The 233842-nt window shown below is 40.6% G+C and overlaps 3 protein-coding genes across 4 annotated transcripts; 2 read left to right on the forward strand and 1 right to left on the reverse strand.

Moving 5' to 3' along the window:
• Window positions 1-3842: 3842 nt before the first annotated feature.
• zfpm1 (zinc finger protein, FOG family member 1) lies at window positions 3843-133610 on the reverse strand. Its single transcript, XM_049574039.1, has 9 exons — window positions 133036-133610; window positions 67442-67588; window positions 58525-58662; window positions 32033-32166; window positions 12507-12609; window positions 11231-11482; window positions 10073-10306; window positions 9666-9908; window positions 3843-9536 (listed from the first exon to the last, which is right to left on the reverse strand). The coding sequence occupies exons 1-9, from the start codon at window positions 133073-133075 to the stop codon at window positions 6898-6900; spliced, it is 3930 nt and encodes a 1309-aa protein (XP_049429996.1). The 5' UTR covers window positions 133076-133610; the 3' UTR covers window positions 3843-6897.
• Window positions 133611-152800: 19190 nt separating this feature from the next.
• On the forward strand, window positions 152801-179199 carry ces3 (carboxylesterase 3). The gene is made up of 13 exons (XM_049575231.1): window positions 152801-152897; window positions 155930-156131; window positions 156247-156385; window positions 158430-158563; window positions 158699-158852; window positions 159029-159133; window positions 174476-174577; window positions 175070-175210; window positions 175348-175428; window positions 176339-176480; window positions 176776-176925; window positions 177138-177210; window positions 178789-179199. Exons 1-13 carry the CDS (start codon window positions 152831-152833, stop codon window positions 178970-178972), a joined length of 1674 nt encoding a protein of 557 aa, XP_049431188.1. The 5' UTR covers window positions 152801-152830; the 3' UTR covers window positions 178973-179199.
• Window positions 179200-180378: 1179 nt separating this feature from the next.
• On the forward strand, window positions 180379-215683 carry kiaa0513 (KIAA0513 ortholog). Of its 2 annotated transcripts, XM_049574184.1 has the most exons (13): window positions 180379-180472; window positions 192590-193187; window positions 197779-197878; window positions 198183-198256; window positions 198864-198934; window positions 199831-200038; window positions 200138-200178; window positions 200328-200400; window positions 202287-202364; window positions 202798-202827; window positions 207740-207820; window positions 208364-208458; window positions 212278-215683. In XM_049574184.1, exons 2-13 carry the CDS (start codon window positions 192787-192789, stop codon window positions 212325-212327), a joined length of 1302 nt encoding a protein of 433 aa, XP_049430141.1. In that variant the 5' UTR covers window positions 180379-180472; window positions 192590-192786; the 3' UTR covers window positions 212328-215683. The 2 variants fall into 2 exon arrangements, with proteins under 2 accessions (XP_049430141.1, XP_049430142.1); XM_049574185.1 differs by lacking the exon at window positions 202798-202827.
• Window positions 215684-233842: the final 18159 nt, after the last annotated feature.

Here is a 233842-nt window from a genome sequence, read left to right on the forward strand (position 1 = left end):
CATGCATGTTTAGCTGCCACGTATATTTTGCGGTCGTTTGGCGCGTAGACCGCTCACTTTGCTGTGAGGTAGCGTGACGCATACGCAAGATGCAATATTGACATGAACACTAGCACGCACGCACACACACACACACACACACACACGGTTAATGTTAGCCTACTGTAGCGTAGCCTCTGAAACATTAACGTTATCTTCCTTGTGCGTTTCCCCTTACTAGTAACGTTAACACTACTATCTAACGTTAGCACTGTAACCTTATTCTAAAACTCATCAGTCATCACTGACTCCGGTTGAGTTTTAAAACTCTGGGGTTGCGTTTGACTGTCATGGTTGTAACGTTACACTCGCTCTCCTCTTCCGTTTATCTAACATTACCTTGCCAATGCCTACGTCTGTCATAGATGTAATGAGGGGGGAGTAGACCTTTGGAGGGAGGGAGAGTTGCAGGAGGAGGGGGATGGGACTTTGGAGGGAGGCGGGAGTTGTGGATGTTCAAATTTTTTCTAAGTGCTGTGTGAAATGCAAGAAAGGTAAGAGTAGCTTAAATAAGACAGTTTCATCCTTGTTTCTCTAGATACAAACAGTGGTAGTCTTGGATTTCATAACTTGGCTCCACAGATATCATTACCCTAAGATAATTGATGCTGCTACATTTACTGTCATATATGCCTCTTTATTGGATTCATTTAAATGTCCTAAATGATACATTTTTTTCATAATCATCACTGGGCCACCACCAGCAGGCTGGCGCTTAGGGGCGATTGTGACAAAAGTAGATGCCATGAAATGTGCAGAACACATTCATGAAGCCTAGGCAGCCCTTTGAACAAATTACACTTTTCTGTGTGACAAAACAATCTCAAAGGTAAACTGTGCAAGAATTTTCAGTTACTGTTTGTGAACAGGATTGTCAGTGAAATTAAAAATCAAGGTGAAAGCCGAACCCCAGATTCACTGTTCGCTACACTGACGTTTTTTTCTGTGCTGTGTCCGCGATTTTTATAGCTTCCTCTTGGAAGCATGCTGCTTGTGATGTGGCACCTGGTCGCTATCTTTTTATACAGTCCCGATCGCACCTGCATGCTGTGCCCAGGAACGCCCCAAACACAGCAAAATAAGAGGAAAACCAGAATGAATGCCTTGCGGTTGTATGCCTCCACACACCAGTGAAGTTGTCATCCATGTCTTTAAAAACATGGATGCCTCACACACATCTTCCCCCCAGCAGCACAGAAGATCTATGCAATCAGCACAGACTGAAGGCGGACACCCAATATTAGTGTAACCAATTCAGTATCTGACCAAATGTCTTCCCTTCTGTTCCTAAAATTTGATTTTGAATAATGGCCAGAAAAGTGTTTCTGTAGAACAATACAATGTCACAGTGAAGTTGACCTTTGACCTTCTGGATATATAATGTCATCATTTCATCATTTTATCTAATTAGTCATTTGTGTGAAATTTTGTCATAACTAGTGCAAAAACATGTTTTGTGAGATCACAGTGACCTTGACCTTTGACCACCAAATTCTTATCAGTTCGTCAATTCCAAGTGGACGATGGTGCCAAATTTGAGGAATATCCCTCAAGGCTTTCCTGAGATATCGCATTCACGAGAGTGAGATGGACAAGGTTACAGTGACCTTTGACGTATGACCACCAAATTATAAGCAGTTCATCCCTGAGTCCAAGTGAACTTTTGTGCCAAATGTAAGGAAATTTCCTTAAGCTATTTTTAAGGGGACTTTCAGACCTAGGGTTTGCTTGCTTTGGTCAAAATGAGGGACTAATGGAGTTGGTTCATGTTCTTATGGCAGCATCTACAAGCAGACAAGATCTTGATTGTTGAGTTTCCATGCGAGAAAAATCCAGAAAGTAAACAAAACACTGAAGAAGAGTACACTTGCCGCACACGTATAAATAATCCATGCAACACTTTCTAATGTCACAATGGAGGGACATATACACGGGTTGACTTTCGCGCTGGTGATCATGTACTATATTGCTTGCATTGTTCAATTTGGCAAACTATATAGAGGTGTGGCTCCAACTCAAAAACAATGTTGCAGAACTTTGGATGCACCGAATGCGCATATTAAGGCAGAACAGGAGGAGGTGCACATCAATAATCCTCTGTGACTGTAACATGCTCATGCTTGTTTAACCCAAACAATGCCTAATGCGACTGCGGTTGGTTCAGATCGAGGACAGAACACACAACACACCACAAGCAAACTGCGCCAGAGTTCATTGGAAACTGGACTGAGACCACCTCTTCAAGAAGGTCTCGGTCTGGTTGTTTTGGTGTGCGCCCGAGTGTGATTGCTGTGTTTACACCTGCCCAAACAAATTGCACTTAGGGGGCAAACAAACTTGGGTTCGATTGAACCGAACCAAACAGGGTATGTCTGAAAGCACCCTAAGATATAGTGTTCACGAGAATGAGGGGGACAGGTTCACAGAGACATTTCACCACCAAATTCTAACCAGGTTCATTATTAATTCCAAGTGGACATTTGTGCCAAATTTTAAAATATTCCCATAGGGCGTTCTTGAGATGTCATGTTCGTGAAAATGGGACAGACGGAAAACCGAAATAAAATGCCTTTGGCCACAGCTATTGCTGGTGTGCAGGCATAATAAGAAAAAAAGGCAGAGGGTTGGAGCATCTGCAGATAAATCCACCACACACTGTCCTACAGGGAGATGTAAAATTAACATTCCATAATTGAAGGATAAACACAGGGTGAGAAAGTCACTTGGAAATATGCATCTATTCATTTTTTCTGTGCAGGCTTAAGGTAGCAGAGTTTTTATGGGTGCACTTTGCCATTGATTGAAGCAGCCTTGGGGCTCTGATTGGGCACTCTTTTCTTCTACCATTACTCATGCACATTATTTTGAAAGGAAAGCTGATGATTCACTCAGCCTTTATTCACGAGCAAACATTAAACAGAAAGAGCGCACTGGGAGCTTTCTTATGGAAGGAAGTGATTTTTGAGTGAGTACTCATAAGTGACGGTGAATGGAGCACCTACAAAAGTCAAGGACTCCCACTCAGTGACGAGAGTTGCGCGTAGGCGTTCACATGAAACAGACTGAAGCCACTAGAAAGAAGAACATTCTCTATCAGTGTCTCTCAGAACTTTTTTTATTTCCCATGCATAGTTTGGACAAGAGTGTAATGGAACTGAAATGAAAATATGGAAATAAAAGTTTTGACATTCATTGTGATTTTCTCCATTATGGACATCAGAGGAATCATTAGCAAAACATGTTTAAAACTAAGTTTAAAAAAAAAAAAAGGGTTTTATGGGAGGGTTTAAATCTTTCAGGAAGTCCTTCAAGGTTTGGACGGGGAAAAGTTCTGTATAACATAAATACATTACAAAAAAGTCCCTAAAACTAAAACATTCAGCACATTTTTATACAACACAGTGCAATTAAAAGGGGTAAGTTCCAAGAATGATTTTCCAGCACTCAGTTACTCAAACTGTGATGAGTTGACATGACTGACTTTCCTCTGCTTTTTTTTTCTCTCTCCTTTTGAACTGAGAGATATAGACCAGCACAATTGTAAACACTTAGCAGTAAGATGTGCCTGGTACAGTGCTGCTCCAAACCACAACAGAGCATTAAAAAATCTAACAAATTTGAATTATGGTACAAAAAAAAAAAAACAAAAAACTTTTACATTTGGTTTCCAGTTTAGGGAACGAACAGATGGGGTGAACATTAATTGAGGAGCTCATGTTGTCAAATTTGCTATAACAACTTCAAATGGTTATGAAAAGATGTCAATGTTGTGTTTACAGCTTATTCTATTGTCCCTTAACAACAACAACAAAAAAAAAAAAACCTTTACCAGGCATGACAATATTTCTCCCAAGAAATGATTAGGCCTATGTGTGGCTGTTTTGATGCTTCTACTGAATAAACAGATCAGTAGTAGTCGATGAAGGTCCAGATCTGTCCTGTGTCTGTAGGTTTACAGTTTGACTGATATCTGCATTTTAGAAAAAAGGTCTAATAGTTGGTTAATGTGCTCCCCTGCTGACCAGAAAAATCCCTTCAGTAGTGAGGGCTGGTCTCAGAACTTGCTATCACCTAATACTGTGTCACAACTCTGTAGGTTTGGTGTATCATTAAGGTCCAAATACTGTTTCAAAGGCTCTTGTACATTGACAAGAGTATGTATGTGTGTTGTTTTTTTAGAATCCGGGGGAGAGAAAACCTGTTACAAATTTGTATGCATTATAGGCAGTTTCCATTAAAAAAATAATGTAAAAATCTTCAAGGTCCAGTGTTTAAGATTTAGGGAAATGTAGTGGCATCTAGAGGAGAGGACTGCTAACTGCAACCAGCTGAAACGTCTCCTCCTAGAATTCCTTAAGTGTTCACTGTTTAGGAGGTTTTTAATGAGAGTCAAATTACTTGCAGAGGTCTCCTCCTCACCAAAACTAATGGACCAGGTGATTTAAATTGTTAAAAATACTGAATACAAGGTTATACAGGTTACAAATCAGTGTTTTTTTCAGTGCTGTTTGTCAAGTTGCAGATGGGCGGCTAGCCTAGTATCTGCTAATCTGTGCCCACCTTTTCCTCTGATAACTTAAGACCTAGATCTAATCAGTGTTTCTCCAACGCCGTTTGGCATATTGGAGATGCGCAATAAGCGTAGCACCTGCTAGCGTGTGCTCACCTTCCTCTCTGAAAGCTTAAGATCCACACATTTAGGTGATGTGTATCATGAGCTGAATTATTTGCAGAGGTCTCTTTCTCTCCAAAACAAACAGACCCAGTGATTTAAACGGGTAAAAACACAAAAATAATCTGTGTTTTCCAACATCGCCAGTCATGCAGGGGGTTTCTAAAAACGGTGGCCGATGCAAAAACACAAATGACCATATCTAGAGCCAGTGTTGGGTTTGTCCATTCTGGGCTACGTAGGTGAAGACCTGCTCCCTGTGTAGATATAAACAGCTCATTCCAAGGAAACCAAAAAAACAACAATTCTTACTTTAGGTGATTATACACTATCGAAAACATATTTATAATATTATACTCCATTTCTGCCTAATTCCTACACACTGGACCTTTTAAAATGACCCTTACATTGTAAAGTTTGTATCAATATTGAAAAGAAAAAGCATTTCACAGTTCTAACTAACACTGTATTGCATCTGCAACAGCAGCATGGGAACATGGCGTAAACTGTGTGAGTATGTAAGCATGAGTAAGAGAGCATTAAAGAGAAAAGAGTAAAAGCACTCACTCACACCACAGGCCACAATAAGTGATTAGTACATATGTGCTTACTCTGCTGTGTGAGACGTTGTACTAAGTCGTGACTGCTCCCTGCTATGCCTTCATTGCCGGACAGAAACACAATAATTTAAAATAAAAATAAAAATAATGCGCATTAGACACAAAACATTTTACTTTGTGTATCTCTTAGTATGAAATGGGAATGTGCAACAAATAATGTAAAGCTGTGAGTCTGTAATGGCCCTACCTCGCATGGTATGGAGGCTAGTAACTAAAGATAAAGATAGACTTTTGATTGAAAATTTGGATTTTTTGTAACCTCTGGCAGGCCACAATATTCTCACCAAAGTACAAGCACAACGGCCAGAAGCGCTCCCTTCAACTTTCTCATGTGAAAAGCTGTAAGTGAGGAAGCTGCTCTGATCTAATCGTGTTGCTCATCAGCGAGGTACAAGAGGGGATAAAAATAAACAGCGCTGGTTTTCAGACTTCACCATCAATTAAAGACGACATGAACAGAAACACCAAATGCTAACGTGATAACAAAGTTCAGTGTGATCCCAGTGATTACTGTGAGAAAAATATTACATATCTACACTTAGAAAATACACTTCAACACACCCAGATCCAAACAGTTCCTTCCAACAGTATGAAAAATATACAAATAAAAAATACAAGTACTCTCAGACACCAGGTAGGTAGTTTTCTGTTGACATGAAATCAGTGAGGACTAAAAGATAAATAGTTCACATTTTTTCTCCCTTGCATTTGAAAGAGAAAATAAAAATTTGTGTGTATGAAAGAAAAGAAAAAACTGTCCATTTGAAATATTATCCTTCAGCAATTAGTAACATTGTGATACCACATATTTGTTTTTCAGCTAAAAACGCTTTAGCTTCTCTAGTAAGCAAAAAAGAGCCAGTGTTGAAACCAAAAGCATTATATAATTCTTTTTTTTTTTCAGACATCATACACTATGCACAGAGAATAAAAACATTAACAATAATCAAGTCTTTTCCACACAAGAGAAATGATTCCTCTGGTTAGGTCGGGGACATTAAGAGCTCAGGAAAAGACTGGAGATTCATCATAATCAGCATCATCATTACTGGATCATTATCAGTCAGAAATGCCTCTAACAGCCAGAATCTAATTACTGACGGTTCAACAGAGAGACAGAAAAGAGGCTGTTGACATAAATGTTTTTAACGTCCCGCAATTCAACATACTGTGAGGCCTGGGAGTGGTAGATGTTGAACTGGTGACTGGGGTACAAAGACAGAGAGTGATCTAGGGGACAAGGGCACACCAGTGTGTGCAGGTAGCATCTGTCTCAACTCTTAGTGTACTACAAACTTTGACCCATCGGAGGAGGAATATCAGTTAATGTATGTTAGTAACACCACCTGCAAGTTCTGTTCTGGAGCAGTTGGGCATCAGGCCCTGCCAGGTGAGTAACAGTCATTCATTGTGATTCATGGTCATGCCAGCTGAGTGCCATTTTGGCACCCATGTGGGAGGACTGGCAGAGGAGAGGGGACATCTGAGCTTCTTGGAACCTAGTGAAGGAAAGCCTCCACTCAGAAAGTTAAAGGAAGGGGGAAAGGAAGGAGTGAAATACTCAGCTCACTTGACATGTTCGGCACTGTGGGAAGAGCAGTAGTATTTCTTATGAGCTATGAATGTGGAGAGGCTGCTGAACTTGATGTTGCAGAGCCGACAGAAGCGGGAGTTACCGTTCAGGACAGGGGAGATCACTGTATTTTTGGGGCCGACGGTGGCAGCGGGCTGGGGCGTGGAGACAGGATGGGAGGCCGCGGTTGGGACAGCTGTGTCTGGAAGGTGGGATGACCCCACTGTCTCCCTCAGGACCTCAGGCACAGGTGACAAAGTCAGAGAGGGAGCCCTAGGGGGAGACATGGGCAGGGGTGAGCCGGCTGATGGTGATCCGCCCCCAGCTGAAGGGCTGCCGTTTACCAGTGGGGAGACGGGAGAAGTTGTACCGCTCCTGGCCTGCCCGTTGACACTGTCTCTGTGAACTCGTGTGACCAGTCGAGGCTGGCTGGTCGGGGTGGTGGAGGTTGTTGCAGCAGCTCCATCCCTGGGACTGAGGCTGGGGCTGTGGCTGACTGCACTGCCTGACTGTGGTGGCTGAATGGTTACAACCAGGCCATGGGTAGTCTTGAAGTGCTCCATCAGGTCACAGGTGATGAGCCTGTTAGGGCAGTATGGGCAGACCACCTGAGAGGAACCGACGTTTACACCTTTGGCTCCAGCTCCTGGGGTGGCTGCTAGTGTGGTGGTTGTATGGGGAGGAGATGTGGCATCGGAGGCCGGTAAGGCAGAGGGGTGAGGACTGGACGATGTGCCTTGAACCTGGGCCACCCACTCAGCGGGCAGAGCTTTAGCCTCCATAGGGTGCAGGAGATCCGGGCGCTCCTGCTGAGGCCTGCTTTTGGGAGAGGTAGAGGCTGATCTCTTGAGCCTGTGGAGCTGCTCCAAGGTATGGGGCTGGAGGGTGGTGGCAGGGCAATAGTAGGTTTTATGAGCCAGGTAGTTCTCAATGCTGTTGAAGCTGATACTGCAGGCGGTGCACTTGTGGTAGTCAGTAAGAGGCAGGGCAGGGAGAATACTGCTACTGCTGTGCCGTGGAACATCACTCAGACGGGGCCTCTTGCTCAGGTCAATCGGGCCATCTCCTTCAGGGCTGGAGCTTCCTGCCCCACTGGGAGAAACTTCTTGCTTCACTGCCAAGCCCAGAACAGATGGAGACGGTGCAGAGGCAGCAGCAGTGGCAGCAGCAGCAGCAGCGGCGGCAGCAGCATTGGCTAAGGCTTCAGTTCTGGCCATGTGAATCTCGTACATCTTCTTCCTCTTGCGTTTGCGGATAGGTTGGGGAAGGAAGGCTGCTGCGGTGGTTGCCTTGGCCATGTGTATGGCTCGCTGATTGGATGGGTCATGGCGTGACGCACAGTAGAAGCGTTTGTGAACAGTGTAGTTTTCATGACGACTGAAGCGGATGTTGCAGGCCTCGCAGAAGGTCCTATTGGGATCATCTTCTTGGTCCTCTGCAGAACCACTAGCAGGACTCTGGCTGCCTTCGCTTGCTCTTCCACCTCCACCTCCTCCTCCCAAGCTTCCACCTCCGCCTTCCCCTTCAGAGGAGGATGATATTCCCTCTCTCCCCACAATGGTTTCTGTCTTCACTTCCACAACCCTCCTGGATTCTGTTGCTCCACTCCCTGCAGGAGGATCAGAGTTAGTAGGAGATGCAGAGGCTGCTCTACTTGCTGCTCCACCCTGAGGAGATGCAGACGAGCCATGTGCCCCACTGGAGGGCATCGTGGCTGGAGCTGCATCCCTTGTTGATCCAGGGCCTGAAGCTGAGGTTGCACCTTCTCCGTGGTGCCTGCTGGAGCAGTACAGCCTCTTATGTGCATAGAAGTTGTTGATGTTGTTGAAGGTGATATCACACTCAAAGCAGGTGGCTCCTTTGTGAGGTGGAGTGGCTGTGGCTGTAGGTGCAGTCGGTCCAGAGGGGAAAAAGGCCGCTGGGTTGCTCTGAGGAACTGTCTGGCCCTGTTTCAGACGACTGTGAACCATCTCTGACATTTTAGCCAGTATCTCTGAGGCCTGAGGCAAAATGGCTGCCTCAGGATTAAACATGTACTGAGGCAAGAACATCGCTCCTCCAGGAAGGACTGACCCTGCACCTCCCACATGTGCAGGGCTAGAACCAGGGGTGGGACTAGTTGGTTCTGCCTTCACAGTTGCTGTGGCTGGACTCTTCGGAGAGGTTGATGTCTGGCATGAGACTGTGACAATTTGACCCTCCTTTGTCTCCCTTCCTGCTTCTTGATCTCCCTCCCCTCCACCAATCTCTTCTTCCTCTCTGTCCTCCTTTATCTCCATTTGCTGCTCTTCTGTCTCTGAGTCGGAATGAGGCTCCTCTTTGATCTTTAGGTCAGTGGTAGGGGCATTGGGAGGACTGTAGTCTCGAGGCGTGGCTGAGCTGCCGTTTGCACCAGGGCTGGATGAGTCTGGTGTTGGGACACAGGCTAGGGGCTCCCTCTCCTGGGGAGATGGCTGTAGCTGGGGGTGGTCAATTGATGACGGGGTACTTTGGCGAGGGGTGGGGCTCCTTTCGGCTGGGACCCTGACCTCTAGATGGGTTCGTACATGCTGCTGAAGCTGGGCAGGGGAGTCAGAGTTGTGGCCACACACTTGACACTTCAGCACCACACCAGAGTCCCCTGGACTGAGACCTGAAGAAGAGAGTCGAGATTAATGAACTGCAACAGTATGTTATATCTGAATGGATTTAGAACAATGTGTCTGGTCCAAATTGATCTGCAGTCTTGACAATCAGTTTATACAACGATGGTATGACCTACCAGTGGACAGGGGTAGCTTGGGAAGTCCTGGCCCCGGGGAGTAGACCTCACTGCGAGATCCAGGCTGGCAAACCATGTGGCTGGTGACCAGATGGCTGTAGAGGATGTCCCTTGTGGTGGAGACAAAGCCACAGCCATGACACACCCCGTTGAGTGTGTCTGTGTGTACCTTAAGGTGGCGCTCGCAGTTTGCTTTGGTGGTGAAGGCTGACAGACAGATGAGGCAGACAAAAGGACGCTCACCTATTGAAGGACAAAGAGGGACAATAGCTTAGATGGACAAACAATCATCTCCCAGACAATGTAATAAACTGATTGATGAAGGCACACTAGTCAAATATCTACAAAGTAGGTCTAAACGTTCTGACCCTTTGTGTGTTTGACATATATATAAATCTTGCTCTCACCACTGTGTGTACGCATGTGGATCTCCAGGGAGCTGGCACTAGGGCAGCTCTTGTTGCACTGTGGAAAGGGACAGATGCGTTCATTTGGGTAGGACTCCTTGGGTTTGTCTTGTGGTGGGGATGAAGCTGCGGCCGGCTGCTTCTGACGGCTGGCACAGTAGTACATAAGGTGCGCCTGCAGGTTCCTCTCACTGCGGTACCAGATTCCACAGTCCTTGCATGGGAAAATGTCCTCTGATAGACAGCAGAACATATGTTTAGGATTAACTGCCTGAACAGAGACACAAATCTGTGGTTTGAGCAACATCATGAAAAGCAAGCAAGTGCTGAATTTGGGTTTCATTTTTATCTACCTGTCTTTACATCTACCCTTATTAAATATACCTAAAGTATGTGCATATTTGACTGAAAACATTTTTCAGAAGTCAATCTACAGCTTCAATAGATTGAGCAAGCACTCACGTTTGCCACACACGCACATTTCATTGCTATGAGTATCCAAGGCGACAAGAAACTAAGGTCATGAGAACAATAATTATCATACGTCTTAACTTCTAGGTTATTTTTAACAACGTCAACATCATTTGCTGCAGTGTTACCAGATGAACGTGTTATCATCTAGGATGATTATCAATGGTCACAGCAAATGTGTGTGTGTTTGGGCATCAGCTACACACATCAGCACAGCAGAAGGCCAATAAGAAACTTTGTTGTGCAGCACTGTGAGGACACTGAAAGAGCTGCAGTGTCATCTTGTGGCCAAAGAGATCATTGCGGCTTTCAGACATATGGTAAATTACAGTAGCTCATAATGGCCTGCAGGCACCAGCTTGTGTCGCAGTGATCAGAATAAAAATCACTGGATGAAATATGTAAAGGCTGCCAACACAAAAATATAAAGCATAATAAATTAGAAGGGGGTCCTGTACTGGATGTTATATTCTTTAGGCCACATATCTCATATTTCTAATACCAATAACGTTGTACCAATAACGGTTAAAATTCCAGTCTATCTGATTCTAATCAATGACTTGGACAAACTAGAACCCACTTCCATGTTTATACTATTTATAATATATACTCTGTTGCCTAAAAAAAGCAGCTATACTACCAACAAGTAAGACAGATATATTTTCATGCCTTAAATATGACACTCACTATTGACAACGGCAGTAGCCAAGATTGCAGCCATGCCAGCTTGCTGTGGAAGGAGCTGGATGTCTGACCGCAGAGCTGCCGGATACAGTGACTCCTCCTTTACCACAGGTTGTTTTTGGGTGACGAGGCTGAGCGGAGGAGAGAGCTGGACCAGCGGGGAGGAGGAAGATGAGGCTCCAGGAGGCGACAGGAAAGCCAGGAGCTTTTCACCAGCTGCAACTTCTCTGGTCACCTTACAGAACAATTCCTCACCTGGAAACACACAAACTTAGGTCACAAATTGAGACTAGCAGGGTCAATCCCTCGTTTTGTATGGCATGGTAACAATTAGTTTTTTGTTTTCATACCAGTTGAATTTATTCTATTTAGGGGCTAGTTTTTTTAAAGGAATACTTCAACCCCAAATGACCATTTGTACATCAGTTACTCACTCTGAGTTACATTGAATTCTTGAAGAAAACTTGGTTTGTCTTGCATATCTTTACAGTGAACAGAGAATCCAACAAAGGCAGACCTTCATGAATGAAGTCATTGGAGTCCATGTTTTTAATATACTTAAATACTTTATTAATCCCAAGGGAGGAAATTCAGTGTTTTCACTCCGTTGTCATACACGTAAACACACAGGCCCGAAATACACACGCATGCACGAACAGGACCTATACATGCATTAAATGGAGAGGTGTCAACTTTAACAACAGCAAAATGATATCAAAACATCCGTTAGTAGTAATGTTTCAGTTAAAATGCATGTGTTTAAGAAGTAATGAGCATACAACTAGATAAATGGGGCTTGGATTAAGCTGTGCGAGTTGTGTGAGAGTTTGTCAAGGAATGTTTTGGTATAGTTCTGCTGCTGCTAAACGAGGTCCTGTTTACTTCAATTCATGAAGAATGTTTGCCTTTTTGAATTCTATGTTCACTGTGGAGGCAAAGTTTTTTTCATGAACTGAAGTTAACCCGCGGTGAGTAACTGATATACAAAGGGTCATTTTGATCAGATGTTAATAGAAAACAGAAAAAGGAACACTTTCCCAAAACCACACAATGACTTTGAGCAAGGCATTAACTCCTGAGATAGTGAATTGAAGTCGCTTAGAGGCTTCCAGTGACAGACTGGGTTTAGACTGGGCAATAGGAATGCTGATTCAGACGTTCAAGGCAGTCAGCACACATTATGAGTGGATCACAAGGATAGACTATGCATCACAAACAGCTGTATTCAGGTGGACACAATGCTTGAAGTGTTCTCCTTTGTCACATAAAAAAAACTCACCTTGGCTGTAGATGGTACAGTTGGCAGCGGAGACGACAGGGGTCAGAGGGAGCAGACTAATCCAACAGTCTGGATCTTCACATACAAGAGTCAGCCTGGAGCTCTGCACACAACACACACAGAAAGGCGATGAGAACTGAACAGAACCTTTTCACTGATCAGACTCATCACAGTCACTGCTGAATTACACAGTACTCTATATATTAAAGTATAATGTGTATACTCATACAAATGTGTGTAATACACTGCACAGTGATATTAAAGTGTACTGCTCAATTTGAAAATCATTTCTTAATTGTATTATTGTTTGTTTGTTTTTTGTTTTGGTTTTTTTTTTTTTTTTTTTTTACATGATTTTACATTATAATGTCACATATGCAGACTGTACTCAAGGTCTTGTTATGGGACTATTAGTGCTTAAACAAATAGTTGATTTATTGATCAGTCAAAAAAAAAAAGAAAATCAACAATAACTAAGAGTTGAGTAAAAAATGTAAAAATGTGTTGGTTCATGCTTCTCTTATATATCATTGTAAATTGTAATATATCTTTGGACTGTTGGTCAGACATAAACAATTCCAAGTTGCTGTCTTGAGCTCCAGGACACTGTGATGATATTTAATAAATCAACCCTTTAAAATCCACCCATGCCTTAATTTAGACAGTTGAGATATTAAAGGGTAACTTTGGTATTTTTCAACTTGGTCCTATCTTACCCATTTTTTTGGGGGTTTATGTGACTAATCAGCACAGCCATTTTTGAACCTGCTCCAGTACTGAGAGACACAGCTGCAAAACAAGCTGCAATGTAACCATTCAGAGCATTTTTGCACCGTCATTGTAGATCCACTGAAAATGCTTGTTTCTGCCACTTATCAAAGGCTCAGATTTTTATTGTAAGTGTCTGACAACATTATGGAAGGACCCTGCAGAGATAGACCTTTTAGTTCAAGAGTAAGATCCTTTTAGTTTAACCAGAAACAGCCCCAAAATCACTACTGGCAAACCCACCAGACTCCATTTAAGTAAACTGTAACTTTGTTATCCTAAAACACACTTCATTTAAGTTGACAGAAACAAAATAAAACTCACAAAAACCACGTTGGTTCATCTTTCCATTGTTGCAACAATCACTAACTCTGGTTTGAAAGAAATGTTTAATTCACCCAGTTAGATGTGAAAATATGCTTCCTCTATACATGCTTAAATGACTGTTTATTCAAATGGAGTCTGGTGTTTTAGTGATGGCCATTTTGGGTCTGTTTCTGGTTAAACAAAAAGAATCATACTCTTTAAAAAGGGTCTATCTCTGTAGGGATCCTTTCCATAATGCTGTCAGACACTTAAAAAAACAATCTGAGTCAAAAAATTTTAAGTGGATGTACAATGACGGTGCTCAAATGCCTGCATAGATTACATGTACATTGCAGCCTGTTTTGCTGCTGCTGGCTGTAGCTATCTCACTCAGTACAGACCATATTCAGAAACTGTCGATCCCTTTAGTGTCTTAGACACACAAACATAAGAAAATAGCATACAGATTGAAAAAGTTACCCTCTAACAAATTACATTATTCCTTCCATTGTGGATTCCATTTCCTGCCACAACGACAAGGGTCTTACCTGATGATAGATACTTTACATGTTCATATGTATGGAACATTTGCATACTGTACTGGCAATAAAGTACATACAGTGTAGTGCTAGTGTCCCACAGCTGGAACATTATAAAGTCTCAATTCTTTCATGTGTTTCTCTCGTGCCTCCCTTTAACAATGTTTCAAAAGGAAACAAATCAAATGAAATAAGAGAGATACTCTTAAAATACATGCCATTGTCACTTTCAAGTGTCCATTCTTCTTTAACTGTGCTGCTGTGTAGTACGTGGAGCATGAGATAATCACAAAAATCCAAGCATTAATTGCTGTCAATTGGGAATACACAGTCACGCGGTACTGTCCAGTGCGTGGCCAGTGGTAAACACCCGCCAGCGAGCAGGGAATGATTACAACCCAAGAAGGAAATGAGGAAATGAGGGGAGTACGGGCTGAACAAAGCCGTATAGAAAATCAAGGAGAAGAGAGAAGAAAAGAGGAGAAAAAGAATAAAAGAGGAAGAGAGACCCCGGGAGAGAGGGAGAGAAGAAAGGGAAGAGAAAGAAGATCTGATGAGGTCGACAGGCTGCTATTCAGACGGCTGCCATAATTAGATCCACAGTGAATACACTGGACAAAGAGTGGAGAGTCAACATCCAGTGTCTGTATGTGTGGAGGTATGAGAGAGTGAGACAGGGAGGGTAGGAGAGAGAGAGAACACGTAAAACACACAAAAATACACACACACCTGTGTCCTCAGTACAATCTTGTCTTTGTTCGTATGAGGCACCAGGAGCATTCCCTCTGACAATCACTCCCAGGACACAGGCTTATCCCATGTCTCCATGAAACACACACAGACACACTTTTTTTCCCTCAGCTCCACACTCTTCCACCGTCATGCCGTAGCAAATGATTTTACTGCAAAACTGCATTAACTTCAATGTCTTGTCATACTCAACAAACACCATTAGACATCGGCTTGTCTTATAATCTCTTCATTAGCACAGTTTCACAGTGATCTGATGTGATGTTTACAGGTGAACAAACTGCTGTAAATAATTTCGTGTAGTGTTGTCATGATATTGGAATTTCTTACTTTGATACAGTACCTTGAAAAACATTGATATTTGACGCCATTTTTGATGACGGCGACTTTTCTTTTCTTGGATAGTAGTATCAATAAATGGATATTTTGACAACACTAAGTGCATGGTTAATCCACATTTTGAAAGTATACAACAAATTTATCATTTTTTTTTAATGACACGGCTGGGTAAAGGTTTCATCTACTGTAACTGCCCTGCAGATAAAAACTAGTGACAAAAGGCAATTTTACCAGCTTTTAACTGAAATAGCTATCAGCATGGTACATGCACAGGTGCTGTACTGTTTGTTTGTGCTATTGTTGTTGCTAAGATAAAAGGGAAGAGTTTGCTTTTTCACATGTGATATGACTCAGCTATTCCGTTGTTTCCCCCCTAACTTAAATAAAGTACAAGTAGTTCAACATTTCACAAGGGAATGTAGACTTAAAAAGTATGATCTCCATGTAATGGACATTCTTATCAAACCCACAGCGTCAGGGCAGCACAGTACTGTTGTCAGTTGGTGATGCAGTACTGTTCCCTCTCCACCAGGAGGCAGCATTCCCTCAGCACTGGACATGAGAGCCCTCACAGCAGACTGACTGAGCAGTTAGGTCAAAGTTGACATAATGGTGTTTCCTGCTTGTTAAGAGTTTCTACCGTGGCACTGAAAATTTTGCTTTAATACCAAGGCTCCCACTGCGTTATATTACATGACTTTTTCATGTATTACAATTCAAAATCACAGCTTTTTCTTGTCCAAAAGTGTTATATATTCCAAATTTTGTAATATTATGCATTTTTTTTTTTAAATACTGACTTCCAAACCTCATCTATGCTGATTCCTAAAACAATGCATATTCCCTGTCTGGAAACAAAAATCTCAGAAATAAATATTCTAGAAATGGCCTGAGCACTCAACACTTTTTAAATATATTTAAAAGCTTACCAGCACTTTGTCAGCGCATCTTAGTTCTGCTGTTATTGCTTTGTATAATAGCAATTTATGTGATTATTTCTCCATTTTGTTGTCAATACTACTGCTTTTAAAGACAGGCTGAACCTCCTAGTGAGTGACAAAGGGATCTATCACTGGCTTTCTCAGAGCAGCGGACAATGTGATGTAGTGGACAGCCAGTGAGAGCCCAGAACAGGAGGTGTGGTTCATACAAACTGGCACATTTCATGCATTTGGCCAAAAAACGAATTGCCTGAACTGATGAGAATTCTCATTGCACATGTATCGGTCCTCTATTCTTTCCATCTGTAATAAACTGCCAAAAACCTGGTTCCTTCCTTCATTAGAGAACTACAATGCACTCAGAGACGACACACAATCCAAAATATATTCATTGTATTAATAGAAAATGGTTTGAAAATTTGAATCTGTATCTGCATTAGACACAAGTGCAGTAGTATAAGTATGACATTTCTTGGCTTATAATCCAGAGAGGTGAGAAAAAATGGGCTAAAACATACAAAAAACATTGTTCCTCATATGGTCAAACCTCCCACCAACATTCATTACAGTAAGTTAATGGTCTTTGAGAAATTCTGCTAAATAACAAATAGAAAACACACAAATGGGGTCAAAACACAATATGGTGTAGATAAATGGAAAAAAAAAAGGATTGCATTGATCCATGTGTCATATTCACGATCTGTACCATGCCACTCCCTAAACTGCATTAATGTACAGTACAATCAGACAGATCACACTGTACGGCCTGAGTTAAATCTTGAAATACCTGCAGAGGAAGTTGTCAGTGGGACAGCTTGGGAACACAGTGAGAAGTGAAGGGAAGGACAGAATGAAGGAAGCCTCTCAGTCTGTTGTACGTTGAAGATTGAGGCAGAGCGTATTGGATTTCATGGGGAACTAGCGCTGATGTGGAGATACTGCTTCTTTTGTTTTAATTTGTAACCCAATGCTGGAGCCGTCTGAGCTGTAAGTACTGCTAATTTGTTTCAGACTAATTCATCACGGCCACGGCTTTGGAATTCGCCATGATAGGGCAATGGGGAGAGCTCAGTAGCGCACAAGTGGAAAACACACACACATATACAAAGCGGGGGAAAATGAGAAACACACACACACATACACACACAGGCTTGTTCTTCAAGAAATATTTGGTGATTACTCACTGAGAGCATGATACCCTCCCATATTTTCTTATTTGAGAATTAATAACACCTTTATTAAAAGTCAATGTTGTCCACTCCCCGATGGAATTTCCTCTCTGACCACAGCTATCAACATGTTTTTATTCATGGTAACGTCAGACTTCTACTGTCCTCTACAACAAACGAAACATAATGCACAGTATCTTGGGAAAGTTACTGATCAAGTTACGTAACATCATCAGTTTTTTTTTCGTATCTGATGTTTGACGAGAGAAAACATTTCAGTGAGATGTGGCAGCTAGATCTTCTATAGAGGTACTTCTATCCTGAAATAAGCCACGTCTGGAGGAAATGCTCAAAACTGTGACATTAGAACCTATTTCAAGATCTAATTTCCCTCCAGAAACCTCTCTAATCCAATGTTGGCCTTCACATAAACAAGCAGTGTCAAGTAGAATGAGACACTCCAGCCAAATATAGCTCAGGATCTGTTGAGAAGACAGGAAGCCTGAAGACAAATATTTTTATTTAGGCGGCCTGTCTGTGGACTCATTGGGATTCAGGAAACACTGCAGGAGCTACAGGAGAATGCAAATCTATGCACTTACATATACGTGCTGAGGAAAATCACTTGAAAATCTATTGGGCATTCAAACAACATGTCCTTACTATGACTGCAGCTGGATTTAAAGGAGATACAATGGATTGTTCCCATGCAGATGCTGCTGGTTTTACTTTGAGAAAGCAAAAGTCAAGTGTTTAAAGGGACAGTTCACCCCAAAATCAAAGCAACATATTTTGCCTCCAAGTGCTATTTATCAAATTTAAATTGGATTAGAATGACTTGCCAAGTGTTGGAGAGTTCCAGTATAATGGAACTAGATGGCACTCGGCTTGTGGTGCTCAAAGCAGAATTTATTTATTTATTCATTTTTTTAACTCAACAGCAATGTCCCTTTCCAGAGATCAAGATCTGGTTACTCTGGTTACACAGACTTTGTTGTGAGCAGTTTAATGTAGGAACTATTTTCTTTCTACAAAACCACACCTGCCAACAGTATCACTGCGCAGAAGTAAGTGTTGCAACTACTCAAAGACAAGAAGCTCATGCTCATGACAGCATGAGATGTAACATTTAACAGGGTCTTCCTTGGTTGTGCTGTAACATTAGCTAGCTCAGTTGTGCAGGGGTGCTAGCACTAAATGCACCCATCATTCTGCGTGCTGATATGGTTGACAGGTGTAATTAGGTTGAAAGTAAATATCTCCTAGGTCTGTGGATTATCTTGAGTAACCAGATTGTGATTTTTGTAAAGAGACATTGCCATTACAAATGTATTGTTTTGAGCACCACAAACTGAGTGCCATCTAGTTTTATTATATTAGAGAGAAGGCAGACATCTCCATAGCTAATATCTCAAACACGCTGCTACTCACACCAAAAAATCTAGACTGATAAACAACGTTACAGGTAAAAGCAAAAATATGCAGTTTTGATTTTGGGGTCTCTTTTACTTAGGAAACTAAAATGCAACATCACCACTGATTAAAATAATAGATTATCTACAATGTCAAACTGCAACAAGGAAAAACTACTACTTTACACACTTTACAGCCACGAGTACACACACAACACAGCTTCACGTGAGATAATGAGAATCAGAGAGGCACAGGGCCAGATCACACTTTGAGTGTGTTGGTGTGTGTGTGTGTAATTAACCAGGCCAGTAGAGAGAGCAGATGCCAAAGATGTGGGGATGAGTTAAGGAGAACGGAGAGGCCACCGGATGGTATCAAAACCCTTTTCACTTCTCTTGGTCTGAAGCCGATCTCATTGACTCAAATAGCCAACAGCTGAGGAACGTGTCTGGACCCACAAAGAGTCAACTGAGGCTGCGCCCAAAAGTTTCGGAAGCAGCCAAACAGTGTATTTTATCAAAGGTGAAAAAAATACAACAAATGAGAGAATGAACTCAACAAACTCAAGCACATTTCTTCATGCATGAGTTGTGTTCACTGCTGGAGCTGGCCACACCCCCATCAATAATGATAAAAACAGATCAGCAACATCTGCTGCGGCCTCATTGACTGAGCTGTGACCACAAAGATGCATCCCACAGAGAGCTGTGCAGCACAAATGCAGCCTCTATCTAACGGTAAAGCTATTGAATTTAGATATATGTTTGGTACGAAACAAACAAAAAGTGTCCATAGCACAGAGTATCAAATGCACCTTAAACGCCAGTCTCTACCTGCCATTACTTAGAAGAAGGGGCAGCAACAGCAGCAGAAGAAGGACAAGAGGAGACTCGCCACTATTGTGTACAGTAACGTTGTAATGTTTTAACATTCAACACATTCATACAGTTATTATCAGTATGACTGGTTTCGACCAGGGATAACAGCGCAGCACTACTCCATGATTGAATTCACTACATAACATTAGCTACATTAGCACTGTATCATTCACTTATCTAATGCTTATAGTAAGTTAGCAAATTAACCTGACTGACTAACTGGCTATTTCATTAGAATGATATGACATAGCATGACTAAACTATCTCAGTCATGTCAGATTTTCAGCTACAATGAATGATTCAGCGCTACTTCACAACATCATTAAAATCAGATTTTTGTAATCATTTTGATTGAGAAACAGCAGAAATTACATATGGTGGGTGTAAAACTTGTATAGTAAGTACTGACCACAGTTGAGATTTTTGTTTTGTTTATTAAATCTGTTTCCATAGTCAGCTAAAACACAAACAAAATGTTTTAAAATGTTGGCACAAAGAGTTTGACAGGGTCCTGACCAGAATTAAGATTTCTTTGTCTATCTATTGTTTAATTTATTGAAGGCATTTTAATTGTAATTACTTTGAATCTACTTCAGATTTGTGAAATGTTCTGCTGTTTAGCAAGTGTTTGTCATTTTCTGGCAATTAATAATAGTTTAATCCACAATTAACTGTCTAGTGTCTTCAGCTTTCCTTCAGGAGCAAAATCAGCCTAAAATTTGAAAGAAATGATGATTTTGACTTTTTTTAGGATAATTATCAATATCGACTGATATGAATTTTTTTTTTATCCTGATAACATGTTTAGCCATATCAACCAGTCTGTATTGCTCCAGTATTGATTATGTTTTCACTCTTCCCCAGCGTGGAAATGTACTCATGTAGTGTGTGTTTCCTGCTTACAAAGAGTCTGAGGAGAAGATGAGCGCTACAAGTGTGAGGACTGTTTGAAGTGAGCAGTGACAGTTTGGAGAAGATCAAAGGAGGAAAATAGAAAAGACAGAGGGAGGACTGAAAGAGAAAAGAAACAGGATGATACATTTTTGACATCAAGACTGACAGGTTCCCAGCATGTCACAAAGACAACATGATCACATAGATGCAACACCTTGCTGTACCTCGTTACCCTCTCTTCCTCTCGTCTAACCCTAACTATCCGCCCAGCCCTCATCTATCAGTGGGATGTCAGGCCTCCCCGGCAGAGCTCCATCTTGGTTGAGAGCGCTGCCTTAAGCCCCATCAGCCGGAGGAGAGTCTTTGAGCTGCAGTCTAAGCCCCTCGCCCGGACCCCGGTCCCCTCATGAATATTAACCAGCCCCGAGCCCGGCTTTAATCTGCCTGATCCCCGCACTGCTGCCGCCGAGACGATAGCGAATCTAATTATTTGGTCTGATATTAACCCCCCCGCTCCCACACCCCCACCACACATACACCATTCCCACCCCCAATGCCCTGTCCTCACTATAGCTGCTGTAACATTCACATATGAGTGTGTTAGCGCAAACAGACACCAACTGAACTCTGGAGCCACCTTCTTTTGCCAAAGTCAGTTCACATAAAACATTCATACACACACACACAGATACACACACACACTCACACACACCTCTCTCTCTCCTATCCACCAACCCCCCTCCACCTCCAGCACAGCCTGCGACGCCCTCTTCTTATCAGGCCCAAAAACGCCCTCCTCAACACCGATAAAACTTGAATGCAAATGATGCCAGGCTGATTTCATTTCTTCATTTTCTTCCTCCATTCCCTCGTTCAGTATCAGAATGGCTCCTCGCTCACCCTCTCTCTCTCTCTTTCTCTCTCTCTCTCTCTCTGGGGAGCCTAACGTGGTGAGTATGATGATGATGATGATGATGATGATGATGAAGATGATGATGGGGACAGGAAGCGCAGAACTTTCCCTGAACTAACCCCAATGTCTAACCCCATCTTGCATCGCCTGGTGCTATATATGCACTTCAATTAAAGGGGAGAAAATAGAGAAAAAAATATACTGAGCCCCCCCTCTCGCCGCCGCCACCACCACCACCACCACCACCACCACCACCCTACCCTGCAGATGAGCAGATTAAGATTTCTCTGTACAGCTGTCAACGGCCAGTTTTACTGCTACCACTGGGGAATAAGTATGTTTGTATATGCAAATCATTACTGGTAGATCTAGCACATGTACTGTATGTCTCAATAGTGTATACTGTTTCACATTGTCTAATATGGTTTACACTGCTGTGTAACAGTCTGAACAGGAGAGTCTCATTATCATTAAATGTAAAACATACAAGTCAGGAGGAGGGGGACGGATAGGACTGCAGGAGGACAGTCGGACAGATACAACAGTTTGGCTTTTGATCGGAATCCAGGACTTGTTTGTAAAACTTAACAGCACTATACTATGGGAAACTTTTAAAATGAAAGGGTATGAATTTCCCCCCAAAAATTGGTTATATGCTTTAACAGCACTCCTGTCGGGTCAATGATAGCAGTGATATTAAAACATTCAGTGCCTTAGGCTGTAAAATAATTTTAATGGACTTTTTTATGTTCTGACAACAGTTTATTTTTCCTTTGGATCAGGTATTGGCTGAATACGATCAATCCATATTAAATACAGTTTGTCTGTCAATATCATTATAATATGAAGTGTTCGATTCTATTCACTCCAGCAGACATGCTAACCCGTTTTCATTCCCCGATAGTGAATACTGACGTTTTGTTACATTTGTGGAACCCTATCTCCCTCTAAAAAATGCACTACAATGTAGTATTATTATGTAGTGACTACATAATAATTGTACAGCTAGTGAAAGACATAAGCCTGGAGATTTTACAGTTCATGACACATTTTAAAAAAGGCTCCAAAAAATCCTCTCCTGTATTAAGTGTTTCAAACGTTTCGTTCTCCTCTAGCTGGGAATTTAATAAGCCACCCTGCTCCTCTCATGACCTTTTCAACCATCGTTCATTCAGTCACTCCTCTCACAAAATCATTCATTCAATCATCCAATTCACCCTCTTCCTCCCTTCTCCTCTTTCACTGTCTCTCCTGCACTGCCTCCTTCCTTTTATACACCACTTTCTTTCTTTCTTAATCTCCGATTCTCTTCCTCTCCACAACTCTCATTCCTACCCTTCTGTCTGCCTGCCCCTCCTTCTCCATCCTATCTCTCCCTCTTTTCTCTCTCTGTCTCTTGTTCTATCTCTCGGCTACAGGAAATGGTTTCTTTCCCGATCCAGGGGGTTGGAGGGGTGTACTCACTGTCCCAAACAAAGAGGTCACTGTGTGAATCCTCCAAAAATACAAAGAAGAAAAGGAAGGCAGATAAAAATCAGAAACCTACTCTCATCCGCCTCTCTCATACAAACACACACACATACACACACTTTACCTCTGTTGCACTCATGCAAAGCATTTCTCTAACATTCAACAGAGACACAAGATACTTTTTTTCTCCACTGTATATTCTTCTCACGAGGTACAAATATCGTCAATACAGTACATTGCTACGGCTCAGCAGCGGAGTAAAAGCTTATTCCCTTGTGCTCATATCAACGCTCACCTCCGAGAAGCAGAAAAAGAGAGAAAAAAATAGAGGGAGCCAGGTTTGATGAGCTGCATGCAAATGACATGTAAAAATATAAAACTGCGATACTTAAAACGGGGGCCGAGATAAGAGATTTGAAAATGAGGCACTCTTGGAAAGCAGGCTCCTGAACTGCTGGAGATGAGGCTCAGAGATAGAGAGGATAGAGGTTTTCCCTCTCCTCTTCTCCTCTCTTACACCTCCTCCTCCTCCTCCTCCTCTTTCCTTCTTCCTCCACCCTGCAGAAGCCAGTGCAGATGACAGGGAGATGCAGATACCAGCCAGTCATTGCCACTGAGTGATGAACACCTCCTCCCTCCGTCTCGTTTAACCCTCCTCTTTCACGTGCGCCTCACCTTTCTTCCAGTTCTCCTTTTCTCTCATATTTCCTTTTGTCTCTAGTGTTTTGTTTTAGTTGATGGACCTTTCCCTCCTTCCTCTTTGGGTCTCTTTTGTTCCTCTTCCTCTCTGGCCTGGCTGGCTTCATTTCTGTCTATCAGTATTTTATCTTATTTGGCGGTTTTCTCTCCTCTCTCTCCAATCATCCCTCTCCTTCTCCCTTTCTCAGGGTGATAGGCTCTTCCGTCAGGGCCAAGTTGACAGACTGAGAGACAGACAGCTACTGTCATGATGTGGGCAAGTCATACGACAGGTAGCCCATGTGGAGCACAATCACAACAGATAAAAGGCAGCTCAGGCCAACTAGCATAGGACCATGATGCACAGGGTCAACAATTTGAGGAAATATGTCCATCACTCAAGGGATGATGGGTCTGACTTACTCCATGTTTATCGTCCTACTGAGATGGCAGCTACGGTCTTTAAAGTGTCTTTTGTAATAACGTATTTTCAACCAACACAGAGTATGGGAGAGGGATCATTTCAGGACAGATTGAATATGATAAATAATTTTATTATTCATACTTGTGCTTTTACTAATGTGACAAGTCAAAACCTATTCCTTATTCCTTTTATTAAAAAAAACAACCCCAAAAGCTAAAACAATCTTGAATACTGCTATGACATTAAAAGTGACAGTGGTAAGACTAAGTGCATATCCAACGTATCCTCATACTACTGTTTGCATGATATCCTACGAAAATGCAATCACAGCAGTTCTTATGATATTCTATGAATGAGCACACCACTAATGACATTATGTACTTGATGTAAAGTTACAGAGGTGAGCTTAAGGCAAGTAAAGTTACTGTGGTTAGGTTTAGGAAAAGAAACATGGAATGACTTTAAGTTCACTCAAAGTTCATATGCTTAAAAACAACGGTCTCCTAGGTAAAGTCCCAGAGAAAAGTTCTGTGTTGTTAATCAATCAATCAATTTTATTTATAAAGCCCAACATCACAAATCAAAAACTCCCCCAAAAAAAACCTTTAATGAGGGAAAAAATGTTGTGTGGTTACTCTTGTCAGTGCATTAGTTACGTAATCGCAACCTTACCCAATTAGTAGGTTATAAACAAATTACTGGCTTATGATTATGTGAGATATGTACAAATTTTGGTCCATCATTTTTTGTCTTCCAGCTCGCCGCCAGATCAGCAACTTCCTGTTGCTGCTTTCTCCAGAACCGCTGTCCCTCCAGCTAACAGTTTAAAGTCTGCCTACTTAGTACATGCTAACACAGCAGCAGCATCTAACATCTAACACAGAGGCATTAAATTGTCCACAAACTCAAGTTACAAGTTTTCAAGGTTCTCTTTCAAGCTCTCTTTTTCAGTCTTCTCACTTCTGTCTAGATAGTCCAAAAAGTGTGCACTGTTATCCCCATATCTGAGCAATTTTCCAGTCTTGCCAGTCTGTATGAAGGCCAGCTTTTCACCGTGCCTTCAGATGTGGTTCAGATGACTAAGATTATATTGGGATGGTGTTATGCACATGCAAAAACCTCAGTTTAACATGTCTCTATTCAAACATGTCAAGACTGCAAGAAAAAAGTTTCCTAAATCTACCTCCTGCTATCCACTTGGCTTTGACATTGTCGCCTCCACCCACCTATCTTTCACCTGCGTTATCAAAAAAGAGAGTTGAGGACAAGGAAGAAATGAATTATATTGCAAATATGCACTTTTAGCAATGGAATCATTTTGCCAAACATTATTCAAACACACATCGCCGATCCACAGTATTGCTGTGCTAGCAACTGCAACCCACGAGCCAATAAAGAGTGTGGTTTGATATGATGAAACAGGTTAGGTTGCTCCAAATCACCTATGACTTTATTCATTTAAAAAACATTCTACAGAAAGACTGAAGAGGGACTTTGATATTTAAATACTCAAAAAAAACAAGTACAGTGTATAAGGACCAACAGATGTTCTTTTTATTTTACATTACTCTGTCTTTAAAGATGGAAACTCTTGTTCGTCCTCTCTAGTTCCTTTTTAAGAATGTTCCTTATGTGTTGAGTTCTTCTGGGGGGCATCGCAGAAGGTGTCTCAACACTTGCCGTAATCATCGATTTGTCATCTTCTGAAGGAGCACCATTTTAATTAACATTCTAATTTGATGGGCGGAGGAGAGAGAGAAACAGAGAGGCAGAGAAACACTGTTGATGAGTCCAGATAAAAAAAGATCAGAATCAGGATGTAAACAAACCAGCTCAGAGTCAACGCAAAAAAAAAAGAAAAAAAAAAGAAGAGAGAAAACAGCTCCAGAGAGAATAAGGAGGAGACTGTGATCACCTTCACTCGTCCTTCCAGGGGAGCGAGGGAAGGAGGAAGTGGAGAGGAGAGAAGAGGAGGTAGAGGGGAGGAGAGATAGAGAGTGAGAAGAGACTACCCAAAAAGTGTTTGAAAAGCCGTGGGTGGCGCGCCTTATCGCCCCAGTTCTCCTGGAGAGATTATTGGGGGATTAGTGCGAACGCTTGTTTCTAAAACATGATGAAAAGACGTTCGGCGCGTGATAACGCTTTGAACTCCCCTACTCTGCTCCTTCTAGGATCGTGCCTTCAGGCTGCCTTTCCACGAAAGACAGGATTGGGGTGGGGTGAGCTGCTGGGTGCTGCTAAAAGAGGAAGAACAATAGGGACAGTGTTGTAAGTGGAGTTTCTCCTGTGGTACACTGTGGAGGCTTCACTTCGGACATCTGTCCTATGGGAAGATGCGACAGATGCAACAAACTCTAGGTTTGCCTACACTTTGCCATCACTCTTTCACTTCATCTGAGTGGAAATTTCACAACAATCCTGCAACTTCGGTCCAATCACACACACTTGCACTATCAGTTAATTAAAGCAGGATCCAATCAGAAGGAGAGGAGATATAATATCAGATTTGTTATGTGCGATCCAATCAGAATAGCAGAAGTAGCATGCTCGCTCCTGGGTTGCCATGGGAGGCTCGCCGAGGAGGACCTGGTTGTTCACTCAACCAAAAACAGTGAGGAATCAGCAGCCAGCTGATCTGTTGATCAGTAAACATTATTATACCCTGTTCTAAAGTCCAACAGCCATATCAGCCAGAATATATTTAAATAGATAAATGGTTTTACGCCTCTTTCTCAAGAGATGCAAATGGCAGGATTTCCATATGACACAGGCCAGTTAACACGCCACTAATCTAATGAAGGAGATCTGTTGGAGGGAGAGCAAGGACTGGATCTCATTTTTCTCTCTCTCTTTCTCTCTCTCTCTCTTTCTCTCTCTCTCTCCTTCTCTGTCTTTTTCTCTCTCTCTTTCTCTCTCTCTCTCTGCTCCACCCTGATTTCTCAGAACTAACAAACTCACCCCCCACCCATACAATAACACACACACAAGCCAAGACAACATCAAAGACATTTAATTTTATATTGTTTCAGATAAAATAAAAGAGTCATTGCTCTTATTACATGTCTTTGTGTACATGTGTATGTGTTGCTTGAGTGCGCACACACACACACACAGCCAAAATGCTTCCTGATGTAGTTGTGTTGCTGGGTAGGCCTCGTATTAAACTGATAGCTTATCTGTCCCGGCCAAATAAGAAGCAAATTTGTTGAGAGAGAAGTTGAGAGAGAGAGGGCGATGCTGGAAGGGGCAGGACTGCAGAGTGGGCCATGCCAATCTCACCCAGAGATGGAGGGCAAAGCCTGGGGGCTTCACAGAGCCCAGCGAGGTTGAGGACTGAGGAAGACAGGTGGCATAAGGAAGATAGAAGTGAGGAAGGATAGACAACTGGGAAAAATTTGTTTGGGGGGGCACATATATAGAGGTGAGCAGATGGTGAAAGCATGTCTAAAGCGAGGAGATGAACGATTTCAAATTCAACAAAAAAATCTTTCTACTTAGATAAGGTATAAATGAACATGACAAACTGTTACCCCTACATGCATTGCATACTGTCGTCTGGAAATGAAAATACACTGTCCGCACCACCACGAGTTTAAACTTTATTAAGCTAAACACCTGATGAGAAATACAGAAGGAATGAGAATTGCCCCTTCAAGCATTTCTAACCAGCTCTGTCAGATGAGTGTGTGCAGACATACAGCCCTATTTAAACATCTGTAGCGCATGGTCTAAAGTCCGAGGTGCAAGTGCATTGAAGGTGTGTCCAGTTCCACTTTTGCTAGTTATACGCTGCATAATCTGGGCAAAAAGTGAGGTGCAGGGGGGAAAGGAGTCGTGTTAAGTCCTTTAATTAATCATAGGTGTGTTTTGGGCATAACATGAATTCAACCAATCGGAAAGTCATCTCCTGTTTTCTTTAAAAGCCAGTGGGCAGTTTACAGGTGTGAAACTGTGCAACTATATGTATGTTTTGCTAAAGTACTTCTTTTTGGATGTATCTTCTTTGTCTTTTACCACAGGACAGTGATTTTTGACACTGAATATTATTTTGTATTCATATAAAAAGGTATGTAAAGTGAGTTTATGCTTTACATCCATTGTTTTTGGAATAAAACCCTTCAAATAACCAATGCAGTGTGATGGCTCAGGCTTCAGCGGCGCAGCAGGAGATAAACAGATTTCTCCTCTCAACACACTGAGGAGGATAGCCCTGACCCCTGCTGACCCATGAGGGAGGGAGTCAGGGAGGGATGGAGGGATGGATGGTGGAGGGGGAGGATGTGGAGTGACAGGGGGAGAAACACAGGAGGAATGTGAGATTACGGCCACTATCTACAGCAGATACTGAAGGTCCGTCTCCTCACTTCTTCAGCCCACAGATGGGGGGGGGGCACAAAATGAGGAAGAAGAGAGAAAATGGGTATTAAGAATCAGAATGAGATGCTTTCCATATGAATGCAAAGCCCTCAAAAGAACAGAATCTGACTTTACAGTTTAGAGGAGGAATAGGACGGTATGGGCAGCGGAAGGGAGGGGAAGAACAAAAGGTGATGGGTGAGTGAGTGTGTGTGTGAGTGAGTGCTCATGCACACACACACACACACACACACACACACACACACACACACACAGACATCTATCTGTACACTCAGAACCTCACTGATAATAAACGAAATCTTAGAAATGAGAGCCTATCAAGCAGGAATCAATCACTGGGGTTTGTTGTCCAGGAGGATGGCGCCATGTGGAGATAAAAGACAGGCGGACGTCTGGGGAGGGCTGGGAGGAGAGGACAGAAGGGGAGAGGAGGGGAGCAGAGGGGAGAGAGGAGGAGAGGAGGAGAAGAGAGGAGAGGAGAGGAGAGGAGAGGAAGTACTGAAGAGAAAAGGCTTCAGTGTGTAGTATAAACCCCACTGGATTTATATGAACTGGGTGGACATTTTTGTCAAATGTGTACTGGTTTGAACCTAGATACGGACTGGTCAAACTGGGTTGAGTTGGAGTAAATATTACTGAGCTACATTTGACACCTGCAGCCAAGACACCTTAATATAGCTTGAGATAAGACAAGGAAACTAGGTATAGTGAGGTAGGTCAACTGCAAAAATTAGGTAAGGAATAATGGTAGCCCTTCGTGTGTGTGTGTGTGTGTGTGTGTGTGTGTGTTTGTGCTCCATGCCAGGAAGCCTCTCCCAGCATCAGTATCATATGATTAGATGGACTTGCACATGATGCACAAACCCAGCCTCTGATAGGGCTCCATCCGGTCCCACACACTGTTCCCAATGAGCACACACACGAAGATACTAACAACTGTTTTCATTTCCAACTACTGTCACACACATACGTGATAAGGTGTTTATTCTTTGTCTCTTTTTGTTAGTTGATCACCTGACCTCTGACCTTTGACCTTTCCAATTGAAATCTCTCTAGTTAGGTGGAGGTCTCTCTTCAGCCTGCTGCAGGTTGGGCACAATGTCACAGAATGAGCTGTGCTGCTAGCTAGTTGGTGCACAATGCAGTAAACTGAGGAGTAACAAAATTAACCTATAGACTGACGTGCCTAACCAGTCAAAAATGATCTCTGCAGTTAACAGATTAACCGTTAACTATTCACATCCCACATCAAAAAATGTACCAAAGTGTTTATTTTTTCTTATTGGCTAATTAACTCTTTATACAAATTTCTGTCTTATTAATTGCCCGAAAAGCAAGTGTTCATTTTATAACAAGACAGAGTCATAAATAGGCCCACAGCGCACAGCAATTTTCTTTATTAATTATTCTGACAACTATGTTTTGATCAATCAAATTTAGTTTGGTCTAAAAAATGTAAGATAAGTTTTAAAATAGCAGTGAATTCCCCAAAGTCAAAGATGACATCCTCAGTTTGCTAGTTTTGTCAACCAAGAGTCCAAATCCCAAAGATAATCAATTTACAATGATATGAAACAGTAAAAGCAGTAAATCTTAAGAAAAGAAGTAAGTCATTACAGTACATTCGAGAAACTGGAACCAGAAAATGTTTCATTTTTGCTTCATGAGAAACAAAATTGTTGTTGATTATTTTCTGCGAATCAACTAATACACTAGTAGTCTAGAGCAAGCTAAACTTTCATGGAATTTAGTGCAATTGTGGGGATGCACCAAATATTCGGTAACCGAATATATTCGGCCGAATATTGCAAAAAAAACACACATTCGGTATTCGGTGGAATAAGTTAAAAGCAAGGCTGAATAATAGCAGCGTGTTTAACGCAATCAAACAGCGTGCTGTGACGGGTGGAGTAAAATGTCGGCAGTGTGACGATCTGTCCGTCACAGCACTGGCATTTGCGACTAAAATAGTTTAGAGCGAGCAAAATAGGCTTAAATCATTCAGCACACTGTGCGAGCAGCCTACAGATTTCAACTAGCAGCAGAAACGAAAGGCGAATCCCACCGGTTGTGGGTTGAACGGGGGTCACAGACACAGACAGTAATGTATTCCTGTCAAATAAACCGGCCATCGGCTTACCGCGACAGAGAATTCAGCTCCAATAATATCCTCTTCTTGGCATCATGACTGCCCAAAAGTACCTTTACAGCTGAGCCAGCCGAACACAGGTATGTGACGTGTCAGAGGAGAAACGAGCCGTTCACGGCCCACAAACCTCACCGCACTTTAGGGACTGTTCTTTACTTCTCAGGGGAGGAGGGTGGCTGGTTGATTTTTATTTTATTTATTTATATTTTTAAAATGAGGCTCAAGACTCACCTTTTTAATTTAGCTTTTAACTGATTTCTTTTACTCTTTTAATTCTTCTATTATATGTTCTTTTTACTTTCTAATGTTTTTAAATTATTTATTTTTAAATCTTTATGCATTTTAGTCTCTAATTCTTAATTTATTTATTTATTTATTATTACTATTAATATTATTTCAATCTTTAACTCTTTAATTCTTCCTAATCTCCACACCATGTGTGGAGTCCACCCCGGTCTGTCTGGTCGGGGTGGACTCTGTGGCGGCGCTTCCTGTGGCTGTGGGCTGTAGCGCCTCTCAGTGTGGATGGCTCCCCGTAGGTGGTTCTTTCCTCACCTGGTTCCTCAGAGCCCAGCCATGTTATTGACTATATTGACTGTGTGTGTGTGTGTGTGTGTGTGTGTGTGTGTGTGTGTGTGTGTGTGTTTATATATGGGGGTGGGAGGGGCGGGTTTTCAATATGTATGTATTATTTTTGTTTGTTTTTATTCTGTGAAGCACTTTGTGCTGCATTTTTAATGTATGAAAAGTGCTATACAAATAAAGTTTGATTGATTGATTGATTGATATTTTATTTCAATCCCCCTATGTTAATCACTTATTGATGCTGTTTTTGAAGTATGAATAAGTCAATAAGTAATTTATTCCATTGAAATATCATTGATGTATTATAGAAAAGTGATTTATCTTTTTATAAATGACAAAAGGCACATCTGCCTCATTTTTGCTGTGGTATCATGATACTACTCAGAACCATGATATTTTCATTGGTATTGTACAGTGGGTCCCAATATTGGTACTGTGACAGCTACAAATTTTCATTTCGGTGCATCCCTATGCAATTGTGAGGTTGTCATTGTTTTTTTAAATGAATGTTTTGTATTAATGACAACTCAAAACACACTGGATTCATAACAGAAAAAAAATGTAAATTACTGTTTTAAAATTTGTAGTGATTTACATGTAATACTTGACATGAATTGTGATGAAAGAAAAGGCAACCAAAAGCAAAGACAAACATCTCAAAATCAGAAATTCAACAACTACTTGGAATTTAATTACTGTAAATTAATAATTTGACAAACATAAAAAGATACTTCAAATTGAATCAGAATTCAACCCTTTTTTATAATTGTTATTTTATCATGCTCACAACACACTGATGTCACGCACAATGATGTGTGTCATTTCTACTTAAGAGCTCCTCTATAAGATTTAATAAGTTTGAGTATCTCAGTCCCAGCAACCACAACAGAGTCAAGTTGTTACTAGACTAGCTGATCGCATCTAAACTCTTACCTCTGTCTCCTGATCATCTGTGCTACCCTCTGATTGGAGGATTCCTGGGTAGGGTCCCCACGTTGTGTCTGGTTGGAGGTCCCTGCCTGCCACCACTCTGCTGTCACTGCCCTCTTCACTTAACTCCAAGTCATCTAGAGGAAGGAGAGATGAGAGGAGCAGTTAACATCAGGGGAGCTGATATAAGCCAACTGTAGGTTGGACAAATATACAGACATGTTAATTTGACAAAGTGCTATAAACCTTATCATTAAACAACTGGGATCAACCAGGCAGTGCCATCAATGAAAAATACAATAAAGAAACTAGGCATGGTACAACACACTGGAATCACTACATTTTGTTGAGAAACAAATATGTTTATTTTATCACAGAGAGGAAATGCTTGTAATGAACATCCTTTTAGTGAACAATAGTCAAACTATGGTACCTAATCAATATATCAGTTTCAGCCTTAAATAAACCTAACTGGTTCAAACATCACCCATGACAGGATTTAGAATTTTTTTTTTAAAAAAACTGTCACAAAAGCAGCACTTGGCTTGAACTTGACCTGAACCCTTGCAGGAGTTCAGATCATACAACAAGAACTGTCAACAGCTCAACAGCAGGGGGAGTTTAAAACAAGCTGAGCACTTTCTGTCCTGGCCGATTCAAACAGAGGAAACTTCTTGTGTACTTCCTCAAATTGATAACTGTAGAAGGATGGCAGTGACGGCTGTGGTCTGAGCCTGCTGCAGCCCAGATAGAGCCAGTTAGCCGGGAGGCACAGAGGACTGATCCATCTATTTAAAAACTTAAGACAGCTCAGAGTGCAGGAGGAGCAGCAGGCTGTAGTTTAGAGAGGCCTCTGCACATCTGAGGATAAATGAACAAGTTTGAGCAACAGCAGTGATTGTTGCAGTGGGGAGCTTTTTCGTTATGATCGTCCACCTCTCTCTCTGATCAAAACGCAAACGAAAAATCTGCCTCCTCTCCTCCCGACCCACCCCTCCCACCCCCCCATCTCGTCCATGGTTCAGGCGACTGTTTCGGGGGGTCGGTCTAAAGTGGCGGGCCTGATAAGAGTGTTTGTCTAACACTCTCCATGTCAAAACACTCATCTATCTTCTCTGTATCTATCCCCACCAGAGAACAACGGACAGACGCTGATAAAATGGCTTTCCCACAGCCGGTGGGGGTGGGTGGTGAGGGGGTGGGGGTGGTGTTGGGGAGGGGTGGGGTTATGGTGGGGAGGAGGGAACAGGAAGGAGTGTGGTTTGAGGGAAGAAAGTACCTTAGAGGGGATATGAGGCAGTGAGAAGTAGACGTTAATTCAATAAAATGAGTCCTTACAGCCAAATAGCTGCAAAAAATATTGTTTCACTGTTGGAAAGACTGTTGTGGCAAAGTCACACAGGAAGTGGTATGTTTTTCTTAATTCACAGTGTGACATAACAATGACCCTCTGCACACTCTAATGAATAACACACGTGTCACACAATGATCAAATTTTGCAGAACTAGTTGATCTGATAGTATCTGTTTTATTAGGATCCACCCTAATTGTGCTCTCAGAAAAAATAAGACTTTCTGTGCTTTGTCAAGTGCTTCCACTTGTTTTGCTTTTTCAAACAGGTGTCAGCCCACTTTGTTTACCAGTCATGGTATATGTCACACTGTAACCAGCCCTACTTTTTCATTCTCTTGCCCTGGTGCACATGAGAGCATGACACTGATGCCAGACGCAACAAGAGCTGACCTGACCTGTTGTGCTTGGGTCAGGTTGGGCTGAATTTTTTATTGAATGACTCAGGTTTTGGGTGGAGCTCGATTTCACAAATATTTTTGATGACCACCTCACTTCTTTGATTAGAATACACCACATTTAAGAGGAAATATCTGGTTTGTTGGGGTGTGGCCCCCTGATACATGATAGTTGTCGAATTCTGTTGGAGTTTGGACACAAATGTTGCAGGTTCAAGTCGGGTCAGTGTCAGATTTCAGTCCCAGGTCAAGCGCCAACCCAAACATGACTCCTCAGACAGTCTAACCTGCTGGCTACAGAGTCTGAAGTCCAGCGTCTGTCCAGCCAGTATCCTATCTCCTGTCTCATGGGGCCTCAGTTTGGCCACTCTGACCCTCCTTATCTCAGCACTCCATCAATGACCAGTCTGCCTCTGTGCCATTGGCCAATCTTCACCACATGGGACTCTTATCAGCCTGACCAGCTCAATTGACCCTCATTGTGAAACGGTGTGAGGATTTGACCCCAGTGAGCCAACACAGATATTAACTTATAAACAAGCCCAACACAAGCATTAGTTTGTCAAAAAAAGGGCTGAACATGTGTTGTCCTTCCTTTCATGACCTGTTGCTTAATATCCATTCATGCAGGCATGACTTAGGGTCAACCAAACAGGCCACTAGTTGTTGTGGCAGGGTTGAGGTCAACCTAAATATCCAAACGTGTCCTCTGAGCTGCACTAGGTGTACATAAACTGGACTAACACTAAAATCAATTGCTGTAGGAGACACTGAACAATTCTCACCATCACCAGCGTGACAAAGCGTCATGCTAGTGCAAAAATCTAAGATCCTATCAGGTCTAATGCACGATCCTTTCACAATGACCAACCAGCACTGGCATGGGCAGGTTTATTTCCCATAGGGATTTTAGCTTAATGCATCTTTGCCTGATAACAGTGCACCACTTGCCATCTGTTGTAAATTTCATTCATTTCATCAAATTTCATTGTACATAAAGCCTAAATATAACATTCCTGAACATAAAATCAGTGTTAATGTTAGCGTTTTCAGTGGGCTAACATGACACTGATGATAGTATACATTTTGTAACTGCCCAAAAAGCATACTTTTTTTTTTTTTTTTTAACATAATCTTTCAAAATTATTACATCATCAATTTTGGGGGAGAAAAAAAAAAATGACCCACCTAAAAGGTGTGTCTGTATCTGTAAAATGTTACTACAAAATCGGACATTTTATTACATTAATGGTCAAAGACACTTAATTTCCAAAGAAATCTTTGTTTTTCTCACATGCCTCCACTGTGAATGGAGAATCCAAAAACGGAGGACATTTTTGATGAGTTGATGGTAATAAGGGCCATGTTTAACAACAGCAAGACTACATCAAAATGTTCCTGTACAACTCTTACACAACTCGTGCAGTATAACCCAAGCACCATTAATCCAGATGTATGCTCAGTTTTCCCCCAAACAGGCAGCCCTTTCCAACTGGGAATTGAAAGTGAAACCTATATGCTCTCTTCAAAGCCAGACTCCATTGACAAAATGAGTAATTTTACTTGATACAGGAACTGCTGGTATACCACTGCCTCGGTCAGTAGTTTGTTTGTGCTATTGTGTGACTTTGTTGTTTTAAAGTTGGTTTGCATTCACCAAAGTCACAAGTTAACGCAAACAAACTACTGATTGAGGCAGTGGTAAATTAGCAGCTCCCATGTTCAATGAGCCAAAGTAACTATTTTTTTCCCATGGAATCTAGCTTTGTAGAGAGCACTTTCTGTTCCTTTTCAGAAAGAGCTGTCTGTTTGGGAAGTACTGAGCACACAGCTGGAAAGTTGTATGACAGTTTGTAAACAAATGTTTTGATATAGTTTTGCTGTTGTAACACGTGATTGTCTATGACTTCAGCTCGTCAAACACTTTGTTTTCTCTGATCGAGAATTTTCTTTGTTTTTGGATTCTTTGTTTAAAGGAGGAATGTGAGAAAAAGCTTCCCTCTAAAATTCAACATAACATGGGGTGAGTAACTGATATGGTCACTTAAAGGGTGAAGTATTCCTTTAAGAGAAAATTGTATTACATTTTCCAGATTATTTTTTAATATTGGGTGATACACGTACTGTAGATTGAGTAGTTGTCAGGTAGTCTGTTCAATATGTCTCTGCCTTTTCAAATTGGTAAAAAGAAAGTGCTATCTGTGCACCTCCACTAATGAGTGCTGCTTGCTAATCCCAGCAGGTTAGCTGTGTTCACTGCAGTAACATGAGGCCTCCAACAATCCTAATCCCTGTTAATTACCCCTCCTGCCCACCACAGACCTGCATAATAACCCAGCGTTCCTTATCAATATGGCTGCACTGGTTGCTACTACCCTCACTGCTCTGTATGATACTACCCTCATCACTGTTATACACACACACATACACACACATCATTCTGTCTGGCTTGCTGTCAATATCAACCAGCTTCACAGTATCCAAACTGCCTCACACATTTAGCTCTGATACACAACTATTTTACAATTATTCTCTCCGTCTCACACACACACAAACACTCGTGAACACACAATATCCACAGGTCCGCAAGATGACACATTGACACTCAGCAGCCAACACACATGCCGTGCCCACACACAACTAGCCTGTTCACACCATCACACCAATACACACACACACACACACACACACACACACACACACACACACACAAAGGCTTATCAATACGGACGCTTCAGCAGCCACTGGGGCGTCCAGGCCTCTTTGACGAGCCAACACAATAAAACAATCAGTTCGCCATTAATGAAATGACTAACGCAATTAACCGATGAGCAGGGAGGGGGGAGTACAAAGCTGAAGGTGGCAGACAGCCGTTAGAAGAGACCAGAGTCGAGTTGATGGTTTTTGTTTTTTTTTCTGGGATTTTTGGATCGATTTTTATTATTTTTATTTATTTAATAAAGTATTGGAGACCGTCTTTGTTACTGAGTGTGATGCTTATATACATAATAATGAAACAACTGTAATGTTTATGGATGCCTTGATGAAATTATTGGTCAGACATGTTCAAGTCTGCAAAGGTCACTGAGTTTAACACTGCATCATGGCTAAACGATTAGTTTATCTTCTTTTTTCAAAGACATACAGCTTAAAACACATAAAGCACACACATCATGAAGACTTCCAGAAAGATACTATCAATTTCAACTTAAAAATAAAATGGGGTTACAAAGTTAATTTACATTAAAAACCAACAAACTGAAAATGTCAGACATATTAAGTGATAATATAATGAAGCCATCACCAAGCCTCATGACACTGCTCCTGATTTATTTTCACCAACAAAAAGAATGATTTAAGATGTCTACTTAACATGTAGCCCTACTGGAAATAATATGAGGGACAAAAGTGCTATTTCTATACCTAATCAGGCAGATTAATTATTGCGTTCTCAGATGATACATCTCCAGGTGTAGTCACTTGGAAGCAAAATTAATTAAACCTGCAGGTGAGCTGTTATCTTAACTGATATGTCATATTATTAATAAATGCTTACTTTGTGAAAACTGTCCACAACTTTGGGAAGAGTCCAAAACCATTACACTTAACCAAAGATAGAAAAGTAGATTTCTCTGGCTCTAGCTGTGGGCTTGTTATGGAACTGGAAGTGCTTATCAAGACACTTCAGAAGTTTGTTTCCATCCATTTCTTTATTATTTTAAAAACAGTTGTTTGTCAACATTCGCTATTGATTGTATAAAAGGTAATCTTTCTAGAAGGAGCCAATAATTATTTGTCAAAAATAATAAAATCAAAAATATGTTACAGTATTCGGAGTCCCACATGGAGGCAGCTTGGGTCCACTTTCATTTTCTGTTTTTAAAATGATTTACAATGTCTTTCATGTTGTTATACTTACTGTATGTATGTATTGTTTTTTCATAGTAAGAATGATCTCATAAAAGTATAGCACCATTGGAACATGTTTCAAACAGTATAAATGATCGGGCGTCAAAGTAGATAATGATTTTGTCTTAGTCAAAACTGCATGATAAGAACAGACAATGGTCTGTAAAATGTAAGGCAAGGCAAGGCAAGCTCGACAGCAAGGAAATTCAATGTGCTTGGTTTGTGGGATTTAGTGGCATCTAGTGGAGAGGTTGCAGAATGTAACCAACTGAAACCTCTTTGTGTATCGAGCGTGTAGAAGAATTACGGTGGCTGACGCAAAAATGCAAAAAGCCCTATCTTAAGCCAGTGCTTGGTTTGTCTGTTCTGGGCTCCATTAGAAACAACTGTGGAAAACAGGCCCCCAGGAAGTGCACCGGGCTTTGAAGCCAATTTTTGTAGTGGCAAAGTAGTGGTTCTGTAATTTTAAGGGTCCATTAAATGATGCCATTGGGCCCAAAAATACTTTTTCCCATACACTTACATTGGGAAAGAGACAATCAATCAGCGGATTAATATTTTTGAGTATCACAACCCCTGAAATGACTCATTCTATGGTCAAGATTTTAGCCATTCAGTCCGATAACATTTTGAGAAGTTTAAAAATGCCGCAAGTTTGAATTATTTTGTCCCCATTCAAGTTAGCAAAGTGGTAAACCGGAAGTCAGCCACTTGGCAGGCAGAAGTAGGCCATTTGGCCATGCTCAGCAGCTTTAAGTCTCTAGTGCGCTTGCTCTACGGGCCCAATGATCAGAGGCAGCACCAATTATCTGGGTAATTTCATACCAAAGAAAAAGAGGTTTTTTTGGCGTCATGTACCACTGAGCAACTTTCATGGGAATAAACAGGGCCCCGCCGCTAATGCTGTATCTAGGTCTCTTAATACATCCACGATGGAAGAGGATCCACTCCCTATATAGACATAAATGTCTCATTTCAAGGTAATAAAAACACAACAATTCTCAGTTTCCAGTGATTATAAACTAATGAAAAAGAAGTTATGAATATTAATTCCATTTCTGCCACTATATATTCACCTCAATCCTAAACACTGGACCTGGACCTTTGATGTAACATGAAAGCATTTAGAAAAGAAACAATGGCAATAAAAAAAGACAATATAAAGGGACAATAAGGATTTCAAAGAAAAAAAAAAGAAGATAGAAAAAAGCTTTGACAGGACAAACTAGATAAAGCAGGACAATAAATACTACAGTGCAGTTACATTACAGTGCAAATTTAATTTAAAAAAAAGGCAACATTATTCTTAAGCCCTGATTTTTTTAAAAAAAGAGTTGGAGCAGACAGTTTTCCGGGAGCTTGCTCCAGATACAGTATGTGGTGCATTAAAACTGAATGCTGGCTCTCCCTGTTTAGCTTTGACTCTGGGAAAACAGGTCTGTTCCAGACCAGCTGAGAGGTTCAAATGTCACATAGCGTAGCAGCAGATCAGAAATGCATTTTGGCTCTATACCATGCTTTATAAACTATCTATCTATCTTAAATTCTATCTATCTTAAATTCAATTATATAAAAGTAAATATCCAGTCTCCATCATCTGTTATACACATAATGTTGTTTAAGAATAGGCCGCCATGTCTCACTAGGCCCATTTTTGAGGTATATTCTTATCTTTTCATTTTTGGAGTTAAGTCTGTAAACGTTCTGTGTGTCATTATTAGAAATGAAGTCTAATATTGTGTAGACCAACTGTGCCTGGTGTGCAAGGAGTCACATATGTAAAAACTATGGATAAAGACATGGTACCTGGTCATCCAATAGGAACAAGCACCCTCAACAAAGCGCCTGCCTGATTGGATATCAATGAAGAATAAAGGGAAAAAAAGAAAGGTGTAACCCAACACTGATGTTCTCCTCTATCCGGCCTAATTGATTTTTAAAAAGACTATTGTTGATATCAAATGAGCACATCGCGGCGGAGCTATTGATTTTTTGACACCACAGAACAGGAAATCTTTATCTGCGTGCTACTCCGACCCCACACTAATAGGTGGGGTTTAACCTCTGCTGAATGACAAATCCCAACGCCTCCAGTTGCAATCCTCTCACTAGTCCTCTTGGGAGACACAGCACAAATACTGTAGTTCTTTTAATGTCAGCCTCTATGTTCTATATCTACACATAATGTCAATTCCTATTATATCTACCAAATATTTAAAGGCTTTCTTCTTATATGTGCATAAAACTACTAACAGTCCTGCTTATAGTCTCAATTGTCTGTATTGGATGAATTACTTTATAGGCTAATACTGCGGTATATATAAACATATATCATAGTATTATTACAGAGACAGGTAGGTATCTGCCGGTTAATATTTTTGTGCACAACTGTGTACACTGCTTTCTTAGACTGATCTGAAATTAATAATTTACAACCATAAAAGTCATGAAACCTATTTTATCAGCTTCTGGCTTTGGGTGATGTGATCCTTCATAACCACACTACCTTCTACCAAGGTTAAAGCAGTGTGGTTGTTTTAAATGAGAGATTTCTATACTTTCTTCTCCTGTTTGCTCTTCTAACAGGTTTGAAGTGGGTGTGGCTAAATTGGAATAAGGTGATGTCATTTGGTCGAAGGGTTGGTTTGTCACTATGAGCATTTCACGCATAGTAATTGATTTAATGTCAATATTAAACGGATAGTTCAGATTTTTTGAAGTGGGGCTGTATGAGGTTATCTACAGTAAGATGGCGGTCAGCACCCTCCTAGTTTGGAAAAGCACACAGGAGTAGCACCACGGAAGCCGAGCAATGCATTACTGTGAACAGGGGTTAGCAGCAGAACATATTTTAGCTACTTAATAAAGGTCTACCTGGAGAAATCAGTCTAAATAGACACTGTATTGAGGATAATTTCACCGCCTCACCTTGCAGTCAGGCAGCCAGTTCCTTTAACACTACATTTTTTCAACCATTGAACTTCTGTATTCCAACTGTGCTGTGGACTACACTGCAGGTCAGCTGTTCGGATCATACCTTATAGCAGAAAGTGGAAGAGACAACAAATACCAGAAAATAAAAGAATGAGTGATTATGACAGCAATGACGAAATGCTGTTCACTGTAAAGACAAAAGGATAACTATTTAAACCAGACTATACTGAAGAAGAACTTTTGTGGAGAGAGCATGCTTATTTGGCGGTGGTTTTACATTATCCTCTTGAGCAAAATATTCACTGCAAACATTAAGTTGTCTCAGTCTTGGCATTGGGAGAGTTATTGTCTATATTCAATGTAACTAGCCACAGCTGTTTTCATGTCTTTGTTCTAACAGTTTAAAAAATACAAGCACACAGCATCTTAAAAATCTTTAGAAAAGTGAATTTTCGTTTCAGGTAGATAATGCAACAGCACTTTCTGACCCAAACAGCTGACCTGTGGCATAATACAGCAAGTGGCGCACTTATGCGTGGGAATACAAAAGGTCTACAGTTGAGAAAATGTAGTGCCAAAGGAAAAGGCTTTCTGATGGCAAGGTAAAGCGGTGAAAATATTGATATTGATATTTTACTGCTAACCACTGTCCACAGGAGTGCATTGCTGAGCTTCCATGGTGGTACACCTGCCTGCTTCTCCAAATGGGAGTGCGCAGACTGCCATCTACTTTAGATAATACACTGACAATGGTGAAATCCCTCATAGAGCTCCACTTCAAAAAATCCAAACTATGCCTTTAAAAATATTGATTAATGCAGCTTTAAGTGGAATCTTTGTGAATTTTAAGTGATTATCTTTGCTGTTCAGATACACATATTCTCAGCCATACACCATATTTTGTATATCAAGCATCCGCAAATCTTTGAAACGTCTGGCACATTTCAGCATTCATACAAATTATGCATCCTTCTGCCTTTTCTCATAACACTAAAATACTTTGGTGAATCAATTTATCACCAATGTCTCGTTATTTTGGTAAAGCTCTTGAAGTCTTACATTTACAAATCCTACCCAGCTTTTCACATTAATGACAAGTCGCATCATTTATAAGGCTCACTGATAAAAGGCCTCAATCTAAAAACAACCAAGACCTGATTGCGCCTCCTTTTCTCTTTCTCGTCTCTCTCTCTCCATGATCTTCCATGCAGCACCCCTGGGTCCCCGGAGTCCGGCAGGCTCGGCTCAGCGGCAGATAGACATTTCTGGGATAGGCATCTACTGCTCAGGACCACGCAATCATTTCCATTTTACCCTCTGTTGCACAGGCAAGATAAGACACCTGCGTAGCCCTGCTAATCAGATGAGCTTCAACAGAACTTTATCATTGACATTTACCACTGTTTACCCAACTAATTTCTCTTAACTGCACTGCTGAACTTTTATCTACAAAATACATACACCACCAGAAAAGAGCAAGAAGCAAACATGCAAATTCACAAATATGCGAAGAAAGATAAAATGAGGGGGAGAAAACTAAAAGCATTTTTTTTCTGTTCAGAGGACGAAGGGGGTGAAAACAGAACAAGTGACAGGGCTACTGTTGATGAGATGAGCCCCCCTCCTTTTCCCACTCCTTCTCCTCCTCCTCCTCCTCCTCCACATTGAAGACAAACAAATGCAAAGAATACTGACATTCACATGCAAAACTTCATTTTGCAGTTCAATCACCTGACCGATGGTGGGGAGTTATATTTATTGCTGATAAAAAGTGCGCTTCTGTATGCATGTGTGTGAGAAAGAGAGTCCAGCATTATCCAACCAGTCACAAGACAGATGGAGGGGAAATGTGTGCATGCTGTTTTAAACTGATGTAAAGTAGTTGCATCGGTCAGTGTTGGAGCCGGTGAGAGGTTCTACTGTATGTGTGCCACCCCCAGGTCAAAATATCAACTTAATAGACATGATATGTCATGGTCTCATACAATATATACAGTGTCATGAAATGTGTCAAGGGGATAAACCTATTTCATGTCCATGTTTATTTGGTGCACATGTGTCTATAAACCCTAAAATAATTAAAGTCTTGAAACCAGATTTTGACACACAAACCATCTTAACAAAAACTTTCAATTTTAGGTATTGACGGAGAACCCACTTTAAGGCCCTTATCATGTTAGTTGATATTGTGCTTACACAGTTTTGATGTAGACTAATCGGATCAATCAGTACATATATGATGTATCTCTTAGACGCTGGCAACACTCAGCAGACAGCCTTTTGTTCAAAGGGCCACATCCTTAACTATGCATAACTTTAAGCCTTAATAAAACGTAAACAGGTGAGTTACATATCAGATATGGGTGGTGATTGTGAGGTCTTAGACCTGGCTTGTTATTGGTCTCTAGAGCAGTAGCACACTGTGATCTTACCTCAAACTTCCTTTTTTAGGGCTAACGTCAGGACAAATTTCACATTTTCTGGGTATTAGTACTCAATATCTTTAAAGTATTGATAGAAACAACCAGGTACCAAGTCGTATCAAAATATCTCCTGTCAAACAATACCTGCATTTGATCTTTTTGTACCATGGGTCTGATCCCAGACATTCCCAACTCTGTCGCTCAAATAAGTGCTATGAATTCCACAAATTTCAAACTACAGTATAGAAATATAAGTCTGTATTCTCTGTCTTTGTATTTTGAAGAAAACAGTCCAATACCTCAACAATTCCAACATTTAGCTTCAAAGCAAAATATAGCTGACTGGAGAGTCATGACTCGAGGAGAAAGAGGGAATACTTGGGAGTAATTCTAATGTGAAATTACATGTCTGAGAGAAAAAGAAAATCCAAGTAGATGAGTGTGCGCACCTCAGTGAGTGTATATGTGTGTGAGAGGGCACGTACTTCACGAGCACAGCTGCTCCCTTTACTCACACTCCCACCTCCATCTCTCCCAGCCTTCCCTCTCTCCTCTGCTGTAGCCTGTCACAAATTGAAAGTGGAGACCTTCCAGAAACTATCCCTGATAATCACACATAAATTAATTAGAAAATGTTTCTTGACATTCTCTACGCACAGACTGGGAGAGGAAAAAAGACTGAGGCAAAGCCACAAAATTAATTGTACGGTATGTGACTCCGATAATTAATTCAATCATTAATTCATGTCTGCTTTAACAACTCCTTCTGGCTCCCGCGAAAAAGGACATTTCAATCAGGCCGGTATCGGCAGCGCGGGCCGGGAAAGGAGACATGGAAAAGTTAAAGAGTGATAGGCTTGCTCGACACACTCAGGGTCATTTAGAGGTTCATCAATTAAACAGACAAGAGCAAGAAGAGAGCAGTGAGTGAAGCGAACAAACAGAAAGAACATGAGAAGAGCTGTAAAACACAAAGATTATTTTTTTCCAACTCTGTAGTCAGTGTCCATATCTAGAAAGAGTACACAAAAACTATTCACTAAAGCATCTCCCTGCAATACATCTGTTTAATGCTAACAGCTGAAGGGAAAAAGAAGAAAGCTTTGACGAGAAAGCTGATTTTATGATTCAGCTTCTTTCATTTCTATTTCATCCAACGACACATATCTGGGATTATTTTCCCTGCTGCTGAATTCTATAAAGTACACCAAAGGATGCCATGCTGTTCTCAATAATTTTCAAAACACTACATCTATTAGCATGTCTAAAACATTACAACTGATCGATATACTATACACCTGCTGTAACACAAGAATTTATTTTCTCTGTTGACTTACAGTCCATTTAACCCTGCAGTAGGCAGAAATCTGGAAAAACAAAAAAAACGGCACAAGTTGAAAATACACCCTCCTCCCACAGGCATTGGCAAATACTTCATACAGTAACCCAGTGTTTCCCATACATTGATTTATTTAAGCGCTTTGACGTAAGTGATGCATGTTTTGTTTTATTTATTGTCACACTCGCTTTTAGACTCTCTTTTGGATATGTGCATCCTCCATTTTTGGGTTGCTTTGCAATGGAGGCAGTTGTTGCTAATGCTGGAATAGCCACTTTGGTGGCAGGGTTCTCTGTCGTTGAGTCAGGCTTTCACAAAAGGGATGTGCACACACATCTGAATTTGTAGAACAGCCAGTAGAAATGCCCTTTCTCTGAAATGACCTGCTATTGGCAAAGTCCACTTTCATGGGTTAGATTTTCTAAAGCCTGAAAACAGAGCTTAACAAAAACATGCTTAACAGTTCACTTTATAGCCAAAATGACATTGGCACATTTGGCAAAATACTAGTGCTGTTGTAGACACATTCACCCCCTATGAGTTGGGAAAACAAGAGATTGTTGTCAAATAAAGGAAGGAAACTGGTGAGTGTGAGATACTGTAGAGGACACAGTCAGAAAGAGACAGAACATGATAAGAAAGAGATATGACAATGTTAAAAATGAGCAGAAAGCAGGACGCAAGTGTGTTTATTATGTCTTGCTGATGTTCTGTCCTCATTAATGACAGGACATTTAGAAAAGCCTCCTCCCTGCTACAGTGGATACATTTTGGGGTCAGGTCTTGAATTTATCACCAGGCTTAGGCACAAAATCCACTTGGTTATGGTAATGAAAAGATCACATTTTGGCGCAAAATGCCTTTACCGTCCCTAAAAAGTTGCAGTAAACACAGCAATGACTCGCTAAGTCACAATCAGTTTCATTGTTTGTTGGTCTCAAACAGTGGTCTACAGCTTGGCAAACATCTCGCCTAGGTGATATGCCATCCACCATCCCCTCCACCAAAGTAAGCTCATATCTAAACTGTCACTTTAGATATATGCATTAAACATACAAATGTAACATATTCTTGGTTTGCAGAAAAGTATAATGCCAACATTTTTCTTCTGGCAACTGGGCTGAATGCTGCTCATTGCAGTTTAGAATTTTACTCCAAGTTTCAACTGCATCAAGACCCAACACCAGAAGTTGCACTTTTACACAATTTTTTTTGCAGCAGTACATTTCATTATAACAGTAAAGGGTTGGGGAGTGGATGTACGTAATGGAGAACCCTGAGAAGTTAAATACGGACATGCTTGAGTGTATCTTTGTGTGAAAGGAAGGTATGCAGGGTGTGGTGTGGTGGCTGCAGGAGAAGCCAGGAATCTGATAGGCTGGTAATCAGCGTGCCAATGTCCAGTCCCGCCACCAGCACCTGGCCTGCCACGGGCTCACATGCTGGGAGCTGCTGGGCTGATAGGAGCCGGACAGCACGGAGAAATGTTCCTTTAGATTAGGGCCTCGTGCCTATCAATCATCAGGGATGGAGGAGGGGAGTGACACATCACAGACAGGCTGGAGACAGGAGATGGTAGAGGAGGGGAGAGTGTGTGTGACAGAGTGTTTGTGTCAGTCAGAATGGGGTGTTGATCAAGAGTGGGTGATGGAGGCAGAGGGCGATGCTAGTTTCTAGTGCTCCTCATGAGCTTCAACTTCCAAGTATTTAAGTAACAACTTTTCGCTGCACACATGTTTTAAGGTAGCTCTTATTCTCATCCCAACATAAATGACTCCTGTGCCAAAAGTTGCTCTTATGGTATGAATGGGCTATAAAATATAACCAGATTTCTACAGTATTATTAAGTACTCCTAATAACTAATAGATGAATTTACATGCTCTAATATTCCACTTCTTCTGTGAGGAGTTTGCATGTTCTACCCATGTCAGTGTGGGTTTTCTACAGGTTTGTTTGATTCCTCCCACAGTCTACAGACATTCAGGTTAGGCTAACTGGTGACTCTAAAATGGCTGTAGGTGTGAATGTGAGCGAGAATGGTTGTCTGTCTCTATGTGTCAGCCCTGTGATTGTCTGGCAACCTGTCCAGAGTGTACCCGCCTCTTGGCCATTGTCAGCTGGGAGAGGCTCCAGCCCCCCTCGCAACCCTGCACCAGGGTAAGTGGTTACAAATCATGAATGAGTAAATGAATGAATAATATTCCACTCCTTCAAGATATACTATGCCAAAATTGTTGACTTTGGTTTGTGAACAGTATTGCCAGGGAAAGTGAAAGTGAAACCCAGCAACTCCCAGATTCACTCTTTTTTTTAGAACAAGCTTTATCTGCTCTGCATTTGCCTTGCTATATTTACATGCTTTGGGCGCTGTGTATGGGATTTTCTGCTTCCTCTTGGATGCTTGCTGCTAACGGTCGGGCACCTGATCACTACCTTGGAAATTCATCCCAAATACAGCAAAATAATTATTATTATTCTTAAGTAATGTATTTCAATCCGTAACATTTTGTTATAACCTACAGTTGAATTAGTCATTCTAATATAATTACTTTTTTTTCTCAGTAACTGTTAACAGATTATAATTGCATTAACTTTGAGATTTAATAATGTAACACCATTATGTGTAACTAGTTACTCCTACACTTAACAACATTTATTCAACTTTCCAGGTGTAAACTAGACTAAAAATAGCTGGAGTGACCTTCATCCACACACAGTTTTCTTTTGGGCTTCTCTTTTCATTGTGAGTATCAACTCTACTTTAGACCTATCTGACGGCAAGTGTAATATACTGGGGGAATTGTGATCGCTGTAATCACATGTTAATAAAGGTAGTCATTCTTTGTCTTGGATAGGTACAGATCCACAACATGACTTCCCACATACAAAAGTTTTCTTCTGTGTCCATGGGACAAAAACAAGCTTCCACTGAGTTCATTTCATACTGCAGACTGCACTTTGAGGTATCTCAGCCTCACTGACAAGACAAGCCCTCTGGACACATGACAACCAATCATCATCCCAAAGCAGTTTGATTGACAGGTGGAATTGACAGGGTGCTTGCAGGGACACCCTCCTCCTGAAAGACATGGCAGTCTGCTGGCTGGAGATATGGAGGAAGGTTACAGAGAAGAGTGTGAGAGTACAGCAGGTCTAAGTGTGTGAGGGGTGGGTGGATGTGGGTCAGCCGTGCTCTAAAAGAGCTCACAGGTGATGTGTAACAATATATTACAATTGTATAGCTCAAAATGAGGGATTGGATATGGCCAATATTAAGCAGTCGTAATTAGCTACTGTATAATAAGTGTCACCCGATTTAATTTCAAAACACAATTCTCATGTTGTTAACCTTACCCTCCCACAACACATATCTGACCCTTTCCACTTACCTTCAAACTCATCCTCCTCCAGTGTCAAAGCCTATTTACACCTGTATCACTTATTCTTTTTCAAGCACACTACCAGTTTAAAGATACAGCAGCATTTATGGGAACACCCACAAAATGTCACATCTGTTTAAACCAAGGTGGAAAACAAAACATTTGCTGCCATGCTGAGGAGTTGCTGTGTGGCTTTCTGCAAGTCCAACAAAACTCAAAAATCCTGAGTTAAAGGGTACTTTTCAACTTTGACGTTAGGCCAGACTGCAATGTAAACATTCAGATAAAGTTCAAACCATTGATGTACATCCACTAGAAGTGCTTGTTTTTGTCACTGATAGGCTCAGATTGTTATCATGAGTATCAGAAAAGATTTTTGAAACAATCCCTACAGAGACAGACCTTTATTAAAAAGTAAGATCCTTTTCTTTCAACCGGAAATAGCCCCGCAACTGCTGCCTTCAAACCTACCAGATTCCATTTAAAAAAACAGTAATTTTATCATCGTGAAACACACTTCAACCAAAGTCGACAGAAACAAACAAAAAAAAAACCCTCACAGAAACTATCTTGGTTTGTCTTCAACAATCAGCCACTCTGGCCTAAATTCACCCAGTTAGATGTGAAAATATGGAGCTTTATACACACTTAAATTACTGTTTATTTATATTTAGACTGGTGGGTTTGGCGATGGCAATTTATAGGCCTTTTTCTGGTTAAACAAAAAGGATCTACTGCTTTGTCCAAACATTGTTAGTTTGCTTATCTACTGGTTAAAAAGAACCCTGAGAATGCCAATCCCTGCATGATAATGGTACAGCACATCATCAAAACATAGGCTGATAGCATTGAGTAACGTAAGTGTTGCTATGCTGTCTCAAATCATGCATGGAATTCACTAAAACATCTAGTCCAATACATCATAGCATTAATGTCTGTATGGTCCTGATATTATAAGTGCCTTGCCTTTAAGGCAGCATCAGAGGTAGCAAAAGCACCAAAAGGACTTCTATGTAAAAAGGCAGCCGGCAAGATGTGATTGTGGGTGGCACAGGTAGCTATGACATTTTGAGGACAGTTAGCAGCTATCTCACAAAATAGCAGGAATAGAGGAAAAATAGCAACCAAAAATGTCCCTCATTGGGAAAACAATGAGGTTCATGAACTCCTTAACCACTGAGCAGAGGACGAGATCAGCTGCCATATAACAGGAACCGTAAATAATTGTTGTTGCCATATTATTGCCATTGTTATTGTTTAGTAAACCGTGCCGACACATCTGCTACATGTCACACTAGATACTGACGCTGACGTGTTATATGTCATGCCAGTCATGCCTCTTTGCTTCTATGATGCCAGCATGCTGTCTTAAATCACACACTGGAGTGACATGATGCCATCGTTTCATAAAACAGCAAAGGCATGCAGCGGCTGTGGGTTCGATTCCAGCCTGCGGCCCTTTGCTGCTTGTCATCTCCTCTCTCTCCCCCTTTCACGCTGAAGTCTGTCCTATCTAATAAAGGCAAAAGCCACAAAAAAAAAAAAAAATTATAAAAATGCAGAGGCAGCATACAGAACGGACTCCCTATGGCCTTATAGCATGATCTCTGTGTAAAAGGGGCTTGTAATAGTGACCACTTTTATAGGCTGGGGGAAAGGAATGTTCTCCCCCATGCCAACTGCGCTCTCACATGCCCCCTAACTATGACTAAAAACTGGCTATATTTAACGTAATTTGGCACTTTAATTCCATTGTTTTAGCCATCATTCTCAAACTGTCAGAAATGTATAGGTTGCTGCCAATTACGGTATGTAAGCCCAAGAAACCCAACTTTTTATACAATGAAATGACCGTTTAAGGGAAGCATAAAGAAAATGTTTTTCACCAAACTCTAACCTGTCGTGCTCTGAGTCCTTCAGCCCACACGGGATGGCCCGACAGTCATTTCTTTATATTTTATCTCCCTCGTCCTCATCATCTCTTAACCTCACCCACTTCCCATTCCCTCACCTCTAATTTCACTATCTGAACTGCACCTCTTAAAATCTCTCACCCCTCATCTCTCTCTTTCTCATTGATCCTTAAACCTTCACCCCTCTTTTACCCTTCATTAGTTATCTCGCACTCTAAACTCAATATTGTACTTCTTTATTCCAAACCACTTCTCTTAGGCTTCCTCCCTCTGCCACCTTCTTCACACCCATCCCTTTATTCTCTCTCCACCTGCATAATACTATTCTCTTTCTCTCCTCCTTAAGGCCTTTCAACTCTTTATTCCTCTATCCCAAGTTCAGTCCGTTTAATCTTGACCAGATGACATTTCATCTAAACGCTTCATTTAACCGTCTCTTCTCCTGGTTTACCAGAGAAATGCAACAAACAGATTTTTATGCTTTAACACTGCATATGAGTGAAGAAAAATCCACCTTAAATATTGATTAAAACCTTTAAAACTTTCTGGATAAACTGGTCGCCAAGCAGTAATTAAAAGAAAAAGTCTGTAGTGCTGTATTCCTGGGATGGTAACATTTTACAGATACTGAAGGTCCTGGATTTGTATGAATAGCTCCACAAGGAGATGAGCAAACAGTACAGAAAAACTGGAAGCTTTTACACAAACATCTTATCCTTCAGTTGCTACATTCAGCCATCCATGACTAGATGGATCAAAGTGAGAAACAAAGGTCTCATCACATGTGGACAAAGTGATGAGGGTGCACCTTGTGCCGCTCGCGATGATTTCAATGGGGGAAAGTTGCCGTGCACAGTATGCTAATGTGACACCGCCAACATCTCTCATTCCTCAACCCAAATAAATTAGACTCTCAGCGGTGATAGTGTGTGCACATAGTGTGCCTTCATGCTCCATTATAATTAACTACTGTATGATAACCCGACACCCACCCACCCACCCACTACACACACACACACACACACACACAGTGCCTAGTAAATAATAATAACCATTATTACGCCTGCCATTACGATGCTTTATTTGAGCTAATTTAAATAACTCTGTTTGGGAGGATAAGGAGCGAGGAGTGCTGGGCAAGCAGGAAAACACTTGCCTCGCTCGGCTGGCTTCCCAGGATCCTGCAGTAGACAAGGTGTCACATGTTGTGATTGGACAGCCCAAAGAGGACCTTCTTTGCCATCCATGTCACACACTAGAAGCATGGAAAGAAGAAGGACCTGGAAAATTCTTTGAAGGGGTGGAATTCACCAGGGTGCTCCACTGCTACCAGAGTGTTATTACTGCTGCTGGTATGCATGGATACTCTGAAAATTTAAGAGGCTAAAGAAATAATGGTGGAAGATTATAAAATATCCAACACATGAATATGCTTTTCAGTTATAAAATCAAAACTTATTGCAACAAAATTTAATGAAAAAAATCCCTTGTTCCAGGTTCTAAACTGAAGGGATTTGCTGCTTTTCTTGTCTGTGTGACAAAAAAACGGGAATTTGAAGATGCCAGCTGGGGCTTTAGGAAACCAAGATGGTTATTTTCACTATTTTCTGACATTTCATAGACCAAATAATTCATCAAGAAAATAATCAGAAGATTAATTGATAACAGAAGTAATTATTGGCTTGAAAAATCTTAAGGCAAAAGATTACAGATAACAAGACCACAGGGATACGACACTTAAGAGAAATGAAAAGCTTAAGTTTAAGAAAATATTTTTTAGTATTTAAAGGAAAGTGCACAGATTCATAAGATTCATAACCTGTTGTTAAGAGTAGGGCTGCCAGTAAATTTCAGCTGTCTTTTAATCTGCCACTTGTTTTCTTGATAAACTGACAACTTGTCTTGTCGATATAATATCATAAAAAATTGAAAGTCTCTGTTATGATTTCCTAAGGATCATGTTTACCAAGTCCAGCTCTTCAAATAGCTTTTTTATCCACCTGAAATCTAAAAATTAAACATTTGCTATCACATATGACACAGATAAAGCAGCAAATTCTCACTCAAGGAATTTTTTTCTTTAAAAAAAAAAATGAATATGGTTACACTAACTAAGATATCACCATGAGACTTCCTCAGTTGATTATTTACAGTAAGACTATTATTTTTTGTATACTTTTTTTTTTTTGGAATTGTGTGTTTAAATATGTAAAAGGTGCACTGTCTCACAGTGAACTGCACAGTGAATAAAGCCAAGTTTGAATTATTTTTTCATTTTGTTGTCATATCAGGGTCAAAAGTTTTTACAGAGGGAGTTTTTTGATATCTCTTATTATCACTTTATAAATCAGAAAATACTGTCAACAGCCACAAAAGAATAATTTTTTGCCACGTTTTGAGGAATAAAATGTGATATAAATCAGGCTATGAATGATACATAAACAGATTCCTCTGTAAAAGCCTTCAGAATATAGACAGGAAGACAACTGAAAAGTCTGGTGTATTTTACTGTTATTGAAGTGAAGATTTTAAGAAAAAACTAATTTTGAGAGACAGACTTTAAACATGTTTTGTGTATATATCATGAAATTCTATACATTTTTAGAGCAAAAATAAGACACTAAAGGTGGATAGTAAAAATTTTAAACTAATAGATTTCACCAAATTGTCAATTGCTGATATGATTGTTTATATATCCAAATATGTGCTTTTTGCATAAATTTCCAGAACAGAAATCTGAACTACAAAAAATGTTGTGCATAATGTGTATTTTTCTTTTCACTGGTCTGAAAGAAGACCTACAGAAGCTGTCGTTGCAGATTCATTGTCTGTCCAGTGACTAATTAATCAGTTCATTAACTATTTGTGAGCACAAGACTGTCAAATCGCGTTCACTTTTATACTGAGTGTATAACTGTCATAAATCCACTACAGTGATCTATGACAGTTTGTGTAACACGGGGGAGGAAACCAGTCAATGAATATGTTTTTTTTTTACAGGAACATGAGCACCCTTGGGCACATGTACTGTCCTGTCCTGATGTTTCCTACATGATAATGCCATCACACACTCTCCTCTATGATTACAGTCAGCAGATCTGAACACCACCAAATCTTTCTTGTAGATTTGAAGGTTTTCCTCCATAAAGAAAGCTCTTGTACGTATATTAGCTGATTCATATTCATATATTGGCGGATGGAACACTTTGGCTGTATACTGATGGCCAGTGACAATGGATTTCTACACAGTACTGGAAGGAGAGAATGTGTGGGGACTGCCAGCCAGCCAGCGAATGACAAGGGATTACTGTGACATCCATTTGCATATCAAGAATTTTAAGCAGTGAGGGGGAAAATATCGAACCCTCCAGCCTGCAAGGTCATTCAAAAGATAGTTTTTTTTTCTTCTCTTCATAATTTATTTTGCATATCATGCAGTATGGACACACTGTAGATTAAAATGGTGGCTTTAGCATATCATGCCATCCCTGATAGGGACCAGCTCCTACCTAGACTTCTCACACCGTGCCAGCACCACACCCTCGTCAAACTGACTGAGGACACACACACACACACACACACACACACACACCCCAACGTCATCTTGATTGTTTTAAGACGAACTACACATTGGAGAAAAGAAAGTGAAAATTGCTGAAGCCTCTAATCCATTCCAAGTTTATCATCTCTTTAATTTTAATATTTTTTTCCCCATATCAATGGAAGCCACAAAGCCAATGTTTTGATAGCCGCTGTCGGCAGAAAACGGTCGAAAAAAACAGAAAAACACAAAAAGAAATGCCTCGACTATCATCTATGACTAAGGAATTTATTGAGATTGACATATAAACAACTCATTAAACACTGAGCAGGCACTGCTAAACACGTCGATTGAAAAATGTTGTGTCCAGTAATGAATTGTATTATCTTTAAGCAGGAAGGGAGAGGATGAATTAAAATGTTCTGTTGTTGTTTTTCTCTGTTTTATGTTAATATCAGTCCGTCTGAACAATAATGACTGTCACAAAGAATTATTTGAATAAATTATTTGAATAAATTAAGAGATTATTATCATAAGGTTAGAACACAAACTGTGCACGGAGAGGGAAATTAAAATTTTCATATCTAGGAATTATTGTATTTCAGTGTAAAATCACATTTCTTTACTTTTGAAATATAATTAGCAGATTATTATTCAATTAATTTACACTTTCTATATACTGCATAGAATTTACAGATAAAAGATTTGCGCATATATAAAATAAAACATTTCTCTACTAAGATACAGAACAGCTAGAAACATATGTATACAGAGAGTAGTACAAGAGGCATCATGACTTGCTACAGGTGAAGAGACAGGAAGGAGAAACAGATGTAGAAGAGATGTAGAAGTACGCTGAGAAAGATGAGTAAAAGAGAATACATTGCAAGTGAAAAAGAGGGTCACAAGCGAAATTGAAATGTGAAAATGAATGCACTGTATGACTGAAACACAAGCTTGAGAGTGTCTTCTTTAAATGAGTGAGTTTAGAGAGGCTTGGTGGCATATACAGTCAGTGTCAGAGCGACACTCAGTCACTTCTGTTACAACAAGAGGAAAGGAAGGGACACACTGTGACCATTTGCTGACCGCTGCATTGTACAGCTTGTGGTAACAGGAAAGAAAAACAACATGTTCTTCATCATTTCATGAATACAATAATATATAATAATATACAAATACTGATTTTTTTCCTTGAGTTGCCTAAGAACTGTTTCATATTGCATTCTCAAATGTGAGGAATGGATTTGATGTTTTTTCAATGTCACACATGAAAGTAAATTAAATATGTTTGAGCTTTGGACTACTGGTCAGATAAAATAAGTATTTGAATAATCACATTGAGCTCTCAGAATTTGTAATCAGCATTTTGCCACATTTATATTCATTTTTTTAAAGACATTTTTCTCTATCTTAAGGCAAGTTTGATCTGTAAGATCTTCCTCTTCCTTGCACTTGAAAATTGCTTTAAAAAAGAGAAAAATACAACATTTTTATTTGGAACCTGACAGTGTCCATGTCTCCTTTGTGCCATATAGTGACATATTTATATGTCTTGCAGTATTTCTGCCTGAATGTGCGCCCACTTGTGTGCCTCTTCATTCTGCAATATTTTCCAATTTGTTAGACTAAACAATTAATCAGTTAATGAAAAAACGGTCTGTAGGTGATGAAAATATTACTTGCTTCCTAATTTCTCCAATTATCACACACCAAAAATCATTCCTTTTTCTTATTCTATTAGCGATGACACTCGTGATTTTTCTACTTTAGAAAATTGTGAAAAATTTCCAGTGAAAATTCATACAGGATGGAGTGACTTGAAATTGCCCACTTTGTCCAAGTGACAGTTCTCACTTCAGAGATTTTCAGTGCCGTCAAACATGAAGCAAATCCTCACATTAGTACTAGGAAATTGATTATCAAATTTGCTGCTGATCAATACTTTTATTCGTTTCAATAATTGGTTGTTTCAACGCTGCTGTTACGCACTGCATGTGAATGTTAAAAGCCAGTGATAGATATCAGTGTAAGAGTGAAGTAAAAGTAAAAGTTTTTCTCTTTGCTGTAACAGACACACAAAACAACGTTTCAGTGAGGTAAGCATGTAGATTTGATTCTGTCATAAGGCTGCTCGATTATGGCAAATACAAATATCACGATTATTTTGGTGAGTATTTAGATCATGATTATTTACAACAATTACACACTGATAAAAGGCCTCTTTCCATCATCTTGTCCCCGAGATGAACTTAACATGCCACAGCCTGGCTGCGAGTGAGTATAAGGGAGGGGCGAAAGCTCACTGCTGTGAAGGAAAGGGGTGTGCTTGATATATATCACAAGACAAAACCAGAGCATCATTGTAAACTGAGTGCAGCACAATAATCATTTTTATCTCAATAGTTTTGTTTTCATAATTGTTGGAAGCCAAAAATGTAATTGAAAATAAAATTTGATTAATCGCCCAGCCCTTTTTTGTTATTAAAAAAACTTTCAAATGTTCACGAAACAAACAACGCTAGACAAAAAGAAAAAGAAGAGACCAAAAACAAATCCAACATTGCTATGCAAAGACAAAAATATGAAACAAACTATAGCACGTAACACAAGCAAGGTGTTGTGCATCATGTTTGTAGTGACATGACTGGACCAGTGGCAACCAAACCCAAACCCCATAAGATTAAAAGCTCGAAACTTGTGGTCCCAGGAGCAGGAGTGTCTAAAAGGCAACAACAGAGAGAAACGAGTGGAATGCCAACACTCCCAGAGGAGATAAAACCCTGTTTATTTCCATACCGGCTAATACACACCACTCCTCCCATCTGTTTATGGGAAATGTCTGATACATGGTGAACATTTTGTATGAACAAGAGCACATTAGCCAGTGACTCTGGTCCCACTGTGACACGCAGGACGAAGAAGAAGAAGAAAGAAGAAACAATAAAAAGAGAGAAAAAGAGGAAGAGATGTATATGCTGTTAGGGGGGATGGAGAGTGGAGAGGAGGGAGGGCTGTTAGTGGGGTTGTTAGTGGTGATGGAGAGACCAGAGGAGGAGAAGGTGGATGGATGGAGGGAGGGGGAGGGAGGAAGGGGAGGTGGAGGAGGGGGGGCTTGACGATAAGAGAAAAATTCAGACCGGTCAAAGTTTCCTTTTTGCCAATCGTGCTCCTGATAAAGACAGCGCCTGCTCCGGAGCTGATAGAGGGGCTATCTCTCTCCCTTACTCTCTCTCCCCCCCCTCCTCCCTCCCTCCCTTCCCCTCCATCCCTCTGCCTCGCTCACCCAGCAGTTAGTTTGTGAGGAGGAGAGGAAGGAGAAAAAAAACAAAAAACGAAGGGCCCTATCAGTGCAGCATCATGGTGCTACCATCAACCAGCCACTGCGCAGCAATTAATATCGCTCCAATTACTGTTAAAGGGACAAGGCTGGGACAGGACGATAATGAACACATCCTCTCTTCCCCACCATAGGAATTAAAATACACGTGCACACACACACATAAACATCCACACACTCAACGCTACGTACACACACATGCACAGACGTACATAAAACGTGCGCAGCTTGAAAAGGAAATAATGCGAGATAGTGCGGTAATCTTCTTGCATTGTTTAACTCATTGAAGACAACAGACAGAGAGAAATAAATAACCAAACAAACCTCGATAAGAGAGGAAATAAATAATAAAATTATGGCGATTTACTTGTTATCTCCTCTTAGCCGTGTGTGTGTGTGTGTGTTTTTTGTTACGACTTGAATAAATTTTCCCCTGGCCTGTCACATTCACATCTCCTACGGGGGGACAGTAGGACAACAAGACGGACCCTGAAAGACACTCGGAAGAGGCGACACAGAGGAGCATCTCCAAGACACACACATGGACACACAGACATACATGTAGGGGTGGTTAGATCCACTTAAGAGCATATTAAGAGTTGAAATGATAATCTGTTGGCTGGAGTATCCCAGTTAATACAGTCATTTTTTACTATTCTGCAGTAGACCATTTACATCTAATGGTAACACTTGGTGCTCTTTACTGAGTTATGTTGAAAGTTAGGCTGTGGAAATGGGGCTGGTGGAAAGTCCAACTTTCATGACAGAGACTCGAGTTTGTGACTGTCAAGTTTTAACAATGAATGTTTTTTTGTTTCTATTAACCTCAACAATGTTCTGTCAAGTGTTGTGTTTCTTATAGGGTAATTTGGTTCTTTTCAAACTGGATCCTTTTTCAGAGACAGACCCTTTGTTAAAGAGTAAGATCCTTTTTGTTAACCAGAAACAGCTCAGAAATTGCGATTGTCAAACAAACCAGACTTCATTTAAATAAACAGCAACTTTATCAGAATAAAACACACACTTCATTCAAAGGCGACAAAAATAAAATAAAACTCATGAAAGCTGTCTTCGTTCATCTTTCACCTGTTTTAACAATCACCAATTCTGGTTTGCTTGAAATATACCCCTAATTCACCCAGTTAAATGTGAAAATATGCTGGCTCTATACAAGCTTAAATTACAGTTTATTTACATGGAGTCTGGTTTGTTTGAATACGACACATTTTGGGCTGTTTCTGGTTAAACAATAACAATCTTACTCTGTGACAGAATGGTTGACCTCTCTAGGGATCCCTCCTGTACTGTTGTCAGACACTTTAAATAACAATCTGAGCCTGTCAGTGGCAAAAACAAGCACTTCTGGTGGACGTAAATTGACAATGCTCAATTGCCCCACAGGGATTACATTACAGCCTGTTTCACCACTGCAGTCTCACTCAATTCTGGACCAGTTTCTTAGAATATCGTTTATCTTATTGGTCATTTCACACAAATATGGAGAAATAGGGTACAGGTTGGAAAATATTTAACTTATCCTTTAACCATGACCATATCTTAATAAGGCCATGCTGTGTGCAGATATTTTAAAAATACATAGCTTTAAAATGCTGCTTTTAATGTCACAACACTGACTGATGGCAGTCTAGTGGCTTTGACAAGAGCATAGTCGAGAACTGAAGCTGTTGACAGCTTCCCTGTCAGAAAGGGCTGCCTAATGGCAAGGTGAAGTGGTGAAAAAACTTCAAAAGATCCGAACTATCCCTTTAACACAGAATGAGAACACCACCTGATCAGTGCTTCCTGTACAGATACAAAGACCTAAACTTTTCCACAACCTTCGAGTAAATGCTTATATTAGAATAAATTCAGTTCTCTTGTTTCGCATCAGTACAATTGTTTTGGTTGGTTCCAAATACCGAATAACATATTTACTTGCTGTAAGGAGCCCCTGTGAGTGCACTGACCTGGACCCCTCCAGTGTAACGCCTCCTCCTCTTCCTCCCCTTCTTTTTCCTCCTCCCCACCGCTGTGTGCCGGACCTTGCTCCTCCCCATCTTCATCTTCATCATCAGGGCCTCCTCGAGAGTCCTGCGTCCTGGGCTCTGGATGCACAACACAAACAGACACATTTAAATACATTCAAACATACTACTAACTCCTGGCAGCTTCTATCCCAAACTTTAATATCAGCCTCCAAAAACTCTCTGAAACCTGTGTGTACATCAAAACGTGTGTGTATATGCGTCTGTGTATGTGTGTGCGTCTGGGCAGTGGCTGTTCCTGTCTGTTGATCAAAGGTGGCGGTGGAATGACTCCCTGAGCTGTGTAACACAACACCTCACCACGCAGAGATGGACCCTTTGATTCTCATTGCAACTCTGGAGAATCAAAGACTCATCAAAACCAACATCTTCACTCCCTACCTTTAGTTTTGTCTCTTGTTTGTCTCCTTCTATCTGTCTTCCACCAGTTTATCACTCTCTCTTCATCACTGCCCAACATCCTTCTCTCTCTTTGCTGTAGGTAGGTCTCGTCTTCTCAGTCTTTCTGTTCTGCTCTATCTTTCCATCTCCTCCCCCTTCCTCCCCTCGGCCTGTCACCTTCAGCGGAGACTGAGGCTGCCTGTGTTCCTCTAATCAGCATTGATATCCCTGCCATTGATCAAGCTGATTACAGAGCCTCCTGCTCGCTGATCAAAGAGATCTGTGTGTGCTTCTGCACGTGGCTGGACCTGTGTGTGTGTGTCACTGTGTGTGAATCTGAATGTCTGGATGTGTTTATCCTGCATGCACATCTGAGAACCCTGAACTTTGCCTGTGCAGCTGGTATCAGCCGGTTCATCACGCTGCTGGTTCCCTCCCTATTAGCGGGACTCATGATTAGTTAGATTAGATTAATAGTTACATCACTGCACCTCATGCAATCTGAGCTGAAGATCTGTCTCTTCTTGTTCTCTGGTCTTGCATCATCATCAGGCCAAAGGTTAGGGTGAGTCAAAAACAGAATGCATTTCACTACTGCATGTCACTAATAATTTTCACTGTAGTTACGGCAAAATAAAGTGACCCAGATCTTAAGGGTTGACATATCAGTTGATACACGAGGGAACTATTTTTAAAAATTGGAAAGTGTTTGAAACTTTCACACATTTAATTCTATAACAGGTTGCAATTAGGCCATGCAGAGAGTGTTGTGTAATGAATTTCATGATTAAAAGTAACCTTCCCAAACATAGGCTGCCCCCTAAAAGTCAAAGATTCAACTCATCAGTTGGAGACCCATCAGTCAACTGAGATGCTTCAAGTCCAGCAGCCGTTTTATTTGTTGTCAGTCAGTAGCCCCTTTTACATTGCCATTCCACAGCCACTCAGGGCGGGTATGTCACACTGTTATCCCATCTGGCCATTCCTCATAAAAGGTATAATCGAAGAATGGGGGGACAGAGTTGTCTCACCTTTTAGCTTGCAGTGGAGGTAGTAACAGCGCTGAATCAACTTTTTTGTAAAAGGGACAGTCAGCAGGATGGGACCATAGACAGCATGGGTGTGACCATTTGACAACATGTCATGTGTGCAACAAACAACAAACTGCATGGAGATTTAAAAAGCAGCTAGCAGCAGTTAGCAGCAAACTCAAAAGGAAGAACAGTGGCCGAAAATGTCTGCAAATAGAGAAAACAATGAGGTCCGAGAGCTCCTTTCCCTCCAAGCAGAAGATGAGGTCAACTGCCATATAACAGGGATGGTAAATGATTATTATTGCCATCGTTATTCTTTACAAGCGCTGCCGACTTGTATGTTATATGTCACACCTCAGGCCAACGCTGTTGTGTTACATGTCATGCCCTTCACCTCTTTTGATTCTGCTATGCCAGCACGCTGCCTAAAATCACACATTGGGGCAGCATGATGCCACCTTTGTTTGGTTCTGTGTAAAAATGCAAAGGTGGCGTTGAGAAGGGACTTTGTCATGGCCCTATAGCGCAAGCTCTGCGTAAAAACAGAGTCAAATGCAAGTCAACCCGGCTGCTCAGTAACCATGTCTGCAAACAGTACAGGCAGCTGCGGACACAGACCCTGGGTGAGTCCAGTGAGACAGAGGCAACTGCCCAGAGGAAGAGAGGCCTTTGCCCAGTCATTTTGAAAGATAACATCATCTTCTGCTTCCGTATAGCAAGTGGTAAATTTACAGTTCACAGCAACTCAGTACAATACAGTCTCTGGGTTTTGTCTGATATGTAGCGCCGGAAATTTTTTTTTTTGCAAATTTCTGATCTGTTGATAGTCTAGTTAGCACGCTATAACTTGGGGGGTTAACTTGACTCATTTACTATATTATATGAATGCTGCAGCAACCCTGCACGTCCCACTGAACCCACCTATTACACCTACTGGCAGTGATGCTAATAACACCACTCACCAAATGGCATGTATATTTACGTTACCATTCTTGTTTTACATAAGTTAGATTTTGGTAAAATTCTGCAGTATAATGATGTTATATTTCACATTAAGTTGGTAAAAGTACATAAAGGCAACCTTAACCCACTTGTGGGTGGTCCACCTGATCAAAAACCATGGATTGGATAGTATTGGTGTATATGCTGACTCACAAGCACAGAAACTCAGAAGATATCTTTGAGGAAGAAAGAATTGTCTCCTTTACAGCGCTAGCTGTTTTTCTACTGTAAAATGTCCAGCTAGGTACTTATCTTTGTCAGAATTCTCTGACAAATTTTTTTTAAGGGATCCTTTTCAAAAATGTTTGCGTTTATGTAAAAAATTAATATCAACCAACATGAGTACCCATGGCTGCAGAAAATTTCTGGTTTGGGTAACATTTCTTCTGTGCTTTGTCCAAAAGGTCCCTCCCCTCCTCCTCTTCCTAACTTTTGCCCTTCTCTTCACTTCCTCCTTCCCAGCTCTGTCCTCTCTCGTCCTGTTTCATGCTCTCTCTCCCCTTCCCCAAATCCCACCCCGTCTTCAGCTTCCACCCCGATAACACCTCAGCTGTCTGCACAAAGGCCGTGTTTACCCTTGCATTCCCGCTCCGATAAACAGCGATAGCGCCCAATCGATACCAGCCATAAACGCCCCACGACCACGTGATGCCCTCACACTCCGCCGTTATTAATGTAACAGTTAAGAGATTGCATCTGCATCGTCAAATAAATCAACAAACACACACACACACACACACACACATACACACACACACACAAAGAGTAGCAGATGTATACACACACACACACACACACACACCATCCATCTTCACGTCACGTCCACCTTTCAACCTCATCTTCATGCAAACACTCATACACAGCGACATACTGTATACACACTAAAGCAAGCAGACCTACACACACACACACATGCGCACACACACACACACACACACACACACACACACACACACACACACACACACCACATACACCTCCCCCCCTGCCTAAACAGTGCCATTATTTTCAGCTATAAATCACATTGAATGGCACATTGATTTTATCCTGCAGGGGCTGAAGCGAGGGAGGGGAGCTGGAGACACAGTTATTGCGTTTAATATTATCAATATTATCTCCCATATCATCTCAGACATGGAGGCAGGTATCAGGAGGAGTCGACAGACACTTTTCTGCCAAACCCCCCTCCTCCCTCTCCCTCTGTCTCCCACCTTCCCTCCCCCCCTATAGCGAGACAGTCTCCATCAATCTGATAAGCTGAACTTCCCCTGTCACACCTGCAGGGCAAAGTCACCCAACAATCTTGCCTTCTTCTACAACTTCTACAACCCTCTATACGTTTCTGTCTTTCTTCTTTGTGATTTTAACGCTGCGTCTTGTCTTCTGCATTTTTTCATTTCGTCTGTTCCCTGACATTTCAGGTTCAGCATACTGTATGCCTGTGTTGGTCAGTTTGGTGGCACAGATTAAGCTAAAAAGGAAATGGACAAAACTAAGGTATGGAGCATTCCACTTTGTACACACTGGTTGGAGCAAGCAGCATGTGGGTAGCAGCTGCAGTCGTATGTCAGTATCTACACTGCGTCCATACAGCCAAAGTACTGCTGCACACTGACAAGCAATTTGGCAAACCTTACCATCCAACACAAAATTAATGTAGTCATGTACGTACAGTTAGTCAGAAGAGATTTAAGCAGAAGCATAAAATACACGTAGGGTCATACAAAAAGCAGGCGTAAAGAACAAGGTTTTTACACATATTGATTTATAAAAAAAAAAAAAAGCGTCTGTTCTGTGAGATGCCCATGTGACGGCTGACTGAAAAACATGACTGACACAGATGTAGACAGGTAGTTCACATAACAACCTATTACACCTACAAGTAGTGTTGGCAATGATACTGCGATGGTTGGACCTTATCACAATATCCAAGAGAATATTTTTTCCATTACTGTGGGATATTATGATCAGGGGTGGAGCCAGACATTGGAAAAATTTGCGCTCAGCCCAAACCTTGGGGGCTTTCCCATTTATGGCATTATTTTTCTATCTATTGGAGATAATATATTGCCTAAAATTCTGTCTACTTTTAAGTTACATAACATAGGCAGGGTAGGAATTTGGCTTATTTACTGTATTACCTGAACATCACTGTCTCCTGCTGAGAAAAGGAATGAATAGTCGAACATCCATATTTTTAAATTATATAACACAGGTGGGTTAGGATTGAGGCATAAACAGCATTACTAATCTTGAAACCTACTTTTGTTATACTGTGCTGGAGTTCACAGAATGAATGTTGAGCAGACAAATCTGCAACATTTAAATCTATGCAATAATAATTAGGGCTGCTCTCAGTAATTGCAAAAAACGGATGTTTTGATATAGTTGTACCACACTCACTTCTCCGTTTCTGGGGTCTTTGTTGACCGTGAAGGTATACAAGAAAAACAGTTTTCTCACGATTTCAGCATAACATGAGGTGAGTCATTGGTATACAAATGATCATTTTGGGGGTGAAGCATTGCTTTAACAAATAGAGTTATGGATAGTTATGAATTCTTTGTCTGAGGAGGGCTTTGGATTCTTTTCAGGGAGAAAAAGTATCATATGTCCGTAAGCTACTGATACAAATATAATTTTGGCTAATTCTGGCATATATATACTGCATCCTTTAACAATTCACACTGTCCCCGTTAAATAACAATAAAATAAATACTTGAATTATTACAAACATGTTAGCCCCTGCCCCAAACCTGTTGGACGGGGGGCACCAGAATTTCTAGCCTCACCCCTGCACTCTAGTACCCTGGAAATCCAGAGTTCTCACGAGAGCACAGTTTGAATTTGCTCAGCGAGTCACTCTGGCAATCAGTAATGATGCTCATTACCCATGCCGTTGGAGCCAAGGTGCACCAATCACATCGGTGTATCTGATATAGGCGGGCCAGAGGTGAGCTAAACAGATGACGACAGCGTTGTGACGACGAAGTCTGGAATCAGTCAGTAAACACTGCAAGATGGCTACGGATGAACACCAGTTGTTAGACTTGGCTTTTTCTCTAAAAGAGGAACAGAAGATGGCGCTCGAATCTTTCCTTAACAAGAAGGACGTTTTTGCTGTTTTGCCGACGGGATATGGCTAGAGTCTAATCTACCAGTTAGCTCCACTGGTAGCGCTCTGGATACGTCAGGATAGTGTTATCCAATTGCGTGCAGTGACATTTACAAATGGATGCTTGGTGCCGCCCCTCGAGTTGGGCCATTTGCATTACTCATAGCCAGACCCTAAATCTTTCTAGATGTGGGTCTGGATTTCCAGGCTAGCACTCTAGAGCGGAAACTATTACATCAGTTGATTGCTTTTGTGCTGATGGTTTTCTCAGTACAAAGTCAGAAAAAATGAAAAACACCAAGAGCCCAGGGTGAACCACATTAATTTTCAAGTCTGAAAAAAAATGGTTACCACTGGGGTGCCTATGTGGCTAAGCTCTTAAAGCACCGACCATGAAGCACAACATCCCTGGTCTGAATCCGTCCACGGACCTTTGTTGCAACTCTCCCTCTCACTATCACCCCCATTGCATGTCTCAACTGTGTGTAACAAAAGAATGAATACACCCCCAAAAGGAAAATCACAATATCCCAGAGCCAAAAGTCACATTCTCGAATTGTTCATTTTGTCCAACAAACAGTTAAAACACACACCTGTTAAATTTTCAATGACATGAAACAGAAAAAGCAGCAAATTTTTTACACTGGAGAAACTAAAATGAACAACTGTTTTTTTTTTTACCCTTATCATTTATGTAAACATTTGCTCAGGTATTAGAATTTTTTTCATGAAATGTTCACCAATCATTTCAGCACTGCTGCATGCATACAGTCAGTAACTGTCCATCATAACGATACCAGAAGAGATTACCTCCTCTGCCATTTGTCTCTCAATGCATCACACAAACTTCCTCTATGATCAGATTCTCATGAAAAAAACAAAACTGTCAGTTCACAAAAAGCATTCTGATTGGTCCAAATGAGGGCAGGACAATTAGAGGTCAAAAGGAGGTAACATACTGACTAATCAGGCCAGAAGTGGATTTTATCAGGTTTCCTGTGATGTATAAGTGCGATTGCCTTGTTATGAAAAAAGGACTTTTGCTTGTTTCGGCTGGTTGCTGCAACTGTAGAGCAATTCTGAGAAGAGAGGAGAGAGAAAAAAAAACACCACAACAGAGAGAGAGACCTACTGAACAGATGCTCAAGTCTTCTTCAGGAAAGTTGTGTGCATGGGCATGTGTGTGTGTCGATTCATTGTATCAGCAGTAATATACTGGCTTTCTCTGGGTGTGATGGAGAGAACAGAGTGCTTGGTCCTGTTACTGGTAGAATGCGTTTTTTCCCTAAAGTTATCAAGGGTGGTTATCGCCTGTGTGTGTGTGTGTGTGTGTGTGTGTGTGTATATGCGTGTGTGTGTGTGTGTCTTTCTCTCTCTCTCTTCCAGATGGTGGATAAGAGGCCTTGCCTTTATTAGCCAGCTCTGGCCAGATAAAGACCTGGTATTGATCCCAGGTTGAAAGAGCAGGTTCGTCAAACATGGCTGATTTACAGAGAACTGATAATGGCAGCGCTGGGCAACCGAGGAACCCCAGAGAAGAGAGAGAGAGGAGTAAATCAACAGTGTGATGGGGAGGGTGGTGTGTATGTGTGTTGGGAGGAGGGGGGGCTAAAGGCTAACACACACATGCACACAAATAAAGAAACAAAGACGCCAAGTCAGTTTGCTATCGACAGATAAACTTGCTCACATGTGCAGTCTACCTGAGTTCTCTCATCTTCCTCTATCTAATACACACATAGCCCACTCCTCACCTCAAACACACACAGTCTCTCTCTCTCTTACACACACACACACACACACACACACACACACACACACACACACACAGCTAATCTCTAATCTTGTCTCGATTAGCACCTGACAGAATTTCCATGGGTTTATCAAACCAAGCCAACCAACAGACGCTTATCACTTCCAGCCCCAAAATTTCACAAGAGCAAGAATTTTTGAGATTAAAAAACACAGCTAGTGAAATCTTGAATAAGTCAAAAGAATATGACTGAAAACTCTGCTATCACACGGTACAAGGGGGAGGCTCGGGATAAGAGGTGCATGAAGGGGAGGGGGGGCAGATTCGCTGAAGCCAAGATTGAACCTAGAGAATATTTTTTATTATTAGTTTAGGCACAATAGAGTTAAAAGAGTGATACGTGTGGAAAGCTGCAACCTCAAAATGGTTCTGCAGTGTTTTTTTTGATTGTCAGTGGGTGACGTTAACGGCCTCCTGACAGAAAACAGGTTCATGTCTGTTGATGAAAGAAAAGACTTTGAGTCTTGATGAGGAGATAAATCTGCTAATAACCACTAATAACTGCCAGTAAACTAGATATCTGGATTATCATTCATGAAGAGGTACATGCTGTCAGTGCATTTCTACCAGTTTAGTGAGTGTGGTAGTCTAATAATGAAAACACAAAAAAACAAGGGTGGTGTGATTGTGAGCACACAGCAGATGTGTTAACCACACACTGTCAAAAGTACGGGACTATTTCCTTGACAGTGAAAACTTCTCCCATTTAAAGGAGCAATAAGTGAAATTCATCATTTCTAGATTGAAGGAATTAAAAAATTGCTATGTGAAGAACTAGAGATGTAATTTCATCTGGAGTATAGCATGACCTCACACACCCTCTCTCTGTGTTGATCTCCAGCCCATTGTTTACAAGCCAGTCCGGCTGCGCGTTCATGTGAATCCCCCCCCCCCCCCCCTCCTCCTCCTCTTGGAGTCCTTGGCCCTCCCTCCCTATAAAAGGCTACAGCCAGTGAGCAATGGCAGCGCATATTTTCGAAATGAAATGGCAGAGAGCGGAACGTCCACCTGAAGACGACCAGGATCTAACATTACCTCTAAAGAAACAACGGTTGTTGGCGAAGAAGTTGTCGGATAAAGAAAGGGACAGAACTCGGATTAACATTGGCCTTGCATTTCCAAGGTGGAGAGCACTGCAAGAGCTAAAGGGGCTACGGTCTGACTCGGAGCTAGCTCTTCTTCTCCTGGACAGGTACAACATAAATGTTACAGTAACGCTAGGGACATGTCCCTATGTCGATTCAATTAAATTTAATGTTACAATGTGTTGGAGAGCAGAGGTAGAGGGAGGAGTGGCTCATGACACACTTTGTTTTGCTCTACAGGCAGTGCACAACAACGAACCTAGCGGTGAAACGATTTCGCTTATTGCCTCTTTAAGGTCTGTGGAATATGTAGTAGACGTACAGCTTTTTTTAAAAATTGACCCCTGTGCTAATATGCTCTGTTGTAGATTTTTTTCACTTCTACATCAGGCTTTATCTGTCTTCTCACCTTCATTGTACAGCGATGTGTATGGCGGGGGGCTGGAGCTGTCCCCCTCTGCTGAATCATCTGGGTCCGAGGCTCCTCCCTCCTCTCCTGATAGGCTAAGGTTGTCCGGTGTGTTTTCCTCGTCGCCGTCGACATCCCCGAGGGAACCTGCAAGAGGAAGAGGAGGGAAAATTACCAACTGAATCTAGTCAAGTCCAATGTGTTTGTTCCCTGTTGGGTCTTTTGAGATACCTTTCATATTTGAAGAACTAGACCTGATTCTTACGGAATTTCAGAAAAAGAAGACAAAAAGCCATCCGGATGGATGAAGACACTTCAAGCATTAAACATATTTATTATTAATTATTTAAATGACAGCAGCAGAAAATTACAAATGTAAAAAATAACAAGAGATGGAGCAATGTCATCATTGCAGTCAGAGGTCTTTAGTGGGAGCCCAAATATCCACAGACTACTCCATTAGCCTCCAAAACAAACGGTCCTGTTGATGTGAACAAGTAAAAACAATGAATAAAGCAGTTATACATTACAATGAGTGTTTCTCCTACAACACTGCTTGGCTCGTTGCAGTAGGGCCGCTAGCCCAGAACCTGCTAATGTGAGCTCACAATTATTTCTTTGAAAACTGACGTTCAGGAGGCTTTTACCAGTAGCTTAATTATCCACAGAGGTCTCTTCCTCTCTAAAACAAATGGGCCTGGTAATTAAAGCCTAAATAAACACTGAATAAAGCAATTTCATTTTAAAAATGAGTGTTTCTGCAACACCATTCCACATGGCGGGGGCTTCAGCAGGGTTACTGCTAATGTTTGTACACCATATTTCTCTGATAACTTCCAGACGTCCATGAAGTGTTTACCAGGAGCTGAAATATTCACAGAGGTCTCTTCCTCTCAAAAACAAATGCACCCAGTGATTTAAACCGGTAAAAGCACTGTATGCTCAGCTTGTTTCTCGGATAACTTAAGATCCAGACGTCTAATGACTAAAGTCTCTCATCCGGTTAAAACATATAGTTAAAAACAACCAAGAAATTTGGCTTAAAACTGGATAAAAAGTCAGTTTATGGGGATATAATGCCACTGACAGGTGAAGGCAACCACATGTCCTGGAGCATGTCCTTAATCAATTTACAGATTTCTCTGGGTTGTTGCAATGTTTGGGATAATACATGAACACAACTCAATAAAATATATAACACTGTGGTGTGGTCATGTTCAGACATTTGAATGTGGGAAGTTACTTATTATATCTTTAGTTAAAAAGAGAATAGCAGATCAGAACAAAATTGCACTTTTTTGTTTAAAACACCAATTACATCAGGTGGGCTTAACACAAAATGTACCTGAATAAAAAGAACAAAGTGCAGGGCGATATGGAGAAAATCAAATATTGCGATATTATAACCAAATATCTTGACATCGATATCGATATCACGATGATATAAAATATTTACATAGTGAGATTTTTGATAAATAATCATCAGTAGTGTGGATACAATGACTCAGTAAGGCAGAAAAGTACATCACTTGACTGTAATACAGCCTTGAAAACCAGGAGAAGACAACACTTATGATATTGTGATATCCAAAATCTAAGAAAATATCTTGTCTCATATCATGATGTTAATATATTGCCTAACTCTATAAGAATATCTCCAGAATGGAGCTCCATAAAGAACTAAATTATAGAGGTCTGCCTGTGGACAAGAACACAGAATAATATCACACCGTATTTCTGCAGAAGGAAAAGGATTTGAATTTAATTGTCTTCCCGTGGGCCTTGAGTCTAAACAGACCGGTGCAGGAGAGGTGAAATATAAAACAAAGTGATATTGTTAAACAAGCTATTTATGATCATACGTACTGTTGCAGAGGGGAAAAATACCCAAAATACACTGATCCTTTTTTTTTTTTTTTTTGGACTGGACTCATTCAAAAAACGGTTTCAAGAATTGGACACATTGAACGGTCTAATCCAGAAGATTAATAGCAAGAAGCCAAGGGGGACCTTAAAGCCAAATTACAGTATACCTAAAATTGTAGCTAAAAGAGTGATTAGTGCAGGGCTGATCTGTATCAATTACAGTTTCATAATCCCTGCTGACCATAGTAATTATACAGTACTTTTGATCTATTTTAGCCTGTTTGAAGATTACATCCAAAAAAAAAAAAAAAAAAAAAGGAGTCAGTTAATATGGATTTAATGTGACTTTTTTAAATTGCTTCATTAATAATGCTCCTTCTATAGGATGAATATAGCAGGGTGCTTTAACGGTACATTAAGAGCTATAAACCTTGAAATATACTGTCATATTTATTGAATGTTTCTCTGGATCTAAAGACTGAGTTCTAGTTATTAGCGATTCAAGTCTAGCTGATTATAAAGGCAGTGTCTATTATGTTCATCTGCATCGGATGACATGCTTCATTGTCAGTTCCCGAGAGGATACCATGATAGAATTATTAATTCAGGGTAACCATTTCTTTTAAGAGGATTAGGAAGTGCTAGAGTGATGCAGAAATGGTTAATCGCTTGCGGAGGGAGAAAACAACTCACATACATGTAGATGTATTGGAAAGTCAAGGCAGGTGGGCACATTCTGAATGACTAAATCAGAGTGAAATTAATACAGAGAGAAAACCAGGATTGTTTTTTTTTTTTCATTTCCCGCCTTTCTCCCCCAATCCAGACAGGTTGTAAATTAATTTTCATTAGGTTGTGTCGAACGAACAGAGGGATTGTTTCGGAGCTAAAGCCGTGACTGGGGGCGTATATATTTACAATACTGGAACAAAAGGAGTCTATAATCTATACAAAGCACACAACAATACCCATGAATAAAGAAGCTTGTAGAAAAAGGGAGAGGCAATTTTTCTAATTCTGTTAATTTCACTTCCAAAGCAATTAAAAGCAGGCAGAGATAATGCTGGGAAACAATCGCCGGCTGACAAAGTGTTTCTGTCTTTGTAAATGAAACATCTTTAGGCTAATTTCAACTTCCACGCCTGCATGGTTCACTCTAATTTCAGATAAAATTAACACAGCTAGATTTGGACCTTCATAAAAAAAAGTAGAGGAGAAAGAAAAAAAAAAAAGATCGATCCTGTACACAATATTTTTAGAATTAGGTCTATGTCGCCCGAGCTTTGCTAGATCTAATTTTCAGTATCTATAAGGACATTTTCATACAATTAATTTTCCTTTAATCATAATTGTACAAAGGGACTTCTCTGTATAAAATTCCAATTATATTTCCTGTTTAAAATGTAAGTTTGAATTATGATTTCTTTCCTCATTACGGCTCTGGTTTAATGAATCAATCGCTGCATCACTGCTTTCAGACATCAAATGGCGCGGAAAAGTTTCAGCTCCACTTTCTCCCCTCTTTTATCCAAGGAGAAATATTCTCCCTTTCCCCTTCTCTTCCTGTCTCGGATAGTTGGCAGAAAGGATAGCGGGGCCTGTGTGATAAGTGTGGCACATTCTACTTCATTTGCCAGTTTAAAAGTTAAAGCCTTATTAATTGTTACAGCGTGATATCCACAGGAAAATTGGACTGAACTCATTCAAGAGATGGAGAAATAATAAAAAAGACATAGCCCACATGTGTATCTCTGTAGGAGGGACATCAATTAAGTTGAGACTTATCCAACAGCACCACTGAGCTTTCTAGGTTGTGAACTAAAGACAGAGGAAAAAGCCTAAAGCTTACATTTATTCATGTTTCCAAACTTATGGTTCTCAAGGGGATAAAACTTGTGAAATGTGCGAGATGAAATTCAGGAAATACTTAACATCAGTTCCTGGACGGAGAAGACCTCGCGTTTTTGATGAAACTTTTACAGAGACATTTATAGACCGAGAACATGCAGACACAGTGAACCATCAAATTCAGATTTTGTTTTGTTTGGACTGCTTCAGATTTATCAAAGAGGTTTCTAGAACAAATTGCCTTTGCAAGTAACTGAAGCACACTCAGAGCTTTGACATCTGCCTCAGTGTGGACAAAATTTACCTAGAAGGAAATAAAGACGCTGCGGTGGAGTGAAGAGCAGAGCAGCACTCATCATCTACTGGACTAAAACAGATTTAAAATCAGCTCATCAAGCCCAAAGAGCTTCATTCAAGACAATAATGTATATTAAGACTGAAGATGCAACAAATAGCTATTTCCATCATTAAATAATAATCAGTTACTTTTTCAACTGATCCTGTAGTGTATAAAATTAAAGGGAATTAATGGCAAATGCATATATTAAGTTTCTATATCTTCTTTTCTTTGATTATTTTGTCTGAACAACAGTTAACAATCCCAAATCCCAAAAAGATAACATTTCAATGAAACTATGGGCTGCATGTCATCTGAAATGTTGCTGTATTAATGCCAGTATGAAACCTGGTTTTTCGAGGACTATAAACTTTTCTTTTATTTTGTAAAATAGGACAAACCTCTTACTACCTCAGTTTTTTCAAAAAGGGCCCCAATAAGATAAAATACATTTGAAAATAAAAAAGCAAATTCTTGGTTTAGAGTTGGGATTATCCGATAAAGTAAAAGGTAGGGCTGCAACTATTGATTATTCTCTGTCAAGTAATCTGCCGATTACTTTCTCGATTAATCGATCAACTGTCTGGTCTATAAAATGCCAGAAAACAGTAAAAAAAAATTGGGTCTACAGCCCAAGATGGAGAAAAGAAGAGCATGAAAAAATAGAATATTCACATTTAAGACGATGAAATCAGAGAACTGCCTTTTTTTCTTACAAAATAATTTAAACAAATAAATCCATTATCAACTTTGTTTGGTGATTATTTTAATAGTTGGCAACTAATGGATTAATCAACTAGGTGTTTGGTCTATTAAATATCAAAAAACAGTAAAAAATGTCGATTTGTGTCTCCCAAAGCCCCAGGTGGAGCAAAGAGGAGGGAAGAAACCAGAAAATATTCACATTTAAGAAAATGAGATCAGACAAATGATTTCTTTTTCTTAAAAAAGTACTTGAACCTACTGATAATAAATTGAAAAAAATAAACAAAAAAAAGAAATTAGTTGGCAATTATTTGAAAGTTGACAACTAATCAATTTATCATTATCATAACTCTGATGACACCAATTTTAGGAACCTGGTGGTCTTTGACACTAAATGCTACAGACACAAATCATTTGGTACTTATAAAGTATTAACTAGCTAACGTTTATTATATTCACTCAATGCATGTCTTGAAACGATTAACTGATAACAGACTGACTGACAGATTTTTTTGTCAGTGAGCTAGAGCAGAAACATAATTGTATTCATTAGCCAATCCACAGAAAAATAATCCATACCTATTTGAATAATCAATCCGTTCTGTAAGTGTAAATATCATTAGTCTTGAAATGTTAATCGGACAAAACAAACAACAAAAAGCACTGATAATTTTGGGCATTAGCATATAGTGATGGACATTTTTCACTATTTTCTTACATATAATGGACAACACATTGATCAGTTGTTCCAAACATGAAAGTGATTGTTATTTGCAGCCCTAGTGGACACATTGCACCTGGTATTCAAACAGTATTCAAGACCATGACCTGAATGTGAGGTGTTCAATAAAAGGACATGACTGTGTGCACAAGTTCACTTCCTTCGCTAACATTCTAAAAGGAGCTAAAGTCATTCTCAAAGTGTTTCAGGAAAACAATTTTGAAATTGGGATAAAGTGATAAAGGATTGGTCGTAAAATAAAATTACGAGTCTGTCTTAACTAAGGGAAAATCCAGTCCACCATCAAGATGAGACCAGGACAGATGTGGTAGTACAGGAGTACTTGAGCTCCAGCGCAGAGACTGCAGCTGTCTGTCTTGGAGGCGCGAGGAGAGGCAGAACAAAGTGCTGCGGCTGATGAAGGCGCCAAAGATACTGCTTTATTAACTCTCCGTCCACATCAAACCTGCAGCAAGCAGCTCGCTGATTAAACACAGAGACAACACACATCAAACCTGCATGCTCAACAAGCCTGATTAAACAGACGCAAGCCTCGGCGCTCTCACGCTAATAACCCGCCACACAAAAAATACATTAGACCTGAAAGCAAGAGAAGGAGAGGGAGAGAGAGGAGGGAGAGGCATACTTGTATAAGAAAATCACAGACTTGTGAAGAGAAACATTAAAGGAGGATATTTAGAGAAAGAAAGGGGGAAGAAGAGGAGGATGTGTGAGCTCTCTCTCGAGGGAAACTAAGGTACCTGACACAGAGTCACGCACTGGAGAGGAGCCACTTATTGATCAGAGTGAAGAGAATTACCCACCACGGAGGAAATACTTTTAATCAACTTTGCACTTTAAACATTTTTCCTCAACGCTGCATGGGCTCTTATCACAGCTCCATGGCCACCGTTCCCTACCATCAACCCACACACAAGAGGAACCATCCACACAGTCCGTGATATTGATCTGTTATATTCAGCTTCAATAATAATCAGCTTTTTCTCCTCAGCCTTTAGGATTTGAGCAGCTAACGACTGCCCATTGATTACTCTGGGGATGACAAACTCAAGCAAAGCAAATTCGACGGATCTGAAATCCCCTGGACTTATTGACCGTCCCTCACATCTTCACATCTAATGTGATGATGATGATAAAGTTCCCAAAGTGCACTGGGGGCGTGCAATAGGTAATGGTAAGACCTAACTATTAAGGCCTGCAGGCTGATCATCCTCTATCAATCCTCTGCAACATCTCTTAGATGTTCTGAAACTGATGTGTCATATCCTTCTCAGTGAAACCTGAGATAGACATGACAGGATACAAATGTTTTCACCTATGCAAGTAACAAGTGAACATACAGTATGCTTGCATTCAACTCCAGAAGCGAAAAACCTCCAATTTAACTACACTACAGAGCAATTGTTAGAATTCCTACAGTTACTTAATATTACTTTTTCTTAATATCACAGAGCTGCAAAATACCCTTCAGCTCCCGGAGCCAAAGGTGACGTCCTCAATCAACTTGCTTTTCTGACCAACAGTTGACCAACAGAAATAGGGACCAACCAATTACCAGCCATGATATTCCACATTTTTATGATAATTGTTATTATTTATGTCTGATAGCTGCTAATAATATTACAATATCTTTGACCTATCAATATTGATATCAACATCGAGATACACTTCACTTTGCAGACTTCATAAAAATAATCATCAGAAACGTTACTCAGTGGGTAACTACAAATAATAGAACAGCTACAACTGTCTGTTAAGTTCAGAAAATGACAACACCTCATTGTAATGCAGCCTTTAATACCAGGAAATAACAACACTAGTGATGCTACGATATCCAAATTCTTGCACAATATCTAGTCTCATATCCCGATATCGATATAATAGATATATTGCCCAGACCTGGCCGATAAAATAGAAATTATTGAAAAAACGTGCTAGTTGGATGCAGCCACCTCTCTGTCCTAGAGAGGACGTGACAATTAGTTTGCTTTCATTACTGCTGCAACCTTGAAATACTATTTTAAAACTGAGCACCACCATGCATCATATGTGGAAACTTAAAACAGAAAAGTATATGAAACTGACTTGGTTGGAAAAAGAGTAAGAGGTTATTCAACTTTTTTTCACTTTGCACTGTGTTGTATTTCACACAAGCAAGAAACAGGACATTATTATGACGACCACTCCTAATAGTCACAGCTAAACTAATATCACTATCACTAATACTGCTGCTGTCATCATGATACTGGTGATGATGGTTATAGTGATGAAGATGTACTGCAGGGATCTTAAGGCATCATAAAAATTCTGGCTTTGATGGTGCTACTGTTATTCTGTACTGTATTCTGGAAACTCTACAAAACAGTTGCATGACAAAAAGCAAAAGATGGCGGAAAGTGAAAAGATGGTGCTGAAGTAGCATATTATGGTGCAGCACTATTTTTCTTAAAGGAAAGACCTGCATCACAGCTGCTACTGAAGAGGCTGCTAAGCAATTTGAAATAGGAACAAGACTCTGCCAATAATAAGAAAGGAAAGCAACCACATATTTAAGAATAATGAACAACGGACCACAGCGAGCTGCTTTTGCAGAACAAGACTGCATCAGTATAATGTCTAAATATAAAATCTTTTGGAACTGCATACACCGATTTTGAAGGTTGGGCTTCATATTAAAGCTGAAACAATTAGTGAATAAATTAATTGGTTGACCGACAGAAAAGCAACCAACTTGATGACTAATTAACAATTTAAGTTTTTTTTTTTTTTTTAATGGCAAGCATTACTTTGCTCCAGTCTCTCAAGTGTGAGGATTTTCTTCTTCTCTTTGTCACTGTGGGCAATGAAAATTGTGATGAGTCTTAGAAATGTCAGATAACGGTGGAAACTGTGATGAATTGGAGAAATACTAAACAGACCAATGGAAACTACAAAACAATGAAATGGTAATTAATTGCAGCCCTGTTACATGTAATAACGTCATCCCAAGCTTTTTAGAAGTTTTGGCTCTCAGTCTAATTGAAGCTTTCCACACCAAGAACTACGTAATCCTAAACCTGCAGTTATATAAGAACTGTGACAGGCAGCTTGGGTTAAATACATTCTGCTGTTCATACATTATCCAGGCAGTGTGGTCCACCTCCATCAGGAGAGATGACGTAGGTTGTCATTTATGTATGTATTGTTGAAGCGATCAACTGATCAATTCTAAACTGTCAGTAGGAAGCACTTAACTCGTATCGATTCTAACAAGACAGTGTGATCACGTTACAGCTAGTTGATGGAGAATAAAAGTAGACCAATGTCTGAGAAAGAATCCTCTGCCATACTCCTACACGTCTCATATCAACACCACTCTGCACTGCAGGTGTGTCAGGCAAGCGAACACTGTACTCAAGTAAAGAATATATCAGAAACAGTGTTCCTAAAAAGTTTGGCGGCTCTGACAGCAGCAGTTCAAATCAGACACTTGCTTTCACACATCTCCTGAACCATAAGACTTACACATTTTGAATGAAAACAGACCAAACCCTTCTGCTGGGTTTTTCCAAATAATAATATATATGAAAATAAATTATCCTGTAGTGTCATGTTAAAACAGTACTATTTGAAAAAATTAGACACATAAACAGTCGGAAGAAGTTCTGTACAAACCAAATTTGAGAACGTATGGTCTAATCAGGTGTATACCATTCAGAGCACTATGTCACCCTTAACCTGACCAGAGCATTGAGGTCTGTCCTCGCCAAGCTGACATGTGGAATCTTGCCTCTGGAGGTGGAAACTATCTGATCTGGGAGAGGTCGTAAATGAAATGCAGTTTTTATTGTATTGTCCTATGTATCACAATCTTAGATATAGGCTTTACCTTAAAATGTTCGCAGAATATCCTCATTTGTTTTTTATGTCTGATGAAGGTAGACATCAGCACCTGTTTATAGACAGTGTTTCACTGAGCTCAGTTTGTGTTAAAAATCAATTAACAGCTTCGGAGGCTGCTTTATACCTGACGCGTTAAAGGCGCAGTCTGTGCCTCAGATCAAATGCCTAAGTTATGTTGTATAGCAGAAATGTCTGAGGAGCAGGATTGTGCTCACATGTGCTTTGACGGCGCAGCTGTGGCTCAGGAGGTAAAGTGGGCTGTCCATTTGTGAGGAGGTTGGCAGTTAAATCCCCCGTTCCTCCTCCTCTGCATGGCAAAGTATCCTTGGACAAGATACTGATCCCCAAACTGACTGACTAGATAAAGCCTGGGTCTTTAACAGGGGGTCTGCGATGACTAGGGGGTCCTCAGAGTAACTGCAGGGCGACAAGTCTTAATTTAGTTTTTGTTTCATTTTGTTTTGAAAAATTAGAACATGTATGAAAATACACATTGTCATGAATCCAACATGTTATTAGCAAAGATAACGAGGCCTATTCATGTAAAAGAAAACATTTAATTTACAGTACACAACATTAATGATATACTAACTGTTACTCGTGAATCCTTGTGCAATCATGTGAGCTAGCTAACGCTAAATCACTCTGTGGCACTTATCCATAATAACAGTAACATACTATTGAAACATATTAGCTGATTAGCTGTGTTATTTTTCCAAGTGTAGGGACATTCTTGTGTTGTTGGAACTTTTCAAGCAAAACACTGACACACTGTCCACCTCAGAAACCACTGACACAAGTGCAGAGTGTGAGGCTAAAGCACCTAGCCAGGTTACAGCTGCTGTTGACAGCAGCTACAGGAAAGCACAAAAAAGAGAAGATCACAAAATAAGAGTTATCTCAAGTGCAACTCACTTTTATTCAATGTAGTAGGGGGTCCCTACTCTGTCTGTCTTTAAGCTAAGGGGTCCTTAGCCTAAAAGACACCCATGAGAGTTTCCAGTCTTTTCATCTCACTGCAGTCACTTTTATTGTGGCAAAATGTATCTAGTGGACTGAAAAAGCAATTAATTTTATTGTTCTAGTATGCTACTTAAAGTTTAATTGTATTTGCAATATTAATAATTTAAATAATTAAAAAATATATATATACTTGCCCTCCGTGTATCAATACAATATTGCGACGAAAATATCGCGTTACAGTGTTGGATTTTTTCCCCTCACCCCTAGTGAATGGATTAGTGTGGCATGTGGTGTTAAAGCACTTTGACTGGTTGGAAGATTAGAAAGGCGCTACACAAGTGCAGGTCCATTCATTTATCATTTGATTTTGTTTGACAATATTTGTTCCTTCCCTCTCATTATGATATTGCTCTTGTTTTTGATATGTTCGTAGTGTCTTTGGGGCTGGGCATCTTTTGGTTCATGACACTTTGAAAAATAAACCACCTTAAAGTGTTTTTATGTGACAATAGCAACAACTGCCTAAAAAAGCGCCCAGACAATTTTTTGATTACTTTTTTGACATTATATTCCAACACCACTGCAGGTTTGCTGCCATAAGAAACACAAAGCGCCCACCCACAGCATGAGGGACAGACTGAAGAGAGAAATAAATACGCAGAAATGTCGATCACAGCAATCAGCGAAATACATACTGTAAGTCTAATGATAACAACTGATTACGCTGTGGTGATAAAGGGGTGAGTTGCTGCACTTAAACGCAGCATGACAGCAAATAATCATAAGCCTGAAAATGCATGAACACATTTTAAACATATCGTACATTTTACAGGATTGATCAAGCTGAACATTTTTGGAAATTACATAACAAGCTACAACTGGCCCTACAAGTCATTTCCTACATGAGCTTGTTAAATTGATTGTTTTGAAGACCTTTAAAGGCCTCAAGTTGAGAAGAATTCAAGGCATGTTTAGACTATTAGGACCCTGTTTTCTTAGCTATGAACGCCTCTCAGTGAAAAAGAAAATTCTCTCAGTCTCCATCTCTTCTCTCGTCCCTCATCTCTCTCCAACCTGCAGTCTCTCCTTTATATTCTCGCTTCCTCCTCTCTTTCTGTCATTATCTCTCCGTTCCTCATCCCCTTATCCCCCCTCCCCACAACCGCCACCACCAACACCGCCACCACCACCTCTCTTTCTTCCTCTCCGTCCCCTTTCAATATCACTCACACTCTCTCTCTCTCCCTTATACTCCATCACCTTCCGTCCCTCTCTCTTTCTCTCCCTCCCCTCCATCCCTTTTTCTTTCTTTTTTTTCAGTGAAAAAGCGTAGTGACTGGGAGCGTCACTCTGTGCGGATAGCTGGGAGCCGTTGGCGGTTATCGGCTCCTGCAGACTCTCTCTGCCGGTCTGATCTGTCTCCTCTTCATTAAGCAAATACGCCGACGTGGAAATGAAAACATAATAGCTATTTGATTTCCAGCGAGATATTTTGCATATTGGTTCGGAGCTGATAGCGGAATTTCATCAAGTCGTTTTTTTTCTCTCCTTCTCTCTCTTCCCTCCCTCTCCCGCCACCACCACCGCCGCCACCCCCCACCCCTCCTCCACCATCTCCTTCTTTCCCTCCATCCTCATGCTTTAAAAACTGAATTACTGAGCTGGGCCGTCTTTCAGAGAGATTTCTTTACATTGCTGGGAAGAGAAAAAAAAGAGAGGGAGAGAAAAATCTAGTTCCCCAGGAAGACTACTTAACCGATTAAATATCCCCCCTATTCCCATCTTTTTTCTCCCTTTCCCTTTTTGATAACAAGGAAGAAAATTTGAAGAATTCACAGTGCTTTAGGTTGACTATACTAATCAGAGATAGGAGTGAGAAAATTAACTCCTTAATGAGCAGAGCCGTCTCCCTGATAAAGGTCCTGGGGAGATGGCGGGGTGGGACACTGGCTGAACCTTGGGAGAGAGACATAGAGACAGAGAAGAAGAGATAGACCACGACAAAGCCGACCAGCGGATGGAGGGATGGGGTGTAATGGAAACAGAACGAGAGAGACTTGACACCATGCAGAGGTAACAATTAGTTTCCCTCCTCTGAGGAGGAGATATTTGCTTCTTAGGCATGAGGGGGGCAGGTAGAGAGATAGCAGCAATACCGCCCCTATAGCTCCACAGATACCCACAGTGCCTTGCATCAGTGCTGGCCGTGATGGATGGTCCATTGGCGGGGGTATCCTTCATGCCCCCCGGAGAGAAAAACTAGCCCTGGAGGAGAGGATCAGCAGCCTCTTCACAGCGGGCCTATCTGATAGTCCGGCGCCTCTCAGGAGGACTATTCACCGGCCCCGAGTCCACTGAAATAAATCTCCCTGCTGCTGCTTTCCATGTTGGAACACCGTGTTGCTTCAGACCTGATAGCAGTCCTGCCGTGTTATAGCTGCAGTCCGTCGAGTACTGTACACACTCACACATACAGTGGACTGGACACACACACTTTTGTCAAAAGGTTCGGGGGTTAGGAAAGTGGTTAAGAATTACTGCTGAAAGGTTAACATCATCAATCAGCACATCAGGGTAATGCTGTTCTATTCTTATTGCTGTCAACAACAGGTAAACAACAGCGCGTTGACCATCCCTCTATTCCTTCTAAATTCTCTTCCCATCTATGACTCTCAGCCAAACCCTAATTCTTTAAAGCTGAATTTTCTAAAAGGCTACGCAATTTCCTACAACAGCTGGGCCTGCAATTTTTGGCAAATGTTACTTAAACAGGAGCAAAGAGTGGATTTTTCAGGGACTATTTTCAGTGGTGGATCAATACACATATTTTCATACATGCACACAAACACTCACAATGCTCACACCAGCAAAAAATAAAAAATAAAAACCTGTACCATACTCAAATCACATCTGTCCAATCTTTGTCTAATTTGTCACTTGTCTGTACTGTCACACTGACAAAATAAAGAGAACAAAAAAAGACGTGCTGCCGTTCTGGTGTGTTTCATTTGTCAATTGTATATTTGTTTTTTGTTCATTTTTATTCTTGGAGAAAAGGTGAGCAACTGGAAGACATCACCTTGAACTGTGTTAAACTATGATGGCCAAAATATGGTGTGTTATTCTAAAATTAATCAAATAATCAGATACATTTAGTAGATTATTATCTGAAAATCTAAACAACAACTTGTACAAAATTGTTCTTCTTTTTTTATTTTATTGTTAGAAAACAGACGTGTCAGTGCTTTCTGCTGGACAGCCAATGAAATGCATACACTGTTTCTATATAACCTTTAACATATCTTTGCCATTTCTGTACTGATGTTTCTTACTGAGTGTACCGATCTGATTTATCAGTTTAGCTCTACAGTATTTTTATAGATTTAAAGGGTAGATGAACTTTAGAGAGATGATCAGTGAGCCAGAAGGAGTCAGTAGTGTACAAGAACAAATCTTAGAGTGTACTGTGTGTACACCTGTGTACTGAAATTCCAAAGATAGGATTGCTGTAGGGAGAGGGTTGTCATTAAATGGTTTGTTCACCAGACATCACAGACAAACACTTTAAAATGCCCCACTATGTAGATATAAGATAGCATTCTTTTATAATTAAAGGCGCTGAATGTAAGAATGTGGCCAAAACGGTTACTGCACTCAAATTCAAAATACTGCCGCGAGTCGTGTCCGCCCCCCCTCCCCTACAGATTCGAGGTTGCTGGACAGCGGCACGCTGGAGACTGATGTGTTTGCCCACGGGCGGCTGCCGTGGCAGGGCCGCGTCACTGCATCCTTGATCTTCAGTTTTCCAGCGGACCGTTCGAGCAAGTCTGGCTTCTCTGCTGCTAATGCTGCTGCCAGGATACAGCTGAGGAGGAGCCGGCTGCTAATGCTATGTAACGGGACACTGCTAACGCTGCTGCCGGGATACAGCTGAGGAGACTGCTAATGCCATGTACCGGGACTCTGCTAATGCTGCTTGTGGTGCTGCTGTAGCTCAGTCGTAACTGTAACTGATGTTGAGGCTCTACTGACTGCGTGACTGGTAGACAGTGGTGGGTGGCGCAACAGGCCAAAACACAAATTCAAAACATAAACATGACTTGCAGACCGTAAATTTTTTTTTTAAAATGCGAATATTCTGGCTGTACTATTGTTGTCAGTGAGATCAGTATGCTATATGAACATTATTCCTTAGTCTCTGTGACATATTAGGAGGATTTTACGACTATTTGCTTAGATTTCTTACATATAGCTCCCTTAAATTTCAGGTGTCCATTTCAAAAAATGTTTATGCTGCTTTCAGTCATATAATATCAGATAATATGCCCTAATCAGATTTTTTAAACTTTCAAATACCGGTATCAGATGAAATCCTGTGTCATTGTAAAAGCTATTTCAGAGGGTGAGAAAGAAGCTTGGGGGGAGAATCCAAAGGAAAATAGTTAAGTGCTCCTTGAAACTGCTCAGTTTAGCTCTATAAAAGATTTAAAATCTTTCTAGGGTTTCTTCATGGAACTGTGTGGGCACAAAAAAACAGCATCAATTAATAGAAATTGATCACGGTGTCAGAGAAGAACGGAACAACACACAATGTTTCAACAACAGTGTGTTAAAACGGAACCGCATGACTCACACAGTGTGATAACATTTTGGAGATGCTGCATTTCAGCAGATTTCATCACCTTTGACAGAGAGATCCTATCAGGCTCGTCTGACAAAAACAAAGTCACCTCTCTCCATCTCTGAACACCACATCTGTTCTGCCTCTCATCTTTGTTTTTATACAGCTCGCTGCGATTTTGGCTGCACTTTGTATACACTTCCCATGTACTGGAGGAATGTCCTCCGAGCACTCTTGAGTCAAGTACGAAGGCACATGACAAATACTGTTCCTCAAACAATGGATGCGCATGACTGAGTAAGATATATTTAGTGTTAACTGTGTAAAGTCTGAATGATAAGTTAATACTGATGAGGTTTTATCAAGTTTCAAATAAAGTATCCACATTTTTATTTACCACTATATCACTGAGGCGTCTCATACATTTCCTGCATGATGTGTGGTGTGGAGACACCTCGTGATGTGTTGGATCAAGCCTTTCCTCTGGTATTCTGTTTCACAACCGTTTCTTCTCTGGCAGCACTTCAGACGCACTCACCCTGACAGACTGTTTCATGTTCCTCAAGGACGCCTCACTCCCACATACATCACAGAGGAGCAGCAGTCTGCAGTTTGAATATGACGAAAAATGAGCGGTGTGTTTCTCTGAAAATCTAATGAAAATGTGTGCATTATGATAAGCATGTAAGGGAATGACAGTGTGTGTATGTTCCAGACTCATATTTCTCCAAAGAAGAACTACCAGCTTTCATGTCGCAAATGTAAATTCAATCCGATCAAACTCTTCATTTTTTTCTGTTATTGCCACCAAGGCATAAATCTGCATGTTCAGTGAGCTCGTCAGACTCAGTTGGGTAGCATCATACTGACAGGCTCCATGTCTACAATCCCCTCAAAGCTGGGCAGTTAACGACTTCAAATTCAGTACGCACCTTTTTTGGTTCAGTATGTCCTGTGAATCAAATACATAAAGTAACACAAACTCAGTTGGTGACTGTTGGCTACATCAAGCTGATCATGTTAGTAAACAGGGATGAGACACTTTTAGATCAATCGGTCAATGAGCATCATGGTTTTACAGTAAGCTACGACAACTCTTTAAAAGGGGCAGTGGCTCAGATTCATCTCTAGTTAGATAATGTTATGTTTGTAGAACTGACTATCTGAGACAAGCCAATTAAAGGGCAGCTAGAACAGTCTGACAAGTTTGGAAAATTACATCACTTTACTGCAATGCCTCCTTTAAAACCAGGACAAGACAACCTCATATTACCATACCCAAAACACAAGACAATAATACTCTCATATCACGATGTCCATTTAATGATAATATAAGCCCAGCCCTAGGTGTCTCCTTTATTTATTTATTTATTTATTTAGGTTATCATATTATTCTGTAGCTTCCCAGTGGTGGTCCTTATGTGTTTCAATCAAAAAAATAAATAAAATTGGGTCCATGTATGTATGCTTTAGCACCAAAATGCTATTCCCCAAGCCTTTATAAAAATGTTTGTCCCACATGACCTGATTTTAGTTTCTGCATGACAATGTTGCTTCATATAAATCAACGTACTGCTGTGGACACCATGTTAGTTCTGTTCCAAAAGTCACACACAAACAATCGAGGTGACGATAGACCAGCAACACTCACATGCTGTGAGGTAAAATCGCTGTTTCTGTTAATGGAGTCTGGTGGCTTTGAGGAGAGAGTGTAAATATGGAACATTGCTGTAAAATAATCTCAGAATATGTAAAAAGGGTAAAATATATTTTGCTGCTGCTTCTGTTCATATCCATCAGACTCCATTAACAGAAACAGTAATTTTACCTCTCTGAACACTGGAGTTGGTCTCCCACTGCCTCTGATCAGTTATTTAGTTTGTGCTATTGTGTGACTTTTGGACTAACTAATATGGGGTCCACAGCAGTCCATTGCTGCGTCTCCAAATTAGGAGCATGGAAATGTTTTTATACGATACACATTTAATATCATGTCATACTGATTCTCGAGTGGGCATTTCCAATTGAAAAACACACAAAAGAATGCAGATGGACCCACCTCTTAACAATTTAGTATATGATAGATTACTATTGATACCTTTCAAAAAATATGTGAAAAAATCATTCATTTTGAGCAATGACCCCAAAACCATTCCCTCTGTGTACCATTACATCACTGTTATGCATGTAGTCTACCCTAATACAGTGAACTCTTTTTAAAGGCTGTTGTTTTGTTTGTGAACACAACCCAGACAACCCCACAAAACAAAATAATGAATTCAACTTTTAATACATGATAAGATATTTAGCATGACTAATTAAATTTGTCACCGGAAAAGCTCTAAACCAAGAAAACCACAACACTTCTGAACACTTTGAAATGAACTTAAAGACAAAGCTGATGCTTTTTCACAATTGATATTTCAAGTTCATTCTCCTTCAACAGGGAAATGCTATAATTAACTGAATAGAGGAAGGCAGAATTCTGCAACATTCTCACAACCGTTTAGGTCCCAAAACTCTCATGACCCTCAGCATTTAGAGAGTCAGTTGGTTTCTAAAACTGACTGAGGTTTATTTTTGTCTTTTTTTTATCTGGGGAATGAACAGAGCTCAAAATTACTCACATAAAACTTATGCTTAAGCAAAGTCACTTCTTTTAAATACATGAAATGCATCATCTGCATATCATGTGACCCTCCACAATGGCTCACAACCCAGAGTATGAGAAACTCTGACGGTTAGCAATAAAAATAGATGAAAAAATTTCAAATGACCAAACGGCAACCTTTGTGGCTGAAAAATGAAGCTAACACGGAAATGCCAAAAACTGTGGTTCCTCTCACGGCCACTTGAGGCTTGCTCCAAGACTGAGTCCGTGCCCATAGACCCCCATGTTAAAATGTGCTACTTTACAGCAGCAAAAGACATGCTAACAGCCTGGTACAAAAAAACGGTTTGGGCTTCTAAAGCTAATTGCCCCAGTTTGCCCCTCAGTTTGTTTTCAGCTCATAAAAGTTAACTGTAACGTTTTGGTCACCTAAAAAGTCTTGTTCAGAGTTTGGTTGTACTTCAAGACTCTCTAAGCAGTCAGATAATCTGTTTTTCTACATTTTATTTAATGTTTTTTAAGCCTGTTTTTCACCAGCAAAAAACAGCATTCCCATTAGCATTATCACAGTTAACCATAGCCGTCTATGCACCATGCTAACAAAGCTGGCAGTTTGCAGGGTTATCTCCACTGATTATCAAAATAAGGTCACTTCTGATTTCAAAAGTTCAAGATGGCGACGGCCAAAACATGAAACTCAAGGCTCAAAATGGGAGTCGACAAACCAGTGGGTGATGCTACCGTGGCAACATCCATTATCTTATTCAGTCTATGTGTTTGACTCTTCCAGGACTTGCAGCCACCCCGTCTCTCAGGCCTGATCTGCTTCTCTTAACAGCTTATATGTCCAACAATCTCTAAAGAATGAATGGCTGATAGCAAAATTCTCTGTGTCTTTTTAATGGACTGGTAATGATAAAATATAGAGGAGAAAAAGGAGTAAGAACAGGTGGTGTTTCCAAAAAAAAAAAAAATTAAAAAAAAAAAAAAAGAGGGGAGGAGTTGGGAGGGAGGGAGATAGAGAGCAGTTACCATGCAGCCCGAGCTGAGACCCTGGACTATTGAAGCCAGGCATGCAGACGAGAAAGCCAGCCGATAAGCCCGGCTGATAAAAGATAGAAAATAGCAGCAGATTTGAACTTTCCCACCGTCCTAAGATCCACAGGGGGAGGAGGGGTTGATTCAACTACTTATTGAATCCCTTCCTATCTCAAACCATCCTCCACCACCCCCTCCCAAAACCCAACAGCCAGGCAAGGCCACGACTGGAGCGCGGATACAAGGTTGATACATACAAATACACTCTCACTCACACACAGCAGGGTTCCCACTGCACGATTCTTCTAGACATTGTGGTGAACTCTGGTGATACTCTAAAAGTGTCGTGACCAGTGGGAGCACACACACACACAGAACAATGATGCATACACAGAATTATCAGCATAATGTTATCACATCTTGACGAATTTAAGAGTTAAAATAACCAAAAAGTTTCATGGAGAGGTCAAAGAAAGGTCAAGAACTGGTTTCTGCACGCACGCACGCACGCACGCACGCACACACACACACACACACACACAAGGTCACACAGTATGTGAAGTCTAACCATCTTCGCTCCATCCTCAAATCATATCAGAGACAGTGTTTCTTTCCATATCGCTGCTCTTCTCCGTTGACATGGAGACTTGGCCTTGACTAAAATGGTGAGAATTTTCACACACTTCTATGTGCAGACAAACACACACATGCGCGCGCATGCGCGCGCGCACACACACACACACACGCTCACAGACATGCACGCGTGCGCACACACACACACACACACACACACGTGTGCGCGCACACACACTCACACACTCACTCACACACACTCTGGTGAAATAAGGTCATTCCCATATCCGACATGGTTTTGGCTGTGAAATTTATTGATGGGATTCATTCACAAGGTCTATACTGCAGTCGCTCTTTGGCACTGCTCTGATTCTTACACAACAGTACAGGTGTGACCTGCCCATATCCTGTATGGGAAAATACACCAGTGATGACAGAAAAAATATACATACAGCAACTCTCATTTCACTCTAATTTTGCATAGGATAATTTTCAAGGGTTTCATGCTTCCCGATGGGTTAAAAAAAAAACACCTCAGGGTTTATGGAATATTTTTATGCCCAGACAAATAAAGTCACATTATAAACAAGGCAGCTTGTATTAGTGCCACAAATGTTGTAAACAACAGCTCTTTTTAACAGTATGTTTAAGAGCAGTGAGCAAATTAAAGCACTAATGCCATAAGCACTTCTGAGTAAGCATGATTGCTATTAGCTTGATTACCACTGAGGTCAGAAGCCCCTCTTACACTGCCGTTCAAGGCTAATACTCTGCTTCACCATTTCGAATAAAAAGGTACAATCACGGAATAAGGGGACAGAGTTGTCTTGCCCCTTAGCTGGTAGCAGGGAGGATTTCTGTGTGAAAAGGGCTAAAGTCAAAATTGCTGACTGTTCTTTTGTAACCAAAAAATAAAAAATAAAAAATACTGCAGCTTGCTCCAGCTTTAAAAAATGGCTGCTGTTCCAAGTTGAGTAAACTCTCAGACTCACACAAAGTCAATAACTTTTATGTTGGTGGTGAATTATATGGACTGTTCCATTATAGAAAAATCTAATATTTGCTTTTTGAGCTTACACATTTATTATGTTTCTGAAATATACTGTATATACAGTACAGGCCAAAAGTTTGGACACACCTTCTCATTCAATGCGTTTTCTTTATTTTCATGACTATTTACATCGTAGATTCTCACTGAAGGCATCAAACCTATGAATGAACACATGTGGAGTTATGTACTTAACAAAAAAAGGTGAAATAACTGAAAACATGTTTTATATTCTAGTTTCTTCAAAATAGCCACCCTTTGCTCTGATTACTGCTTTGCACACTCTTGGCATTCTCTCCATGAACTTCAAGAGGTAGTCACCTGAAATGGTTTCCACTTCACAGGTGTGCCTTATCAGGGTTAATTAGTGGAATTTCTTGCTTTATCAATGGGGTTGGGACCATCAGTTGTGTTGTGCAGAAGTCAGGTTAATACACAGCCGACAGCCCTATTGGACAACTGTTAAAATTCATATTATGGCAAGAACCAATCAGCTGACTAAAGAAAAACGAGTGGCCATCATTACTTTAAGAAATGAAGGTCAGTCAGTCCGGAAAATTGCAAAAACTTTAAATGTGTCCCCAAGTGGAGTCGCAAAAACCATCAAGCGCTACAACGAAACTGGCACACATGAGGACCGCCCAAGTAAAGGAAGACCAGAGTCACCTCTGCTTCTGAGGATAAGTTCATCCGAGTCACCAGCCTCAGAAATCGCAAGTTAACAGCAGCTCAGATCAGAGACCAGATGAATGCCACACAGAGTTCTAGCAGCAGACCCATCTCTAGAACAACTGTTAAGAGGAGACTGCGCGAATCAGGCCTTCATGGTCAAACAGCTGCTAGGAAACCACTGCTAAGGAGAGGCAACAAGCAGAAGAGATTTGTTTGGGCCAAGAAACACAAGGAATGGACATTAGACCAGTGGAAATCTGTGCTTTGGTCTGATGAGTCCAAATTTGAGATCTTTGGTTCCAACACGTGTCTTTGTGAGACGCAGAAAAGGTGAACGGATGGATTCCACATGCCTGGTTCCCACTGTGAAGCATGGAGGAGGAGGTGTGATGGTGTGGGGGTGTTTGCTGGGTGACACTGTTGGGGATTTATTCAAAATTGAAGGCACACTGAACCAGCATGGCTACCACAGCATCCTGCAGCGACATGCCATCCCATCCGCTGCGTTTAGTTGGGCGATCATTTATTTTTCAACAGGACAATGACCCCAAACATACCTCCAGGCTGTGTAAGGGCTATTTGACCAAGAAGGAGAGTGATGGAGTGCTGCGGCAGATGACCTGGCCTCCACAGTCATCGGACCTGAACCCAATCGAGATGGTTTGGGGTGAGCTGGACCGCAGAGTGAAGGCAAAGGGGCCAACAAGTGCTAAACACCTCTGGGAACTCCTTCAAGACTGTTGGAAAACCATTTCAGGTGACTACCTCTTGAAGCTCATGGAGAGAATGCCAAGAGTGTGTAAAGCAGTAATCAGAGCAAAGGGTGGCTATTTTGAAGAAACTAGAATATAAAACATGTTTTCAGTTATTTCACCTTTTTTTGTTAAGTACATAACTCCACATGTGTTCATTCATAGTTTTGATGCCTTCAGTGAGAATCTACAATGTAAATAGTCATGAAAATAAAGAAAACGCATTGAATGAGAAGGTGTGTCCAAACTTTTGGCCTGTACTGTACAAGTTGCTCAAAGTGCAGCCTGCGATCCAAAAACAGCTCTTACAAAGATTTTGTGCAGCCTCCACAAAATCTATATCGTCTTTTGCAACCATTTCAATACTTTCACTTTCAGTTGCTTACATTTAATACTGTACACTACTTGGCTACTGCATCCCACCTAACAAGCATCTGTCAGGTTAGAAATGACAACTAGTGCAACATCCTATGTGTCGCAGTAATTATATTCTGTCATCAATACTAGTGCTGTCAGCTAACGTTAGCAATGTCAATAGACAACTCTGCAGTTTAATATGGAAGTGAGATGGTAATATTTCCTGTGCGGCCCTAAATCATATCCCTGAATTGGTGGTCAGTCATCAAAACTTTGAGAACTCCAGACTGAGGGAATTCTATCAACAACATAAAGGCCTGGTAACACTAGAAAGTGTCACAGCAATCTTTTTTCTCTTTCCTAATGCATTACTCAATCTACTTACTTACTTACTTGAGCCAATCCACAAATCACAGTGATTCTATTAATTAATTTAATTTGCCACAAATTGTGGCCATTTTAAAAGCTGGTGTGACCAAGCCTTTAACTTTGTCAGCAGTGCAGATTATAAAAAAGTAGAAATACTATTTCTGGGGATTAAACTCAGAGAGACGCCCTCCCCTGGTTCCTGGTTTAAATAATACAACTATCGCAAAGCTGATGCTTTTGATTTGATGTTCATTTGAGACTTTCAGGGTAGTCTGACCTAAATTGACAAAAAATACTTGTGCTCCCAACTGGCGGAGGGTTGTTTTGGCTCTCGATGTCACTCTCTGTAATGTCAGCAGTTACACACAATTAAATACAAGGTGCCCCATGGCTAGCAGAGTCACACCACCTGACATCCTGTAACCCGCAGGTTGACTTTCAAATATGTGTCAGATGCAGGACGGGCTAAAGGGCAGTGTTTTATTACTGCTCTTTGAGAAGATTTGATTAAAGCTTAAGAGGAGAGAGCTTATATGCTTTATTTTAGGAGTCTAAGCCTATACACTCAGTTATGTTATGTGGAACCTGCTCTTCCCCAAGTCTACCCAGGCTACACCCTTCTGCTAAAAGTTGGGCTTTGCATTCAAGATGAAGGGGAGTAGTACACTGATTCAGAACCAAAATAAAAATTTGAAATGTCAGATGGTTATAACAGAGATATTTTTGTACCTACATAAGATACTGGGTACGGAAACCAGCTGGCCAAACCAACAAATGGTAGGAGGCATGGTAGTTGAAGGTCATGTAACTGACAAATAAAAAAAATTGGTCAATTTCACTGTAAATATGTCACATAAAATTGCATCCTATTTTCTTATAATACAGATGGATGATAGTGAGTGAAGCAGATGCCATTAACCCTCGTCCAGTTCCCTCTGTGCATACCACACTCACACACAAACTGTCCCCCAGGGCAGTTCTTGTTGCATTCTCAGGCATGTTTTTGTCTCTGTTTGCCGGAGCTGTTTTCCCTCCATCCCTCCCTCGCTGTGTTTAGTCTCTGGGACCAGTAGAAACATCTGTGTGTGTGTGTGTGTGTGTGTGTGTGTGTGTTGATTCCTCCTCTGTGGATGCACAGTTGACAAGAGGTTTCAGGGTTGACACTCGGATAAAAAAGAGAAAGCGAAGGCCACAGTATTTGAGAGGATGAATTAGATAAACAAGGAAAGAGAAAGATGAGAAGTTGAAACTAGGCAGAGAAGGAAGAGAGGAAGAAAGTTGTGGAAGTGAGGAGGAAGAGAGAAGCCAGGAAAGAAATGTGACAAAGATGAAAAGTGTAAACATCACCATTTTCTAAAAAAAAAAAAAAAACAAACAAACAAATAATTTCAGGTATCTTCATAGATAATAAGCAGATCGGAAATTCAGACCTCATCAGCTGAAGATCTTTGTGTTCTCAATGTTAACAACATTTGTTCTCTTCTACGTCCGCAACATCCTTGTGACGTGAACACAGAGCTGCTTCATGTCAAAGATGTGGTGCTGGGGGGTGCTCAGACAGGGAGGGTGAGCGAGGGAGGACCACGGTAAAGGGAGTCTCTCTCTCTCTCTCTCTCTCTCTCTCTCTCTCTCTCTCTCTCCCTCTCTCTCTCTCTCTGCCTTTCGTCTTTTTTTTCAGGGTTGAGATCAAGGAGAAGGGATTGCAATCAGGCTTATTATATCATGCACACACACACAGCACAGGCACAACACTAGTCACACAAAAAGTCAGACGCACACTCTCCCACATACTGTACACACTTTGAGAAATGTCTCTCATGTTAATCGGGCCATACATGAAAGTCTGATCCACCTGGATCTGATGTCTGCAGTTTCTAGCTCTGCCAGGTCTCTGATCATTTGATGCAGCATATCAGCAGATGACACACAACCTTCATATTAACCAACTATAAATGCAGGTGAATAATTTATAATAATTATAATCATAGTGTGTGTAGTCACATGTATCCAGGATTTACTGTGACAGAGTTGAAGTGATGTGAAAGCAGGTCATATTTGTAATCATGGAAACTTGAGCAACAACATTAATGGGAAACATTGCTATTTGTGTAAGGGGCTATCAGTTGAAGTGTCCTGTTAGGCCCTGAATGATGTATCAGAGAAATTTAAGGGGCATGAAATGGACAAATTCATATGCATAAAACAAAATATCACCTACAGGTGACTTTGACCCAAAGCTGTTCCTGCTTTCAAAGAACTAATAACTCTGTATAGAGATAGAGACGGCACACGATACGGCACAATTACAAGATCCTTTCAACTACTGGCTGAGATGCTGTTTGGTTGACTGTGCAAATGGCTCTGTACAGCGTCTTGCTGGATGACATCACATTGTGTTGCATAACGCTATTGTGGATAGGGATGTCAAGTGAACCGACACTTATGTACCACGTCAATGCCGAACTTAAGAAAACGTGACAGTACTTTTTTTTTCTCCAGAACCGTAGGAGGATGCAGTTCTTCCAGACCTGACAAGGCAGCATATAGTATGCCTATTAGTGTTTTAGTCTGCTGTTAAATGCTAAAGGAAGAAGAAAAATGCCTAACAGCACAAAAGACACACAGCAACACATGGAAGACAGCGACATGCGGAGCTGCAGCAACAGCTCCGCCCTGACTCGTCTAAAAGAAAAGCTTTTTTTCAAGAGGCCAGCATTGTTTTTTTGTTTGTTTTTGTTTTTTTAATATTGTTATTATTCTTTGCAATGGGGAGGCTGCGTATTTACACTATGCTACAAATGCTAGCAGTGTGACAAGGTGCTGAGGGTCCATTCCGTGCTGAGCACTGCATGTTGTGTGTTTTTTTTGTTTGTTTTTTTTTCTGGTTGCCAAGAGCTTAAAAATTTACAACCTTGGGTGAAATGCTTCATTCATCACTGGCACTTTGTGCCCAATCATAGTGGAGGAGGGGCAGATCAAATAGCGTACCACAAACGACCAATTTCCACCAAGCAGTCCAATACCGTTCAGTTCAGTTCGGTACACATTTTAGATGTGTTAGATGGAACAGTGAGTGACAACAACCCCGCTCACATTTAAGAGTACTGTTTGTGGTGGAAACGCTAAACAAACCTAGGGTCTAGGTACCATGTCGAAGGGTTACGTTTGGCTCTGAAACAGGGCTAAAGACCAATCTTCACACCTTAGATGTCCAAGTACTGAACAACAACAATGGTAGACATATGTAAATATAGTGAAGGCTACTATATCAAAATCATGAACCCACACAGACCAGTACTTTGCATTTGAGATGGATAATCAGGCATTGACAATAAAATTTAAATAACATTTATTTTAAAAAATTTTCAATAAAGGAATGTGTGTTTAGGTATATACACTTTAGCAACACTACACAACACTTTAGCTATGCTCTAGCTATATACTGGAGTCCGATAATGATATTTGACAGAGACATCCGTCAGTAGCATTTTCTCTCTGCATTTTTTTGACGAGACATAATCTTGAAACAGATCGCTTAGATTTGTCTTTAAAATGAATTATGACATATGGGGCGATATTTTACAGTGTAAAAATCAGCTGCTAATAATACTAGATTTATATTCATAACTTGTCTGCACTTGCACAAACTATGTAATGGTGACTGTGGTTCTAATTTACCTGAAAATGAATTATTTATTGATACATCAATACTGATATATCAAGCAAGAAGCTGATATTCATGGTGTCAGGCCAATTTATTGGCCTAGCTCTAGTTAGCAACATTGGTTTTTTTTTCTGACTGGCATATTGGCAGGACAATCTGTCAACATTTTAATGTGTTTACGAGTATTTTAAATGCACACATTCTACTTGAAGTCAAGTGTCATATGAGCTGGATACATAAATAAGCAACGATCAAGCCACAAAGAATTTAATATGCCGTCATTCCACACGACAGAATCCCAGTGTTGTACATCTGTGTGATCTCCGGCTGCCTACTGTACATCTGCCTCTCCCACTGCCAAGAAGAGGAAGCTTTTACCAGGAAACCCTCTCTGAGAAGCAAAGAGAAATACCACGAGAGAGAGAGAGCGGAGGGGTGGAGGGAGATAAAAGGGCAGAGAAGTGATAAAGATAAAGAGACAGACAAGCAGAGCAAAAGAAAAAACAAGGGGAAAGAGAGATGGAAAGATGGGGGGGCAGTCTTTTTGTTGGAGAGAGAGCAGAAATAGAGAAGGAGGGGGGGGTACGCCACTCACAACTTGGCTTTGCATCTCTTATCTCCGCCTCCTGTCATAAGGCTTAAAATAAAAATAAAAATAAAGTGAGATGGTGGCAGCAGTGTTGGTGCGATAGCCCTGTGGAGCATGGAGAGGGGATGTAAAGGAGATAGCTGGTTAAATATAACCCGCTGCATGGTTGGCAGCAGCAAAGAAAGGGGGTATTTTCAAGAGGCAGGGCATCACTGGAGCCCTCACTGCCCTGATAACATCCATGTTAAGTGTGTGTGTGTGGGTGTGTGTGTGTGTGTGCGCCCAAAAGACATATCCATACACTCTACTGATCGAACACACACACACACACACACACACACACACACACACACACACACACGCACACGCACACACACACACGCACACACACACACACACAAGTATGCAAGCTCAGACATACACAATTACTTTTACACACTGATGGAGGACAAAAAAACACACACGCACACACACACACAGAAGGGGCACAGCCAAGAAAAGACGCGCTCGCTCACATCTATGTATCTCTCTGCCTCGCCAAAGGAAGTATCAGCGCTCCCCCTCCAACGCAAAAAGTCACAACGGGATTTCTGATGGGAAAAATGTGCTTTCCTCAGATGATGGTCAGATAGAGGGGGAGTACAGCCAAATGTCAAAGATGATAAATGGAAGGGTGCAGAGACAAGATCACACACACATACACACACAAACAAACACAACACAGGCAGGCAGACACACAGAGAGAAATACTCTTCCTCACTTGTACTCATAAAAGCACACATGCTAATGCAAATACACCAGGGCACACCAGGGCTGCAAGTGTCACTCATGTTTAACGCATCTATTAAAGCTGACATACAGTCTTTAAACATACACACATAATGTGTATTGTTTTACTTTCAAGAATGTACTCTTCTCCCCAAACTGAAATTTCTTTTTAGCCAATCCATAACAGTTCTATTGAGCTTGATGTCTGCGTAAATATGGCAGTACGTTTTTAAAGTTTTTCAAACTTCCTGTGTATGTAGTGCACTGTGGGCCGCAACCATGGGTGTGCTGCACTGGAGGGATGCTCAGCAGCTTTTTAGAGGAGACAGAATAATTGCAGTTCCCATAATCTGGTTAAAATATATTTTTAAAGTCATTAAAGATCCAGTCATCAGTTAAGCGTATATCATCCAAGAGAGACAATAAAAACAAATAGAATGGTCAAAGTTGTGATATTAACATTTAAGGTGTCTGATTGGTTCTGGGCATCAATTCATTCATCACTCATCAATTGAGTGACATGTAAGATAACATTTCACCCTAAAAGTCGCCAGTAGCTGCCTGTCGTAGCCTTTAAGTGGCACATTGAATCAATTACTTTTTCACAGTCTATAGCTAGCTAACTAATAAAGATGAAAAGGCAACAAAACATCCTTTCATTTAATAGATACTTGGCTAGTGTGCGTAAACTTGCCATCATAGGAACAGTGGTTACATAACCTTCAAAACAAGCCACAACTTAGCTGTGCAAGTGCACGCATTCGCACGTGTCATAGGTGGACTCCGGTACTTAAAACAAATCGCACTACATCCCTGGCCACAACTAATAATTATTCTTAGTATCAGTTAATCTGCCGGTCTATTTTTCATCAACATACTCATTACTTAACATGACAAAGTCAATTTTTTTCTTGTCCCTTTACAAATTGTTTTATTTATTAGTGCTTATCAAATAGCAACAATACAATAATGTAGCCACTTATCCTGGTTCAAGGTCGCAGGGGGCTGGAGCCTATCCCTGCTGACACTGGGCAAGAGGCAGGGTACACTCTGAGGAGGTTGGCAGGCTATCACAGGACAGACTATCATTTACAGCTAAAGTCAATTTAGAGTCACCAGTTAACCTGCATGTCTCTGGACTGTGGGACGAAGCCAGAGGTCCTGGAAACAACCCACACTGACACAGAGAGAACATGCAAACTTCACACAGAATCATCCCTGACCGCTGGATTCAAACCAAGAACACTCTTGCTGTGAGGCAACAGTGCTAACCACTGCACCACTCTGTCACCCTAATAATTCACTTGATGTGCATAAACTCTGACACCACCTAACCAAACTCCTGTTTCCAGGAGAATTAAAATGCTTGCTTGCACTTCAGCTCATGAACTTTGTCTTTGCCCACCGCCATTTTGTTCCGGAAAAAAAACCAATGTGTTTAATTCTTTTATTACACTTGCCTTATCGGACAAGTAAGCAGAGACAAGCCCAACGTGGCATTTTACTTGCACCAGGCAATGGGGAAAACCTAAATGTTGGGCCCTGTAAACGTATGCATGTTTTTAAAATTTAAAAAAAAAAAAAAAATCACCACTTCATTTCTCAATTGTCTTTTTTTTTTTTTTTTTTGCTTTAGAGGTTCGACTGGATTCACAAATGTTCTTAAACAGTCCAACATATACATAAAAATATAACTAATTCTTGTAAGTCATAATATAAAATACCGGCCTGAATTCAGCGGTTCCTGCTTCAAAATATTAGTGCTGAAAAATCCGTTCAGTATGTTGATGGAGAGAAAATCAAATACATTTTGATTCTCAATTTAAGTTAATATGACTGTAAAATTTACATCTCTGTTTTAGACTATTAGTCGGACACAGCTGTTTGAAAACATCAGCCTGGGTGTTAGAAACACACATTTGATAGACTTAACTTAATGAAATAATGAAAAAAAGTATCCAAAGATTAACTGATCATGAAAATAACTGTAAGTTGCAGCCCTACAAGTGTATAAGGAAATAATAAATAATCACTCAGGCATCACATATTTTCAGCATCTTTGTGCTATGATCATTAATTACCAAATTCAACAACATCCACAGACCAATACATAAGTGGCAGTGGTGAAGTAGAGCTCTCCAGTTTATTACAGTAATGAAATTACTGTTTATTGTTGACATATTCCCTCCAGCAAGTTAGACTTCTAACAGCAGTTACTAGGAATTAAAGAGGCCAGCACGTGAGCTCAGAATGTGTTTTGCTTTAATATGTTACATAAACGTGTGAGCTGTCCCAGGTACCAACATATAATCCTTCACCAATCCCAACTGTCAGCAGGTGACAGAGGTGATTTTATAAATAACCGCTGCATGCTTCACCACATGTGTGATTACAGTAACTTTAACAACTGCCACATAAACAATCTTTAGGCCAGAGAAATTATTAATGGGAGATGTAGGCCTGTCATGGTAACTACTTTTGCTTGACAATATATTGTCCCTGGAATATTTGCAATAAACAATATTACCGTCACTTAGAGACCATTTTATGCCACTGATACCATGGTAATATATGATAACAACAATGCAAGTACACCCTTTTACAGAGCAATGAACTTTTAATTCTTAAGAATATTTAGAAATTGGAATATAAAAAATAGCTCATATTGGGGGTGGGCGATAGGGACCTAAAATAATTTCATGCTATTTCATGTATTTTTGCTATAACAATATTCTATTCTTGACAATATGACAAATTAGTGAAAATAATATTTAATAATTAATTCAAGAACATAGAATTAGAACAAAATAAGTGATATAGTTTTACGTGTCAACCTAACAGCTTGCCTTCATATATTTAGTAAAAACTTAATAAAAATGATCTCTCATTTTCTTTAGTTTGTTAACAACTACAGTAACTCAGAGTGAGATTCAGATTCTGTATACAAAATGAATAGTTCATCACAAATTACACATTTAGAATGAACATTTGGAAAGAAAAAAAAGGAAGAATCTCTGTGTCCAAGTCTTACAATGGTCAAGAAAGCCCTGTTGTTTTGTCATCATGCTGGCTAAAATGTTTGTGACATTCATACAGTGGTGGAAAAAAGTTTTCGGACACCCCATGCATTTGTGAAATATTGCATTAAGAATCACTCTTAGGTCTTCAAGTGCAATTTCTTTTAGTACAGTCACAGCCAAAATACTAAATAAATCCTAAAAAAGCCATTAAAAACTTAAAATTGATTGGTTCCATAAAAATACATAAGAAATTTTGAGTATTGGGTCATTTTGGTACCAGTGATGAAGGTCGTTCTTTTTATTAAAAGACACAATTTTTGTTGCCAAGCTTCGTGTCTACATAAAGCCAGCACATTTGAAAGTTCTTCAGACACAAAAATGGCTAAAACAAGGAACCTAACGCAGGAAACACGCCTGAAGATAAAGATTCTCAGCCAGGAAGGGTACAGCTGCCGCCAGATAGCCAGGAAGTGCAGATGCAGTCCTTCAGCAGTTGGATACGCTCTGCAGAAATACAGACGAACCAACAGCTTGGAAGACAAACCAAGATCTGGGCGTCCAAGGGTTTCTTCAGCAAGAAATGACAGCATCCTGATCCGCATGTGCAGGCAAAACCGCCGAATGACATCACAGGAGCTTCAGCAGCAGTGGTCAAACCAAACTGGTGTCCAGTGTTCCACCGCACTGTCGTGGCCGACTTTTAGATCATGGCTTAAGGTCCTACAAGGCTATCAAGAAGCCCCTGATCAATGAGTGACAGTGGTTTGCGCTGCGTCGTTGGGGCCAGGCACACAAGAACTGGACAGCCAGGTAGTGGAAGTTGATTTTGTGGTCAGATGAGTCGAGTTTCCAGCTTTATCTTCCTCCTACTAATGTGAGGGTACGCAGAAGGCCAGGCGGCATTATCTCCAGCATGTACAGTACCTACTGTCAAGCATGGTGGAGGCAGTATCATGGTTTGGGGATGCATGAGTGCTGCTGGTGTTGGTCATCTCACTGTCTGTGATGGCACATTGAACTCTACCAAGTATTGTACCATTCTCCAAACCCACATGCTCCCTTCTGCGTGCACTGTTCCGTCGAGGTAAAAACTGGATGTTTCAACAAGATAATGCCCCTTGCCACACATCCAAGGCCAGTAGAACTTGGCTGCAGGAGCACAGTATCCAGGTCTTAGAGTGGCCAGCTCAATCCCCGGACATGAGCCCCATTGAAAATCTGTGGTGAATTATCAAAATGTCTGTTTCAAAGCATAAACCAAAGAATTTAGAAGAATTAAAAGCAGTAATTCAAGAAGAATGGGACAAGATTACCCCTCAACAGTGTGAAAGGCTCGTGGGGAACATGCCAGCCAGGATTAGAGCTCTACTACGTGCCAATGGCAGGACTACTAAATATTAATTTGATGATGTGATGGTTTATTTATTTTTTGTTCAGTTTTGAACACATTCTCTGTTATTTGTTGACTTTGATACCGACAATGTTGAGAACTGACATATTGAAACTGTCAAGAATTTAGTTTTGTTAGTTTTTCTTGTAAGTAATAAACAAAAAAATATAATTTGTATTTGTTTGTATCTGTCTAATGCAGCCACACCTTTTGAAATACAAAAAAGATTTTTCCACAAATATTTCATAATAATATTTGAGATTGTGTAAAATTTTAAGGGTGTCCGAAAACTTTTTTCCACCACTGTATATATAAACACAACACGCAATATCCATGTAAGCAAAATAATTGAAGTCATGTCCACATATTGTATGATTAAGTGTATGATGTAATTATCACGGCAGGCCTACGGAGAGTTATATTTGATAAAATTATATGGACAGGTTGTTTAAAAAAAATGAAAAGAGAGGCTGTTACACGTTAGTAATTTGAGAGGTTGGGAACAAAGAATTTTTTTTGAAAAAAAAAAAAAATTACAAAATTGTCAAAATTATTATAACTTTCTGTTGACTGACGTATTAATCAATGTACAAATTGTTTCAGCTCAAGCCCGTCCCAGAGGACATTTTAGACACTTGGTACTAACATAGATACAAACAGTTATTAACCCTTTGAAAAATCTCAAGCAGGCAATAACAGCAACCTTATTATTGCACATTATTAGCCTCAGAAGTTGTTTCCATTTGTTTGAGGTTACCTTTTTGACTACACAGCTGTTAAATGTGAGCTTCTCAGCAACTGACTTTGAAACTGTAGTGCAGGGTTGTTTTCCTTCACACTTTCTTCTGTCTTGGCCTGGCCAACAGGGGTCGGAGGTCACAATCAGCTACTCTGAAACTGGCTCGGGTCCAGTGTCTTGCTCAAAGGCGCTTCTGCTGGTTAACAACTTTGAGACTGCATCATCCAGTAGAGGGATGACTGTGTACTGGATTAGCTCATGGTGGACTCAGTATCTGGTCCAGAGGTGACACCCATGATAGCATCATGTCCTGTCTTTCTTAACCTGGCCTGGCCTTACCCTGTCTGGTCTGGTGTCTTCTGAGGCTTTAGAGTCGTACAGCTTAGCTTAACTGAGGGGTGTGTATGTGTGTGCATGTTTGTGTGTGTGTGTGTGTGTGTGTGTGTGTGGATGACTTAAGAGATAATTTTAATATCAGGCCGGTGTGGATTGCTGATAGTGTTTTAAGGCAGGGCCCGGTGGACCGAGCGCTGGTAGTACCTATCTGTAATTAGTAACCATTCCCTATCACTGATAAGATAAACTACGCCTGACCTTTTCCATTTGGTCACCATGGCAACCCAACACCCCCACCCCGGCACCACCACCCTCCCCTTCGTATTATTTTAGTGATTAAACAGCAAATAGCGCCGAAGATGTGAGGAGCTGATAGGGGCATGATTAATAATAGTCCTCCACATGGTCCTCTGAGGTGTGTGTGTGTGTGTGTGTGTGCGTGTGTGCGTGTGTGTGTGTGTGCCTGTGTGCGTGCACTGAGGAGGAGGGGCCCGTCAGTGTCAAACAGTCATTGTGAAAAGGCTTGGCTTGGCTTTTTGTGGTGAATAATGGAAATTTAAGATGAGCTGAAAGTGAAATAAAAGCAGCGGGATGAGAGCGATAGATGTCTCCCTTTTCCGAGAGCTGCTCTCTAAGGATAGGTAATATTAACATTACCCTCTCCCACACCCACTCAGCTTCTGCCCACTGTGGCCCTCACATTCTGAGGGGCCATGCTGGGGAAGTGCTATCTGTCGATGAATAATGAATGCTGGATTCCAGAGTTACCTCCTCCTCGCTTTAAAACGCCACACTGTGGTTTTAGAGTGGCGGGCAGGAGGACGAACCTCTCGATCAGAGAAACTTGAAATAAGAAACTGAGTGTAGTTCTAGATTGATGTCCGTGACAAACTTCCCCTTACTGAAAAGGCCGTCATTGTGGAGATAGTGTAAGATACATTGAGGTGTGAATATGATGAAACACCTTCTTAAAAAAAAAAAAAAAAAAAAAAAAAAAAAACCCAACAGTATCGAAACTAACACAAGGTAGGACATCAAAAAACTTATTTTGAAAACAGCCTTTAGTAACATTAAGTATGACATGCAGTTAAGTTGCTTCAAGACTGTTATTACATTATGTTATAAATGACTTAAATGTTGCTCTTCAGCAGTTTACGTCTACCCTAGCTGCTTTACTGATTTGTCGGGGAGAGCTAAACCAGAAAGTGTTAGTTTGGTGAAATTTACACAACATTATAATCCTATTAAAAACTGTACAACTTGGCATTAACCAACCAGTGTCACCCACCAGTTCAGCATCAAACAGACTAACAGGTTAGCAACAAGATAGTGAAGAAAATGAAGCATTTACTAGCTAAAGAGCCAAATAGGAGCTGGTGGAGACCAAACCTGTGTTAAAAGCCAATTGAAAAGTGGACTTGAATTGATCCAGTGGCCCAAAACAAAAATGACTCCCAGTGAACGATTATGTCGCTCCATGTTGTCTTCTTTTTGTATAAATTGGTATCAATTATTCAAGGCGATTTATATAAGCTATTATTCAGCCCCTCCAGGATGTTGCGATGATAGTAATACTTAAAACTAATTTGTCCAATCACCACAACTTTACCGCCAATTTGACCAATCATAACAGTACCCTGCCCAGTGTCACCAAACTCACTCCCTAGTTTCTGGTTGTGAAGATGCAGACATGTGCAATACAAATGTGTCACATTTACCAACAAAAAATTACTACTAAAGACCATGAAAGGCAATTCCCTAAAGTTCTGCATAGTGGGGGTAAACAGTTTTGCACGACCTGTTACGTTGTGGTGGAACACGAATGAAACACTTTTCTACCACAAAACACACTCAGAGAATTAATGAAACGCATGGACAACAGACAAGACAAATCACCATGACAGAGGTTGTTGCATCCATATCCATTGCACATGCTGACAGGATCAAGGTGAGTTAGATTAAATATGCAGGTTAGTGATAATGTTGGTGTAGTTTGAATCACAAAATCCAAATAATGCAGTTTTATTCTCACTGGAACAAGTTGCGATTTCTGTTTTGTTTTTTTTTGTTTTTTTTTTAAGGGTTTTTTTTTTGGGGCATTTTGCCTTTAATGGACAGGACAGGTAAGCGTGAAAGGGGGAGAGAGAGAAGGGGGGATGACATGCAGCAAAGGGCCACAGGCTGGATCCGAACCCGGGCCACTGTGGCAACAGCCTTGTACATGGGGTGCCTCCTCTACCACTAAGCCACTGACACCCCACAAGTTGCAATTTTTAAAGAATTGTAGAAAACAAACTATTTTTGCAATATTCACCTGCTCCCACAATTTCATTACCACAGTGCACCTAAATCATAACAACATGCATCACAGATTCTTAGAGAAGCTGCCATGAAATCAGGTATTTTGCAACAACTGGACTTCTACATAAAAGGTGATGAATGTTCCCTTTAATGTTAAGTTCCACATCCCAGTTAATTATCACCTCTTCCAACAGCGCTCTCCCCTTGAGCCCTCAGAGTCTTCCTCTTCTGTGCAGTCAGAGTCCACTGAGCTCAAAGCGAGGCCTTCCCCACTCCTCGGAAGCCTGCTCTGTATCTCCCTCCATTTGCATGCCAGGGAAATGGTGATATGCATGCAAAGTGGCACCAGTTGACTGAAAGGTCAGTGTGAGTTTACTGAGGCCAGGCAGCCAAAAAAGCTAAGCGCAACTCTGCCGACTGTTATCAGTCAGATCCCTCAACTGATTGGGGATGGGGGCGGGGGGGATCTCCCTTTTACCTTTACTGGTGGATTACAACACTACAGGATGTCCTTATGTAGGTTTGAACCTAACTAATTACACACACCACTATAGACATAAGGAAAATGTGTGCATACTACAACAAAACCTGCCAACAATATGGTTTATTAACTTCACGTTTTAATGGTTTCAAACTGTAACCCATGTCTAACTCCTATATGAACTGACAACAATTTAAAAATGTGATGGCAATAGTAAGGCCATCAAAGCACGGACATGGCTAAAATTATCTAAAATTGTTTTTTATAGTTCTATTGATGGCTGTCTTACAAAAACAAACCAAAAATTGTCCCTTAAAGGGGCACTATACTAATGTTATTCACAATTGTCAAGTAACTCATTGTGGTTTATGCAGTGTTTATGGAGCCTGCCTCATACTAGTAATGCCAAAAACAGCAACTTGCCACAATAATTACATTTTTCTGCAGCTGGGAGGCTTGTTCATGTGTTTCAGGTGAAAAGAAATTCTTCATGACATAGGTCAACATGTCAATGATGTGACACGACTGTTTACTAACTAATTCGTTATGGGTTTCTCTGGCTACAATTCGCAGCTAAAAGTTTGGCCGCACTCCGTTGCAGTTGGAGAAGCCGCTGCATCTGTCCATGGTCATAGTATTGCAGAACGCTGCAGGCTGCACTTCACCATTGCTTGGTGTGTTTTCTGCATTAAAAATATGACAGTTGCTTGGAGCTACAATCAAAAAAAAAAAACCTTCCCATATTAACCATTTACAACCTGCTTTATAAATATACTAGATAAATAGCTAGGACACTGCAAACAGAGTTGTTGCTGTTTAAATGTACAAAAAGTCACTCCATTTAATTTGATTCACCGCCATTGTTATCCAGATATGTAAAATCTTAGATGAGTAAGTAAAACCAAATCTGCATGGGTAGATACCTCTCGCGTTTTGGGTTTTTTGGGGGTTTTTTTGTTTGTTTGTCTGGGTAAACTGACCTTTTTTGTGTACTGTATAAATATCTTTTCAAAATTTTGTTACTGGACTCACACTGTTTCTATTCTGACATTGTTTCTTGAATGGGCCTGAGCTCCAAAATAAGGATGGGTCTCCCAACATTGCAGTCACTGAGATTGGGGGGGGGGTCAGAAGAATGTGCCTGGGAAGGCAAATTTACCGAATCAGATGAGTGTCAGCCATCCAGAGATATTTTAAAGATAATAAGCATTCTGGGATATCTCTGGAAAATTCCTGCCCCTTACGGTGGAGCAGATAATGGATGCCATACACTGCTGAGTGATGTGAATGGAGGCAGGATCAGATTCACACAAGCAACATAAACCACACACACACACACACACACACACACACACACACACACACACACACAGTTTGTTCATACTGCTGCTGCTATAAGCACTTCCCAGCAGAACTTTGAAGGCAAAGAGGCTGTGGTGCACACACACACACACACGCACACACGCACACACACACACACACACACACACACACACACACACACGTGCACACACACAGAGGGACACGGTATGTCCGCATGATTGCTTGAGTAAGCGAATTAGCCTCAGCGATGGCTGAGGAGGCAATAAGTTGGCAGAAAAGAGGGATAATCTTTTATCTTTCACCCTCCCAAATGATTTCTTAAAGTCTGTATCACTTCCCTGACAGTTGATGTTCCACTTTTTCCTCTTTCATTATTTATTTATCTATTTTTGCTTTGTGTGAATTCAGCTAAAATACTTCTAAAGCGCTTAATGGCCCTATCGCTGCCTCAGATCTGCTGCCACATGCTGCCTTTTCCCCGCTTCCCCCATTTTTTGAGATATTCTCCGGCCCGGCCCCCGAAGAGCCGGCGCTTTATCAAACCGTCTTGACGAGAATGACACGGCCAATTATTGACAAATTATTCCTTCATAGAATGACAGTAAGACAAGGAGAAGAGTGAGAGAGAGGGGGGGAAAGAGACTATTGGCTTGATGAGTAGAACCCACCCCAACGCCCCCCTAACAGGCCTGAGGAGACAGGCGTCTATCTATCAGATTCTATTAAGAGCTCGGCACTTTGGCGAACAAAGCTGCCCGCGCCCCGCCACGCATTAACTGCTATTATACGCTCATGAACTTTGTCACAATCACAATGGTTCCCCCCATTCTCCCTTTTGCACATTTTTAGTCTTCTTTTGTGCGTTTCAGAACTGAGAACCACATCGCCCTCCCTTTGTGTGTCTGTGTGTGTGTGTGTGTGTGTGTGTGTGTGTGTGTGTGTGTGTCTGTGTGTGTGTCTGTGTGTGTGTGTGAAATTTAAAGACTGGATATAGGAGATGATGATGCATAAACAAAGAAGACATCAGTCAGAAAAACACTTTTTTCTTTTTGCTTCACATTCATTCCAACTGGCAGCTGTCCAGTGCAAAACATATTCATACACTGCATCAAAAGTATCAGGTGTTGCATCACTACATCACGCAATAAATCAATCATGTTTAAATCTTTTCTTATTGTCAACAAATCTAGTTAAAAAGCACAATATTGCATGTAATGTACCAGCAAGCATTGTGTGTGAATCAAAAGCTTCTAGATTGTGTTCCTTTGAGCCATAGAGCTCTGAAAACAATTAAAACACACCAGTGAGCCACACTGGGTTACATGTACCTGTATGAACACACACACTGTAGTTTATTTTCACTCAATCACACACACACTTTCTTGCCAGAAACACAATTGTAACCAGCTACTGTCCCCAACAAATGGACTATTTCTTCCTGTTTGAGTAATGTTCGCTAAAAAGTATCAAACTGATTTAGGAAGGATTAAACCCCTTTTTCCACTGCATACAAAAAACACTCACACCCACACTAACATCTGGCTTATTATAACAGAAAAGGTTGTGATCTGCATTCACTCCCGTGACAAATGATTCTGCAGTCGACACAAGTATTTATCTGCTAAATCAACAGTGGTGGAAACATGACAGCTAGGTGCATGCGCTAATTAGATACAATGACACGTCACCACAAATTCCGTCCATCTCTGTCCAAGCAGGGCTTGAGCATCCTTCAAAATTAGTCAGCAATGATTTTGAGAAAAGGGACTGAATAAGTAAACGATATAAAAAAAAGAAGCAACCACTGTTACAATTTCACTGGCCTCCATGCTGCTTTCTACGGTTTACTCACCTGTTTTACAGTGCGACCATGATGTCAAACGTGACACACCAGGAAAAAAAAGAAAAAATAAACAGAAAGGCATACTCATCTACTGCAGTGTACATGGCTCTGGTCTACTTGCAATAGCAAAGGATTCTATCAGCTGCTTTAAACTGTTTTTCTGCGTGTTTAAAAAAAACTGTATACACATGCTTTTGGTGGATAAAGGGTATAAGGAGCCTGTTTTTTCCCCCCAAAAAATCTACATTTGCCTTTGTTGTTTTCTAAGACTCATGTCCTAAGTAGGAAAAAAATGGGCTTGGGGCTGAGAACCACAGACTGCAGGGAAATCAGAATTTATTACACTACGTCTGTAAGCGTCATGCCCATGGCATGCTTGACACAGTTACTTGCTTTGAGCACGTTGTGTCAAACATGGCAGATCAAGTTTTTTGACATGATGCCCCACAAATTTTCCTGGTTTACCTCAAAGGCTGAGCTCAGGAGCTGAAGACAAGAATGAAGAGTCTTTCAAAGGTAGAGAGAGGTGTGACCTGTACAACTATTCTTTGTGTCCTTTAAAAAACATTTAAATGAGGAGAAAGTTTGGAGGAAAACATCTGAATCTTAGCACAAGTTCTCTGACAAGTGTGTGAGTATTTCTCTCTCACAGACTGCTCTTGGTTTTCAGGTGCAACCTTGCCGATGGATCAACGTGAGCCGTTCCACATTCAAGATACAGTATGACATGGTTAGACACCACAATCGCCAGAAAAAAAAAAGCTGGCATGTGGTATGTTAGATTTGTATGTTATGTAGTGGAGACATTAAAACTTCAACACTTAACACTTCAACGATGTTGTGGTAAAATCCAGTTTTGGTGGCACAGTTCAGGCAGGAAATGCAGTGATGCCTTGTTTAAAAAAAAAATAAAAACAAAAATGTTTTTTGGCATTATACGCAGTGATAAAACAGCCATGGGTGACTAAAAAAACCCACATTTTGGGGCTGGACAGATACAGGAAAAACAGTGATGACTGGCTAAAAAACAATCAGTTTTGTCTGTCCCTAAAACTGGTCTGCAGCTTTGCGGACATCTACATTTCTAAATTGACAGGCTCATACACTATGTCACTTTAGAAATGTTGATATGATGCTTATGAAACGTAAAAAAATATAATATTTTCCTTGTTTGCAGATAAACACAATGCTGACATTTTCTCTTGATGACTGGGCTGGGTTATTAACGTTGGTTATTGAGCAGCTCACCTGCAGAGACCGTTTTGTTTCCAACAGTTTTTAGCTCAAAGGCTTCTCAAAAGTTCCCCTTTTGCACACACATGATCTGACCTGCTCAGAGGACTCAAATTGGCAACTATTCACATTGAGTTCCACAAGCCAACAGTTTTCTTCAAATGTACACCACTGTCAAATGAACACATCCCATGCATTTACAAATAGCATAATTGTAAAGATACGACCCATTTTAACTGGCCCACTAATCATCAGTCGACTATACCTAATGCTTTATCAGGCATTTGTACCATTGCTTTTGTGAACCGCCTCTCTTATCAGTTGCATCATAATCGGGGGGACTTTGAGGCCTGACAGTGATGGCTGTGAGATAGAAGCTGTCGATGTGTTCACAGGGACGGATGGACCGTAGAGTTGGCGGCCGATGAGAACTTTGATACCGACGCGACACAGTTAGGCCAGCAGGTGGGTAACCTTAAGCATGAGAAAGGAGGGCAGGTAGCTAAATTTTCATTCATGGGTCAGGAGGTTCAATGAAAAATCCTGAATGATGGGAAAAACAACCCATCTGTTAAGATTAGTAAATAAAGGGTGCATGCTAAACACAGCCATGAAAATGTGGGTATTTGAAGCATATTGTAGGTGTTGGGCAACTTAGCTGATGTTGTCAATGTTGAAAGTTTTCCACAGATATGGACTAAGACATGCACTTGTTCCTTGTTCCTGAAACACGTAAGGTAAGCTTATGTTTTTCTTTACTCTAAAGGGTTTTTTGCTTTTTTGCTGAGGGTAAAACATCATAATTGACACAGAAACCCAACTATTAAAGGTGGGAAACGAAAGAAAGAAAGCTCTGTTCAGGGAGCAGAGAAACCCAAGAAAAGAATAGACTTGGTGTGTGTTTGAAAAAGAAAAGAAACACCCATCGGGGCCTGACCCCTCAACCCACAACTGATGCCAAGAGGACCTCTTTTTACTCCCTCATTCCCCTCCCCATCACCGCCGCCACCCTCCTCTTCTTCCCTTTTTCTCCATTTTCCACCTCCACGCACCCCTCCCTATCGCTCTGCTTTGCCAAGTCCACATCGTCGGTAACGAGGGTGTAGTTTCTTAACATTCATCATCGCTGAACTCTGAAACTTTATCAGCTCCGGAGAGCGGCGCCACAGCCCCGGCCCTGGCTTTCTCAGCTCTCAGATAGGGCCGATAACACGCTGATAGATTACAGCAGATTGTTTTACTTCAGGGGACACTACTGCTGCTGCTAATACTAATACACAGACAAGAAGACTCGCTGGTGATAGAAGGGGGAGGTGGAGGGAAGGGGGCAAAGAGGCACAAAGAGGTAAGGGCAAGGAAACCACGATGAGCTGGAGGAAATTACAGACGATGTCCGATTTGTCCTCATCCCGCCTCCACAACCATTAGTGGAAATACGGGCTCACAAATTTAGAAACTTCTTGTTTCTATGTGAGTGTTTTGTGAGCTCACGCCAATAAATCACACGGACCATAGACCGAATAATTAACCATTCTGATATAGATTTAAATTAAGAAAATGTTGTTTTAGAAGAAAAAAAGAAGCAAAATTGTGTGCAGATGATGTGATGTATGTACACACACACACACATTCACACACACTTACAGGGGTAACCTGAGCTACCGGGGTTGGGGGGGGGGGGGGGGGGGGCACCAGAGGGGTAGCGCGCCAGGTGACCTACGGTTAAAACAGGGTCAAGTGTGAAACACAAGGATCTCTCTCTCTCTCTCTCTCTCTCTCTCTCTCTCTCTCTCTCTCTCTCTCTCTCTCTCTCTCTCTCTCTCTCTCTCTCTCTCTCTCTCTCTCTCTCTCTCTCAGCTTTATTCCAACCGTCTCAGTCTCCGTCCCAGATAGACAGTTTACTGCTTAATAAAATCCCTCTTTCTATAAGAGATCCTAATCTCCGGTAGAATAACCTAATAAAATCTAACCTTAGAAAATAAGAAATATAACCTAATAAAATATCTCTCCAAAGACATTAAATTAATGGTTTATCTTTCTTAACTTCATTTCATTAATCTTCCTACACTATTCTCTCATTTCAGTTATGGATTTTTCCAGCCTTTTTCTACAGGTGTAAAAAAAAAAAGGGGGCGGCACTATTGTATGAAATTACTATAAAATATCGGTTCATGCAAATGAGCAGTGACTTCTGTAGTTAAAGCCCATATGAAAGCAGTAGGCTACTATCTAAACTGTTAAAAGTCCAGCATTTGGGAAAATACACAATAGCCATTTTATCCCGATTGAGATGAAAAGATAAATAACAGAATCATCACTGTACAGTCAACACAGATACAAGTCTTGGAAACGTTTAGCCTAGCTTAGCACAAACACTAGAAACTGAGGGAAACTGTTAATCTGGCTGTATTAAAGTGAATGACCCCAAAGCTGTCTCCACACATGTAGATTGAGAAATGTAAGGCCCTGTAGTCTTGGAATCTGTTTTGTAATGAAGTTGTGAAAAACAATAACAGGGAATCTATGACATATCTAGGGATGCACTGATTTATTGACAAATCGGCAGATATTCGCTTAGTTGACTGCCGTTGTTCTACTGCCAAATAAGATGACATTCATCAATGGCAGTGGCCTATGTTTTTCTGTTGCGTCACATCAGTTTTGCACGGGTTAAAACACAGAGTCTGAGACTAACAGCGTCCCCCTGTCCCAGGGACAATAGACAACATGTCTGAAACAAAAATGAGATCATTCCCAGTACACCTTTTGGGATGAAAGGACGCAATAAATACACTATCAACGCATCAGGGGACATACCCTGACAATGCTACATCGTAAACAACAAATCTGTGTTGGAATCTCTCCTCAAAGAGGAGAGCTAGTTAATGTTAGCTGTAAGCAGCCAGTGGCCACAACTAGCAGCAGGTGAAGGTTGCATTGAGTTACATTATGATGTCTTCAAGCTCTATTCAGTAAAAACGAGTATTGGTATAGGTAAATTAGAACAATCTCATGATGTGTTCAAATGTACTTTTGTAAAATGTAGTCGCATATAATAAAACAACACAGTTCCCTTCACAATGAAGACACACATTTATGTCCCTTTAAAGACATAAATGTGTGTCTTGCGGCTGTCAAAGCTCCATCGGCCTCCCTGTCTTTCCAACAGAGAAACGGACACCAAAAGCAACTGCTTGTAGCTGGTTACTGTAGCTACTTTAAAAAGACTCTAAAGGTGAAATGCTAACACTTCCTGCTTGATGTGGTGTATTTCCTGTTGAAATGGATCCCAGGGCTTGATCCAATAGCAATAAGCTATTAGTTATAGAGAGAAAGGCAGTTGGATTTGGTAGAACAGGAAGAGAGGAAGGACTGATGAAACATTTTTGAGGACTTAATTGGTTGTATTTCAATTTCAAATAGCATGATTTTTAAACTTAAAAAGATTTTTGAATATATATTTCATGAGTCTTGTATTTTTATTTTTTTTATCTTAAACAATTGCCCTCCTTTTTCCATTTTTAACCACTATAGTACTGTTATTAGTGTCAGAAATTACCTTTTTAGACAGGGTTACTGGTAGGCTACATGAAAAAAATCCACCAGCCAAACATATTTCTTCCCGCCAAAATAATAAATTGCCTTTTTTCCACGTATACATTCATATCAGAACACTTGATTGAAATTACAAGGTGGAGCAGACTTTGAATCGAAATTATTATTTAACAACTCATCACTCAGCCTCAGCATGAGAATAAGTTCCATCTGGTAAGCAGTGATGCAGTGTTTTTTTTCCAGGGCTTTTATTGTGAAAGGTTAGAACAGAGGGAGTGAAGCTGTAAAGCACTGACGTTAACAATGTGGGAGCCAAAAAGAGTTTGCTGTCTTGGTTTAGACTACAGAGCCTCCAAGTTATACGTTCATAAGTATGGGCACGACTCATAACCCTCTGCTACAGTAAGTAGCTTAACAGTAACCAGCAGTAGACCATCAGCAAGCAATGGTTTAGCAAATCAGCTGATTTCCTGTACGGCAGACTGTCATGTCGTGGCATCTGTAGTGTGCTTTTGGTGCCTGTGAATGACACCAAAACTTATTAGAGAATAAGTATGTTACATGACTATTTGGGTGCAAACATTTAGCTGCCATTGTGGCAAATAGCCTTCCATGATTTCAACCAGAAAACGATCCACATTTGGCTTAGCGGGTGTTTATTTCGGACCCTGACTGGGTTGCTTTAAGGTAACATAGCCACAAGTGTGCCCCCAATATTTCCTAAGAATAAGAATAAGTCAGGTGGCTTTCCAACATTAAAATTTCCTCTAGGGCAGCTTTGAATTAATCAAAGCAATTTTGGAAGCAATGGCGATGACTGTGCTAAATTATACTAAACACTGTACCCATGAGAGGCTGAGCAGTGGAAGAGTACTCGCACACACACATACACACACAGAGTCAGACAGTCAGCTGGGAATTCAGAGCTATTGTATTAAGCACAGGAGCAATTAGGGATTCAGATGTAAAGTGGGGTCAAGCTGCTGACCCGCCTGTCTTCATGTCTTCTGTTGGGACGGCATCAAACGGCTCCGTGCCACAAAGCAGCCAATCACGGAGCCCCTTCCCTGCCGCCGTTGTCGACGGCGACGTTACGGCCTGTCATTGTGGAAACTCAAACCTGTCCGCTGCCGGTTTGTGCCTCTCTATTAGCGACAGATTGAGGACTGAGCTTATCTAGGCCCACCAGAGTGTGTGTCTGCATGTGTGTGTGTTTGTGGAGACAGAGGGTGTGCGTGTAATGAATTGGTGTCAGGGAGGGCATAAAGAGTTAAATGAGGTCTAATCTGCTAATAGCAAGCAACGGCAAGAAATTATCAACGCACAGCTTGCACACTATGCAGAAACCTTTACACACACACACACATTTAAAAAAAACACAAATATCATTATGAAAAACACTTGCTGGGCAAAAAAAGAAATGCATTGTGTATTGGTCTTAATTTTGGCATCAACATTTTATCAGCCAACCCCCATGAATAATCTGCACGGTAATTTCTTTCTTTCTCCCCTTTCTGTTCCTGGCATTTTGGTGCAGCAAGATAAGGGCTAAAAAACAACAGAAGGGCTCGCAGAGTGAAAAAAAGACAGATAGATAACATTGATATCAACTCCTACACAACACAGTCATTCTCTTATCTGGGCTTTTTATCACAGTTTCGTTTTTTTCTTCTATTTTCTTTCTTTCCTTCTTTCTTTCTTCCTAACTAAGCCTTCCACTCCCCGTTCTTTGTGGACTCACAGCATGAAAACAGAGCACTGCCCTTAAAAAGTCAAGTTTTGGTGTCAAATGAACCATAATTTTGATTTTCTGCATCTTCATTCTGGTTAATATGTGAAATGCAGCAGCAGGAACCTGCCACTGTTTAAGAGATAGAACGTGCCACATACAACAAGCAGGCTGTGGGCTAGAAAAGAAAATATATTTAGATATAGAGATACATGATCTAGTGAGGTGGAAGGGGAGTTGCTTATTAGACATAGATAGAAAGATTGGTTGGCAGAAGCAGACTAACACACACACACAAACACAATCTTGTCCCAGCCCACACTGCAGCCATATTTCTGAGAAGAGAAAAAACTATTTCACACACAGACTTATCATTGCTCTGTGTCAGACAGAAAAGCCTCTCTGGGTCTAATCTATCAAGGTCAGCAAGTGTGGCCCGGACAAACAGCATGTTGTTCCGTCCCGCTGCTCCCTGCTGGAGAACACAACATCTGACTGACTCTCTGGAGGGATGACTGGCTGACCCACATGCTGGATGACTATATGACAAGCTGGCCAGACTTCTAATGTAGTAAATGATAAATGGACAAACACACCGCTGTACTGTGATGGATCGATCTGAGGTTGAAAAACCTTGTGATAGTGTCTTTTAATTGAAGTATCAGTGCAGTGCTCATTGAAAGCTTTCTGTCTGTCCATCCTTCATGCACCAACACCACATATTAAGCTGTTGTTGTAAAAATTAATTACAACTACATTGGATTATGAGCAGAATATGAGATTTTATGATTCATTAAATTTTTTGCTCAAATCAAAAAAATTACTTACTGATATGCTGATAGTTTTACAGTTCGCTCAAACCAAATGCCACTGAATGAGTTAGTTTTGACTTAAACTCAGGGGCAATATCAAACAATCCAAACTATATTACAGGGGGTGCAATACATTCAGCTGGCAGCTTAAAGAAAAAGTTTGAAATTCTGTGAAATATTCTTATTTCCTGCCAAAAGTTCAGTGAAAAGATCCATAGCACTGCATAGCACATGGATGTATGAGGAGACCTGGATGCAGCATTGGAGGCAGAGTCTCGTTCATTCAAGGTTGTTCAGTGGCACATGATGGCAAAAAAGTTCAACTGCTGCATTTAAATTACCCGGATGATCAGCACTGCTTCCACATCCTGATCCAACAGAGCAGGCACACTAGAGAGTTTCACAGGCTGAGCAGACTACTTCTGGTTAAGCACTCCGCTAACTTGAATGGGGATAAAATGATGTAATCATGTGGCTCTTTTACACTTTCCAAATGCCATCAGACCAAATGGATCAAATTCAGCTGGTAAAACGAGTCAATTTGTGGGGTTTATGATGCTCAAAAAATGTATCCACTGATTTACAGACGTGGTTTTCACAAAGTCCACGGGAAAAAGTCTTTTGGTCACCATGGCATCACATAACGTACTCATAATTCCTCTATTTAGCCTATACAAAAACGGGCTTTAAAGTCTGGTGCACTTCCTGGAAGCCTGCTCTAATGTCTGTATAGTAGGAAGAAAGCACCCAGCAGCTGATTAGCTTAGCATAAAGACTGACAACAGTGGGAAACCACGATTAGCTTATTAGAGAGCTTCAGAGGTGGTGGAAGGCAGATATTGTTACCTTTGGACAGAGCCACGCTTACTGTTTCCAGTCTTTATGCTAAGCTAGGCTAACTTGTTCCTGGCTGTAGTTTTATATAAGACAGACCTGCTCGAGAATACGACCACATACGTACTTTTTAAAAGCACCGATGATGAGAGCAAAGGAGGAAGCCAGTTGACATAGTATAAATGGCAACAAAGTCTGCTTAGGGTGGAACAGAACGGAGGGGTGGTGGATGTGTCAAACAAACACACTGCCATCCAGGAGAGCGCTGTTCATGTAAAACAAAAACTCAATGTTATTTTAACAACGTAACGTAGTATATGTCACGAATGTTTGGTATGCCATGTGAGATACGTCACATTACATCAGTAAAAAAAGGATGTCCTCAGGTTACTGCTTAGGGCATGCACCATTAAACTGCACCATCCCCAGTGTTATACCACCTGGGGACCTTCATTACAGGTCCTACCCTTCTCATTCTCTTTCCATATTTCCTGCCTTTACCTCTCTACTGAATATCTAATGAAGGGAAAAAAGCCAAAAACATAATGTTTAAAACATAGCTTTTTTTGTGTGAGAGATCCTGCCCTCCACAGAGAGATCAGAGGTTACATACAGCTATAAGGCTGCAGCAGGAGTCACCAGCTATCCCCTGCTACTGAGAAACATTAGAAAGCAGAAGTCACTGTACCAGCAATGACTGCCAGCTGGATGGACTTTAACCCTGCATTATAATATCACATTTGTGTATCACATTTTACGCTAGTTTTATTGAACCCTTAGGTTACCAGATGTGTAACCTGTGTGTTCATTTTCAGGATTTCATACTGGAAGCACCCCAAAGGCAGAGTTTACTGCCGCAGGGTTTATTAAGCCGAGCTTAAAACTCATTGTGGACTGTTGTGTTGCCTTAGGTTTAAAAAATAATGTGAGGGGGGTTAGGGTGGAGTTAAGTCATGGCCATGAGGAGCACCCAAGTCCCAAAAGACCAGTAAAGCAGATGGGAAACACTGGCTATATTTACATGCATAAAATATTCCAGTTTAGCCCTTATTTTACTAAGCTTTTTATATGCCTAATACAAATAAATATTTCACTTATATTCCCATTTGCATGCAGCCGTGCATACTGTGATTAACATGCCCTAATATGTCGTTTATCACATCAAAATATGGAAAAGCGGACAGCTGGAGTCGCTTGTGCCATTTCACTTCTTAGTCCCAATGTAGAATTTTTCCACCAGTGATGAACACAGCCACCTTCTTTCAATCCTTTCACACCTTCTTGAAAAGGTCAGCATTGTAATATTGCACAGATCCAAAAACCTGTTGATATCCAATCTTTTATAGTCTTGTAAGTGTGTTTCTCCATGCAACCAGATGTGGGCTTTTCTTTACAGCATGAATCTCTACCCGAGCCTTGCAAACAGTTGGCTAGTTGACTTGTGTACAATGCACAGGCACAGCTGTGAACAGGCAAGAGGCCGTGTGTCGCAAACTGTTGTAAAAACACCAGTTAAGAGACATATTCTGAATGTGCTGTATACATGCCCAGAGAAGGCTCTTAAACTCAAACAATACCAACATATCCCGCATATCTTAATTGTAAAATGCTACGTTCGGAAAAAGGCCTGATTTGGAATATCTAAACTGTTTACATGACCCGCATTAAAATTCAGAATACTGTCATATTTGGAATAATAGTGGAACAGTATTGTGCGTGTAAATGTAGTTGCTACATTCTACATACTGGTGCAATAGGCCAGTGAGCAGGAGGTGACTAAGGTTTGATTGTTGAGTAAAATGTAGAACTGGACAGAACAGACAAAATAATAACTCAACTACTGTTATTACTGTCTGAGGTATTACTTATGTGAAGTATTTATCTTAAAATTCTGCAGCAGAGTTGCTGCAGTGATTACAGTTGATTTGATTCTGCAATTAATAAGCAGGGTTTTTTTATTTATGTGGAAACCTAACCTGCCATTTACTTTAATCTCTTTCAATGCAATATGTCAAAACTCACATCCAACAACTTGAATGAAAACCCAGCTACTGACAGACAGCAGCCACCGTCACCATCACCATCCTGATCGAGGTTGAGATGGTGAATTTCTCCTCATGGAGAGGAGAGAGGAAGAGGTGAGAGGAGGAGGAGGACAGAAGTTCAGTTGGACAGACAGAGAGCTGGAGAGCTAAAGATAAGAGAGGGGAGGGATAGAGGTTGCTGGTGGTGTGTGTGTGTGTGTGTGTGTGTGTGTGTGTGTGTGCGTGCGTGCGTGGGGGGGTAAAAAGCAAATGGGTTAGAGGATTTGGATGCAGGGAGCATATCCATCAGGGATCTTTCCTGGTATCAAACTGGAGCGATCAGTGATAAAAAGTCAACCTGGAAACGGCTGTAGCTGCAGTGGGAGTTCACTGGGCTGCAAATAGGCCTGTCTGCCCCTACTCTCTCTCTATCTCTCCATCTCTGTGCCCCCTCCTCCTCCAGCCACTCTTGTTGCCTTTATAATGACTCGAAAAGCCAGTAATACAAGTTTTCTTTATACTCAGGCTGGTACTGATGGCCGTTCTGCAATGATCTTTGTGCTCGTTCTGTTTTAACACATCTATACTGCCTGCAGGATCTGCAAATATAATACACTTCCACATCTCGATACTCTTCTTCCAATCGTATGACCACTACAGAATCTCTCAATCCCCCCTCCCTTTCTCTCTGCACTTCATCTCCCTCCTCCGAAAAAAACCTCCACAAAAGAAAAGAGAAATGAAAAGAGGAGAGGGTTTTTCTTCTTTCTGCTGCGCCCCACCCTTTTCTAGATAGAGAGAGAGGGAGAGAAGAAGAAGAAGAGGAAGAAAAAAAACATAATTTATCTGTGTATTATCAAGAAAGGCAGACACTTTAATCAGTCAGCTATGAAGTCAGTATTTCCATTCTTATCTGTCGCAGGAGTGGAAATGGAGAGGAGATAGCGTTCTGGGAGCCCATCGGTGGGCAGGAATGATAATGGGGGGGTGGGGGGGTTGAGGGGGTGAAGGAAGGAGGGAGGGGGGGCAGGGCTAGGCTATTGGACCGCTGTGTCAGCGCTATCTGCACCCATTATCAACAGCCTTATCGGCCCTACCATCAGCCTCGCTGTAATGGGGCCAGTTCAACTTTCCACATTATCATACCGCCAAGACCTGGTTCGCCAAGGCTAGGGGTCTGGCTGGAGACAGAGGGAGAGAGAGGAGGCGGGGGGAGGAGGGGGCAGATAGATAGAATGAAAGAAGGGGTGATAGAGAAGTGGAGGTGGAAGGGTAGAGATAGAGGGAGTAGAATTTAAAAAAAAAAGCAGTGGATGGTGAAGAGGAAAGAGAGAAAAGATTATTTAAAAAGCAGAAAAAGGATGAATTGATGGAACAGCTGAAGGTGGAGTTGAGGGGAGGAGGGTGGCAGAGTGATGGTAAGGCCCAAAAATCCTAATAAAGTTTCAAAAAACATTACAGCTAAGTTATCACTGATATCACAGTGACATTGTTTGCACTCTGCTGTTGCGTCTACACACTGGAGGAGTGTTTATGGTCTGACTTCCTGTCTCTCCAGGCTGTTAAGTTATATTAGATCCACACGCCCATAATAAATGATGTTACAACAGGGCTTCATTAATCAGAGAGATTACATAAAGTTAGTTATTTGGATCACTCAAGCTTTATCTGTGTCGCTATCGAGAGAAAAGATGAAACAGTGTGTCAAGATATTACACAAATGTGTTTTTCCCAACAGTCTTAACCAAAACATAGAAAGATTGGATGAAAATTAAGCGGTGTCTTGATTTATTTTGAGTTAGAAGAATCTGATATGGACTTTTCTTTGCTGATACCAATTGTGTTGTTCTAGCAACTGTAATAATTTGACCATATCATGCCACAACATTTAAGCCTTCAAACTAATCTGTTTCCAGCATGATTCTATTCTTGTAAAGCTGGACAAGCCTCTGAAATAAATATGTTATATGTTAATACAAGTATATGAAATCTATCTGAAATGCAGCATGCATGTCTACCATACACAACCATAATAATAACACCACATTCATTTCCACACGACTGAAGTGGCAACATCAGTGGTTCCTGACCAGTTCCGCTTGTGACTGTGCCTTTCATAATCGATGAACGCTGCTTTTCTCTGTCTTACCTCATTGTATACTGAGTATTGGGTTTTGGACAGTTAGTCGAACAAAACAAGATATTCAGTTATGGGCAGATGTAAGGATGGGTGACATAGCTTTAAAATAATTTCACTATACATTAAGCTATATCCTGATACGTGGTATCTCAATATTTTGAAATCTCTTAGCTACTGTTGACTACTAAAATACAAAATTAGTTACAGTTAATTAAAATAGCTACTGCCGTAATTAAGTTAAATAAAAACTATTATAATAAAGTTGAACAAAAGTTCTGTTATTGTGAAGTTAAATAAAGTATTGTTATAATTTAGTAAATCAAAGCAGAACCACTGATGCTTTTATTTTAAGGCACCCGGCTCATCTTGGGCCAGACGTGTTGACATTTTTGCTGTGAACTTGAAGTTTCCTGTCAGCAGTTGTTGTTAGTAGATAGCACAAAGTTAATCTGTTACCGCTGCACTTTTTAACATGAGAATTTATTCATTGTGAGCTGGGATCAAACTAACAGCTCTACAGTTTGCGTATAGTATTTGCAAGTCACACTGGTGCTCCATAGACACAAAATGTAACCAAATAGTCACTGTCTGGAGCCCTGCAGGTAGAAAACACTCTATCTATTCGCACTATCGTGAAACTCACTGAATATAACTGTTACTGCAGCGCTGTTAATTGTAATGATTTATTAACTCTAAGCTGGAACCAAACTAACAGCTCTCAGTTCATATTTCAGTAAAAAGGGCAAGTCGCAGTGGTGCTCCATGGTTGCAAAATATGACTAAATAGTGGTGTCCCGGAGCTCTGCAGTTACAAAGACACATGTTTCGCCTGCTCACACACTATTGCTCATGAGAAAGTGGTCTGGATGAGCACTGAAATGCTGAAGTGAGTCTCATGGTGGCTTAGTAAAACTACATGACCATTTATACTTGATGTTTGCGATATAGTCATTTAATATTTCCCACGCAAAACAAGCCACAATACATCAAGTAAAGTCAACATATGGCCCACCCCTTGGCAGATGCTATTAGCACCCAGGTGTCCATAGCTTACAGTGCTATTTACACCCAGATATATTTTCCTGGATGTCCTGGCCTTGTCGAAAAGTGACTTTAGCATGTACTAGTGCTGAAATAGAGGTACATATACCCCATATACCTGCATTTACATTCTACTACACCAGTGACATAAGTGGGTCTATTCAGCTAATAAGCAAAAGTTTATGTACACAGTGTGCACATAGCAGCTTTATACATCCAAAAAAATAAATAAAAAAATAATGAGCTAACACTGACTAAGACTGGACTTAAAACTCAGTGTCCTGTGTGAAGTCATTGCTTACAGCCTTATGAAATACTCTTTGAAGCAGTGGTTTCCAACTGGTCCTGCCATGGGGTCCAGATTTCTCTTAAGTCAAATGGAAATTCACTGTGCTTGCAGTGTGTTTTTTTTTATAAATTTGACACATTCATGAGTCACTTGTGATATATTCAAAATGGACCTGCAACACACTTCAGGGACTGCGACCCACTGGTTGGGAACCACTGCTTTAGAGTAAAGGTGTAAACTTTTGACCTCGCACTCAGGGTTGAAGACCTAATCAGTTCAAACCAAGAGGGACGTTCTCAGATTCTTAGATTGTTTTATGTGAACAGGTTTTAAAGGCCTGGATATGGAAAAGTACGCATTATCTTAAAATACAAAATCTGGGGAAAAAAAAATGGCAGAAATGGGTTTGTTTTTTCCCTCTCCTGTTAATGCAACCCTTGGGGTGGGGAAACAGTGGGTTACATGTTGTCAGATGCTGCATGGTGTATGACAGACACAAGCCTTCACTCTCTCCAATGGCCAAGCCCTCAAAGCTAAGGAACTAGTGAATGTCACATCCAAAATAAAGACAATATAGTCCACACTAGCCCAATGCTGAACACTATGAGGTATAATTAAGATAGCAATGATAATCTTCAGCCCTAAAACCTTTCCTATAATCACTCCAATAAAAACATGTATGTGTATTTATAGTGAATTCTAGCAAAGAGTGAAGTCTCTATCAAAATCTATTTTTTGCAGAAACTGATTTATTAAACACCCCAAATATGATGTATTTTCACCTGTGGCACATACCACACAGTCTATGAGCATACTGTAAGGCCAGACACACACACCTCCCACCCCACTACACACACACACACACACACACACACACACACACACACACACACACACACACACACACACACACACACACACACACACAGCCAGTTGATTGGCAGCTCACTTATCAGTCGGGGAGCCAGAGCACCATGGTTTACACAAGCACAAAGCAATCCAAAGGCCCGGATCACTGCAACACTACTGGCTCACATGACTCATAATGTACACACTGAGACGTGAGAGGGAGAGATACTGAGAGACAGGGAGAGAGACAGAGAGGCAGACAGAGAGAGAGGTATGTTACTCATCGCTCACAAACATGGCCCTGATCGGCCTTATATTCCTAAATGTGATCAAGTACATAAACACTACATTTCAAAGGAAAACAAGTAATTTATGACTTTGATCATCCTCTGTTGGCAGTCAGAGGTAACTGCAACAACAACTGGCTCCGTTAACTGATAAAAAAAAAAGTTGCATTTTCAAAACACAGAGGAGTAAACAGGCTGATTAGGAGACAAGAAAGTGAGTTTTAAAAGCTTGAAATTTCGCCTCTGCGCAGGTCATCACTGGTGTCAACAATCTGAAGATAAATGATGTGTTTTGCTCTGCCACAAAAAGGCTCCAGACATCCCTGACAGTGTTGATCTGAGGGAACTGTGCTGTTTTTATGGAAGATGATTGTTTGTGTGAGCATGTGTGTGTGAGTATGAGTGTGCATGTGTGTCAAGAGACAGCGAGAGGAGCCGCTGGTCTAGACCTCCTCTGTTAAGGTGGCTCCCAGGAGGCTCCTCCAGCATCTCCTCTTTCTACTTGCATTGTCTCGGACAGAGTCGCCTTATCGCCTCCTATCCTTCCCATTTCCTCCTTCTGACCCTCCTCTGCTTCCTCATTCCCTCACTGTCCCCTTCTCTTCTTCCTCTTCTCTTGTACATTACTGTACATACGGTGGCTTTCTTTCCTCTTCTACCACTCTGTTCCTCTCTGCTTTCCTTTCTCGTGTTCATTTTTATAACCAGCCTGGTAGCTTAATCATCAGAAGTATTCGCTATGCAAGCAACAACACAGCTCCCAAAATTTCTGTCCTTGATATAACAGAACAAAACACAATTTCAGTTAACATCAGCTGTCAAGAAATACCATCTGCCTGTTGCTCTGTGTATCACGTGCTATTATGTGCTTTGTAGGGATTGCCAGTTGCACTTCACCCATACCTCAAGAGTATGAATGCAAAATAATTTTCTGTAAACATAACTGGCTAAACATCCATCCAGATATTTTCACAGCAGCTATTTTGTCCAAGTAGGAAAAGCACGTGTTCTATCCTGTCAGGTGTCCCAGTATGCCATGACAGTGCAACAATGAGCCAGCAAGAACAATTAGGACCCCGTCTACATTGTTTCCAGCCTTTCCTTGTCATGTAGGACAAACAACACTCTTGTTAAAGGGGAACTACACCCATTTTCAAAATTCATACATGTTATTCCTGTGGTCTAAGACTTGCCAAACATATTGCAAACATGAACATTCGATTGATTGTTTAATTAGTTTTGTGATTAAGTTAATGGTTAACGACTTGTTGATTAATCAATTTATCATTGCAGCTCTACACACCTCCCAGCAACACCTAAGTGTTCACATGAAATTCAGATTGAAGCAAGTACTACAGTTAAAGCTGTAAATGAATGTAAAATGCAAATACATCTAATATAAATGACTCTGTTTTTAATCTACACTTTCTCAACACAAAAATGAAGCTTCTCATCCTTTTCTTCAAAATAAGAGTTGCCCATATGGGGAACTTTTTAATTTTTATCCAAACATTATCATGAGTGGGCGGCACAGTGGTGTGGTGGTTAGCACTGTTGCCTCACAGAGACACACAGAGGGTTGCCGGTTCGATCCCGGGTGTGGGAGCCCTTCTGTGCGGAGTTTGCATGTTCTCCCGTGTCAGCGTGGGTTCTCTCCGGGCTGGACTAGGTTAATTGGTGACTCTAAATTGTCCGTAGGTGTGAATGTGAGCGTGAATGGTTGTCTGTCTCTATGTGTCAGCCCTGAGATAGTCTGGCGACCTGTCCAGGGTGTGCCCTGCCTCTCGCCCGATGTCAGCTGGGAAAGGCTCCAGCCCCCCCGCGACCCTCAAGAGGATGAAGCAGTTAGAAGATGAATGAATGAATTATCATGAGTATTTCACTGATAAATATAAAAAAGGATGAGAGGATAAGTCTAACCGTGTGTTTTGCATGTTTACTTATTGAATATTTAATCTACTACATTTACGCAGGTGTTTACGCATGTCTACAAAGCAGATTATATCACATTCCTGCGTTCATGATGCCACGAAATCAACTCTTGTTTTAATACCTGTATTTCTGATGAAGGTTTTATGCAAATCTGTGAGTTAATACTTCTCTTGTTGCCCATTAAACCCAAATCAATAAACTACAATGAATAAATGAATACACTCTAAAAAGAGAACTACACAAAATATCCTTAAACTCAACACATACAAGATTTTCACCCAGTAGTGACAATATGACATGATGACTTGAACGCTCAGCACAGGGAGCAGGTGCACACAGGGTCAAAGGTCACAGGGAAAGAATGTGTGTGAATTACGCACTTTATGATCTGTCTGGAGTTGGTGGGATATTTTTCCATCTTGTAATGCTACTGTGACCTTTGACCTCCTATCTGTTTGAGTTCACATTGGTGATCTGAGAATTCATGCTTGGGCAGCTTTCAAGCTACAGTTGCATTTATTGTGTGTCGGGTGGGCAGGCAGGCACACATATGTGTGTTTGTGTGTGTGAGTGTGTGTGCGGCTGTAAAAGCAGGTCAGGCAGTGTTGTTTGCCCAGGTTGCTTTAACACCCTGGAACAGAGCGCTCAGCACAGTAGGAGCAAATGGTCTGTCTTATCACTGCCTCTGGGGGGGCCTTGTCATAACACTGGCTGTCTCTCTCTCTCTCTCTAATACACACACACAGACATATCCACACAAACACACTGTCCTTTGAGTGTCCAGAGTCATTCTGACCAGAGATCAGAGCCACGTGGCCCACAGCTATCCCACACACAAAAACAACTCCTACAGCCAGCAACTACACACAGAGCTGCTTCAACCTAAACACCTTCATTTGGTCTGCTTTGATAAAGTGTCTGCTAACCTTCCCTGCATACTTGGTGTTTTATATGTCTGTTTGAACATGTTCATAAAAACCTTGAATGATGTGTCCCCAAACCTGTGTTTTCATGCATCAATCAGATAGCAGCTCAAGGAAAAGAAGGCTCGGATTCTTTGGTTACTGTAGTTAAACATCACCGCCTCTAATAGGGAGCACGTCAGCCGTGAGTTAAGCCCTCACAAAGCTCCCTAGGAAGAGCTGGCGGAGTGGTAATTACTGCTAGAGCAAACAGTTTGGACGTAGATTACGCTACTGTTGGCCAGAGTAATGTTTTCTCTCCTCCCTCAGCTGCAGAGTCGTCAGTGCCGAGGTCAAGGGTGACACCGTTTACAACGGCACCGAGTTGGGGAACTATAATTCACCACATGGCCGTCTCGTGGGTAAATAGCAGAAAAGGGTAATAACTCATCCACACACCAAACACAAACGGTGTTTCCTCTATAACCCTGCCAACTTCCCCCTTTGGTGTATCTGACCATGCACACACACACTCTCTCCGTCAACACCGTTCAGATAGTTACAATGCAGACACACTTCAATGCAAGGAAGATAAAGACAGGCAAATCTGCAAGGTATAAAAACCCTAAAAATTGTGCCTTTCATGAGATTATTTTGAAAGAATTCCAAATAGTTAAAAATAAGAGAATAAGTTCAAGTTTGATAATGTTTAGGTCACATGAAAAACACATTACTGAAGCATTTGGGAAAGTAGATTTTCAGCTTCTTCCACCATCAAAGAGCTGACAGCATTCTTACAGAGATCCAATCAGGACTGCTCTGACTACACTGTGATAACTTGATCATTTCTATGTTTTTGAAGTGCTCACTTTGCCTTGTTCACCCCCTGTGCAGATCCTATATGTGCATGCATATGTGGGTGTGACCGATGTGCAGTCATGTGCAACTTTAACACCAAGCTATCTCAACATGAGCATGAGAATCGTCCGATCAGTCACCATCTAGTCAGTCTAATATCTGTCAGTAGAATCAACCAGTGCGAGTCATCCTGCTGATGCTGTTACTTTCCTCTTTTTCTTCCCCCTCCCGCGCACTGTACGCTCTTCAAGTTTTACGCCTTTAACAGAAAAGAATATTTAAAAAGAAAAAAAAAAATCACCCTGGAGATTATCATCAACGAACACCAAAATTTCCCAACATGTCTGCGCTATCTTACACAGAATCTGGAATGAGTAATACGTGGTATTAATTTTAATTAAATTAATCAATGACAATGCTTGTTAGGGTGGAGAGAGAGAGGAGAGACAAGGGGGGAGGAAAGCAGGAGGAAGAGGAGGGGAGGGAGTTTGAATGAGTGAGAAAAGATTGAGGGAGAAAAGAAATGCATTCACACCTATCATCTAATTATACAACAACATTAATCCCATTAGGGCTGGAACTGATTGCTAGGGTCCAGACCCCGGCTGCTCCTGCCTGGGCCTGTTGTTATTGCGGTGGAGCCTCAGCTCCTGCCTGCTGCAGCCTGATAACAACTCTAATCGCACTTGGCGATCTCTATCTGCACCGGAGATCAGGCCCCGCGGCTTATCAAAAGTTCACATCAAGCTAAAAGCAGAACAAAGAAGGAGAGAAAAAACACACAAGGGAAAGCCACCAAGGCGCTGCATGAGTCTTCTGGGTGTGTGTTTGTGTGTGTGTGTGTGTGTGTGTGCTTGGAATTTAGACATGCTTGTGTGTTTTATTTCACTTTGGCACACAAAGAATGAATTAATCTCTCAATTGTGCATCCATATAACAATCACGTGACCTGGGCCTTTTAGACTGCTGATAAAAAAACAACACTAACACATTCCTTTCAGCTGCAGCACTCAACTCGAACCTATCTGAAGTCATTTTAGAAATCTAAAAACACCTCTTGTATGAGCTATAGGGAAGTTTCACCGTTTAATGAAAGGGGGGAAAAAAGGAAAGAATAGAAGAAAAGGAGGAGGAGGAGGAGGTCAGTGTGGTGATTTCCTTGTCTGGCCTCTGCAGGCGTCCCGGTTTGCTTTAAGTCATGGGAGGCAGCGTATTATTCATGCTGACCTCTGAGCTCTAGCACTGATGTCATAGGAACCAAGCTTTCTCTCTCTCACACACACACACACACACACACACACACACACACACACACACACACACACAATCAGTAGTGTGAATCTGCAGGGTGTTATCTATTTACCATCAGCAGGCTTCCTTATCAGCTGCAAACATCTTTCACCGAGGGGTGGGGGAGCTGCAGAGCTGGCTGGGCTGCCATTAAAAACACACCACAACACATTCATCTACCAGCTATGTATTCCACACACTTTTTCACTCTTTCTTCCCACTATCTACCTCCACTCCTCCTCTTCTCCTCCCTCTTATCACCGCACTTTTTTTTTCCACCCGCTCTCCCTCTGCTTTTCTTTTCTTTTAATTATCTAGAGATCCACCCCCAGCCAATCACAAACAAAACCACTGACAACAACGCAACAACGCTGGGAAAATGGCATGGAACAGCCAGATGTAATTACAATGTGCCCTCCATCCTCCATCTCTCCTTCCATCTGCCCAACCTCCAATCTCTCTCTCTCTTTTGCTTTCTGCGATATCAGCAGCAGCGATCGCCGCCAAGTTTTATCGCGTCTCCCATCTCAACCGCCAAAATACAAGCCCAGGGATCCAGCCTCAGTGGGCTGCCTGCCTGCCTGCCTCCTATCTCCCCATCAAGGAGAGAAGCCTTATCAGGCTGAAAGATCACCAACCGTTGGGGAGGATGACGCACAAAGAGACACAGACAAATATCTATCTGCTACACAAACACCCGCTTCTCCTCTTCAACTGAGGGCCTCCAGAAAGCCCTGGACTTAATCCATTGTTGCTGGGGGGGGGAAATTGAAAAAGATATCCATGCTATGTTGTCTTAATGTCTTCGTTGTTGGGGAGCTGCTGTTGTTGTTGTCAATTGTTGCTTTTATGGTGGTTTATAATAAAGTTATTTCAGGTGAGCACACTACCAAACTAAGTCACCTGTAGGTCTGGCCATAATGTATACATTTTTGATAACAGTGGCATCTGATAGGACTGACATCAAAGCAATACTTGCTACTGTACAAGAACTGTGCCTGTATGAAATAGTCTAAAATTGGCCAAATTGTCATTAAAATCTGGGAATTTCTGACAAAAGCAAACGTCAACAACATTGCAATTTTGATGGATATTCAATGCCAACCTTCAGTACCTGACAGTTCTTGATACTCAGTGGTACAGACACATTTTGCTTAATAACCAGCCCTTATCACTTGTTTACCCTGCTGATCTACTGGTGGTTATAGGCTCGCCAAGATTGCAGGAAGCACCTGTAGCCTTCACTTTATCGTTTCCAAAACATCAAGTGTAGTCAATTGAGAACTTACATGTAACAGGTTCAAATTAATTCAAACCCAATTCATATAACCTGATCTTAAAATACACTGTAAAGCTATCAGTGCTCTTTTCATTCACAGTGCCTCCACTGCCTTACTTAGTGACATCAACAGTTGACTTCAGATTGATGCCAATGATTAATTCAGCCTGGTGGCCAGAAGAAAATGTTGGCATTGCAGGCTTGTGCAAACCATGAATATGTTACATCTGTATGTTTCATACGTATCATATCAACGGTTCTCGAGAGACATAATACATGAGCCGACTTCATCATCGAGAAGTGAAGGGGGTGTATGGGGTGACACTTCGGCGAGATGTCTGCCAAGCTGCAGTACACTGAAGACCTCTGTTAAAGACCGACAAACAGCAAAACCAGGTATTTTTTAGCAAGTCATCTTTGCATTTTCAGCAGCTTTTTAGCCACCAAATGTGGCTGCTGTGCGCTGTGTTTCCTGCCAGGATAGTGTCACAAAAAGCAGATGTGTTTTACATAATACTGCCTGATATTGCCACCAAAACCATATTTTTTAAGCACTAACATGGTCTTTCTTCTAACCATAACCAAGTGCTTTTTTGTGGTTTTACACCTAATCACACATTAACCACAGCGTTGTTGAAACATAAAGAAACATTAAGTTTCAGTGCATCTAGTACATAATATCAGACATATGTAACATATCTGTTAAGGGTTTTTTTGGGAGGTTTTCCTTATCTGCTGTGAGGGCCCAAAGGACAGAGGGATGTCATATGCTGTAAAGCCCTCTGAGGCAAATTGTGATTTGTGATATTGGGCTTTATAAATAAAAATTGAACTGAACTGAATTTGTAGAAATGCACAGCCCCAACAGTTCTCCTGGTGACTGGGTTTATTGATTAATTAATTAAATAATTAACTGAAACATGCTTTTTTTTGGGCTATGCCTCATGGCAGTTTCTTATAGTCTCATACATGAGTTTAATATTTGCTTTTTTTGTTCTTCAATCGATAACCACGCTTGATACACAGGTTCACCCAACGCATTACTGAAATTTCAGTGACGTGCACATCAGCTCCTCTGCAATCGGTTGCCTGTCACGCCCTTCTCTATGTAGGTTTGCACGGACATGTATGTGTGTGTCTGCAAAAAGTTTAATAGCAGATTTTCTCACAACACTTATCTTACCTTTCTCTGTGATTTTTCTGTGTATGGTGTCAAATCAAAAATACTTCAGCACAGCTCAATAGCTTCCTCCATTTTGAGTTAATAAAGAGAACAACATTTACATATTTTACTGATGGGTCAACAGGGCTTCAACAGATCAGACGACCCACTGCAAGACAAGGCAGTTTGGTCTGTTTGCAATTACGCACTCTGAATACTGGATTTGGTCTGATCATCTGATAAATTAAAATCAAAAATTTATTCTTTTTTTTTTTGACAGCCCTACCTGTTCATTTAACTAGCTCACTTGTGTACTTCTTTTCTTCAATGCCTTTTTTGGAGTATTAAAAACTGACAAAAAAGTGGGTCCAATCGTCATTAAATAAGGAGATACCAGTCAGTTTCTAACTTTATGGGCTCAACCCGCATTTTCAAGTAGATGTGGATATGCCAGGTATGTAAATAAAAATGGATAAATAAATAATAATAAAGGTGTTTTAGGTGACACATATTCAAATGCAACAATGTGTCAAATTAACATTGCTCAAAGCACCCACTTTCTCAACTTTCAGACATCATTCAAAACTCCTTGCACCTGCTTCTCCTGTTAATACCTTCCAGAGGTTTTTAAAGCGGAAGACTACAACAGCTAAACAGCCATTACTTGGCTTTAGCTTCATCGTGTAATTGTACACATCAAACTACATCAATGTGTTGCATCATGAATAGTTTTTAGAGAGAATGTTAGAGGTATATTACTGACAACTCAACCCAACAACGCTGTGACCTGACTGGAATTTGTCATATCAGTGACAGCAAGCGGCATGCTCAAAACAACATGGTGGACACACTGCATTAGAAGTAATAGTAGTAGTGGTAGTGGTAGCACCAGCAGCCCCCTCCTCTGCTGAACCCCCACACACACACCCCAGCCGAACAAAGTCCTTATCACTCCTCACTCTTTCCTATCAAAATGTCTGCCAAATCACAAGAGAGTCACGGGGCTGAGAGCCTGGCTGGCCTCAACCGCAGCCGGGGCCTGGTGCACAGGGAAGCATAGTGGACCAGAAGCACTGATAAAGACGGCCATAACACCCCTGAGACGCACACATGTACACACACACTCTCTCTCTCATGCACGCCAAGTCTAGCCTGGGTTTATCTGCCTCAGGGTCTGGGATACATCTCCAGGCCTCGCTGCTGGCTTTACTGTAGGTGCCTGCTGGGAGTTCACAGCTGATAGGCCTCTCTATGGAAACACATGAAAAAACAGGAAGTAACGGACTATATAGACTACGTGCAGCGGCACACCGGAGAACCTCATCAAGAGAAATCCTAAATGGCAACCCAACACAACGGATATGCTTGATCACAACAGACCTCATCAATGAGTTCAGTGAGGTAACTTTTGGAAGAAATTAAGCACTTAACAATAACTTAACTACATCTAGTTAAGAATAAACACTTCACTATCATCTGCAACAAGCAACCCCATGCATTACATTTCTTGGTCCAGGTTAGCTAGCTAATGCTACTGATTACACCAGCCCAGTCCCCAGAAGAAAATCTTGGCATTTCATGTTCCTGCAAACCACAAATACATCACATTTGCACATTTCATATGCATCATATCAAGGCTTTTAAAGTTACGTAGTATATGACCTGACAATATCATCAGGAGGAGGGGATGGTAGATGGCGTGACACCTAGGTGAGACGCCTGCCTAACAATGATGTTAGCTTCACAAGCTGACAAGACAACCTGCCTCTCAGTACTCAACCCCGGGGGTGCCAATTCAGAGCTTTTAGGATGATGAGCTCAAGCAACAATATAATGTGTGTGAAAGCGGCCTGTCATTTACACTCAACAACTACAAAGCTACCTGCTAGCTGCCTATTGGAGTAAGGCAATCACCTTGATCATTTATGTAGAGCAAGACCAGAAGGAAACCGCCAACTCTCCATTTTGTCACAAAGAGTGTGTTCTTCAATAAAACCATCTTTAGCTGAGCAATATAAATACACAAACCGGCTGATAGAGAGCATCTTAAACAGAGCTTTAATTAGCTGATTAGCTGGCAAAATCTAAAACCTTCCATCTCCTATAGCGTATTGAGACACTGTTAATTATCTAAGTAATGGTTAAAATCAAATTTTCAAATTGTGATTTTGATATAAAAGTTATTAAAAGCACTAACAATGGTTAGCCTTAGAGTGCAGGTTTCACGGTAACTTGTGGGAAACTTACACCCCCTTTCCACCAAATTACCTGTGGTTCTTGAACCGGTTCCGTTCAAGATTAGAGGAACCTTGGTATTATCTAGCAAACCAGACCATGTTTGCACCAGTTCTGCAGGAAACCCTTGTAATCCACAATGTGTCATCAGCAGAAGGCATTACAAAATGCACAACTGAAGTAACAGTAGCAAAATCACATTGCTACTGATTACATTGATTACCTGTCAACTTTTGTTCTCTTATTAAAGATACTTGTTTTTACCCCCAAAACAAGCATGGACCAACTATTAATGTAACCACTGCATGTTCTTTTTTTTTGATGACTTCTCACTCAACATCTTCGTTGTCGTCTTCTCCATCATCTCTTTCCAACCTATGGTATATGACACGCCTACTGAGGTTGTCACAGCTCGCACTTTAGGTTAAGGAAAACCTGTTGTTTTTTATTTTTTGCTCTAGCTGAGAACCAACTTTATGGGTTCTGAACCTATTTAATTTTGGTCGAAATGCTCTGATTGGTTCGAAATTTGGTGCAGGAACTGGAACAGAACCAGTTCTGTGTTGGTAGAACGGAGTGTGATTAACATGATGTAATGATCATTGCTTCTTTTGACGTCTTGCACTCAAAAATGCCCACAAGGGTGGACTGCATTAGACTAATAATAAAAAATGTTGATCATCATTGGATTTTTCTAAAATCAGAAATCTCTATTTTAAAAAAAATCAACTCATTAATATCATAATTGTGTTTAGTGAGTGACGGTAGCTCAGTCCGTTGGACTTAACTTGGTAACCGGAGGGTCACTGGTTCAAGTCCCCGCACGAACCAAGATGGAGTGTGGCCTGGTAACTGGAGAAGTGCCAGTTCACCTCCTATGCACTTGCTGAGGTGCCCTTGAGCAACCCCAACTGCTCAGAGCACATCCCGAAGGCAGCTCTCTAACTGACATCTCTCCATACATCGCCAAATGAATGCATATAAGTCCTGTTTGAGCATGTGTGAATTCGGGCCTGAGTGTGCATATAAGGAAACAATGAATTTCCTCTTGTGGGACTAATAAAGTATACATCATTATTGTTATTTATGTAATGTGATACCATGCAGCCTCTAAATGTTGCTTTTAAACACTAGGTTTCTGGGAACACAGTGACACAATCACTGATGACAAGATAGTATTATTTGTTCAATGTGATAACTTACCAAACAAACTGTTCTGCTGATGTCATGTTTCCATTCCAGCTGTACCCTCCAAAAAAAGATACACACTTTTCCCTTCATCTTAATCCACGTATAATGACATTAAATTTAGACTGAGCCTCTCCATCAGCTCAGAGTGCAACATGCCTAGCAGGGGTTAATCAACAACATCATTAATATGCTTTTAATATCAACTTTGAACATCAGTCACCAGCGATAAACATTCACGCGTCTCATGAACAGGAAGAACTCGTCAAGCACGGAGACCAGCCAAGCGCCAGACCAAGAGAAGGCCTTTCAAGCGGCCCTAAGATGCATTATTGAGTTAAAAGGATAGATGAAAAAAAAGATCCAATTGTAAGCAGCTATCAGCAGGAGAGATCAGCCAGGCGGCCTATCTGACGCCCCATCTCTGGGAAAGAGAAGTGAAAAGCCAGGGGGAAAATGCAACGGCGGCCTCGGCGCTGCCTCAGACAGAAAACAAATAAAAAAGATCCAATTTTAATCTTTATCTGGCCTCACATCGGATCGCTGCTTTATCTCTGTTCACATCGGCTTTTTCAGAGAACACTGACGTTTCCACAACAGAATTAAACAGGAAGCCACAGCTACAGTTTTAGCTGCCAATGGACAAAGCATTCTTTACAGGGTAATAAAATGAAAACTTTTTCATATTCTTGCACAGTCAAGATAACGAGGCTTCTAAAGTGGCGCTTAAATATTTTGGGCTTTAAAAGGGTGTAGGCTACGTCACTCGGCTATTCTGAGAAAATACTCTATCCTATCTGAACTCAACTGAACTTGTACTTTAAGGTTCAATTTACTGATATCATCAAAGTCTTGTGTGGACCTTTAGGCTGTGTTTTAAGCGACATTTACTCAGAAAGACGGTGTCATGAAACTAGCCTGCTGTCGACACAGTCGGGCGTTACAGCTGGGTTTCATACTACTTATTAACTTTATAGTCAACGCACAGTTGAAGCGAAGCGCCGCACTAAGCACGCGGCTTCTGCCCAGAGCGCGCGTGCCTCCCACCACACTACAACTACTCACAACAGTCCAACAAAAAAGACAACATTAACAAATATGCTTGTTTCATCCTTACGTTTTATCTGCCGGGGTTTGCTCTGCTTTCTCCGGGACATGGTGGCTCTTCTCTCAGACCGGGAGCCCGCTTGGACTGGCAGACGGAGCGGCAGAGAAGCGGTCTGGTTCTTCTGTTTTCTGCTTCTTCTCTCTTTCCCACCGGTTATTATTGCTGCGACTCGGCGCTCCGCTCAGCGACCGGAGAAATCCGCATGACCCGCCTGCACTTTGATATCTTCTGCCACGGCGGCTAACGTGAGGCTACCTGTGGCTGAGTTCTTGTCACTGTCCTCCTTCGCTTCTTCCCAAACGTGCCTTCGCCTCACCTTTCTCTCCGTTTTCCTCCTAACGTTATTCCTTCTCCGGGCGAGTCACCGCCGCAGCCCCTGGCGTGTCTGTCAGCGAACACAGTTGGCTGTCTTCGGAAATATTACCGCTGATAAATATTAACAGTTATATGGAGGTCAGCGGAGTGACTGCTGTTGTTTTCTGTGAAGTTTCCTCTCGCTGGTCCGCCCCCTTGTCCGCCTGTATTGTCACTGAAGCGGGGAGCCACTTTCAATGGAGCTCGAGCGCTACAGTCAACTCCGCTTACTACTGAGGAGAGGACGCGGCACTGGAACGCCCCTTACGTCTGACGTAGGGCACCGCACTCATCTCCTATTGGTTCAAACTTATCCATGTAAAACGTGCATTTTTTTTAAGCTATCAAAATCTAATAAAATGAAATAGACCCACTGATAAAAGTCTATAAAAATACTGCATGATTTTTCAGCTACAGAAAATACATCAAAACATGGATCAATCATTAACACAAATATTCAGGGAAGTTAGAGGGTAACACCAACTATATTTAAAAAAATATATATATATATTATTTCCATGGTTTAGGAAAGTTCAAGATTTGTGGTCATAAACTACTCTCTCTCAAAGGCTAAAACTAGAGAATTAATTATGGAGCTGCTCCTTAAGTCCCTTTTACACTGCCTCTTCAAGGCAAGACTTTAACGGCATTATGCTGCCTCACCCTTCTGTATTAACGGTACAATCGTGAAACGGGGGCACAGAGTTGTTGCATGTAAGGCGGCATCAGAGGAAGTAATTGTGTCAAAACAATATCTGTATAAACGAGACAGCTGGTGGGACAGGATCACGGGTGGCACAGGTGGGACATTTTGACAATATGTAATGCATGTGAGCCACTGCAGGAGATTTAAAAAGCTGATAGCAGTTAGCAGCTAACTTAAGGAAGAAGAACAGCCGCTAAAAATGTCCGCAAATTCAGAAAACAAGGAGGTCCTCAAGCTCCTTACCCTTGGAGCAGTGGGTGAGATCAGCCATCATATAATAGAGATGGTAAATGATTGTTATTGCTATGTTATGTCATTGTTATTGTTTATAAAGCGCTGCCGACATGTCTGAGGCTGTGGCTTTGATGTTACACATCATGCCTGTAAAGTCTCTTTTGATTCAGCAATGCCAGCATGCTGTCTATAATCACACTGGAGGCATGATGCCACTGTTGTTTTGTTCTATGTTAAAATGCAAAGGAAGCTTGAAGAAAGGACTTATAGCGGCCCTACAGCACGATCTCTGTGTAAAAACGGCTACTGACAATGAATGTGAGACAGATTTTGTGGAGCCACAGAATGTTTGTTTCCTTTTTTTATACTCAGATGGGCTTTTTATAGTGTAGTTTTCTCAGATATTAAACAGAAAATGTGCCCATATACTCAGAACATTGCCCTGGGTGCTCTCTGTCATCTAAAACACCAGTTCATTGTCTATGGAGCAGCTCCAGACTTTACTCGATGACATCACAGATTTGAGTTTCAGCAGTCTAGTTGCTCATGTTCACTAATATTTTTGGACTGTCATATACTATAGGAATAACGTATGAATTTTGAAAATGGGTGTAGTTTCCCTTTAATGTTGTATCTTTTAGGCACTGAGAAAAATTATATATACATTGTCAAATTAGATGTGCATTTAAGCATTTTTTTTACCCCTTTATGATAGATCTCTTCTAAGACTCATAATTTTGCTATATTAAAAATAATAAGAGAAATGTTTAATATGCTAGAACGGCTGCTAAATTAATTGTTGGTTGCCTTAAAAATATATTACTATTGGTATATATATATATATACATACATACATACATACATACATATATATATATATATATATATATACTGTATATATATTCCATCAATTCTCTGCCCTCCCAAAGGAACACGAAAAGGTGGAGAAGTATCAAGGGTTGAAAGAACAGTGGGAACAGATGTGTAGTTGACGTGGTCCCCATGGTAGTAGGAGCCCTCAGGGCAGTGACCCCCAGACTGGGAGAGTGGCTCTGGCAGATTCCAGGAACAATATCTGAAGCCTCAGTCCAGAAGGGTCCAGTCCTAGGAACAGCTAAGATACTCCCAGGCCTCTGGTAGAGGACCTGAGCTTGAGGATGACACAGACACCACCCTGAGAGAGGTATATATATATATATATATATATATATATATCTATATATATATATATATATATATATATATACATATATATATATATATATATATATATATAGCATAGCCTTCAATTGGGAGATTAAGATGTTTTTAAAGGAGAACACCACCTAAAATAAGAATTCCAATATGTTATTTCCGTGGTTGAGGAAAGTTCAATCAATATTAGTGAACATGAGCTACTCTCTGTCAAAGCCAGAAACCAGTGTGTCGAACTTGTGATGTCATAGGGTATTAAGTCTGCAGCTGCTCCATAGACAATGAATGGGAGGCTGCTTTTGTGGACCCACAGAATGTTTGTTTTCCATTTTATACCCAAATGAGCTTTATTCTATTGTAGTGTTCTCAGTTCTGAAAATGTAAAGAAAAAGTACCCATATATTTAGAACAGTGCTCTCATTGTCATCTAGAACATCTTTCCCCATTCATTGTCTATAGAGCAACTCTGGACTTTATACCCTATGACATCACAAATTCAAGCCTCGGCACTCTAGGTTCTGGTTTTGGGAAAGAGTTGTTTGTGTTCACTAATGTTTTTGTACTGTCACAGACCACAGGAATAACATGAAGGAATTTTGAAAATTCATACATTCTGTAGCTATTAGGCACCAAGAACTTTTAAATATGTTTAATTATATATTCATTTAAATATTTTTGTTTTACCCCTTTATGATAAATATATTCTAAGAATCATCATTTTCTTATAATGGAACAATAAGGGAAAAATTTAATGTGAGAGCAGCTTGTTTGTTGCCTTATAAAAAGTACATTACTTGTTTTACATTTTTTTTGTTTGTATATGTTGTCAGTAACTTTTCCATGTTTAACCTCAAATGAAGATGAATAGCATTATCTTGAAATGGGAGGCTGTGGTATTGTAAGTTCTTGGCCCTCATGAAACCCTGAAACCTTGTTTTGTCCAAGTTGTAATTTTTTTGCCTACGCAGTGTGTCACCCATATTAACCTTAAATAATATATAATTCAAACCTCTTATTATATTAAGTGTGCCATACATGCTATTGTTGAGCACTTTCATTGTATTGTACTTTGGTTCTTGTTTAAATGTGATACAGACATGAGATTAGCCAGGATTTCCTTTTGGGCTGATGACTGGCTGCTTTAGTTTCCTGCATGGATGACTCAGATTTAAGTTATTGCATGTTGAAAGCACAATGGCAGTATTAGACTATGATATGTATTGAGGGTTTAAGGACACGTGAATGTTTTTTGTGTGTAGAAAAAAATTTACTGAATGTGTTCAGTCACTAACATCAGCAGTAGCATGAGAACAGCAGGGAGAACTGTGGGTTTAGTGTTCCCACTGTTGTTTCATTGTGTACTCCTTCATGATGCTGATTAAGCATTTTAATACCTGTATTTTTACGTTACAGGGACATGGTGCATCCATTAGGAAAGGTATATTTAGCACCTATTCAGGAATTTATTTACATTTCGAAAGGTCATTTCATTTCCAGATTTCATGAGGTGAGACATTTCGACCCTTGTTTGAAGGTTTGTATACATCCAACACTTTTTGAAATAACTGATGTAAGAGTACACTACAAAAAATCTCACATTTCCCTTTGTTTCTGTAGTAACCAAACAACTATGTCAGTAGGTGAACTCTAACTCAAGAAACCTGGTTGATGCCTTAATGTTTCGTTCTGTCCAGAGATATGAACCAGCAACCCCTGGGTCACGCATTTGCTTTTCCAATGCATTCCTGCCTTTTAAAATGAGCAGGGAGAGGAACTGGAGCTGGCTTCTTACCAGCTAGATTCACTGGTGCCATCTAGTGGCCATCATCCAAATCACATCAGTACTTCACAGAGAGCAGAGACGTGTTCACATCACACGCTCTATGCTCTGTAGAGCTAAACAGTGCAGTAACATGAAGACTTGCCATATTAGCAGGTGTGAGATTACAGTTCTTAGACTGGGTGGAGATTCATCTTGAGAAGCTATATTCTACTGGTTTTAGTCAATGATGGTGGCAACTTGTAGCCCACACACCTGTGCATGTACAGAGGAAAACCCAACGTGTCTTAGTAAAGTGTCACTGTGAGCCTCCAGAAAAGCTTCAGTTCGCCTTGTCAGGATTCTCAAAGTTTGTTGAACTCTACTAATCTGTTTGTCTAAACCACATCTGAGGGCACCGTCTTTATTACAGTGACAGCCTGTGTAACACTTCTTGGATAACAGCCTTTCTTTCAGCATGCTGGTAGTACAGTATATTACTTTTCTATCCTGCATAAAGTAGTAATTTGGAGATTTGTGTGGTTTACTGGAAAATTTGGTCATCAATCCAAATTCCAGACTGTTTGTTTGGACCATGAAAACATTCCCTGAGTTTATTTGTGGTGTCAGTTTGAAATTTTCCATTTCTGTTTTCTAGTTGCGTTCTCATGATGACAGACAGTGGTCAGATTGTGGTTTACTAGCATTTGTATCTTTTGAGATATGATTTTTAATGGGTTTTATTCACCTTGTGAACCTTTATGTAACATGTACAAAATAGAAAACAAAACATTTTTTGCAAGTGGAATCATCACCCACTGCTTATCTATGCCGAGAAGGACAGATGTGTTTGAATCACATTTGTTTTCTTTTCAAGGGCAACACAGCAAGAAATGTTAATTTTGAGAGCTTGTGTTGTTGCATGTGAAGTGATGCAGACTACGAGTTTCTCTGAGGAATAAATTATTGTTTTGCATCTGGAAATGTTGTCAGAAAAGAAAGAAACATTGTCCTTAGTGTTACAGAAAACGCTCAAAAATAAGATTCAGAAACCTTGGACTCAGAAGCACAACACAAAGACAGGCAGGTAGAATAACAGTCCAAGTTTACGTGGTTCAGTGAGGCAGGCAAGGGTCAAAACCATAGATGGTCAGATCATGTAAACTAATCCAAAAAGGGTCAAGGCAGAGCATTATCAAACTGTGTGTCAGGCAATGGATCAGTCAGGCAGGAGCAGAAAGGTAGAATAACACTAGAAAGCTGGGTAGCACATACTGTACTAACTAATCTGGCAAAGACAAAGTGGAGATGGGCCGCTACAGCAGGTGGTGGGAAAGATGAAAAAGGGGTACCTGCAGGACAAAAGGGGAATGGCTGGATCTGGAATTATTATAACATGTTAAACACAGTTGGTAAATAAATGAACGGTAAAATCTGACTGAATTCTTCCTACAACTGATATAATGGCTAAATGGTTTTACAGTCTAATGTTAGCTAAGATCATCTGTAAATGCTGCACTAACAGTGCACTAAACAAGTGTGCATATGTTGGGGCAGATGCATAACATCTGTTTCACTGCTGTTTGTCTTTATGCAGCAGCAGTGTTGAAGCATCTCTGTTTCACAATATCTGGTTAGTCATGGCGCTTTGCTCAGGTTCTGTGAGGGGTGTTTGACATTGGTCTCTAGAGCCAGAGAGTCAAGGGAGCGACTCCGGCTCCTTTTGCTTTTAGCGCTTAGCCCTTCAAAAAAACAAACAAAAAAACAAAACGAATTTGGTCCCTGCATTTAAGCAATGGTTACAAACTTAGGAAGTGAAGGAATAGAAAAAAAATAGACACAATTTTGTTCTCTCTCTCTCTACATAGTCTTGTTTTTGGAAGTGAAATGCTGCACAATGTCACTGCTTCAGACTGCCAATGCTCACAGCCTTAGTCATAAGGTGTCACAACTCACGAGCAAGAAAAAGATTGGGAACAGGACACTTCCATGCTTAAATTTAGTATAGAATAGAAATATGGGTGGATTGCTATATAATTCAATAGGCTACAGACATTTTTACCAGAGGATGAATTATAATAAATTTGGTGATTCCCTGACATTTATCAGCTCAAAATTCTAATTATGTAGTATGGAAAAGGCTGGTAACATTTTCACTTGGTGAGTCTGTGAGTCTGTGCATGTCATCAAATGTGGTCGTGGTGACACTAATTGTAGAGTTTACCACTGTTACAGCTGTGTATGTGTTCTGTGCTGCTGTCCCTTTTTCTCTCCCTTGTAGGTCTGCCCAGGTATGCTGTATTACCTAATGAGGTGCATCACACCAGGCATGGAGGAGGTTTTTAAGAGCTCCTGTGCCAGCAGCAAAGGGGAGAGGCTTCTGGTGTGGGTACTGCTGGTCCTGCTGCCTCTCAGCCTGGGATTTTTGTTGTTTTGTTTGCTTGTTTTCATTCTAATAAATCCCATGGATTTGACTGTTTTGGAGGTTTGTTCACCCCATAGGGGTGGGGCGTAACAACCACCACAGAAGCCATTTTGAGTACTTTGGCAGATGACAGATTTTGTCAGTGTTAATGTCAAGCATTAATGTCACAGCTGTATGAGATAAAGTCACCTCACAGATGTGTAGTTCAGATCACAGTGAAGGTCGCGTTCAAAAAATGAGTGTCCAAGCAAGGGAGCTGGAAGGGAGCCTGCCGAAGCACTGCCTACATTCAACATGAATATCACCTGCAGTGGTGATATTCATGTTGAATGTAGGCACGCCGGGTGTGGTGCACATGGAAATTTTGCTTGCTAACTAATGTTAGCTAGCATGCAGATAAATACAGTGAAAAATAATTTTATTGGCACCTTTTCCATTTGTCTTACGTTCCATGTCTATCTCCTGAGTTTCTGCCAGTTAGGCAACATCTCTCATGTGGAGCAGTTTTTCATGAACAATATCATACAATATCAGGTTAGACATGGCAACAGTCAATGTCTCCTCAAAACATACTTCTTTCCTGTTGGTTGAGGCTGCGACTTCACTGGTCAAAGTTCACCAAAGTTGAACTCCTCACAAAAATATGAATTCTCTTTATCACTGGAAGCAAAATTTGTCTTTGCCCCTCTGCTCACACTTTATGGAAGTGAACAGGAGGAGAATATTTGTCAGTAGTAATTTCGCTCATGTGTTACTGTACCCTTAAATGGTGGATCACGGTATTGCGGCTAGAGTGATCCCTGGTCTCTAGTTTACCTAATACTTTGATTATGACCAAATATCTGCAGACACTTCCATTAGCCACAGATGTACTTTGTGTTAGTGCTAACTAGCTCATGTTAGCATACTGACATGCTAACTAAGATGGTGAATATTACCAGTTTTTCCTTCGCAATACCAATTCTGATACCTGAACTTGCATACTGGCCAATACCAAGTACCGATCAGATACCATTGCATTAAAAAATAAAATGAATAACTGTATACTACAAAGTCCATATCTATGTGAATTGCTATCTTTGTTGTATGGTATGGCTCAGGTTAAAACTTTTAAAACAGGTACAAATGCACATCGGGAATGAATGCCATAGAGATGACCAAATTGCGTTCATGATTTCCACTATTTATTGGAAATAAATTCTTCACTGCTCTGAAACAGTAGTTGCCACTGGCTTCACAGCAAAACTTGCTGTCTAAGTTACCGTTCTAGAGTTGCAAAGGAAAAACAAATTCCTGGGGAAAACTGCCACATTTAACTACTTTAAAGTTTATTAATAAAATGGAGCACTGTATAGACTTGCATATTCGTCAGTAGACGATCCAGCATCTTAGTTGGTATCCGAAGCAATTCTGGTGCCAGTATCAGTATCAGAACATCTCTAATTTATTATGGAAGACATTTTAACTTGTCTCAGCAGGAAAAGTGTAGAGGTAATTGATAACGTTATTTCAGGTTAGCTACTATGTTCAGGTGAGGCAGTTCCAGGGCCTAGTTTCGTGCATGATAGCTCACTGAAAAGCCTTACCTTAGACACCCTCTTGAGCAGTCATTGATGTTATTAGTTCCACTTGTGTTTTACCTGCTGTGACAAGTCAAAATTTCTGCTGTGAAAATGACTATTGTACAATATTTACTAGATGCTCCTTTGCCAAACCACTACTCTGCAATTTTACTATTAAGCAGCATGTAAATGGAGTGAATCCACCTTAAAGCAGGATGAGGTTGATAACAACATGGCCTTGTTACTCTTACCTCAGGTTCACAGAGCTCAGCATGTTTGTCTGGTCTGATGGAACATGGAACACGTTTTTCTATTGATTATAGAAAGGTAAACAGTGTTGCAAAACCTGATCTGTAGGGTGAACAATTAAATTGACATGCTATGGATCTGTTCACTGTTTTATCAAATTAGACTTGTCTAAAGATTACTGGCAAGTGTCTTCAAAGCACCTAGAGCTTCTGACATTGTAATGGCATTTATGTAATCTTCAGCATGTCGGGAGATGTCAGTAGCCTATAGTGGAAGTTCACTTGGATGATGTCAGTATTTTTTCATGTTCAGTGACTTGTTGTATTTATCCATTCCTTGTTGAGTTCCATTTCCAATCTGAATCATTATATCAAGCTACCACTACCTTGGCAAGTACTGTAGGTTGGTCATTGTTCTCCACTCTTGTAGTAAATCTTAATCAGATTTATTTGCTTTTTTGTGTCATAACTTTGTTGCCAGTAGGTCATCCCAATTGTCCCCAATTGTACTGCACCTTTTCCTAAGATAGTGTCTCCTGACCAAGGATAGTCTATGTTCTCAACCTGTGAAGAGAAAAGGGGCTTACTCTCCTGCCTGGGCCCCTTGGAACTGCACCGGGCTTTGAAGCCAACTTGCATAGTGGGAAAACCATGTAACGACAACTTTTGGGTCCATCGCCTGATGTCATTGGGCTCAAAAAGGTTTTTTCTCATAGACTTACATTGGGAAAGACACGTCTATAAGTGGATCAGTGGATACATATTTTTTTAGCGTTCCAACCCACATGAAATAAATTGTTTGACTATTGGGATTTGATCCATTCAGTCTGAAAACATTTCAAAAGTCGAGAGGAGCCGAACAATGAAATCATTTAACTCCCATTCAAGATAGCGGAGGGCTAAACTGAAAGGTAGCCACTCAGCTGGCAGAAGTCTCTAGTATGCTTGCACTATGGGCCCAGTGATGTGGAAGATCTGAATAATTTTACACTCAGGAAGTCAAACTTTTTTGGCTTCATGAGACATTGAGCATCTTTCATGGGAATGAACAAGGCCCCAATTCCAGTGCTGTATCCAGTTGTCTTTAGACATTCAGCCCCTCACTCTAACCCATCCATCCATCCATCCATCCATCCATCCATCCATTTTTGTAACCGCTTATCCTCTTGAGGGTCACGGTGGGGGTGGAGCCTGACAGCTGACATTGGGCGAGAGGCAGGGCACACCCTGGACAGGTCGCCAGACTATCGCAAGACTAACACATAAGCCGTTTTTAGATAGGAATTGTGCAAATTTGCAGGAAAGCCCAATCAGTCTCTTTTCATCATTGGCAGTATAAAACATGGACAAATTAAACACTGGCTCCAGGTAGGGCCATTTGTGTTTTTGAATTTTCATGTTTTCACAATTTTTCTTCAGCCACAGTGTCATAAAACACTCTTTTTCTACATTGTACAATGGTCTTTCTAGTGGGTTTTTTTTTTTTTTTTGGGACCATTTTAATATTACTGGGTCTGTTTGTTTTGGAGATGACCTCTGCAGATAATTTGGCTTCCAGTAAAAACCTCCTGAACAATGAACACTAAAGGAAGTCTAACTGGGAATTCACGCTTGCCACATGGAGAAGTTTCAGCTGGTTGCAATCCACAATCCTCACCACTAGATGTCACTAAGTCCTACACACTGCTCCTTTAATGTGTAACTGGATGGTAACGACAGGAGAGCTGGAACAATGCCCCTACAAGGTGCTGACCATTCAGTCAGTGGTTTCTAAAACAGGTTTCAACCACCTAAGTGTAGTGAACCACAGTGAAGCGTTGTGAACGCAACCCAGGTAGTCCAGAAAAACTCCTCCCTTAGCTCCTCCCCCTGCCCAGGTGCAGTATAAAGGGCCTCAGCTGGCTCAGTTCAGTCCTTTGCTGGTTCCTGGTGGTGGTTGCCTGCTGAAGGTGGTGAGTAGGGCCCCCATTTTGTGTTTTCTGGTTGCTTTAAAGTTGTTCCCCCCACTAACGTGCTTTTTTGTGTTTTAGGCTCACCTGCTGCTGTTCTGTTTTGCTTTTGTTTTTGTTAAGTTTGCCTTTTCTTTTCCCTATTTCTTTTCCTTTTGAACCAGCTTCATCTGTTTTGGCCTTATTTACTTACTTTGCTCATTTTTTATGGTTTTGATTTGTTCTTTTGGTCCAGATTTATTAGGTTTACTTACTTTAAATACATTTGTGTTGGACATCTTTCTTTGAGTGTATGTTTTGAGATATTGTTTAATGATCAGTTGGGTTGTTGGTGTTGTTGTTTTTGTTGTTGGTTTTGTTAACTTTTGATTCTCTTTGTTTCAGGAAGTCTGTGGATATTCTCATTTATCCAGGTCAATTCCATATGTTTCAGGAAGTGTCTTTGTTTTTTTTCAGTGCAGACTGGGTGTCCTCAGGTGGGAGGCTAGGCACCGTGGTGAGAACCTCACTCCAGTTGCATGCAAGTAGGCACTGGGGCTCTTTTAGTGCATGTTTTGTTGTAGTGTTAGTAGTGTTGCCCCCCAGACTAGTGAGACAGAGTACTTTTCCAGTAGTCTGCCCCCACTGAGGCCTCAGCCCACTGATTTTAGTTTATTATACTTGTTTCATTAGAGTTTTAGTATTGTTATAGTTGGCTTCTTTTAGATTGTCTCTGTTAATAAAATATATTTTCTTGTACTTACCTGGTTTGCAATCTTTTCTTTGAGCAGTTCCAGTTTCCCTTTTTTTTAGGTTTCCTTTACAGCATTATAAATAAAAATATTTGTTTATCTACTGTCTCTGCCTCATCAGTCTCGACCCTGTGCTCATATCCTGGGGTGCAAGTCCCCCGGTGGCGTTGTTGGTCCCTAAGTTAGTTTCCTTCCCTCCTTAGTTATTTCTATTTTTCCCCCTTATTTGCATTTATAAAACTCCACTCCTTGCCACATAAGTACAGCAGCATTAAACAGGAAATGATAGCACTGCTATGGTTAATAGTGACTAATAGTCAAATCTTTTCCGTTTATTCTAGCAAGTGAGCCGCCATCACAGATCTCGCTGACTGCTCAATGAACTTGATTCAGAGCTGCAGGGTAAGCATGAACATGTAATCAACATGATCAGTTCAGTGAACTGAATTGATCATGTTGATTACATGATCAGTTCAGTGAACACTGCCTCCTTCTGATGCCAGCAGTCCTGTTAAGGTCAAGGAAATACATTTTCCAACTAAAGCACTACCTTTTTTAATCAGAATTATTTTTCTGTTTGTGTGCATATTAAATATGTATGCAGGATATTGGTAATATCTCCTTATTATGACCAGTGGTTCTCAGCACACTGGCAACTATAAAAATATTTGTTGGGCACCTCCACACTACAAGTTACTCAAACATGAAAAGTATAACATTTAAAAGTCTTAACTATGTTGTGTGATACTATTCTTTTCAAAGTGACATCTGCTCCTTGTCCCTTCCTCTCACTGAGGCTGCCCAGTACTGGACCATTGGCCGTCCTGAGGCCACTAGAAATGAATCTTCATCCTCACCTTGTCTCACTCTTTCCCTTGTGTGAAAGGTTTTCTATCTTTGCTTCCTCTGTGTGAATGGTGTGCTCGAGTTGTGTCTGTTTGTGTGGTGTGTCCTCTTCCAAGTCGCCATGATAGAGAGGAGGTTGTGTGGCTCAGGTCCTTTGTGTTTGGAGAAACCTGAAAATTGCTGACATCAATTAGGAATCCATATTCTTCATATATGTTTACAATCTATTTACAATGCTTCTTGTATCATGTCAGTGGATATCCGGATTTTTCATATTGTAATTTTGTCTGCTTTGGTCTATTGTGTACACACTACATCTATTGCCTGTCTATCTGTCCTGGGAGGGGAATACCTCCTCTGTTGCTCTTTCATTTTCTCCCCTGTTGAAGGGATTTTTTTTCCATTATCACAATAAAATATCATATCATTGGCGACAACAGAACTGCATATCTACTGTTTGCAGGTCATGTGGCTCTTTTGTCCTCATCACTCCACGATCTCCAGCAGGCACTGAGGCGGTTTGCAGTGTAATGCCCGGGTGTAAAACCTTGAGTGTAAAGCTGTCTGGATTAGTCAGCACCTCCATGTCTAAGGTCAAGGTTCTTTGCCAGAAGACAGTGGATTGTCCCCTATGGGTATCTTGGGGTGTTGTTCTCAAGTGAGGGTAAAATGGAGCCTGAGAAGGATTGGCGGTTTTGGTTGGCCCCAGCAGTAATGTGGGTATTGACCTGGAAGAGGGAGCCGAGCCAGAGGGCAAAGTTCTCAGTTTACTTGTGTATCTACGTCCAAACCCTAACCTATGGTCATGAGCTTTGGGTTGTGACTGAAAAAGCAAGTTTGCAGATACAAGCAGCAAGGCCCTCTGATTGAGATGCCTCCTGGGCATCTCCTGTTAGAGGTTTTCCAGGCATGTGCAACTGGTAGGAGGCCCCAGGATAGACCTGGAACATGCTGGAGGAATTTCACATCTCATCTGGCTTGGGAGTGCCTTGGGATCCTTCAGGAGGAGCTGGAAAGCATTTCTGGGTAGAGGAACATCTGGAGTACCTTGCTCAGCTTGCTTCCCCCTACAACCTGACCCCTGATAAGCAGATCAAAAAAGGGATGGACAAAGCCATGTCCTATTTTACCAATGACATGAAAACATAACAACCATAAGCATTTAAATTGAAACTGAAAATGACAAAAACATTCTGGAACTGTGGGGTTTATTATTTAACCATTTATGACCATTACAACCATCAAAAACTGTCCTCACTGGGTTAGGGTCAACCCAAACCAGTGTGAGCTTGCTTATCTCTAAAGACCAGATATGTTAACTTATGTGTAGGAAAAATGCTGAATAGTAATAGTAGTAGTGGATCTGTTGGAACTGGTTTCCGCTGAGAATTTAATATCTTGCCATCCAGTGGCTGTTTCTGGGTTTGCATGTAGTTTAGAGTCTCACACCAGGAGCTCCTCCCCCTCAGCAGAAAAAAGCAGCGGGATCCTAAGTCTGAAATGTGGAGTCAATCCTTAACCATCCTTTTGTTTGGAGACCTTTGAGTGGCATTATCAGGAAGTTAATTGTTTATCATTACCATTTTAATGTTTAGGATTGATAATTTTCAGAAATTTGTTGCAATATGCAGCTGTGTGACTGCACATGCAGATCATGTGAATACTTACCTGTGTACTTCGCTGTGTATTTTCCTTATCATACTTACCTTTTGTTCTTACCTGCTTTCCTACCAGTAGTGTAACATCATTATTTTATCTGTCTTTATTTACTTACCTGTATTGCCATTATTTTACATACCTTTATTTTTATTGTACTTTTTTTCAGTTTCAGTATAGCATATAACAGTATAGTGGAGTAATGTAGTAGAGCTGCATGTATTGCGCAGCAGCAATTAAGAGAATCCTAATATTAACACGTTCATTACATCACAGTTGGAAGATATTTGGAAATGGAATAAGAAACATTTAAGAGTTTTCAGTAGACCACCAAAGTCATTGCAACGGCAACAACATTAACATCTCTGTCTGTTTGGTCCTGACTTTGATCAGCATGTCTTGGTTTGAGTCCTAACTGTGAACCAGCAACCAACATGTTTTTAATGATAGGGCTTCTATAAATTCCATAAAAATACCACAACCAATAAAAAAAATCAGTCACTCTCAAACAGTAAGAAATGGGTTTTTTGCATAGGACCTCATAATTCGACATGCTTTCGAGAAGGCACCATGATCTCATGCCTACTCTTAATGTTTGACACTTGGACAGAAGCCTTTTGCGTTGTACCTTGACGCAGAAGTCAGTGGCTCTCGATGCAGAGTTGACTCAATCTGACTGGGACGGGGTTGGCGGTTAGGTTTAGGCAAATACTCGGTTAAAGTAAGGAAAAGACAGTGGTTGATGTTAGTCACGTGAGTCCACTCAAATGACTAACAACTCACATGACTAACAAATGACTTGACAAAATAACTCGTAACAACAATAACATTGACATATTAGTTTCACACAAGACACAAACATCAGTCTCCTGGGTCAAAGTTCTGTGCTTGTTTGACTTATCCACTTCGTCTCCCACCCACCCTAATTGGACTTTTGCACTGTTGATATTATGTCCGTTGCTCTGATCATCTAAAAATGATGGGATTGGGTTTCCATTGCAGTTGGTTAAAAGGGTGCCTCCAGCTTGGGCAGCTGGGGCACTGTCCAAACAATGTATTTTGACACCCTGGGAGTGAGACCAAGCTGAAGATTAAGGGCAGGCAACCAGAGGAAGGTTCTGAGGCAGCAGCAACCAACAGCAATGCCTGTGGTTTGCACTATTTACAGTTGCTCCAATCAATCAAATCAGGGGAAAAGATAAGGGCTATCTTTAAGTCTCAAAGATAGAGACCTACATAAAGGACAGAAGTAAAAAAAAAAAAAAAAAAAAAAAAAAAAAACTCACAGAAGGCAGCAGATGTGGATCAAAGACCTCCATCTGGAATCCAGAGGAGCAGAGTCAGTTGAAATTTTACATTAAACATGCTTTGAGTTGGTATTCCCATGTGTTACAGCAGTGTATGTGCTCTGTGCTGCTGTCCCTTTTTCCTTCCCTTGTAGATCTGCCCAGGTGTGCTGCATTACCTAACGAGGTGCATCACACTTTGCATGGAGGAGGTGCTTAAGAGCTCCTGTGCCAGCAGCAGAGGAGAGAGGCTCAGGTGTGGGGACTGCTGGTCCTGCTGCTTCTCACCAAGGGTGTTATTACTTTGGGTCAGTGTTGTTCGCCCCCTAGGGCCACCTAACTAACTAACTTCTCTGTGTTTTTTAGCCATGACTCAGGTTTTTAACAGCATTTCACCAGAACTCTGGGAATGGTTCACCTAGTGGTAAAGACTAGTAGCTTAAGTTAGCTAGCTAGTGGCATTATACCAGTGGTGCATCAATGTACATATTGGAAAGAGCAATATGAAAAAAGACATAAGCCCAATCCTCAAGTGCAATTTACTCACAGAGGAAAAGCACGACAGTAGCCACCAAATACTACAGGGTTCCTACTCAAGTATGGAAAGTATGGAAAAGTATGGAAATAAATTTGATCAATTTCCAGGTATTAAAAGTATGGAAAATGAAAAATAAAGTATGGAAAAATAGTTATGTTTCCAGACTATTACCACTGTTCTAAAATACTGTTTTCTAAAATAGAAAATTAGGTATTTCCAAAAATAATTTTATCAATCGGGATCGTGTTTTATGCCAGGCCAAGCACAGTTTGTGTGAGAGCAAACGTCTCAGAAAACATATCACCCCTTTTACCTGATTGACAAGTGGTATGTCCAGTCCCAACTCCGAGCTGTTGGGGGGTGCGGTGCCTTGCTCAAGGGTACCTCGGCAGTGCCCAGGAGGTGAACTGGCACCTCTCCAGCTACCAGTCCACGCTCAATATTTCGGTCCAGACGGGGAAGTGAAAAGGCGACCCTCTGGTTCCCAACCCAAGTCCCTATGGACTGAGCTACTGCCGCCCCAAGTGTAGCAAGTGTACCACCCTAGTGCAGCAGTGTCGCTTATTGATGTGTTTTCAAATCAAATCAAATCAAATCAAATCAAGTTTACTTATATAGCACATTTAAAAACAACATTTGACCAAAGTGCTGTACAAAATTAATAATAATAATAATAATAATAATAAACTTTATTTATAGAGCACCTTTCATGCACGAATGCAGTATCAGAAACAACAAAACAACAACCGTTAAAAACAACACATCAATTTAAACAACATCAACAAAACAAAACAATAACAGTGATAAAAAATCAAATCAAGCCGTATTAAAAGCCAAATTAAAAAGATAGGTTTTCAATTTCTTTTTAAAAATAGCTAAGGAATCTGCCATTCTCAGATCTAAAGGGAGAGTGTTTCATAGTTTAGGGCCATAAAAACTAAAAGCAGCTTCACCGGTTCTCTTGTGGGACACCTTGGGAACAACTAAAAGACAGGCAGTGGAGGATCTGAGAGTTCTTGTTGGGGCATAAGAAGAAAGGCAATCGCTGATATAAGACAGTGCTAAATAAATAAATTAAAATTAAAGACTGACACACAAATATATAGCAATCTGTAATTGTTCTTACCGGTTTTATTCTGTTTTATTTTTGTGTACATTTTAAACGTGAAAATATTATGAAATACTAAAATATTACAACCACTACAGAAAACCAAAGGCCATTGAAAACATGTACGTTTTAAGAGTTGTCTTAAATGTGTCTGTGGAGGGGGAGCATTTGATTGAGAAGGGAAGGCTATTCCAAATCTTTAGAGCAATGGATGCAAAGGCATGATCTCCTTTACCCACCAGCCTCAATCGCGGGATAGTTAAAAGACAATGTTCAGAGGATCTGAGAGGTCGGGAAATGGAATGGGGGCAGAGAAGTTCAGCAATATACTGGGATGCCAGCCCAAGTTTGGCTGTAAAAACAAGTCAAAGTACCTTAAAATCAATCTGTATTTGATGGGTAGCCAGTGCAGGGACGCTAGCACTGGTGTAATACTTTTTATGGCACCAGTGAAGAGTCTCGCTACAGCATTCTGAACCAGCTGCAAATGAGACAAAGATGACTGGCTGACACCCAGGTACCTACAGAGAGTTACAATAGTCCAGCCTTGAGGAGATGAATGCAGTGGTTACAGTCTTGAAGTCATTGTGTGAGATGATGGACTTAAGTTTTGCAGTGTTTCGTAGTTGGAAATAACAGCCTTTCACCACAGTGTTGATTTGTTTGTCAAATTTGACAAACAAAATGACACCAAGATTCCTGGCATGGGTATGAGCGTAGTAGTGTGAGTGGTCCTAAGTGGCTGACTAAGCTGTTTGTGGTGTTTGGGAGGGGGGACCAAAAACAATAACCTATCATTTAACTGAAGACAGTTTTTTGCCATCCAGGATTTCACATCCCCCAATCTTTACAGAAAAAGACCTGGGGCTGTATTCACAAACATTCTGAGAGTACCTTCAGAAAGCTCTTAACTTGGCCTAAACACTTTCAGTAAGGAGTTCTAGCTTAGGAGTGATTTAGGAATTGTCTTCTGGCAAGTTTAGGAAAGGAAGGGACAGAAACTTTAATCTTAGTGAGGAGGTGTGGTTGATCCTGGTGCTAGGTGTGATGCTTTCTTTTAACAGATGTGATTGGTTGTCACAGACATGCCCTTTTGTGAGCCTGCAAGGTGTGGACACCTAGTGGAAATGAAATAAACTGCATCACAATATTAGATTGACAGTGTTGTCATTGTTAGTGTGATCACTCTGCTGATCTTAGGCCATCACTGCTGCACTGTTGCATTTTTTCAGTGTTTCAAATATCTTGGTATTGTGATCATTGTATTTCTGGCGTGACAGCGTTATTTTGTTAGGTGTGAAATGTGTGCATATTCCAAATAAGATCGACCACAAATATTGTCCCTGCACAATCTTATCTGTAGCGTTTCATTTACTTTCTGTCATTTTGTATTTAGAGACCATTTCTCTGACGTCTTTGTGTTTCCACCATTTTCTCCTCTGGTTAGGAAACTCGTAAGCCTCTTAAAAGTCCTCCTCCCTGCTCCGAACAGTTTTTCACCTTAGGAGCTCTTTTAAGGTCTAAGATGCTCTTTGAGTAACTTTTATCTTTACAAGAACCTAGTCTTAACTTTAAGGGGAGATTCTAGAAAACACTAGGAAGCTTTGTGAATATGGCCCCTGTCCGATAAATAGGAGGCAAACCACTTGAGGGCAGTGTCCTGGATGCCAACCAGTTCTTGAAGACGGTATAATAATATACAATGATCAACAGTGTCAAAGGCTGCACTGAGGTCCACTAGTATTAAAATGGCACATTAAGTACTATCTAAAGACAGCAGTAGGTCTTTGAGAAGGGCAGATTCTGTGCTGTGACGAGCCCTAAAACCTGACTGAAATTTCTCCATGATGTTGTTATTAGCTAGATAAGACAGAAGCTGTGTGTTTTAATAGTTTTTAAACAACAATGGAGCTCTATGGCACAGAGGAGACCAAGGTTGGAAATTAGCACTCGCCACTCGCATTTGGCTGGTGGCGGGTGGATTTTATGAACCTACTCACTTCGGTGTCAGGTAAAAATTTAAGCCAGTGAACTCTTTAGGCCCGTTAACACTGAAGAAGTTCCTGGTACTATTTGCGGGGCAGGAACTACTACAGGAACGTCCTCTCGCTCGGCCATCTCAACCACTGTGTCTCCACTGAGAGAGCGGAGTAGGAGGAAGGTTCCTGTAAAGTTACCGGGCTCTGGATGTGATGTAATCGTTGCGCGACCATTTTGACCGGGGCGACGCAGTGGCGTAGGGACGCTGTTAGCTGTTAGCCGATTGCATTAGTGTGTATTAGTTGTTTGTTTTTTTCTTTGTTCAGACAAACATAACACTAAAGTTAGTTACACACAAAAGTGAGGTAACAGAATGGTGGCTGGTAGAATTTAAAATCCACCTGTCACTTTGGCTAGTGGAGGAAAAAAATAATTTCCAGCACTAGAGGAGACACAGAATTCATGTTATCTGTCCAGCACTGCTAAATCTTGTCTTCTCAGTGAAGGTCAAAGTGCAAGAAGAATGTCATCCAGCTGTCAAAATATTCAGGACCACCTCTTAGATATTCAGGGTCATACAACAGCACAAGTCAGCCATGTGAGTTAGAAATCACTAATAACAAGCAACAATATGTTTTTGAAAACACCTAACCACATAATGTGTACACTGCAGTAACTGACTGAAATAAATTGATGTCAGCAGGTGATTACCAACAGTCATTTTCCATCACCAAGTAAATAAGTTTTTATTTTCTTAAATCCAAAATTAGTCAGCGCCTCTCAGGTGGAGGAGAACATTTGTTTAGTGTATTATCAAAAGGTATTTCAAGTATTATAGAAACTATGGTTTGCAGCAGTTAAGTGTAGTGGTCAAAGAGCAGGATTTTATCAATTTTGCCTGTGTAGTCAGAGTTGGTCTTGTGGTCTACCGGAGGTTAAATCAATGGAGATTATACTATTCATGCTAAGCTGTGCTTGTGACATAATGAGCTTGTTTGTGATGTGTGTGGGAGTTAGAGGTTGAAAGTGCATGTACTTACTTTATGTTTGTATATATTGACAATATCGTGTGTGTGTGTGTGTGTGTGTGTGTGTGTGTGCGTGCGCGTGTGCTTACGTGCGTGCGTGTGTGTGGGCGGGTCGATACTAGAGGGCCAGGACAGGGGCAGAGGGCTTTTTCTCTGAAAGTACACTGTACCTCTCTGTATTTTCTTTGAGCCCGGTCAGGATGAGAACAGCACTGTTCATTGTTCATCTCCTTCCTGCGCTGACAGCAATAGCAGAGACAACACCAGGTAAGAAAACACTTCATTTTACCTCAAACTACGACACCACATTTTGATGCATTGTCCACTGTGGATGACAAATGCATTGGTTCATTGTATAATTCTGTAAATCCTTAGCAGCCCCAGGAATGTTAAGAACAATATAACAAAAACAAATTACACAAATGAAGAATGACCATACTGACATTTGGCTAGCGTGACCACTGTGATTTATTTTTCTCAGAGATTTTGAAAGGCTTTCTTAAAACAATACCTGGATTAAAGACATTTCCAAACTCACCAAGTAATCCCTGGATTGAAATTGCATTTTTGTTGTTGTTTTACCATCACTTACATGCATGTCTCCATGCTAAATACACTTTTAAAATCAGTGGTGGAGGAAGTATTCAAATCCTTTAGTTTAGTACAAGTTGTACGGGTCATTGTGCTTACACTGATGTGCTGCATCCAGACTTTCCTCTGCTATGTTAGAAGGTGCAGGTAATAGACTATGATGAATAATGACTGTCTTAGTTTAGGTGGAGTGCAAGTGAGGCAGATGGGTATGCATATTGAGTACTTTCACCCCCCACGGCATCCGCATACAGCTCTGGACTTGTAGCTACTAGTCGCGCAGATCAATAGCGTAAAAATATTGATGATGCAACTGGTGCAGCACACGGGGGCACAGAGGCTGTCAGGGGCCTATGTAAGAAGGTGATTTTTTGCTGCTTGGAGAGATCAGGCTGTGAGGGTTTGAGTCCAGCATAGGCTGTTAGATTAATATTGATTAATGTGATGCTTCTGATGCTGTCTGTGATGCTGATCAAAGGACAGGAAGAACACCCTTCAGTTGAATAATAAGGAAGCCTGTTTTGACACATGCCATATAATGGCAGTGGATTCTGGCCTTAATTCGGCAGGAGAAGAGCAGGCGGCAGATCACGGACTGTTGCTGTAGCAACTTGAATTCAAGCAGGGCAAACCCTGGGGGAGCCTACCCCAACTCTCTGTCAGATCAGCAGTCCTTCTGTTACTGCTCTCACGCAGGTTGGACTCAGTGGTGCCGCCGGTCACCAATCAGTCCACTGTGCCCCACTCGATTTTAATTCTGGTTGTGTGTCCTTGTGTGTGCATGCGAACAAATGTGTGCTTGTATTTAGGGGTGAGGTGAGGGCCCAAGAAAATACATTTGCACAGAGGCTAATCACAATTACAATCCGCTGTTGGTGTAGATGTGCACATGAGTCTAAGAGCGCTCGTGTCTGCTCATACATGTATGTGAGAGAGAAGGAGAGCCATCAATAGCTCCTTTTACACTGCCTCTTATAGGCAGGAATTTCACTCACGTTATAGCGCCTCGTCATTCTGTGTAAAAGGTGCAATCATGGGATGAGGGGACAGAGTTGTCTCGCCTTTAAGCCTGCATCAGAGGTATTGACAGAGCCAAAATGATATCCATCTAAAATGGACAGCCAGCAGGACAGGACAACTGACAATGTGGGTGTGACATGTGTGACCAGTGGTACGGGTGTGACATTTTGATGACATTCTATGTGTGCGACCCACCCCTGGAAGATGATGATCCCTCCCTTTTCGTCTGGGTATCTTAATAAGTTTAACCTTCTAGTACTTCTGGTGCTGACAAGCAAGGGTAGCGGCCAGTCAACTATGGCGCATATCTGTAAAATAGTCCTGTCTATCTTTTACCTTTATTTGTTCAACTCTTTGGCGATTGTTCTTAGCTGTCTATTTCTGTGTAAATACATTGAGAGCATTGACAAAAACAGAGTCGAATTCCTTGTTGGTGTACACATACTTGGCCAATCAAGCACATTCGGATTCTGATGAACATTTGGAATGATATCTGGAAATACAAGATACAAATAAAACAATAGGGCCTATTACAGCAATAAGGTTCTGGCCTCACCACATCAGCTTACTGTACAATGGGTAGAGTAGTGAATAAGTGTACCATTAGCTGAGTTGCGGTGCTTGCTATAGGGAATGAAAATCGTGGAGCGTTCTTGGGGGGCTCAGCCATTTCTGGAGGACAGTGTACATTTGCTGTCACAGGTCCAGTCATCTTCATCTGCCAAAACATTGACTAATCATGCTAACTTAATCCCCCAGTAAATAGCAAGATGAAACATGTAATGCTATCTTACCTTTGTGTCTGACTCATGAATGTATTAAAGCTGTGACACACCAAGTCGACAGTCAGCCGTTGGTCAAAGACAAGGCTGCTGGTGAGGATCTGCCACGCTCGTTGGTGCTAGTTGAATTGGCATTGGTGAAAGTGGAGCCCTCTCTCTTTTTGAATGACAATTACAAATGACTGCCATCTGCAGGTATGGAGGGGTATGGTATGTCCTTTCATGCAAGTGAAGAACGTACATACATACTTGTAGGCTGTCTGTTTGGTGTGATCATGTGTGACTTTTGGGCCGTGACACAGTGACTTGCTTGCTTCCACTTTTTCCCAGTGGCCACTTGTGGTATTGCAATGAAAAATCCCTTGCGGCCCAAAAACAGTTTTCCCATAGACCACCATTGTAAAAGAGACATTGCATTTTTTGACTTTTTGGTTTAATCCTTTAAAAAGCCCAGAAAGTCCTTTAAAAAAAAAAAAAAAATGGAAAAAAATGTATTTTAGAATGACGTCACCATTGTGTAGGAGCACCCCACATGCATTTGTGTTCTGTCTCAGGAATGAGGATGCTAGTTTAACACTTCACAAATGTGCAACAATAAAAGAGAAAACTGAATAAATGACACAAAGGCGGGCCTTCTTTAATTTTAATTTCATCAGCCAGATTTTTTGCCATAGACTCACATTGAATGTATGTGAAAGATATGTCTAAATCATTGGATACATTTTTTTTATGTCAGAGACCCAGTGAAATGACTCCTTTTTACTATACACTATATGTTCAACATTATTTAAAAAAATCTAGATTTGTCGCATTATTAAGTAATTTCATTATCATCATCATTTTTATAACCTTGCACAAACACTGGTATGGTCCTTTAACACAAAAAACACATACTTGTATCTTCAGCAGGGAGCACTGACCCTGTGGTGTCTCTGAAAAATGGCCGAATCAGAGGAGAATACGTTACAGTGAAAGGCACAGAGAGGAGAGTGAAGCAATACCTGGGAATCCCTTTTGCCCAGCCCCCGGTGGGGCCCCTCCGCTGGGCTGCTCCCCAGGATGCACAGCCATGGGAGGGGGAGAGAGACGGCACACAACAGCCTCCCATGTAAGACCGGGTGACTACTGAACCCCCAAAGGGCAAAGAACATGACAAGATTTGAACAACAGTTTTTTCCTCTCTGGATGACACACACTTTATCTTCTCCCTCTTTCTATTTCAGGTGTATCCAGGACCCAGAAATAGTTGTGAATGTTTCTAAAACCATGTCAATGCAATACACCCTGTCAGAGCTTTCAGAGGACTGTCTGTATCTGAATGTATACACTTCAGCTGAGGCAACAAAAGGGGACAAACTGCCGGTGGGTTAAACAGACAGTGGGCATATACATGGGTGGACAAAACAACAGAATCTCGTCACTGTGTAAATGCAATCCAGTGAAACAGCCCTGCATTAAACACTAACTCTGTGAAAGGAGGGAGTAACTTAAAGATATTGTTGGACTGAATTCTAATGAAAGGTCTTCATGTTATATTGTTGACCCTGTCTTTTATGCTGAGTATAGAGCTGTTGTTGGCTGTTCATTAACTTTGTTCAAACAAAGCTTCAGTGTATGTTTGATTTTACCATGCAAGAGTCTTCATAACAACACACAGTTGGTAGATAGTGTTGGTTTGGCTATTTCAGCTCAGTTAGCTTGTTAGCTTTCTTTGTTAATGTAAAGATTTGATGCTGCTTGTGTTCAATGGTCAGGTTAACATATATCCATGGACTGTTCACCTACCGAGACTGATGATTCGGCTTTACTCCAATATATGATTTTAGCACATACCAGCTATCAGCCTATCAAATTTAACTTAGGCTTTAGCAGACATGTGAATGATTTCAGCATCCAAGTGGCATTTAAACAACACGTTTAACTCATTACTCTAACTGACTTAATCCACTTTCAGTAATTTCTTTTTTTTTTTTTTTTTTTTTTACATTTCAATGTGATATCTCCACTTAGATTTTAAATGTTTTTCATCTTTTTTCTTTAACTGAAATCTCAGTTGCTATTAATTCCTACACCAACTGCAATTCTGACAGTTTTCTGTGCACCGATAACAAATGACACCACATTTACTTGTAGTTTGGCTGGTTACAGTGTTTTATGGCTGGGGTAGGCAGAAATCAGGGAATGGCAAAAAAAAAAAAAAAAAGATTTTGCACCCTCCTCCTATAGCTACCTTTCTCCTCTCTGTCCTAAGCCCCTACCACCAGATGACCCTGTGGATGCTTTTCATACAGTAACCCACTGTTTCCCATACATTGATTTATTTAATCTTATTTCAGTGTAGAGCTGTACTCAGCCCCTGTTTGCCCCGCTCTCTCTATCTGTGTTTATAAGACCACAGATGAGACAAGAATTAACTAGCTCCCCCATGACAGGCCTACCTCCAGTTTGCTCTCCAGCACTGTTGACTGCTTTGCTTTGAGCAGCAGCTCTGGCGACCGACCTTTGGTTTGTAGCTGCAGCAGCTTGAATATAGCTGGTGTAAATCCGAGTGCTGAGTGTCACAGTGGGCTGGTGGCCAGTGGCAGCTCCAGGTCTAACTTATGTAACAGCAGCAGAGGTTTGCACTGGCTGGACTCAGGTTGCTGCGGCTGCTAACTGGGGGTCCATCTCCAGAACCGCTTCCTACACTTCTCCTGGAAGAGGTTGTCTGTAGTGGCAGGGAGTGAGGCCAAGGAGACACTGTAATTCGAGGCTCTTGCTAACATTAGCTACATAAACGTGATCTTAAGCTACGGCTGTGATTTCTGCAGTAGGCTAAACTGTTAGCAACATTTACTCTCCAACTCCGAAACACTTTGCTGATATTGGCTCTTTTTTTATTATTATTATTGTCTGACTCTCTTAAAGACTTTTTAATAAGTCCATCTTCCTTTTTAGGGGGGGTGCTTTGCAGTGTAGGCAATTGGAATTGCAGCTTTATCTGGAGGATTTTCACCCACTGAATCAGGATTCACCAGAAGGATGTGCAGACACTTCTGCATTTGTAGAACAGCTAGTAGTAACGGCGTCTCTCTGAAATTACCTGTTTAATGGCCAAAGTCTCCCGTCACAGATTTTCAAAAGCCAACAGGAGGTGCTGTAGTCCAGTTTTCTCTTAGTTCACTTGCATATGCTCAAAGTGTATTATGGGATCTTTGCCCACTGATACCAAAATGAAACTGCCTACCCCAGCTAGAGTCTAGATAGCACATTTTGTAAACAGAAAGAGTTGTCTCTCTTATTAATGGGCTTATAATCTTTTGTTTCTTATGCATCACAACAGGTGATGCATAATGAGTGGTTGTAACTTATACTTTCTGTGTGGAGAGGTCAGCTGTGACCAGCAGGCTCCTGTGTTATGTGGCAGGTGATGGTGTGGATCCATGGAGGAGGTCTGTCGATGGGTGCAGCTTCTCAGTATGATGGCTCTCCGTTAGCTGCTTATGAAAACATAGTAATGGTTATTATTCAGTATCGCCTCGGCATTCTGGGATTCCTGAGGTATGTTGCTCATCCCATTTCTGTCTGGTTGCAAATATAAAAATAAACTAAAAAATACCCATAGTATCACAGTAACTGTTTTAAATGATTTTCTGAGATTCCAAAGCAAGTGTCTTGACTTTTCATGTTCCAAAGCACTGGAGACGAGCATGCTTGGGGCAACTGGGGTTTCTTCGATCAGCTTGCAGCCCTGAGATGGGTGCACGAAAATATCGAGGCATTCGGCGGAGATCCACAAGCTGTCACAGTGGCTGGAGAGTCTGCAGGAGGCATCAGTGCTTCCATACTGGTAACAAAAACTCATCATCATATCAAAGAAGCATGTTAGTTACACGCATTTACACATTTTTAACATGCCTACCCAAATGTGAGTGCCTCAGCACTAATGTATAAGTTCAACTTGAATTTATTATTTATCACGTTCATTTGTCAAGTCACTGCATATGTATTATTTCTCATGAACAGACTCTGTCACCACAAGCAGAAGGACTGTTTCAGAGGGCAATTTTTCAAAGTGGAGTAGCAACAATTGGGACCTACACTACAAGCCATCCTTTGGCTTTTGCCAAGGTACTGTGATATGTAAACTGAGTAGGTTAGCATTAATTCAGAAAAGTATTTATCAAACACAGTCTCATTGTGTTGAACATGTGTTTAGTACTGACTACTTAAAGGTCAAGCGTGTATAATAAGTATGTTTACTTTGGTGTATAATCACCTAAAAATAAGAATCATGTGTTCCTCAGAGTGAGCCGTTTATACATGTCTGTGTTGCATGTTGTCATGTTCCTACAGTAGCCCAGAACACACAGCCAGAAACACTGGCTCTAGATAGGGCCATTCACATTTTCATGTTTTCACATTATTTGTGTTTTTGCACTACCATAGGTAGCAGTCCCTCCATGACGAGAGCCTCTGAGAAACACTGAATTTTGTTGATGTGAAACTGCTTTATTCAGTGTTTTGCTGGTTTAAAAGACTGGGTCCATTTGTTTTGTAGAGGAAGTGACCTCTGTGAATAATTCAGCTTTCAGTAAAAACCTCCTGAACATTTGGATTCAGATTTCAGATTTCAGATTTCAGATTTATTCGCACACCACACAGAATCAACATGTGTCAACAGTTACACAAGTACAAGACACAATTGTGTGGAGTGTAGGGTTGGGACTCGTTAGAATTTTAACGATTCCGATTCCTTACCGATTCCTCTTACCGATCCCTACATTATATTCATTATACTTGCTATACTTAAACAAGTATATAATAAACACAAATGCAATCATACAAATACAAAAACTTTATTCTAACTGTTGCACAGTACAGTTAGATGAAAATACACATTTGTGTGTGGTGTGTATTTCAGATTTAGAGCTTGTATCATCTCCCTGAGAATAAATAACAACAAAACGTGATTCTCTGATTTCTACAGTAACACTATTAAAATTAACCACAACAATGTAATAAAAAATACTTATATGCATTCATGCTTGGACACTGTTATTTACGTGACAACACCTGAACATAACACACACAGACACACATTGGCTGTTTGTTTCTACCTCTCCCCTCGCTGGAAGTCTCGGACCTCCCGCCGCCAGCCTCCGCCTTGATTAAACGCTGAAAATTAAATAAAAGAGGGAGATAGGTGTCGGAAGCGTCGGACCTCCCGTCTCCCGCTCCCGTCGCCCGCTCCCGTCTCAAACATGGAGGTCTCTCTCCGCTGAGCACCCGGCGCACGCCCAGCCTGTTAAATAGCCTGTAACCATGACAACTGTGTGACACAAAGTCAGTGCTTTAGTGATTAGATAATGTCGGGCTCGGACAGAAATATCCCCGTGCCGCACTCTAATGGAAATGCACGTGACGGTTTATTTATTTTATTTCTTTTTTTGTACAATCTAGGAACTGTTTGCAGGAACCATTACGCCAAATGTGATGGAACCGGTTCCGGAACCGGAACTTTGGACCCGGTTCCAAAAAAGAACTGGATCCGGATCCCAACCCTAGTGGAGTGCTAGGTCTCCCATGAAGCTATTTAAAGCTTATGGCGGGAGCCTGATCAGGAAGATGAGTCAAGATGTATAGCAGTGACATGGTACAAGACATGTTACAAACACAAAACATAGGTATTGCAGACACAAAACATAAAACACAAATCAAAGGACAAAGGACAAATCAACATACATTCATTCCAAGATCAGTGAAGGACACTATACATATGAATTAAGCATTTTTTGTTTCAGGTTCTTTTTAAAAACAGAGATGGATTTAGATGTGTTCAGACTCTCATCAAGCCCATTCCAGATCTGCAGCCCCCTGGTTGTTATGCTTAGTGCATTTCAGTCGTCTTTTTTTTTTTACCGTGTATAAGATGTGTATTTCTGGTATTATAAATATGTGTGGGGCGGCTGGGATGAGCTTGTAGAGTCTTGGATTCAAGATTATAGTTGTGGAAGAGGGAACGTGTGGGAGTGTTATAACTGTTGTGACTATATGTCTATATTAATAAAACAAGGTACACAGTTGTTCGGGAGCCATCGGTCATGCCGTCAGGTTTTATTTAACTTCCGCTCTACACACACATACAGTCAAGCTACTTCCTTATCTGCTTCCTGTCCAGGTGCATTTCAAAGTAAAGGTCCTGCTGTAGCAGTAGTATTAAACATTACATCTCCCTTCAACAAAAAAAAAATAGCAGGGTATTGACCGGATATGTAAGACAGTAAACTAAACAATCTCAAGTCATAATGCAAATATAATAAGCAAAAGGGCACATAACTGAACAACCTTATGTCATAGTGCAAAACAAAAACACTGTATAATCCAGTCATCTTTCTTTTAGTGCATATGTTAGTACTTTTCTGCATTCTGAGTTACTGTGCACACAGAGGTAATAAAGAACTTTCTTCTCTGTCTGTTGTCTCTCTGAGAGTAAATGAACTACATGATCATCTCACAACAAGTGGGTATAACAGGTCAGAATCATAACAAGACATACAGCAGGTAAATTACAATGTGGTTTTTTTTTTTTTTTTAGGGCAGCGTTCTTCGTACACCCTTTACAATCAGTTATCAGTTATAAGTCAAGGACTTGCCTTGGCTTAATGGCACGTCCATACCTTGTGCGGAGACAAGGCATAGAGTGATCTGGTTCATGTCCTGAACCCTGGAAAGGTTGCTGTTCCTCTGGTTCCCCTTGTCCAGAGATCAGATCATCCTCACTGATCTCAGGATGCTGTATGGCAGGTGTGTGCTGGTCCACTCAGGTGTTGAGAAGGTGCTGACTGTTGTGCCTGAAAGTCTGTCCATCACTGGTTTTAATGTGGTAGCTTCGTGGAGTCTCTGCAGGTTGGATGATAGTTGCTGGTTTCCACCTGCCATCATCCTGCTGGAAACGGATGGGCGCTCCAACCTGCAGTGTTGGTAGAGGCCTAGCAGACCTGTCATAATGCTGTTTCTGACGCTGCTGGCATATCTCTCCTTGCTTGCACTGTGTTCTGAGGGGTTACCTGAGGTTGTAGCTGCAGTGTTGTTGTGGGTAAGATGGAGCGCAGCCTGCGGCTCATCAGAATTTGGGCAGGAGATTTGTGGCCGTCAACCGGCGTGTTCCTGTACTCTAGCAGACTGAGGTATGGGTCTTTCTTGTCCTCTCTGGCCTTTGTGAGGATCCACTTTGCAGTTTGTACAGTCTTTTCGGCCAGGCCATTGCTCTGTGGATAATGTGGGCTTGAGGTGACATGTTGGAAACCCCATGACTCTGCAAACTGATGGAATTCATGTGAGCTGTAGCATGGCCCATTGTCACTGACAGCTTTACGTGGTATGCCATGTCTAGCGAATACTGCTTTCATTTTGTGGATGACAGCAGCTGTGGTGATGTTGTGCAAGTGTTCAACTTCAAAGTACCTGCTGAGGTAGTCACATAATATGATGTAGTTCTCTGAGTTCCATGTGAACAGGTTTGTTGCTACAGTCTGCCATGGGTTCTCTGGGATAGCCTGTGAGAGCATGGGTTCCTTTGTGTTGGTGTTGCGATGTGTTTGGCATATATCACAGTTCATTACAGTTTTTTCGATCTCCTTACTCATACCTGGCCAAAACAATATGACCCTGGCCCTGTGTTTGCTCTTCTCCACCCTGAAATGTCCCATGTGTATACGCTGTAGCATGTTTTCTCTGAATCTGTGCAGAATGATTATCTTCTCACCTTTCAGAAGAAGTCCGTCTGCCTCTGTGATCTCATCACGGTGGTTCCAGTATTCACTGATGTGTGGGTGACATTTCTTTCTTGTTTCCGGCCAGCCTGACCGAATGACTCGCTTGAGAGTGGACAGCTGCTCGTCCTGAGCCGTAACTGTCTTGATGTCATCGAGGCTGTCTGTACTCACTGGAGCTGCGCTGATGACAGTGTGTACCTGGGTCTCCATAGCCTCAGACAGTGAACTGTCCTCGTCATCCAGAGATTTTCTCGACAGCATGTCAGCCACTGGGATCTCTTTTCCTGGTCTGTGTATGAGGGTTATGTTGTACTTCTGCAGTGCAAGTATCACGCGCTGCAGGCGAGGTGATGCAAGTGCTAGTGGCTTGCAGAGTATAGTCTCTAGTGGCTTGTGGTCAGATTCAACAGTTACATGTCGCCCGTAGAGGTATTCGTGGAATCTTTTACACCCCTATAGGACTGCATAAAGCTCCTTCTCGATTTGGGCATAGTTTTTTTCTGTGTCGCTGAGTAGCTTTGATGCATATGCAACTGGCCTGCCTTCCTGCATGATAGTTGCACCCAGGCCTTTTTTCGACACATGCACTTGTAGTGTCACTTCCTTTTCAGGGTCGAAATAGGCTCACACTGGCCCTGGCTCGGCCATGATAGTGTCTTTCATCAGCTGAAACACTTTTCCATGTGTTGTGTCCCATTTAAACTCTGTGTCATGTCTCAGCAGGTGTCTGAGTGGTGCAGTCACCTCAGCCAGATTGGGAGCGAATCTGGCGAGGTAATTCCCCATGCCGAGGATCATCTCCAGCTCTGCCTCATTTTCTGGTGGTGACATGTCTCTGATTGCTTTTACCTTGAGGGGGTCTGGTTTCAGGCCATTGGCTGTGAGTCTATGTCCGAAGTAGCTCACTTCAGACACACAGATGCGGCATTTGTCCGGATTCAGCCTCAACCCTCTCTCTCTGGTTCGGCTGAGAATGGCTCGGAGGTTGCGGTCATGCTCCTCTTTTGTCTTTCCGAACACAACGATGTCATCCACGATGCAGACCACTCCTTTGAGGCCCTTGTATGTCTCATCCACTCTCCTCTGGGACTCGTCCTGGGCTGACACGATGCCAAAGGGGAGTCTGAGGAAACGGTATCTGCCAAATATAGTGTTAAAAGTAGTGAGCAGGGACGACTCCTCACTGAGCTTGATGGCCCAGTAGCCAGATCTTGCATCCAGGATGCTGAAGTATTTTGCCCCAGCCAGTTTTGATGTCACATCCTCGAGTGAGAGTAGGGGGTAATACGGCCTAAGGACTGCCTTATTCAAGAGCCGTGGGTCTAGGCACACTCTGAGCTTGCCTGTTTTTGGCTTTTCACATGTTACCAGGGCATTAACCCACTGGGTGGGCTCAGTCACTTTGCAAATTATGTTGTCCCTTTCCATGTTGTCCAGCTCTGTTTTTAAGTGATCTTTTAGGGCGAATGGCACCCTCCGTGGCGGGCAAACCACTGGTGCTACACTGGGGTCTATCCTGAAGCTGCACTCACCCTGGAATTTACCAGTGCCTTTGAAGACATCGGAGCACTCACGCCGTATGTTGGCTGGCTGTGAGTTGCACTTTGCCTCGCTGGTGTCAGTGACCGAGTATACTACCTTGACAAGTCCCAGTTTTTTACACGCTTTGAAGCCTAGGATGGGCTGGCCATTGTAGTCTACGATGTGAAACTTCTGGGTGGTTGACTTGTCCTTATATCTGGCTTCTAGGTTGCAGTAACCCTTCACTTTCAGCGGATGCCCCCCGTAGCCAAGTAGCTTGCATTCAGCAGTCATTAGTGGTGTGCCGGGCATGAGTGTGGCAAAGTCTGTTGCAGGTATCACACTTGTTTGTGCTCCTGTATCAAGTTTGAATGTCAGTTTTTTATTCTGTAATCCCAGTCTTATGTCTGCATAAGCACTTTCATCATCTTCACTCTCTGCTGTAACAGTGTCCACAAACAGCTCCGAGTCAAAATCCTCATCATCTCTCTCAACTGTGTGTATGTCTCTTTGTCTTGTTTTGTTGGGAGTAAGGGACTTTGATCTGCATGCTCTTGCAAAGTGATTAAATTTTCGGCACTTTAAGCACTGTTTCCCCTTTGCTGGGCATTCAGTTAGCTCATTGTGGTGCCCCCCACATGCACTACAGGGTTTGTTTGTCGTCTTCGGGCTCTCATTTGGCCTGCTAGATCTTCTCGCCGTACCTGGCTTGCTAGTTTTGTGGTGTACTGCATGCACTTCGTGGCTGTTATTAGCCATAGCTTTTAGCTGCACCTGCACTAGCTTGTAGGAGCGGGCTATATCGATTGCCTTTTCTAGTGTTAGCTCCGGTCCCTGACTGAGTAACTTTTCTCTTACTCTGGGTGAGTTGGTAGCAAATACTATACGGTCCCTGACCATTTCCTCACCATTTGTATAGTCACAGTCTTTAACGAGCAGTTTAAGCTCTGTTACGAAGTGTTCAAATGACTCACCGCTCCCCTGCATTTTCTCATGAAACTTGTACCTGGCAAATATGGGGTTAGCTTTCAGCGTGAGGTATGCTGAAAATCCATCATAGTACGTTTTTAACAGTTTAGCATTGTCCTCGGTTAATGTCCAAGTGTTGCTGATGTCCCTTTCTTTATCCCCGATCCATAGAAGGAGGAAACTGCATTTTTCTCCCTCCGTCTTCCCTTCGAGCGGGCCGGTAAACATGAGTTCAGCATGTTATCTGAAGCGCCGCCATGCGTCAGGTAAGTTGGATGAATCCCAGTCCGTCTTCGGGGTAGGGACACCGAAAGCCTCCATTTCATCTGTTTGCAGGTGGGTTCGTAGTCTAACGACTTAGTCTGACACCATGTTGTGACTATATGCCTATATTAATAAAACAAGGTACATGGTTGTTCGGGAGCCATCGGTCATGCCGTCAGGTTTTATTTACCTTCCACTCTGCACACACATACAGTCAAGCTACTTCCTTATCTGCTTCCTGTCCAGGTGCATTTCAAAGTAAAGGTCCTGCTGTAGCAGTAGTATTAAACATTACAATAACCAGACCAGGTTATGGCTCATATAATTAGGGAACCAAGCCCTAGGGGCTGAGGGAACACGTATGCAAGCAGATGCATTTCCTAGGACCAGTGGTGCTAGGAAACCTATTGTTTTTGTAAAGATTTATATTTTTATTCTTCCGTAGGTAAAAGTGGTGCTGCAGGCTAAACCGTGGAAGGGAGGGCGGTGCAATTTGGAGGGGTGGTCCAGACCCCTGCATGTACCTCAGACGCAAAAAACTATGTATATCTGCCTGCAGGGGGCGCTATAACCTAGGCCAATGCGTTTTTGCCTATAGCTCCCACACCATATGTCACACATTCAAAAATCTTGTATCCCCAGCTTCCCTGAATAGAGCTGAATCACTTTGCTATAGGCCAGCCCACTTGCGCCTAGGAAGTTTTTTCGCAAAATTGCGAAAACTGGAAAACCTACTTTTTCGAACTTCTTGGGATTTTGTCCAATCTGCGTAAAACTTGACATATACACTCTTCTACTGGACCTGATCTAAAGTTATCAAAAGAGTTTTATTCGGTCAAAAAATGCGCAAATTATTAACAAACAAACTTCTATAACTAGCTAGAAAAATGCAAACTGTTGGATATCTCGGTCAAACTAAATGCTGTTAACACCAAATTTGAGATCACTGGTTGGCATAAGACTGTGAGGGTATGAGCCGAATTTGGCGAATTTTGGCAACTAGGAGGCGCTACAAATATGGTAAGTTTATATCTCTTGAATGGCTGCACCGATTTCTATGAAATTCGGTTGGTATGATGTAGGGCCAATTCTGAGGTCATATCTTGAAGGTGGTCATGACTGGTCAATGTGGGCGTGGCTTATTACAAGATAAACAACAAACATTAATTTCAGCCAAACTATTATGCTGAAGGCTTTGAAATTTTAAGGGTACATATAGAATAGGACACAGATCTTCCGTACCAAAAATTGCACATGTACTCCACTAGGTGGCGCTATAACGGATGCAAACGCGTTTTTGCATGCACCTTACACATTTTAAATGACACTTTCACAAACATTATATCCATGTGTTCCCTGGATAGAGCTTGGTTTTCTGACACAGGCCCCGCCCACTTCTGCTGCACATTCTGCTGCTAATTCGCCACATGTCCAAAACCTACTTTTTCAAACTCCTCCTACATTTTAAGTGCCACCTGCCTGAAACTTTGCACATAGAATCTACAGATGTGTCTGATGAAAAGTTATCAAAAGAATTTTGGCACTTCAAAAAATGCGCTTGTTACAACCAAACAATCTTTTCTGCTAGCTAAAAAACACACATTGTTTCATATTTCGCTCAGAGTAGATGCTTTCAACATCAAACTTAAGTCACTTGTTCCCAAGGTCATCCAGAGGCTTTGTGCCAAATCCGTGGCAAATCGGTCTATAGGTGGCGCTATAACGGATGCAAAGGCAGTTTTGCCTGTAACTTCCACATTTTAAATGACACATTCATAAACATGCGCTCGCCCAGAGCCCGTCGTCCTTCGGGGACAACTTCCATGGGCTCTGTGGGACACAGGGACTGAGTCGCACGGGGGGGCTTGGCCCCCGTTCATAACTGCTTGCAGTTCTAGTTTTCTTTTGTAAACTTTCTAATTTCTTCAGCTGACTAGGGAAGGTGTTGCACCAAATAATATTACAATAATTGATATGAGGCTCAAACAAGGTTTTGTATAACATAAGGAGAGCAGGTAAAGGAAGGAAATATCGAAGTTTGAAAAATAGACCAACATATTTAGACAATTTAGTTAACAGATGCTCAATGTGACATTTGACGTTGAGTGACTCATCTATGAAGACCCCCAAGAATTTTGTTGACTTTACTCTTGTCAACTCCTTTCCATCAATCTTGAGATGGATATGATCCACTGTTTTTTTGTTAGAATGGAATACAATAAAGTTAGTCTTGCTGATGTTAAGCGATAATTTATTACATTTAAACCAGGTATCTACTTTTTGTAGTTCAGCATTAAATAGATCTTGAAGCTCATATGAGTTGTTATGGGACATGAATAAATTTGTATCGTCAGCAAATATAATTTTATGCAGTAATTTAGAGGAATTGGGCGGCACGGTGGTGTGGTGGTTAGCACTCTCGCCTCACAACAAGAGGGTTGCCGGTTTGATCCCGGGCGTGGGAGCCCTTCTGTGTGGAGTTTGCATGTTCTCCCCGTGTCAGCGTGGGTTCTCTCCGGGCACTCCGGCTTCCTCCCACAGTCCAAAGACATGCAGATTGGGGACTAGGTTAATTGGTAACTCTAAATTGTCCATAGGTGTGAATGTGAGCGTGAATGGTTGTTTGTCTCTATGTGTCAGCCCTGCGATAGTCTGGCGACCTGTCCAGGGTGTACCCTGCCTCTCGCCCGATGTCAGCTGGGATAGGCTCCAGCCCCCCCCCGCGACCCTCAAGAGGATGAAGCGGTTAGAAGATGAATGAATGAATGAATGAATTTAGAGGAATTAACAAAATCATTAATATAAAGGATGAAGAGCAATGGTCCCAAAATTGAACCTTGGGAGACCCCGTATTTGACATTCATTTTTTGAGACTGATAGCTGTATATGTCAACATACTGTTGTCTACAATGTAAATAGCTACTGAACCACTTGAGCGCCAGTCCTCTGATACCATAGTGGTGCAGTAAGATGTTAAAGTCGATGGTGTCGAAGGCCTTTGAGAGGTCCAGAAAAACACCCACTCCACAGTTCCCTTGATCAATAGCGTCATAATTTTTTTTCTATAATGTCTAAAATTGCCATACAAGTTGTATTCTTTTTTCTGAAACCATACTGAGAGCTGGTGAGTATATTATGCTTTTCAAGATATTTGCTGAGTCTGTTATAAACCACTGTCTCGAAAATCTTTGAGATAGCAGGCAAGACAGATATTGGACGATAGCTGGTGATACTATTTTTATCACCAGATTTATAAATTGGTATTACTCTTGCAATTTTGGTCATCTTCGGCACCACACCAGAGAGAAATGATAGATTTATACAATATGCAAGTGGTTTGGCGACAGCAGAGGCTATTGCTATCAAGATTTTGCCACAGATTCCATCCACACCAGCTGTACGAGAGTTGTTCAGCTTCTTGATGGTTTCATATACCTCATTTCCATCAGTCGGTTTCATGAATAAAGAGTTAGGATAGTCCCCTGTGAGATACTGGTTATAAGAAATGCCTTGAGGAAGGCTGATTTTATTTGCCAAGTCTTCACCAATGGAGACGAAGTAAGTATTGAATTGATCGAAGAGTTCCTTACATGGTCAGGGAGCACTGATGTATTTTTTTCCCTGTTCAAGACATTATTCAGGACTGACCAAGTCCTCTTTGTGTCACCCTGGGCTGTTCTTAGCTGCTCGGTGTAATGGGCACTTTTCCTTATTAAATGAGTGAGCTTATTTCTGTAAGCATTATATTTATTTTTATTAATGATACTCAGATTTTTAGTATACTGTTTATAAAGTTTGTTTTTCTGTCTTATGGAAGTTAATGTTCCTTTTGAAAGCCAGGGGTTTTGATCATCAGCTCTGCCTGTGACAGTCTTCTCAGGAATAATGTTACAAATGGAATCAGATATTTCTCTGATTAGGCTGTCATATGCAGTGTCTGGATCATGAGCACTGTAAACATCATTCCATGACTTCGTCTCCAGGTTATCACAAAGCAGCCTCAAAGTTCTGTTATTTAACACTTTCATTGTTTTCTTACAGGGAAAGGGTGCAAGTTCACAGGCGACATTTACAAACAACACAGTAGGAAAGTGGTCAGTTATGTCAGCCAGAACCACTCCAGACTCCAGCTTGGTGTTGTGAATGTTGGTGACAATATTGTCAATGATAGACTTGGACAAATGTGTTACTCTTGTGTAGGTGTTTATCGTTGGAAAGAATGAGAAGGAATGCAGTGCATTGATGATACATTTGTAGTTGCATCTTCCTTGGAAATATCTATATTAAAATCACCCATTACAATACAGTTGTTATTTTTCTTGTTTATGGAATATAATGCTTCTTTCAGATTGTCTCTGAAAATATCCAGGTTTGAGTCAGGGGGTCGATAAATTATTCCAGCTATAAGTTTTTTACCATTATGAAGTTCTATATCAATGAATAAGGAATGAGAAGGGTCATCCAGATCAACAGTTGCACTAATGTTAGTTTGGAGTCTGGAGTTCACATAGAGACACACTCCTCCACCTAATTTCCCAATTCTATTCTTGTAAAAGAATTTGTAACCCTTTAGCTTCAAAATATCAAAATAGGACTTGTCGTTAGCCAGGTTTCACTGCATCCAACAATGTCAAATTTACATCCAGTAGTAGTCAGTAAAGTAACAAGATCATTATGATGTTTGGATAGGCTTCTAATGTTCAAGTGTATCAAGGAAAACTTGGTCTCAGTGTTTAAAGAGTTATGTTGCTCAGGTTCGTATTGCCTACAATTAGTGTTTCCACCATCAAGCCAGCATTCTTGAGCATAATCACCATCCCCATTTTTCAAGTTAAAGAAACCCATATGGATAGATTTTCTAGTTTCATGTACTCTGGGAACAATACGCATTCATACAGACAGACAGACAGACACACACACACACACACACACACACACACACACACACACACACACACACACACACATCAATATCAGACAATTCAGACTCATACAAAGACAAACCAACAAAAAAACAAAAACAGACATAGCTTCCTGCTTTCTGTCCAATCATCCTCTGATTTCTGTGCCTGAGAAAGTGCTTGAGCTTCCTCAGCTTTGGTGAACAAATATTTCACGCCATCATGCGAGAAGATGAGAGTAGCGGGGAAGGCCATGCGAAAACGGATGTTTTTGTTGATCAGAGAGATGCAGACTCCGTTGAAAGATCTTCTTTGCTGAATGACCCTTGTAGATAAATCACAATGGATGGAGACTGCTACTCCGTCATATATCACAGGCTGCTTTACCTTGTAGGCGGCCAGAATCTTCATCTTGTCCGCGTAGTTATGCAGCTTGATTACGGCCACATGGGGCTTGTTGTCTCTTCTCGGAGTCCCTGGCGTCCTGTGGGCTCTGTCAATCTTCACGGTTCCATGCTTTGTGTCAAGGTGCAAAACATTAGGCAGCCAAGTTTCAAAGAAGTCGATAGGTTGTCTTCCTTCAATCCTGTCTTTTAGTCCAAATATCTGGATGTTATCGCGGTGGCTGCGACTCTCAAGTTCGTCGGTCTTTTGAACCCAAGAAGTGGAGATTGTTTATTCTGCCTGGTTGAGGCGAGCTTTAAACTTGGTTACATCGTCCTCGGTCGTGGAGATATGCTTTTCCACTGCCTCAACACGTTCATCCACTACTCCAAAATGTTTGTCAAAGTTCTCCAACTTTGTGGTAACCGCGTTCAGTGTCTCACAGATTTGGGCAAGTTTTACCTCGAGCAGTGCGCCCACTTGAGCCGCTGTTTCGCAACATAAAGAAACGTGTTCACTGGTCAGCAGAGTAGAAGAGGTAGCGGGGTTGGCGTCTCCTTCTTTGGCAGCCATGGTTACTTAAAGCTGTATTAAAGGGTAACTTTGGATTTTGTCACCTGGACCCAATTTTCTCATGTTTTGTGTCTAAGTTACTAATCAGAGAAACAATTTTTGAAATCATACCAATATTGCGTGAACCTGCTGCAGCCAGCAGCTGAAAAACGGGCTGTACTGCAATTAATTGCGGCAATTAATTATGCACCCGTATTTCACCAGTAGTCTCTAACTTTGTCGGCCTGATGTTTGATGCTGGCCAGGTAAAGTTAAAAAAATATGTCATGTATCTGTAGCCTATATGTTAGGCAATTCATTGATCTTCAAATAGGCTGTTTGTCCTTCTTCTTAAAAAGACAAATGCAGTGCCCTCCAAAAGTATTGGAACATTGAGGCCAATTCTTTTATTTTTGTTGTAGACTGAAAATATTTGGGTTTGACATCAAAAGATGAATATGGGACAAGAGATCAACATTTCAGCTTTTATTTCCAGGTATTTACATCTGGATCTGATACACAACTTAGAAGATACCACATTTTGTTTGAACCCACCCATTTTTCATGAGAGCAAAAGTATTGGAACATGTCACTGACAGGTGTGTTTTGTTGCCCAGGTGTCTCCCAATTACATTGATTATTCAAACAATAAATAGCACTGAATGTCTGAGCTCAGTTTCAGATTGGGTACGATAGATTTTGCCTGTGCAGACTGCATTTAGAGGTGGAACCAACATGAAAACCAGAGAGCTGTCTATGGGTGAAAAAGAAGCAATTGTGAATCTGAGAGAAGATGGACAATCAATCAGAGCCATTGCACAAACATTGGCCATAGCCAGTACAACCATTTGGAATGTCCTGAAGAAGAAAGTGTACTAAAGCAACAGACGTCGAACAGGTAGACCAAGGAAAACATCAGCAGTTGATGACAGAAACATTGTGAGAGCTGTAAAGAAAGACCCTAAAACAACTGTGAGTGACATCAGCAACAACCTTCAGAGGGCAGGAGTGAAGGTATCACAATCTACTGTTCGCAGAAGACTTCATGAACAAAAGTACAGAGGCTACACCAGAAGATGCAAACCACTCATTAGCAAGAAGAATATGAAGGCCAGGCTGGAATTTGCCAAAAGGTACAGAGATGAGCCTCAAAAATTCTGGGAAAAATTTTTATGGACTGATGAGACAAAGATTAACTTTTTCCAAAGTGACGGAAAAGCAAAAGTTTGGAGAAAGAAAGGATCTGCTCATGATCCCAAACATACAAGCTCATCTGTGAAACACGGTGGAGGTAATGTCATGGCTTGGGCTTGCATGGCTTCTTCTGGGACGGGCTCTTTCATCTTCATTGATGATGTAACACATGATGGCAGCAGCAAAATGAACTCAGAAGTCTACAGAAACATTTTGTGTACTAACTTAAAGAAAGATGCAACCAAACTGATTGGGAGATCCTTCATCATGCAGCAAGATAACGACCCAAAACACACTGCCAAAACAACAAAGGAGTTCATCAGGGGCAAGAAGTGGAAGGTTTTAGACTGGCCAAGTCAGTCTCCAGACTTAAACCCAATAGAGCATGCATTTTACCTGCTGAAGAGGAGACTGAAGGGAGTAACCCCCCAAAACAAACAACAACTGAAAGAGGCTGCGGTGAAAGCCTGGAAAAGCATCACAAAAGAAGAATGCAAAAGTTTGGTGATGTCAGTGGGTCACAGGCTTGATGCAGTTATTGAAAGCAAAGGATTTGTAACTAAATATTAAGTCTCATTCACTTTAATCTATTTTAAGTTTATATGTTCCAATACTTTTGCTCACCTAAAAATTTTGTGTTCCATTACAAATAATGCTATCTTCTAAGTTGTGTATCAGATCCAGATGTAAATACCTGGAAATAAAAGCTGAAATGTTGATCTCTTGTCCCATATTCATCTTTTGATGTCAAACCCAAATGTTTTCAGTCTACAACAAAAGTAAACGAATTGGACTCACTGTTCCAATACTTTTGGAGGGCACTGTATAGCCTACAGCTTTATTTTGAAAGAGTGCATTGATTGAAAGGAACAAAACATTTACGGGGAACAAGTTTAGGGGAGACTTGCGGGTACCCATAAACTTATTTTCATTGAGATATCTTGAGGTGAGAGCTCAAAAGACCTATGTGACAATGAATATGCCAGTTGTTTCCTTACCTTAATTTAGCCTTCTTTGGAGCATTATTTAGCCCACTAAATACCGCTACCTTCATGGTATTTTTTTAGTTTAAAAAATGAGTGCCTCTTAAAGACAGTAATATCAGCCTCCAAATATTTTCATGGGGGTCAGTGAGGAGGCCCCACCCAAGACTCTCCCTTGGAGAGCCACTGCCTTTGATCTACTGTTCAAACATTTTAATAGTGCAAAGTTAGCAAACTAATCGGAGCACAGGTCCAACAGAAGAACTAGCAAGCAAATGCTAAATACAGTTATAGGAAAACTGCTTTGGCATTGGATTTTTAGGTTTTACTGTAGGTCTTGTAGCACAGTTCTTATCACTGAAGAGAATGAAAATTGGCATAAAAGTAGGTTTGAACTTATGAAAATATGTAGCAATTCATTTGACCGATACAGATATCGATATATCCACTTTTTTCCCCACCTAATGTTAGTCATCACCAAGTCTCTACTGTAGTGGAATTAACATCATATTATGCATGCATACTCTTATCCTGGTGGCCCACCAGCAGATGGAGACATGAAATACAATGCTTTTCAGTGTATATAATATTCATTCATTGTGCAAATTAAGAAAAAGCATGTTGGCCGATTCTGATAGTTCATTTTAAAGACGATATTGGCTGATACTGCTGATATTATCGTGCATCCCTTGTTTGAACACTTGAATATGTCAGCAAAGTCAGTACTACTGCTGATCAACAAAACAAATGTCAAACAAGATATTGGACATCCTGGCTCTTTTGTGCAGTGGCTGAAAAGTTCAGTACATTTTCATTGCAACTTTCACATGCCTAAGAGAGGCCTGCCACCTTTTCTAGAGAGTTATTGTGTCAGGATACATTTACTTATGTATTTATGATTTTTATTGATCTTTTCTCTATACCTAGATTGTTGCCAACCTTACTGGATGTGACCGCAGCAGCACAGAGGAACTGGTCCAATGTATGAGAGGAAAAAGTAAAGATGAGCTAGTTGATTCAACAAAAAAGGTAAGAGTAAGCAGATGGTAGAGCTATATTTTGCTTTAATTTGATTTTGATGATTTTGTGTTTTATTCTGTCTTGCATCACAATGATTTTTGTAGTCAGTATAGTTTAAGTTACATTTCTGTGTGTTTCCAGATGGATGAACACTGGATTAACGTAAACCAAAACTATTTTAAATTGCAGATTACTGTAATCCAGATGACAAATCTAAATTTATTCAGCCTAATTATGTAGAGAAATCGGATATATACTGTGCAGGTATAGAGGATGAACAAGCTAATAGAAACCTCACCCAAAAGGGAAGTTTAATTTTGTCCAGGTTCACTATAAAATGCAAGATCAGAGTTATAAGAGTCAAGACTAAGTTTAGCCACAAGATGGCACCCTTTGAACACTCTTAGCTGGTAATCACCCACTGAAAGACTGGTTTACCTTCATCCACTTGGCCAAAGTTGCACTGAAGTTCAGTAACAGTCAATTCTGCCCTGTGATTAGATGAAAATTTACCTGGGAGCCGTGGTGGATGGTGTGTTTCTGACTGACACAGCAGAGGAGCTTCTCAAGAGGAAAGAAGTGCTGAAGGTTCCAGTGATGATGGGAATAACCAACCATGAGTTTGGATGGATCCTGCCTCAGGTCACACAGTTCTCTATGCGTTTACTCAGTCATAATGTACTTCAATCTTCAGATCACTCTCTTCTGAAAGGAACTGTGGTTGTTTTCTTTATCTCATCTTGAACTCATTTTGAAGCATTGTCTCATGTTGATCACAGAGCTTCGCCCCCCCTGGCTGGGAGAAGGGTATGAGCAGAGAGTCTGTGCTGGCAGTGGTCAACATGTTCAATCCTCCTGGGGTGAGATCCATCATAGCTACTGATGCTTGTTGATTATAATTATAATGTTAATGAAAATTATATTGATTGATTTATTATAGTAATTTATTTAATTTTACAGTTTATAATTTTTTTTGTGTGTGACTATGATTGATTATTCAACTCTTCTTTCACCCCTTAAAAATTCGACTAAAACTAGTGACTCAAAACAAAATGGTAGTGTCAATAATGACGGTTTAATTACATGTTTAAGATTTTATTCATCCCTCAAGGGGGTAACTTCAGGCAAGTGAGTTTGCAAAAAAAAAATGAACGCATAAACAAGTCATTCACACACAAATAAACATACAAAGAAATACAACATATGATAATTTAAGGAAAAGGGTGAAGAATGTAATGATCAATGGCCACAACCTATTTACTGCTGAGTATCAGAGTCCAGCGATGCAAAGAAACATTACTTGAAAAAAGCGCACAAAAGCTCAATTTTTCTTTTGTTTTTAGGGAGCAAAACCTTCAATGTGTTTTTCATGCAAGTGATTTAAAACACATTCCTGATGACATTAGTTTAAAGGAGCTGTATCGGACATTCAGAACATTACTATAGCAGTAAAACACGATTTGCTATGTAAAGATATAGTGGAGTAATGGCGTCCCTTGCCAGAGAATGAAGTCACACTCATTGTTGTAATCCAAGTTTCTCTGTTCTTTGTTGTGGTAGCCAGTCCAGCCATGTGTGTGTGTTGTTACTTGCTACTTCTTCACATGAGGAATAAACTCAACTGAGCATGTTCAGAGTGAATCAGGTGATTTGCGGCTTGTTCCTGATTTGAGAAATTAAAACTGTTACAACTATCCTGTGTTACAACCATCCCCGGCCTCCCCTATCTCAGAGGGAAATCTGATGGTCCAACCTTCCTCCCTGTTCCAGGCCTCCTTTGCCAACAACCTTATCGCTGATGAATACTTGAAGGATGCTAAAACACCAGAGGAAATCAGAGATGCATTCACTGAAATCATGGGGGACCTGCTGATGACGCTGCCTGTTGTCAAGGTGGCTGGATACCATTCAGGTCAGAGGACACAAGGCACTGAAGGCACTGAAGCATCCTGACAGCTCTGTAAATAAATGGAAACAAATGTGAATTAGTTGTGTCACACACAGTGGACTAACTGACCAATGTAGGAGGAAGTTGTTTTCATGTTGGTGTAATTTGCTGGTATAGATTGTAGATTACTTGATGCTCTTGAAGTTTCATTTCACCCTGATAATAGGACAGTTCATACCTCATCCTTGCTCTTGATCTTTTACCTACATCTCAGCCAAAGCATACATCTCTTGTCTTCTATCTCTTGGCTTTTTTTTAGATGCGGGTGTTCCAGTTTATATGTATGAGTTTGTGTACCGTGCTGAGATACACAAACACACCAGACCCAGCTTTGTGAAGGCAGATCATGCAGACGATGTCGGCTTCATGTTTGGTGGATGTTTCTGGAATGGAGATATAAAAATCATCAGTAGGTTATATGTAATATGGTATATATCCATATACTGTATAGATAAGATGGGCCCTTCTGCTCCTGTCTTTACTTATTGCAAACTTTAGAGGGTTAAGTACTTCTCCACTTCATGCCCAACTTGTTGTTGGAATAAATGAAGGAATGAATGGGACCACTACAACACAAAAGTACTGAAGTGACTGATTAAACTCCTTCTGTTCCATCTTCAGGTAACATTTCCAGAGAGGATGAAAGTCTTTGTAGGACCATGATGTCTTACTGGGGCGCTTTTGCCCGTACTGGGTGAGTAAGCACTGAGAATAAAAAATATAATTAAAGCAGACAGTTTTCATTAACTTCCAGTATATTGACACTTTGACATATTGAGCTTTGATGATTTTAAGGCCTCATTTTACAGAATTTCGCCACTTCAGCACACTGTGCTTTCAGTTCTGCATCACTGCCTGCTATTATGAATCAAACTTAATGTATTCATGGTCATATTTCCTCATCACATGCCATGGAGTTTTTACTAGTGCTGAGTTGTCTCCTCCATCACTTTTTTGTTTCAAAAACAAATCCAACGATCCATTTGTGTCACTGCATCATCTAACAACCAATGGCAAAACCATGAATACATAGAGAGAACTGGATACAGCATTGAAAGTTGTTTAGTGGCGCATGAAGCCAAAGAAGTTCAACTTCATGGGTATAACATCACAGATTTTTTTGGTTTATCCTTTAGCTAACTTGAATGGGGGTAGAATTGATTTAATCATGTAGCTCTTCTAGACTTTAGAAATATTACTGGACTGAATCGAGTTCTCAAAAAAATGTATCCACAGATTTACAGAGGTCTCTTTCCCAATGTAAGTCTTTGGTGGAAAAGCCTTTTTTGGCACTTTGGCATCACATGGTGGACCCAGAAGTTGTAATTCCACTTTTGGCCACTATTTCAAATTAACCTGGTATGATGGTTTTTTAATTTATGTGAATTCCAGAGCATATTTAAATTTCTTAAAAAAAACATAGGTTTGCCATAATTTTTAATTTAATTGAACCAATTTGCAGTACCTCAGTAGACCACTAGATGACACTCCAATGCCCAAAATTGTTGCTCAAGCATATTGTTTTGGTTTCATGGCCACAAATTTAATGCTTTGTTCACTCTCTCTTAGCACCCACAATTAATGCTAATGCTGCTCTCTGTCTGCTGGATGTGTAAATAGGCAACTGTTTGCTAACATGCTCAACTTTATAAGATGACATGTCAGCATTGTTTTCACAACTTGTATTTACATCTTGTTATTCTAAAAAAAAAAAAAGTCAGTTAATGCAGTTTTAAATACAGTCTTATTAAATGATAAGCAGAGTGGCAGACTGGCTCAAGAAGCTGCTTCATTGAAAACTGATACTTAATTGAAGAGTAACCTGTTGCAACGTCATGCTTTGGAAACTTTTTACTGTGAAACAGTAGAATGGCATTATTCAGCAGAATGAGCATATATTTATAGATACAGTATATCTGAACTGAGCTGTTGCAGCAGCAAATCTTCACTCAAGATTCAAATAAAAGATTACACAATTCAAGAATAAATACAGTAGCTGAACCAGAAATATAGGCTATGCTTTATATTATGTGTATAAGGTATGAAGCATGCAGAGAAAGAGAAATTAACATATCTATGACCTTACAGAGTACTGAGTGATAAAAGAAAAGTAAAGTACACAAAATGTGCAAAATCATATTACCAGGCAATAAGGCAGACATTCATCCTAAAGCCTGATATTAGGAAATCAGTAGCAAGCATATATAAAGATGTTTTTTTCTGCATAGATTTTCCTAATGTCTGTAGCTGGCATGTTTAAATATCTCCTCAGCTCTCCCAATGGTCCTGGGCTCATCAGTTGGCCTCAGTATGACAGGCAGAAACAGGAGTACATGGAGCTGGGCCTGACGCAGACAGTGAGACAAAAACTGAAGGAGGACAGAGTCCATTTTGCCACTGTCACCCTCCCTCAGAAGCTGGAACAGTTAGCAGCTGCAGCCAAACTTGGAAACTGATCTCTGCAAGCTGTCATGTTGTTTGTGTTGGTCCCAAGTTTGAGAGTTTATGTCTCCACACCAAAACTAACTGGTATAATTACTTCCTGGACCCCTTTATATCTGTGTTAGAATACATTTACTGGGCGTCTTATCCAAGTCTTTTGATTCCATGCAAGTGTCTTTTTTGACATGTTTATTGTGAAATAGCGGTAATTAAAGGTGTCACTGCAAAGAATGAAAATTTGTCTCTGGTTTAAACATCCCGATCGCATGGTTGTCAGAGGCAGTTTGAAATGATTTTTTAGAGCTCACAGTAATTATGAAATAATTGGGAGTGACATGTCCCATAAATTTAGAAATTAAAGTGATTTCCCATAAATAAACATTATACAAAAGCATGAAAGAATACAATTTAAAACAAGGAGAACAAAGAACAGTTTCAAAGTAAAGTTCCAGTTCATACATGAAGTGGTGGATGTTGGTTTTCCCTGTTAGAGCATTTGATCTATAGATGAAAAATGTGCCATATAAAATGAGAGGATTCAAAATGAAGACATGACCTCTGTCTAGATCATTTTCTCTATAACAAATTATATCTTTTTTTTGGTAAATTAGTCTTAGATCCACATCATACGTCATGTCATATATTTCATCATATTAAAAAAAAAGTAATTTGTGAGATTGGTTAATTTAAAATTTTTGAAATATGCCTCACTCACCTTATTTGTTAAAGAAAGTTGAGATTCATTTCCAATTAATGCTCTCAAAGTGACTATTCTAATAGTGTTTGCAGGAAGAAGTTGCAGAGAGGTGTATTATATGTTTCAAAGTGTATGACTACATTTGTTATCCTTTATGTTGACGCCATTTGACAAAACATCTGTGCTAAACATTGACTGTTCATTAGACATATTACCTCCCTACAACAGTCTCAAAAAAAAAACAAAAACGTGTAGCTACTGCATCAAATACTATGCTATCTTCTTGTGCAGGTATTGGGATACCAAATGGCTTTAAGAATTCAGTGTGTGTAGGCTAAGTAATTGACATCAGTGAAATAGTATTTTGGACCCAACTACCATACAAGATTGATTTATTTATATATTTTTATTATTCCATATCAAATGTTTATAGGGGGGGAATTGTGTTTGTGAATAAGCCAACATAAAAGAGCCTGCCTGTGAAAGTAAGATAACTGGTGGGAGGAGTATATTTACAGCTAGATCGCACTCAAGACATTCTTCACCGCCATTTTAAAATGAGTAAATAAGTGAATAAAGTTTGGAATTAGGTACCATATCCCATGTTTATTATTCATGCAATGTTTGAAGCACCACGGCTCATTGGTTCATTGGGTGTGCTGCTTGGTGACGTCATTGGGTTCCCCCCTTCGTCGTGTTCGCGTCTATCTGCGCATGCGCTCTTCTCCCTCAAACCCACAGTCTCGAGCAAAAACCTACGACGCACAAACATCAGTGAGGAGCAGCCCCCTTGTCCTGCCACCACGGGACATCTCATGTACGTATAGCTGTGTCGTCTTCTCATTAAATATCAATTTATACATTTAACACTTGCTCCTGTACGACTCATTGACGCCATTTTTGCATAGCTTCACTGTTTGTTTGAATGGTTGTGGAGTCAAAGCGGAGGGTTAATTTTCTCCTTCTCGTGATGTTTTGGCCTCTATCGTTGTTATAGGAGTTGTTTTGGTGTGTATTTGGCTTCACTTGCAGATACACCTCCGTCACTGACGTGGGGTATCCCTGTTTGCCTGGAAATGCCAGCGCTGAACGTTTCAGGAAACGTCAGCCTTTTGCTGTGTTTATTCAGCGCTGCTTCCTTTCTCAGCTGTCATGTGCGCCCATTCTGCTACTTGAACCCATCAGTCAGCATTTGTGTTCAGTAGGCTATTAAACTATGGTCTGCACAGGGAGTCCAAGCACCTGTTTGTTTCATATGTTTTTAAGTCGTCATATCTTAATTCATTCAGGACAGACGGTGCGATGATCTGTTGTCCTCTGTGGAGACAGCGGAAGCCAAACCTCATTCAGAAAGACTGACATTTAAGGTGACCTTGCTTATTGAGAAATAGATATACCAAGTGAAATATAACACAAGGCGGTTTGTTGATTGTTTTGAGACACATTTGTATTCGGCAGGCGTATCATCCACCAAGCATATTGTATTTGTAGGAAAATTCGACTTTTTTAATTCATCCACATGTAAATTCAACAAGCTTCTTCCAGCAGCATCATGGCCGGTTGTAGCGAGTCAGGTCAAATCAGAAGTATTATATTTGAGAACATAAGAGCTGCTTTATATTACTGCTACGTATACCACACTGGGGGATACCACCTCTTGATTTGCAGCTGATCGGCTGATAAGCAGTGCATTATGAAATTAGCTGATTCTTTAATGGAGTCTGGCGTGACGTTCTCTTCATGCTTGATAGAAAAGCAGGTATACAAGCAGATGTGAGATAATACACGTAGCCCTATACAAACAGTACATAATGAGGTCATTATAACTATAGATAGTGAGCAGTGCACACTCAGGATACAGATCTGTATTAAATATGTAAAGCATGTAGCCTCAAGCCATTTTACACAGTCATGATTTCTAGATTAATCATAAACTACACTCTTAATCTGCATTCACACTACTTATCTCTCCATTTTGCTTGCCTAGGTCTTTAATGGCTATTTGCCAGTTAAGGCAAACCTGACAAAAATAATACTGGGCCTCCAGTTATTTGGGTTGACAGATATAGATTGTGTTTGGTTTTATCTGGAAGTGCACACGGAGAAGAACTTCCTCCCAAGTTTTATGGCATCCATCGCTCATTTTACCATGGCTCTGTACTGTTAGGTTAGTTGTTTTGTTGTGCATGCTGTTGCACCACCTGTCAGTCAGGTTTTAAAATATGGAGAAAAAGCTTGAAATAGTTCTATAATGCACAGGCAGGCATGTTGTTTAGACTCTTGTTCTTCTCTGTTACACAGTAGGTTGTGATGGGAAAGCAACACTAGGGGGGCATGGGGGATAAATGAAATGATATTTGACATGCTAGGTCAAGAGGTGTTAATGGTATTAGTATTGAACAGCTTGCTCAAGCGTCCTTTTTGACCTCTCTTCGACCTTTTCGGTTTCGGTTTTTGAGTATAAGCTGCTTCAGTGCATTCAAACACCAAATCCTGATAGTTTCCAGTTTGCAGTCTTAAAAGAAAAACCTGTTTTGGTTTTTTTTTTGTTTTGTTTTTTAAGAATTTCATGTTAGATGTAGTGGACAAGGTGCATTGTACTACATGGGTACATTGCTTTCATGTTTACTGACATGGTGATGGAGTAAAGTGCCACTGTCTTCAGAAAACTAGCTTGTCTCTATAAACAGATTTAGCGTTGCTGTGTTGGGAGTGTTGCCTGTGGTGAACAGATTACATCTGTAAGTGCAGTCCCCTCAGCTGTTAACACAGGCCAACCTCAGCCGAGATTCTCCACCTAACTTATCAGCTATCTGCCACTTCTGCTTGTCACACATCTATTGTAGTGTGTGATGTTAGGTCATGCAGTTCAGCTATCACACTTTGGCACTGTTGTGCTGCAGTGTTCCCACGCTGAGGCTTACAGTAAATGTACAATTATGAAGGCATTTTGTTCCATAACACAAATTTACCACTTTAAAAGTGACAGTAAATCAGTGATTATTTGCATAGGTGATGGGGTTTCTGGCTTTTTAGATGTATTGTAAAAATGGGACTTTATTATTGCTGTCAGTCTTAAAGCTATGCAGAGCAGTAGTTCCTACTTGTTGGTGATAAAAGTTATCACTGCCCCCTTAACACCTGTAATCAGTTGACGCAGACAAACAGTTCTTTTCTGATATAGTCCAGTCTTGTTTGGGTCCACTTGAAGAGGCAGGGGCCAACATTCCTGCACCTAGAACACTTACATACCCCCTCCCCTCTGCCTGTGAAAGTCTGATCCACCTCAGCTGGAGCATTGCTATCCCACTATCAGTTTGGAGACTGATACTCATTGTTGGTTTAGGGCTGTGGTGGAAAATAGCTTGGGACATGTACTCAGGCACTTGACCTGAAAGATCATTCTGGTTTCTTACAGTCTTGGTTCTATTTTCATAGTTTGGCCACCAATCCCGGCTGTTATAATAATATTATGCTCACAAGGTTTTGCAGAGCTCTGGTAACATTGCTAAAAAGGAGTTAAGCAGCACAGGAAACATGTGGAGTCATATGATAAGACAAGTTGTAAACAAACCCTCAGGTGAGACAGACTTCAAGAAAGCTGAACAGTGAAATTACTACCCAAGTTGTCTTTTGTAAACATCACAGTTTATAAAACAACTCCTGGTTCAGCTTTGACTTTCAATACTTGCTGTTTTTATGTGTGCACAAAGTTGACAAAGAGGGATTATTACAAACATTTAAGGTTTACCTCCAAATGCTCCACTGCTTATCTTGCCTTGGCTTAGATTTAGTTGCTCCCAGAACTCAACATTTTCACAGCAGATGTTTTGACTTGTTACAGTAAGAGCATGTGCATGGAATTTATCCATCTGTGTACACTTGTGGTTTAACTATGACATGTCGAAATGCGTTGTGTGAAAACATCTATACTTTGATGGGTACGGTGATACCACAGCAGTAGAAACAATGGTCAAACCAAAAAAAATAAAATGAAAGTTGCAATATTCCAGAATTATCATTTTAACTACAGTGTTGAGGTGCTTGTTCCTTATCTATTGTCTATTTTATGGTACTTCATACTTCTCCATTTCAGAGTGAAATACTATATGCTTTACTCCTCTAAAATGTACTTTCTTTGCAAATTGATAAGCTTATAAAATATGATGTTTTGTTATCGAAAACAATTACCAATATACAGGGTATTTCAAATCATCAACGTTAAAATGCTGCCTACATGTTAATCCATCATAAAATCTAATAATTTAATTTTCATAATGATGTAACACTCTAAAAGGAGCCAATGCATACTACTGAGTGCTTTCATTTATGATACTTAAAGTTCTTTGATGCCCCTTTTTAATTCGCCTAAGTGAGAAGACTAAAACAAAATGAAAACACAAATTTAATGCAGGGCTTTAATAGTACTGAGTACTTTTCAGTGTGGTCTTGATTTACTTCACTTACGATACAACTATATCCAAAATCCAAAAGATGATATCTAGTCTTGTATCACAACATTGAAATAATATTGATATATTGCCCATCCCTGCTGAATTCTGAGATTCCAGAGTTTCTAAAGATTCCAAATGTGTCAGGCTGAATTTTGGGGAGATGTGAATTAAAGTTAGAATGTAAAAAATAATGAATGTAGCCACCGTGACATCACTCATTGGTATGTGAACTCTCATTTTGAAGCATCAAACTTTGCATTTTGGCAGTCGCCATCTTGGATTTTTGGAGCCAAAAGTGACCATATTTTGATTAGTGGGTAGAAATAACCCTAATGCTAGCTGCTAGCTCGGTTAGCACGGTACATTTACAGTTATGGTTAACTATGATAATGCTTAAGCTAATTTCTCACTAGCAAAACAGGCTTAAAACTTTTAAAACTTAAAAACGTACTTACTTAGCCCTAAGACTCCTTGGAGGGTCTTTTAATACAACCAAATGCTGAATGAGACTTTTTTAGGTGACCAAAATATTACGATTAACGTCACAGTTGACGTCACAGCATGTTAAATAATCTCACATACACACGTGTGTGTGTGTGTGTGTGTGTGTGTGTGTGTGTGTGTGTGTGTATCAGAGAGTGTGGAATAGGTTTATAACAACATTAAGGAGTAATTTACAAAGAAGAGAAATAGTGAGAAATCACATTTTGATGTGCCAAGTATAGGAGCTAGAAGAGAAACAGCCTTGTTTCCAGCTCTTTGAACAAATTCATCCAAAGGATCAAAGAGCGGCGAGACAAAGAATGTCCGCATTGCTTTTGTTTTGGTGACTGAGACATCCCAGTAGACACAATAATGAGGATACTGAACAACTTACCCTCTCAAATTACTCAAGGAAGCCAAAGGATTGTGGGTCAGGAAAGTCCCAAGTTGGGTATTAGTTCCCACCTCTATCAGGCTGAGCTTTGTTCAGGAATGCTTGAGAGAGCACTTTGGGTAATGGACTAGTGGCCTGAGAAGGGGACTTTGAAAGCACCTTGCTACTGTGCTGAATTGATGTTTTATAATACTGTATCTGACATGAAAGAAAAGCTGATTTATTGCTTTGCATTTGCCGCATGTTGCCCATAAAGCCATAGTGACAAAGATAGATGAACTGTGAAGCACCATGAGTGTTGAGGTTGACGCCGCCTTGCTCATATCTTGCTCAACTAATGTTTTTGCAGACGAGTGTGCTAAATAATATTTCCTGGGGGTGGGAAAGGCTCAGGGGCACGTTGCATAACGGTGCTGGCTTCCATGTGTGAATCATGCTAAGTGCAGCATACTCTGAAGATGAGAAAAGAGAACAGGACGGGTCTTGTGATGCTGTTGTGCTGCAACAAGCAGAGATCTTCTCCACCAAATCACTCAAGCTTTTCAGTATCTTTTCACCATCCTCCTTCATGACAGAAGCGCCTCTCTCTGTGGTCTGTGCGGGGGCGGATGTGTGTTTGTGGATATGTGTATGTTGCAGGAGGGATGTTTGGTGGGGGCTCCCCTTCTTGCTCGTGAAAGCAGAAATACTGCAGGCTTTGCGGTCTGAGTGAAAGAATGCTGATGTAATGAGTCCTCCAGTGTTTTATGCCTTTGTGTGTGCATTTGCTGTGGCCATGGCAGGACAGGAGGACAGGACACATTAATCAGGCCAAAAGGCGTCACTGGCCGGCAGGTGACTGTACTGCTGCCATCCATCCTCTGCAGGAAATCATGACTTGAGGAGCTCTGCTGCTAGCTTAGCTCGGCTCAGGCCTCCAGCTGTGACAGGCAACATTTCACACTTCCAGCATTGCCAGTAAGACTGAACTGTGGGCCATATGCTCAGTTTTCCTGGTGAGATCTCACTTTGCCTCATCAACATGAAAAACTTAGGCTTTATTTATTCAGGATGTCTTATTGAGAGACAGTCATATTGAGATCAACACTGAAGAGAGACCTTACATATTTATATGTATATATGTATATATGTATATATGTATATATATATATATATATATATATATGGGGGGGGGAGAGAGAGGGAGAGACATATATGGGTACGGTCCTTAGACGTTTTTGGTGGATAGTACCAAAAGCCAAACCAAAAGGACTTTTCAATTATATATTTGGTGTCCTGGTTGTTAATATTGAAGTCAGTTGAGGATGTTAAATATCTTGCCAACTTAGATAGTAAGGCCTCATAAATGAAAGCACAGATATGCTGATGCCTTGTAGATGTCAGTGATGACCATCCAACTTTTTGACATAACTCAAGAGTGGTAAGTGTGACAGCTGTCTTAAGCAATGAATTGAATGGCACAGTGGTAAATATCTTCCAGTGGTTTAAGGGTAGTGCCAGTAGCATTAGCATACAGAATATCTATATGATCCAGAGTAGAAACATATAGTGGCAACCTCTTGGAATGAACAATGAAGCAATGTGGAAGTGCCAAAAACTGCAGTTCCTTGAATGGCCACTTGAGGATGGCTTGAAAAGCGAGTCAATCCCGATAGATCCCCATTTCAAAATGCTCATCTTTACAGCAGCAATAAACATGTCTACAGTCCAGTACAAAAACCAGATCTCTTTAGCTAATTTACCCATTCATGACATCTGTATGAGGGATACATTTTTATATAAGTCACCCATTTAGATGTTTTTAAGGCTTAAAGATATGCATAAACTGGTCACGTTAACAAGCCACTTAAGTGTATTTTCAGTTCATCAAAGAAAATGTATTTTTTTGGTTGCCTAAAACAATCTTGCTCAGCATTTGGTTGTTCTAAAAGACTTTCAAAGGAGTTGGATGTTCTGTTTTTTGGGTAAGTTTTGTTTGAATGATTTTAAGCTTGTTTTTCACTCGCAAAAGCATTAGCATTATCAAAGTTAACCGTAACTGTAAATGCACCATACTAATCAAGCTAGCAGCTAGGGCTGTACCCATATATTAGGATATTCGAATATTCGTTTCTATGGGTAGGTATTTGTTATGAAAATTTGGTATTCAATATTCATTTTTTTATTTAGTTGGGTTTTTTGGGGGGTTTTTGACATATTTATTTGGTGCTAAATGTAGTCTTTTTGTTGTTGGTAAATGTAGGTTATCAATAAAAATCAAAACTTTTAAATCGCATTGTTAAAAATGTGAAAATATAGTATCCTACCAGCTGAGCTTGTGTGCACACGGCAGGCTTGAGTGCATCCGTCTGAGGCTGTGGATCAATGCCAAGTTTTACCACTTTATCACTATTCCCTCTAACTTGTAGCTGTTTTTTCATTGTCTTTTGAATTTAATATGAATTATGGAACTGTTCTTGTCAACGTTTGTTTCCCCTGTTTTGTACAATAAATTATTGTTTATAGTTTCAACAAGTTTCTTTTGGAGTGCGTGACACAAGTGTGTTTTGAAAATGGCCGCGGACTGTCACCTGCTTAATGCATCAGTACCTTCAGATGCCATGACAGTAATAGCCAGTAATGTCAAAATATCATTTACAGACCGATTTAACAGACGATCACTGCTGCCCAACCCGCAGGTCCATTTGTGGGTCCCGCGGGTTACGGGTTGACCCGCGCATCACTACTCAGCTCAGTCTATAACACAACAGTAGACGTTATATTCTATTCAGGCCGGCAGAACCAGCAGCACATCGGCTCTACAGTGCACGGCACTGCTGATTAACCATTTTATTGCAGCACAGAGTGTCTGCCAGCAACCAATTACTTGCAGAGGCTTCCTACAACTTGTTTCAACGGTTCCGATTTAATCAGAAGACAAATTAAGCAGGATGACTAGCCAATGTGAAAATCAAAAGAAAGCATAGAATAATGTACTGAAGAAGACTGTTGTGCCATCACATTTTTTGTGGTTTGAGACCAAAGATCCGGTCGCCGCTGTGCTAGGTCCGAAAAAACCTGGAGGCAGACCGGGGAGGCAACCCACCCCCCGTCGTGAACAAATATTTGAATATTCTTTATAAATTCTGCCGAAGGTCCAAATGTTAAAAAATGGTATTTGGGACAGCCCTACTAGGGTTAGCTACACCTTCATGCCCAAATATGGTCCAAGATGGCCACAGCCAAATGCCAACTCAAGGCTTCAAAATAAGGGTGGCAACTTTTTGGGCAAGACACAGGCAACTAGCAATGCAGCTGGTTTTCATTGCCACTAGTTCTTTGACGTAGGTTTGCTGTGTCTGGGCCATAACAGCCACCAGACAACCCATAACTGTCTTCAAAATCTGATTAATATTACCCTTTTCCAACAGAGACCACGGAGCAGAGGAGGCACAAGATGTAAAAGCATAAAAATTGAAATCAGTTGGACAAGAAATATTTATGTTTAGAGTAAATAAGAGGGCGCGTGATATTGATCTATGTGGGACACCTTCAGCAACCATCTGGGGACTTGGTTTGAAGCAATCGGTAACAACTGTATGTATTCTTCCAGAAAGATAAGATTTGAACAAGCTATAACCAGAATCATATAATCAATAAAAAGCATATTACTACCAAAAGCATTGGTCAGATCTGCAAAGAGAGCAGCACAATGTTGTTTTTTTATCAAGGGAGGTAACAATGTTATCATCAGTAGTTGCAGCAGTTATTGTACTATGAGCGGGCCTAAAGCCTGACTCCCCTCCAGAATGACACACAGTAGTGAGCTGACCAGAAATGATATGATTTTAAGCAGATAGGAAGGCTTAGATACAGGCTGATAGTTGTTAAGGCTAAACTTGAAAGAGGCATTGAGACAGTTTGCTTCCATCATGTCTTTTCCTTCATTTTTGCTGATATTTTTATATGTTACATATTTGTTTGCTTATGTGCATGTGTGTGTTTATCTCGGCCCTCATGCTGTGTGTGTGTGTGTGTGTGTGTGTGTCTGAATGTTTCACACTGGGTCTTACTCACTAAATACTGCATTATATAACCTACTCATCTTCAAAGTGGCAGCCCAAACATACAGTCAGCCCCAGGGCTCCTAGTCTGTGTGTGTGTGTGTGTAATGATGTTATAGCTGTGTGAGTTCAGTCAGAAGACCAAACGGCGCATCGATAGAAGGGCTATAGCAGATTAGCTCAAGGACAGAGTGAAGGATGGAGGCCGGGGTGGGGAGTCCTGGGAAGCCCTGTGTGGGAGTCAGCAGTATTACAGACTGTGCTATGACTGGATCATTTATTTAAAATCAGACCAGTGTTGGGTACAGTGCTGTTTGAGTGACTCAATGGACAGAAGTTCAGCAGACAGTTTATAATTGCGGGACATTAGATTAGATATGCAGTTTAAGAGTTTCCTGCACGTCTCTGTGGTTTTCAATCAATGATTTAAACTTCGTGTTATCTGCATGATATCAGTGCTGACTCATGGAAAAAAGGAAGCGGTTAGCTTCAGTAGTCATTTGAGATTTTATTAACACAGGCAAGCAACTTACTGATTGAAAGCTTCACAGGCTATGATGTACAAACTGCCCATGTTATGAACTTAAATACAATGTGGAGCTGCAACATCCTGTACTTACAGAGTCTCCTTATTAGATCAAATATAATTCTGGGATGTGTTCTGTTCACGTCAAAATGCTCCCTCCTTTTTTATGTCACTGCGCTGACAACAGCTGTTGCCAGAGGCATTCTGTTTTTGGGTTTGTTCGCCCATCAGTCTGCCTGTCCTAGTCTTGCAAACACGATATCTCAAGAACGCCTTGAAGTAATTCCCTCAAATTTTGCACCAGTATCCACCTGGACTCCAGCAAGAACTGATTAGATTTTGCTGGTCAAAGGTCAAGGTCACTAAAGGATTCATATGCTAATTATGACAAAATTTCCCACAAATGTCTAACAGAACAAAATGATGGAGTGATGACATTTTATATCTGAGAGGTGAAAGGTCAACTTCACTGCGACATCATATTGTTTTCTGGCCTTAATACAATGCCATAACTCAGGAACAGAAGGGGAAACATTCGGTCAGATACTGATTGATGAATCTTTGGTGCCTTGAAACTGTGGTAATTGTAAAGATCTTCTGTGCTGCCAAAGGGAAGATGTGTGCAAAGCGTCCACCTTTTAGAATACGTAGCTTCTTTGCAGCAACATCCATATTTGAAGCACTGTCTGCCACCATGGCTACATATGAGCATGGATGTACATGAACTGTAACTGCAATTTACAGTCGGTTGGCAGGGCCATACAATCGCGAGGCAATGATTCTAGTTTATTTCTGCTTTTTCCCCTTGTGAATTGAAAACTGATATGCATCAGTCCTGTTACAAAACTTAACTGAGCTGCTTAAGGTGTCTTTCTAGCAACTTCTGATTAAGGAATTAGAGATTAATCCATCAGGAAGTTTTTTAATGTCAGACCACAAAACCTACTGTGCTCAGGCGCTCTTTTAAGCTTATCAGCAACAACATAAAACCATACATGCATGTTCCAACTAACCCATTTAAATACAAGCTGCATTTTATGTGTGCTGAAAAGGTTATGCATTGTCAAGTCAAAAGGGTTGACAGGTGTATTGTATTTATATGCCCATGCCTTGTGCCATGTGTCTTTTTTAGTCCATATGTGTTGCTTTATTATTTGCTATTTTCAGCTTTTCAATTCAGATTCAAGTAACAAAACTGAGAGAATTTGAATAACATGTTTTTTCTTCTAAACTTTTGTTGTTGGCTGTGGGGTTGGGGATTGTCTGTCATCTATAATGACTTTTTCACAACAGACATTTTCATCTTTTCATGGCAAGAAAAGTAGGTCTACACCTTGGAGTCACTGCCCACATCTCTGATTTTATCAGTTATTTCACTAGGATGGGTACAGGGCTCCAAGTAACAATGCGTGCTGTGAAAACGCTCCACTCAGTCTGATTATCAGGATATGGGGAAAGCCCAATATGATTAATGATGACTCTGTTTGTTTCATGTTGATAAAACGTGTCCTTCCTCATAGTTACTTCCTGGTGCACAGTCTATTGTAGTGAGACAGGAGATAAAAGATCAGTAAGAAGGACAACTTGAACATGCCTCCGAATGGTGTCGGGTCTAAACTCTTCATCCTCTGCCGAGTGACAAATTGAATTTTAGGAGTGAAATCCAGCAGTGAGCTGTACAGTACCCAGAGAGACATGCCAATGTCAGGTCCCTTTCCTCTCTCCTCTTTGGTCAACGCTTGCTGCGTGCCTTTTTCAAGATCCAGGATGTCAAATTTTTACACATGTTGGTGGCTATGTTAGACTTCCTCCAGACTAATTTGTTTTCATTTTAAAACTCATAACTGCTGCTGTGTTTACACCTAGCGTCCACATTACTTGGCGTTTTGGAATTCCTAAAACAGAGATCCTTGAGACCCTGCTGACCCAGTTTTAATTAAAAAACTCCAGGGTTGCCTTTTAGTTTGGATGGGCAGAAACAGAAATGAATTTTAAAATAAAAAAGTGTGGATTTGTATCTGTATAGGTATCTGTATAAATATTTAATAACTTGACATTCATGTTATCCTCAGATTATTTGCAAAAACTTTGATGATCCCTTGACATTTAATCCTCAGTTAAATTTTTAATTTGTCCAGTACTTTGGTTTATGGTGAAATACCTGCTAAAATAATGGCATTCCCATCAGCCTTAGCTGTACTTATTATTTATTGCTTATCAACAAATGTTAGCATAGTAACCAGTCCAGTCTCACCAATACATGAAATGGACACAAAGTCTTAACGCATTACGTGTTGGTGGGCATAAAATGTGCTAAAATTACTTGCTAGCAACATCGAAACAATGCTAATGCAAAGTGAATGAGGGTTATTTGTCGTGGTGGACACACAAATTAAGCATAAAGAGTAAGATAGTCCATGTAGGGCTGGCAGGCGGGTGGGAGGGGTGGTGGATGGGTCAAGCAAACATGGACTTTCAACCAGGAGATGGCTTTTTGTATCCTGTGTGAAACCAAAAGTCAAAAAGCCAAAAGGACTTATGGAATACGCAAAAATATTTTATGTAAATTCTCTTTGGAGTTACACTTAGTACATAAGTTTACGTTGCTTACGTCCCGTAAGTAGTTATATTTTAAGCAAAGCCATGATCTTTTCCTGAACTTGACCAACTATTTTTTTATCCTTTTTTTTAACCACTTGTGATAGACTTTGCACTGCCATTATTTTTGTGTTGCCAACACTTAATTTCAACACATTTCATGCCCAACACCACTTAATGCATTGTTAAGAGGTTGTGTCGATTTCACATATTTCTGTGTTGTATTAACACACTAAACTAAGATGGCAAACTTGTAAACATTATGCTTGCTTAACGCCAGCAAGTTAGCATTGCCATTGTGAGCATGTTAGCATGCTGATGTTAGCATTTAGCAGGGACTCACACATCCCACTCTCATTTGGATCTATTAGGTTGTCTAGTACATTTTTACATGAATGTTAAAGATTAAAAAGATTTTTCCTTCCTTTGTTCACAGATGCATTGGGTTCGTGAGTTCACTTGATGTCGGCACCCTCAGGGGGTGGGAGGGCCTGCAGAATCAAAACCCAGTCATCACAGGTGAAACCTCCAACTAGCACATCTGTGACCACCCTCATGTTCCTACAGAGCACCAAATAGCTCATTCTGGAAAAAAAAACACTGCTTCAGAGCTAAAAGGGACTTAATTCCAACATGGAGGGTGTAGCCGTCGACAACCTTATAGACTTTGACCTACCCTCAGAGGCCACAACTCTCAGCATAGATGGAGGCCAACATCAAGGCCATACAGACATTTTCTCCCCAGAGCCGACATCTTCCATGGGAGTCCACCAGCAGCCCTTACTGCCAGAGCCCATGGCGCCAACCAAGCCCAGCCCTCACCACCACCAACACAATCACCAAGAGGAAGGAGGCAATGACAGCGATGCTACAGAGTCGGCAGACAGCGAGAATGACATGGACCCGCCATCGCATATGTGGGAGCTGAGGAGGTCGTCATCTTCGTCCGCCCACAGTGGAGAGGAGGCTGATGCAGAGACAGTGGAGAGGAGGCAGTTCATGAAGGCTTATGTGGAGAAGGTGTTTCATGGAAGGTAAGGAGAAACTATTTTTTAATATGTGTATGTGTTTTACAAAGACTCATTCGATCAGTCAGTTCATAAGATAGCGAAGGTAGGATTATTTTTGTGAAACTAGAACTACAACCTAGTTTGCCCTCATTCAGTCAGTTGAAAGAAACATGATCAACAAATTGAAAGCCCCTATGTGACACGTTGGAAGAAAATCTCTTTTGGCAACTCGTGAAGACTGCATCAGTTTTCACCTGGACTTTATTATTTTTCTACAAACAAAAATGTATGCCGCCAAAATATTTTGAAAGATGGTACAGTAATGGAGCTTTGAAGTGTGACCATTTCTCTTTTTATAGAAGGAATAGCACATTCTTTGTCTTACAACAAAGCATTACAAGTTCTTGCAGAATGGTTGTACAGGTTATACAAAAGTAATAAGCATCAGCGACTCATTATTGTAATCATTGCTAATACAGTTTCAGATGTACAGATAGATGAATATCTGTCAAAATTGCACCCAAATATAAATTTGAAAAAATGCATTGGTACTGTTTAAATGCACATAGATATTAATCATACACAGAATTGTTTGCAAATATATATTGCAAAGTGTCAATTCCCTGATAAGTCACAAATCTGGTGCAAATGTCCCCTTGGACTCAATGAACTGAGTAGATTTTGGTGGTCATAGATCAAGGTCAGTGTGACCTTGCATCCCACTCATTCTCGAGAATGGGATATTTCCAGAAGGACTCGAGGGGATTTCTTCAAATTTGGCACAAATGTCCACTTGGAGACTGTGACTTCATAATGTTCTTCAAAAACACTTTTCTGGCCATTACTCAGTGTCATAATTCAGGAACAGAAATGGAGACATTTGGTCAGATGATGAATTGGTGAGACTAATTTTGGATGTCCACTTTGAAACTGCACTGATTGTATAAATCATGTGTAATGCCGGTGGGAAGATGTGTGTGATGCATCCACGTTTTCACAGACATGGATGTAAACTGTAACTGCAACTTGATTGGTTGGTAAAGGCATAACTGTGAAGCAGTAATTCTAGTTAGAGATCAGTGTTAGTCATGGTGACTGCATAAAGCACCACAGAAACATACAGTATAGAGACAGTCCTGATTAGCTCATAGAGATACTGCAGACACTTTTTTGGGACAGTAAGTGTTGTGTTGCTGGATGGCAGCCACCATAGTATGGGTGCAGGGGAAGAGATGAAGGCTGAAGGTGCCCTTTCGCTGCATCAGCTCATTTCAGAGAGTGCTAAGTAGGGTCTAAGAGGGACCTGATGGTCTCCCACTATGGAAGCGGAATCTGCCAAATCAAAATCCCCACTGATTCTGGCTTTACTCTGCTCCTCCACCAAAGAAGCATAGGGAAGTAGCTGTAGGTGCTTTTTTTTTTTTTTTTTTTTACTCTGGGATTTTACTGTGATTAAATGAACAAGGTTTAGCCCTCTAGGCAGGACTTGTACCTCCCCTCATTTGCACAAATAAGAAGAAATGCATAAAAAAAATGCATGAAGAAATGTATGAAGTCAATAATGCGGAAATAAATAACTTTTAGGAAATAAAAAGGGGAAATACAAAGGGAAGTAAACAAATAAGTATCATTAAAAATGAATAAATACATTTAAAATTAAACAAAAAATGCAAAAATTGATTAAAAAACATTCATTTTAAATGAATAAAATAAATGCAAAAATGAATAAATGGATAAAAATAATCAATTTAGATAAATAAAAGGGAAAACTAACTAGTAAAGTTAATACATTGGAGAATAAATACAAAGGTAAATAACTAAAGACGCAAATGAAAACATTTTTATTTTGGCAGCTTCCGTCCTCCATATACCACTGCCTGTAGAAAGTCTACAATCAATAATGTGACAACATTTTACACCCTCTGGCATCAATAACCTTGGTAGTAGTTCCTCAGCACACAACACTACACTATGGTGTCTTTTTTTTACACTTTTACATTACTCGATAACTAACAGAAACTTCTCTGACCTTACCCTCCCCATTTTTCAGCAGTTTTTATTATTTATCTCATAAGTTTTTTTTTTTTGGTGTTGTTGATGCAGTGACTTTTTCGTTGATGACTGCTATGTTTTGTCAGATTGTTTTCCTTTTTCCTGGCTGTGTGGTCCCGTCACTTTCTCCTGCTTTAGGCTGTGACATCACTTTTAATCAGATCAACTCTGTTCTATCTTTGTCACCCAGAATAACTAGAAACATTCACCCACTCAAAGATTCCCATGACTCACCAGCAGAGGCCCATGGGGGACATGAATGAAAATTTGACAAGAAATCAAATGTGAGCAGGGTGAAATGTTTAAAGGGCAGTTCTAAATATCAGGGTACCTTTGTATTAAATTTTGCAGACATGTATTGAACTTTTTTGGGGCAGGCTAGATTATTCCTGACAGTGCTGAATACAGTATATCTGATAGGTAATTTGCCATCTGTGGGCCACAGACCTCTTTGGTCAGTGAATTGACACACTGACTCCTTTTTTAATGTCATAATACATCTTGTCTAAAAGAATTAATTTCTGGCCATGAGAACTCCAGGTCTGCAGTCTCCTTGTGATGACCTGCATCCTCTTTACCCTCTTTAAGGCAGTCTAGTCATCTTTAGGGCTGGACTCTGTTCGTAGATTCCTTATCATCTGAATCCTTCTCTATGTTGACTGGATTATGCAATCCTAAACCTTTGCATTTCAGGACTACACAGCTTGCCTGGCTACTTTCATAAAATTGCACTCTTGCAAAACTTACATTTTTACTGTAAAACAGTGGTGTAGAGGAGGGTATACACAGGTATACAGGGTATACCCACATCTTTTTCTGGCCAATTACAGTACACCCACCTATCAGACAAAAAAAACATTAGACTGTATAGGAGAGTATGCCCACTTCCTCCTCTGTATCTTACCCAGCTACTAAGTAGTACATCCACCTTATCAGCTACCACTACACCACTGATGTAAAGGTACTGCCAGATCAGCCTCAGCTAGGTTCTCATTGTGTGAGATGGCCATTAGTGTAACACAGTGTACTGTGCTGTATTCTCCAGCAGGAGACACATTGCTGCGGATATTCAGTGGGACACATAGCCTACCCTGGAATTAATTTTGGAAGCTAGAAACTTTTTTGATGTGTAGCGCAAGGCAAGCAATTCCATTGGACTGAATAAGCACCATTTGGTTCCAATATCTTTATATATCTATGTTTTAGCCAAGGCAGTTCCCGGAAATGCCTTTTTTGTCTACAAGATTTTATTTATTACTTGCAGCCCGTACTGGCCAGTTAAGAGGAGTAAAAAACAGTCAGCGACAAATAAAACCATCATTATTGTGAATTGTGAATCCCTGCATCTAGGAGAGGCCCTTGAGCATACAGTCATGAATGTGAACAAAAGATATTAGGCTGATTGGTCCAGTAGTGTGTGAATTTAGCTGTTGACAGACATACACACGCACAGACATGACTGATTGCCTGATTCCCTCTTGGCTTACACTTGGCAGAGATAACCAGCCTGGCTCTTTCCAAAGGTAACAAAATCAGTCTTCTCATCTAACTCAAAGGCTGTTCCCGACTCAGAATTATGTCAGTCCAATGAGATTTGGCTGTTTATCACGAATATTCAACACTTCATTTTTTTCCCATACAAAGTTTTAAAGTTTGAACGGAGCAAAGTTGGATGCTCAGTGTGACAGCGGCATTCATGTAATATTGTAAACAAGCTAACAGCACTAACGGCAGATTGGAAATGTGCGAAAACATTTTTTGCCGACACTAGATAGCAAACAAAAGCCAGAGACTGTGTCGTTTTAAGTGTCAGTTAGCTGTAAATTCACCACTTACAAGCAGGTGAGAGAAGATATTGTTTTCTTCGAGCCTTACATTGGAAAGTTTCCTCTCCTCTGTGCTGCTACATCACGTCAGCAGCTGTCTGTACCAAAGAGTAGCATGCAGCAAAATCTGGGGGCCAAAACTTCCCCAGATGTACACTGCACAGCACGCTGTCAAGCAAAAAATAACATAAACAAAAAAAAAAGATGCTCAACCTGAAGCAATCTCAGTTAACTGACGAGTCTTCAACTGACTATACTATTTGAATCTCCTACTTTCATTGGGCAGCCCTATCTTAACTCTCAAAAGAACTCTTCCAAATATATTGAAATATTTCGTTTAAAGTCTCCAAGATTGCCAATCTTGAGCTTGGTAGTATAAAGACAGTTGTAACCTACCCACACTTCTTGACATTGCTAATACAGTAATTTATTTGGTATTTTAAATTTTTTTGTATGTTTTCCCTCTGATTTTGTTCACACGAAGTCTACATAGATCTATCTTATGTTAATTTTTTATTATCTTTTTAACTTTACAAACCACTTTTTATGGATTTAATGCCCATGTGTAGTTCTGTTAAGTCCTGTCAGATTCTCAGTGAAACATAGTCATTTAATATAATCAATAATAAAATCAATCTGATAAATCATGAACTTAACAAAACCAGCTTCTGTGAAGCGACTTTCCACAGGGTCTGTGACTTACAGCTGTAATGAGTTTTTGGACCATGTTTTCACAGGGAGGACTTTGACCAGGAAGAGAAGGCTCGTTTTGGAGAGCTGTGCAGTGGAGAGAATGGCAAAGGCAGGGAGTGGTTTGCCAAATACGTCAGCGCACAGGTGAATATGGGGAAATGGTGACTCGTTAGATGTCAAACCTGACCTGTAAGGGAAGAAATAACTACAACATTCCACATGCATTGGCCAAGAATTACAGGTTCTTGTTGGACCTCTACACACTGTACATAAAAAAGGTCACACATTCTAATAAAATACCCACATATGCAGGAAATCAAACTGAAATATCTTGTAAAATAAGTAGTGGAGTTTATTTATGTAACTTAGCTGACGATTGTTGCGGTCTTGTCTCTATACTAAGCTTTCCTGTACAAACTCATAACTCTCTTTCATACTTTGTTTACAGCGCTGCCACTCTAAATGTGTGAGTGAAGCCACCTTCTACAGACTGGTGCAGTCTTTTGCGGTTGTGCTGTTTGAGTGAGTCTTTATGTGGTTGACTTTGTTAAGACCAACTTAATGTAATCATCTAATCTCATTGCACTGTAAAGGATAAAGTAGATGATAATTTATAAAGTTGTTCATGTCAGCATTTCCCATAAAAAGACAAAAACCTCTCAATACCAGTTACTCAAACAGGAGAAAATAATGCATTATGGGACTATTTTCAGCAGCAGATAAATACCCATATGGTGCTCTAGTAAGTGTTTCTTGCAGCAGGAGTGTGTTTGTGGGATTGAGTCCAAATAAACCGCAGTGTGGGTATTCACAGTTGTGAAGGAACATGACATCCGGTGCAACAGTTTGATTCACTGATGTGTTTTTAATAGTTTTTGGACAACAATGGAGCTCTACAGCCCAGAGGAAGATGATGCATTAGACCTTGAATACACAGACAACACAAGGGATTAGTAAGATCAACAGTAGGATCAACTCACTCTGGGTTGTGTCTATTCATGGGATTTGTTGCCAAGAAGAAAAATACATCACCTACTCATTCTTTTAGTGAACAAGCTGTAGTAAAATACATCATTTCTAGCAGCAAGGTCATGACAGGATCACCACTAAAGGAATGGTGTGTTTACAGATGTTACCAGATGGATGACTACAGCCCAGCCAAAAACCTCATGACGATGTGCTTCACATACTACTACATTGGTAAGGTCTAGTTCACTCTTTATCTGGCATGTATATTCATGACTTTTCTTTTCAAACAATCAGTCACTGTTTTAACATAAACACAGGCCTCTGTTGCCCAAATGAAAAGAGCAACCAGAGCTCCCACTTGCAAGAGAAAAGGGTTACCAAGCAAAAGAGAACATGTTTAGGTAAAGATATCCCTCCTCAGTGCTGATTCAGAGGGTGTCACCACCACAGGTTGTTCCTGTGGTTTCTCTTGCAGCAACACCACAGACACATATGCAGTGACTTTGTCGAGTTGCAGGACGGTAGTGTATTTGTGCTTATGCAAGCAGGAAGCTTTCGGTGATTAGTGTACGTGTTTCTACATCCGTCTACTGTCAGGTCTGCTATAATTATGTTTTACTCACAAAACAAAACCTGCACTATAGGCAACTTTGCATGGTGATGAACAGCTGCAGAGATCTCCTCATAAACATAAACTATAAAGAAACATCCCTGGTCCAAAGGAAGACTAAATGTGCACGTTAACAGTTCTTTGTCTTCCCCAGTTGGAACACTATGAACACTAAATGATTTATCCAAAGCGGACTAATTATTGTTTCCATTTCCAGCTCACTGGGTTGCAGATGGCTGAGAAGAAGCTAATTGGTCCATCAAATGTGAACACCTGAGAGATTAACCTTGCCTCAGAGGCTAAACAGTAATTAGCCATTGGTAAATGTTTTAAGGCACACTGTTTATCAGCCCACCAGTCTGTTGTGCCATAGACCAAGGACACCACAGAGACACTGAGTTAAAAAGACAGACTGATATGCAAACAAATTTGCCTTATGAGGATTTAAAACAATGTTTTAATGATGCCATGTACAAATAGATGTCCTCTTTTGACCTTCTGCTCTCCGCTTGCTCAGGGAAGTCCCAGCCATCTCCCTCAGAGTTGCTGGATCGTGGTGGTCCTCCAGCTGGTCTGGACTCGTACCTCAACAAGGCCAACTTCTGGCTGTCCGGGAAGAAGGATGCTGCTGAACGCCTCCTCAAGAACACATCTAAAAGTGACGTCAAAGGCTTCTTTGGAGGCTTAGAGAGCAAGCTGAGAAGCTCAATAGCTGCCAAGACTGAGTGAGCAAATGCATCTTCTCCTTTACATTCTTGTCATTAACACAGCCATACATAGTTTTCATTCCTCTCTCTTTATCTTTACTGCATTCTTATTTCAAGGGATGGTGAAAGCCCAGTTGAGACAAAGCCCAAATCACCAGGTATGATGCACCAAAAATCTCTCGCACTGCACTTATTACAGTGCAAAAAGCTATTTCCTTCCTCTGCCCCACTTTTCTATTTTATAAAACGTGATTTAGAAATGACTTGAGCTGTACCAGTGCCTGTCATGTGTCTTCTTCCATCCCAGTGTCAGAGGCTCCAGAGGAAAAGAAAGGAGAGAAGGTGTATCTGTACACCCACCTGAAGCAGCAACCCATCTGGTAAGTTGGGGAAACTGGCGGAACAGAACACTAACAGGAGCTCTCTAGCTTCACCATGTACTGTCCTCTGCTAAATTCTCCATTGTGTTCACCAGCCAAATCAGTTTTTTTTTTTGCTGAAAACAGCATCCCCCTGCCAAAATTTATGCTATGAGAGTGGTGTCATAAAAATACCTATAAAATCAAAACATTGAGCACAGTTCTCTGTGGATTTATCACCGCAATAACCTCTTCCACATACACTGTTGTGTGCACCTTTTTCCTTGATATAAAAATATTGATTGTAGGAATACTACAATCTAGTTTTTGGTAAATCAATCAATCACAGTACACTTAAATATGTTACTGAAAATATTTGAGGAGAGAAACAGGCAACGCAGTATCTTGATTCATATTTGATCAGCGCTGCCTAGTTTGACAGTTTGACTGCAGTTAATGAGCAGTGATTGACATGATTGACAGCTGCTTGACAGACTTCTCGACTCTGATTGGTTGTTTTCATTCAGCTGTGGTGGTTTTTGGCAAATGTCATTAGAAGCACCACAAGGAGGAGGAGGAGGAGGAAGATTTTTTTTTTCACAGATTATCTTTCTCATGGATTGCTGTGTGGATGTAGTGATAGTTTTAGTGAATTCTAAACAAAAATAAAGTTACTATTATAAAAGTTTTCAGTGTATTATACTGCAGGAGTTGTTTCAGAAGATTCTAAGAATCTCTGGTCACTGTGACCTCACAAAACTAGTTTTCTCAACTCAAGAATTCATGTGCTAAATATGACAAAATCTCACACAAATATCTAAGATGATGAAGTGATGACATTTGGTATCCAGAAGGTCAAAAGTCAGCTTCACTGTGACATCATAATGTTCTGCATAAAACACTTGACTGGCCATTATTTGGGTCCATGTCATTGGTTCGACAGCCCATTGGTTCGGCATCCCATTAGTCCGACTGTCCGCGGTGCTGAACGGCTTGCAGTGGGCGTATGGTGCGCCGCGACCGGCTTGAGGCGGAGCAGGCTCACGGCTTATGTGTTTGTCACTTTCTTTTTCATTTTAACCCACACCATGATCTTTTCCTGACCCTAACCAAGTGGTTTTTGTGCCTAAACCTAACCAGACCTTAACCACAGGGCATCATGATGATTTCGGAACGGACTTCGGAACAATGAGTTTAATATGGTCGGAACAATGGGATGTCGGACTAATGGGCTGTTGAACCAATGGGCAGTTCCCCCATTATTCAACGTCATGTCTTAGGAACAGAAGGGGAAACATTTGGTCAGATACTGAATTGGTGACACTAATCTTGGGTGTCCACCTTGAAACTGTGCTGATTTTGTAGATCCTCTGCTGCCAGGTTAAAGATGTGTGTGAAGCATTCATGTTTTCACAGACATGGATGTAAATTGTAAGTGCGACTTAAATGGTTTGCAGAGGCATACAACTTTTTTTGTTGTTGAGTTTTTAGGGGACTGGTGTGGTAAAAAGAAATCATATGTTTCACAAAAGACAAAATGCAATAATTTCAGAATAATCAGTGTTACAGAAATATGTATATATTGTTTCTTACCTCTTTGAGTCATTAGTGGCCCTCATGTTGGCATCCACTGATGTACAGTGTGATTTGATGACATGTTATAAAAATGACTGGCCACATTAAGTGTGCATCAAAGCATTGTGATATGTGAATCATGTCATGGCTTAGTGACCGTGTGCCTTCATGCTTTGCCTGGAGAAATAAGATGTGGCAGGTTTAACCGGACTGATTATGACATGATTTCATTCTTTGCAATCACTGTATGTCATTTGCAGCCTCATTTCAAGTGGTTTGGTGAATAAGGGAAGGCAGGCAACCAATAATATGTCGTCCGTTCTCTCTGCCAGGCACACATTAAGGTTTTGGAATGCTGCATTTTTTGATGCTGTCCATTGTGAGAGGAAGAAAAGATCACCAACCACGAGGTGAGTCTGAGTGTGAATCTAAACAGATAAATAATTATACAAAACTATATATTAAAATAAATGTATCATAATGTTGTATTGACTGTGGAAAACATCTATGATCTTTAAAACATAAGTGTGTTGTTTTTTTTGTGCACTCCTGTGTCACTGTATCCGTCTGAGGGAATTTAAATAAAGGTTGGAGTACTGCTGGCTTCAGCAAAGAGCTGTATGTAAAGACAACTGTCACAGTCTGAACCACTACTGTCTCCTGATGCCCCACAGCCTCTCTTCTCTTCTCTTCTCTTCTCTTCTCTTCTCTTCTCTTCTCTTCTCTTCTCTTCTCTTCTCTTCTCTTCTCTTCTCTTCTCTTCTACAAGCTGTTGTTGTCGTTCTCCCTCTTTCCGCATGTTGACTTTAACCCTTTGTCTTCTTGTGCCTTGCTGCCGGGCAGGGGAGCGCAGGATGAAGAGAAAGACGAGAGGTCTGTCCTTGTATTTGTCCACTGCCCTAAAAAACTACTCAGACTAACAGAAAAAGCAAAAGAGGAGAAGAAGGGCAGGGGCTTTGTCATTGTATCACAAATCCTATAGAAACAGGTACCATCATGGAGGTCCTGTGTAGCCATTGTTTGGTGATAATAAAAACAGCATTTTCTTTCGATAGTTGTTTTTGTGATGAATTGGAATGTTTTGTGTATTTAGCGCTTCCCTTTTTGGTCGTAGTCTGAGCACGAGGAGCTGTATTGAGGATTTACACAGCGAGCAACAAGTAGCTTAGAAGGCTTAGAAGCTAGTGATGGTTTGTGGTGTGTGTGAAACATTGTCAAAATTCTATCAGGGTGGCCATGACCCCCCTGGCCAGCCCTTGGCGCTGCCACTGAAACCAACACTTCCAGTTCAAAATCAAAAATTAAATTGTTCATAGCCCTGTTAGTCTGAAGCTTTCCTACAGATTAATTACAGGCTTTTACAATGTTTTAACTATAATCTATTAATACATTTAAAACCTGCTGTGGGGCAATGTTTATGTCCTTTATCCATGTTCATGCGGGGGAAGGGCTACACAGCCCAGAAGGTGGTTTCATGGCAATATACTGTTTAGCCATGCGACTACAAAAGCAGGGACAGAGACTTACTATAAATGAAACATGGAGGTAAACAGTTCAGGTATCAAAATATCTATTCTCTATCTATTATACTGAAGGAAATACATTTAAAATATTGATTGGGCATCAAAAATATGCACATTGCCTAGTTGAGAAACAGTAAATGTTTACAAGAAAACTTCACCGGGTACCTTTAAATTAAAGAAAGCCATCTTTAAATTAGAGCAATCAGAAAATGAAACTGAAAAACTGTAAATGCCAGGGCAGGAAACAAGTGAATTGTCAGTTTGAATACAATAAATAGAAAATCAAAATGAAATTCAAATAAAATATCAAAAAATTATTCAAAAAGAAGATCACAATAAATTAAAATAGATTAAAAAAAAATAAAATTTAAATAGAGTAAAGGATAAAATTCAAATAGAATATCAAAGTAAAATTTAAATGTAGTATAAAAATAAAATGTAATTAATTTGTCAAAATAAGATTGAAATAGAGTATCGAAATACAATTTAAATAGAATATCAAAATAAAATTTAAATGAAATACAAAGAATAAATAGAGTATGAAAGAAAATTCAAATAGAAAAACAAAATAAAATTTAAATAGAGCATTAAATATAAAATTTAAATAGAGCATTAAAAATAAAATGTACTTAGAAGGTAAAAATAAAAATCCATTTTAAAATCCGATCACTAATTAATCAGTTCATTGATGTGTCATTAGGAAATTTAGATTACTCAATTTTTAGTTTTTCAATGTACTAATTGATTTTAATTAAACATGGTACTAGTGTGCAGTGGCACACTCCAGACTCACATGGTTGTGAGATTGAGCATCACAGTAAAACAGAGGCAGCTTCCAGAATGGTTGTAAAAAGCATTAAAAGCTGAGGGAGATATTGAAAGATGCGGTAGATGACAGAAACACATTGTCCTAGAGTGGGTTGATGTGAGAGCAGCTTGGTGCTTAGCCCTGTGCTGAAGGGTCAGGCTCAAGGTCTGGGAGTTGCCCTGGGTCTATTTTGCAGCTTGTCAGATGCGCTCTAGTGAACATGGACAGGATAGTCTCTAATGGTAAATCCCCAGACTGGATGACAGGAGTCTGTGGGACTGTGTTTGGTATAAATTAAAAGATATAATCTGCTTAATCACAGCAGACCAATGATGTCCATAGCACTAGAATTATAATTTGGATGTGGTTTTATTGTAATTATAATAGGATTACTGTGTGTGTGATCATTGTGTTTGAGTAATGTATGTGTGTGTGTATATATATATATTTTTTTTTTTTTTCTTTTGGACTGCACCCTATTTTGTTGTTAAACTTTGTATGACGTCCTTACTGGTTTTTACTGTATTATTTCATCTTCCTTCATTTGGCTTCTGTTGGCATGGTGTGGTGATGTGATTCACCTTGGTGTTCTATCACGCTGCTGTTGAAATGATTTTTGTGCCTATCTTTGAGAAGTAAAAGCACCACACCCACACAGTTAATATCCTGACTGTGTAAAGAGACCTTGTATAATGTCTGGGATGGTATTTATATCTGGAGCAGGAGACAGAGGCAGCAGATCACTGCAGTCTGAAGGTGTTCTCTGCCTCTTCACAGCTCACTGCACGTTCACACCATTAATGTCATTGCATGTGATATTTTCTCTCCCCCTCCTACTGCATGTTCCCTTTGCTCTCTTTTTTTCACCATATTTGCATGCTTCTATGTTTCCACTGCAGATTGATTGCAGGGATATGCTGCACATGCCGTAAATAGAAATATCAACTTTAAAACAATTGAACACAGCCATATGCTGATGTTGAAGTTTTGAGATGTGTACATATTCATTCCTGCCAACACCTTGGTAAATATGCTATTGGTAGATGTGGTGTTATTTTAATATATTCATAGAGAACCTATAGTGTAGTAAATGTTTCCCTTACATTGTACAGCCAAATCTACAGGATCAGTTATATCCTTTGTAATACATTCAACACAGCTTTTTCTGGACAAAAGAGTCAAAAATTAACCCAATCCTCAGAAAGAAATGTTGGCATTGTATGTTTCTGCAAACCATAGATATGTTACATTTTTAGGTTATTATGTAGCAGATTCATTGAAGCTTTGGAAGCATTAAAATAATGTAGGAAGCACAGCAATGACTCACTAAAAAACATCCAGATTTTTTATTTGTTGGTCTCAAACAGTGGTCTGCAGCTTGGTGCCCATCTCGCCTGTAGCTGTGACACCATCCACCATCCCCTCCACCTCCTCATGACAAAGTTAGCTCATATACTACGTCACTTTAGTAATGTTAATATGATTCGTATGAAAAGTGCAAAAGTAATGTATTCATTTTTTACCGAAACGTACAATGCCAAGAATGTTTTGAGCAACTGTGCTACAAAAGTGACCCTGTTCTTTTACAGAAGCTGCATTGGCATTAATTTATTTTCTTGCCACCTTGCCAACACTGACACATTATTGGTGAATGGTGGTGAATGTGTTAGCAGACAGGTTATACTCTATTTTCACAATCAGCAAACACAAAGCAACATTGGCATTCATGTGAGTGTCATGTTTGTGACCACTTAATGATTTTAAGTTTTATATTCCTTCCAATTTTCATCAGCTAGGCTCCTACTTTATCTGTCTACTGTTTGATTCTGGGCAGGTAGTGTACAGTGGGTTTATTAGAGATTTTTCTTTGCTGAAAACAGTCGCCTGCTGCTAGAAATAGATTTAACAGGAATACTGGAGTCATGTGACAATGCTCTATGTGATGTGGAAGGTGTCATTAGACCCACTGTTAATTTGAAAATGGGATGGTTCCCCCCAACATCAAAAATACATATTTTTCCTCTTACATATAGTTCTGTTTTATTAATTTAGATTGCTTTGGTGTGAATTGCAGAGTGTTGGAGATATTTGATGTAGAGATGTCTGCCTTCTCTCCAATATAATGGGACTAGATGGCACTCAAGTTGTGGTGCTCAAAGAGCCAAAAATAAAAAAAAATACAAATGAAAAGCTCAACAGCAATGTCTCTTTCCAAAAATCACACCCCGGTTATTCAAGATAATCTACAGACCTTGTTGTGAGCAGTTTCATGGAGGAACTATTTTCTTTCTACCAAACTATAGCCGCTAACAGTATCACAACGCAGAAGGAAGTGTGCATGTATATGAAGCACCACTGAGCTAGCTAACGTTACAGCTCAGTCAAAAGGAACATCCACACTGTTTATATCTCATGCTGTCATGAGCACAAGCCTCTTGTCCATGAGTAGATGCACGCTTCCTTCAGCACAGTGATATGGTTGGCGGATGTACTTTGGTAGAAAGAAAATAGCTCCTCCATGAAACTATTCACAACAAGGTCTGAGGATTACTTTGAGTAAGTGGGTCATGATTTCTGGAGAGAGACATTGCTGTTGAGTTTTTCAAATCTATTTTTTTTGGCACTTTGAGCACCACAAGCCGAGTGCCATCTAGTTCCATTATATTGGAGAGAAGGCAGACATATCTACAGCCGATATGTTCAACACTCAGCAATTCACACCAAAACAATCCAGACTAAAAAGGGTCAGGTAGCATTCCAACCAAAAAATAAAGGCAGAGAATGCAGATGGAATTAAAGAAAGCGAGAATATGTGGGAGGTTTCTCTATGTTGTCATCGGCCTACAGTAGCTGTATCATTGTGCTCACGTTCAGGATAGCACAAAAAAATACTAAGTATACAGCTCAGTTTCTTTTGACATACCTCATGACCTTAGTGGTGTTGGTGAGTTCAGGCATGGAAACATTTTTCAGGTTACATAATATTTGTTTTCACAGCGATTCACACTGCAAAGTTATGCCTGTCATCTGTTTGTTAATTATGATGATTCCTTGTGAATGAATCATTTGTTATTTTATTCTTTTGCTGATGGCTGGATAATGTGCCTCGTATTGTTTTATGTGTTTTATGTGTAATCATATCCCTTTTTTTTGCATCCCATTCCAATATGAGCAGTTACAGGGATGGATGTCATGGATTTTTCTTTTCAGACAGATAATAGTAATGTTTTTTAACCTCAAAAATTCACAGACTACTGGACAGTTAAAGATCCGGTTGTCCAACAGTTTGAAGTTTTATGTGATTTATTTCTTTGGTATCGCTGCAAAAAGTCAGCATGACAACGACAGGTGATATTTTTTTGACACCCACCCCTGGCCTGTTACTGTAGAGAAGCTGAAGGTCAAGTGGAGACTTTGGAATTAAAGCCTGACTCCCACTGTCTGTGTGCTGCAGGGAGAAGTGGTGTCATATGACCCAGGAGGAGAGGGACGACACCTCCAAAATCGATGAAAACATCGCCTTCGGCCAACTCGGGTGAGGAAGCTGTCACTGTGTTATCTGTGAACCGAGAGAATAGATTAACGCACATAGAGGCTTTGGTTTGGAGCTCAGAGGAGATTTACCAAGCTGCTTAAGGATGCCTCCTAGTGGTAAAACAAGTTACTGCTCCAGATAATGGGATGAATACGTGACATATACTTTTAATTGATTAATAAAGTATTACAACATTTTGGGAACAAGGTGGTTGTTAAAAGAACTTTATGTCTGTGTGTGCCAGTGACAGATAACATCAGCTTTAATAAAATTATTATATATGTCTTTAGTTAATCATGAACTAATAGATAGACCATGAACCTGAATATTCACCATAAAGTCAGTAAGTAAGACCTGTTAAATACTGGATACTCTAACTATAGCACAGAGTTTAATTTATTATTGGAGCACACAATTTGTTTCTTTCTAAGGTTTGTTGTTGTTGTTGTTGTTGTTGTTGTTCATGTTGTAAATTGTAAATACATAACATTCAGTGTCCAATAATTTCAATTTGTACTGAGATGAGTTTGGTATTGTTTTCAGGACATTTACTCATAACATGCTGGCATTTGGGCTCAGCAAGAAGCTCTGCAATGACTTCCTAAAGAAGCAGGCTGTCATCGGGAACCTGAATGAAGGTAAAGCATTAAAGGAAAAATTTAACTTGAAAACACTTGACCAGTCTCTGCTCCTATTTGCTTATTTGGTATTGTTAGATGTAAAGCTGTTACATGTCTAACTGACTTATGGAGACTTATTATCGACATTGGGCCAGTATTGAGTATGAGGGCTGCAGTCAGTTAAGTCCATTAAAATTGTTTATTGTTGTCACTGACAGGCTCTGATTATTACTTTGACTGTCTGACAGTGTTACAAATAAGACCCTACAGACTTGTTTAGTCTTGTGTGCTAACATCATATGGTTAATTCATAGCACAATTCAATCAGGAGCAAAAAATTATTTGTCTTTCCCCATTGATTACCGTGCTTATTTTTCTCTGAAAAAAGGTTCCATAGTGGTCTACTGGAAGATACTGGTGATGGAGTTTGCTTCTCTATTCCTGGTAGATAACTTTGTAACAGGAATCACATATTTCTATTGTTTACCTCACAGTTTTGATGAAGGTTAGAATAGTCGCCTCTTAAATAACTTTTAAGAGTGACAAAAACCTGTCTGGATTACAAACTGTTGTGCAGTGTTTTGATGTCTGATAAGCCTTGACAGTCAGGGTAAAATGAAAAATAAATATGTGTAATGAGTTTGTCATGCCACAGAAAAAGGTGTTATTAACCACCCAGCCAAATTTGAATGATTAAAAAATTAGCAAGTTTCAAAGAACAGCAAGGGAAAGAGTCTCTCAGCTAACTCAGTTGCACAAAGCACACACAAACTCTGAGCCAAAGAATGGGCCACCATGCAAGTACAGGTACTTGTTAGCAGCTAACCAAGTAGCACAAAGCACACACACACACCCAGCAAAAGAATGAGCAGCTGTGTAGCTACAGATTCTCATTAGCAGCTAACCCAGCAGCACAAAGCACAGACACACCCTGCCATACAGGGACAGATACTTGTTAGCAGCTAACAGTAGCTAATGTTAACACAAAGCACACACTGAAAGGTCTTTCAGCCAAAGACACCAATGCTATGCACCCTGAAGTTAGTTGTAACACAGGTTTTATATAGTTGAGGAAGGGATTGTTAAGAATGGCTTCAGTGCGTCATTGAGCATGCTTTAAAGGGGCAAAAAGCAAAATCGTCTCACCGCTAGGTTTGCTGTTGTGCACTGCCTGTAGACCAAAACAAAGTGTGTCATGAGCCACTCCTCCCTCTACCTCTGCTCTCCACCCCCCACTCCCCACTCGCCTCGTCTAGCAGTTAGCGATGTCTCAGTCTCTGCTGTGTTTAGCTATTCCCCTGCCTACTTCAATGATGATGGTACCTGTAACAAATGTAATATATTTGCTGAGATGGAGGAGAGGCTCAGTGACTAGAAGAGCTGGTAGAAGCGCTCCATAGCTGTTAAGTTACTCCAGTAGCTGGTGGTAGCCGACTCGGCTAGTGCTAACACCGGGAGCTAACGCTAACGTTCCTCCTCTTCTCCGTGAGTGAGAGCGATGTTTTAGCCTAGCGGGCAGCTGGCTCGCTGGCTGCCCACTAGGCTAAAACATCACTTCAGGTTAAAATGGGAAGAAGCAGCAGGTTTATTGGGCAGCTGAGTGAAGCTGGGTGAAGCTGGGTGAAGTGGAGGCTGCGGAGGAAACACCAGGCTACTGGAGTAACTTACAGCTATGGAGTGCTTCTATCAGCTCTTCTAGTCACTGAGCCTCGCCTCCATCTCAGCAAATATATTACAAAAATGTAGCCTCGCAGGGAGGCTACATTTTACAGTGCTAATTGAAAATGTTAGCTGGGCTGCCGGGCTAACTTACTCACTTAACACAACCGTAACGCCTGACCCATTGCTGGGACCGAGCCACTAATAACTCAAGCTCCAGACATTAACCCATCCCGATGTTTCCTCCGCAGCCTGCACTTCACCCCGCTTCACTCAGCTGCCCGATAAACCCACTACTTCTTCCCACTTTAACCTGAAGCGATGTTTTAGCCTAGCGGGCAGCCCGCGAGCCAGCTGCCCGCTAGGCTAAAACAACACTCTCACTCACAGAGAAGAGGAGGAACGTTAGCGTTGGCTCCCGGTGTTAGCACTAGCCGAGTCAGTTGCCACCGGCTACTGGAGTAACTTACAGCTATGGAGAGCTTCTATCAGCTCTTCTAGTCACTGAGCCTCGCCTCCAGCTCAGCAAATATATTACAAAAATGTAGCCTCGCAGGGAGGCTACATTTTACAATGCTAATTGAAAATGTTAGCTGGGCTGCCGGGCTAACTTACTCACTTAACACAACCGTAACGCCTGACCCATTGCTGGGACCGAGCCGCTAATAACTCCAGACATTAACCCATCCCGGTGTTTCATCCGCAGCCTCCACTTCACCCCGCTTCACTCAGCTGCCCGATAAACCCACTGCTTCTTCCCACATTAACCTGAATAACAAACCAGGGCTCGGTGCTCCAGTTGGATCCAAACAGAGAGCTGGGGCTAGTTAGGAAGCTAGTGGAGGCTAACTGGCTGTGCTTCCCTCCAGTCATGCTGCGGCTAACGCCTCGCCAGCCGCTCCCAGCTAGCTCCGGATTGTTATTGAGGTTAAAGTGGGAGAGGCAGCGGATCTGTGGGGCAGCTGAGTGAAGTGGAGCCTGAGGAGGAAGCGCCGGTTAGCCCCAGTTTCGTTCCGCTCTCTGCCATTTCATTTCAAAAATATGCGCTGCCATTGCTCACTGGCTGTAGCCTTTTATAGGGAGGGAGGGCCAAGGGCTCCGAGGGGGGGGGGGATTCACATGAACGTACATGAATGCGCAGCCAGACCGGCTTGTAAACAATGGCCTGGAGATCAACACAGAGAGAGGGTGTGTGAGGTCATGCTATACTCCAGATGAAATTACACCTCTAGTTCTTCACATAGCAATTTTTTAATTCCTTCAATCTAGAAATGATGAATTTCGCTTATTGCTCCTTTAAGGCCTGCCCAAAAAGTCCTTGACGCAGAAAAGAAAAAAAACAGTTTAACGGTCTAACTCCACAGTGCAGTAATATACAGTTCACAGTCTTTTCAAGTTTATAACAACTATATGTAACAAGTATAATGTGTCTTCTCTCACTCAAATTGGACTTCCCAGATTGTTTTTCACTGTGTCACCAGTACTATAAACAACAGCCCCTCACCAATGCGTTGTTATGACGCAGGTCTTATTTCGGTCTGATTATCTGAACTCTTGCTCAGTAACGCTCCCAAAAAGTGTGCCAAGGATGCTTCATCTGCCTTAGGCCCAAACACAACAAACAGACTTCAAGGCCCCCTGCACTGTTGCACGTATGTTCTGCACTTGCATGACATACCACTCCATGACAGGAGGCGGCGGTCGTCTGTAATCATCTTTCAAAAAGGGAAATCGGAAGACCGTCTCGATGCTAGTTAGCCAGTTAGCACATTAAAAACACAATCAAGTGTTGAAAGATCAAAGCATATCTACTGTGTGCAAGTGAACAATAACACAAACCATCAGGAAACGTTTCTGCTCAAACAGCTTAATGACTTTATCCTCTCGTGCACTGAGCTGAACTACCAATCAGAGTGATTTCATTCACCAAAGGGCTCCACAGTGCTGACGCCAAAAATAAAGTCGTAAGGGGACAATGAGGGCAGTAGATGCTCACCAAAGGCCATACTTTGACCGACAGCCAACCATTGGCTTGGTGTGTTTGGGCCTTAAGTCTGTTATGTGACCTTTGCCTTGTACATCACAGAGTCGCATACAAAATTGTGTGGGAATACCAGGTGAAAATGGACTCTTAGTCCTGTGACACAAAAATAACCCTAATGTTTTACCCCTTTGCAGAACAGTACAAGTTGCTGACCGACCACATAGAGAAAATGGCGGCAGAGTGAGTTTGAGGACAACAGGCCGTGTTTCAAAGTCTCCACACAACAGACTGACAGCACAGACACACACACATCAGCAATTTCTTGGCAACTCTGTGTCACAGTGACCAACTCTTCGTTTGACTGTTGTTGCATTTATGTGATGCACTGCTGATAAACAACATAACTTACTGTACTGAACTGTGCCATAGTTGTAGCAAATCCTGTATGTCCAGCTTGGTAGTACTCTTCTGCACCCTGTTCTGTATCAGCAATAATACAACATCATTAGCCGATGCATACTTAAATATCTTTAACGCCTCTGTCTGTGACCTGCTGGACTAAAAGCATAAAGTGAAACCATACAGTATAAACCTAAACAGCCTCAGTATGGTGTCAGACACTCTGGATTTATACATTATACACATGATGTGTAAATTATATATCCACAATGCTGTTTTTCGTCTGTGTTTCCATGGTAACCACATTTATTATATGTTAGCATATCACATCTAACAGCATCTGATGAAGCACTGTACTAAGTATCGTCCTGCTTTGTTATATTTTACATCATTGTCTACAGCAGTAAAAACCAGACTGGGGTGTAATAGTATATGGCAATAATAAGTCATAGTATTTCAGTGTGCTATTCAGGTGGTATCGGGTCAGTTTTCTATCCCAGTGTCACTTAAGTTAAAGGGACAGTTCACCCCAAAATTCAAAATACATATTTTTCCTCATACCTGTAGTATCATTCAAGATTATTTTGGTGTGAGTTGCCAAGTGTCAGAGATATTTGCTGTAGAGATGTGCCTTCTCTCCAGTATAATGGAAGTAGATGGCACTCAGCTAGTGGTACTCAAAGCACCAAAAAGTACATATATAAAACTCAACAGCAATTTTTTGTTACTCAAGATAATCCATGAGTAGATGCACAATTCCTTCTGTGTGGTGATACAGTTGGTGGATGTAGTTTGATAGAAAGAGAATAGTTCCTACATTAAACTGCTCACAACTACGTCTGTGGATCATCTTGAATAACCAGATTATGATTTCTGGAAAGTGACATTGCTGTTGAGTTTTTCTTTTCTTTTCTTTTTTTGGCTCTTTGAGCACCACAAGCCAAGGGTCATCTAGTACCATTATATTGGAGAGAAGGCAGACATCTCTACGGCCGATATATTCAACACTCAGCAACTCACACCAAAACAATCTCAAGTGATAAATAACACTACAGGTAAGAGGAAAAATATTTTGATTTGGGATTAACTGTCACTTTAACTACTAAATACTAATCTGGGCTTTCTGTAACACTGTAGTATCCTATTTGGCAATACAAACAGCAACTGCAGCTTTGACATATGTAACATGTAACACCTAAACTTATTGCTGGCATTCAAAATTGTAGAAACATTGCCTTCTCTTAAAGAAATGGTTCATCATTTTGAAAGATATGCTTATTCGCTTTATCGCAGAGATAGGCAGGAGGATTTATATCATCGCCACGCCTGTACGTTAACTAGTTACAGTAAGGAGACAGCTTAACATGAAGCTTGGAAACAGGGGAACTGCTAGACTGGCTCTGTTCAAAAAAAAAAATCCACCTACTAGTATCTCTGTGTTAATTAATGAGCTTCAGAGGTGCTGGTAGGTGGATATTAGGTGGATATTTCTCTCTGGATAGGCTAATTGTTTTCCCTGGTTTCCAGTCTTTATGCTTAGCTAACTTAGTGGATTCAATCTTCTCATTCTCTCAACAACAATAAAAAGCAACAAAGTCTTCCTTCTGATTACTTACTCAGAGAAATCATAATACTTATTTCCCTCCCATTTTGCCCTTTTCCCTCTGCCACAAGTTTACAGTCTAGTGGTATTAATTAAATGTTTTTTTAATTAGAAACTTGATTATACCCTTAAGACCATTAGAGACTCCTTATCTATCCAAAGTGCCTTTCATTAAAGTTAACATCTTTATCTTCTGATGCTACCCTCAATTGCCATACCAAACACTAATGCAGAGCCTTGATTGCTCTGGTAATCATTCCCTGCTGGGTATTAAAAAAAAAAAAAAAAAAAAAAAATCTGCATGGAAATAAAAATCATTGTACTGCTATCTGTGTTTTCAGTGATGGACGTAAATTGTAGTTTATTTTCAGTTGGTTGAGCTGTAATACCTGATGCATAGCTATAAGCATGTGGCCTGGATTAAAGACAGTCCAGCTTATCTATCTGTGTATCTATCTAGCATGTGCAAACAGCATCAAGCAAACATTAAACGAGTGACTGAACTGTGAAGTGACACTTCCTAATTGTATTACTTCATCGTACCACTGAGGGGTAGCATTGTGTCTTCATTCAAAGCACTTCTCAGTGGCAGATTCAAGAAATCCTTCCTAGCTTTACTGTCAAGAATATATCAGTATGTGCTTTTTAAATAATGAAATATGGTAATGTAAATGTGAAAGCAAGTTGAATCCCATTTCTGATTGATAATCGGTTTTAATCTATTGTGTTGATGAAGTCATTTTGTAAATACTGTACAGATTAATGTGTATGTTGTAAGAATTGATTACGTGCTGCTGTTTGTGAATTGTGTGTCTTTAATTTTAATGTATAAATAGTAGATGTAATTGTGCATTGTGACCATTGTGTCCATGAGGAACATAAATGTATAATTGTAGTTATGACCCTGAAGTGCCCCCGTACATCCAACCTTCTGTTTAACGTGCTCATTCAAAGTATTTGCATACAGTGTTGTGCAGTAATCTCCAATGTAAATGTAAATCATTCTTTCACAGCTGAGTGACATGCAGTGTAATCATACAAAGTATACAAATCATATGGAAAGCCTTGCAAACCCCTGTCCTCTGTACACAGTTTATAATGGACTCTTTCTATTCTCTCAGGTGTCCCTTCGCATGTGCTCTAAGTCCATTTCCAAACATTTTTAGACTGTGTATGCCATGGCTACACACCCTTCATTCCCTACCATTGTGTTTTTCCTGATGTGACTTTTGACCATGTTGCAACACCCTTCTGGTTTGGTTGAAGTGTTGACCTGTATATTGTACTTGTTAGCTCAGCATGAGCCATTTGCACTACATTTAGTCTCAACATCTCTACACTCTTTTCAATATCTTCTGAATAATGTTACATTGATGCCTTTTATATGTGTTCTGCATGGCCAGTGCACGCTCTCTGTCGAGCATATCTGTTGTTAAATGTTGATGGTAGTTTGTCTTTAGTATGGCCTGGATGGAAAGACCAGTCTAGCTATGTTGACATTGTGTCAATTATCAACCAAGTGAAATTTGTCATTAAAGTTGTATTTACATTTAGTTTTTATGGGATAACCCTTTTGATTAAAGGTCCAGTGTGAAGGATTTATAATGAGTCGTTTCTATCTACATACAGACAGGGTCCTCTTCATGAATGTATAAGAGAACTGGATAAAGAGTTGGAGGCGGGTCCCTATTCATTCCTATGAAAGTTGCTCAGTGGTGCATGAAGCCAAAAAAAGTCAAACTGCTGCATACAAAATTTCCCAAATGATAAGCACTGTTTTGCACTGTGTGGCCCATAAACCAGGCGCACTAGAGACATCTGCCGGCTGGATGGCTACTTCCTGTTCAGTGCTCCATTAACTTGAATGGGGATAGAATAATTCACTTGTGCAGCTCCTCTAGACTTTCCAATAGTGATCAGAGGGAATGGATAAAATCCTAATAATGAAATGAGTCATTTTGCAGCGCTCGCACTCAAAAACCTTTTCACTGAATTACGGATGTCTCTTGCCGTCTAAGTCAATGGGAAAAAAGACTTTTTGGGCCAGAGAGCATCATGTGACTGTGTAATTACACTGTTTGGCCCCTATGAAAATTGGCTTCAAAGGTGCACTTTCTGGAGGTCTGGTCCTCTTGTATGGAGTTCACCATGTTGTTTGTACAGTAGCCCAGAATGGACAAACCAAGCACTAGCTCTAGATAGGGCTATTCATGTTGTGTGTTTTCGCATCGGCCATTGTAGTTAAACTACACACTTGGCACACAGGAAAAGTTTCAGTTGGTTGCAATCTGTAATCTCACCACTAGATGCCACTAAATCCTACACACTAGACCTTTAACCCATGTGGTGAGGAGAATGTGGTTTCCAAATCCATGTGTCCCCAGTAGCCCCAGTAGCATCTGATAAGGTTTGGGGATGCATGCTAACATTTTAGCACACACTGCATTGAGTGATAGCTAACCAGCATTATTCAAAGTAAGACTGTGCTGTAAAAAAAGTACTTACAGCTGTGTTATTATAGTAGATGAACAGTCAGTGGATTCATTCCAAACAAAATCAAAGACTAACTCACTGTGGCTAGTGTTACCCATTTTAGCTTTTTATTTTGTATCGTTAGAATACCACCGACTCCAATTTCTAACCAGTGTCACCTTCTGTGGGGAAAAAAGAATTAAAGAAACTTGCCACACAAAACTGCCATTGACTGAAAACCATCTGAGACTGTTTATCATTTAGCTTCAGAGCAGCTACAAGTTTTCATTTGTCCACCATTGATACAGTGCTGGTGTTGCTCTCACCTTTTACTGCCACAGTGGGGCCCATAGAAAATTGTGATATTCTGCATGTTAGCTAATCATCCTAGCATTGTTAGCCAATTGCCACCAGGGCAAAAAAGTAATGACATATATAAATCTGCTGTATTGTAAATACAGTGAGTAGACGTGGTAGCTGCTGTGGCTGTATGTTACTGTTTTAGTTTCTACACATGTGTGATGAGGTGATATCACCACAAGTGACACTGCTACTGTAAATGTTTCCTGGGTAGCAACTGAAGGCAAATTCTGCACTTGGAAATCAAGGATGAACTGCTAAGTAATACACACTTAGGCCTGTAATGTTAGCTAGCATGGAGACAGTGATCTACTGGGAACACATGGTTAATATCAATGAGCACATTGTCATTACTACAATGCTGACTGATAAAACTTTCAACAACTGCTCCTGTGTTTTCTGCTGTACCTCTGAAAATGTGTCAAACACAGATTTTAGCTATTTTATTGTGCTGTTGCTTATGTTTGCCTGGACATGTCATAATGTTGATTCAAGTTGCTGATAGTATAATAAATGTATTTTTGATGTCCCTCTATGTGAATTCTTCTTGGAGCCGTGTGACGTGGTTGTGTGTTGAGATTAAGACCAATAATATATTGGTCTGAAACTGCAAGCACCATATATTGTGATTTCTTGCTTATTTTCCCCTTAGAATGATATTTCTGCCTCAATGGAAAAGCCTGTAAAAGACCATAAAACTCAAAAAATTAAAAAAAAAAAAAAAAAAAAAAAAAAAAGTAACACTACTATAATAGCAATTACAAAGCAGTGAAACTTTATTGATCTTTAGAGAAATGTTGTTGCAGCAGTAAAAGTGGTATCAATTCAGGCTAAAAGAAGAGAATTCCCTTTAAAAATACTGCACACCCAAGCATTTTACTTTGTGTATGTATGTGAGAGCTTGTATATGTCTGTGTCAATATGAGCATGGTGTTGATTGGGACCCTCTGTGGCAGTACAATGTGCTGGCCACACTCTGCCATTTCCAGCTCTGTGTATAAATAAACAGCAGTCACGCTGGCTACGCTGTGATTGGACACCATGTAATGAGCTGTGAGGCCAGTCAGCAGTGTCACACCATGAACACCCTCCTCCATCTAATTAATACCAGACCTCAACACACACGACACAGTCATGCAGCATGCTAGTCACCTTCTGACACTTTATTTCTGCATGCAACTCTACATTCACATATTGATTTCTGCACGTGTAGTTATGTAAAATTGTATTCATCAAGTGCCTTCAATGCATGTCTGGACATCTAGACGCTTTCTTTGTGAATGAACTGTATGACCTTCTGTGGTAAATGTGTAAAAGGTGCACTTGTTGCACATCTTGTGTCACTCTTGATAACTTTAAAGTGTCACTCTCCTCTAAGTCTTTGTGCATTGCATTATCTTGATTTTTTCCCACTGTTTTTTGTTACCTGCATTTATCTAGATTTTTACATTGTGTTCTATTACACCGTTGGTATGTCAGCATTATAGCTGGCAGGCATCAGAAGTAAACTTTTGGTTGTTCCTACTGCAGGAACTTTGCAGAGGGAGACCCTTTTTAGGAACTCGTGAACTTAACCTGTGTTTCAATCGTAGTCTTTTTGATCTGTTGCAAGCTTGTAAAATAGCAGTTGTGAAGCATTGTGGAAAAAGCTGGTAGTGTAAAACAAAAGTGATTTGACTAAACAACAAAGTTCAGTGCTGCAAAACAACTCTTCTCCAGTAATTCCTCATCAGCAGGGACTTCATATAGGGTGGGAACTGCAATACAACTGCAGTCAAAATGCAGGAAAGTTCCAGAGTTTCCTACAAGAGTTTCTTCAGTCAAAATGCAGATAAAGTTCCCTAAAAATGTTCCTTTGGTCGAAATTCAGGAAAAGTTCCTAAGTTTCCTAAAAGGGTACCTGCGATCAAAATGTAGGGAATGTTCCCTAACAAGGTTCCAGTGGTCAAAATTCAGCGAAATCCTTGATTTGCCTAGAAGGATTCCTGTGGTCAAATGCAGGGAAAGTTCCCTAAAAAGGTTCCTGTCATCAAAATTCCTGAGTTCCCTAAAAAGGTTCCTATAGTCCAAATGCAGGCAAAGTTCCCTAAAAAGGTTACTGTGGTCAAAATAAAGGGAGAGTTCCCTTAAAATGGTTCCTGTGGGGAAAATTCACAAGTTCCCTAAAAAGGTTCCTGTGGTCAAAACACAGAGAAAGTTCCCTAAAAAGGTTCCTGTGGGAAAATTCCTGAGTTCCCTAAAAAGGTTACTGTGTTAAAAAATACAGGGAAAGTGCCCTAAAAAGGTTTCGTTGGTCGAAATTCGGAGAAAGTTTTCATAAAAAGTTTCCTGTGGTCAAGATGTAGGGAAAATTCTAAGTTTCCTAAAAGGGTTCCTGTGGTCCAAATTCAGGGAAAGTTCCTGAGTTCCCCAGAACATCTGCTGTAATCAAACAGAGGAAAAGTTGCAAGTTGCTGCATAACAATAAACCCAAAGATCCACTCTGTAGTGTTCGGAGCTACATCTCATTCATGACTACATTCAAATGAAGACCTTTAGCAAAGCTAGTGCAGTACGTGGATCTTTAAGCTTAAATAATTTTGTTGCAAAGGTCAAGAATGAACTTCCAGGTTAATATCAATGTAATCAGTTGAGTAACAGTGTGCTGCTGGCTGGGTGGTGGGTAAAATGTTAAGACCCAGTTCTATCTATAGTCCCACATCTGTTTCATCATAGTCTTTAAACATAATATTCATTATATATAAGAGAAACATTTTGGTGTTCTGTGATTCTTTTTAATTTGTTGCATCTTCTTTGTTGTATAACTGTTTGTTGTTCCATTTAGAGACTATTTGACTGTAATTTCCAAAATCCAAACATCATTAATGACCAGTGATATCTAATATCATTCCTGGATTTGGCCTTTACTCAACATTAGGATTATCAAAGTGTTCTGTTATCAGGTGAATTCTCTTCTTCAGAATAAAAAAGGGAGTATGTGCGTGCGTGTGCGTGTGTGTGTGTGTGTGTGTGTGTGTGTGTGTGAGAGAGAGAGTCAGAGTCAGTGATACTAGTGTTGACAAGGCTGAACACACACACATGGTTAACTTATGTATTTAACAGTAGACACACAGTGACATTCTCGCAACACTCTGTATATACAAACATAACTATGATGCATTCACAGTCCCTCTGACAACACACAGTCAGCCGTCATGTCGGATTTGTACAAGACCAGCTGTGCAGTATAAATCTAAGTGGTTTGTTTTATCGTAAATGCTCAAATTAAGTGTGTTTGCATACATGTGTATGAGAGGATTCAAACTCCATTGCAACAAAGTTCATACTTTGCAAAGACATTGTGAGTGTGTGTGTGTGTGTGTGTGTGTGTGTGCGTGTGTGTGTGCGTGTGTGTGTGCGTGCGTGTGTGTGTGTGCAGAGGGGGCGTTGGTCCTAAGTGAGCCTGTGATGCAGCTCCACTTCCTCCTGGATTAAGTGTTAAAGTCAGGGTGGTCCCAGTCTGGGGGTGGTAATCCTGCTGCTGTGTACAAGTCCTCCTGCCAGTGTTCGTATACACACACACACACACACGCATATACACACAAGCCTCATGGGACTGTGGGTATTTATTTACAGTTCGTGAAAGCAAAGCTGCAGAAATGTTGAAAAGTTTTGATGAGAGCAGTACTTTGCCGGCCAGCCGCCTCGTTAGTAAAGCCGAGAATGACGTCATCATCTGTAAGATTGGAAATGTTTTGTCTTTAGGATTTGGGGTTTTGAAGGAACGCAGCTTTGACTGCAATACACTCATGTTAAACATGAAATAAATACTTATTTCTGTGTGTTGAACTACTGCTATGTGCTTGTGTATTGAATCTGCAGAAATAATTTCATTGTTTGGGTTAAACATTCAGCAGGCGGACAATAAGAACCACAGTTTTACAGAGTGCAAGTAAACTAACCATCAAATATGAATGACAAGGACCAGAGAAAGAACTGTGAATAGAAATATTTTGAATAGAAATGCAGATGATTTGTTTCTCTTTAATTTATTCATTAATGTTGAAAGGGGGACTGACAACATTTTAGGGCTGGAAAAAGACATGAAAAGATAAATCTAGAAAAGTATGCGTGTGCTAGTCATGCGCAATTTCATCACGGATCTGTTAGTAATTTGATGGAAATTGTAAACTGAAAAGTGACCTGATTCACACTAAAGGGATTTGATAAATATAATAATGACTGCATAAATATAAAAGCATTTTTCAGTTACAGGCATGAATTTATCTAATGGTAACTGGTGCACTGGGAGTGATGCATTTCACATCAACCAGCCAGCACAATAGGGGGGAGAGATGATAGCAACAGAGCAGTTGCTGGAAGTACAGAAAAAGCTATTAAAAATCCCAAGAAGCTTACAAGAAAAGTTGACGTTCAGAGGAAGTATTTAAGACAAAGTATTGGCACAGGAAGACTATAAAACAGTGCAGAGAAATGCAGCCAGCTCAAAAGCAGGTACATTTCATAAGCACGCGTATACAGTGTTTACGTAATAACGTGGCAAAAAAATGCAGTTCCTCAAATGGCCACTTGAGGCTGGCTCCAAGAGAAAGTCAGCAGCCACAAACCCCATGTTAAAATGTCCAACTTCACAACAGAAATAATCTTTACAGCCTGGTAGAAAAATGAATTTGGTCTCTGTAGTTTATTTGATTGTTAAAGACAACTGTACAGGAAGTGAATTTTCTAACAATCATAGCTCACCATGGCATAACCCCAGCCATATCCGGGCTGAATTTTAATAATTGTTTTAAGGCTTAAAGATTTGCATAACTAAGGGTCTGGCAGCTTTAAATGACAGGTAGCTACCACAGTGACTACGTTGGTTAGATAACGTTAAATTTATGGAGAATATGAGGGTTTGTCATGGCATGTGGGATGGGGGGTGCCATCTTGTGAGTGTTCTGTTACCAAAGTGTATGCACTCAAAAACAACATAGTTTACATGTCTGAATATGTGAGCGGAGGTAGAGGTAACAATCGTAGTAGGCACAGGTAACAGAGCACGTACCTCACAAGATGGTGCCCTTGTTAAAAAAATCTATCACAGCCTGACGTCAACTTTGCATCTCTATATGCATAGCCGTAGCTGTTGCTATTTCAGTGAGTTTTCAGTTCATGAAAATGTAATTGTCACGTTTTTGTCACCTAAAAAAAAATAAAAATTAGATAAAAAATTAAGAAGTTTGACACTCCAGATTTAAAATCAAGTGATATCTGCTTATGACCCCTGATCACAGGGTGCAAATGGATGTGAGCTGTGAAGGCTTCAACCAAAAATAAATTTTCTTTTCTCGAATTATTACAGATATTTTTTAACAAGAACAAGGAGTAAAACTATTTCACAAGAAAAAAAACAAATATTGGAGAAAAGTCTTAGAAAATAAATCCAATATTTTGTGTATTTTTGTGTGGTTTTATTCTGTTCTGTCTGTTTAATCAGTTATGCTGCTACTGTGATGACCTTCTCTGAACAAGGACCTCTGGCCTCTCCCTGCAGAGCCTGGTGGGCTGAGTTGGTTGTCAGGGACATTTAGCTCACCTGTCTCACTGCAAGACCAGAATAGACTGGTGGTCAGCCTGTCCTCCTCTCTCCCCTGGCTTTCACCCTGTTTGTTTTCAATTCCATTCTCTTTCACTTACATAAAATAAACATATGTTTAGTAACACCTCCATGTGTGGTCTCCCCTCCTTTGTCCAGCCTTGAGCCATGTATACGAATCACAGCTATGTTTCTAAAGTAAGGCAGTATATGAGCTGATTATGTCATACAAACATGGATGGGATGGGTGATGGCATGTCACCTAGGCAAGATTCCTGTCAAGCTGCAGACCAGTGTTTGAGACCAACAAACAACAACGACAGTTGTGTTCTAGCAAGTTATTACTGCATTTCTAGCAGCTTTTTAACCACTAAACATGGGTGTTTTTTAGCAACCTGGCACTCTCTTTCCACCAAAGACAGTACCATGAAATGTGTTTGTTTTTACTGAGACATCGCTGTGTCAGTGTGTCAGAAACATACAATGTCTACATTTTTTCTGGCGACTGGGTTGCATTGCATTGGGTTGGGGCAGCTATGGCTCAGAGGCAGAGCGTGTTGTCCACCAACTGGAAGATCGGTGATTCAATCCCCGGCTTTTCCAGTCTGCATGTCGAAGTATCCTTGAGCACGATACTGAACCCCAAGTTGTTCCATCGGTACAGTTTTTACACTACGGTACTCGTAGTGTAAAAAGAGCTTTGAGTGGTCAGATGAGAAAGGCGCTATACAAATGCAGGTCCATTTACCATTTACATCACAAATGTATGCTTGTCTAAACACATAAGCCCTTTTCCCACTGAACAAAAAAAAAAACCACTAACACCTGCTAACATCTCGCTTTTGTATGTAATAGGAAAGGTTACATCGGCATTCACACCCAGGTCAAATGACTCTGCAGAAGTCATCAGCTGTAACTGTGATTAGCAGTGATGGAAACACAACACCTGGGTGAACACGCAAATTTTAGCCCTTCTATCGGCGAGATGAAATGACATTCCACCACAAAATAGCATTCAGCTCCACCCAAGCAGCGCTTGAACATTGTTCCCAATTAGTCTGCACCGCATTTGAAAGAGAGACTAAATAAGTAGGAGCAACATTTTAGTAACATTTTCCACTGGCCTCCATGCTGCTTTCTACTTTTTACTAACCTGTTTTGTGGCCTGTCTGTGACATAGAACATGACAAACCACTTTTTCAGCATATAAAAAATTACTTTCGTCATATTAGCATGTTTTAGTCAGTTGACAACTTATCATAAGAAGTTGGCCAAAACAAAAAACATTTTTGAGTAGGTTGGAATTCTGATAAATAAGTTGGAATATCCTTAATAAAATAATTTGACCACTAAATATCACCACAACTTTGCATGATTATTAAGTTAGTTCAACTTAATTAAGCTTTTTGAGGTCAAAGCAAATCATGTTGGCTGTACTAAACTGATGGAGTTTGGCAGATTATAAAAGACTCATAGGACTGACTCAATAATGCCACAGTTGGAACTACTTAAAAAGATGCATGCAAATTGTTACCTTCATTTTTTTTTAAATGAACCACTAGATTACTTTTTCAGAGTGTTGCTCTAGGCTACTGGCAACGGAGAAAGAATCTGTAGCCAATTTTTAGCGTGTTAAAAAAACCCTGCATACATGAGTTAATTGTGGTGGAAAAACGGTAATACAGTACAGCATGTAGCTGAGAGTAACTAACATAATCAGGCTTACCAAACTGTTGAGCTATTATGTAGCTGCCTTTGAATTTATCAAATCATCTTTTTTTTTATTCCCACAGCTGTCATTTCCTCATCTGTGATTACTGTTTACAGTCTGCATTGTTCCATTCACCATTCTCATAATTGATAATCAGTCATATTTCAGTTGCAGCCATTTTATTTATTATGATTGGATTGATATTATGATTGATTTATGACGTCTCTTCAAAGACTTTCTAGATATCCATGGGCTAATTTGGCAGTTCTGAAGTTGATGAGTCAGCAAAGCAGAAAGGTACTGTAGCCACAATGACCTAAAGTTCATAATACAAGTGTTCTTGTTTGTTTCATTGGACCTTTACTTAAACAGAAAAGCTGAGGTAATTGGACCCAATGATGTTTGACTCTGAATTTTCTGAAATTCAACTATACTGGCATCTACATCTTGATGACAAATTGAAGAAGCTTTAGGTCTGCTTATAGAGCAATACAGTTACAATTCAATGCACAAACTACAGCTGCAGAAACAACCACAGAGTTTCTCTGACACAGTGTCAACACAAACTGAATATCACAGCTCAGATTTATTGCAGCTCTGTATTTAATGTCATGAGATTTTACAGGAGTTCATGTTACTGTTTATCCATATACACACATGTAGTCTCTCTGTATGTATGTGTTTGTGTCCAGGTTGTAAACAGCATCAGTCCCGATCTGGAGGACATTTGAGGCACATAATGATGTATAGAGCTCTGTGCCAGGAAACCTAACTTGATTAGCAGCTAATGTGCCTGAACCGAGCCCATCAATCTTCATCATGGCCCCGCCCTCCCTCAGTGCTGAGTGTGTATTTGGACAAGTGTAGCCGGTTTATGTAGAGAGTGAAAAAATATAATAAACACTTGGATTAGGAGCCCTTTTGAACCAGCGAGCTTTAAACCATGTGATTTAGCACTGAGCTGGGACTTGATTGCACATGAAACACAGGCGATGACACTTTCCAGAGTTGCAGCTATATTTCTCCGTCTCACCGACTATAGAGGCTTGTCAGCTCTGCCTAAAAATGAGTCATGATGAAAATATTTAAAGTCAGCTCAAAATGCTCTGAACTAATCTGCAGTTATCCCTCAAAGTGCCCCACACAGACTGTACAGCATGCTTATACAAAGTGAAGCTGCAGCTGGTTGCTTTAATGTCATTAGTTTTGCAAGTCATAAAACAAAGTATTGGACAAATTTACATTTTGACCAGTTGATAAAGCTGGAGAAAAAGTTAGAAAATCACCAAAGTGATTACAATTCATCCTGAGGGGACCACAAGTATGTGAACTAAATGTCATGGTAACCCATCCAATAGTTGTCGACACGTTTCACTCAAAACCACAAAAGTAAACCTCATGGTGGTGTAGAAGTAAAAGTCAGGGATCACTAAAGTGATTACGATTAATCCTTTGTCTCAAAGAAATGCTTAAAATGGAGACAACCTCTTCAACACATTCCATGGTGGTGGGCACAAAATGTTTCAAAATTATGGGTTGGCCACACCACAACAATGCCAAAGCAAATTCTATTACGAACAATCACACTTTGATTGTGAAACAGTTGTCATTTGGTTAGGGTTAGGGAAGGAAAAATACTTGATTTTGGAAAAAGATCTGGGTTTTGGTTAATGCCTTGTTTCCACTTGCATATGTGTATGGAGACAAGTCAATCGATAGGCCATTCATTCCTCCATATATTTACAGATCTGCAGACACCAGTCACATTCGTAAGTGGAAATGAGACAACTGCGTACAGGATGTAACTGATCTAAACAAAGTACTTTGCGTAGTTATGCACAGTACCTATGTAAAGTGCTTTTCTGTCATTATGTGAAGTCTGTAAAGTCATGTAACTATGTTGGCTTTTGGTTTCACATGGGACACAAACAGTGGTGTCCTAGCTGAAAGTTCACGTTTGTTTGACCTTTCCACCTCCCCTACCACCTACCCTATCCACCACAGCAAAAGATTCTCATTGGCTTTGCATTGGCATTGTTTCCATCTTGCCAGCATGTAATTTGAACACATTTTTGCCCACCTACATGTAATGCATTGTTGACTTTGTGTCAATTGCTCACATTTGTAGGAGGCTGGGCTGCAATATATCAAACAGTTTTTGAGATATTTTAGCCTGGCTATAGGTATTAGTGTATTTCCAATAACGATGTGAAACAAAAACAAAGTGAACTAACAAAAGGCATATCAAATGACTTGATTAAGCAAAACTTGATTAATGAAGCAGAACAGGGAAAGAGAAAACCTAACTATGCCCAAAACACAGTGGATGGCGCACAGAAATCAAACCTTCCTGCTTTACGAAGAGGTTCTCCAATCTGAAAGCATACTAATCGAAGCTGAACTCATGAAAGTGAATAGTCTAGTGAGACAAGGAAATAAAGAAAGCAACAGTAAACACCATAGGTTTAAAATGAAGATGTGGCTGGCAGGGATTGTACAGCAGATGCTGGAAAAACAGGCTAATCGCATATAGGATATTTGTTTGCTCTGGTCTGAAACAATGGTGTCCCCAGAATTTTTTAAAGGGTTGGCCAGGTGGGGCCACTGAAAATCTTGGGGTGGAACACCAAAACCAAAGGACATTACTGAATTTCAGGAATTTAATTATGCTGTTGAAGGATATAGGCTAGCTAAAAACTGTGTCAATATGGAGAGGTAAGGAATCAAAATATTCACTAGGAGCTTTCTTGAGTTTAGAGGAGACTCGTGGGTACCCATAGAGCCCATTTTCATTCAGATATCTTGAGGTGAGAGCTCAAGGGACCCTATTGAAAATGGCAATGCCAGTTGTTCCCTCACCAAATTTTAGTCTATGGGCCTGTGTCCACATAGCGTTTTTATCTCAGCACTGGCATTGCAGCAGTTGGAGCAGGGTGACCATGGCCCTCACTAACTTGAAGGCACCACTGCTGAATCAGTGAATGATTTGGTAAACTTGGTGCATTTTCTCTTTCTTTACACAGAAAATAATTTAAGCCAGCCAAATGATTACTCCACTCATTGTTTAACACACATGACATTTAGACTAGACTGTTTTTGTAAATGTATTTTATCATTTTTAAATTTTAATTTATATTTCAATCTGATTTGTATAATCAACATAGAGCTTAATTGGTATTAGAATTTTTATTTTTTATTTTTTTTTTTAAATCATGGGAATGTGCTCTGAGAAAAAAATGCAATTAAAACACTAATAAACATTTCTGCAGTCTGCATGAGAATGGACTTCTTGGACTTCTTCCTCAGCCAGTCTGGAGACAAATGTAGTTCCAAGCAATAATCCAAAGCATTTTCATATAAATACTCGTCCATTTTGGTGCTCTCTATGACTGATTACTACAACAGTGATTCAACCTGATGAAAGCTTTTACATTTGATTTTGTAAACACACACACTGTCTGGTGGGTCTTTTCCTGGGATGAATCCTCTGTCAAACAGGAAGTGATGCGTTGTCTGTTTCTGGCTTGTTTGGATTCAGTAGAGGAAGAGCTGGGTTTGAGAAGTGATGGCCACAGTGGCTGAGGAGAGAAGGAACGATGAGAGTTAAAGTTTGCTGCTGACCTTGGAAATAAAAAAGTGTGACAAAAAAATAAGTAGCGCTTTCAAATCAGACACCCTTTCTAAAAGGTCTCTAAGTTATAACTAATGGCTTTGATAATGATTAACGTAGCTTTTCTCCAGTTTTGATCAGTGGTAGAAACTCTTTAACACAGATGGCAGAACTGGATTTAATCTTTTGCTAAACCTTAACTCGAGGCTTTGGTAGCTTTATCTTAGTACTCACTAGTTTTCAAACTACAGCTGTGGTATTTAAAGGGACAGTTCAACCCTAAATGAAAATGCATATTTATCCTCGTACCTGTAGTGCTCTATCAGTCTAGACTGTTTTTGTATAAGTGTTGGAGATATCAGCCATAGAGATGTCTGCCCTCTGTTCAATATAACAACATGTTCTGATTCCTAGGTTGTCAAATACCAGCGTTCTGTTACACCCCTTGGCGTGTCAGGACATCCTGTAGCATCTGTGAGGCAAAGGTGGAACACATTGTGACATGTGGTTAATGTTGCCAAATGGTTTTGGTTGGGTTTAGGCAGCAAAACTCCTTGGTTAGGTTTAGAAAAAAGACCATGTTTTGGGTTAAAATAAGAATGTTTGTTACTTGACAGTAATATAACGTGAAGTAAATATGTCATGCGAGTGACATCCAATGTTGGGCAGTGACACGTTTTAGTAACATGCTACAGTAATAATATTACTTTGAGTAGTGTAACTAATTTCTAATTTTCAGTAATACTTTTACAGTTATCCCAAAACCGACAGCTCATTATGATACTTTTGTTATCACGCCCCTACTGACCTGAAATACAACAGTCGCATTATCTTTTTCATAATTATTGTGATGTCACAAAGCAGCAAGCTAGTTTGGAAGATGGAAACACTTACCTTTGGCCAATACTTCAAGAATGACAAGAACACTATTGCTGCAGGTGGTCATGCTAACACTCTTTCCACTGTGAAAAACACATCCTCAAACCTTTGGTCTGACACACCTCAGTTACTACGAGCAACAGCACAACAACGTTAAGCGCCAGGAAATACACCCCACCAAAAGTGAGCCCTCCTCGGCCGCGGATGTTGGCTGAAGCCCTACACTGGCTAGACAACCAAAACTGGATTTGACTTGTGGACAGCTGCAGCTACAAAGAAGTAATGAAGCTTGTGGTTGGATATGTGGTGGATGAAATGTTGCTCAATGAGTGACCCTCCATCTGTCAGGCAGAGCCTTGGGATAATATTAGTCACAGGCAACTGAAGACTCCAGGTTAAAAAATAATAATAATAATAATAATTTACACGCTATCTAGCCTTAGCTACACTTACATGGCGATTACCCAGACATTTACACAGAGGCACACATCTGAATTTTGGGGGAGATATGCAACTACCAGTTTTACGGGGTATAACGTAAAAGTAATATTACGAGTAATGTAACAAATTACTGTTGGCAGGGAGTAATAAGTAAAATAATTTTATGACTTTTGAAAAGAGTAATGAGTAATATGTAACATTTTTAGAATGTTGTAATGTTTAGAATGTAATAAGCCCAACGCTGGTGTGCGACAACCATATGTAAGTTATGTAACATTACGTTAAAACAATGTTGACTTTTGGTTAACAACGGGACACAAACTGTGATCTCCTGGGTGAAAGTCATGTATTGGGTGAAAATGAATATATTTGTTGTGTAACAATAAGGTAACATGGAATAATATACATCATGTGAGTGATGTCAGTGCGTGACAAGCGTGTGTATATTACGTAATGATACGTTAAAACAGCACTGACTTTCGGTCCCATACCAAACACAGACTGTGGTCTCAAAGATGAAAGTCTTGAAACAGACCTAGACCTGCCAACACATTATTGCATAGAACACATGCATCCACTGCTAACTCACCTAGCACCACTGAGCTAACTAACATTACAGGCCAGCTGAGGAGGGTGCCATTAATGTTTATACCTTGCGCTGTAGCGAGCACGAGCCTCTCGTCTATGAGTAGATGAATGCTTTCTTCTGCGCAGTGATGTGGTTGGCAGGTGTAGTTCAGGAGAAAGAAAATAATTCTGTGGATTATCTTGAGTAATCAGGTCATGATTTCTGGAAGTAGACATTGCTGTTGACAAGCTGAGTATCTTCTAGTTATATTCAAGAGAAGGCAGACATCTCTATGGCTGATATCTCCAGCACTCGGCAACTCACACAAAAACATGATTGATGAAATAGCGCTACAGGTGTGAGGAAAAATATGTAGTTTTGATTTGAGGTAAACTGTCCCTTTAAACATGAGGTACACATCAAAAGCAAAAAAATCAAGAAAGAATTCCTGAAGTCATGGAAGAAACCTGATTTAAGAGAATGAAACAACATATTTTAATTTGATGGAGCTTTCAAATTGAAAGTACATCCCTCTGTAAGAAGTTGGACAACAAAGAATAAGTGTTTATAAATGAGTATGATCATCTAAACAGACTTTAAGACTGTTTTAAATTGGAAAGTAAATATATTTTGGACAAATAGCAGCTGAAGAAAATGTCACTTGGATTGGCGGATGCCTTTAAAACAAACAGGCAAAGATTAAGAGGAACTACATTTAGAAGAAACAGATGTTTTTCTAAGTCTGATTAATAAACTCAGCATACTCCAGAATCTGGAGGTTTCTTCCACCTTATCCAGCAGGCTGTGTGCCCAGAGGAAAAGCACCAACAATCACCTCCATGTCCCTGCTGGAGGGTTCAGCCTGGTGCTAATGCTCGATGCACGTTAAAGATCTCCGACCACAACCCATCAGCGCAGTTTGTTTTCTCAAATAACAAATAAAAGTGAGAGGATTTCCCTTTTGTCTGAGCTGCTTTCTCATGAGGATCTTTTACTGTTCAAACACTCACACAGACCATCAGATAGCTCGCATTTATTAATTCATGTTGCTTTTAGAAGACTTTGGAGATCACTAGAGGATGAAGAGTCGGAGGAGCCAATTACAGTTGTGTTAATATGAAATGCAACCAAATCCCAAAGAGACAAAGTGCCAGGCCAAACTGATACTTCTCGCTTCTTTTCTTTCCTCTCCTTCTTTCTTTCCCCTCAGAGGTTTTCATCATGTTTTATTTACACGTCTGACCAAAAGAATCCTATACACAGGAAATGCTTGTGATTGTGAGTTCCTCTCCTCAAATGTGGGGAAGTTTATTTATTTCAACAAACATTCCTGATTTGCACAGCTCCGGCCTCGCACAGTCGAGTTTTTTCAGACGCTGTGTGTCTCAGCTATAGGCCTATATTTAGACATGGCTGCTCTCTGTTTGTAATGATGCTGTCAGCAGAGCTCTCTGATTTCATGCAGGTGTCATCCTACAACAAGATGGAGCTCAGAGAGGCTCATTTAGGACTTTCAGTGCCATCAGATTGTATCTGCATATGATTTTTTTTTTTTTTTTTCAAAATAAGACCACGTACACATAGTTGGAGAGTTATTTGTGGTGACTCAGTATTTGGTACAGGCTGTGACCCATGGTACAGAGCAGTAGTCAGGGAACCACAGAACATTAAACTTTACTGAATCTTGACCTTGGGAACAGCTGTTTGATGGGAAAAAAGGAACTACATCTCATGGTCTGCCTCAGTTGATAGAGTTTGCTCAGCATCGAAACAACTGACTAAACTCCGTCTGCTGAGGAAGACCATCACATGTGCTTAAATACTCATAAAAGCATATAAGTAGCTGTTTGGTTGAGATTGTTTTGTCAAATTCACTAACATTGCTTGAAATGAAATAGTTCTGTTCACCTGTGCTCTTATGTTAAAGAGTGCTGCTACTCTCAACGATCCTGACTCAGTATTGCCAGTATACAAAATATTTTATGTATTTGTGTAGTCTGCCACAGAATGATGCCTGTGATACAATTTGACTGATTATTGTTGAATTGATTGACATTAAACCAGTTTATGAAAATGCCTGAATCTCACATTTAAATGTTATCATTGTCACTATTAGAAGGGGGCACGGTGATGCAGTGGTTAGCATTGTCGAGCATTGTGCCTGGGGAGGGAGGATTGAATCCTGGAGTGGGGGAGCACCCCTGCGTGGAGCCCGCATGTTCTCCCCGTGTCAGCATGGGCCTACTCTGTGCACTCCAGCTTCCTCCCACAGTCCAAAGACACGCAGGTTATGTTAACTGGTGACTCTAAATTGGTCGTAGGTGTGAATGTGAGTGTGAATGGTTGTCTGTCTCCATGTGTCAGCCCTGCGATAGTCTGCCGACCTGTCCAGGGTGTACCCCATCTATTTCCCAATGTCAGCAGGGATAGGCTCCAGCCCCGACCCCCTAAAGGATAAGTGGTTATGGAAAATGAATGAATGAATATATGTCATTATTATACTGTAAGTATCACTGAGCCAGTAATTATAATATATACTTGAGGGGGACACATCCCCTCCAATATTCAAATATGCTGGCAGGTGACAGGTGACCACACACCCCTGTCCAAAATAATCATTAGTAAATGTAATCATAATCATAAATAAACTTAACACATTGCCATTATTATTGCCACGGGATCAGTTGTCACAGTGTGTTGCAGTTCTGCACTTTTGGTGAAAAGAGGCCAATTTGCGAGTGCTAATGTTGTCAGTAAACCCTCATTAATTTTAGCTATCATAGCTAAGTTACCTGCAGTTGATCAGCCACATTACAATACACTTGTACCTGAGCAAATGGCAAAAAAAGGCTTGAACAGCAGTAATCACAGGCGTATTCAACTAATGTTACTGTTTTTATTGTGTTATACTTGTCAGAGTATATCTATCTATCTATCTATATATATATATATATATATATATATATATATATATATATATATATATATATATATACTTAATGTAATTTAGGTAATTTAGGGAGCTTTGCTACTTTTTTTTTACTTTTTACTTTTGTAACTAAAATTGCCACAGTATTATAATGTCTTGGCACATTAGGCAACATCAACATACATGTTACCCAGCAATCATTATTGCCTACCGGTATATGACAAAAATATCAAAGAAAATAACAAATTATTCATTTAATTGAATAGCTTTTGATACCTATAATTCATCCATGTTTTTTCTAGTTCATGTAGAATAAGCACATAATTTTGTTATAGATTGCTACTGACTATTTTACAAAAAAGAAAAGACAAGAGACAAGAAAAAATCATGATGGATACAGGTTTGCCTTTTGAGGGCATATAGCTTATAGCAAATGGCACCATTTTTAGTTTAATGTGAGTTCTTTGAACACAGATGTAGGTCGAGGTGGCAATCTAAATCTTTTGCCAGGGACCTACCCCACCCCAGGGACCCCAGTGTAATCACACTGCCTGCACTGTCTGTATTTATGCCCCTGCCTAGACCTAAGGCCTTGCATTTCACAATTTCATCATGATTTAAATACAGTAAAGTCTTTTCTTTTCAGAGGCTATTCCAACACAAAAAGAGGAAAACAGTGTTGAATGTTGTTGTGAAATCAAAGTCACAAAATCTATCAGTGATTCCAGTAAAAGATTCAACTCAGCTCAGTAATAATTCTCCTGTTTTAGACTGAGCTGTCTGAGTAACTACAGAGGCCACGACACAAACTGCACAAGAATGAAAGACTTTTTTTCTATTTCACATATTATCATATGATGTCCTTATAAGTGACTGACACTGCAGGGCTGCACATAAAGAATGAGGTCAGGATCAAATTGTTCAGTCAGTGACATCTGATACTAGAACGCAGAGCAATTCTCCTTTACAGTCGAGTTATCATCAGTCAGAACTTTTGGTCCATATCTTGTAAGGATCATCAGTTTTTGGAGTCAAATTGAATGTTAGCTGATGTTGAATGAATTTATTTGTAATCTTCATCTTTGTTTTCTTAATGATGATTTTTACTATCAGTTTTAAGTTGATAGACCTACAGTACAACTGCTGGCAAGAAAAGAATGTTAACATCCTGGATTACTCCTGATATCTTTATCTAGTCACTTTGGA

Source organism: Epinephelus fuscoguttatus, linkage group LG4 (assembly GCF_011397635.1).
Source record: "Epinephelus fuscoguttatus linkage group LG4, E.fuscoguttatus.final_Chr_v1".
Classification (NCBI taxonomy): domain Eukaryota; kingdom Metazoa; phylum Chordata; class Actinopteri; order Perciformes; family Serranidae; genus Epinephelus; species Epinephelus fuscoguttatus.

Bases quoted from the DNA above. Each gene is read 5' to 3' on its own strand.
- zfpm1 (XM_049574039.1), bottom strand. From the start codon at position 133,075: ATGTCCCGGAGAAAGCAGAGCAAACCCCGGCAGATAAAAC. The intron at 9,909-10,072 runs GTGAGAGCAAGA...GTCCTTCAATAG, and splicing joins CCACATGCGTACACACAGTG to GTGAGCGTCCTTTTGTCTGC. The intron at 9,537-9,665 runs GTAGGTCATACC...TCTCTTCTTCAG, and splicing joins CAAGCTACCCCTGTCCACTG to GTCTCAGTCCAGGGGACTCT.
- ces3 (XM_049575231.1), top strand. From the start codon at position 152,831: ATGAGAACAGCACTGTTCATTGTTCATCTCCTTCCTGCGCTGACAGCA. The intron at 175,429-176,338 runs GTGAGATCCATC...TCCCTGTTCCAG, and splicing joins ACATGTTCAATCCTCCTGGG to GCCTCCTTTGCCAACAACCT. The intron at 177,211-178,788 runs GTGAGTAAGCAC...ATATCTCCTCAG, and splicing joins GGCGCTTTTGCCCGTACTGG to CTCTCCCAATGGTCCTGGGC.
- kiaa0513 (XM_049574184.1), top strand. From the start codon at position 192,787: ATGGAGGGTGTAGCCGTCGACAACCTTATAGACTTTGACCTACCCTCA. The intron at 200,179-200,327 runs GTATGATGCACC...CTTCCATCCCAG, and splicing joins GACAAAGCCCAAATCACCAG to TGTCAGAGGCTCCAGAGGAA. The intron at 202,365-202,797 runs GTGAGTCTGAGT...GCTGCCGGGCAG, and splicing joins AAAAGATCACCAACCACGAG to GGGAGCGCAGGATGAAGAGA.